This window comes from Vulpes lagopus, chromosome 4 (genome assembly GCF_018345385.1).
Source record: "Vulpes lagopus strain Blue_001 chromosome 4, ASM1834538v1, whole genome shotgun sequence".
In the NCBI taxonomy this organism is placed as follows: Eukaryota; Metazoa; Chordata; class Mammalia; order Carnivora; family Canidae; genus Vulpes; species Vulpes lagopus.
In genome coordinates this window covers 113,307,185-113,583,886 of record NC_054827.1, presented here as the reverse complement: position 1 = coordinate 113,583,886, position 276,702 = coordinate 113,307,185, and the positions used below count along the sequence as shown (strand labels likewise).

Below are 276,702 nucleotides of genomic sequence, written 5' to 3'. Positions count from 1 at the left end.
TAGACAGTAGACAGAGGAAAATATTCATATTTAGAACTGGAATGAGTCGGGGCAGAGTCACAGCAGGTGTTGATTAGGAGTCTCTCAGGCCTCTGAACAAAACAAGAGGCAGGGAGGCCCCCCACAGAGGCTGCTTTTGGAGGGGGGGATGATTTGCAGGGAGGCCCACTGATTATCTCAGCTTGGTCACCAATGTGGTAAGTCCTTCCTGGGGCTTTACCTTTTATTATCTGTAAATTGAGTGGGACCAAAAGAAAGGGAGGAGGGACCTCAGTCAACTGTGGGCCCTTTGAGAATCCAATGGAAGGAACGAACCCTCCCCTCCAGGGAAGAAAAGGATACTCAGACACCCTGCCCATAAGACAAGGCTGAAAGTTCCAGGGGCAAGCAGAGTCTGCCCAACTCTGGGGTTACATGTGGGGCCTCTGGACCCAGAGCATCTGGGTACAAATTCTGCCCCCAGTCCTTACCAGGAAGGGGACCTCAGGTGAGCAACTCGGTCTCTCTGTGCCTCTGTTTCCCCACGTGTAGAAGTTAGGAATGCATTCATCCTTCAGGTAACTGAGGACCCAACCCTCAGAACCTATGGGAGAACAGTGGCTCTGTTTTTCTCATCTGGAAAAGCCCAGATGTGTGTGGTTGTTGGTATTGGTTTGGGAGCTCGGACAGAGGATCTTTGTCCCTTCTCTCAGAAAAATCTCTTCATCCTGAAGACCTCTCCTAAATCTCCCTGCCCAGAGTGGGGCCATGTGAGCGGCCCATCATCAGTGAGGATGAGGAATGGGGAGTTAGCTCAGAGGTGCTCAACCAAGGGCCAGCACTGCAACTCTACGGAGTGTTTGGAAACCGTTGGTGGTGGTGGTGGGGGGGGGGGACATTTCAGGTTGTTACAGTGATTGGGCATTTAGTGGAAGTGCACACACAAATGTGAGGATCTGGGGAGCAGGCCTGTGGCCAAGGTCCAAGAGGAGATGCTGCAGAGAACCAGCTATAGGACCGGGAGGTGGTTCTATAGAAGGGGACATAGTGTCTCTGCTCTTGCTCTCATGTTCCTTGGAACTACTTGCTGAGGCCTCGGGGGGCCCACCCAAAGCATCGCCACATCCTGCTGTGTCATGCCACATCCTTTGGTCAGTCCTCAAAGGGACCCTGACTCAGCAGCCAACGCAATGAGCAGGTAAAAGGAAGTGGGAGAAACGTCACTGTTGCCTGTTACCATGTCCTTCCGCCTGGCCTAGTTCCCGGCAGGCAGCGAGTCAGCCCCCCGGTTGGTGTGGGCCAAAACCAGAATTCCACCAGTGGGCCCGCTCAGGGGTGTGCAGGACCTCTGCCACCATTAGGACGGGGGGATGAGAGGACTGAATCCGATCTCTGAGCAAGAGGGAGGAGGTGACCACCCCCAACCCCAGCCCGTGGGACAGAGAACCAGATCTCACCATTCCCATTCCCGGGGAGGGACACCGACCACAGGGGCAGGGCAGTTTCAGGAAGTCTGCCCTCTGCTCACAGTGGGGCCTAAACGGGAGGCTTCGTGGACACAGCTTAAAGGTAGTGGGTTTCGTTGTTGCTATTCTGAGGATAAAAGCAGATCCTATTCACAGTCGAAACATTTGACAGGCCCAAGGAAGAAACGAAAAATCCAGCCTCAGGCCCATCTTGGACAGCTGCTCTCAGCCTGCTGGGTGGTTGTGTTTCAGTGCCTATAGGTAAACTTCATTTATACGTACTATTTAATAACAAGGCCCCTTTTTTTCTTTTAAAATTACAGTATGTGGGGCAGCCCCGGTGGCTCAGCGGTTTAGCACTGCCTTCAGCCCAGGGCCTGATCCTGAAGACCCGGGATCAAGTCCCATGTCAGGCTCCCTGTATGGAGCCTGCTTCTCCCTCTGCCTGTGTCTCTGCCTCACTCTCTGTCTCTCATGAATATACAAAATCTTTAAAATAAAAAATAAAATAAAATTACAGTATGGGCCATATTTTTGTTTTAAAACTCTATAGACAGGGCAGCCCTGGTGGCTCAGCGGTTTAGCGCTGCCTTTTACCCAGGCCTGATCCTGGAGACTGGGGATCGAGTCCCACATTGGGCTCCCTGCATGGAGCCTGCTTCTCCTTCTGCCTGTGTCTCTGCCTCTCTCTGTGTCTCTCATGAATAAATAAATAAAATATTAAAAAAAAAACCCTCTATAGACAAGGCAAAGTCTGCTCTTCCTTTCCTTCTTCCACCCAGGGGCACCAAAGTCCCTATTCCCAGTGTCACCTGGGTGATGTGGGTGGGCACACAGGAGCTGAGGTCCCCGGGGATGGGCTTTTGGGAAGCCAGAGGTTGGCAGAGTGACATCCTCTGCTTGTCAGCACTGGCTTCCAAGCAGGAGATTCACTGATCTACCTGTCCAGGCCCCAGCCACCCAGCCCCAGGGGGAGTCCTCGCCACAAACGGAAGCTCCCAATCCGTAGCTCTGCCTGTCCATAGCTCCCACCACGGAACGTGGGCAGCAGGGGCAGCTGTTTGGAGACTTCTGGGCCGCTCTGCACACAGGGCCCTGTCATCCCTCTTGGCCTTCCCCAGGTCCAGGAGGAATCAATTTTCTTACCTCCAGGTTTGGCCGAGGTGCATTAGCTCTGGAGACTGCAGAGCCAGTGTGAGGTGGCCTGCTTCCCACACCTACCTGTGGGTCATGGGCTGGGCTCTCGCAGCTGGAAAAGTCCTCAGGTGATCCCAGCTGCCTTCCCTCCGCACCTGCTATGTGCAGGTCATTGTGCCATGCACTTTATAGAATTAGTTCATCCCTTTCTTGTGACATCCCAGCAGGGAGGTATCATTATCCCCATTTAATGGATGAGGAAATTAAAGACAGCAGCCATGTTCCGGGCATGGGGCCTCCCCAACATCTGCCCACTGCAGCCCCACTGACTCACGGAGCCCAGAAAGTCCACATTTTATAAGGTCAACCCAAGTACCCTGGGATTTCCCATTCTGCACTTGTTGACACGGAGGGCTAGAATGGCTTATTTCCACTGGGCACACAGATGGGCATGAGGACATACACGTGCACTCTGTCTCCGGGACCAACTGTGCAATTACAGGTGACAGCTTCCAGGGGAGGAGTGGGAAGACCAGAGCTCCACCTCTTCCTGCTAACGTCCAGCTTATCAGCAGTTTGGTGCCTGCCTTTGGCCCAGGGCACAATCCTGGAGTCCCGGGATCGAGTCCCACGTCGGGCTCTCGGCATGGAGCCTGCTTCTTCCTCCTGTGTCTCTGCCTCTGTCTCTCTCTCTCTCTCTCTCTCTCTCTCATTCTGTCTGTCTATCATAAATAAATAAATAAATCTTTAAAAAAAAAAAACTAGGTTTAAAAAAAAAATAACGTCCAGCCTAAACTTGGCCAGGTCTCACTCCCTAAGCCTTGGTTTCCTCATCTGAGGAATCCTAACCCCATGACTCTCAAAGGGCAGGCATGGTGAAGATGTTCCTTTTGCCCTCCAACCTTCCTCCTCAAGGGCAGTCTTCCAGCAGTGATAGACAGCATTTACGTTTTGCCTTGTGTGCGAGTGCTGACAGATCAGCAGCAGCTGTCTGGAACACGGTAGAGAGAAGGATTCTACAGCTGTGTGGTGATGGATTAGCAAAGTCTGCCATGGGCAAGGGTAAAGAAGTGGTGGCACGTGTGCTGTGTGTTTGCCATACCTGGCATCCTCCAAGTGTCTTGTCCCAAGTGAACCCTCAAGGAGTTCCCCAAATGCTCCCCACAGGTGATGTGCCCCAATAACCCCATTTCTGTGAACACAAACTCCCTGTTGAGAGGGGATTTTGCATTGGTTCCTGCCATAGCCACTTCCTGTCCCAGATAACTGGCTCTAGTACCTGCGCTGGGGTTTATCTGTGAAATCATACTGCTCTCTGTTAGCTCTTCCATTCTGGGGACTGCTGTCATGGAAAACAGGGCCCTCAGGCTGCCTACTTTCCTGGCAGTGCCCCTGCTTCTAAATATCCCCATGACCAAACCTCACACTGCCTGATGATGCATTCAGGCCTGACATGCCACTTCGTACCTGATTTACGTGGGTGACACAGCAGAATGTGTGACCCTCCCAACGAGTGCGTTTTATTTAATTTTTTTTGACATTTTATTTACTCGTAAAAAAAAAAACCAAAAAAATTTTTATTTATTCGTGAGAGACACAGAGAGAGGCAGAGACATAGGCAGAGGGAGAAGCAGGCTTGCTGCGGGAGCCCAATGCAGGACTCGACAATCCCATGACCCTGGGATCATGACCTGAGTCGAAGGCAGATGCTCGACCACTGAGCCACCCAGGTGCCCCCCAATGAGTGCATTTTAGAAAAGCAGAAATTTAATGATGGAACTCCAGACATTGTGGCTGATAGTTGGGACACGTCTGGTGATGTGGGGATGGCCCGACATTCCTCAAATGAGTCGGGCCAGTGAGTATCTGGATCGGCTTCATCTCACCTTTGTCACTATTTGCAGGTCTCGGTTGCATTTCCTCCTGGGACAGTCTTGTTTGGCTCTGATAGGTGATTCTGCTCCACCCTGCTCCCCAGGCCTTCTGGGTCATAGGGCTCCCCACCCACTGCTGAGGACCAAGGAGAAAGTCCTGTGCTGGTCAGTGGCTCTAGATTGCAGAGAATGCCTTCAAGTGGTGGAGGACATTTTGCAGGATCCCAAAACTTTCCTGAAATTAGGAATCTCACTGCCAGCCAGTGCATACATCCCTCCCACAGCTCCTCACCAAATGAATACTCAGTTTCCACTTTAATGCCTCCAAAGATGAGGAGCTCAGTTGGAAGGATTGGAAATTCTAGGCACCTTTTATTTTTTTCTTCGTGTCTTTATATAGATTCAAGTTTTCTACAGTGAAACTATTCATTCAACAAATATTAATGGAGTACCTACTATGTGCCAGCACTGTTGTAGCCACTGGGGACAAGCAGTGAACAAAACAGATAAAAATCCTGCCTTCATAGAGCTGACAATCCAGTGGAGGAGGGGAAAGGCAACAAGCAAACAGGTAAAAAGAAGACAGGGATCCCTGGGTGGCGCAGCGGTTTGGTGCCTGCCTTTGGCCCGGCGCGCAATCCTGGAGACCCGGGATCGAATCCCACATCGGGCTCCCGGTGCATGGAGCCTGCTTCTCCCTCTGCCTGTGTCTCTGCCTCTCTCTCTCTCTCTCTCTCTCTCTTTGACTATCATAAATAAATAAAAATTAAAAAAAAAATTCAAGAAGACAGAACCTGTCCAATGTTGAAAAGTGCTATGGAGAAAAGATGAAGCAAGAAAAGGAGGATGGGAGTGTTACATTTGCATTTTATTTTATTTTTTTAAGATTTCTTTATTTAGGGATCCCTGGGTGGTGCAGCGGTTCGGCGCCTGCCTTTGGCCCAGGGCGCGATCCTGGAGACCCGGGATCGAGTCCCACGTCGGGCTCCCGGTGCATGGAGCCTGCTTCTCCCTCTGCCTGTGTCTCTGCCTCTCTCTCTCTGTAACTATCATAAATAAATAATAATAAAAAAAATTAAAAAAAAAAAAAGATTTCTTTATTTAGGGATCCCTGGGTGGCTCAGCGGTTTAGCACCTGCCTTCAGCCCAGGGCATGATCCTGGAGTCCCGGGATCGAGTCCCACATCCGGCTAAGCATGGGGCCTGCTTCTCCCTCTGCCTGTGTCTCTGCCCCCCCGCCCCTCTCTGTGTCTCTCATGAATAATAAATAAAATCTTAAAAAAAAAGATTTATTTATTTATTCATGAGAGACACAGAGGCAGAGACACTGGCAGAGGGAGAAGCAGGCTCCCCATGGGGAGCTCGATGCGGGACTCGACCCCAGGACCCCAGCATTATGCCCTGAGCCAAAGGCAGATGCTCAACCACTGAGCCACCCAGGCATCCCTCTACATTTGCATTTTAACATACTGTAGACAGTGAAGGTGACATTTGAGCAAAGTCCTGAGAGAGATGGCCAGGCTAGGGCATGTGGGTGTTGTGCAAGAGAAGTCCAGGTAGAATGGCCAGTGCAAAGGCCCTGAGGTAAGAGGGCTATTGGAGGGACTGAGAAATAGCAGGGAGACCAGTGCACTGTAGCCAAATGAGCCAGGTGGAGACCTATGGGAGATGAGATGGGGTCAGGAAGGCCCAGGGCTACAGTAAAGGGTGCTTGCTTGTGTATGGCTTTGGTAATGCAAGAAGCCGAGTTTTTTTAAATAGCAAAAGGTTGGATTCTAGTAGAAGCTCCAACCCAGATGAATATCCAGATCCAATCATGGAGAGCCAAGTGAAGACCACACTGGGAACCGCTCAATGGCACCAGCATTTCTGGAACTCAAACAGTGCCTGGCATGTCATGTGGAGCCAAAGAGACAAGATAACTTAGTTTTACAAGCAATTGTATTGATGTAGGAAAGTGGAAACCAAATTACTACATAATTTGGTAAGAGGCTTAACAGAGAGGGCTGGGCTTCCTTGGGCCCAGTGGGGGCTGGGGCAGGGTACCAGTATCCTCAGGCCTGGATCTGAGGAAGGGAGCATAGGTGAGCATGGATGGGTACTCTTCCAGGCTGCCTGGGGCCTGGGAGCACCTCTCAGGACCCCCACCAAGAAAGAGTCTTTGGCAGACAGCTGGAATACCCAGTTGTGGTGAGGACCCAGGCATTTGTTATATGAACCTTCTAGTAAGTCAGCCCAGCGGCCTGCTCGACACTGAGTATCCTGATCCTTTGGAGGCCAAACCCCCACCCACCCTGGGGCAGCCACTGAGAAGACTCCACTAAGTCGTCCTCTTTCTCATCAAACTATCGATGCCTATTGCCCAGAAGCCTGTGTAGCTCAGACATGCCCCATGACCTGGTCCCTTGGGTGGAGGCTTCTGGCTCCAGGCCAAACTGACCACCCTTCTCTCCTCGAGCTGGAGCTACGAGAAGCAAGGGCAGGCCCAGGACAGGGAAAGAACAAACAGGCAGTGGCAGGAGAAGGGGTAAAAGGTGAAGTGAGACAGGGCAGGAGTTGGGGTAAATAGGAGGCCATCAGGAGGTGATGACCACAGAGTCTGCACTGTCCAGCCCTGGCCCAGCAGAGCTGGCCAGGGACTCCACAGGAACATTTAGAACTCAGTCCTCCGCCAGGACCTGACAACGTGTCATTGTTACAGTCATAGACATAGATCGTTTTCTTCTAACTGGTATTTTTGGCTTGTGTTTCTTCACTCCAATACTGAGAGAGAGAAGGCAGGGTCACAATACAGGCTTGGCACACTTTTTCCACCCAGGACTTGGAGGAGAAGATCCCCTGGGAGTCCAGGTCCCACTGGGGACTGCAACCCTCACATTCTCCTTTTGCCCTCTGCTCCAGCCCCCATATATCCTGCCTAGGCTAGCACAGCAGGGCCTGGCCTAGGCAAGCAGTTATGACCCAGGATCTGATGGCAAAGAGCTTAGTAAGTTTCCTGCACCAGCCATCAGCCCTTAGTGGTCATTGGGGTCAGTGACATGGGTTCACCATTTCCTGTACATGTATTTGACCCAGAGCAAGTTATTTAATCCTTCCAAGACTAAATGTTCTCATCTGTAAAATGGGTAGTTCTTGCTTTATAGAGTTGTTTGGAGGATTACATACAACCATGCATATAGAGCATTGAGCATAGCAGTACTCATACCAAGTACTCAGTGAGTGTTGGCCATTGTAGTATTTTCATCACCATTACCATTGGCCTGACCACCTTACAATCTACTGTTGACACAGGATTTCACTGCTGGAGTTTGCATTTGTGTTTATGATTGTGTTGGCATCAAGCAGTCCTTTTTAATTGCTGCTGGCTAACAAGAAAAGAACAGAGGCGGATTTAATGCGTAAATGATGCGTTGAAGCCAAGTGAAGGCCAAATGATGTAACAACCCACTGTGTAAACAGAAGTATTGCAGTAATTCAAATAGAGAAAAGTAGTGGGAGAACTGAGTCATCCGCAGCACATGGCAGCATCCGTAGACATCTCAAAACCCAAAAGGAGCTCTGCTCTCATTGGTCCCATGTCCCCGCAAGCAGCGATTGGTTTCAGCCAAACAACATCATCCTTCCCTTCAGACTAATGTTCATTTTGAATTGTATTGAGTTTGTAGTTTTGTTTGTGTGTATTATGTGAATTTTTCCAGAATGTATTGCTAAGTAAAAAATTGTTATATGCTACCTTTTGATAAGAAGGGGGCGTATAAGAATATACATGGAGAGAGAGAAAAATGTGTATGTATATATATTTTTTTTTTCCTGAAAGAAACACTGGAAGGATAAATCAGCTCTAATAAAAATTGGTATTCAGGTGTAGAGGGGAACTGTACAGAAGGGGCAGATGTAGGATCCCTTGTGTATTTTTCTGTACAGTTTTGACCTTTGAATCATTTTGGATTGATGGCTGCATAAGAACAGTGAAAAGGAATATATACCTAATATAACACAAATAATTTACCTCAATCAGCAGTGGGGAGGCTGCAGGAGTCTCCTTCCCATAAAGGGAACGTATGTGGCTCAGATTAGAAGCATGCTGTTGGTGATAAACAGCCTTCTTGCTCCCCAGGAGAACTATCTTTCTAGAATACTATCTGGAAGTATTTCTTCTCTCTAAACAACAAGAAGGTCAGGAAGAACAGCCCTGGCAGGACCCTCCAACGAGAAAGCCCAGAAAGCACAATGCTGTGGCCAATGCTAGGAGATAGTATAGCCACCTGTCCCCTATGTGGCCAGACCATCAGGTGCCCCTCAGGGAGCACTGTCCTCTAGTGTGCCTGAACCGGCTTCTATAGCCCCCAACCCCCAAGTAGGCGTCAGGGTGTGGGATGGCAGGTGCCAGCAAGGCCCTGCCAGTCTCAGTCTGCTTGGTCCATTTGCCCCAGCGGGCTGCCCACATACTCTGCATGTCATGATGTGAATGAGTCAGGAAGCACTGTCTCACAGGACTCTCTGCTGATCTCTGAACTCAGAGATAAGAGGTGAAAAGAACAGATAGCTTGCAGAATGGGTACAAGTCACCTTGTAGGAACCCCAGGGACTAGGCCATACCAAAGGCTGCTTTGAGCACAGACAGCAGTATGAGGAGGCTACTAGCGCTCCTGTCTAGGAAAAAAATTAGTCTGATGGCCCCAGAAGAAGAGCTGCAATGAGGCAAGAGATTTCATGCCTGAAAGCCTGGTTTTAGGCCAATGTAGAAGCATCAGGAGAGCATTCCTGCTTCAGAAAGGAGGAGGAGGAGGCCACTTAATCACAGAGGCCATCGATTCTGGCCAGGTGCTGTGCTGAGCACTTTACAGGCATCACCTGATGAGTTGGATAGATTTTTATCCCATTTTACAGTGGAGGGGACTGGGGCCCCAGGAGGTGACCTATTTTGCCTGGGGGGCATTCAGAGCTGGGTTTGGATGGATAACCAGAACACCTGGAAGGCGTCTTGCAAGGTTTGTGTGGGGGAAGGGCAGTTCAGCAGTTCAGCCGGACACACATTAGAGAATCAGCAGTGTGTATGGTGGGGAGGACACAGGCAGGCAGGCCTTGTCCAAGGAAGAGCCAAAGGTGAATCACAGCCGGGCAGCCTGCACCATGATGCCTGAGGGAACCTGGCTTCTGATTCAGCCATGGTTCACTTCTAGAAGCAGAAAGCTGAGTGGTTTGTTTAAGTATGTTGGCTTTCCATTACGGGTCCCTAAGTTCATATCGTGGGTCTCCCTCTTCTTAACTATGACTCCCAGCAAGCTGTCTAGACCTCAGTTTCCTAATCTGTAAGATGGAGATAATAACAGAGCCTGCCTCAGGGGTGTTCTGAACAATGAAACAACCAGCATAAAGCGCTTAGCATGGTCACGGCATCAGTGAACAAGTGCTCTGTGACTTTTCCCCTATCCTACTACCATAATTTTACATAGTTGCCTTCTTCACTACGTTTTTCCCCCTCATTTTATTATTTTATTATCATTATTTTTAAGTAGGTTCCGTGCCTAGCGTGGAGCCCAACACGGGGCTTGAACTTGCAACCCTGAGATTGAGACCTGAGCTGAGCTCAAGAGCAGCCCTTTTTGCCAAGTCACTTGCTAGGATGCCCACATAGATGTGGTTCAGGAAGACGTCCCCCTGACATAACCACATTACCCTCTTTATTTTGTGTTCCAGAGTACCTAACGATGACCTGAACTTCTCCTACAACCTGGCTTACTGTTGTCTGCCTCCCTTACCACAACTGGAGCACTGGAGGAGAGTCTGCCCTCAGCAGGTGCTCAATCAATGTCTAAGGCACAAATGTATGAAATGCCTGGTGTACAATAACCCTCCAAACACAGGTTTTCATGGTCCCAATACCTTATCCTCACCTGGAGTCCTCTCCTTGCTCCCCCGCTTCACTCATGGCTTCTTGAGAACCTTGGTTGGAGGTCTCCATCAGCTAAAAAAGCTCTCAAAGTCCCTCATTGTTTGCAATGGCTCTCCCTCCTGTTCATCTCCAGCACCCCACCCTGCCAAGTGCACCCCCTTGGGCACTAGCGCTGGTGCCTTTAATGTGTCAATGGCTCCTATACTGGCTCTCTGCTCCTGGGTGGGGGGGTACCGCTCCCCTCTGAGCAATAGTGCCTGCTCTCCTCCAGTTATTAACCGACTTTCTCCTCAGCAATGTTTGTTTTAGCGATTAAAGTTAGTGGAGGAGTCCATAAGGTCCAGAATCATCTGTTCCCTTCTTGGCAGCCAGCAGTTTGTCATTTCATTTCCCCAAGCCCCTGATCATATGGTTCCAGACACATTGGTTTGATAGCATCACCTGAGGCCAACACTCCAGCACTTCCTCTGAGCTGGGGGCTGGGCTCTCACTGGCTTCACGTTGGCTTTCTCTCCTTTCTCAGGCCAGCCTTGAGGCCCATGATGTCTTTTCTTCTGTTTTCTTAAGTACTACACTGATCTTAAGTGCCCCCAATTTATCTGGCACAGTCAGGAAACAGGCATATTAGTAAACTTTCAAAATAATGCCTTCTAACCAGGAAAACTTCAACAATTAAAGATACTTTAAAAACAGATTAATCAAGATATGACTGACACACTATAAACTGCACATATTTAAAACATACAAACTGGGGATCCCTGGGTGGCTCAGCGGTTTGGTGCCTGTCTTCGGCCCAGGGCGTGATCCTAGAGACCCAGGATCGAGTCCCACGTTGGGCTCCTTGCATGGAGCCTGCTTCTCCCTCTGCCTATGTCTCTGCCTCTCTCTCTGTGTCTCTCATGAATAGATAAATAAAATCTTAAAAAAAAAAAAAAAGCATACAAACTGATCCATTTTGACATCTGGATACACCCATAGAACCCTCAACACAATGGAGGTCTGTCCATCGGTACCAAATTCGCTTTATTTTTTTTCCCCAAAGATTTTATTTATTTATTCATGAGAGTCACTGAGACATTTAGGCAGAGGGAGAAGCAAATTCCCTGTGGGGAGCCTGATGTGGGACTCGATCCCAGGACCAGGGATCATGACCCTGAGCCAAAGGCAGACGCTCACCCACTGAGCCACCCAGGTGCCCGGTCCAATCTGCTTTCTAAATACATATTTAATGCAAAGCTGTCTTCCCTACCTTAGTCAACAGTGTGATCAATATGATTGTTCTTTCCTTGATGCAGTATTATCTGCTGTTACTAAAGAGGTGCTGTAGAGAGATACATAGGACTGTTTGCCCTGGATACTAAATGGCCCCATTGTTGTGCTGCCGTGCCAGGGAGTTTGGAGTCTGGCAGTTTTCTCCCTTACTGCCAGCTGTCAACTCCTGTTGCTTTGAACCCTGGCATACCATCCACCTCCTGCGCCATTCCCATTCCTCACTCTGGACTAGTGGCTCTCTGCTGGGGGCGGCTCTGCCCCCCTCTTCCCCGGGGACATTAGACGGTGTCTGGGGATGGTTTTTTGGCTGTCACGATGGGGTGATGGTGCTACAGGCACCTGGTGTGTAGAGACCAGGGATATTGCTAAACATCATACGGTACACAGGACAATCCCCACAAAAAAGAATGATCTGATGGCCCAAGGTATCAAGAGCACTGAAGTTGAAAAACCCCATTCCGGGTGACAAACTGATTGGAAAGCTGAACAAGAAGTCATGAAAATGGACAGTTTTAACTTTTCTGGATTGGGAAGGAGAAGGAAGAGCAGGGGTTTGTCGCAGTTGCAAGGACACAGGAGGGTGCAGATTTTCGAAAACACTGATGTGCTCGCAGGCACCTGCTTCCAACCTTAGCAGACGTGGTCGCTGGCTTCCCAAGGACAAGCACTAAGGAACTCAGGTCTCTCAGGCACCAGGGCCCTGCATTCAACAGGTGCTCAGTGAATGTCTGCCAGGTAGGACTGCACCCAAAGCATCTATTAGGTGCCCAATAGTGGGTAACACTGGCCGGGTACCAGAAGTCAAGGAAGAAGACACACAGAGGGCAGAGGGAGGCCATTAAGCCGGTAAATGACTTTGGGATGTGGCTACACAGGCAAAGGTAAGCACAATCCCCCCCACCCCCCCAATAACTGGGAAAATGAGGAGGGCTGGCCATGCTGGGATCCTGTCCCAGCGAGACCAGATGTCACCACCCAATCATTTCTGGCTCCTCCCCCCACCCACAGACACCCTGTTTCCCTGTTATATAAAGGAGGATTTCCCAAAGTGGTTTAGCCAGAACTTGGATAGGCCCTGCCCTATGACCAGATAGGAGGAGGCTGGCTGTTGCTCCGGCTGCGGTGGTGCTCAGGACGGATCCCAGGTGTTCTGGTGCTAGCTGGTGAAGTATGGGCATGCTTTATTCAATTTGCATGACTTAAAGATTTAATTATTTGATTATAAAAGTTACCGTAAACATTCCTGAAAAATGCACGTAAGCAAAAAGGAAGAAAACAAAAAGCTCTTAAAATCCCATCCTTTCAGAAAAGGTACCAGTTACATTTTGTCATGTGCCCTTCCATGCATGTACGAAAGGGGTGTGGACATCTTGATTAAAACCAGGTGTGGGTGCTGCTGCGGAGGGCTCTGAGGTGCCCGAGAGCGGGGAGGAGATCTGGGGAGAAGAGAAACCCCAGAGCACTCCAGGGGACATGGGAGTGCCTAGGTGGATAGAGCTACAAGACCTAAGACCTTGGTTGTTTTCAGGAGCCTTGCTGATTGGCCCCAATTCTAAGATAAAGGGAGGCCTGGCTGGCTGGATCCTCCCTCTGAGAGCCTTGCTGGGAAGGTGGCAACCGCCTTCAGAGCCCCTTTGCCCCTCAGGACTTACCCATCAGGCCTTGTTTCCCCCCTCCCACCCCACCCCCACCCCCAGGCCTTCCTGCTGCAGGTTTCTGTCACATGGCACCACCATCCTATCAACTGCTGTGTAAAACTGTAAAACTGTGAACCGGACCCTGAGACCCTAGGGCTCTTAAGGCCCTAAGTTGGGGGCAATTTAGCTCTCTCAGGCCTTACAGCCGGCCTCCGCCTCCGCCGCCTTGTATAAACCGTTGGGTGTGATCAAAAGAATAATACATGCCCCCAGGACTTGTTTGGGGGAGATAAAGGAAGAAGTTGGCTAACAGTCACCAGCTGTGGCAAGGTGGGATTCTCTCTAGAGGAGTCTCATCTCAAGGAGGGTTGCTTCCGAGCTCTTGGCAGAGGAGTGTCTTAAAATACATTTTTGTGAAACTCCCAAATAGAGACAGGGGCAAAGATGCTCTGGGCAAAGTAAGGACAGGTGCTCACTCGCTCAATCCTCTCCCCGCTCCTTCCCTCAAGTGATGCACCTCTGAGCAACGCAGCCTAAAGAATTGCACCTCATGCCAAAGGCGGGATGGGAGAGGCAGCTGCAGGGGTGGCAGCCATCTGAGACAGGGCTAGCCCCTCCTCCTCCTCCTGAGACCCGCTGCAGTCCCCTGGGGCCAGCCTCCGGGATGGGTGGGGCCCCTGGAGGCAGCCAGAATAGCTTTCTTTCTGTGTTGACCTTTCTTCTAGGCCAGAGGACAAGAGGGAAGGGCACCAGGGGACTCCGAGCCTAGGTGGGGCTAGCCCTGTCCCAATTTCCCCTCAATGGGGTTCTCTTGCTCACGGACTGAGGAAGAACCATGACTCACTTCCTGCCTCCCTCTGCACAAGCATTGTTCTCCCAAATGTGGCTGCTGCTGGTGGGGCTACCCCAGGGTGGCCCATATGGAGTCTCAGCTTCTTGGGAGGGAAGTTCCCACCCCGAGCCCGAGAGCAGCGAACCAGACTCAGCTCCTAAGTCCAGACTTTCAGGACCTCATGTTGTAACCTGAGGCTCCAGTTTTTGCCGCATTCGAAAGGGTGTTCAAGTGGTACATCATCGCATTAGCTGAATATCATCTCCACTTTACTGAGGAGTAAATGGAGGCTCTCAGAATGAAGTTAACCTAAGGTGGCAGAGGATGAAAAAGCGCCACAGGCATCAGAACCCAGGCTTGCCAGTTGATTTGCCACACAGTTACCTCGGGGATATTATTTGACGTCTCTGGGCCTCAGTTTCCTCTTCGGTAAATGTAGACAGTGCTACATAAACGGTGCCAAATTGTACCCACCTCGTGGGGGTTGCAGGGAGGCAGAAATAAGTTAACACATGGAAAGAGCTGAGAATAGCACCTGGCTCATAGTAAGTACCGGGTGGTGTTGGGTTTTGCCATTACCCCCTGTGTTAAGGAGGCCACAGGATAATTCTGTGCGGCCAGGTAATCTCACAGGGAGCAGGACGGGATGGGCAGAGACTGCTCTGCGACCTTGGAATAACCCAGCCCAGGGAGCTTTTGGCCACATTTCCCCTTTTTTTTCTCAGCTCAAGCAGTGGCGGCCTCAGCCAAGTAGCACAGACGTTTTCTAGGGCAGGGACCCAGGGAGGGAGAGGAGCCGGTTGGTATATTGCAAGTAGCTTGGATCCGAGCTCCGCCAAAGCCCCAGATCTCATCCAGGCTCTGAGGCCTGCTAGTTGGGGGACCTCGGGCAAATGGTTTAACTTTGGCTCCTCAGTTTCCTTATCTGTAAAATGGGATTAATAATGTCAGCCTGGAAGGATTATGTGGATTAAATAATGTACGTAAGAAGGAGGTAATGTAAAGTGCCCTGCAGTTGGTTTTTTTTTTTTTTTAAGATTTATTTATTTATGATAGACACAGAGAGAGAGAGAGAGAGAGAGAGAGAGAGGCAGAGACACAGGAGGAGGGAGAAGCAGGCTCCATGCCAGGTGCCTGACGCGGGACTCGATCCTGGGACTCCAAGATCGTGCCCTGGGCCAAAGGCAGGCGCCAAACCGCTGAGCCACCCAGGGATCCCCCAGTTGGGGTTAAAAAAAAAAAAAAAAGGTAAAAAAAAAAAAAAGTAAAAGGCGTGGGCTATTGGCTCAGCTTATCCACCTGTCTATATAGATGCAAACAGTCGTGAGTCCTCCAACAGTAGGCCCTGGGAAGGTGTGCCCCGCCTCGCTCGAGTCTGACCTCAGAGGGGGCTACCCCAGGTCGGTCACCCCAGGACACTCAACCTGGTCATGCCCAAATCACGGCTCAGGAATGGGGCGGTCGTGGGGGTGGGTGGGGAGACGGCCAGGTCGCCCACAAGCCAGCCCACACTGAGCGCGTCCTCAAGCCTCCGACGGCCCCAGCCCAGGGTCCGGGTTCGGGCTCCGCGGCCGCCCGCCCGGGGAGCTCCGGAGGCGCAGAGCCGGGGGCGGGGGCGGGGGCGGGGGCGCGGGCCGCCGGGCCGGGGAGGTGGGGGTGGGGGTGGGGGTGGGGGTGGGGGTGGGGGCGCGCCAGGCGGCCGCCGGGGCTTTGGGATCTCCGGCCCCACTTCCTACCTGCCCCTACCGGGCGCCGGAGGCAGCGGGCGCCCCAGAAGGCCGCAGGGCCTGGGCTCGGGGCCCGGAGCTGCGAACGCGGGCCGGGGCGCGGGCGGCATGGGCGGCGGGCGGCGGCGGCGGCGGCGGCGGCGGCGGCGGCGGGCCGGGAGCGCGGAGGTGGCGCCGCGAGGGGGAGGGGCGCGGCGGCGGAGGAGGAGGAGCCCGGGCCGCCGCAGCCGCTGACAGCGGCCGGAGTAAACAAGCAGCGTCGCCGCGGCCCGGCGCTGCCCCCGCCCGCGCTGGAGCCCGAGCCCAGGCCGAGCCCTGCCCTGGTCGCGGGCCGGGCCGAGGCCGCCCGCCGCGCCTCCCCGCCTCCGCGCGGTGACGCTGCTGCTGGGCGCGGGGACGGCGCCGAGCCCAGGCCCCCGCCGCCGGGCTCTCCGCTCGGCCGAGGGGCGCCCGAGCCGCCGCGGCGCTCGCCCGGAAAAGTTACCCGCCTGGGCTCCCCCGGGTAAGCAGAGGGCGCGGGGCCGGGGAGGCGGCGCGCCGGGGCGCGCGGGCGCCGGGCCCGGGGAGAGCCGGCCGGACTGGGCCGCTGTGCGCCGGGAGTGGGCTCCGCGGCCCCGGCGCCCCGGCGCCCCGGCGCCCCGGCGGGGAGGGTCGGGCGGTGCTGACCCGGGCCCCGCGGCCGCCGCTGCCCGCCGGGCGTTGGGACCCGGCCCGGGGGCCGGCCCGAGGGTGGAGCCGCGGGGAGCAGGAAGGGCGCCCCGCAGCCCACCTGAGCGCGCCGGGCCCGCCTCGGCCCCGGGCCCTGCCGGTGCCGGTACTTTTCCGCTCGGGGCCGGGGCGAGCCCTCTGACCTCAGGAAGCGTCCGCGGGGCCCCCGCTGGGGGCGGGATGGGGAGGGAATCCCAGAGGCGCCGGGCGCTCCCGCCCCTCCGCGGGCCGCCGGGGCCGCCGCCGGCTCGCCAGCCCCGCCAGCCCCGCCAGCCCCGCGCCCGCGGAGCGGACGGTTCCCGGCCCGGCCTCGCCCCCGCCCGCACACCTGGGCGACCGAGGCTCAGGTGCGGGCTGCGCGGGCTGCGCGGGCTGCGCGGGGCTGGCTCAGGGCGCGGGTCGCTGCTGGGGCTACCTCCCGCCGCGGCCTGGCTCAGGCCCCTGCTTCTCTCGTGGGGTGGCCCGACCGCGGGGCTGCCTGCCTGCCAGACAGGTCTGACAGCAGCCACTTTGCCTGGTCGGTACCTGCTCTCCGCGTGCCCCGAGGGGGCGGGGGGCGCAGACCCTCTGCCCGGGGAAGGTGTGGGAATTCTATTTTTGACTTGGGAAGTGTGAGGGCGAGCCCAGGTGTTGGGGCCTGGTGAGGGCTGGGCAGCTGCTGGCCAGGTGTGGACACAGTGCAGAAAGAGTAGCCAAAGCTTGACGTGTCTCAACCAGAGCAGCCCAAATTTTACTGTTTCCTCTATGGGGTTTCCACCTAAGATTTGATTTTTTTAAATAAAAGGATTATGTGGCTTTAAAAAAAAAAAAAGTTTGACAATCTCAGGTCTAGCAGTTTTTACCACCAGGGAAATTGAGGCCCAGAGAGAGGAAGTTACTTGTTTGAGATCACACAGCAAATGAGTAGTTTGAGCAAGGACTGGAAATCAGAATTTCAGGGGAGCCCCAGGGTGCCTGTAACAGGACCTGGCTTGCTCTCTGCTGGAAAGAGAGACTGGATCCTATCCACACCAGACCCTCAGTGCCTGGGAAACAGCAGCCGGACCTGGGGGTAGGTTCAGTTTGATGCTTCAGAGTGGCCATCTGTGTTGGAGGTTCTGGAGACCTTAGAACACAGCCAGAAAGAGCACTCCCAGCTTTCTCTGTGCCCACGGCACAGAGCCGAGTCCCATGTGAGGGGGACATTGAGTCCCATGTGAGGGGGCATGAAATACAGCAAGCCTGGGGGGTTTAAGCAAAACTGGGACTCAGAGGGTGAGTCAGAGTCTGGGATGGGGGTGGGGAGAAGCCCATTCATTCATTGTTCTCAGCGCCTGCTCTTTTGGGAGGGGAGTGGGTAGGGATCTTCCCTCCCTCCGGGATGCTGAGGGAGGGCTGTCCAGGGGCTTCAGGGCTCTATGGAAGCCATATCCACAGCTCACCATGGCCAGGGATGCTGGGCCGAGGGAGGCAGGCCCTTTCTTGGGGGATTGTTGGGTTGTCCTGAGGCCTGCTTTCTCTTTGGGTGCTGCAGGGTAATTAAATAATTGGTTAATCACCTTTAATGCTGAGCAGCTGCAGCTCCATTCACAATATGCTAGAATCTGGGCTGGACCCAGATGAGCCCGTCTTGGTTTTGGGGGCTTCGGTGGAGCTCACAGCGCTATGGTCTGGGGCGGCTTAATTGCCATCTACACCCATGTGGTGGCTATTGCAGTGGGCAGAAGAAGCTTTGTTCCTATCTGGCTCTGCCCTCAGAGCCCCACATCCTCTATCAAATGAGGCACTTCACACCCCAGGGGTCTCTTCACACCCCAGGACCTATGTTTGGCCACGCAGCCATTGCTAAGACTGACTTTCCGGAACTTGGTGGCCCAAGGCATCATGGGCCTGTCCTGGAGCCCCATGGACTCTGCCCCATCCAGGGTGAGGAGGAGTGGTACTGTGGATGCCTCCTGCCATCAGCTGTCAGGTTATTTTGGTGTAAACTGAAAATACTCTGGGAATTGTGTGTTGAGTCCCTCCCAGCCTGCAGGGTGGGACTGCAGTAGGAGCAGCCAGGGAGGCTGGTCGTGGCTGAGGGGAGCCCCTGGAGAAGCAAGGTTTCCCAGTGAGGAGGCCACCTGCCCAGCTTCCCTCTGCCTGGGTGAGCTGGGGAGCTTCATTTTTGCCGTGTGGTAGCGTGGCCTCCTTTGGGGTTGGGAGTGGTGGGGGCATCCGGGGCCCTGTGGGCAGGCTGTCTGCTCAATGAGCTTGGCACTGAGACAGGATACCTCCAGCAACCCTGCTGGGGCCTCCCCCAGCCTCTCCCCACCCCAGGGGCTTGGCTTCTAGCTAGTCAGGGGCCCTATGTGGGGACAGTTATGTGGCCCCGGGCAGAGAGGTCCTGCTGTCTGTTTGCTGAAGGAGGAAAAACAACACGCAGACTATTGATTCAGCCTCACCTTGGCGCTCCTGGCTCAGCAGCCAGTGTTTGCCCTGGCTGCCTGGGCTCAGATTACGCAAGGCTGGTGGGCGTGGAGTGCTAGGGGGCTGCTGGGGGCCTCTGCACCTAGGCCCACTTCAGGCAGGGCTGGCGGCCCCAGTGTTCCCCAGGAAACAGCCTAAAAGAGGCTGGGCCCTTGACTTTGCTGATGGTCACCAGTCTGGGTGAAGCCATGGGGAATCTGTGTTTGGCCCCCAAAACCCCATCCCTCTGAGGGTCGCCCAATGTTTCTTCCCAGGGGCTGTGGGTCTTTGCAGGTAACTCCCTGTGGCTGGGTCTGCTTTGCTGGGCCAGGAAACCCTAGTGAGCTGTGTAGACACCACCCATTAAAAAACTTTGAGAAGCCAACATTTTATAAAATGTACCTCAGAATTTGGAAAATATATAATGATACAAAGAAGAAAATAACAGTTATTTGTAATCATCACCATCTTGAGAGAATCGTTAACATTTCAGCATGTGTCCTTCCAGATTTTGTTTTGTGGCTATATATAAGTATACATGTATAAATAGTTCTTTAAAAACAAAATGGGGTCATGTGTAGACATACTGCGTTATAACCCATGTCTTTTTTACTTTGTGGTGAACGTTTATTCTGTTGTTGTTTCTGATTTTGGATGACTCAAGCCTGATACTCTTCATCCCACTTCCGTATTCTTGTGTGGAAGGAGGCTTAGGAGCCGTGTGTGTGTGTGTGTGTGTGTGTGTGTGTGTGTGTGTGTGTGTGTGGAGGGGGTCCGTCCATCTGGCTGGCTGACCTGGCGGGGAGCTGGATTCCCCCTGTCTCCCCCGAGGCCCTTTGCAGGCCTGAATTGAGCCATGGGGTGGGAAGGCAGCTTTAGCACGTGGCTGGGGTGACCGACTGTCTCCCCCTCTTCCTCCCTTGTTCCCTCAGAGCCGGCAGCCCTCCTCCCCTCACAGCCCTGCCCTGCTCGGCCCCATGCCCCCACCAGTCAGCCCCGGGCCACAGGCAGTGAGCAGGCACGCAGGAGCCGAGGCCCTGTGACCAGGCCAAGGAGACGGGGGCTCCGGGGTCCCGGCCACCTGTCCCCCCCATGGAGCTGAGGCCCTGGTTGCTATGGGTGGTAGCAGCAGCAGGAGCCTTGGTCCTGCTGGCAGCCGATGCCCGTGGCCAGAAGGTCTACACCAACACCTGGGCTGTGCACATTCCCGGAGGCCCAGCCGTGGCTGACAGCCTGGCACGCAAGCACGGCTTCCTCAACTTGGGTCAGGTAGGTGCTCTGACTGCCTGCTGGCCTAGGCATAGGGTGTTCATCACTGCGGTGGGGTTGGTGAGGGCAGGGGTTCAGGCACCAGGACCAGGAGCTGTGGCTGATCTTCTCTGGCCATCTGGGGAGTAGGCACGTTCTGGGTGGCAAGGGGGATGGGAGCAGTGGCTCCTCCCGCTCTTGGGCTTCTGACATAGGTTGTTTGGAGGAGCAGACTGTCCCAGGGAGGGTGAGTCCCTCTCCGTGCCCTGCACCTCCTCGCGGGGTCCTGGGCAGGGAACAGATGCCCTACCACCCCCTGCCGTTGCAAGCCTCCCCTTGCAGCCCGGTTGTCCACCCCCGTCCGCTGCCTCCCCAGGGACTGACAGATGGAAAGCCTAGCTCAGTCTCCCTGCTCCGTTGCAGATCTTCGGCGACTATTACCACTTCTGGCATCGAGCGGTGACAAAGCGGTCCCTGTCGCCTCACCGCCCGCGGCACAGCCGGCTGCAGAGGGAGCCTCAAGTGAGTGCGGCCCCAGCCCCTCTTGCTGCCACCCTTCCCTTCCCCCTCTCTGGAGCCTCTCCTGGCCTTCCCTCCTCTGCCCACACGCCCCCCCCCCCTCTGTCACAGGTGCAGTGGCTGGAGCAGCAGGTGGCAAAGCGAAGGATCAAACGGGATGTGTACCAGGAGCCCACAGACCCCAAATTTCCCCAGCAGTGGTACCTGGTACGTTGCTTCCTCAGGTCATGGGTCCTCCTCCCTGGCAGTATCCATCTGGCCACTGAGGGCTTTCATGGGAGAATGAGGCTGACTTGGAGGCCTCCCCTCATTCTTCCTCTTTCTGTCTGCCAAGCCCTGTCTCCCCAGCCCTTCCTGCTAAGCCTGGGGGTTGCCCATTCAGAGTTCTTTACACTCCCATGGAACCCAGCTGACCAAGGCTAGCATTGCAGGAGCAGGGGCAGATGGAGAAAGAGGTTTTGGGGGCAGTGAAGGGATTCCTCGGGGGTCCCCCTAATCTCACACAACCAGTCACATCCTGTAAGTCCTGGAGTGCTGGGGTTGGTGTCTCTGCAGTCTGGCGTCACCCAGCGGGACCTGAATGTGAAGGAGGCCTGGGCTCAGGGCTACACGGGGCATGGCATTGTGGTCTCCATTCTGGACGACGGCATCGAGAAGAACCATCCAGACTTGGCAGGCAATTATGTGAGGAGGTGGGGGAGGGAGGCACAATCCCTCTTGAGGGGTGTCTTGGTAGTCCTGCCCTGCCAGCTACAGTCAGACTGCTCCTGATGATGGCCATGTCCTCTCCAGGATCCTGGGGCCAGTTTTGATGTTAATGACCAGGACCCTGACCCCCAGCCTCGGTACACACAGATGAATGACAATAGGTAAGTGATGGCAGGCCCCTGGCCCCTGCCTTACCTCTCTTCTCTTGTACTGAGAAAGCAGGGTTGATCCTGGGTTAAGACCTGCTCCCCCAGTAGGCTGAAGTTCCCATAGTCCTGCTCCAGTTTTGCTCAGAGCAGAGGTGGCCACAGAGTGGACATTGTGGGAGGGGACGGTACACACAGGTGGGGCAGTGATCGTGGCTGGTGGGGGAGGGGGATGCTGATCCGTCCTATTCCTCAGGCTGCACCTGCCATGTTCTTTCCGCTGCTAATGTCATGCTGTTGGTCCCGGCAGGCATGGCACACGGTGTGCAGGCGAGGTGGCCGCAGTGGCCAACAACGGTGTCTGTGGTGTTGGCGTGGCCTACAATGCCCGCATTGGAGGTGGGTGTGGGACTTGACAGCCCTGTCCTTTGGGAGGGCCCTTCGAGTGGGATCTCTAGCTGCTTCCCGTCTGGCCAGTGCCTGACACTTTGCCACTGGGGATCCTTTTGACCACACGGCTGTTCCTTAGAGAATCTTTGACAACTCAGCCAGGCCACAAGTGCTGGTGGCCCTGTGCTGTGGGGCAGGGCAAGGGTTTCTTAGCAGGAGCCTCCCTGAATCCTCTGACATCTTACATGGCAGGGTTTGATCATCACGGTCCCCTAGGAAAGCAGAGGCTCATTCTAAGCCAGGATATGTGGTTGAAGGCAGGATGTGTTCTCTCTTTCTCCATTTGGGGTCTTACCCTGGAGAGCCAGAGGCAGGCCAGGGAGTTAGGGCTCAGGGTTTCCCAGCACTGGCCTCTGCCTTCCCCTGCGTGTCCTCTAGGTGCAGGGCTGGGTGTGCTTTGGGGGGGGGGTGCCCCTAGAAGCTAGACCCACGCAGTATCCCTCTCCTCACCCCCCTCCACGGCCAGGGGTGCGCATGCTGGACGGCGAGGTGACAGACGCAGTGGAGGCTCGCTCTCTGGGCCTGAATCCCAACCACATCCACATCTACAGTGCCAGCTGGGGTCCTGAGGATGACGGCAAGACCGTGGATGGACCTGCACGCCTTGCCGAGGAGGCCTTCTTCCGGGGGGTTAGCCAGGTGCGGAGGCACGGGATTCCTCAGGAGGTGTCCCAGCTTGGCCTCTCCAGCAGGCTGGGCACTGTCTCTCCTAGCTTTCTCCCTGTGTTTCCCTGTTTTTGTTTGTTTATTCTTGTGTTACACTTTAATTTTTTTTAAGATTTTATTTATTCATAAGAGACAGAGACAGAGAGAGGCAGAGACACAGGCAGAGGGAGAAGCAGGCTCCATTCAGGAAACCAGATGTGGGACTCGATCTCGGAATTCCGGGATCACGCCCAAGCCAAAGGCAAACGCTCAACCGCTGAGCCACCTAGGCGTCCCTTGTGTTACACTTTAATTTTACACAAGGCATATTTATTAAAATGTTAATGGACTAGATGTACAGAAAAAGAGAAAAATAAGTGAAAAATCGCCCATCATTCCAGCCCCTGGAAATCACGAGTCTGGACATTTTGGTAGCAGCCCGGGTCTGTTGTCCAGCACAAGCACCTGACCCAGCAGGGGTCTCATGGGGTGTGGAGGAAGGGCCCTTGGGGATGGAGCCCCAGCCTTCCCAGTCCCCAGCAGCAGCACCCTCCCGCCAGGCCTCCCCCAGGCCCCACCTGCCAGTGACCCTGGCACACACTGTCCACAGGGCCGCGGGGGCCTGGGCTCCATCTTTGTGTGGGCCTCAGGGAACGGGGGCCGCGAGCACGACAGCTGCAACTGTGACGGCTACACCAACAGCATCTACACGCTGTCCATCAGCAGCGCCACGCAGCTCGGCAATGTGCCCTGGTACAGTGAGGCCTGCTCGTCCACGCTGGCCAGCACCTACAGCAGTGGCAACCAGAACGAGAAGCAGATCGTGAGTCCCACCCTGGTTCAGGGGGGTGCTGGCGGCGGGGGGGTGGGAGGATCTGAAGATAGGGCTGCCTGCTGGCTCGGGGGGCGAGGGGCAGGGGCTTTCCAGACCACTAGTGGCAGGGGTTGGTGGCTCAGGCCTCACGGAATGGGAGCTGGGGGGCTCACTGGGACTGAGAATGGGGTCATGGGGCTGTCTGAAACCCTTGAGAAGTGTAGACTCTGTCTAAAGATGTGCATGGCCCTGAATAGTCTCCAGCCTGGAGCTCAACCCCTCGCACCTTGGGACACTGAGGCCCAGAAAGGGCCAGGCATTGGTCTGTTCACAGCCAGTGAGTGAGGCAGCAGCTGGGACTGAGGTGTCCTGGCCCTGGCTCCCCTGCTGTCTGTTGGTGCTCTGGGCCTGCGGGCAGGCAGCCTCCTAGTCCCTGCACCCATCACAAGCCCAACACTGTTCTCATGGTAGGTGACCACAGACTTGCGTCAAAAGTGTACCGAGTCTCACACGGGCACCTCAGCCTCGGCCCCCTTGGCTGCTGGCATCATCGCTCTCACCCTGGAAGCCAAGTAAGTCATTGGGGACGGAGGAGCAACCCTGTCCCCACCAGCGCCCCCTGCAGGGCAGCCCTTTTTGTCTCCACCTTCTCTCTAAGGAGACTGAGCCCGGCCTGTCCTTCCTCTGCAGTAAGAACCTCACCTGGCGAGACATGCAGCACCTGGTGGTACAGACCTCAAAGCCAGCTCACCTCAATGCTAATGATTGGGCAACCAATGGTGTGGGCCGGAAAGGTGAGGACAGGGTTGGCCTGGTGCACTGGACCGGGGTAAGGTGGGGGCCCTCTGCCTCCCAGCTGACCCCGCCTTCCCTGCCCCACAGTGAGCCATTCGTATGGCTACGGGCTGTTGGACGCAGGTGCCATGGTGACCCTGGCCCAGAACTGGACGACGGTGCCCCCCCAGAGGAAATGCATCATTGACATCCTCACTGAACCCAAGTGAGGGCTGGACCCCAGCTGGGAGGGGCGGGTGGGGCCTGAGGGTTACAGGGAGTGCCCTCTGGGGCAGGCTAGCAGACCGTCCCTGCTGCTGTCTGTACAGGGACATCGGGAAGCGGCTGGAGGTGCGGAAGACTGTGACCGCCTGCCTGGGGGAGCCCAGCCACATCACACGGCTGGAGCATGCACAGGCCCGCCTCACCCTGTCCTACAATCGCCGTGGCGACTTGGCCATCCACCTGGTCAGCCCCATGGGCACCCGTTCCACCCTGCTGGCCGCCAGGTGCTTGTCTTCTCCCCTGCCCAGCTTGTCCTGTCCTTCCCACTCACACATTCTTAGATTTATCACAGTCTTAGTAGCCACTGCATTCTCGTTGGGAGTGCTGGTGGCACTTTAGGAGACGGATGATTTTGTTCTATGAGACTGTCCTACACTCAAGGGATCCCTGGCTTCTACTCATCACATGCTGGTAGTGTGCCTGCCTATGCGCAGCAAGCACCTTCCATGTTTCCAGAATCCTCTGGCTGAGAACATCTGGCCTACTGGAAAGCAGCAATAGACATTTCCTGCCCAGTGGGGTTGGTGCTGTGCTGGAGGAGGGCATATGGTCCATGTGTTGTGGCCTCGGTGTCCCCTGGCTGGGGTCTCCCAGAGGCCTCCAACAGTCACGGACACCCTCTTCCCCTAGGCCTCACGACTACTCCGCAGATGGGTTTAATGACTGGGCCTTCATGACAACCCATTCCTGGGATGAGGACCCCTCTGGCGAGTGGGTTCTGGAGATTGAAAACACCAGCGAAGCCAACAACTATGGTACCAGGGATGCCTGAGGACTGGGCAGGGGAGCTGGTGGGTTCTGGGATTCTGGGCATGGTGTCAGTGCTCCCTAACCCCTCTTTCCTCCTCCCCTACCTTGGAATAGGGACACTGACCAAGTTCACCCTTGTGCTGTACGGCACAGCCCCTGAGGGGCTGCACACACCTCCCGAGAGCAGTGGCTGCAAGACCCTCACAACCAGCCAGGCCTGTGTGGGTCAGTAGTGGTGGCTGTTGGGGTTTGGGGTTAGGGTTGGGGAGTACAGAGGGGACCTGTCCCAAAGCCCAGTGCTAGGCGGAGAAGGGGTTTGAAGAGCCCTTAGGATGACCATAACTCTGGGGCTGAAAGCTTGGCTGACACCCACCTTCTCTCCCATGCTGGCAGTGTGTGAGGAAGGCTTCTCCCTGCACCAGAAGAGCTGCGTCCAGCACTGCCCATCAGGCTTCACTCCCCAAGTCCTCGACACACACTATAGCACCGAGAACGATGTGGAGATCATCCGGGCCAGTGTCTGTGCCCCCTGCCACACCTCGTGTGCCACATGCCAGGGGCTGGCCCCCACGGACTGCCTCAGCTGCCCCAGCCATGCCTCCCTGGACCCCGTGGAGCAGACGTGCTCCCGGCAGAGCCAGAGCAGCCGCGAGTCACCCCAGCAGCAGCCGCCCCGGCCACCCGCAGAGGTGGAGGCAGAGCCCCGGCCACGGGCAGGCCTGTTGCCCTCGCACCTGCCAGAGGTGGTGGCTGGCCTCAGCTGCGCCTTCATCGTGCTGGTCTTCGTCACTGTCTTCCTGGTCCTGCAGCTGCGCTCGGGCTTCAGCTTCCGGGGGGTAAAGGTGTACACCATGGACCGTGGCCTCATATCCTATAAGGGGCTGCCCCCTGAAGCTTGGCAGGAAGAGTGCCCATCTGACTCAGAAGAGGACGAGGGCCGGGGCGAGAGGACCGCCTTTATCAAAGACCAGAGCGCCCTTTGACAAGCGCCTACTGCCTGCCCCTTCAAGCCCATCCCTTCCTTGGGCACTTTTTAATTCACCAAAGTATTTTTTTAATCTTGGGACTGGGTTTGGACCCCAGCTGGGAGGCAGGAGGGGCAGAGACTGCCTTCCCACCCTACCTTTGGGCCACCTGGCTGCCGGAGGTGGGGCCCCAGGAACATCTGGGGGGGCGGGCAAGGGCCTCGCCCCACCTCCAGCACCTCTTCTGTGTGGAGAAAGGAGTGGAACCTTTAGGGCAGCTTTCTGAGGTCTAGGCCCCAGCCAGTGTTCCCTGCAGAGTGAAGAGGGTTAGCCCTTCTCTTTCGGGATCGTGACCCGGGCTGTGGCTCTTGTCCCTTCCCTGTTCCTCTAAAGCAATAATGGTCCCCATCCAGGCAGCAGGGAGGCTGGCCGAGGGGATATTGGAAGGAGGAGGCCACCTCTCCAAGGGCTTTCGTATCCCCGACCCTGTCCCCCATGTCTGGTGAGCCTCTTGAGGAATCGGTGATCAAAGGAAGGGACCGAGGCAAGGCAGGTGCTTCCAGGGTGCGTGCGCAGTCGTATGTCCCTCTGCCCATCTCCGCCACAGCTGGCCACCCGCCAAGCCCCGTGCTGGTGTCCTGACTGCCCTACCTTCTCGGGCCCCCTCCCCTCCCGCCAGGGCCCAAGTCCCTGTTTTCTGAGCCCGGGGCTGCCTGGGCTGTTGGCACTCACAGTCCCGGAGCCCCTGGGTGGGTGGTGGGGAGGGACGGTGGCCTGGCCGGCCTCTCCCGCCTCCCACCCAATGCTGCTTTCCCCTGTGGGGATCTCAGGGGCTGTTTGAGGATATATTTTCACTTTGTGATTATTTCACTTTAGATGCTGATTTTTTTTTTTTTTTTTTTGTATTTTTAATGGGGGTAGCAGCTGGACCACCCACCTTCCCACACCCACTGTCCACTATGCTGTTCCCCCGGCTACCCTGGCCCTGAGGTGTGGGGGGCTGCAGCATGTTGCTGAGGAGTGAGGAGTAGAGCCCCAAGTCCTGAAGAGGCCAGCGGGCAAGCCATGTGGGCCCTAGGAAAGGGGATCATGGTGGGAGGGGCAGGCTGTCATCCGTGTTTTAGATGGGGCTCATTGTGCCAAGGGCTCTTGGGTCACTGGTTCTCCAAGTGCCAGGGGTGCGCAGGTGGTGGCACTGAGCCCCCTCCAACACTGTGCCCTTGTGGAGAAAGCACTGACCTGTTCTGCCCCCTTAAGTCCCCCTCTTCTGACGTGCCTTTCGCACCCCTCCCATTAGGACAATCAGTCCCCTCCCCGTCTGGGAGACCTCTTTTCTTTCTCTCCCCTAGCCCTTCTTGGCACCCAGCCACCTGCCCAGGGGTGTCCTCTTCTCTCCCATCCCCCGACCCTTGTGGCCAGCCTGGCTGATTTTGTAAGATACTGGGTTGGAGCCCAGTGATTTTTTTTTTTCTTGTAATTTAAACAGGCCCAGCATTGTTGGTTCTATTTAATGGACACGAGATAATGTTAGAGGTTTTAAAGTGATTAAACGTGCAGACTATGCAAACCAGGCCTGGTCTCCTGTGTGGTGATGTCGTTCCTCCTAGGACCCCGGGACTGCCTGCGGGCTGAGACCGAAGCCAGGATGGGGGCCAGTTAGCCTGTCCCACCGGCCTCTCAACAGTGGGCCCAAGTCAGGTCGCCAAAGTTCCTCTCCCACAGAGTTTTAGGGCCCCCTTTGGGGAGCAGTGGGCTGTGCAAGGAGGGTGCAACTGGAGACAGGCCCCAGGGTGTGGGACGTGTGAGCCCCAAGAGTAGGACAAGTGGAGCGCTTCCACCCCCTGGGGTGCCCCCCGCCCCCAGCAGGATCCCCTAGGCGGGGAGGCTGAGGTCTACGGTGGGGCCTGACCCAACCGCGATGGAGGGTTTTTGCCGGCCAGTGTCCGCTCAGTTAACTCCATACCTGTCCACTCGCGGCCGGGGCCCCTCCTCTGCCCAGGCTTCCCTTGGGACAGAAGCCCCTGCCTGGGGTAGGGTAGGGGAGTGGTGGCCGCTTCTCCGGGACCTGCGCCCTGCGCCCTGCGCCCTGCGCCCTGCGCCGGAGAAGGAGGCCTCTCCTCGGGGATATTTACTTGGAATTTTTATTCAAATGTTGGCTGGCGCCTGGGCTCTCCTTGGGGAATCCGACGGGGTGGGGAGGCCCGGGGCAGGCGCCCCCGCCCCCCCCCCCCCCCCTCCCCCTCCCCGTCCTGGCCGCGCGCCACCGCCCCCCCCCCCCCCCCAGCGCTGCCCTGGCCCCGGGGGCGCGGGCGGGCGGCTCTCCGCGCGGCCATTCTTCCCGGCCCCCTCCTCCCTTCCGTTTCCGCGGCCGCGGGGCAGGGGGGCCGGCAGGCGTCGGGGGCGCCGGCCCTCCCGCCCGCCCCTTCCCCTCTCCGGGCCCGCCCCGGCCGGCCAACTGAAACCGCGGCAGGAGGAAGCCGTAGCAGGAACTGGCCAGGGTCGCCCGGGCCGCAGTCGGGCCGCAGTCGGGCCGCAGTCGTCCCCGAGGCGTCCTCGGCAGCCCCGGAGCAGCGGCCTGCGCGGGTAACCGGGCGCCCCGAGGCCCAGGGGGGCGCGCGGAGGGAGGGCGGCGGAGGAGGGGGCGGCGGGGGCGGCGGGGGCGGCGGGGGCGGCGGGCTGGGAGAGGGGACACCTCCCGGGTGGGGCGCGGGCGGGCGGGCGGGCGGCAGGGCAGGGGCCCCGCTGGGGCTGGGGCTGCGGCTGCCTGGAGCCCGGAGGAGGGTCCTGGGCACCCCGAGCCCCTGGGAAGGGTGCCGGGGAGCAGGGCCTGGGGAGGGAGGGGACCCTGGCGCCAGGCCTTGGCCCCAGGCAGGGGAAGCAATGAGGGCCAGCCCCTCCATCCCCAGCTGCTGCCTTACCCAGAGTGGGGCTCTCCTCTGCTCCCAGGACAGCACCATGGGCTTCTCTTCAGAGCTCTGCAGCACCCAGGGCCACGGGGCAGTACAGCAGATGCAGGAGGCTGAGCTGCGGCTTCTGGAGGGCATGAGGAAGTGGATGGCCCAGCGTGTCAAGAGTGACAGGGAATACGCAGGGCTGCTGCACCACATGTCCCTCCAGGACAGTGGAGGCCGGGGCATTGGCCCCAACAGCCTCATAAGCCAGGTGGGGGTTCTGTGGGCCTCCGGGGCTGCCTCATCCCCTTCCTGCTTTCCACTGAGGAATTCCTGTGGGTGTCAGTTATATCTGCCCCCCTTCCTTTCCTGGAACCCCCCCCCACAGGGAGGGTCAGAGAGTTGGCAGGCCCAGGCTAGGGAGCCGTTGTCGCCCACCCCCTGTCTCGCCTGTCCCATGTTATCTAGTCCTGGGCAGAGATCACCAGCCAGACGGAGGGCCTGAGCCGATTGCTGAAGCAACACGCGGAGGATCTGAACTCAGGGCCCCTCAGCAAGCTAGGCCTACTGATCCGCGAGCGGCAGCAGCTGCGTAAGACCTACAGTGAGCAGTGGCAGCAGCTGCAGCAGGAGCTCACCAAGGTGAGTAGGTGAGCCTAGGCTCCACCTGGCCATTGCTGCCCGAAGCCTGAGACTAACTGGGCTGGTTTTGCACAGAGCCCCTGGATTCACTGGGGGAAGTGGAAGTCCCTGACCGCAGGCTTGCCCTAGCTTCCGTTCCTCCTCCCTGCACTTGGGCTGGCCTGTGGCAGGGCCTCATTCTACATTTTGTCACCTGACCATGGGCCCAAGGAAAGTGCTGGGAGTAAGGAGAGTGATCCAGCCGTCGCCTACAAGACGTGTGGGATCTGGCTCTGGGGTCTGAGAGACAGTGAGGGGAGTCAGGGCTAGTCTGTCTGCCATCTGCCTGGGCGCACTCCTCTCAAGGCAGCGGACACACCACAGGCAGCAAGCAGTGTGACTCCCTAACACAGAGGTGTGAAGTCAGCTCACTTGCGTTCGAACCCTGCCCTGCCTTGCTGCTGGGTCTAGAGGCTGTGTGATTGCAGCTGGTTGGCTGCTTCAGCCTCCAGATTCGTGTGCTGGTCAGCAACCCCTGCACCACACCCCTTCCACCTGTGCCAAACCCAGCCTCACCGTGGAGCCACAGCGGCCCCTGGTGGCCAGTGGCCACCCGCTGTCCCTCTCCTCAGAAGCCCCTGCAATTCAGGGGCTGGCTTGCTTTTATGGGTACTTTAATTGGAACCCAGCCATACCCATTTGTTCATTTTCATATTACCTGTTGCTGTTTTTTTTTTCCCAAGATTTTATTTATTTGAGAGCGAGAGAGTGCAAGCAAGGTGAGGGGGCAGAGGGAGAGGGAGAAGCCGACTCCCTGCTGAATGAGGAGCCTGACATGAGGTTCAATCCCAGGACCCTGAGATCATGACCTGAGTCAAAGGCAGAGGCTTAACCAACTGAGCCACTGAGGCACCCCTTTCCCTGTGGCTATTACAGAGCTGAGTGATTTCTGCAGTAACGGTATAAGCCTAAAGTGTTTACCATCTGGCCCTTTAAAAGAAAGGTTTGTGTAGCCTTCACAGTGTTTGTTACAGGTGGGGGAACTAAGATTTTGAGGAACGGGGTGGGACTTACCCAAAGGATTCCAGCGTGTCAACAGGGGAACTGGATAAGAACTTTGGTCTTGACCATCCATTGTTCCTGCCACCAGGAACATAATTTTCAAGACTCGGTGCAAAAATGAAAACGCAGGGCCTCTTGTGAAAAAATTGTGCAGAGCTTCAAGATGGCATCAGCAGAGCATTAAACCGAGCACGGGCCCTTCTCTGTGAGGAGCTCTGTGGAGAGACTGCACAGGCCATGTGACGTCCCTGCAGCCAGGTCCTACCTGCCACCAGAGATCACTCTAGGTCAAGGAGGGCCAGGTATAGCCTGCCCAGCCCACCTCTCTGCCTCCCCCAGGAGCCTGTCCTTAAGCCAGCTCCTCTCCCCTAACTTCAGCAGCAGGGGTTGGGCCCCAGAGGCCCCCAGGCCTTTCCCAGAGGATGGACTTAGATGCCCAGCCTGCCAAAACCACAGGACCTGTGCTGGGCGGAAATCTCCTGTGCCCTGGGGACCCATGCCCCCACACTGACCTCTCCTCTCTCCCAGACCCACAACCAGGACATCGAGAAGCTGAAGAGCCAGTACCGAGTCCTGGCACGGGACAGCGCCCAGGCCAGACGCAAGTACCAGGAGGCCAGCAAAGGTTTGTGGCTCTCCTTTCTGGGAGAGGGGGAATCCCAAGCCAGCCATGACCTGTCCACAGATGCCCAGATCTCCTGCCCAGGCCTCTGCACCATCACCCACCACCCCTCTCCTCACCTGGCAGACAAGGATCGGGACAAGGCAAAGGACAAGTATGTACGCAGCCTGTGGAAGCTCTTTGCTCACCACAACCGCTACGTGCTGGGCGTGCGGGCTGCGCAGCTACACCACCAGCACCACCACCAGCTCATGCTCCCTGGTCTACTCCAGTCGCTGCAGGACCTGCACCAGGAGATGGCCTGCATCCTGTGAGCCCGTAGCCCCACCCTGCCCCCCTCACAGCCCTTCACCCCTGCCCCCAGGCCCAGAAGCCAGGTCTAGGGGATCTGGTCCTGTGAGAATGGTCACATCATCCTGGGAGAACAGGCCCTGGGCCAACACTTGGCTGGAGCCCAGCAGCTTATATCTGGATCGTGTGACCCCAGGGTCCCTTATTGCAAGGTTTCGTTATATTTATGGAGCCCCATTTTAGGCTCTGGAGGACAACAGAGAACAACAAGACAGGAGCATCTGTTCTCTAGGCTCACCCGTGTTGTTGGAGAGAGAAAAGAGAGTCCTGCCCATAGGTAGCATGTGTGAGACTATGTACTATGGAGAAAAATCCAAAAAGGAAGGGCAATGGGGAGGCAAGGTGGGCAGGGAGGAGGGACAGCTGTTTGTAGAGTGCTCTGGGAAAGCCTCAGAGGTACCAGGGCAAACTGAGGGGTGTTTGCAGTTAGACCAGTCAGAGAGGGAAGAGCAAGTGCACAGGGCCTGGAGTGGGAGCGTGCCTGGAATCCAGGACCAGCAGGGCCACTGATGTAGCCCAGGCAGTAGCAGGGCAGGGCAGAGTCAGATGTGAGGCCGGACTGGTCCGGGGCTTGGGGGGCTGCTGGGTGATGGAGGGACCAGCAAGCCATTGTGAGGTCTTGGGTGCTACTGTGTTGAGAAAAGACTTCAGGGGGCCAGGCAGGGGGCTGTTGGAAGAGTGCAGACCATAGGCCGTGGCCGCTGGGCCAGGGTGCTGGTTCCTAGGTATGCTCCCAAGGTGGTGCTGGGGCCTCTTCTTCATGAACTGGAAGTGAGGTGTGAGGTAGAGTCCAGGGGACTCCTGGAAGGTGGAGTTCCTGCTAACTTACGAGGTCAGGGAGGGAAGGAACGGGTTCAGGAGACAAGAATCAGAGTTCATGTTTCCACTCATGGAGTTAGAGTGTCTTAGAGATGTCCACTGGGATGTTCGAGTAAGCAGGTGGCTGCTTGAGGCTGAGGTCCTAGAGGACTACACACATAGATATAGGGCCAGCAGCATGTCAAAGGCCTGTGCACATTTCGGAGCCCCACAGTCCCCCGCCGTTCGTGACTACCACACGCTTGCACACTAGCTCCATTGGGTCCTTATCACAATGCCCACCATCCATCATTATATGCACCAGGAAGCAAAGATAAAGGAGACATTGAGTAACTTGCCTGTGGTCATCTGGCTGGTAAATGATGAAGGGGAAGGGGAGGGTCAACTCCAGGGCTGACCACTACAAACCCAGTGCCAGGGGTCCGCAGCTGCCCGGCTTTGCCCAGCCTGAGGCCCCACTGACCAGGGTTCCTGTCTGGGGGCAGGAAGGAGATCCTGCAGGAGTACCTGGAGATTAGCAGCCTGGTGCAGGACGAGGTGGCGGCCATTCACCTAGAGATGGCTGCAGCTGTCGCCCGCATCCAGCCTGAAAGCGAATACCAAGGCTTCCTGCAACAGTATGGGTAAGCCCCTCCTTGCTCCCCCTGGGCACCAGGGCTTCTGGCCTTTTCACTGACGGGGCACCGTCCTCCTGCAGGTCCGCACCTGACATCCCACCCTGTGTCACTTTTGATGAGTCACTGCTTGAAGAGGGCGAACCACTGGAGCCAGGGGAGCTGCAGCTGAATGAGCTGACTGTGGAGAGCGTGCAGCACACGTGCGTGTTGGCTGGGCACCAGACTGGGGTGGGCTGGAGTATCCAGGGGCAGGCGCCAGCTCTGTAGAACTATGGCCAGGTAGCCAGGTGGCCAGGCTTGCTTGGCTCTGCAGGAATGCATCTGAGGGGTGTGACTCTTAACACTGCCCTTCCTTTGGGCGCAGGCTGACCTCGGTGACAGATGAACTGGCTGTGGCCACCGAGACAGTGCTTAGCCGGCAAGAGGTGGTCACTCAGCTGCAGCGCGATCTCCAGAATGAAGAACAGAACACACATCCCCGGGAGCGGTGAGTGGGTTCGCCCACAGCAACCTCGCAGCCCGCCTTTCGTCTCGTCAGCTCGTCAGCTGGCCTGACCCATTGCTGGCTGCCAGCTATGGGCTGAGCACCACCCCCCTCCCGCCCCATCTGCAGGGTGCAGCTGCTGGCCAAGAAGCAGGTGTTGCAGGAGGCGCTTCAGGGGCTGCAGGTAGCCCTGTGCACCCAGGCCAAGCTGCAGGCCCAGCAGGAGCTGCTGCAGACCAAGCTGGAGCAGCTGGGCCCTGGCGAACCACCGCCCGTGCTGCTCCTACAGGATGACCGCCACTCCACATCGTCTTCGGTGAGCTGCCTACCACTGCCCACCGCTGCCAGCCACGCCTGCCCGCCCCGGGGCGCGCTCCTCATTTTTGCCCTCCCCCTCCCCAAGCCTGGCCACCCGCTGACGTCTGTCCCTGGCCTCAGGAGCAGGAGCGAGAAGGGGGAAGGACACCCACCCTGGAGATCCTTAAGAGCCACATCTCAGGAATCTTCCGCCCTAAGTTCTCGGTGAGTAGAACCCAGCCTGGGCCTGCATCTCTGTCCTCCTCTCTGGGGTGGGCCAGGCTAGGAGATTTCAGACCTGTACCCCCTAAGACCCTCCCACCAGGGTGTTTGGGGTTAATCATGCTGCCCTAGAGAGGAGGCTTTGCCCAGAGGAGTCCTTGTCTTCCCTGGGATTCCAGATTACGTATGTCCCCAGATCTTGTCAGCCAGCACCCTCTTCCTCTTCACCCCACTGTGTGCTACAGCCTTGTTACCTCCCGGCTCTTCTTGCCCTGGGAGTCATTGCATAGCTGGGGCCTGGAGCAAAAGGCAGAAGCCTAGTTTGAGGTCACCAGCCTGGGCTTCCCCTCCCAGCTCTGTCTAGAGCAAGACTGGGTGAGTCCGTTGCTTGCTCCAGGGGCTCTAATGCCACACAGGTGGCATTAGAGGGGTAGATGTGAGACAGAGAATCCCCCACCCCGTGACTCCCATCTGTCCTAGTGGCCTCCCTGGACGAATTGCTGAATTCCCCTCTGTTGCCCCTCCCGTGCCCTGGCCAGCTCCCTCCACCACTGCAGCTCATTCCAGAGGTACAGAAGCCCCTGCATGAGCAGCTGTGGTACCATGGAGCAATCCCACGGGCAGAAGTGTCTGAGCTGCTGACACACTCCGGGGACTTCCTGGTGCGGGAGAGCCAGGGCAAGCAGGAGTACGTGCTGTCTGTGCTGTGGGATGGCCAGCCCCGGCACTTCATCATCCAGTCCGCCGACGTGAGTGGGGCCTAGATTCAGGCCTTCCCTGCCCTGCCCCCCACTCTGCAGGGGAATGGTCTTGAGAGGGGAGGAAGATGCTGCCACAGTAGATGCGTCCTTGGCAGAGGTGAAAATTGCCAGAGAATGCCCAGTCCGTGCAACAAGCTAGAGGCACAGTCCTCGGCGTGGGTCCTCCCCTGTGAAGGGCTCCAAGCTGTGGCACGGCAGCAAAGAGCACCTTTTCTACCAGCTATACCTCCTGTCCCCTCCTTTCCCAGGGCTCAGGGCCCCCCCAGCAGAGGAGGCTGCTGATCCTGGGTTCTCCTGCCCTACAGAACCTGTACCGACTTGAAGGGGATGGCTTTCCCAGCATCCCCTTGCTCATCGACCACCTACTGCGCTCCCAGCAGCCCCTCACCAAGAAGAGTGGTATTGTCCTCAACAGAGCGGTGCCCAAGGTGAGCCTGTGCCCAGCCCGACCATGCCACCTGTGCCACGTGGTGTCCAGGCAGGCAGGGTCTCCCAGGTTCCTGTCTATAAACGGGTGCAAAGTGATTCCTTACTCCTCAGAGAGCCAGCTTCCCTCTATGGTTGGAATCCCAAGGCCTTTCACCAGTCCATAGAACACACACATGTACATTCAGAGTTGACACTCCCCCAGTGAGGGCACCGCCTGGTCCCCAAAGTTGTTTAAGTGTGATCCTGATCCTGTCTAACCCCCATTTTTCAGACCAACAAACCGGGGTGCCAAGAAATGAAAGATATAGCATTGGTGGGGGACATCTGGTCCCTTGCAGGGCCCAGCACACATTTCCTCCACTGACTTCCGACCCCCAACCCCTCCCTCCCCCAGGACAAGTGGGTGCTAAACCACGAGGACCTGGTGTTGGGTGAGCAGATTGGTCGGGTGAGTTGAGTGCTCTACCAGCCTCCTGGCTGCCTGATCTCCCCTCCCCCACTTCTGCCCCCCACCCCCAAGCCCTCACCCCATCCGGGCCCTTTCTCCCCAGGTTGTTCTCCTATGTGTGGGGAGACATGCTTTGGTCACGTGAGCTATAAAATACCTGCTAAGGGAAAAAAAAAGTCACTTTCTTAAGACAAAAAATGCTTTTTCAACCCAAGTGAAAGAGAAATTTGGGTTTTCTGTGTCCCTTCTCTCTGTGAAGGTGGCAAGTTAGAGGTCACCTTCCCTGCCTAGCTCATGTGCACCCAGTCCCCACCCAGGGGTAAACACCTCTGGAGCATGGCTGAGCTGTCTGAGGAGGGTAGGGACAAGATGAGGATCAGTCCCTGGGAGTGAGGAAGAGGACCATGGTCCAGGGAAGGCTGATAGGAGCCTGAGACCATTGCAGGGGAACTTTGGTGAAGTGTTCAGTGGACGTCTACGGGCCGACAATACTCTGGTGGCGGTGAAATCTTGCCGAGAGACCCTCCCACCTGACCTCAAGGCCAAGTTTCTACAGGAAGCGAGGTGGGTGATAAAGTAATGATCCCAGAGCTCCACATGCAAAGGGTTCCTCCATGCATGGCATGAGGTAAAGCGCTTGACTTGCTCCCTCGTGGCGCCTCACCATGCAAGTGGTCGTCCCCCCCACAACCCTGCTTAGTGCTGAGGGAGAGAGGCTCAGTGACGCCCCCAAGGTCACACAGCCAGGCCTGCTGGCCTCTCCTGTGCTGCCCTCTCGCATCCTCCCTCGGTGCCCCTGGGGCTCCCGGGGCTCCCCCAGGTGGGCTCCTAAGTGGCGGCACCCTCCAGGATCCTGAAGCAGTACAGCCACCCCAATATCGTAAGGCTCATTGGCGTCTGCACCCAGAAGCAGCCCATCTACATTGTCATGGAGCTCGTGCAGGGTGAGCAGAGGAAGCTGGTCTCCAGGGGGCGCGTGTGGAGGAGGAGGCTTCTGCCAGAGGCTTACCAAGGCTTCCCCTGCCCTTCCCCCGCCCACCCCCAGGGGGCGACTTCCTGACCTTCCTGCGGACAGAGGGCGCCCGGCTGAGGATGAAGACCCTGCTGCAGATGGTGGGGGACGCGGCTGCGGGCATGGAGTATCTGGAGAGCAAGTGTTGCATCCACCGGTGAGTGAGGGGAGCCAGTGGCATCGCCACCCTCCTGCTTTCCTCACTGCAGGCACCTGCTCCAGGCCTGGAGTCTGCCTGTGGCCGGGGGCGGGGGGGTGGGGAGCAGCTTTCTTCAGGGCTACTCCTGGAGCCCGGGCCTCTGCCCTGTCCGCCCCACCCAGGGACCTGGCTGCCCGGAACTGCCTGGTGACGGAGAAGAACGTCCTGAAGATCAGCGACTTTGGCATGTCCCGGGAAGAAGCTGATGGCATCTATGCAGCCTCAGGGGGCCTCAGACAAGTCCCTGTGAAGTGGACGGCACCGGAGGCCCTTAACTACGGTACCTGGGCCTCACCTGCTCTGGCTGCAGGGCCCTCTCTCTGGCCAGTGGACCAGCCGGCCCCCTCACACCTTGCCTCCCTGCAGGACGCTACTCCTCCGAGAGTGACGTGTGGAGCTTTGGCATCTTGCTCTGGGAGGCCTTCAGCTTAGGAGCCTCCCCCTACCCCAACCTCAGCAATCAGCAGACCCGGGAGTTTGTGGAAAAAGGTGAGGCAAAAAAAAAAAAAAAAGACAAAGGTGAGGCATCCCCACATGACAGCAGCTTCTCGGTGCTCCCGCTGGGCTCCTCCAGGTCCTCTGACCACCCCCTGGGGCAGAGCAATGGTCATCCTGGAGCTGCCATGACAGGAGCCCCCCAGGTGTGCCAGGCCAACACCATCCCATTTACTCTTCGTGGCAAGTGAGGGAGGCCTTACTGTGTCCCTTTTGCCGCCAGAAAAGACAGGCTTGCAGAGGTCACACACAGTGGGACCGAGATTAGAACCTTAGTGTCCTTAGGGCCCTTGAGAGTGTCTACGACTCAAGGTGGCTGCTGGGGTCCCCATGCCCACTCCTCACACCTGCTGTGCTGTGCCTATGCCCACAGGGGGCCGCCTGCCCTGCCCAGAGCTGTGCCCTGATGCTGTGTTCAGGCTCATGGAGCAGTGCTGGGCCTACGAGCCCGGGCAGCGGCCCAGCTTCAGCGCCATCTACCAGGAGCTGCAGAGCATCCGGAAGCGGCATCGGTGAGGCTGGGCCCCCTTCTCAAGCTGGAGGCCTCTGTGGGCAAGATTCTGGCTGCCACTGTTGGATGGCTCCTAACAGTCCCGGGCCCCGGACACTGGCATCAGTGCTGCCGGCAGGCATGTAGCTCGGTCAGCTGTGCAGCCCTGCTTCTGCTTGGGCTTCCTCTTCCAGGCGGAAATAATAAAACCACTTGTGCCCACTGAGTGCTCCTGGCATGTGCACCCCTCCAGAGGGCAGGTCTGAGGAAGAACCGGGGGCCTATGCCATGACCATGGGGAATGGGGTCAGGGAGATGGGCAGGGCTCATGAGGCCAAACTGACATGGTCTGTGAGATATGGGGAAGGGAGAGATGCTAGGTTCTTGACATGTGGCAGTGTCTTTCCTGAAAGGGTCACAGACAGAGGAGAGAGCTGCAGGAGGAATGGGAAGTTTGGAGATGTGTTTGAGGGGCCCATGGGGATGTAGGTGTGACATAGAAGTCTGGAAACCCAGGTGGAAGCAAAGGCTGGCAACTGACATTCAAAAGTCATTAGCCGATAAACACTAGGGAGCAGCTGATGCTATGTGGTGAGCAGAAGTCATAGAAGATTCAGGGGAGAGGAGATGGGAGTTGGGGAAAGTGCTTCCCTAAAAGGGCACTGAGGTGGCTGAAGAGAAAGAACATCCTCTCAGGGAGTTGGCCCATCAAGACAATAGGGTAGCAGAGCGGGGAGCCCTCACCTCCTCTTAGTCCATAAAGATCCCCCGAAATCTATAAGAATCATCTGAAACTTTCCCAGCAGCACCAGAGAAGGGCAAGAAGACAAAGAGGTAGGAACAAACATCTCTCACACCAAAAAACAAAACAACAACTCTGAGGCCAAGTGGCCATCCCCCGAGAAAGCTGAGGAGGTAGTGCATATCTATTTTTGAAGGAGTTAAAAACATGATAACTTGTGTACACAAGAGGAAATCAGGTAGAGTGTGATTAAGAAAAAAATACTAAGAAGTCAGACTATATCCATTGGAAGTGATCAAAAGCAGAACCAAGGAACTTCTGCTTCTGGGTAGGATGTGGTGAGTCTCTGCAAGCCACTGCCCCCATTGCAACAGTGAGGAGGAAACGAGATGAAAATCGTTTTTATTTTTTAATTAAAAAAAAATGGGGCAGGGGGTGAGGTAGCCCGGGTGGCTCAGCAGTTTAGCGCCGCCTTCAGTCCAGGGCCTGATCCTGGAGACCCGGGATCGAGTCCCACATCAGGCTCTCTGCATGGAGCCTGCTTCTCCCTCTGCCTGTGTCTCTGCCTCCATCTCTGTCTCTCTGTCTGTCTGTGTGTGTGCGTCTCTCTCTCTCTCTGTGTCTCTCATGATTAAATAAATAATCTTAAAAAAATTTTTTTAACTCTATTAAATAATTTTCTTTCTTTTTTTTTCTTTTTCTTTTTTTTTTTAAGATTTCATTTATCTATTCATGGGAGAGACAGAGAAAGGCAGAGAGACAGGCAAAGGGAGGAGAAGTAGGCTCCATGCACTAGCCCGATGCGGGACTTGATCCCTGAAATCTGGGACCAGGTCCTGAGCCAAAGGCAGACACCCAACTGCTGAGCCACCCAGGCGTCCCTAAAAAAAATCTTTAAGACTTTATTTTAGAGAGAGTGAGTGAGCACAAACAGTGGGGAAAAGCAGAGGAAGAGGGAGAAGCCGGCTCCCTGCTAAGCAGGGGACCTGACATGGGGCTCGAACCCGGTACCCTAGGATCATGACCTGAGCTGAAGGCAGGTACTGAGCCACCTAGGCACCCCTAAATAAATAAATCTTAAAAAAAAAAAAGAGAGAAAGAATGGAGAAAGCAGAACCTAAGAAACGTGAGGTTCTAGTATAATGAGGGATGGAAATTCCAGGAGAGCAAGGTTAGGACCAGAATAAACTGGAAATGACCCAAATGTCTCTCTAGTGATAAGAACAGACCACTGGCGGGAATACCAACATTGACAAATCTCAAAGATATGTTGAGTAAAGAAGCCAGACGTGAAAGAGCACATTCCTACAATTCCAGTTTATGAAGTTCAAGAACAGGCAAGACTAAGCTATAGAGAAGTCAACCTTGTGGTCATGTCTGAGGGGTATTGAGGGGTGTGAGTGATTCCGTCTGTGGAAGACTACAGTGAGGCCGTTCCTCATCCCTTCTTTCTAGTTTCACTTGAGTGCAGGGCTCTCTATCTGGCTCCCTCGCCCCAAAGAGCTCAACTTGAGGCCATGTAACTGCTTGGTTGTGGTTTAGAGTTGGCTCCTTTGCCACAGAGTGACCTGCCACCATACCTCCTGTCCCAGTCTCTCCAGTGTTCCATGTCATCCTGTGGAACTAGGGTTGCGAGAAGTTGGCTCCATGCTGGTCTTGCTTTTGCTCTGTGTGACTAAAAAACTGTCTGGATCCATGGGACTTGTCATCTCCTTCCTAGCTGAGTCTATGAAATGTGGCAGTCTATGGGGCCTGTAACTGCAACAGTGACTCTTGTGGCCCTGTTGGCCACCACACTGGCTCAGGGACTACTTGACCACCTGGCCAATCTGCCACCTAATGTGGGGCTGACAAGGTCAAAACCTCTCTCTGGAGAAGAGACAGGGTTCTATAGACATCAGGTCAAGTATGGGAGAGAAGGGCACCTGGGTAGCTCAGTTGGTTGAGCAGCTGCCTTCAGCTCAGGTCATGATCCCAGGGTGCTGGGGTTGAGCCCCACATCAGGCTCTCTCCTCAGTAGGGAGCCTGCTTCTCCCTCTCTGCCCCTCACTGCCCCCACTTGTGCTCTCTCTCTCTCTTGCTCTCTCTCTCTCTCTCTCAAATAAAATCTTTAGGGAAAAAAAAAGTATGGGAAAGAACTCTGCCCCACTTAGTGTCTACTTCGTGCTGAGGTGTCTGGTGACATCAGAAACAGGTTGTCTTTGACCATCATCCCTGATCCCAAATGAGTTCCATTAGTGTTTTTTTTTGGGGGGGGGTGTTTAAGATTTATTTTTTTATTTTTTTAAGATTTTATTCATGAGAGACAGAGAATGGCAGAGACTTAGGCAGAGGGAGAAGCAGGCTCCCTGTGGGGAGCCCAATGGAGATTCATAATGGAGATCGTGAGTGCCTAGGTAACAAAAAAAATCACCCAAAGTGCACTTGAGCATTTGCTCAACACCATCAGGCTGCAGGCTGTTCTCTGAGAATGGCCTTGGGAAACTATTCGGCTACCACAGAGTGGAAGCCTTGGCAAAGACCAAGATAATGCACCTCAGGCCAGGGTAGGGGGAGATTGTAAGGGATGTTCCCAACGGGGAAATGTCATGATCAGGGTATTGTCATTAAGATACGGACAAGTGGGGCAGCCCAGGTGGCTCAGAGGTTTAGTGCCGCCTTCAGCCCAGGACATGATCTTGGAGTCCCAGGATTGAGTCCCACGTCGGGCTCCCTGCATGGAACCTGCTTCTCCCTCTGCCTGTGTCTCTGACTCTGTGTGTGTGTGTGTCTCTCATGAATGAATAAATAAAATCTTAAAAAAAAAAATAAAAGGATAGGGACAAGTGGTCCCCTGTTCTGATGGAGCCAAGTGGTTACCCTGAAGCAGAGCAGGAGATGGGTATGAGGAGGGGAACTACTGTCTTGAAGGAACTCCTAGCTTTAAGGGTGCTCAAGAACATATCACCTTATAATAGCCCCGAATGGCCACTAACAAAGGCCAATTGCCTGTGGTGCCACACAGATTATTACAAATCACAGAGTTCATGGCACAGACTAAAGACCCGTGGTATGTGGTGGTGGACATGGCTTGCTAATGCCTTTTTTTAGTATCCCATTAACCAAAGGATGAAAATCAGCTTGCCTTCATGGGCTTGGCTTACAAGGCATCTTTACAGTGATACCACAGGACTACCTGAATTCTCCCGTGATTTGCCACCAATCCTAACTCCAGTAGGAAGTGCATTATGACAAAAGATTTCATGAAACACATGTCCCTGTTCACAACCCATGGGAAGCATAATGGTTATCTTATATGTCCACTTGGCTGAGCCATGGTGCCCAGACACATGGTCAAACATTATTCTGGAGGTTTCTGTGAAGGCTTTTTTGGTTGCAACTGCCATTTCAATTGATGGTTTTTGAGCAAACCAAATTTCCCTCCATAATGTGGGTAGACCTAATCCAATCAGCCGAAAGTTTGCAGAGAACAAGAGACTGACCTCCCCCAACCAAAAGGGAATTTTGTAGCAGATGGCCTCTGGACTTGAACTGTAACATTGGTTTTTCTGTGGGTCTCTAGTCTTATAGCCTTCAGACTTAAAGGCTCCTCTCTAGATCTCCAGCCTGCTGGTCTACCTCTAGGTTTTTGACTTACCAGCTTCCGTTATTGCATGAGCTTATTCCTTTACACACACACACACACACACACACACACACACACACACATACACATCTGTACATCCTGTGGTTCTTCTCTGGGGAATCTTGACTAATACAGGCTACCCATGGAAAAGGACCCTTTAACCACAAACATCAGTGGAACCAACACACTGGCTGGACCTGTACCACCCAGGTAAGAACTATAGCTACCTGGATCCATTATCACACAGGACATGGTGGCCATCTGTAACCCAGGGCCTGGCTAATATGCCTGGACTACTAGCTACACAGTGGAATGACAGAACTCTGGCACATGTAGCCTCAGGCATCCAACCTGGCTAGTCATGACGAATAGACTAGATGGGTCTCCTACTTTCTACTCAATGGTATTGCTGGGCAAAGACTGCTCTAGGCAGCTTTTTCTAGGGAGGGCACAACAGTTCCCATCTACATGGTAGATGTGGGCAATTTAAGGACTCCTAAATGGGCAGTGTTGCATATTTGGGTTCTCCAAACACATCCAATCAGACAGTGGCGCTGCCTTTATAGCCAAGAGCATTCAGCAGTGGGTAAACTACCTGCAGCATTCTCTGGACATTTCATGCCCTGCATCATGGACAGGTAGCAGGTGCCAATGAAAGATGGAATATACTTTAAAAAAAAAAAGATTTTATTTATTCATGAGAAACAGAGAGGAAGGGCAGCCTGGGTGGCTCAGCGGTTTAGCACCACCTTCATCCCAAGGCCTGACCCTGGAGACCCAGGGTCGAGTCCCAAGTCAGGCTTCCTACATGAAGCCTGCTTCTCCCTCTGCCTGTGTCTCTGCCTCTCTCTCTCTCTCTCTCTCTCTCTCTCTCTCTCTCTCCCTCATGAATAAATAAATAAAATCTTTAAAAAAAGAAACAGGAAGACAGAGGGAGAAGCAGGGAGCCTGATGTGGGACTTGATCCCAGAACCCTGGGATCATGACCTGAGCTGAAGGCATATGCATAACCAACTGAGCTACCCAAGCGCCCTGGAAGGTACTCTTAAAGGAGAAACTAAAAAAGATAAGTAGACAACTGAAAATAGCTCCCAATAGAGCACACCCTTGAGACAAGGCAGTGTGGTTTCTAAATGTGGCAATTCCAGAAAAGGGTGGTTCTCATTCAGAGTGTTTATAAGGTTGGGGAGAGGGAGAAAAGAGGTTTCAGCTGGCTGGAGGAGACTCAAACCCTGTATTTAGTCCCCCTTACTCTTCCTTTTCCCATATCACCCCTACCTCCAGGAAACCAGGCTGCTGGAACCTACAGCAGCAAAAACAGCCAGGGCTGGGAGATCCTAACCTGGTGTTTCTCCTGCTGCCCTGGTTATGCCTGAGGACATTAGGCCTATATGTGCCTGCCAAATACAAACCAGTCTAAACTCTGTAGTACAAGTGATGATAGACAATTCTTTTGCTCCAGGCTTTGTGCTGGCCAGTCAAGGCAGCATATTCACAGTTACCACCACCTCTTGCTGCACTCAATAAGGAAAAGTGAAATGATCTATCTCTCGACTTATAAATAGGGTGGGTCTGAGGTCAATCCCCAGTGGTATCTGGGACATAGCAGTTTGACTCTCCAAGTAGGGAGCCTCACTGTGGTCTGTCCTCCAAGTGGGCCTGATCATCCTACTGGGAGGCACAGTTGTGGTCACTCTCATCTGATGTTAGGAAATATTTGGTCCAAGCCCCCACCAGTAAGTATATCTAGCTCTCCAATGGAGTGGCTATGCTCCTGAAAATAATTCTTAGCTGGATACATGAAAGGCTGGGGTGGCAGGAAGTAGAGTTGTGGGAAGCAGCTACTGCCCAGTACCCTGATAACCTTGCTTAGCTCTTGACAGGCCACAAAGGTGAGGCTTGACCACGGAACCATCCAAGTCTTGACAGAACACATTATGATTCCTTCTGCAACATGTGGCCTGGGATCCCCCCTGGAGCAAGAGGACATAAGCAGACTGGCAGAGTGGGGACAGTCCCCAGGCCTCCTCTCGTCTCCCTCCTAGCCTTCCATCTGGCCCCTCTCTCCACTTAGAGCTCAGCTTCAGGCCATGAAAGTGTCTGATTGTAGTTGAGTTGGCTCCTTAGCCACAGAGAGTTCTGTGGCCTTGCTGCTCCTCCGGTCCCTCCAGCTCACTCCTGTCTCTGACTCGGGAAAGCTGACACCATGCTTGCCTTGCTTTTGCTGTCTATGTAAGTAGAAAGGTATCTGGATCCAGTGGGACTTGTCATCTCCTTACCAGCTGAGGCTACAGGAATGTGGCAGGCCCACCTGGCAGCTTCAGTGGTGATCTTATGGCCCTATTAGCCACTGTGCTGTGCTTTGAGACTGCTTGACCTCTTGACACAGAGGAACATTTTGGGGGTGATGGGAATGTTCTGTTTCGATCTGAGTGGTAATTATACTTGTCTATACATTTATCAAAACTAACAAGGGACTCCTGGGTGTCTCAGTGGTTGAGTATCTGCCTTTGGCTCAGGTCATGATCCCAGGGTCTGGAATCGAGTCTCATATCAGGCTCCCCACAGGGAGGCTGCATCTCCCTCTGCCTATGTCTCTGTCTCTGTGTGTCTTTTTAAATGAATAAATAAATTCTTTTTAAAAAAACTAAGCTGCACACATAAGACTTGTACCATAAACTGTAAATTATACCTCCATTTTTAAAAATCACCCCCCCCCCCTTGGGAATGCCTAGGTGGCTCAGCGGTTGAGCATCTGCCTTTGGCCCAGGGCGTGATCCTAGAGTCCGGGGATCGAGTCCCACATCGGGCTCCCCACAGGGAGCCTGCTTCTCCCTCTGCCTGTGTCTCTGCCTGTCTATCTCTCATGAATAAATAAATAATCTTTAAAAATAAAAAATAAAAAAATCACCCCCCAAAAAATCATCAGGGAACAAACAAGAGCTCTTGAAAATTATGATTGCCAAAATGAAAAAGTCAATTGGAAAATAAATTTCCCAGAACACAGAGCAAAACAGAAAGACATAAGGGACCGTGAACCTAGCCTAGGTCTAACACCCTAGTACCAGGCCTTTCAGTTTGTAAATAAACCAAAACCCTAGTACCAGGGAATAACACCCTAGTACCAGGCCTTTCAGTTGTAAATAAACCAAAACCAGAGTGTTTGCGGGAATGAAAGAGATGGGAGTTAGAACAGAGATGACAATATAAATCTCGTTAATCAAACAAAAACCCGTGTAAGCAATACTCAGCCGTTCGTTAGTAACTGATAGCACAATCCTTTGGAGGAGCAATAGGATGTCAAGTACCTTCAGTTATGTGGGTCTTTATCCTTACAGCCCAGGTCATCTCCTTACCAGCTGAGGCTACGGGAATGTGGCAGGCCCACCTGGCAGCTTCAGTGGTGATCTTACGGCCCTATTAGCCGCTGTGCTGTGCCAGGTAACTTCACTACTGCGAATTCGTCCTAAGGTAATACTATAAAAGGAAAACAAATGTGGAATGCATGGAGATGTTCACTGCGGTATGGTTTATGATGCTGCAAAACTGTGAACCACCCAGGTGCCCAGCGAAAGGAGAGCCACCACGACAATAATCTCTTATTGACTGTGTAGCGGGCACGGAAAGGGATCTGGATCAAGGCCCGGCACCCACGGGGGCAGTACCCCTCGGCCGGAGAGACGCCTTAACTGCATCAAGTTACGGCGACCTGGGGCGACACAGAGCGGACCCGGAAAATGGGCTTCCCCGTTAAGCGGCTGAAATGGAGGCGACGGCTTCCTACACTGCTCGGCAATGCGCTGACGCTGGTAAGATCCAGCAAAATAAAGTTGCGCGCCCCCCGCGGAGGCTCCGCAGCGCGCAGAGGCCGGGCCCGGGCTGCGGCTGCGCACTGCGGCCCCGCTGCCGGCGCCCCGGGACGGCGGCGGGGAGCGCGCGGGGGGCGCCGGGCCGGCGGGCGGGGCGGGGCGGGGGCGGGGCGGGGCGGCGGGGCGGGGCCGGCGCGGAGGGGGCGCGGCGCAGCTGTCCCCGCCCCTCGCGCTGGTGGGCCGGGCGGCCGCGGGAGCGGGACGGGGCCGGCGCGGGGCGGGCGCAGCGGAGCGCGAGGGCGGCCCTGGCCCCGCGGGAGCGCGGCTGCGGCGCGCGGAGCCGGCGGCGACGGCTGGGCGGACGCCCGCCTTCGCCTGCATCGCTGCCTCTGCGCGGGCCGCCGCCCCCGGGGATGTGAGGGGCGCAGCTCGGCCGGCGGGGCCCGGAGCGGCGCGGAGCCGGCCGCGGACGGTAACGCGTCGGGCGGACCCGGGGGAGGGCTCCGGCTGCCCGCCGCCTCCCCGCTCCGGGCCGCGGCCGGGTTGGGGGGCAGGAGCGCAAGCGGGGCCTCGGGTCGGAGGCGGCCCGCGCTCCCGTCCCCGGCCGTTGTCGTTGCGGTCCCCGGGGCCCGGAGGGGCGGCGAGGGCCGCGGCCGGGCGGGGGGCCGGGAGGGGGCTGGGCCGGCCGGCCGGCCGGCGGGCCCCCGAAGACCGGTGGCAGGTGCCTCCCCACCCTGTGACCCAACTCTCTCCCCGCAGCTCCACCCACTTTGGCCTAGACCCAACCTCCACGGGCTAAAAATATTGCCCGGAGGCTTCTGAGAGGAATCAGATCGCTCTAAGTAGGGCACGACGCGCAGAGGCGACAGAGCTCCTCGGGCCCAGGGCGGGAGCCAGTCTCCGGAGCGGCGGTTCCGCCCACGCGCGGCCCCGCACCTAGCGGCCTCCCGCCCCCGAGCAGGCAAGTGGGGGCCCGCGGGCGGTGACAGCGGGCACTGGCCCGCCCTCTGGAGTCGCCCAGCCTCTCCCTGGCCAGGGGACCTTGGGCACCAGTCGCTGCCGGCTTCTCAGGGGGTCTCCCCAAGCGCTCTAGAAGCAAAGGCTGAAAGTTACCCACTGCAGGAGTCAGAACTAGCCGGGAATAGACGCAGGGCCCTGCTTTATGTTAGAAACATAAGCTGCTCTTGCTGCTTTTTACACTCATTCTGTTTTTTCTTATGAGAAAAAGAGCGACGCTGTGCCAGGGCTCTTTCTGCAAGCATCATTCTGCTCCAAGAGGGCAGAGAGAAAGGCTTTCCTGTCCATTTCTTTAAATCAGACTAAATGCCACTTTTATTCACTAGAAGCACGTGGCCAAAGAGGCTGGATACCCACCTCTGACTGGCTGTGTCTGTCTTGTAGGCAAGCTCTGTGGGAAACTAGTTAGAATCAGGAGGTCATGTGGAGAACTCTGGAGTCAGAGCTGGGAAGTTTGTTAGCCAGGCGTGTTTTTTATGGCATTACCCTGGGAAGGAGCATCCTCTGCATCCTCAGGCCAGAGCTGTCCTCAGAACCAGACAGGACCAGCTCCACATGTGCTTCTGGTGCTTTCTGTGTCTCAGCCAAGAGAGGAGGATCCACAGCCAGTGTTGGGATTTGATGCTTAGAGATGTGTTTTCCTTTGGAGTCAGGCAAATAAGCATGCCTTGAGAGTAGCACTCAGGAACTCCTGGGGCGCATTTGGTGGAAAGACTGAACAGAGGGATTTTGCCTGCTGGAGCCCTTTATGGTGTCCCTCCCACCAGGTGCATGTGGGGGCCAGTATGAAGCTGAAAAAGCAGGTGACAGTGTGTGGGGCTGCTATCTTCTGTGTGGCCGTCTTCTCACTCTACCTCATGCTGGACCGAGTGCAGCATGATCCCACCCGTCACCAGAATGGTGGGAACTTCCCCCGGGTGAGTCATGCCTGCTTGCTGGTCTCTTTACATACAAGTCATCTGAGCTTGGGTTGAGAGTCAGTGTCAGCCCAGAAAAGGAGCATTTCTTCCCAATTGGCAGGTTTTCTAGAAGCCCAAAATTAAACATAATGACAGCAAAAAGAAAGAAGGAAGGAGAAATATGTACTGCCACTCCGTCCTCCTGAATTCTTGGCAGACAGTGCTAACGGATTGCAGCATTCTTTCCCACTAAGCCCGGATGCAGTCCTAGTCAGCGCAGTGCTCCAGATAGGCCACACCAGTTGTTGAGAATAGGCATGCGAGTACTCCCCACCCGAGTGGATTGCAGTCCTCTGTAGTGATTTGGAGATCTTCCCTTATCTGACCAGAGCCTGTCCAGCCCTATAGGCTCATGGTTCTGCCTGCATAGGAGGAAGGAAGGATCACAGTCAGGCTTTGGGTGGTGGGCCCCATGCAGAGGGCCTCCCCGTGGCACAAGGAGCCGTGGGTGATTGCTTTCTGGTCTTTTGGCAGAGCCAAATTTCTGTGCTGCAGAACCGCATTGAGCAGCTGGAGCAGCTGTTGGAGGAGAACCATGAAATCATTAGCCACATCAAGGACTCTGTGCTGGAGCTGACAGCCAACGCAGAGGGCCCGCCTGCCCTGCTGCCCTACTACATGGCCAATGGCTCCTGGGTGGTGCCGCCAGAGCCCCGGCCCAGCTTCTTCTCCATCTCCCCTCAAGATTGCCAGTTTGCTTTGGGGGGCCGAGGCCAGAAGCCAGAGCTGCAGGTAGGGGCCAGCGCTGGCAGGGAGGTCTGGTGGCTGTGGATGGGTCCTGAGCTGCTCTCTGGCTTGACAGATGCTGACTATATCAGAGGAGCTGCCATTTGACAATGTGGATGGTGGTGTATGGAAGCAAGGCTTCGACATCTCCTACAGCCCTCATGACTGGGATGCTGAAGACCTGCAGGTGTTCGTGGTACCACACTCCCACAATGATCCAGGTGAGGACCCAGCAGAGCTCCGGGAGCTGGGCTGTGCAGGGGGCTTTCTGATGGCAAAGGTAAGTGAGGGGCCGACGTGGATGCTGGCATCCTTAGGGAACCCTGTGTTGGCTCCCCAGGCTGGATCAAGACCTTTGACAAGTACTACACAGAGCAGACCCAGCACATCCTCAACAGCATGGTGTCCAAACTGCAGGAGGACCCCCGGCGGCGCTTCCTCTGGGCGGAAGTCTCCTTCTTTGCCAAGTGGTGGGAAAACATCAATGCCCAAAAGAAAGCAGCCGTCCGAAGGCCAGTGCCTGCTGGGGAAGATCGGGAGAGCTATTGCCTGGGTCCTGGGATGAGTGCCAGAGCAGCTGGATGCCAAGCTGTGGGTGCCCAGGTGGCAAGGAGACACAGGGGGAAGTGGGGCAGGGAGGAGTGACAGTAGAGAGGGTGAGAGTGAGAAGGCAGGAACTGGTTTGACGGTCACTGGTGTCAGGAGAAATCAGTCACGTGAAGGTGTCTGCACAAATGAAGAAGGAGCATGAGGCCTGGCCCTCGGAAGTGCAGATGGAGATCCAGTGAGAGGCAGGCTGGGCCAGCATGGAGGTTGTAGGGAAGGAGAAGCAGGTGCACATTTGCTCAGTACGTCTTGGGTTTGGGTGAGCGGACTTAGTGAGGCTAGTGCACACTGGTCCTGGCATCTCCTGGTTGACAGGACTGGGCAGAGATTCCCTGCTGCATGCTGAGTGAGTCCTTCACTCTAGGCTGGTGGGAAATGGGCAGCTGGAGATTGTGACAGGAGGCTGGGTGATGCCAGATGAGGCCAATTCCCATTACTTTGCGCTGATTGACCAGCTCATCGAGGGACACCAGTGGCTGGAGAAAAACCTTGGTGAGTCTGGGCTCAGGAATGGGGGTCTGCCCTCACAGCTGGGCCCAGGGGACAGCAGGATCCTGTAAGGCACAGGAATTGGCACTGGGTGGTTTCTTTCTGGACTGGTTCCACTAGCATGGGCTTGGCATAATGGTAAGAAGGGAGATGGGTTCCCAGGCCCAGAAGGCCAGGTCCTGAGGTGTTTAGGACCTCTGGTTCCCATGTCCTCCCAGGTGCAACCCCACGCTCTGGCTGGGCTGTGGACCCCTTCGGATACAGCCCCACCATCCCTTACCTGCTGCGCCGTGCCAACCTGACCAGCATGCTGATTCAGAGGGTGCATTATGCCATCAAGAAGCACTTTGCTTCCACCCACAGTCTGGAGTTCATGTGGAGGCAGACCTGGGGTAAGACCAGGTAGGGTGGAGGGGTCACAGGAGTAGTTCTCACTGGGGAAGGACAGGGGTGTGAGAAATAAGACCCAGTGTCTTAGAGCGGACCAGCAAGCACTGGTGCAGACTGCCAGAAGTGCTCCTCTCCTTCAGGTTAGGTTGGGGATTACACTGACCTCTGGCCTCTTACAGAGACTGCTTTCTATACTGAGGGTCTGAGCACAGCACGTGCTGGAGGACTCCAGAGCCGCTCTGTGTCCTCACCCCTGGCCTGCACATCTTCTGCAGCCTTAGGTCTGGTTCAGGCCTCATCTTCTGTCAGAGCTTCCCGTAGCTGGGGCAGATCCTCACTCTGCCGCCATCCCCGTGCCCAGCTCCCTGGCTGCCTGCTGGTGGCTGACTGCCTGGTGTGTCTTCTACAGACTCAGACTCTAGCACAGACATCTTCTGCCACATGATGCCCTTCTACAGCTATGATGTGCCCCATACCTGCGGCCCAGACCCCAAGATCTGCTGCCAGTTTGATTTCAAACGCTTGCCTGGTGGACGCATCAACTGCCCCTGGAAGGTGCCACCTCGGGCGATCACAGAGGCAAACGTGGCTGAGAGGTATTTGTCCCCGGCCTGGGCTGGGCCATTTTTACCACATAGAGGACCCAGGAGACCTGGCCCTGGTCAGGACTCTACTGCATGGAGGCACTTCAGGTTGTACCTCTGTGAAATGGGGGGTGGGCTCAGTGGTTGAGTTCAGATCTGCAGCCACTAGGGTGGCAGCTCCTTTACAGAGCCTCCTGGAAAACTAGAATGGCCCTTAGGAACCACCTTTTCCAGAATGGTTTTATTTTCCCAAATAAGTATGTTTCCCAGCCAGAGCCAGTTGGCTGACTCAGCAGTGAATAATTCTCAAAAGAGATAAAGTTCCATGCACTTTACCTAATATGCCTTCATTTAGTGCAGACATCCTGCCTTTTTTTTTTTTTTAATTTTTTTTATTTATTTATGATAGTCACAGAGAGAGAGAGAGAGGCAGAGACACAGGCAGAGGGAGAAGCAGGCTCCATGCACCGGGAGCCTGATGTGGGATTCGATCCCGGGTCTCCAGGATCGCGCCCTGGGCCAAAGGCAGGCGCCAAACCACTGCGCCACCCAGGGATCCCAAGACATCCTGCCTTTGCTAGAGATTGACCAGGACCCCCAGTGCTCATGGACCCGGCACCCCATTCAGATGCACATTCGTCCTGCTCAAGAGCCCCCAGCCTCAAAGAAGGCACACTGTCCCTTGAGGGTCGTTAGGGACCCCAAAGATGTCTTTGTTGCTGAAGTCCACACCCCTGGGAGAGGGCAGACTGAGAGTGTTCTAGAACAGAGGGTTAGCCGGAACCAACTGGCCTTGAGAATATAACAAGTTGAACTGGTTTTCGTGTTGCAGTGCTCTGATTTCCATGATGTCCAGGCAGTGAAACATGTGACCAAAGGGGAAAGAAAGTGGTCTTTTGTTTCTGAAACCCAGAAATCTCAATAGTGGTTCTAAGCAAGAATCTAGAGCTGTTAGGGCAGGGTTTTTCTTAAAGCAGCAGCTCTGGCCTTCAGATGCCAGCTCAGGTTTGCAGAGAGCAAGTCATGAGAGTAACTTTGTTTTCTCCTTTGAAGGGTTCCCTAGGCTGATAAATTAGGGAAGTATGGTATTGGAGGAATCTTCTCTTGAGAACAGAGTAAAGAAGTATCAGCTGGATCAGCATAGTTAAGTAGATTAGTGACTGGTTGAACTATGGTATCAGTAATATGCCAATTACTAGGTTCGTCTAAAAAGAGAAAGAGGCTTTAATGAAAGGCTGCAAGGCTCTGTCTTTCTATTGATTTTACTAGTAACATGGCTAAAAAAGAAAATGACAAATGTGTATTTATAGTTTTTTCTATGTGCCAAGGATTGTTCTGAGTGTTTAATATATATTAGTTCATTTAGTTCATTTTAATTCTCATAACATCATGGTGGTAGGTATAAACGTTCTTCTCATTTTATAAAAACTGAGGCCCAGAGAGGTTAAGTAACTTGGCCAGGGTCACTCAGCCTAATACATGTGAAGTTGGCATAGTCTGGCTCTAGATTCTGGGCTCTTCGGTGCTATGAGGCTAACCAGGTGGGCAAAGTGAAGCTGGAGTGTCAGAATCAGGATCCCAAAGAATGTCAACAGCTGGTGTGTGATGTGGGTCGAATCTGACCAGATGTGATTTTTTCAGTGTCAATGTAAGGTCCTACCCTTAGCCTCAGAAAAGAGCATAGAAAAGTTTAGAAGAAAGAACTTGCCGAACTTCATGAACCGAGTGCGTGGGAACACGCATGGTGGCTGATGTTAGCTCCAGGGATGACTGTGGGGCTCTCTGAAGCACCCCCACTGATGCACCCACACCCCAAGCCAGCCAAAGGGTGGGGTCTGGCCATCCACCCTGGCCTCTCACATCCAGGGCTGGGCTCCGCATTATGAGGGCCATAGGCCCAGGGGCTGCTGGACAACCGCTGGGTAATGGAAGGGCTGGGCTTGCAGAGCCGGGAGGGAAGGCACAGAGGAGTGTGGCACGGCTTGGATCTGAAGGAGAACCACGAGGGGAGAGGGGTACGGGATCGTGCGAGTCCGAAGGCAGCTCTGGGAGGGAGCCAAACCCAGAAACAGCAGCTAGCATACAAAGACAGCCCCCTGCTGTCAGGAGCATCCAGAGAATTCTGGGCTCCCGGGGATAGGTTCCCCCTCCAGGAGGTGTGCACACCACAGATGCAGGGACCCCTTAGTGGGTGTGCTCAGGGGGTCTGTGGGGCTGGCTCTGCCCCCCCCTCCGCCACTGAGACCCCTCATTGGGCCGGGGGCTCTTTCCCCACAGGGCTGCGCTGCTCCTGGACCAGTATCGCAAGAAGTCCCGGCTCTTCCGAAGTAACGTCCTCCTGGTGCCTCTGGGGGACGACTTCCGATATGACAAGCCCCAGGAGTGGGATGCCCAGTTCTTTAACTACCAGCGGCTCTTTGACTTCCTCAACAGCAAGCCTGACCTCCATGTGCAGGTGGGAGGGGGCGCTGAGCTAGGTGGGGAGGGTTCCCTCTACAGTGCTGCAGCTTGGCCTGAGAGGCTCCCTGCTCCCATTACCAGCCCCAGGACAGGGGTCTGTGCCTGACTCTTGGGCAGGGTCTCCCTTTTATGTCAGAATTCCTTCTCAGGCTCCCCAGCTTCTGTGAGGGGTCCAGCGGGGTAGGACGTGGGGTGACTGCCTGTGTGGAGCAGAATCCCTGCACCTAGTGCCCAGCCACAGCCCTGGGGGTCCACAACTCCTAGAAACTCTGGAACTGATGGGAGTGGGTTTTTGGGGTCTCCACAGGCCCAGTTTGGTACCCTCTCTGACTATTTCGACGCCCTGTACAAGAAGACAGGGGTAGAGCCAGGGGCCCGGCCTCCAGGGTTCCCTGTGCTAAGTGGGGACTTCTTCTCCTATGCGGACCGGGAGGACCATTACTGGACAGGCTACTACACTTCACGGCCCTTTTACAAGAGCTTGGACCGGGTCCTGGAAGCCCACCTGCGGTGAGACTCACTCCCCACCCCTATAGGCTAGAGAGAGTAGAATAGCCTCTGGGGTTTGAGGAGCTAGATTGGCTCAGAATGTACTAGAAGGGCTTGGAGACCAAGGCCGGCAGAGACATGGTAGAAAGAAGATGGCGAGCTTAGCAAGGTGGGCCTGGGAGTTGTATGGGCAGAGACTGACCTCTCTCTCTCTGGGCAGGGGGGCAGAGATTCTGTACAGCCTGGCTGTAGCTCATGCCCGCCGCTCTGGACTGGCTAGCCAGTACCCACTCTCTAACTTCGCCCTTCTGACGGAAGCTCGGCGCACCCTGGGCCTCTTCCAGCACCACGATGCCATCACCGGCACCGCCAAAGAGGCAGTTGTGGCCGACTATGGCGTCAGGTGGGAGCCCTCTCCTCCCGGTCGGATCCTGTCCTAAAGGCCATGCTGGGCAGTCAGTGGGCAGACCTGCCAAGGGTTCTTCCTGCTAGAGAGATTGATGGTCTGTGGCCACCTTTCCATGGTCCTGCTTCTGCCCCCCCCGCCTCCCCCAGGCTTCTGCGCTCCCTTGTCAACCTGAAGCAAGTAATCATCAATGCTGCTCACTATCTGGTGTTGGGGGACAAGGAGACCTACCACTTCGACCCTGAGGCACCCTTCCTCCAAATGGTGAGCCCCACTTCTCAATCCGCTCAGGGCGTTCTCTGGCGCATGCAGTCCCATCCAAGAACTATGGTCTGAGGTTGTTGCTCTTCTTCCCTTCCTGTCCCAGTGGGAAAGATCTGTGCCTAGTGCAGCTGGTGGTCCACATCCAGGACAGGCAGGGGCGGGGGAGGTCAGCAAGGGTTTGGCTGAGCCAGGCCAAACCCCGTGATGATTGTTCCCTCCCCACCCATTTAATCCTAGGATGAAACCCGCTTAAATCACGACACACTGCCGGAGCGCACAGTGATCCAGCTAGATTCCTCACCCAGGTAAGCCAGACCGGGCCAGGTGCAGAGGTGAAGCCACTCTGGCTCCCCACACCATCTCACCCCCACATCTGTCCAAGTGCCGCAGGACTCTTGGCCTGGCTGCTGTTCTGTTTCCACTGCCCAGGAGCAGTGGCCTCCTAGGTGAGCCTGCCTCTGCCCGCAGGTATGTGGTGCTCTTCAACCCGCTGGAACAGGAGCGGCTGAGCGTGGTGTCCCTGTTGGTCAGCTCGCCCCGGGTGCGGGTCCTTTCAGAGGAGGGCCAGCCCCTGGCTGTGCAGATCAGTGCACACTGGAGCTCTGCCACCGACATGGTCTCTGACGTCTGCCAGGTGAGGTGGGGCCCTGGAGGTGGGCCCCAACCCTCAGTGCTGACCTGTGGCCTCTCCCCAGGGCCTCACTCTGCCTGTGACACCAGCTCCCCATCCTCTTGCTTATTACCCAGGTTGGGGACGGGGGTCTTAGGGAGAGGGCTGCCCAGAGAACAGTCACTCTTGGGACTTGAGTCCATCCCTGAAAGGAAGGTGAAGTTGGGTGTAGTAAGGGAATAATAAAAGTGGGGGCTGGATTGCCCTTCCATTCCTTCCTTCAGCAAGTAGTTATTGAAGGCTTAATGTGTGCTTCCCGTTCCGTAGTTTTTCAGATATCATATGAGACTCCTAAAGTCTGACCAGAGGCAAGTGAGGTCACCTCCACTTTCGGGGGTGGGGGACTGGGGACAGAGGCCCCAGTAGGTATAGGGATTCCATCAGACCTTCTCAGTGAGTGAGTGGCGCAGGCCTGGGATTCCAGTCTGGAATGCCCAGAACGAATGCCCATGCCGTGGGCCATGCCTCCTCACCCCTTCTGTGCCAGCAGGTATCTATGCCCATCCGCCTGCCGGCCCTGGGCCTCAGCGTGCTGCAGCTGCAGCTGGGCCTCGATGGGCACCGCACCCTGCCCTCCTCTGTGCGTGTCTACCTGCATGGCCGTCAGCTGGCCGTCAGCAGGCAGGACGTTTTCCCACTGCGCATCATTGACTCTGGCACCAGTGACTTCGCCCTCAGCAACCGCTACATGCAGGTCTGGTTCTCAGGCCTTACCGGGCTCCTCAAGGTAAAGGGCCCGGGCCAGGGGCTGAGGAGGGTATGTCCTGTGGGGGGGCAGTGCTGAGCCACCCCCTCGCTGGCAGCAGGCCTCAGACTGGGCCATCTTGGCTCCGGGTGACAGCACAGGGAAGTGGGGCTGGCTCCTTGGGAAAGTTTGTCTGTGCCCTCCCAGGAGGCAGGCCTGACATGCTGGTGTGGGGCCAGGGGTCAGGGCTGTGTTTTTTGGCAGAGCATCCGAAGGGTGGACGAGGAGCAGGAGCAGCGGGTGGACATGGAGTTCCTCATCTATGGCACCCGCGCGTCCAAAGACAAGAGTGGAGCCTACCTCTTCCTGCCTGATGGGGAGGCCCAGGTACCCTAAAGACTCCAGAAACCTGGCAGGCCCTGGGAAGCCCTGCTAACAGAGGGTCCAAGAAACCACAGGAACTGAGGCAGTGAAGAGGGTCATCCCTGCCTGCCAGGGGCCTTGCGCAGGCTGCCTCTTGGAGGTGGGGTGGGCTGAGGAATGTCACCTGGGGCCTTGGGCCAGCTCAGCCAGGGGTGTCAGGCCAGAGCCTGCTGGAAACAAGTACTTTTACCAGTGCTGGGCTGGTACCTCCCCGCTTTGTGTTCTGTGCTGTGGCTTTAGCTGTCGCCTGCTCTTTCCCCAGCCCTATATCCCCAAGGACCCCCCTGTACTGCGTGTCACCGAAGGCCCTTTCTTCTCGGAGGTGGTGGCATACTACGAGCATATTCGCCAGGTGGTCCGGCTATATAATCTGCCAGGTGAGCCCTGAAGATGAGGACAGTCAGAACAGAGGTTAGGGCTGCACAGGCTATGCCACGCTCATCCTTCTGCTGGGTCTCTGCTTGTGTGTCTGTTCCCAACAAATGGATCATTTGAGACAGGGATGGCATTAATTCTCTTGGAGTGAAGGTCCTACACAAATGCTGGGGGCTGCCAGAGGGTTGGGTGCAACCTCTCCTGGCCCCATCCCTTAGGTCTCTTTATGCTCTGTTCTTATGCCCAGGGGTGGAGGGGCTGTCTCTGGACATGTCGTCCTTGGTGGACATCCGGGATTACATCAACAAGGAGCTGGCCCTGCGCATCCACACAGACATTGACAGCCAGGGTGCCTTCTTCACGGACCTCAATGGCTTTCAGGTGATTCCTGGGGCCCTGGGCCCACACACCACAGGCACTGGGCATGGAGGAAGAGGAATCAGAGGCGAGGATGATGAGGGACTCCTTCAGACCCGGGACCCCTTGGGCCTGAGTGGTGCCTGGATGCCCTTGATCCACTGGTCTCCCCCTTCCAGGTGCAGCCCCGGCGCTATCTGAAGAAGCTGCCTCTGCAGGCCAATTTCTACCCCATGCCAGTCATGGCCTACATCCAGGATGCGCAGAACCGCCTCACACTGCACACTGCCCAGGCCCTGGGTGTCTCTAGTCTGCACGATGGTGAGTGGGGAGCAGGGCTCTGAGAAGTTTAAAGGATGAAGTAGAGCCCACTTCTGCCCCAAGGCCTCTCTTCTCAGGGAGCCCCATCCCTCCCCAGTCCACAATCACCTCCATACTTGGAGAACATTAATAGCTCCTGCCAGTCACACACGGGCATGGCAGGAAGGCAGACATGTGCTGTCACCCTCTGCCCTAGCAGAGGCGGCCGGGGCAGGGGGTCCTGTTGGGTCTCTTTAAGAAGCACCAGGGTATTGAATGGTGATTTGCAACTGAGGTGTGCAGCCTCCTTCTCCTGGCTAGGGATGGAAGCAGGGCTGTTGGAAAAGTGCATTTGATGTTTATAATGAAATATTTAGCAGGGGTGCCTCAGTCAGCTAAGTGATTCTTAATTTCGGCTCACGTCATAATCTTGGGGTTGTGAGACTGAGCCCCACATTGGGCTCCACAGTGGGCATGGAGCTTGCTTGAGGTTCTCTCTCTCTTCCTTTCTCTTATTTCTTGCTCTCTTGCTTTAAAGAAAAATTTTAAAAATAAAAATTTAAAAAATTTAGCAGTGGAGAAAGATACTGTTTCTACTAAAGATCGTTAAAAAAGAGAATGGTGTTCTTAAGAATTAAAACAAGGCCATGAAGAGTACTGGCCTGGAGCTGGGCATTGTTGGCAAGCTGAGGCAGCTCCCCTCTTCTCAGGGTCAAGTGAACAGTCCTTGGTGGCCTCTGAGGCCTTCAGATCTGCCGTGTTTGGCATGGAGCATTTGTATATGGGGCTGAGCCGAGAGCCTGGTCCAGGCTGTATGGGGGTGCTGTGGCTAGGGCAGTGGAGGCCTGACTCCCTGCTGAAGGAGTGTCCCTCCACCCAGGATCATCCCACTGTCAGACTGCCTGGCTCTGTCTGTGCCCATCGATTACCAGCTGAGCCCAGTGTCCCCACTTGATTCTCTCTGCCCTCTGGGAAACAGTGTGCTCAGAGATTATTGTTTTATATGCAGGGGTCCATTTTAGGACTTTGGTATATCTTCCCCCAAAAAGTTGCTCTAGGTAAAAAGGCTTAGGAACAACAGGAGTCACAGTTGGGCTGGGGAGATGGATAGGGCTACCTGAGTGGACTCCCTCCAGATTCTTAAAAAAACAGGTGCTGGGGAAAATCCTCACCTCAACATATGTCAGCTTTGCAGTGAGCCCCTTCCCCAAGTCTGTTTTACAAAGAAGGCCTAGGCGGTCACCTGCCATGTCTTTTCCCCAGGACAGTGCTCATGGATGCTTAATTTGAGCTTCTGACTGATTTGCCATCTGCCTGTCGTCCACGCTTTCCTGGTGACAGATGAGGCGGCAGCACTGGAGTCTGTCCCGGAGTAGAACAGGGGCGGGGGGGGCTTGTGTTCTACTCACAACGAAGTCTGCCCATGCTGCTAGCTTGGGGCCCCTGCAGCCGGCGCCATGGGCCATCCAGGGCAGTGTTGTGTTGGCTTGTTTGCTGTGTTTAGGTAGGCAGTCCAGATAGGGCTCCTGGCCTGAACTCCTGGGCCTGCCCTCGGTCCTGAGGCACAGAGCCTGGGGGTGGAAAACTGCCAGCGCCCGCTTGTCTTCTCTGGACCTCGTTTCCTCTTCTGTGTTGCTGACCCTTCCCTCAACCCCTTCCAGCCCCAGGTCCCGTAACTCTTCCTCTCCTGAGCAGCTCCACTTCCGGTTAGCTCACCAGGCTGTTCCCTTGGGGCCTGTGGTTGGGCTGCTTCTTCCAGAGCCCACTGTCTGCTTGGGGGTGGGGGTCGTGGGCTGGGGGCTCACAGTTGACTTCCCTAGGCCAGCTGGAGGTGATCCTGGACCGACGGCTCATGCAAGATGACAACCGGGGTCTGGGCCAAGGGCTCAAGGACAATAAAAGAACCTGCAACCATTTCCGCCTCCTGTTGGAACGGCGAACCCTGGGCAGTGAGGTAAACTCTGGGCCTCCCTGACTGGGAACCAGGTCAGGCTGGTCCCTTGGGCAGTAGAGCTAGAGGTGGGCAGGGGTAGTGAGAATAGGGCTTTCCTGGGGCGTGGGGGGTGTATCTGACACTCCGCACCCTGGCACCTCTGTCTGCCACAGCCTCCTGTCACCTGTGCCCCCACCCACCCCCGTGTCCTCTGACCCCATCTGCTCCAGCCCCATTCATCTCATGGCTTTCTTTGCCCCCACCAGCCTGGCTTTTTCTCCAAACTGGCAGCCATGTTTAGGGACTTGATCTTTCACAGCAGCAGGACCAATAACCTTGAGGTAAGGGCCAGCAATGGGGTGTCGGACTAGCGTTAGCAAGGTGTAACTGGAGTTGGAGCCTGTGGACGACAGAGCCTGCCCTTGGGCTCCCGTGTCTGGGGCTCAGTCCCACTTGCTCAGGAGATAGTGAGAACTTGCTGTGCTTTAAGGCCTGAAAGGGACACAAACACCTGCGTTATTGGCCCTACTCTCTAGGACTTCCTCGGACGGAGGGGTGGGGGATATGCTCTGTGTGTAAGACTAGGAATATGCTCCCTGGTACTGAGGAGGGAGAGAATGGTGTGAGCCACGGGATGGAGGACAGCTTCCGGGGGACGTGTCAGCCAGACGCTGCTGTGATGAATGCAGGTCTGATCTAATGACATGGAGCAAGGTACAGGGCAAGGTGGGAGACACCAGGGAACAGCACTGAGTTCACTCAGCCAGACTAGAGTGGCTTATCCATGCCATAGCTTCTAGCCACATGTGGTTATTTGAAATAATAAACTACATACAATAGTATGTATGAAATAATAAAACTACATACAATAACTGATTCAGGTCTTCATTAATACCAGCCACATTTCAGGTGTCTAGTGGCCATAGGTGGCTAGCAGCTACTCTATACTCAGTGCTGGTTTAGTGTATTTCCATCTCTGCAGAAAGTTCTAGTGGCCACTGCTAGGTTGGCATGAGGTCAGAGGTCGTTTGCCTGGAACAGCTGGTAGGAGAGTTGGACTCTACTGGAGGCCAGTGAGGGACCCAAGAGTCTGGACTCTATTGGAGGCCAGTGAGGGACCCCGACAGTGGCCCTGCCCTAAGCTTGTCGCTCTGGCAGCAAGAGTGGGTGCATCTTCAGGGAGACTGGAGGTGGAGGATGGTCTACAGGCCACTCAAGCGAGAAATGTTGGTGGCTTGAACTGAGCCACAGTAGGGAGAGGGTGGGGTAGGGGTGAGGACACTGCTGAGTTGGGGGCAGAGGTCAGGGGAGGTGTAAGTGAGAGATTCTGAGTGATTGGAAGGAGAGTGGCATGAGGGACAAGTCCGGAATATGGACAAGGGGCCGCCTTAGAGAAAGTCCAGGTTGGCCACCGAAGCGGCAGTCCTTGGGGATACAACCGTGGGGACCCCTGGGCCGAAGACCAGGCCCAGTGCTGTGGACACAGGGCCGTGCTCAGAACTGCGGGATTACTCAGGGCACTCTGTCCATCATCTGTGTGAGGCACATGTCTGTCTATTTCCCATCCTGAGATGGGAATCTGAGAATCTGTGATGGGAGACGGTGCTCAGGGTAGTGTCACATCAGCAAAAACCTCCAAAGGCCAAGGAGAGGTGGCCTAGTAAATAGTCCTCTCTAAGTTGTGTGAGATGGAAAGTGGCCGTGCAGGGCCCTGGAGCCTTCTAGACATACTGGGGAGGCTTGCTCCACCTGGGTGTGCTCCCGCCCCCCCCTCACCCACACCTCGGGCCAACCTTGCAGGTCCAGGATGGCCGCACCAGCAGCTACCCGTCCCTCCTCAGCCATCTGACCTCCATGTACCTGAATATCCCAGTGTTTGCCCTGCCTGTGGCCAAGAGGCAGCTCCCCAGCCCTGGTCTGCGCTCCTTTCATCCCCTGGCCTCCTCCCTGCCCTGTGACTTCCACCTGCTCAACCTGCGCACCCTGCAGGCCGAGGTGAGTATCCGCGAAGCCCTCGCCTCCAGGACTGGATTTGGGCCTCTCTGCCCAGCGCCTCCGGTCCCAGTACTGCCCTCTGGGGATGGCCCTCTGCTCCTCTGGGAGCCCCAAGCAGTGCCAGCACCACCCTCCCCCCCACCCCTTGTGTGTCTGTCACCAGGATGATGCCTTGCCCTCGGCAGAGACTGCACTCATCTTACACCGCAAGGGTTTTGACTGTGGCCTTGAGGCCAAGAACTTGGGCTTCAACTGCAGCACAAGCCAAGGCAAGGTGAGCAGAGCTGGGAGAGGGGGGCCGGGGGGAGGGACATCCATGGGGAATGGGGAGGGGATGGGGTGGAGTCAGTCCGGGGGAGTGGGGCCTAGAGAGGGGAGTGGGGTCATGGGGAGCAGGGCCAGGGGGAGGTGGGCCTGGGGTGATGGGGGTGGGGCCCAGGTGTGGGCAGGGAAACAGGGCACCAGGCTGGGTAGGCTAGGGAGCTTGAGGAGACTGCAGTAAGGTGGAAAACGAGGGCGAGGCTGAGGGTGGGGGGCCCTCCAGGACCTTTTTGGGAGAGAAAAGCGGAAGCTGCCGATGAGTATTTTGTTTGTTTGTTTTAAAGATTTTATTTATTTGTTCATGAAAGACAGAGAGGGGATCCCTGGGTGGCTCAGCAGTTCAGCCCTGCCTTTGGCCTGGGGTGTGATCCTGGAGTCCGGGGATTGGGTCCCACGTCGGGCTCCCAGCATGGAGCCTGCTTCTCTCTCTGCCTGTGTCTGCCTCTCTCCCTCTCCCCCTCTCTCTCTCTCTCTCTATCATAAATAAATAAAATCTCTTAAAAAATACATTTAAGAAAGACACAGAGAGAGAAAGGCAGAGGACAGAGGCAGAGGGAAAAGCAGGTTCCAGGCAAGGAGCCTGATGTGGGACTCGATCCTGAGACTGCAGGATCACGCCCTGAGCCAGGGACAGGTGCTCAACCACTGAGCCACCCAGGCATCCCACCGATGAGTGTTTTTAAAGCAAGGCCTGGCGGGGGTGAGTTCCTGGCGAGGCCCAACAGCTGGAGAACTTGTGCCCTGATAGCAGGGGCAGCTGTCAGACAAGGTAGAAAACACCAGAAATAAAACCCCAGAAGCCTGGTGCTGCTTGTCCTTAAGCTCTTTTCATGGTATAAGCTAGTCTGGTACATGCTCCCCAGCCACAGCCTGTGCTGGGCACCTGGAGGCTAGAGTGGACCCAGACGCAGTCGCTGTACTCAGGGAGCTCCTGCTCAGTCCAGTGCCTCCTCCTCTGCCCTCTGTGGGCCGGCTGCAAAGTTGAGCAGACCTCAGTGAGCCCCTGAGGTCAAACACAGACTCACAAGTGTAGGTAGGCACCATGCTGCCCACAGGGGCCAGAGCCTCCACAAGGTTCTTTGAAAGGTAATGAGACATGCAGAGGAAGAGCCACATCATGCAGCATGTGGGCACCCAGCCCAGCCCTGTACCATGTTCCTCTCCACAGGCAGCCCTGGGGAGCCTCTTCCATGGCCTGGATGTAGGTTTCCTGCAGCCGACCTCCCTGACATTACTGTACCCACTGGCCGCACCCTCCAACAGCACTGATGTCTACCTGGAACCCATGGAGATTGCCACCTTTCGCCTCCGCTTGGGCTAGGGCTTCCTGTGGCCTGAAAAGAAAGTTCATCCACAGAGACTGCCTCTTACAGAAGGTCGGGTTGGACAAACCAGATGGGTATCCTGTCCCGATCTACCTCTCAGAACTGTGACACACTGGGCTCTGCCCTCATTTTCTTTTATCCTTGCTTCTGTGTTCAGTGGCAGCCCCAAACCCAGTGTCGGGTAGATAGGGCAGACGCTAGTGAGAAGGTGACAAGAGGGCCCTTGGCCAGAGTGGGGGGTACCAGCATCTGCTTTGACTTTTGAGTAGCACCCACTTGGGCACAGGCTCGAACACCCACCCTTCTCCCCAAATGGGATGGAGGGGAATCAGAATCAAAACAGGTAGGGGAGGCTGAGTGGGTAGCAGCCCAGCACCACAGTAACTGTAGGCAAGAGCTGGCTCTGGGGGGCGCCATCTGGTTACGTAGGGACTGCTTGTCCTGATGTGACCAGCAGGAGCTGAGTGATGGCTGGGAGGTGGGGGATGGAGACCCAGGCTTAGCAGTGGGGTGGAAGAGGAATCCCTACTTCCTGTGATGACTCCACCATAAGTGCTTCCTGGCCTGCACGCCCTGCTAGGGACTGTGGTGTGGCAGGAAGGGACTTAGTAGAGACCATCTCATGGCCAGAGGTCATAGAATACTTCAGATACCAAAACCCCCATCTCATCATGGGCAGTCGGTCTGTGTGTTGATATGTGGGGTGGTGGCAGGGACGTGGGGGCTCTTCCATCCTATCTGACCCCTCTTCACTTCCTGTGCTCTGCACACCACTGTCCCTTGGGAGTTCCTTCCCATCCTGGGGGGCATTTGGTCTGGCATACTTCCTTTCCCTGGAAAGGAACTGAGGCGCCCATGAGTGTGAGCAATTTGAGATGGCTTTCAGCCCCATCCCTATAGTCAGGATATGAAGCTTCACTTTTGATACCTTCTTCTACAGAAGTGTTTGAATCCTGGCACAGAGACTAGAGACATGTAGCATAAATTAGGAGGCAGTATGACTACTCATCAGCCTTCATTTCAGCTTCAATTAATAGAGAAAAGTTTTTGATAGTCTCTATAGATGCTGAAACAATATTTGGTAAAGTTTAAGATCTATCCCTCATTAAAAATCTTAGTAAGTTAAGATTATAAAGGAACATCCTAATCTAGATAAACTTCTATCATAAACCAGCAGTTACTGACATTCTAGAGTCAGACACCCCAGGCATCCCATTACAAGTTGGAAGCTAGCCAAGGACGTACTACCTTTTAGCAGTGCCCTGGTACTGTTGCCCTTGCAGGAGAGCAGGCAGGCGAAGGAGAAGGAAGTTACAACTGTCATCATTTGCAGACAATAGAACATCTTAGATACAAAATCTAAGAGAGTCAGTTCTGTAAGTGGACACACACGATAGACATGCTTCTGTAGAGACTTCGGTTCTCTCAGAATCAGCCCATAAATTCAATGTATTCCAATGCAGTTGGATACTTTGGGGATTTGATGAGTTCTAAAGTTCATTTGGAAGAGTAAAATATGTGAGAATATTAACACATTCTGAATGATGGTGAGTCGGGGGTGGGGAGCGCTGCGGGGGTCGAAGGCACGTGGCCTGCCCTAAGAACTTGCAAGTGCCAGGAGTGGTCCCTCTGACCTGGAGTGGGGTTGGGCAGGCAGATGTAACAAAAGGCAGAGTCCAGCAGGCCCCCAGGCAGATGAGAATTTGGCAGGATGAAAGGAGTATTTAAAGTGGGGAAAAGATGGATTGCTTAATACATAGTACTTTAAGACAACCGGCCCTCAAAGTAAGAGATCTGTAGCTCACAGTTTCCACCAAAATTAGTTCCAGAGGGAAGAAACCAAAAAAGTTAAGCTACAAAATTCATTGAAGAAAATACAGGGTATTATTAGACCTCTGGTGTGAGAAGCTCTGTTTTAAACATAACACAAAACCTAAAAGATACAATACGAGAAGAGATGTTTTACTACCAAAAATTATTGAAAGTTTACGTATGATGGAAAACATCACAGTACAACACAAATGACAGATTGGGAGAAAATATTTGCAGCACTTCCAATATTGATGAGTTAATTACTTCAGGAGCAAAGCTTGCTTTGGGGTCCCCAGGGCCTGCTCCACAGCTGCTGGAAGATCAAGAGTTTTTCCAGGTCATCCAGAGCTGTTGTCACCAGCATCAAGCCAGGGCATGTGGAATCCTGTCTGTATCGTAGTAGAAGAAATAAGATACATAGAAGAGTTCAATAAACAGGAACTGTAATCTTATTAGTAAAGGACTCTGAGCAGTTATATTATAGCAGGTGTTATTTGCTGGTATCATATGACTTGTAATCAAATGATAAGGGAGACTCTGTGAACCTCACCCCCACCCCAGGAAATTAGCAGAATAAAGGCTATTATCTTTGGAGGTCTTAGATGTATCATGAAATTGTTCATCTGCCAGAAACGATCTTTAATCCTCCACACTGACTGGCCTTTGAAAAGTATTTCAGGCAGCGTTTGTTATTCAAGGTGTGGTCCAGAATCACTAGAAGTATTTGTTTCAGGTCCAGCTTGTTGGCCTGTCTTGGCAAGGGCCACCCCTTATGCCTGGATGCTGGGATGAGGGCCCATGGAGCAGAGACCAAGGCTCGTTGAGACTGCCCTGTAACAAGAACCAGAAAGAAACTTTCCTGTGGTGCGTAGGAGGGAAAGCCGATTCCTGGGCCCAACCTACTGAACCAACTTCTTGGAGTAGCAGTCACAGAATCAGCATTTTTAACAAGCTTCCAAGCAATTCTTTTGCACACATTCATTTGGAAATGGGGCTATGATTTTAAGGCAAGCAGCAGCCCTTTACCATGGAGCTCTGACACTGAAGCCTCAGTTCTGAGGGTTATAATCATAATTAGAACCAGGACGGGAGTTCTCGCTTTGGCAGCATGTATACTAAAATTGGAACGATTAGCATGGCCCCTGCACAAGGATGACCTACAAATTCATGAAGCATTCCATATTTTTATGAACACTGGGTATTATATGTTGGCAAATTGAATTTAAATGTTTTTTAAAATAATAAAAATCAAAATTGAAAAAAAAAAAAAACAGGACAGGACACAGAAGCAACTTCAACCCCTGGAAGTAGAATTCTCTTCCTTCCTGCACCCCTCCATCCACTTTGAACTATCCCCTTCCCATGAAGAAAAGGAACCATAGACAAGTGGGCAGGAACCGGGTTCTCCTGTGCAGGTTGAGCCAGGCACTGACTCAGCTCCCCAGGGTGTGGGCATAGAGCAAAGCCTGTAGAAAGAACAGCATCTCCAGGCTGAAGCTCACCCACCCACCCCACCATCACAGTGGTCTGCTAACTGCACTCAGGACCTACAGAGGAGGAACATCACAGTCTGGGTAGTAGGAATGAGGCTCTCCAACCAAAATAGAGCTCTCTGAAACATATCATTGCTTCTCACTAACAAAAATGTGTACAACACTTTAAGGGCAGTTCTCATGCAAGAACAGGTGATAGAGGAGGAGGCCAGATCCTTCACAACAAATCTCAGTTTTACTTAGGGTCTGTGAGAAATCAGTTCAGGACTTCTTAAGAGTTGTTACCCAATGGATCTGCAAAGAGTCTCTGTCCATTCTGGGTTCTGACTTTGGATCTCCCTACCTGAGAAGAAGCCTGACCTGATCATGAATTCTGTGGGCACAAGAAACCCAAGCAGCTGGACATGAGGACTTGCCAGCACTTGAAATGTGATGGGGTTGAAGATTTAAGACAAAGCTTTGAGTGTGGAAGCCTGGAGGAGCTCTTGCAGTGGAGGGGGAAAGGTGGCAGGTCTCCCTGTCGGCATGCCTAGGGACCTGCACTAGGACCAGAGCAATGAGCACCCCTGTACCACTACCTCCTCAATTCCTGATGTCTTGGAATGGTAAGTGAAATATTAACAATGGCAAGAGCGTAGCCCTATGGTCCTATGACCCAGAGTGGAGAGAACAGAGACAGCCCTGAGCAGATGGGAAGCTGCACAGCTCAAGCGAATGAGCTGGGAAGGAGAGCAGTGCAGGGTCGTCAGAGTCCATGTGGGACACATAGGTTACTGGGAGTAACCGAGGAATGCCGAGAGGGCAGAGCCAGGTCAAGCAGGGAGCATAGGACAAGGAAGCAAAGAAGCTGCAAGCCAAAACATGACAATGTAAGCAGCCCCAAACAATACTTCATTGAAGTATAGTCTACGTGTGGGAGAAACTCTGGATTTGGCGCAGACGATACAGACACTTGTAGATTTGGAAAACAGAGCTGAGGAATCGCTTGAACACATCACAGAGCTAAAAGAAAACTATAAAGGAGAGGTTAAGAAATATGGCAAATAGGGGCACCTGGATGGCTCAGTTGATTGAGCATCCAACTCTTGGTTTCAGCTCAGGTTGTGATCTCAGGGTCCTGGGATCAAGCTCCATGTTGGGCTCTGTGCTCGTGAGGAGCCTGCTTAAGATTCTCCCTCTCTCCCTCTTCCCCTCTCACTACTTGTGTGTGCTCTCTCTCTCTCTCAAATAAGTAAAATCTTAAAAAAGAAAAAGAAATATGGCAGATAGGCTTGGAAGCATGGACAGAATGTTTAGTAGCATGTTTAGGAGAGACCAGTGAGTAAGGAAGAGGAAACCATCAAAAGGAAAGTGGGTGCATTCTTCAGAAATGAAGATAGAGGGATCCCTGGGTGGTGCAGTGGTTTGGCGCCTGCCTTTGGCCCAGGGCACAATCCTGGACACCCGGGATCGAATCCCACGTCGGGCTCCCGGTGCATGGAGCCTGCTTCTCCCTCTGCCTATGTCTCTGCTTCTCTCTCTCCCTCTCTCTTTCTCTCTCTCTCTCTCTCTCTGTGTGTGACTATCACAAAAAAAAAAAAGAAAGAAAGAAAGAAAGAAATGAAGATAGATATGTAGGAGTCCTCGGAAGGAAAAGTGCTTGTCAAGTTCCAAGAAAGGGACATTTCAAAAAAAAAAAAAAATCCTCACCCACATATATTTGCAAATAAAACCCTAAAAATCAACCACAAAGAAATTCCAAAAGACCACCAAAATGACAGCAGACATCTAGTTAGCATCAATAGATACCTGGAGTCCATGAAATAGTACATTCAGACTGCAAGAACATAACTGCCAACTCCATCTGGTATTAGCTGCACTGCTATTCAGAGTGGGAGAAATGGCATTCCAAACATGCGAAGGCTAAGAATTTGCAGTGCACAAAACTTCAGTGGAAGAAAAAAGGTGTTTTTCTGAAAGAAAAAAAATCCAGGGTGTATAAACCCTAATAAGTATTGACTGTAAACTATAATTCAAAAAGCATGAATGAAAATTCTAGATCACAATAATTTTAGATATTATTCCAGGGGTGCTTGTTCAGAAGAAATAAAAGCACATCTCATGATTCATATGCACAAAGAAATGGATGAGGATGAGGATGTTCACTGGAGCATTATGTGGTGTGGTAAAAAGCTGGAAACAAAACCTATGAAAAAGAGGAATGCATAGGGGTGCCTGGCTGGTTCAGTTGGTAGAGCATAGGACTCTTGATCTTGGGGTTGTGAGTTCCAACCCTACAACGGGTGCAGAGCTTGCTTAAATATTTTTTTAAAAGGGAATGCATAAATAAAATACTGCCCATTCAAATAATGAAATACTATGACATAGTTTAAAGGAATGAACTAAACATCCATGTGCATTGACATGGATAAATCTCTAAAGCATTGCTAAAGAAAAAGAAAGTTACAGGGGTGCCTGGCTGGCTCAGTCAGTAAACCATGCAACTCGATCTTAGGGTTGCAAGTTCAAGGCCCATGTTAGGTGTATAAATGACTTAAAATTTTAAAAAAAGAGAGTGATAGATACTTATGACAAAATACTCCAAAATAGGTACTATAAGGACAGTCTTTTCAATAAATGGTGTGGGGAAAATTGGATATCCACATATAAAAGAGTGAAGTTGGAAGCTTATCTTATACCATATACAAAAATTAAAATGGATCAAAGACCCAAATGTAACAGCTAAAGCTATAAAACTCTTAGAAGAAAACAGGAGGAAATCTCCATGATACTGTGGCAATGATTCTATAGCTACAACACCAAAAGCAAAGGCAATAATTCTGGAAAGGATTCACCATTCTAGATGCCATTAAGAATATTCATGGCTCACGGTAAGAAATAAAAATAACATTAACAGGATTTCAATTTGGAAAAGTTGATTCTTAACCTCATGGATGACTTTGAGGGGCTCAAGACTTCCATGGAGGAAGTCACTGCAGATGTGGTGGAAAACAGCAAGAGAATTAGGATTCAAAGTGGAACCTGAAGATGAGACTAAAGTGCTAAAATCTCACGATCAAACTTGAATGGATGAGGAGCTACTTCTTGTGGATGAGCAAAGTGGTTTCTTGAGATGGGATCTACTGGTGAAGATATTACGAAGATTGTCGAAATGACAGCAAAGGATTCACAATATTACATAAACTTGGATTGACTCTCATTTTAAAAAGTTCTACTGAGCCTGGGTGGCTCAATTGGTAGAACATGTGACTTTTGATCTTAGGGTTGTAAACTTGAGCCCCATATGGAGAATAGAGATTATTTAAAAGAAGTTCTAGGGGCGCCTGGGTGGCTCAGTTGTCCAACTCTTGATCTCAGCCTAGGTCTTGATCTCAGGGTTGTGAATTTAAGCCCTGCAATGGCATTGGGCTCCATGCTGGGCATGGAACCTACTTAAAAAATTTTAAGGAGTTCTACTATGGGTAAAATGCTATCAAACAGCATTGTCCACTATAGAGAAATCATTAGTGAAAAGAGTCAATTGATGTGGCAAACTTATTCTAAGAAACTGCCACAGCTATCCCACCTTCAGCAACCACCACCCTGATCAGTCAACAATCATCAATAAGGTAAAGTCCTCCACCAGCAAAAGGGATTACAGCTCACTGAAGGCTCAGATGATGATTAGTGGGTTTTTTTGGCAACGAAGTATTTTTTAAATTAAGGTACACTGTTTTTTTTAAAGACCTAATGCTATTGCACACTTAATACACTACAGTATAAACATAACTTTTATATACACTGGGAAACTAGAACTTTCATTTGATGTGCTTTATTGTGATATTGCTTTTATTGTCATGGTCTGAAACGGAACCTGCAATATCTTGGAGGTATGCCTGTAATCTCAAATGGCTCAGGGGAAAAAAGTTTCTTATTCTGTACTTCCCACATTTAAGTTTCTGATTTTTAAAAAATATATATTGAATTAAGGGCACCTGGGTTGCTCAGTCAGTTAAGTGTCTGACTCGATGTTAGCTCAGGTCATTATCTCATGCATGGATTGTGAGACTGAGCCCCGAGTCAGGCTCTGTCTCACTGGAGAGTCTGCTTAAATATTCTCTCCTTCTGCCCCCCTCCCCTCATTCTCTCTCTCTCAAATAAAAAAATCTTTAAAAAATATTGAATTATAAAAAACCCAAGTATTTACTACATTGGCTCAAATCAAACAGGTTATGTAGAGAGGCCTCAGACTCATAATCCTGCTTCACTAGTCACTTCAGTCTTGATCTTTACCATGACTCGTGGTTGGAGCTGACCTGTTATGATCACTTTTGTCTGGTTTAAAAGCCAGTAGGGAATGCCAGGCTGGCTCAGTGGGTGGAGCCAGTGACTCTTGATCTGGGGGTGAGTTTGAGCCCCACGTTAGGTGTCAGGATTACTTAAAAATAAGTAGGGCCTAGGGCCTACGTGGTGCAGTTGGTTAAGCAGCTGACTCTTGGTTTTGACTCAGGTCATGATCTCAGGGTTGTGAGATTGAGCCCTGCATCTGGCTGTGTGCTCAGCAAGGAGTCTGCTTGGGATTTTCTCTCCCTCTCCGCCTACTGCTTGTTCTCTCTCTCCTTCTCTCTCTCTCAAAATAAATGAATCTTAAAAAAAAAAAAAAAAGTAGGGACATCTGGGTGGCTGAGTGGGTCAAGTGTCTGCCTTCGGCTCAGTTCATGATCCTGGGATCCTGGGATCGAGCCCTGCATCGTGTGCCCTGCTCAACAGGAAGTCAGCTTCTCCCTCTGTCCCTTCTCCCACTTGTGCTATCTCGAATAAATATATAAAATCTTAACCCCCCCCCCAAAAAAAGGAAATAAAAAAACTTTAAGGTTCAATAGTGTGAAAAAAGAGAGGGGAACTGTGGTCCTCATTCCATCACTTCTCCATCTGTTTGACCATTAACAAGTCTTCTCATCTCCCTGAGCTTCACATTTCATGTCTATAAAATGAGAACAATATCCCTGCCACCCAAGGATCCCTGTAACAAGATTTTTATTAAATGTCCTGAAACCTCAATTTTAGGCCACTTATAAGTTGCAGATGTATTATATGTTTTGTTAGGTAATTAAATACTACATAAATATATATAAAAAACTGCAGGCATATTATATACACATTAATAGTATATTAGCAAATATACTATATTAAAATGTAAGGTATATTTGCTAATATACTATTAAATGTATTAATATTTATTATGTAAATATATATAAGTGTAAGGAATAAAGTTTTTTAAAACCCTGTAATCCTATCACCTCCCAATTTATTAAAAAAATTAAAATCAAAATTCTCCAAAACATACCCCATCCTGGCCTACCTTAAGAGGATTACACTGAACTTTGAACTTCACTGATCCGTGTACCTGGCCCCATTCTGAAACTCATTTCCTTCTTGGAAGGCCACCTTCTGGTGGCCCCTGACCATTTTTCCCTGCAGAAACTGCACTGGGGCCTTTGGGTAGATAACACGTAATCTAGCACGAGATGGCCTGTGACCTAACAACTGGCTCATTCCCAGGTGCGCCTATTCCAAGGGGCTAATAAGCCTCAGGCGCTCCGGTCACCTGCTGACCCCTGCACACGGACACCACCTAGCGGCTGGCTGCGTCTTCCCGAACCCGCCCACCACAGGGCTCCGAAGGCGGGGCCGCTCCGGAGCCACTTCCGGAGGCGCCCAGAAGTTCGTGTCACTTAGCAACCGAAGGAACCGCGGAGTGATTGGGCTGAGATGTGGGCTGGGCTCCGAACCGCGGCGAGCTTCCGGAGCGGTCGGGGGTGTGAAGAACTCGCAGTACCCTCTCCGCCCACACCGGCCCTGGTTTCCTGCTGCTGGTAAGCAGGTGGCATTCCTTTCCAAAACGTGTCATGCCGTCCAACTTTCTAATGGAGGAAGACTACTACCATTTCCTGAGCACCCATGTGCGGGCTCCGTCTGGGACGTCGCAGAGTCTAACCCTAGTAATTACATAGCCTATCTGACTGATAAGGAAACCAGGGTCAGTGGTGGTGTGGGGGGGGGGGCGGGGGGATCCGAGGTCACTGGGGGCACGCCATCAGAGGGGCTAGGTATCTCGCCTACCAGTCCCTCCCACACACACCCCCGGCAGGCTGGGAAAGGAGCAGCAAGAACTTAAGAGCTTCACCCAAAACACTTTATTTTCCATAATGACTTATGATCTAGTGTTTCCAGAAGCCCAAGTCCCTGAGGGGCCGGAGTTGGCCGGTGCAGAAGAGCAAACAGACCAGAGGTCTGGAGAAAGGGCAGTCGGTGCATGAGGAATGGACGGGCTGCATCTGATTTCCACAATCCAGGGCTCAGCTTAGTAGGCAGAACACATTCAGAGTGAGAAGAAACAGGTGTCCTTTGGCCTCTGAAACCTGGGCTGGAACCAATCAGGGAGGGAGATGGAGAGGCCCCGAAAGGCCAGAGTAGGAATCCTTTCTGGCCAGGGCAAGGTTGGGGTCCCAGCCCCCGATGGCTCCCAGCCCTGCTCAGAGTGTCAGTCCCCGCTCCTTAAACAGCTGCTTTAGAGCCTCCTCCAGCGGCCGGTTTGTTCCCTGGAGCCCCTTCACCACGTGTGCTGCCCACTCGAAGTATTCCTGGACCCGACGTTCAGACCATCCTGGACGAGAATGGACATAACACTGCTCATATGGCACCCAAGATAGCACCGGATTGTACCCACTTCCTGGAGGGCTTGGTGCAGGGCCACCAGAGGAGCTCCTGATGGGATCTGTCCTGAAAACCTCCCTCTTGGCCCCGTTATTGCACTTCTATGGTGTGAAGAACAGAGTGGTCTAGTAGGATTAGTTTGGGGAGTCAACAAGAATGCCCGGGCTCTTTTTCCCCCCGACAGGAACTAACCAACCTGTGCCTCCAGAAGGTGGACATCCCTCCCTTTTCCCTCAGAGCAGGGGCGGGGTGTGGGGGGGGGGCGTACCCTCTGGGGTGCAGCGATTCAGATCTCTCAGATTGTACAGCTTGTCTGCCAGCTTCACCAGTTTAGCCGCGGGACTGCTATGGGGTGCCTGCTCCACCTGCAGCCGCTTTCTCTCCAACTTGGGCAGAGTCTTGTCATCCGTTACTTCCTCCACCAAACGTCGCACTTGTGTCCCAAAGTGCAGCTCCACCTCATCCAAGGTGGTGTCTGTGTCCTCCACTGTGTCGTGGAGCAGGGCTGCCTGGGGCACAGGCTTCCACTCAGCCCTGTGGGCCAGCCAAGGAGTGCCCGGGGCTAAGTGGGGCCCCTTGACCCCCACCCTAACCTTACGAGTAGAGAACGAGGGGAGTTACCTGTAACACCACAATGTCAGTGATGCCCGCCTCATGGGTCAGGATCCGAGCCACACCTGGCGGGGCAAAGCAGGAAGTCAGACCTCAGGGAGTTCCCGGGCTGCGCGTTGTGGATTTTGCAGAGCCAGATGTGACCTCTCACTCGCCAGATGACCTTTACTCTCTGTGGGTGTCAGCGGTGCAGAGGAACAATCATGCCTGCCGCCCCGGGTTGTTGTGAGGCTTAAACACAACAAGCGCCCGGCACAAAGCCTGGGACAGAGCTGGTGCTCAATGAGACTGAGGCCCTCCGCGTTCCCTTCCTGGTCCCCACCCCCTATACGCCGCTGCGGCTGCTCCAGGGGCGGTGCGCCCACCGATAGGGTGGTTGATGTACGGGGTCCCTTCGGGGTCCTTCCGCCGCTGCAGTCGGTGCTTGCGAGCCGCGAAGTCCGCAGCCTCCACCAACTGCGCGGCCTCGGAGCCCATCGCGCAGGTGGGGCGGGCGACCGACGTCCCGGAAGCCCAGGCGGAGCGTCCACAGCGCCCCCTCGCGCGCGGAGGCCGGAGTGACCGTGGAGCCTGACAGATTTCTCTGGAGAGAGCAACTGGTGTGGGGAGCTGCCTCAGCATCGCAGCCCCTGGAAGGAGGAAGGAGGAAGGAGGAAGGAGGAGGAAGACACACAAGCAATAAGACAGTGTTCTCCCAGTGTGCTGGATCCAGGGCTGGAAGACACAGGGGACTATGGTATCCTGGAGGAAGGGCAGTTCACCTAGCCTCCCGGGGTCAAAGACCACCTCTCCCAGGAGGATCCTCTCGTCCTGTAAAAAGACGATCTTCAATGTCAGTCCTCTGAAAATTCTCAAAGTGCTCTAAAAATGTTTTTCCCTGCAGGGATGGGACTGGTTGGTATTGGCATGGGAGCCTCACCTTTGGGCCCAGAAGATCCTGGGGTCTGACCTTCTAGAAATTGAAGCCTACACTAGAAGCCTGCCTGATTGCTTTCAGGTTTAGACTCTCAGGCAGCAGTGATGTTTCTGCAAGAACTGTCTTCTGTGTTCTCAGGTGCTGTGTGTTTTTCTTGTACCGTTAAGTGTGCCTGCTTCAGTCCCTAGGCACCTGCTGTGGGACCCCTCAGATGATAACTGTTGTCATGCTGTCCTGGGAGGATGACATTGTCAGATCTCGATGGACTCTAGGATAACACTGAACACTCCTGGCTGGGGGCCTTGGGTCTTCTAGAGAAATTCCTTGTCTCAGCAGATGGCATCTATGAGGCTTAAGGGGTAAGAGAGACCTGGAGACCCCGGAAGAACTTTTCCTGTGAATCGGTTTGCGAAGTATAGTGCTCCCATCAGATTGGTAGCTTTTATGTAGCTGAGGCAGACAAGGGCTCAAGGGGAAAGTCAATGGAAGGACTTGCCCTTGTTTTTCAGCGAGTCTTTGTGGTTGTCATGATGCAGAAGTTAGGGAGGGAAGCTCCAAACGCTGTAACTGAGCTCCCTGGGGCCTGAAATGTAATGACTAGAATTCCCAGGGCTTCCAAAGCAGCCTGGAAATTGAGAGTGGGGAGAAAGAAACATCTCTGGTTCTACATGCTTGTCTCTTCTCCAGGCTAATGGCTCAACTTCTCTAGTCTTCTGAACCTTTTTCCTGTTCAGCTCAGAAAACCTCAAGCAGCTGGGAGACCCAGGCCCCACATTTTCCAACAGAAGACAAAAACTCACTTTTATCTCTCTCTAGAGGTCTGTGACAGAAGCTTTGGGTTTGTGTTAATGGCGCCCAGGAGCCTTGTGGTTTTGATTTTTATTTCCTTACTGTCTGCAGCCATGGATTAGAGAGATGTTGGGGTTCCTGAGACCAGGGCTGAGGTGGAGATGACCTCTCATGGCCTTTCAGAGGAGGCTGGGCCTGTTGCTGACTGGCCTGACAGGAGGGCTGCTGCTCCTCCAGAACTGGGTGACACCTGCTCAGCCGACCTCTCTCTCAGGTATAGTACTCCCCTCTGCCGGCACCCCTCTTCAGGTCCCTTCCTGGGGAGCTGGGGGGGAGGAAGGGAGTTTGCCCTTTTGATGATGGCTGACCCTTTTCACTCTCTAGAAGGGTTGGAGTTGGGTGTGGGTAGACCATTCCTGCTTGTCTCCCTCCAGCATTGGCCCACCACCCCCACTTGTGCCAGACCACCTGGGATGCTGATGGCCGCCACTACCCCGGTTTCTTCTGTCCTCGGCTCTCTGACACCCCGGAGGAAGCCTACTGCTGCCACCTGCAGGCTGCAGGGGGCTACTGCTGCACCCGGGCTGAATTTGAGGACTTGTACCAGGTCAACCTGTCCGCCCTTCCGTCCCCACCCATTCTCAGGTGAGAACTCGAAGCCCCAGACCCCCTGTGACACTGACAGGTGTTCCAGCATCTGGAACTCTGTTTTTTAAATTCTGGGGCGGGAGGCATGTAGCGTACAGACTGGTGGAGGGGCCGGCCTCAAATAGAAAGTCGCGTGAATACATAATTACAAACAGCTGCGTGAAGGGAAAGTCAGGGGGCTGTGTTGGCAGGTAACAGGGAGCCACAGCATGCACTGTGGGGATGGGGTGGGGTGGGACAGATGACAAACCGCGAGGATCTTGTAGTCCATGGATTACACTCATCATGATCGGGGTTTTCAAAACTGAATCTGTGTATGGATGGCTCCACGGCACCTGTGAGCCTCCTGAATTTCTATTTGCTAACCCTGTATTTATCCGGGGAGAGGGGTGTCCTGAGGTTCTTCCGGACTCTCAGAGGCTCTGTAAACCAACAGCCGCAGCAGCGAGCATGCGGCTGGGACCAGCACCCTGAGACTGTCCCCTCTCCTACAGGGGCAGGGGCCCGCTCCTCGCCCTGAGCCTCTATACCGTGCTGCTCGTGGCCCTGATGACCGCCGACCTCGTGCACTTCTGCTGCGGTCGGGGCGCCGGCCGGCCGCGCTCGGCGTCCTCCGCCGCGCGCCCCCTGCAGGTCCCTGTGGGAACGGACTAGGCGCGCCCACTGCAGGTCTGTGCCGCGAACCGGAGCCCCGCCCACCGGCGCCCCGCCCACCGGCCCCTCTCGCCTTTGCCCCGCCCCTTCTTTGCCTCCGCCTCTGACGCGGGCCGGGGCGGGGCAGCCGACGCCGGATTCCTGAGCTTCGTCCCACTCCGCCCCAGAGACTGCGCCTGCGCGCGCCGTGGACTCCCGCCCCGCAATGACTGTGAGTGGTCCAGGCGCCCCCGTGCCCCGGCCGGCCGCCCCCGGGGTGCGTACCCATCCTCCCGTCCCATCTCCGCTTCCCGCCTGCTCTGACCATTCCCCGGCTCCATGGGACTTGCCCCTGACCCCCGGCTCCTCTCCCCCAGCTCCCCGGCCCCGGCCTGAGCCCACCCCGACATTTCCACCCGTTCCCTCCACAGGCCAGTGCGGTGGAGCAGTTGCGCAAGGAGGGCAACGAGCTGTTCAAATGCGGAGACTACGAGGGCGCCCTGACGGTCTACACTCAGGCCCTGGGTCTGGGCGCGACGCCCCAGGACCAGGCCATTCTGCACCGAAACCGGGCCGCCTGCCACCTCAAGCTGGTGAGGGAGCCGGCTGCTCTGCCTGTCCCCTGCCCGGGCCCAGTTTGCCCGTCTCGCTGCTGCTTGGGCCCCGGCTGGGCCATTCACCTTCCCAGGCCACCGACACTTTTCTGACGTCTTGTAGGCCTCGCGGTGGTGGGAAAAAGAGTGGCTCCTGAGAGCAGCCCTGCTGTCTAGCTAATGCCCTGAAAAGGAAAGGACCAGCCTCTCAAGCTCCTTTTTTCCTTTTCTTACAGGAAGATTACGACAAAGCAGAAACCGAGGCATCCAAAGGTAGGGGACTGTGGTGGACCGGGAGGCGTGGGGCTTCTAGTGGTGGGTGAGGACTGCGGGACCTCTGCACCTTCACATTCTCCTTTCCCTGTGGCCCTTAAAACACCTCTGCCTGCTTTCTTTCCCACTTCTTGGGCGTTTCCTTCTCTGCAGCTACCCTCACCTTTTCTGAGGCTGGAATACTGAGCCCCACATCTGTCCCCCCTCCTTCCTTGGGCCCTCGAGACCTTTCCCTACTACTGCTCTTGCCTGAAGACGGTGGCCTCATGGGTGCTGACAGAGCTCCCATTTGTGCTCAGCCATTGAAAAGGACGGAGGGGACGTCAAAGCACTTTACCGGCGCAGCCAAGCCCTAGAGAAGTTGGGCCGCCTTGACCAGGCTGTCCTTGACCTGCAGAGATGTGTGAGCCTGGAGCCCAAGAACAAAGTTTTCCAGGAGGCCCTGAGGAACATTGGGGGCCAGATTCAGGAGAAGGTATGTGAATGACCGAGAGAGAGAGAGAGAGAGAGAGAGAGAGAGAGAGAGAGAGAGAGGCATTGACGGGTGATAGAGGAACACTGGTATATGGATTTGGGCAAAGGGTGTAAACGCAGGAGTTACTGATGGCACACAAGCCTATGGAATGATGCTCAGCCTTGCTGGTAGTTAGGGAGAAGCAAATGAAAATAATAGCAAGATGGTTCGTTTGGCAAACTTTTCAAGTTTGCACACTTTGCCAAAAGTAGGGAGCCAGATGCTTAAGTGGTGGGCTCGATTGTGACTGCTGGAGTTGGCATATATTGGTACAGCTTCTCCAGGGAGTACTTTAATGTATCTCTTAAAATTTTAAATGAGCGTGTCCTGTGAATCCAGTACGTTTACTTCTTGCTATCTCTCCTGGAGAAGCCTTGCTTATGTACACAAGCAGGTGTGTGTATGTTTATTTCAGCCTTGTTGGTTGTAATAAAAAGTTGGAACTTGTTTGACTGCCCAGCAATAGGAGAATGGCCAAATAAATGAGGTGCTACCTTTGCTGTAGACTCCTATGTTGTAGTTACTGAGAATAGGTAGATACATGTGTACAGATGCAGAGAGAGAATAGTCCTTAAATGAAAAAACAAGCCAAGTATGCTGTAATACATATAGCAGGATAGCATTAATGTTGAAATACCCCGAGTACATCCTCAGAACAGTACCACGTTTCTTCTGTGGACCCACTTGGGTGTGTAAATATGAAGAAAGATACTTTCAAAGATACAGCATCAAAATGGTAACAGTGTGACCTCTGGGGAAAGGAGTGGGATTGATAGTTTTTCAAAGAGGTTTTGCTTCATCTCTTAACTTCATGTTATAGACAGAGACATTGTTCATCTCTTAACTTTGTATTATAGAAAGAGACATTGTTTGCATAGTGCATATATTTAAAAGTTACTTTAGGAGGAAAGAAAGTAAAGCCCATCCTGAACCACAGCCGAGCTTGAATTAAGCAGATCACATGATGTTACAGTGCTTGCACAGTGAAAGCAGGTAGTAGGATGGGAAACACCTAACTGAAAGGTTGAAAGCCAGGAAAGCAAATCGTTTCCTCTCCATGCTAGCTCAGTGTGATCAGCAGGAGCTACCTAGAGCCCTGGGTTGAGAAGGCTTAGGAAGCAAGTTGGTGGGCCTAGCAGAATGTTGCATGCATGACTGATTTGTCATGGATGCAATGGGGGAAGCTGGGAGTTGGCACTTGTGCTGGGTATGTGCCCATGGGTATATGCCCTGGACACTGGGGAGGGAGAGGGCCTAGGACAATCTTGCTCAGTCAGATGATTTTTTAAAAGTTGTCAGAAAGAGAATTCTGGAGCTCCAGGTGGCATTAGGAACTACCCCATGAGTTGCTGGCTCTTTTGCTGCAGGTGTCAATGCTTGGTTGAGTGCCATTGGCAGAGCACCCGTGCTGCCACAACATAGATGGTGCTGCTGGGAGGGGGTAGCCCCATGGCTAACAGGGTGCCTTCTCTTCCGACTGGCACTACCCCTGCTGCCCAAGCAGGAAGTAGCTCCGAAAGGAAAACAGCCCCAGGAAGTTTGGGTGAAGCTGCCAGGCGAGTCTCTTCCTGCCCAGGGTAGCGTGGTGTGAGCCCAAAGCCCAGATTTCCTAGCTGTACCTCTCAGAGACAGGAGCAAGGCCCTAGGAGGAGCAGAAGAGAGCAAATAAGTATGTGCTGCCTATGGCTGAAAGAGCAACCTCTTCCACGCCTTGCTGGTTTTTCATAGGTGCGATACATGTCCTCAACGGATGCCAAAGTGGAACAGATGTTTCAGATACTGTTGGACCCACAAGAGAAAGGCACTGAGAAGAAACAAAAGGTACAGGTCTGGACAGAGTGAGTCGGGGGGCAGAACCCCCACCGCAGCTCGCTCTGAGGTGCTGTCCCAGTGACCTGGCATTGGCCCACGAGCCTCTCAGCAGCAGCTGCCCATAGCCTGAACGAGAACTTACAGGGCCTGGGGCCTGCGTGTGTCCTTTTATGTACTTACTGGAGGAAACCGAAGTTCAGAGAAGTTAAATTTATGGCCAAGGTCACTCAGCTGCCAGATGGAAGCAATGAGGTCCAGAGCTCGGAGGCGCTGCTTACCCTGGCCTGTGCTGTGTGCTGTATCCACATCATAGGGCACTTCCTTTGATAGGCTTCCCAGAACCTGGTGGTGCTGGCCCGGGAGGATGCTGGGGCTGAGAAGATCTTCCGGAGCAATGGGGTTCAGCTCTTGCAACGCCTGCTGGACACTGGGGAGGCTGACCTGATGCTGGCAGCTCTGCGCACCCTGGTCGGCATTTGCTCCGAGCACCAGTCCCGAGTAGGTGGGGCAGAGGGTCTGCTTACTACCTCCGTCCATCCCTCCATCCTCCCTTCTACCCACCCTCCCCCGCCATGTTCCCAGAAAAACCAAAGGCAGAGCATAGGAGACATGTAACGAGAGAAGAAAACTTAAAATGGCTCAAAAACACCCCAACATGATTTTGGGATGTATTGGGACCTATAAAAAGCAAAAGCAGTCCACTGACACCTTAAGCCCTTGCTTTAGGTAAAGTAGGCTGGAGCCAGGCTTTCCTGGAGCTGCCTCAGACACACCTCATTTGGACTCCCTCATTGTCTATACAGTAAAAAACAAGTTGTTGCAAGGGAAAGGGCCCCTGTCATTCCCTAACCATCAAACTGGTATATCCCCTGCAGGGGTGTCCTCCAGCCAGTGATGTGGTCAGGGATGTCACCCACAGCATCTATACTGTTGAGACAGGACCAGATATATGGGGCTTGGCCCCAAACTGGCTCTTAGCACAGACGGGGCATATCCACCACCGACTTTTGGCACAAGAACAGTCCTTCCCTGGCAAAGTCTGGGCCCTAGCTCTTGCCTGAGCTGGCTGGATTCAGGCGATAGGGACTCAACCCTTGGTTCCTTTTGGAGGTGCCCATGATTCCTAGATCAGGGATGGAGCCGTGGGATATCTGTGAAAGCTCTTGAGGCCAAACTCAGGCTCTCTTTCTGGGTCTCCCAGGACTGAGAATGATAAAGCCATGTGACTTCCCTCCACCTCCTTCAGCCTTCCTGCCTATCCCAGTGTGAGCCTCTGGGATATCCGGCTTCAAAATGGGGTAGAGAGGCCTTGTTGTTCCATGCTTGTCCCCATCCCTAAACTGCAGACAGAATCTCAGGGTGGGCATTGGAAAGGAACCGGGTGTCCTTGGACCTGTAGCCACGGAACTTGTCCAGGCTTCAGTGGCCCCTTGCTGGGGGAACATGAACCAAAGCAGCTGCTCCCAGGGCCACAGTGCTCCTGTGCTCCTTGTCTCCTCTGACTGGAGCTGAGGGGAGGTAGTGGTGGATTCCTGTGGAACGTTTCTTTCTTTTTTTTTTTTGGAACGTTTCTTTAAGAGGCGTTTGCCACAAAATGATCCTAGCGTTACCCCGGGTCACACCCTCAGCCAGGCCCTCTTTGATTCCACTTGGAGCTGGTCCTTCCACCCAAATGTATTCTCCCCTTCTGGCCATACTCACAACCCATGGTTAGGGATCTCTGTGGCTGCCCTCTGCCAACTGGAGACTCTGTCCCCATTTCTCCCATCCAGACAGTGGCAACCCTGAGTGTGCTGGGAACTCGGCGTGTGGTCTCTATCCTGGGTGTGGAAAACCAAGCAGTGTCTCTGGCTGCCTGCCACCTGCTGCAGGTTATATTTGATGCCCTCAAGGAAGGCGTCAAGAAAGGCTTCAGAGGCAAAGAAGGCGCCATCATCGTGGGTGAGTAGAAGCACTCACTGTAGTCCTTTGGCTGCTGTGGTCGTAGAGGGTAAGGAGCCGAGCCAGTTGACCCAGCTCTTTGGGGACCAGACTTGCCGCCACAGGTTGTTCAGGAATATGGCTTGGTGACAGTATTTTACTCTAGATTCGAAGCAGCCAGGGTACCTACAGGGAAGGCTGGAGTCCAGCCCAGAGCCCAGGATGCAAGTCTCCCCATCCTGTGTCTCCCTGGGCTATTGGGAAAGTTCAGGGGAGGTTGGGCTGAGCCACTGTGGGGCTTATTAATGTTTTCTTGTTGCCAGATCCTGCCCGGGAGCTAAAGATCCTTATCAGCAACCTCTTGGAGCTACTGACTGAGGTGGGGGTCTCTGGCCAAGGCCGTGACAATGCTCTGACCCTCCTGATTAAAGCAGTGCCCCGAAAGTCTCTTAAGGACCCCAACAATAGCCTCACCCTCTGGGTCATTGACCAAGGTAGGTGATCAGTTTTAAAGGTGGAGAAGGAGGCTGAGCGTATCTGTTACATCTTGCTTGGGTGACTGTACCTAGCTGTGTGTCTGCCCTGCAGTGCACCCTGCGGCCTGCATTATATCTGTAGGGACACAGAGTTAAGACCCCTGAGCCGGGAGCTTGTGCATATCCTTGTGCATTGGGGAGGCCTGCAACCACCGGGAAGGCTGGATCAGCTTTCTGTATCTGAAGTGGTTTTCAGTGAGCGTGCATTAGTTCTGTACTCCGAGAAAAATACTGAAAAGTTTACTATATAAATTCACACTTCTTGGGACGCCTGGCTGGCTCAGTCAGTGGAACATGCAACTCTTTTTCTTTCTTTTTTTTTTTAATTTTATTTAAAGATTTTATTTATTTATTCATGAGAGACACAGAGAGAGAGAGAGAGGCAGAGACACAGGCAGAGGGAGAAGCAGGCTCCATGCAGGGAGCCCGACGTGGGACTCCATCCCCGGTCTTCAGGATTACACCCTGGGCTGAAGGCGGGCGCTAAACCGCTGAGCCACCCGGGCTGCCCCCCCCCCCCTGCTTTTTTTTTTAAAGATTTATTTATTACTTGAGAGAGTGAGAGTGTATGCCCACATGTGCATGGGGTGTGGGGTAGGACCAGAGGGAGAGGGAGAGAGAATCTCAAGCTGACTTCCTGCTGAGCATGTTGCAAGTCTCCGTATCATGACCCTGAGATCATGACCTGAGCCAAAATCAAGAGTTGGCCACTTAACCAATTGTGCCACACATGCACCCCTGGAACATGTGATTCTTGATCCGTGGGATTGTGAGTTCAAGCCCTGCATTGGGCAGAGTACTTAAAAAAAAAAAAAGTATTAAATATATACATATATGCACACACACATATATACTAACCAGTTCACACTTCTCTTTGCCCTTAAAAGATAAATAGAGAAAGTTTGACCAAGTCCCCCCTCTGTGAGCACACTTATCGGGTGCTTATATTTTGGCATCCCCATAATGCTGTGAAACGTGGGTGTTATTCCCACCTTCAGTTTCACACATGAGGAACCTCAAAGCTCCAGAGCATCTGGCCGCTCCGGCAGAGCCAGTGTGCGGCCTCATTTCTGGGCCCTTCCCTGATGCCACTGTTGTCCCTGGAGGCAGGGGATCAGCCAGCCAGGCTCTTGGAACTGCCCTGCACGCAATTATCCATGCCGGTACCCTTGTTCCAGGTGACCATGTGTCCGTGCCCTCCTCCCAGGGAACCTCCTCCTGCTGCCTGTGGGGTTGGAACTGACATCCTGCTGTCTTTTCAGGCCTGAAAAAGATTCTGGAGGTGGGGGGCTCTGTGCAGGAGCCCCCTGGGGAGCTTGCAGTGACCGCGAACAGCCGCATGAGTGCCTCCGTGCTCCTCAACAAGCTTTTTGATGACCTGAAGTGTGATGCCGAGAGGGAGAATTTCCATCGACTCTGTGAAAACTATATCAAGTAAGGGCGTTGGCCCCACGGCCCACTGCCAGGGGCACCGACTGAGGCTCCCACTCCTCATGGAGGGACAGTAGTGAAAGGTTTGCAGGCAGGCCTCACAGAGACCAGCGTGGTCCCAAGGCCCACTTCTTTTTGCAGAGTAGCCTCCCCAGGGATGCTTATTCTTAGATTGCTCTACAACACTACAAATGTCCTCAAGCATGTGCTGTGTATACCGAGCACTTTGTGTATTTGTTCTGACCCTGTGTGATAGTCCTGCCGTTTAGGAGCTTACGGCTGATGACAAATCATGAAATAAGCAGAGCAATTACAGATCTTCATATATACAGGAAAGGAGATGAACGGTGGTGTGAATGAGAGTAACCTATGTCAGACATGTGATCAGGGGAGGCCCGGAAACCTAGAGAGAAGATGGGCAAACAGTGCCAAAGGGAATGTCCCAGGGGCCCCAGCAGCAGCTTTCCTTGCTGTTCCTTCCCAAGGAGCACAACTGCCTGGCCAGTGGACAGGAAGGGAGGGAAGAAGGGTCCCTTTCTGCTGGCTGTGCCGTGACAGCTGTCACTCTGTGCCCCCCAGGAGCTGGTTTGAGGGCCACGGGCTGGCAGGGAAGCTGCGGGCCATCCAGACGGTGTCCTGCCTCCTGCAGGGCCCTTGTGAAGCTGGCAACCGGGCCCTGGAGCTGAGTGGCGTCATGGAGAGCGTGATCGCTCTGTGTGCCTCTGAGCAGGAGGAGGAGCAGCTAGTGGCTGTGGAGGCCCTCATCCATGCAGCCGGCAAGGCCAAGCGGGCCTCATTTATCACCGCCAACGGCGTGTCGCTGCTAAAGGACCTGTACAAGCGCAGCGAGAAAGACAGCATCCGAATACGAGCGCTGGTGGTGAGCAGGGCAGGCCCAGGCCAGGCGGGCCACCAGGCAGGGGTGTTATTGGGTGGCTGGTATCCTAGGCTGTGGCTCCAACACACGCTGGTGAGAATATGAGGTATTCAGGGCCTTGTCAAGGCCAGAGGCATGAGCCCACAGGGTCGTGGACAAGTCAGGGAGATGGGCTTGTCCAGAGAGTCCCCCCGAGAGTGTGGGGCAGCACATGCTGCCTCTACCAGAGGTGGTGGGAGAAGCTCCAGGAGGAGGAGGGCTGGGCCAGGCTAGTTGGCCCAGCTGCTCCAGGCGGCCAGGTGCTAGAGCTTTGGGCTCCGGTTGGCCTCCGTGAGCCTGTTGCAGCCACACACCTTGGAAAGGCTGGTCCTCCTCCTTGGGGGGCTTAGTCCTGGGCTCCTCCTAGAAGGATCTTGCCTTGCCTGAGGCACGTGTCTCCTCCCCACACACGTCTTAGCTGTCTTAGCTTTATACACACTTGTAAAGAGCTCTTTGTATGACATGAAAAGGAACAGAGCAAATCCCAGTGCAGGTCTGGAAGGGTGGGGGTCCAGGATCACCCAATCTCCCCCAGAGGTGTGTCACATGGTCACCCCGATTGTGCTCTAGGTGGGAACCTGGTAGGGCCATGCATGGCCACCAGAGGGCCCGGCAGAATGTTGGGGAGAGAGCCCATACCAGGTATAGAGGAGCCCAGCTCTGCCTTCATCCCTCCAGACCCATGGCTGGTTCTCACCTCTTTTTCCAGGGCCTGTGTAAGCTTGGCTCGGCTGGAGGGACAGACTTCAGCATGAAGCAGTTTGCTGAAGGCTCTACTCTCAAACTGGCCAAGCAGTGTCGAAAGTGAGTTATTTGGTGTTGCCGTGGCTGCCCACCTGTCAGCTGGGCCTCCAGAGGAGGTCTGGGTGGAGGATGGGGCCTCCTCGCCACCCTGATTTCCTCCAGGCGGGCCCTCCTGGATCCTGCCATGTGAACTGCTGCGTGTGTGGAGGGAATGCCTAAGCCTGTGGCGTTTTCTCCCCCGTGCCCCCGCCCCTGAGTTTTGATGGTTGTCTCCTACCCTCCATGTCCCCAGGTGGCTATGCAATGACCAGATTGACACAGGCACACGGCGCTGGGCAGTGGAGGGCCTGGCCTACCTCACCTTCGACGCGGATGTGAAGGAAGAGTTTGTGGAGGATGAGGCCGCCCTGAAGGCTTTGTTCCAGCTCAGCAGGGTAGCCCTGTGGGTTGCTGTCATCATCGGGGAATAGTCTAGGATTAGAATGTACCAGACTTTTTTGGCAGGTCTCGGGCAATGACTCCATGGCCCCCAGGCAGGAGGGCTAGCAGCCCACATGGCCGCTCTGTGGCAGGGGCCTCTAGGGCGATAGTAGCAGCATCGGGCAGAACAGCATCTTTGGAGGAATCAGGGAGGTCGGGTGGTGAGCTCCCAGGGTCTGGGGCCGGGGGTGCTGGGAGCTTGCCACATCCATCCTGGTGCCCAGCTGGTTCCAAAGAGGGCAGAGTGGGAGGCCTGGGCAGCACATGTCCCACACTGCTCTGCCCCCGGCTGACCCCTTTACTGCTCCTCTGCACCCTGCAGTCTGAGGAGAGATCAGTGCTCTTTGCTGTGGCCTCGGCGCTCGTGAATTGCACCAACAGCTACGATTATGAGGAGCCGGACCCCAAGATGGTGGAGCTGGCCAAGTACGCCAAGCAGCATGTGCCTGAGCAGCATCCCAAGGTGAGGAAGCCTCCAAGAGGGCATGGGGGCCTCTGTGGCTTTCAGACCCCTGACCTAGGGCATCTGCAGCAGCCTCCTGTCCATCAGTTTGTGCCATGAGGAGGGTCCCCCTTTTCCTGTCTGGTCAGCCAGGGCCGCTCTGCTAAGCTGCCTCCTTCCCAGGACAAACCGGGTTTCGTGCGGGCTCGAGTGAAGAAGCTGCTGGCGGCGGGCGTGGTGTCAGCCATGACATGCATGGTGAAGACCGAGAGCCCCGTGCTGACCAATTCCTGCCGGGAGCTGCTCTCTAGGTGAGCCTGCCTCAGCACAGCCAGACCTTCTCTAACCCTGAAGGCTTGAGGCTGCTGAGGTAACTGCAGAGGGGACTGTCCTGTGGCTCTGGGCCTCTTGGAGCTGGGGGGCCACCTACGTAGCTGCTAGTGGTCTCTGAGTCCAGACACAGGGTATCTGCATGCCCACCTGCACCCTCTCCCTGCAGGGTCTTCCTGGCTTTGGTGGACGAGGTAGAGGACCGTGGCACTGTGGTGGCTCAAGGTGGGGGTAAGGTAAGCTGGCTTACAGACTCCCTCCTGATGGGCTATAAAGGTGACTCAGTGGCTGTTGCACTGGCGGTGAGGCCAGAAAACAGCAGGAGGGCCCTGCAGAACTGTTCCTGCTGAATGAGTGATGCTAACGGGGGCGGGTTTGTGTCCAGCAAGATCCTAAGTCTCCTTTCTCCCGTGTCACTGACCTGCGTGGCCCAGGGCCCAGCACAAGCCACGGCTGGTCCCTAGTAAGTGTTTCCAGAAGAGTTTGAGCAGCTTGAGGATAGGCCTGGGAGAGAGGAGGAGAGTCTGGGCAGAGAGTGTCGTCAGGCCTTGGGGAGGAGAGAGGTGAGAATGCCACTGTCAGGACTCAGGGACTGGTGGTTTGAGCCTCACCCTCTAGGACTACATCAGGCACTGACGGCTTGTCCCCACAGGCTCTGCTCCCGCTGGCCCTGGAAGGCACTGACGTGGGGCAAACGAAGGCAGCCCAGGCTCTTGCCAAGCTCACCATCACTTCCAACCCAGAGATGACTTTTCCTGGTGAGCGGGTACGTGTCCTGCTGCCCCAGCCCTGGCCTCTCCATCCCTCTGACATGTGCTGGTGGCTCCTTCTTGGGACTGACAGGAAGTGGCTTTGCTGAGCCCTTGGGTGGGGAGAGGGTGACTTCTCAACTTTGGGTTGGCAGGGCTCGGGGGGGCTGGGGTGAGGAGCCCTGACAGGCGGGTGTATTACAGATCTATGAGGTGGTCCGGCCTCTCGTCTCCCTGCTGCACCTCAACTGCTCAGGCCTGCAGAACTTCGAGGCACTCATGGCTCTCACGAACCTGGCGGGGATCAGCGAGAGGCTCCGGTGAGGTCCCTGAGGACACAAGACCAGGGCAGCAAGGGCATGAGGGTTTAGATCATCATCCTCAGGACAGCACTTTACAGTGTGAAGATCACCCTTTGGTCCCTGCTTGATTTGAGGCTCACAGGGATTTCCCTGTGTCCCGGAGCCGGGGAGACAGCCCGGGACATTGGACTTGTACTGCAGTCCACAGCAGGCAGGCTTGGGATGCTGACAGTACAAGCCTTGGAGTCAGACCTCCTGGCTTTAGACCCTAACTTCACTGGTTGCTAGTGTGTATCTGCAAACAGGTGCTGCTCTGTACCTCAGTTTCCCCTCTGTGGATCGGATGGGTATCATACCTTCTTCAGGAGTGGTAGTGAGTGTTAAATGAGAAAATACATGCAGAAGCACCGAGTACATGGCACCAGGCTCCCAGGAGTGTGTCCAAGTGCCCATGGTGACACTGGGCTCTTTATCCATTTGGCCTTGGTTTCTTATTTGCAAAGTAGTCAGAGTAAGTGGACCTGTACCTTCGTCGTAGGGCTGTGATGATTAAGGTAGACAGTGCCAAGTCCTGTGTCAAGAGTAAGTGCTTCAAAGTTACATGTTAGCATCACTGTCACCTGCCCTCCCGGTCCCCAAACTCCTACCCTAGAGCATTTCCCACCGTCCCGTGCTATCTCCTAGGCCTGCTGCAAACTGCTGTACTTCTTACCTGGTGCTGGAGGGTCTTTGGTTGCCGCCAGAGGGCTCCTTGACCCGGGGCTCGATTGTGTGGGGATGCAGGGTGGGGGGTGGACGCAGGAGCTCTGAGGTGCTGCCTTTCCACCCTGGCCCTGCAGGCAGAAGATCCTGAAGGAGAAGGCTGTGCCAATGATTGAAGGCTATATGTTCGAGGAGCACGAGATGATCCGCCGGGCAGCCACAGAGTGCATGTGTAACCTAGCTATGAGCAAGGAGGTGAGGGCAAGTGGTCGTGATGGGCAGGCGCGCAGAAGTACCTGTGCCCCGCCCGGCTGTGCCACAGCTCACCCAGTCCCCTCCCCTCATCTGGCCACAGGTACAGGACCTCTTTGAAGCCAAGGGCAATGACCGGCTGAAGCTGCTGGTGCTGTACAGCGGAGAGGATGATGAGCTGCTGCGGCGGGCGGCTGCTGGGGGCCTGGCCATGCTCACCTCCATGCGGCCCTCACTCTGCAGCCGCATCCCCGAAGTGGTCAGTGCCTTTTCTCGGTGGAGGAGGGGACATGGCCCGGGAACTCCCTGCACAGTGGCGGCTGGGGGGTGGGAGCATCCCAGGGCACACGAGTGTGTTCCTGCCAGGTCTGAGCCTGCTGTTCAGTGGTGACACTGCTCTGTTAACCCACAGACTACACACTGGCTGGAAATCCTGCAAGGCTTGCTTCTCAGCCCCAACCAGGAGCTGCAACACCGGGGCGCCGTGGTGGCACTGAACATGGTGGAGGCCTCCAAGGAAATCGCCGGCACCCTCATGGAGAGCGAGGTGCTGGAGATCCTGTCAGTGCTGGCTAAGGGCAAGGAGAGCCCTGTCACAAGAGCTGCTGCGGCTTGCCTGGCGAAAGCGGTGGAATACGGGCTCATCAAACCCAACCAGGACGGAGAGGGAGGGGCTGCCTCATGCACACGCTAGCAAGAGGAGTGAGGACTTAAACAGCTTCGGCTACCAGGCACTGGGCTGCTGAACACTGGCCTCTCCCCTGTAGCTGCCCCTCAGTGTCCTCTGCCGAACCCGGGACCATGGTCAGTCACGGCCCTGCTCTGCCAGCACTGCCTCAGCCTCACACAGCAGGACCCCCTCCTGTACCACCATAGACAGCTGGGAACCGGGAAGGTGCATCCTAATGTCCCTGTGCATTCCCAGCATTGGGAAGGGCCCGTCACGCACTCTCACCAGCTATAGGAGCTTCGCCTAAGCCTGTGAGCAGGACTGCACTGATGTGGAAATAAAGTATGTGGTACTCAGATGTGCACCCCGTCCCTAGGCAGGAGCATTTCCCATGGTCCCGTGCTCTGGAGCAGGAGCCGGGCCTGAGTGCACAGCAGAGCTATACAGCACAGCACAGCCACCTCTACGGAAGGAATCCAATGGATCCTCACCCTGGGGCCTGCTGAGTGCTTTTACTTCTGTTGGAGGATCAGGGGTAAACCTAGGAAGCTAATAATCTATTCAGTCGCATGGGAATAAATGGGTTTGAACTCCTAGATGCTCGTTCGTCTTTTTTTTTTAAGATTTTATTTGGGAGAGCGAGCACAAGCAGGGGCACTGGCAGAGGGAGAGAGAGTAGCAGGCTCCCCGCCCGGCAAGGAGCCCGATGCGGGGCTTGATATCCGGGCCTGGGGTCATGACCTGGGCGGAAGGCCGGCTCCCAAGGGGCTGGGCCTCCCCGGCGCCCCTACTTTCATCTTCATATTGAGAGTTCCCAGTGGCTCCACTCAGGCGGTGCCCTGCGTTTGAGGCTGGTATGCCAGGGCTTACTCTTCCCTCACGGAAAGACCCAGACCCGTAGCGCAGCCAGGCGAGAGCGCGAGCTCCCCCACCGCCCGGGGGCGGAGCCGAGAGGCCGGCTTACGCTCGCCGAGCCCAGGTCGAAGTTCATTGGCTCGCGGGCACGCGTGACAGGTCCCGAGCCAATGGGAGGCCAGACTCGCCGACGGGCCCGCCTAGCACGGCTGCTTCCGGTTGGGCATCGGCCCCCAGTGTAGGTGGTGAGCTGCGGCCGTCGCGGGCTGCGGGGAACGGCGGGGTGCTCGTCTCTCCGCAGTCTCCTCGCCGGCCGTGCCGCTCGGATTCCAACCCAAGCTCCGCGGCCACGTCCGGTCCAAGCCCTGCCTCGGGCCCGCGCCCACCGGAGGTTACCCCACCTCACGGCCGAGGCTGCAGCGGCCCAGCCCACGCCCCGGGGCCGGCTCGACTGAGCTCGGGCCGGAGAGGCCGCGGCGGAGCTGCGGGCACCCAGCTGAGCACGGCCCTGCGCCCGCCCCCTGCCCCGAGCGGTGACGTCACCGCCCTCGCCCGCGATTGGCCGAGGGCGGGCCGCGGCAGCAAATGGGCGCCTGGCACCGGGCGCGGCTCTGCAAATCTTTACTCCGCGGCGGCCTCCCGCCGATTCCTGGGCGGCTGCTCCGCGTCCCCGCTTTTCCTCCTTCGTGACTACCCGTCCGGAGCAGCTGCCCGAGGAGGGTAGAGGGCACAGGGTCAAGGTCAGAGGCCCCTGGGGTTGGGACCGGACGCGAAACGGGTTAGGAGCTCAGGTCTCGGTCACGGCGCCTTGGCCGAGGAGGGACCCGGTGTCTGACTTCAAAGCCGGACGCTGCACGGAGAAAGCGGCGTTGCTTTTGTAGCCACTGGGCTGTGCTTTTGTCTCCCCATTTATGTGTGAGCCCCTGGGGGACAGACGGTACAGCATCGATAAATGCTTGTAGAACGAATCGATGATTAGGTGAGGTCCCTTGAAAACCAGTAAGTCCCACCGGACTTTTAAAAATCAACTCTAGGTGCTGGCTTTCACAAGGCAGCGCTCACCTTGCGCCTCTCGCGGTGTGCGCCGGAGTGTGAACCGTCTGCTTCCCTCTGCTGCACACGGTTCTACAGAGTACACGGCACCCTCTCCTCTCCCCAGCCTTTGCAGCACCGAACGACGTGAATAGGACTCAGAGCTTAAGTGACCGGACCAAGGACACAGGCACCACCACGTGCAGAGGCAAAAACGTGGACCCCGCCCGGCCCCTGGCTCCCAAACGCTCTGCTTTGCGCGGGTGGGAAGAGCACTGTACGTGGAGTCGGTGGCCCAGATTTCAGCCCCCGCCCCTCTTGGACCTAAGTAGTGTGATGGCATAAGGGTTACTTTCTCTGGGAGTGCTCTCTGCCAAATGGGGGTAATCCCGGTTCCCCAGATGACCTGAGATAACGTGCCTGACACGGGGAGCTGGAGGGGCTCAAATCCTAGGACGGCGGCTGAGGGCAGGGCGGCTTACCCAGCCGGCGCCTCCTCTGCGGACCAAGGAGCTTGCCTGAGTCCGAGGGAGGACGGGGCAGATGCCCCCGTTTAGGCAGCCCAGACTCGTCCAGAGTCAGGTGGGATGCCTAACCCTGCCCCCCACCCCCGCCCCGTTCAGGTGGCAGCCAGCAGAGCGCGCGGCCCGGGCATGGCCGAGGAGCGCCGCGGGTCCTGGTTCGGCTTCGGTTTCTGCGGCTTCGGGCAGGCGCCGGGCTCCGGGCGCGGGCGCCAGGTGCTCAGCCCCGAGCCGCTGCAGACACCCGGCTCGGGCGCCGACGTCCGCCGCGTGAGCGCCAGTTGGAGCTACACCGCCCTCGTGACCCGTGAGCGCCCCCCTCCCGCCCTCCTCCGCCCCGGGCCCCGCGTGCCAGGCGCGCCCGCTCCCCAGCCCGCTCTCCGCCCCCCCGCCCCGCAGGTGGAGGCCAGGTCCGGCTGTCGGGCGCGGCGGGCGGCGCGGCGGGCGGCTGCAGGGACGCGTGGGCCTCGGAGGCGCTCCTCGTGGTGCTGCGCGCGGGGCCGGGGCGCGGGGCCGGGCCGGAGCTGCAGGCCTGGGCGCCGGCTTCGGCGATGCGCGGGGAGCCCCTGTGGGCCCGCGCCCTGGGGCCGGAGGCCGAGGCGGAAGGCGCGGCGCGCGGCGAGCCCCCGGCGGGCGCGCTGCCCCTGCTGCCCCTGCTGCCCCTGCTGCCCGGCGCGCGCGCCTACGTGAGCCCGCGGCCGCCCTTCTGCCGCGCTCTGGCCCCGGAGCTGCGGGCCCGCCGGCTGGAGCTGGGCGCCGAGCACGCGCTGCTGCTGGACGAGGCGGGCCAGGTGTTCTCCTGGGGCCAGGGCAGGTGAGGGGGTGGGGAGGGCTCGGCCCGCCGGTAACGTGGCGCCGAGGGGGCGGGGGAGAGGACCGCCCGGGGGAGGCCGGAGGGAGACGTGCTGGGGCCTCCCTCGCTCAGGCACGGACAGCTGGGCCACGGGAGTCTGGAGGCCGAGCCGGAGCCGAGGCTGCTGGAGGCGCTGCAGGGCCTCCCCGTGGCAGAGGTGGCCGCCGGCGGCTGGCACTCGGTGTGTGTGAGCGGTGAGTGACCGCGTGCCCCTGCCGACCAACCCTTGGCCTCCTAGGCCCCAAGCCTCCTCCCTTCTCCCCTCCTGGTGGCAGGGAGCCTAGCCGGGCCTCCTTCCAGGTTCACCTCACGTTAACCAGCCCGGCCGGTACCCACTCCCACGTCACTTCGCTGTCTGCTGTCCTCCGTGGGCTCCCTACTGTCCCACCCTCGGCCTCCAGCCCAGGCTCTGTCTAAAACACTCCGCAAGGGCGCTTGAAGGGGTGAGGGCAGCTGAGCCCAGGAGAACCGAGAAGAAAGGGTGCAGTGGGGCAGGTGGCAGGGACGTGTGGCTCACACAGGACACTCAGCTGCCGCAGGAGGGGGCTGGTGGTGAGGGTGAGCCCAGAATGCCAACCTTCACTTGGGATCTAGTCACCAGCCCCCACAGGCCACCCAGCTGCGGCTGCTTCCAGTCTGCTGGCTGGGGCTGGGAGCAGAGGGTCTTCGGAGGGCCTGCGGCTCGGGCTCTGGCTGCCACTTCTATGCTGCAAGGGGGGAGGTGGGGGGGCAGCTTTATAAACAGGTGTGCCTGCACCACCCCCACCCCCCAGCCTCCCGTATTGGACCTGGGTTGGCAGCCAGACTTGAAAACCACAGGGAGGAAAGGGAGGAGAAGGTTAAAGAGAGCCAGATGGGAAGTCTCACACTCGAGGTTGGAAGAAATGTGAAGTCTTAAGTTTGCTGTAGTGTTTGGAGCACAGAAGTTTCAGAGCAGACTCTTAAGGTTCAAATCCTCACTTGGCCCCTCAGGTTGGACCAAGCATGTAACCTCCCCGGTGCCTCCTGTTTTCTCATGAATAAAACAACCTCTCACAACCCTCTGTAGGGTTCTTCGGAGAATTAAATGATTTTATTTGAAAAGTGCTTAAAACACAGGCATAAACGCTTGATAAAAAGTAGTTACTGTCATTAGTGAATTTTTGCGTGAGAGCCGTTGCTCCAACCAACAAAATGTAGTGTTGTGTGAGGCAAAGAAGCTGAGAGCTGCTAGAAGGGGCCTTCAACTGGACCAGTGAGGGGGCCTGAGGAAAGGGGTGTCGTGGGCTCAGTGGGCTTGAAAGGGAGGCCTTTAGGAACTTCTGGGGGTACATTTCTGAAGTGTGTGGTGGGTGTGCCGTGAAAGGGAAGTTGATGCAAAATGATCTCCAAAGGAGCTGGAGACAAATACAAAGACCACATGCAGCCTGACACCTGTGCCTGCACCTCCCTCCCTCAGACCTGCCTTTATAGCCCTGTAGGTTGGGAGTCCTTAGGGCAGGGGGTGGGAGGGGGGTGGGGGGGTGGTCACCACTCAGGAGGAGAATGTTTGGGAGCAGTTCTGTGTCACTCCCATCTCCTGATCCCAGGACCTTATGCCCCGAGGATGCTAAGGGCTATTATGTGTGTGGTTTTTAAAAAAGAAGGTATGTCTGGGGGTTGTTCCTTCTTCATTCAGTCTCTGACTGAAGAAGGCTTCATTCAGGTCTCAGAGCTGTGGTCATGGCAGGTTTGTCCAAGATGGTGTTAGGCTGGTTAACTCGTGGGAGGGGGGGAGGGGGCAATTTATCCACAGAAGGAAAAAGTGAAACTGGAGGGGAAGGTCCGAGAGACTTGGTTTAAAAAAGAGGATGACGGGGATCCCTGGGTGGCGCAGCGGTTTGGCGCCTGCCTTTGACCCAGGGCGCGATCCTGGAGACCCGGGATCGAGTCCCACGTCGGGCTCCTGGTGCATGGAGCCTGCTTCTCCCTCTGCCTGTGTCTCTGCCTCTCTCTCTCTCTCTCTCTCTCTCTGTGTGTGTGACTATAATAAATAAATAAATTAAAAATTAAAAAAAAAAAAAAAGAGGATGACGGAAGGCACTGGAGGGGAAAGGGAACCTATGAGACAAGAAAGCTGCGGGGGCCTGCGGCCACTGACCTGAACAGGGCGGGCATTAACTAATGCCCTAGGGAGCTAGTGGGTCTACAGGCCTTTGGATGGATCCAGGGGCTTAGGACAGTGGGGGTGCTGTTCATGGTCTGTTTAATGGGTCCCTTTTCTCTTTTTTTCAGAGACTGGGGATATTTATATCTGGGGCTGGAACGAATCAGGGCAGCTGGCCCTGCCCTCCAGGAGCCTGGCAAAGGATACAAAGACGATTCCAAGGGAAGGTGAGAGGCAGTTCTACACGTGTTTCTGTCCTTCCTGACTCCTGGCCATATGATGGCCTGAGACATTATAGTGCTTTGAAGGGGCGTGTGACATCTTTGGGACCCCAGGACCCACCGCAGCACTCTGGGCTGTGGGGATGGATGGGAGTACGGCAGGGCTGACGCCGGTGGGAGTGTCAGCTTGGACTGGACACCACTGTTGTGCGGGATGAGTTACTGTGTGGCTAAGGTGTTGGCCGGGGTTCCGTGTTACCAGTCACTATCATCCTCACTTTTACTGCTTCTCTGAAGCCAGTGGACTGAACGAAGACGGCTCTGAAGTGAGGAGAACAGCCAAGGGTGAGGATGGAGCCCCGGCCCCCTTCATAGCCATCCAGCCCTTCCCAGCTTTACTGGATCTTCCCCTGGGCGCAGATGCAGTCAAGGCCAGCTGTGGATCCCGGCACACAGCGGTGGTGACCGGTGAGTGGGGCCAGGCGGGCTGGCTCACTATGGAGCAGGAGTCCCTTCACCCCATTCCTGGGCTGGTGCTGCAGAGAAGAGTGTGATTACCTTAAAAAGTTCTTTTGTGTCTTTGACAAGTATAAGCAACCGCCTCCCTCAGCGACAACAGCCCCAACCCCAATGGGGCTCTCACAGTAGCTCCCCAGCTGTCAGGCCCTGAAGGTCTCTCCTGCAGGGAGGCTAGTGTTTGCTTCTTCTGATGTCGGGGCCTGCCCAGTCCAGCTTCTCAGACTCCCGAACTTGGTAGCTGGGAGATGCAGGCCAATCAGTTGGCATACAGGAAGGTCAACTTTCTCCATCTGGATCCTTTACCCGGATGCGATCAGTTGTTAGACAGTATGTGGTGCTGAGCCAGCAGGGCTCAGGACACTTAAAAGATGCTGGCTATGGGTTATGGCAGGCCTGCTAGATAAATGCCTCATGACAGCCCCTTCCTGTCCTTCTGGTTTTAGGAACTGGGGAGCTCTACACCTGGGGTTGGGGTAAGTAGAAGGTTTGCTTGTATGATGCTCAGACCTGGAGAGGAAGGGGCCTGGTGGAAGCTGGGGCCTGGGTCTGACCACTGGCAAGTCTGGGACGGAAATGCTGTGTATTTCCTTGTCTAGAACAGATCTAAGTACACCAAAGGTCAGCAACCACACAGGAGAGAAATAGATACTACTACTTCCCATTTATCTTTCTAAAAAATTGTCTTAAGGGAATAATAAGGCAGCATTTATGACACATCTGTTGGTCTGGCACTGGGTAGAAAAAAAAATCTCTGTTCTGAGTGTCTGGAATTAGGAGCAGAGAACCTATAAGAGTATCTTGCCTGGAGTGGGTGGTGGCAGTTGCCTCCATGAGGACTCGGTGGTGCTGGTCTCCTGAGTTTCCAGAGCAGACACTAGTGGAGGGGTGGCTTAAGCCCTGCACTTTGGTTGATGGGCTGAATTTCCTTCCTGGAAGGGAGAAGCCCCCGGGGCCTTTGGGGAGGATGGCCAAGGGGCTTGTTTCACTTTAGGTAAATATGGACAGCTTGGCCACAAGGACACAACAAGCTTGGATCGGCCCTGCCGTGTGGAATACTTTGTAGACAAGCAACTCCAAGTAAGGGCTGTGAGCTGTGGGCCCTGGAACACCTACGTGTATGCTGTGGAGAAAGAGGGGAGCTGACCTCTACAGCTAGGGCGTAACACAAATGTATAATACAGTAACTTAAACATTTAACACCAGTGACACTCCCACCCCAGCCAAGGAAACCACTGCGAGCACCCCAGTGGCCATGCATTTGCCCCTCCCAATCACAGCTCTCTTGCCTCCCCTTAGAGGTGCATCTTCATCTTCAGTTCTGTCTTCCTGTTGAAGCTTTGGAAGGGAAGGCCCAAGGCCAGCCCTGCAGACATAGTGAAATCCGAACTTCTGGGTGGGGGGCCCAGATGAGGGTAGGTTTTAAATCATCCCCCCCCAACCCAATGTAATTGAGGTCATGCCAACATTGGGGACCAGCAGGGGTCATCGTTGTCATCCTTCCTTACCTATTTTCACTTGGAATTTTATCACCCTTGTATGCATCTGTATTCAGTAGACTTTATGATTGCTTTCAACTTTATGTAAATGGCATCATTCTGTTTATGCTCCTTTGTGGCACTTTTTCATTCAGCACTATATGATCCACTTATGCTGTGCCCTGCAGTTCACTCATTTTTACTGTTAATGCAATATTCAGTGGTGTGAATATACCTCATTATATGTTCTTTTTTTGATGGTCATTTTTTCTGGAGTTAAAATATACATAACGATGTACCATCTTAACCATTCTTAAGTATGTATATCAGTAGTATTAAATAAATTTACATTGTTGTACAGCCAACACTCCCATTGACCCCTGTAATAATTCTTTTTTTTTTTAGTTTACTTATTCATGAGAGACAGAGAGAGAGAGAGGCAGTGACACAGGCAGAGGGAGAAGCAGGCCCCATGCAGGGAGCCTGATGCTGGATACAATCCCGGGACTCCTGGATCAGGCCTTGGGCTGAAGGCAAGTGCTAAACCGCTGAGCCACCCAGGCGTCTTAAGGGAATTCATCTTGTAAAACTTTCTACCTGTTAGGAGCATCTGGGTGGCTCAGTTGGTGAAGCATGTGCCATCAATTCAGGTCATGATCCTGAGATCGAGCCCACATCAGGCTCCCTGCTATCGGGGGTCCTGTTTCTCCCTCTCCCTCTATTCCACCTGCCCTGGCTTGTACTCTTGCTCACTCTCTGTCAAATTAAAAAAAAACAAAAAAACTTTTTACATGTTAAACAGTAACTCCCCAATCCCCCTGGCCACCAGCGTCATACCTTCCAACTTTCTGATTTTTGACTACTCTGAGTGCCTCATATAAGTGGAGTCAAACATTATCTTTTTGTCAGTAGCTTAGTTACTTAGCATGATGTCCTCAAGGTTCATTTATGTTGTAGCAGATTGCAGAATTTCCTTCCTTTTCAGGCCTGAATAATATTCATTGCATACACTTACCACATTTTGTTTATCCACTCATCAGTTGATGGACGCATTGATGAAGTTTTGAAATACAGGTGAGGTTTGGTGGGGTGAGATCCGGAGCCAACAACCAACCAAGAATTCCTGAGACGTCTTTGGTGCAAAATGATGGTTTTATTAAAGCACGGGGACAAGACCCATGAACAGAAAGAGCTGCTGCCCCAGGCCTGTGGCGGGGGTGGCTGATTATTTACCCTGGGAGTTGGGAGGGGTTTGAGGATAAGTACTCTCTAAGGAATTTTGGAAGCAAAGTTTCCAGGACCTTGAGGAGGTTAGCTATTGTTGGGGCAAGGTCACTTTTACCATCTAATAAAACCTGAGTCATGAGACCCTTCAGATGTATATCCGTGAGCCATATGCTTGGGGGATGATCGCCAACAAGTATCTTGGGGGGTAGAGATAAAGGAAATTTCTAAAGGAATTTTTATATGTTAAAGTAGACTTAGAGGATCCTGGGGGTCAGGCTGAGATTGCCTTTTGCACTTAGCAAAGTATTAACATTGAGGCATTTGAGTCCATAGAGTAGAGAAATGTCCCTCTGCCTGTTTCAAGGACTTGTCAATGTGCTGCCCCAGGCTTGTGCTTTGTCCTCAGCTATACCTGTGTTCCCCCCATCACTGGATTGCTTCCATGTTTTAGCTACTGTGAATAATGCTGCTGTGAACATAGTGCAGATATTTTGAGACCTTGTTTCCAGTTCTTTTGGGTATATACTCAGAAGTGGAATTTCTGGCTCATGGTAATTCTAGTTTTAATTTTTCAATGAGCCTATATACTGTATTCCACAGAGGCTGTATCATTTTTAATTCCTACAACAGTGTATAAGGTTCCGATTTTCCCACATCCTTCCCCAACACTTGTTTTCTGTTTTTCTCAATAATCACCATCCTAATCTAATGGTTGTAAGGTGCTATCTCATTTAGGTATTGATTTGCATTTACCTAATGATTAGTGATGTCAAGCGCCTTTTTTTTAAATTTTATTTATTTTTTATGATAGTCACAGGGAGAGAGAGAGGCAGAGACACAGGCAGAGGGAGAAGCAGGCTCCATGCACTGGGAGCCTGACGTGGGACTCGATCCTGGGTCTCCAGGATCGCGCCCTGGGCCAAAGGCAGGCGCCAAACTGCTGCGCCACCCAGGGATCCCGTCAAGCGCCTTTTTATGTGCTGATTGGCCATTCATAGATCTTTGGAAAAATGCCTGTTCAAATCCTTTGGCTGTTTTTGAATTATCTGGTTTTTGTTGTTGAGTTTTATTTATTTATTTATTTATTTTTGAGTTTTATTTATTTTTATTTTTATTTAAGATTTTATTTATTCATTCATAGAGACACAGCTAGAGAGAGAGGCAGAGACACAGGCAGAGGGAAAAGCAGGCACCATGCAGGGAGCCCGATGTGGGACTCAATCCCAGGACTCCAGGATCACGCCCTGGGCTGCAGGCGGCACTAAACCGATGCATCACCGGGGCTGCCCTGTTGTTGCGTTTTAGTAGGGGTTCCCTGTGTTCTGGATATTCATCAGATAGATGACCTGGAAATATTTTCTCCCATGGATTGCCTTTTTATTCTGTTGATAGCGTCTCTTATTGTAAAAAGCCAAAACAGAACAAAAACTTAATTTTCATCAAGTCCAACTTGTTTTTCTTTTGTTGCATGTGCCTTCGGTGTCCTATTAAAGAAATCATTGCCATATCCAACGTCATCCTAAGGCTTTTGTTCTGTTTTCTTCCAGGAGTTTTATTGTTTTGGGTCCTTGATCCATTTTGAGTTAGTTTACATATATGATATTAGGTAAGGGTCCAACTTTCTTTTTGGTGTGATTATCCAGTTTTCCCCCACACTTGAAAAGACTGTTCTTTTCCTATCGAATGGTATTGACACCCTTGTCACGAATCATTTGACCCATATATACAAAAGTTTACTTCTGGGCTCTCTACTCTGTTCCATCTGTCTATAGTCTTTTTTTATTTTTTCTCCCCAAAGATTTTATTTATTCATGAGAGACATACACAGAGAGAGAGAGAGGCAGAGACACAGGCAGAGGGAAGAGAGAGGGAGCCTGATGTAGGACTTGATCCCAGGTCTCCAGGATCACACCCCGGGCCAAAGGCAGCACTAAGCCACTGGGCCACCGGGGCTGCCCTCTATAGTCTGTTCTTAATGCCCATTCCATACTGTTTCGATTACTGAAGCTTGGTGTAGTAGGTTTTGAAATCACGAAGTGTGAGTCCTCTAGTTTTTTCTTTTTCAAGAATGTTTTGCTATTTGAGGTCCCTTGAGATTGCATAACAATTTTAGGATGGGTTTTTCTATTTCTGCAAATAAAATCACTGGGATTTGGTAGGGATTGTATTGAATCATGGATCACTTTGGGTAGTATTGATAATATTGTTCCAATCCATGAACATAGGATATATTTCCATTTATTTGTGTCATCTTTGCAGCATTTTGTAGTTCTCATTGTACAGGTCTTTCACCTCCTTGGTTAATTCCTAAGTATTTTATTCTTTCTGACTTTGTTGTAAACATAATTGTTTTTTTGTTTTTTTTTTTTTTAATTTTAATTTATTTATGATAGTCACAGAGAGAGAGAGAGAGAGAGAGAGGCGCAGAGACACAGGCAGAGGGAGAAGCAGGCTCCATGCACCGGGAGCCTGATGTGGGATTCGATCCCGGGTCTCCAGGATCGCGCCCTGGGCCAAAGGCAGGCGCCAAACCGCTGCGCCACCCAGGGATCCCACATAATTGTTTTTATAATTTCCTTTTCAGATTGTTGTTTGCATATAGAAATGCATTTGATTTTTTGTACTGACTTTGTATCCTGCTACTTTGCTGAGTTCATGTACTCCAACAGTTTCTTTGTGGATTCCAGGATTTTCTATATATTAAGACATTATCTGGGGATCCCTGGGTGGCTCAGCAGTTTAGCGCCTGCCTTTGGCCCAGGGCTTGATCCTGGAGTCCTGGGATCGAGTCCCATGTTGGGCTCCTGGCATGGAGCCTGTTTCTCCCTCCTCCTGTGTCTCTGCCTCTCTCTCTCTGTCTCAAATAAATAAATAAATAAATAAATAAATAAATAAATAAATTCTTTAAAAAAAAAAAAGATATCTGACAGTTTTACTTTTCTTCCATTTTGGGTGCCTTTTATTTATTTTTATTGCCGAATGGCTCGGACTACAACTTCCACTACTGTGTTAAGTAGAAGTGGTAAAAGTGGGTATCCTTGTCTTGTTCCTGATCTTAGAGGAAAGTCAGTCTTTCATCAGTATTATGTTTGCTGTGGATTTTTCATATACAGTTTTTATTAGGTGGAAGTAGTTTCCTTCTTTTCCTATTTTATTGAGTGTTTTTTTTTTTTTTTATAATGAAAGGGTCTTAAATTTTGTCAGATGATTTCTCTGCATTATCATGTGGGTTTTTTTTTTTTTAATATTTTTTTTCTTTATTTATGATAGTCAGAGAGAGAGAGAGAGGCAGAGACACAGGTAGAGGGAGGAGCAGGCTCCATGCACCGGGAGCCCGATGTGGGATTCGATCCCGGGTCTCCAGGATCGCGCCCTAGGCCAAAGGCAGGCACCAAACCACTGCGCCACCCAGGGATCCCCTCATGTGGGTTTTTTTTTTTTTTCATTTTGTTCATGTGGTGTATTAATTACCTCTATCATTCTGACATTCCAAGAATAAATCTCACTTGGATATGGTGTGTAACTTTTTAGATTTTATTTATTCATGAGAGACAGAGAAAGGCAGAGAATTAGGCAAAGTGAGAAGCAGGCTCCATGCAGGGAGCCCAATGTGGGACACGATCCTGGGACTCTAAGATCACACTCCAAGCCAAAGGCAGAGGCCCAATTACTGAGCCACCCAGGTGTCCCTAGGTGTGTAATCCTTTTGAAATGCTGTTCAATTCTGTTTGCTTCTAGTTTGCTGAGGATTTTTGCATCCATGTTCAAAAGGGATATCAGTCTGTAGTTATCTTGTAATATCTTTGTCTGGGTTCATAGAATAAGTTAGGAAGCATTCCCCCTTTTCAATTTTTGGAAAAGTTTGAGAAGTATTGTAGTAGTTCTTTAAATGTTTGGTAGAGGCATCTGTGGCTCATAGGTTAAGCATCTGCCTGTGACTTGTCATGATCCCTAAGTCCTGGGATTGAGCTTCCTGTTCAGCAGGGAGCCTGCTTTTCCCTCCCCCTCGGTCGGTCCCCCTGCTCCTGTGCTTTCTCTCTCAAATAATCTTAAAATTAAAGATGTTTAAATGTTTCGTAGAATTCACCAGTGAAGCCTTCAGGGGCTGGGCTTTTGTGAGGTGATTTTTGATTACTGATTTAATACGAATCTTTGTGATTCAGTCTCCATAGTTTTTCTGTTTCTAGGAATTTTTCTCCATAGTTTTTCTGTTTCTAGGACTTTTTCTTTTTCTTTTTTTTTTTTTTTTTAAGATTTTATTCATGAGAGACACAGAAAGAGGCAGAGACACAGGCAGAGGGAGAAGCAGGCTCCATGCAGGAAGCCTGATGCGGGGCTTGATCCCAGACCCTGTGATCATGCACTGAGTTGAAGGCAGATGTCCAACTGCTGAGCCACCAGGGCTGCCCTATAATTACATCTTTATACAATGTGTGCCCAGAACAACGCATTAGTCTCCCAAATCATGTAGAAAACAAGATTTGGAGTTACAAACCAAAGGTAGTGAAACTACCTTTTACATTAATAGTTGTTTTCTTTGCATTAGTCTCTTAAATCACACAGCAAAAAGTAAGTTACAGGCTAATTGTACAATATGACCTTTTATAATTGCCTATGTATTTACCTTTATCTAGGTTATTTCTAGGTTATATCTAGGTTATTTCTATCTAGGTTTATTTCTCCATATGGCTGGCTTCAAGTTAATTAATCTTGTTGAGGATGCCTTGTGATGATTCAATTCTCTCTCACGTTTATATTTTGCTCTTTATTTTTAAAGATTTATTTGTTCATGATACAGAGAGGCAGAGACACAGGCAGAGGGAGAAGCAGGCCCCATGCCGGGAGCCCGACGTGGGACTCGATCCCAGGTCTCCAGGCTCAGGCCCTAGGCTGAAGGTGGCACTAAACCGCTGAGCCACCCGGGCTGCCCTCTTTTGCTTTTTTTAAAATTCCACATGAGGGATCCCTGGGTGGCGCAGCAGTTTAGCGCCTGCCTTTGGCCCAGGGCGCGATCCTGGAGACCCGGGATCGAATCCCACGTCAGGCTCCCGGTGCATGGAGCCTGCTTCTCCCTCTGCCTGTGTCTCTGCCTCTCTCTCTCTCTCTGTGTGTGACTATCATTAAAAAATAATAATAAAAAATAAATTCCACATGAGTGAAATCTGATGGAGACTTGGGCTGTTTCCATAATTGGCTATTGTAAATAATGCTGCTATATGCAGGGGTGCATGTATCCCTTGCAATTAGTGTTTTTACATTTTTTTTTTAGCAAATTCATTTTTTAAAAAATATTTTGAGGTAGAGAATGAGCTAGGTGAGGGGCAGAAGGAGAAGCAGACTCTCCACTTAGCAAGGGACCCAATGCGAGACTCGATCCCAGGATCCTGGGACTGATCATGACCTGAGCCCAAGGTAGACATTTCACTGACTGAGCCACCCAGGTGCCCCTTCCTCCATTATTTCTTCAAATACTCTTTGCCCCTTTCTCTCTCCTCTTTCCGGGTCTCCCATGATGTTCATATTGGTCCTGGTTATGATGTCCTGGAGGCCTATTAGGCTCTGTTCACTTTTGTGCTTTTTTTTTTTTTTTCTATTTCTCAGCCTCAGTAACCCCCACTGTCCTTTCTTCAGTATCTGATTCTTTCCTCTGTCTGCTCAAGTCTGCCTCTGAAGCCCTCTGGTGAAGTTCTGAGTTATTGGACTTCACAGCTCCAGAAGTTTTTTAGTTTCTTTTCAGGTTTTCCACCTCCTTAATGATACTTGTTTTGTTCACACGTTTTCTTGAATTTCTCCACACCTTTAGCTCTTTAAGTACCTGTAAGGCCATTGTTTTAAAGCCTTTGTCAGACATGCCTGCCATTAAGTCTTTTCAAGAACAGATCCTTTATTTTTGGGATGCCTGGGTGGCTCAGTGGTTGGGCGCCTCCATTCAGCTCAGGACATGATCCTGGAGTCCTGGGATGAGTCTCCCATCGGGCTCCCTACAGGGAGCCTGCTTCTCCCCTCTCTCTGCCTGTGTCTCTGCTTCTCTGTGTCTCTTATGAATAAATAAAATCTTAAAAAAAAAAAAAGAAAGACTTTGTCAGATTTATTCCTAAGAGGGCCCATGAGTGGCTCAGTCAGTTAAGTGTCTGCCTTTGGCTCAGGTCATTGTCCCAGGGTCCTGGGATAAAGCCCCACATCAGGCTCCCTGCTCAGTGGGGAGCCTGCTGTTGCTTCTGCCTGCTGCTCCCCTTACTGTGCTCCTTCGGTCAAATAAAATCTTGAAACAAAAAAAAATCTGGCAAAGATGTACAAAAGATCTGTATACGTGGACCTGTAAAATACTGGCAAAAAACCCCAAATAGATTATAATCTATAGATTCAATAATTGTAGATTTTCTGTAGAAACTGGCAAGCTAATTCTGAAATTCACATGAAGATACACAAAGGACTGGGCACCTGGGTGGCTTAGTTGGTGAAGCATCTGCCTTCGGCTGGAGTCATAATCCTGGGGTCCTGGGATAGAGCCTGGCATCTGGCAGCATTGGGCTCCCTGCTAAGCGGAGAGTCTGCTTCTCCCTCTGCCCCTTCCCCTGTTCATGTTCTCTCTCAAATAAAGAAAATGCAAAGGACCTAGAAGAACAGCCAAAGTAACTTTTAAAGTATAAATAGCTAGCTGGTTCAGTAGGTAGAACATGCAACTCAGGGGTCCTGAGTTCAAACCCCACACGGGGTGAGCCTACTTAAATGATTTTTTAAAAAAAGTTATAAAATTGAAATCAGGTGTTAACCAAGAATTAATAGTAAATCTTCAATAATCAAGACCACATAGGACAAATGGATGTAAATCATCTTTGATTTTTAACAAAGGTACAAAGGCAATGGAGTGGAGAAAGAACAGCCTTTTCAACTAATGTTGCTAGACAACTCAGTATCTGTGTGCAAAGAAAATGAACTTAAAGTCTTGCCTGGAGCCGTACCCATAGATAAAGTCAAAATGGATCACAGACATAATCCAAAACCTTTTTGCATAAAAAGAAATTTTAAATTTCTAGAAAACTATCTCTTGGGTTAGGTAATGATTTCTTAGAACAACAAAAGCACAATTCAAAGAAAAACAGGGCAGCCCCGTTGGCACAGGGGTAAACCGCTGCCTACAGCCCAGGGCGTGATTCTGGAGACCTGGGATTGAGTCCCACGTCAGGCTCTCTGTACGGTGCCTGCTTGTGTCTCTGCCTCTGTCTCTATGAATTAAAAAAAAAAAAAAAAATCATACAAAGAAAAACAGAATTCATCAAAATTAAATCTCTGTTCTTCAGAGACACCGTTAAAAGAATGAGGAGAAGCCACAGACTGGGAGAAGACCTTTAAAAAATCAAGGTAACAGGACTTGATTGTGTGTTTCACAGGTGTATACACTCTGCCAAAATGTATCCAAGTATACACTTTAAATGTTTATTTTCTAAAAAAAATAATAAAGTCTGTTTAAAAACCAAAAGGCCAGGCAGCCTCACCCTATAAAAGCTAATCCTATTAAAGACAGATACCGATGCAACCAGAAATTTCCTAGGATTACTTCAGCGCCTTTATATATCAGGAGTTGGACTTATTTCTCTCCTACTTTTCTCAAAATAATTATTTTATTTTTATATTTTTTTAAATTTTTATTTATTTATGATAGTCACACAGAGAGAGAGAGGCAGAGACACAGGCAGAGGGAGAAGCAGGCTCCATGCACCAGGAGCCCGATGTGGGATTCGATCCCGGGTCTCCAGGATCATGCCCCAGGCCAAAGGCAGGCGCCAAACCTCTGCGCCACCCAGGGATCCCAAAATAAATATTTTAAATTTAGAAATAAATGCATGGAAGAATATAAAAATCATACTCCTAAAAATTTCTTCTATGTTCTTTTAGTCTTTCCTATTTTCCACAGACCAAACCAACCAAAAAGTGACTGGGGGGAAAAACTCATCATACCACAATGAATTCTTTTGAAAGGTAAGTATACACTTTAATTATTTTTAAGAATATATTTTATATTTTTTAAAAACAGGACATGTATAAACAGCATGGCTGATTCTGACCAAACCCATGCTGGTAAGCTCTTGAGAACCACTGGCTGTGCTGACAGTAGTACTGGCACAGGCAGACAGAGTAAGAATAAATAGTGCTTTGGGGAGAGCAGTAGTGATCGATAGGGAAAGTGAAGATGTGGATGCTGTAGCAGGAGCAACTCCCCAGTACTGATATGTGCAAAGTTCAGGTCTCCAGGACAGAAATGGCCCAACCCAACAGCCTCCCAACTTGGCTGCCACCTGCAGGGGGTAGATGCAGTCCAGCACAGTGGGCACAGGGATGGGGGGGAACACTCAAGGAACAGTTCAGTCAAGCATGTGTGTTTGTACACACATCCCCACAAAGGGCATTGCACTCTATAACAGAACTGTACACAATTTAACAAAGGAGCTTCTAGCCTCCCTGTCACCTCTTTGGCAGTAGATCAGGCCATCTCAACTTCTGACACCTACACATCCTCATCAGGAGGAAGGCTATCCTGTGTGGTGGAGACAGAGCTCAGGTGAGAGCAAAGCTATCATAGCTATCACATTAAATGAACATCCCTAAGCAAAAAAGATGTTAATTACCAATTATAAGTGTACAACAAGCCAACATTACTTCACGTCCCATACCCTGAGGATGGGCAAAATCATTTTCCTACACAGTGGTGAAAATGCAACAAAAGCCCTTGATCGTGCTTCAGCAAGTAGAATTATGGGGTAGAGAGAGAAATTAGGTTCCATCTGCTAAAATTTGCACTGACAGCTATAAACTAGGTTTTAACGTTATTTCCTGGGTCAAAACAAAATCAAGTTTTTGAAGACCCGTGAAGCCTATGATGGACTTTCATCTCTAACACTCATTCACTTCTGAAAGTTAGGCCCATGGTAGTGGAACCTGTCTAGATTTTTAAGCACACCTAAACTCAAGAAAAATCAAGCCACCTCTGTATAATTAGATCTAGTCTAGGCACAGGAAGCCAAGCTGGGTGACTCATCAGGACTTCTCAGGACTGGATGTTGGTCGAATTGAGGATTCGAGAAGTAGCATCAGATTTGGAAGCCTTTGAAAGTTCTCGCTGTTGAAAAATAAGTAATGTCAGTGGGAATACTGTCCCTCTCCTGCATGCCCCACCCTTGTAAGCATGGGTTAAGTGTCAGCACAAAGTCCCCTGAGGGCTGTTTGTCTGAGACCAAGGTCCCTCTCCAGCACAGGTTTTGTTAGAAACACAAGATGAGAGACTTTGAGCACCATTCTATTAGTGATAGATTAAGTCTGTGCACATGGACCCTGGGACCCCTTTCCTTAGCCAGTGCATTCTGTTACAACTTCACAGAAGAGAAATCCCTTACATTTCACAACTCTCTTGAGTTGTCAAGCTAGGCAGGCAACAACCTTTGGTCTTTTGAGCCCTTTATAAAGCAAGGGGCCAGACCATTTATCTACCAATCCCTGGGGCTGAGGGCCTTGTAACCTGCTGGTGATTTGATCTCATGCTGGAGCACATGGAATAGAAGAAGGTAAAGCATGCATGACCATTAGAGAGAGACAGAAAGACGTTAGTAGAGGTTAGGCTACTGGCTTTCGTGCTGCCTGCTGGAGTACCAGCCATAGCAACCAAAACCAGATGAACCTCCCTCCCTAGGTCTTGCCATAAAGATAAGCAGGTACAGTTAAGCCCCATATCATCCACTTGGGGTTTGGCTCACCAAGCAAGCAAAAGAACATCGGACCCTCTGCCCAGCAGTCAGCTAGCCAGAGCGACATTCACTTCTCTAAATAAAAACATACCAATCATGTAATTTGAAAAAAAAAAAAAAAGTGCTGTAACATAAAGCTAGTTTCAACGTTCAAAATAAACTCTAGTCTTGGGCAAGTGCCCTAGTCTCTGTCACTGCAGCAACGAGAGTTGGCAGGATGGCTTCAAGGCCATGACCCCCCCATGGGTGAGGAGCAGTCTTGCCTCTCAACGGGAAGAGGCTGAGGGAGTTAGGGAAGGGGCACTGCAATTAAGTGTTAGTAAAGACAGAGCAGGTTACTAGGAAAGAGTGCCTGGAAAAACCTCTTTCAGTGCTGCACATGTATGCTTTAGCAGCTCAATGTAGTATAAAATAGGTAGAGGCAAGGAAACGAGCATCAGTGAGCTCACAGGAGACAGGAAGTTATCAGTTCAGCCCCAAGGGGTTAGTAAAGCATATACTCCAGGAAATAATCAGCACACAGGCCAAGAACCTCATGATAGGCAGCACACAGCTGGGGCTCCCCTCCCATGATGGTGCCTCTCCTTTCCAGCACATTGGAGGCCGCTGGTATCACAATTAGGGAGGGAGAAGGTCTTCTAGTGTGAGATATGTGATTAAAAAAAAAAAAACAAAAAACTTTGCCTGACTTTATGTAGGGCTGAGAATCCAATTCAAGTCTGAACAAGTGATCTTATTAGTCAGCAGGTTAGGCTGTTGGAACTTGAGTCAAAGTATTTTTAAGGCCCACATTAGGAATTCCTGCTTCCTTTGTAAAAAAAACAAACAAAAAACGCTCTATGAGAGTACAGCTGAGATTATTGGTTAGTGTAGCCCTTTGCCCAGACGGGAATTAAGCCAGCAGACGTGACAGATCAGTTTAGAAAATGGACATGGGACATGCAGGGGTTGCCATACAGACCTGAAGCCCAACAGTGGAGCTGTCAGAGAGGGATGGATCCTTCTAAGAACAAAGAATTACGACAATTACCAAGAACTCCACCAAGAGAGCACCAGGCCAGTGATCAGAGGGTCACCTCCTGCAGCCAGGGAATGGTATTTCTTAGGCAGAAGGATCCAGGTTAAATGTCAAGTTGCTGCTGCCAACTTCCTTCTTAAGTATTCCCTTAAGCCACCCCACCCCATGCCATGGTCAAGACAAGAAAGGGATTTTCAGCCTCCAGCTGTCCTAACAGCCTGGGTGCCCTTGGGAAAATACCCACTCTGCCCCAACTGTGTGCTCCCCAGAGACTGGTAGATATTAGGAAAAGGTGAATTACCGCAAACTCAGAATAGGTGCTGGCAACAGAATTAATGCTGAAGTTGCGCTGGAGGGGAGCCAAGGCGGGGTACCCACCGCTCAGGATGCTGCCATTGAGCTCCAGGTTCTCCTTGTTGGCTCCGTTCCTGCCAGCCTGGGGTGTTTTTTTCCCCAAACAAGTGGAAGTGATGATTGGCTGGAGGGAAAAGAGAAATCTGTCCATCATACTTATAATGACCACAAACACATGCATGCACATGTGCAAATGGCCAAAGGCTGATACTATCGTTATATTAATCATGAGTCTGTAAATCTTCTACTTTTGGTTAAAAAATAAATTAAAAAAATAAAGAATTCTTAATGATTTGCAGAATTCTTTTTTTTAATTTTTTTAGATTTTTAAAATTTATTCATGAGAGACACAGAGAGAGGCAGAAACAGGAAAGAAAAGCAGGCTCCATACAAGGAGCCCGATGTGACTCCGAGATCACGCCCTGAGCTGAAGGCAGAGGCTCAACCACTGAGCCACCCAGGCATCCCGCAGAATTCTTCTTTTGAGCATAGTCCGTAAAATACCTGAAAGACACATTTAGCACATATTCCCCACCTCTCCTTGTGTGAGAGTACCACGACTTTGTCTAGCAGTCATGTCGCTGGACTGGAACCCACACACTAGGCCAACACTGAGCAGCAGCTGAAGATTAGGCTTTGAACTAAGCCCACAGAATCACATCCCAGTGATTCCCATGATACTAATGGGGTTCAGAATGACCATTCTGTTTTGTTTTTCCTCTCAAGTAAGCTAGCTCACTCTCAGCATCTCAATGAAAACAGACTCCAGGGATCTTAGAAATTGGAACCAACAGGTGGGACACCTGGATAAATGGGCTGGAGCTGTGTTGGGGATGTCCTTGTACACAGAGCATACTAACCTTGCTGCCAGAAGGTGGAAGTCGAGACACAGGGGAACGGTAGACTGTCCCCCCAAAGGCAGGCCGGATGCTGCTGTTGGCTGTAGCATTGGACATGGTAGTAGTGTTTAGCTAAGAAGAACAGAGATTATGAAGGTGTGATAACATGCTCAGCAGCCCATCCCTCACCACACTACAGAGAAAGGAATATTAGGGAAGTGTCTAAGATATAGGTTTCCATGGTTAAGAGCTTTGAGAACACCTATGGTAAGTGTTCAAAGCCAATTTCTATCTGGATTGAACTATAAAATGGTACAGCAGTTTTGTTTCTGTATCTATCATATTTAGGGATTTACCCAAGAGAAATGAAAGCAGACATCCATACAAAGACCTGTATATAAATATAGCCCAAACACCACAAACAAGCCAAGTGTCCATGCACAGGCACAAGCAAATTGTGGTTGAGTCATGGAAGGGAATACTGCTCCCCAATAAAAAGGAGTGACCTATTAAATATGCAACAACATAGGTAAATTTCACAAAAACCATGCTAAATGAAAGAAGCTAAACCAAAAAAAGAATACATTCTGTATAAGTGCATTTATATAAAATGTTAGAAAATGCAAACTAATCAGTGGTGACAGAGCAAATCCGTGGCTGCCAGGGACTGTGGGAGAGTAAGGGAACACATAGTGGCAGGAAGAAACTGCGTGCAATAGCTGTATTCACAGTCTTGACTGTGGTGATGGTTTCATGATGGTTTCAGAATGTATACATACGTCAAAACTTATTAAAGCATACACTTTATGTGCCAATTTTACTCAATAAAACTAAACTTAAAAAAAATAATAAACTCTAGGTGGCCGACACCTAGATGGCTCGGTCAGTGGACTGTCTCTGACTCTTGATTTCAGCTCAGGTTGTGATCAAAAGCATGGGCACACACTCTCTATGATAAATAAATCTTAAGTAAAATCTAAAAAACACGATGTAATAATGATAGGGAGCTGGTTTAATAAATGATAAGGACAGAATGTACAGCTAATAATGTGTATGTGTTTGAAGACAGTTTAATGCTATGAAAAAAAAAATCACAACCAATACCAGGTAGGGAAAAGACAAATTATATGTGATCTCTAGTTTGTAAAAATACATTATTTAAAAGCCTTTTTAGGGGTGCCTGGGTGGCTCAGCAGTTGAACATCTGCCTTCAGCTCAGGGCATGATCCCAGAGTCCCAAGATCGAGTGCCCCATCAGGCTACTTGCAAGGGCCCTGCTTCTCCCTCTCCCTCTGTCTCTTTCATGAATAAATACATAAAATCTTAAAAAAAAAACTTTTAAAAAACAGGGGAAACACCAGATATTTTCAATGATCCTCTTGGAGTTTATTTTAGGCAATTTTTTTTTTTAAAGTAAACTACTTCTAATGTGGGGCTTGAACTCTCAGCCCTGAGATCAAGAGTCACATGTTCTACTGACCGAGCCAGCTGGGCCAGCTGGGTACCCCTGAGGTGATTTTTAAGCTATATGTTATAAAATATAAGCTGAAGAAAGAGAAGGGAAGTAATGCTTTACTCCATTTATCAAAGAAAAGTTTAAAAAATCCTCCCCAAGCTCCTGCTCTAGAGATTAAGGAGTGCTGAATATTCCATTTTCTAAACAAGAAAGTCTTTCACAGAATACCATGGTCACTTGTTGGAATTCCAGGATGAACCTTTGAATGCTACTATACCTTAGGTACAGTCTTCCATTCATACTTTTAGGTGAATCCAACCCAGAAGGTCTAAGAAACCCTTTCTCATCTGTTGGGCAGAAGGCAAAATGTGGCCAAGAGTCCTAGCCTCAGCAACACCCCCCATAAACAGCGGTTCATAGCCTCACGTTTACCTTACGCACTTTGCCAGGCCTGTTAGGCGTCAGGCCTTGCCGCTTGTTGGGGGTTCGGGGAATGCTGCCATACAGCATCTCTGTCTCTGTCTGCTTCTTGTTCTTGAGTTGCTGTGTGTCAAAGTCAGAGGCAATAGTGATAAATCTCAGGAAGGGAACAAGTGTGAGATGGGACAAAACAGGGCCAGAAATCTAGTGCCAGCCAAGTCCCTATACCCGGGGCTACGTCTTCAGCCACCCCACACCCATGACAGAGACCCTGGGCTGTTCACATCCCACTGTCCCCTCGTCCCACACTGTGCTCGCTCACTCTTTCTTGCTTGGCTCGTTCCTTCTCCAGTCGATGCATCTCCCATTGTTCCATCACATACTCCATGAATTTCTGTCCATTCACCACAAATGCCTTCGAATGCTCCTGTTCCCATGTTTCAATCCGTGCCTTCAACTCCTCTTCCAACTGAGACCACAGACAAGGACATGCTAATTATTTCAACTCTTTGATATAAAGCCTGAATGAAATGATTCTCCCAAAGGAAGACGCCGCCCCAGAGCACCATGAGCCAAAAGAACTTCAGGTTGCTAGACCCACATGGGTAGAGGTCAGAGTGACCAGGAAGCAAAGCCTAGGGATAGTTTATTCATAACACATGAAGGTGGGAAAGGGCAAGAACCCATAGTCTAACTCGGGTTTTGGCACCTAAAGCTGGAGGCAGCACTGGGGAAGATGAGCAGCATGAAATAGGCAGTGTATGTTAAGAGCACCACTATCCGGGTTCCGACCTGATCTACCGCTTATTGACTATGAAAAGGTGAGCAAGTTACTTAAGTTCTCAGGGCCTCCATTTCCTCATCTACAAAAATGGAAATGATACCAATTCCATAAGGATGTTGTGACAACTAAATGAATAAATAAATGGAAAATATTCTGCAATAGTATCTTGTACTTAATTCAATAAATGCTAACAATTATTATTAAAATAGACAACAGGAGGGGTGCCTGGGTGCCTCAGTTAGCTGGTACCTGCCTTCGGCTTGGGTCATGATCTCTGGGTCTTGGGATTGGGCCCTGTGTCAGGCTCCCTGCTCAGTGAGGAGTCTGCTTGTCCCTCTCCCTTCCCCCATCCCCGCCCCGTGCACTCTCTCTCTGATAAAATCTTAACAACAACAACAAAAAAAAAAAAAACAGAAAAAAAAAAACCATAATGAAGCTCACAGCACTTTTTCAAAAGCTTGCCTATGTTATGGGCTGAATTGTACCCTCCTCAAATTTGTGTTTAAGTCCCTACCACCCCCAGTACCTCAGAATGTGGCTTTTTTGGACATACAAGTAATGAAGTTAAGATGAAGTCATTTGGGGAAAAAAAATAAGATCATTTGGATGGGTCCTAATCCAACATGACTGGTGACCTTAAGAGAAAATATGGACATAGATACATAGAGAAGAAAGGTCATGTTGGGATGCCTGGGTGGCTCAGCAGTTAAGCATCTGCCTTTGGCTCAGGGCCTAGGCCCAGGGTCCTGGGATTCAGTCTCACATCAGGTTCTCTGCTTCTCCCTCTGCCTATGTCTCTGCCTCTTTGTGTTTCTCATGAATAAATTAAAAAAAAAAAAAAAAAGCCGTATGAAGATACAGGGAGAAGGCAAATCATCCACAAGTCGAAGAGGCCTCAGAAGAAACCAACCATATTGATAGTTGATCTCAGACTTCTAGCCTCCAGGATTGTGAAAAAATAAATTTCTGTTGTTTAAGCAATCCGGGCTGTGGCACTTTGCTATGGCAGCCATAGAAAGCCAATAAACTGTGATATTCAAGGCTTACATCAGGAAGGCTCGGTATATACTTACCACCCTCGCCTAAGCACTGGAAGAGAAGACAGTTCTGGGGCAAGACAATTCAAAGCAAAGGATATACAAAAAGGTATTTTGTAGCCAAGCACCAAAAACTCTCAGTGGCAGTTATTACCTTAGGAAGAGTTTTTTGAAGCTTGGCTCGTTGCTTTTCTTCTTTTAGAAGATTTCCTCCACGGTTTGTAAATCGGCTTGGATCTGAAGCCTTTCTCTGTGAAAAATACCTTTTAATTAGAGTAAGCCCTAAGAGAGTCAGACTAGTTACTTCTGCTAAGATTCCCAGTTGTCAAACTAATACATATTAAGGAGACTCTCAGTTTTATGTTCCCATCCATTGTCAGCGGTGAGAAACTCTGGTGTTCTAAGAGAAGAGAGTGGGGTGTGAGTACTATGGGCATATGCAAGATCATCCAATGGCATGTAGGAAAAGTACTGTTTCCTTTTTAATCTAAAAGTATGATAAGGGGATGCCTGGGTGGCGCAGCGGTTTGGCGCCTGCCTTTGGCCCAGGGCGCGATCCTGGAGACCCGGGATCGAATCCCACGTCGGGCTCCCGGTGCGTGGAGCCTGCTTCTCCCTCTGCCTGTGTCTCTGCCTCTCTCTCTGTGTGTGACTATCATAAATAAATAAAAATTAAAAAAATAAAAAATAAAAGTATGATAGGAAGTGCCTGGGTGGTTCAATCAGTTAACCGTCTCCTTTTAGCTCAGGTCATGATCACAGGGTTCCTGAATCAACACCCTCGTCAGGCTCCCTGCTAGCAGGATATTTTTTATCCTTAAAGAATAATAATAATAATATACGCTTTAGGGAATCCCTGGGTGGCTCAGCGGTTTAGAGCCTGCCTGCAGCCCAGGGTGCGATCCTGCTGTCCCAGAATCGAGTCCCACATCAGGCTCCCTGCATGGAGCCTGCTTCTCGCTCTGCCTGTGTCTCTGCCCCCCTCTCTGTGTCTCTCATGAATAAATAAGTAAAATCTTTAAAAAATAATAATATACGCTTTAACGTGTAATGCACAATGTCATTGGTTCCCTCCCTTGGTTCTAATGTCAAAGATGACTGTCAGTTATAGGGAATGAGACGTGGAGGGACAAGGGAGAGGTCTATACACTCAGGAGGGCTTAGGGTGGCACCCCTACCTGCCCACTTACTCCTGGCATATTGACAGTGCAGCTTAAATGTGCCCAGTTAAGAGGCCGATAATCTGGTTTTTATGAAATCAACACTCACAAAATGGGCAAGTAAAAATGTAAAGTGTTAGGCTTCTTTTCCACTTCTTGTTACTGTATCGTGTATACAGTGTATCACAACGGTATTTAAGCCTGTAATTTGTATATATAAATTAGGTTTACACACTCAAAAAGCAGAGCAAATAATCAGAAAACCAGAAACAATCTTGACAATTTGGAGGCAAAGCTTATGAAGAAATTGTTTCCCATCAAGACCACTTGATTGGTGAATGCCTATAAACACTAACTGAAGGGGATGGCAATTTGTTTCTGATTTTTCCCTAAATACTGGCATGTCAATGAGACCCTTCCTTCTTGCTTTCAACCACAAGTTAAGGAGCAGCTGAAGGCTAGAACATCTGTTCTCAAGCAGCTGTAAGACCTCATACAGCTCTCTCCATTTGAATCCTAGTTTCTAGCCTGTGACTTTGAAGGGATTGACTGATTCTCTAATGGCCTCTTCAAGCTCAGAGTGAGTTTCTTTCTCCTACAAGTCTCGTCTGGCTTATCCAAGTCCCAGCCCCTAGCTCTGAAAACTTCAGAGGGAAGCTACGAGTGCCAAGTCTGTCAGAAGAAATGGAATTCAGACTATAGAAATGTGCCCTAACACTTAGAAAGGCAACTTTCTAAGAAGACCACGAAGTTGGAATGTAAGCATATTATGAACTACCTGCCCCAACATTCACTATCTCCTTCCTTGGTACGGAGAACCTGAATTTATCTGTGGTAGCAGCTCCCCCAGCCTCAGCAGCAGCTGGTGTGCAGGCAGAGGTGCTGGAAGAGCCCTCAGAGGGGCTGGAGGGTCAATACTCGAAGTGCAACAGTAAGAGTTCTAAAGTCACCTTGGACCTGAGGATAATGTCCACCTCTCAGTGGGTGGGGAGCCATGCATGGGCTGGAGAAGCCTGGGGCACCCCTGGCTATGAAACAGCCATAGCTGCCCTGGACTTCCTACATGCAAGGAATGCTACTTTCCTGAAGGCACTGATGGTATTCTTCTGTGTCCCACGTACAAGCTTCACAAATACAGAGGAGTTAGTGGTAATTCAGAGACTTCGTGATAAAGACAGGGTGTGAGAACCCTAGCAGAGAGCAAAGGAGAATGCACCCTGGCTCTGTGCAGGCCAGGCCTTAACAACTGATTATAGATTCCACGGAAACAGAAGCTGGGGTGGTACCTCAAACTCCAAGAAAAGCCTCCAGCTTTCTTCCCACTTCTGGACACCTTCAAAGAGTTCTTTGTGGACCTCATAGTAGTTTTTTAACCGCACAATCTCAGCATCATGGAGCTGGAGCAGATTTTCGGTGTAGTCCTCTGCGAGATACAGACCCAGTAGTTTGTAGTTTACAAAAATTCTTCTAGCGTTTAGTAGCCCAATTTACTAGTCCCTCATTTCAACTTCCTTCTTCCTTATAGTAAAAGTGATACATGCAGTAAGTATAGACTGCAGATGATAAAGCGAGCCCTATCACATGATCAACCTGGGGAAGGGGCACTAAGGGCTAAGACTCTCAAAGCTTTAGGGCATCTCTGACCTTGTTCTAGGTCTCCTTCATATTCTTTCTTTCCATCCTGCTCACATAAAATGTCTAAAAATTTAGTAGACAATCTCATACTCAGTTCAGGCCAGACCAGAATTCCGTTTAGCTCTTGGGAATGAACTCCATGGGCTCAGATGTGGGCTTTGCTATTCACTTGCTACATCCCTCTGGGTTAAGTTGCTGAACATTTATGTACCTTCATGTCCTCACCTCTTGACATGAGGATTCACTGAGCCTGGCATAGAGTAAGCACCTGACAGACAAGCCTCACAACTACAGACTGTGATGATTTACTATATCAGAAATCAAGAGACCCTTTGCTAGCAGCATCTGCAAATGTTAATTATACGGGAATGGCAATTTATGCTAAAAGGCTTGAAAAGGTGCCTCTATCTGTTCAGTAAAGAAAATACGTGGTGAATGGCTGCCTTCATAAAGACAAGTGAGGAGGCCACAAGAGCACTGTGTTTTGGGCAGCCCGGGTGGCTCAGCAGTTTAGCACCACCTTTAGCCCAGGGCCTGATCCTAGAGACTCAGGATCGAGTCCCACATCGGGCTCCCTGCATGGAGCCTGCTTCTCTCTGCCTGTGTCTCTGCCTCTCTCTCTGTGTCTCTCATGAATAAATAAATAAAATCTTAAAAAAAAAAAAAAAAATCACTGTTTGTACAAACCAGCATAGTAAGGGGCAAAAGCTTGTCTCTGCTCCTGGCTGTAGAAACATTGGTCCCAGTACTGAGCCAGCTCCACTCGAATTGCCTCAATCACTTTCTTCATGTTTTGCATCTTCAGTTCTTCCAACCTATCCACTTCCAATTGCAGCTGTAACAGAGACTTAGTAAAGGTGCTTGCCATAGTTTGCTTTCACATAGGAAGGCAAAAGTTCAAAAGTCCATGCCCCACACCCCACCCATTCAAATAAAATTATAACACAAAGCTACAGAGTTAAATCAACAGTTTTTTGGAGGTGGAGGGTGGGGAGAGCAAGCATGAGAGCAGGGAAATGGCAGAGGGTAAGGGAGAGAATCTCAGGCAGGCTCCGTGCTGGGCCTGGGGCTCAATCCCATGACACTGAGATCATGACCTGAAGAGAAATCATGAGTCAGGTGCTCAACCCACTGAGCCACTCAGGTGCCCCAACAGACACTTTTTATAACACTGATACCATGGGAGCCAGAAACCTAAGAAATGTACACAAAGGAGAGAAGATAATAAGCTGGCTACGGCCACCCTGGTCTAATGCTTGCCTTAAAAACAGGCTCACCTGAGGCAGACGCTGGTAAAGACAATACACGTGACACTAGTTGCGACTGCTGACCCTCTGCCCATTGGATTTCTTACCGCTTTCCTGACCTTGGCCTTTGATCCAGTCATAACCGTGGCCACAGCTTCTCTCTCTTCTGCAGGTATTTGCAACCTGTCCCAGAGCTCTCGGATCTGAGCTCGCAGACCCTCACACACTGCTTCATTTTGTGATTTTCTCATTTCCAGCTATAGCAAGGAGAGCCAATGATTATGGCAAAGATAGCAACACAAAGGCCAGCCCTGTAGCTTCCTGCAAAGAAATGTCTGGACCCACACAGAAAAGCACTTTTACTAGACTGTGAAGAGGTGTGTTTTCATGACTTGGAACACAAACCGTATAGCTATCATTATGGTAGGATCTCAAACCCCAAGAATTAGGATTTAGATTTTTAATTAAAAAAATTGAACACTGGGCAGCCCCAGTGGCTTAATGCCACCTTCAGCCTGGGGCGTGATCCTGGAGACCCGGGATTGAGTCCCAGTCAGGCTCCCTGCATGGAGCCTGTTTCTCCCTCTGCCTGTGTCTCTGCCTCTCTCTGTCTCTCATGAATAAATAACATGTTAAAAAAAAAAGAAAAAAAAAAAAAAAAAAAAGAACACTAAGCTCATTCATATGACTAATATTATTTCATCCGAAATTTCAATTTCATATTCTTAGAGCCAGAAATAAATGTTAAAAAAAAAAGGTTGCATCATTTACTATCTTTTTTTTTTTTTTTTTAAGGATTTTATTCATTTATTCATGAGACACAGAGAGAGAGAGAGGCAGAGGGAGAAGCAGGCTCCATGCAGGGAGCCCGATGTGGGACTCGTCCTGGGACTGCAGGATCACCCCCAGAGCTGAAGGGATGCTCAACTGCTGAGCCACCCAGGCACCCCCCTCATTTAATATCTTTATCCTCCCTCACTCTTTTAACTTACAGTGCTTATTTAAGACTAAAGGAAAAAACTGTCAAGTTTTTTCAAATCACTGGACACTGGAGATCCCAGACCACAATGTGAGTAGTCATTACCTGCCGAAGCAACTTCTGTAGTGTTGCAATATTCTCAAGAGATAAACAAAAGGCATCTTCATCTTCACACACCACATCTCTTTCAAAGCTTGTGTCTGGGGTGTGATCTAATTCTTCCATACACAGTATGATCTGCCTCTTTATGTTGACAAACTCCTCATGTCTAGATGCCTATAAAAAAAATGATTACAAAAAAAAAAAATGATTACAAGTACCTACAGGAAAGTTAAAACCGACTTTTATGAAGTATGAATGCAAACACTTACCTTGGTTTCCCTTAATGTGGCCACGTGTTGTCTGAACTGGTTCAGTTCTTCTAAGCTGGGAACTGAGCTGCTGTCGATGTCATAGTGGGGCATGCAAAGAATTTCACACAGCTCTTGATCTTGTTCTTGAAGTAGTTTCAGTTCTTGTTTTCTCTCCTTTTTCTGTTTTCGCATCAGTTCTACCTGAGTGCGCAAATCCTTTTCTAGCTGCAAGATGGTCGTCTCTCCTTCTTCCTGCAGGAGACAAAGTACCATTGTGATAAGGTTCCAAGTAGATTTCTTCAAATGAAGAGGACAATGGAAGAGAGCTAGGATGGCAGACTTTTAGTTAAACTTACAAATAAGTCAACTCATGGCCAAAAAAATATGGCACAAAAGAGGATCTCCTAAAGAAGTCAAGAAAAAGGAAAGGTACCAGGGGCACTTTTGCAAGAGGCAGAAAGTGGCTGGAAAGCTTGCTTTGAGTTTTCAGGGTAGTATATTTAGCTTATAATATGATGCTCATCCTAATAATCCTAAGAACATCACCTAACCAATAAAAATTAATAGTCCTTGCTCTACTCCAACTGATTAATGGGGAGAAAGTGGCAATTATAGGATTTAAAAATTTACACAATTTTATTCAACATTGGTGAACAAAAACTGTCATAATTTAAGGAAAAAGTATTGGGGCGCCTATGTGTCTCAGTGGTTGAGTGTCTGCCTTCAGCTCAGGGCGTGATCCCAGAGTCCCAGGATCAAATCCCACATCAGGCTCCCTACATGGAGCCTGCTTCTCCCTCTGCCTGTGTCTCTGCCTCTCTCACTCTGTCTCTCATGAATAAGGGAAATATATCACTGTATATCTAACTTATCACCTAATTTCATACTGAAAGTTAAAAAAAAAAAAAAAACTGAAGAAACTATTCATCTAAAATCTATCTATCTATCTATATATATGATCAATATATGTATATATAATTTTTCCTGTAGATTCCAAGAAATTCCTATGATGTCATGGTCTGAATGATTGCTCTTGGCTTCCAGGTATGAATTATCCTTTACCCTTTGAAGGTGGTCTCCCAGGGGCCCCTAGGTGGCTCAGTTAAGTGTCTGACTTCGGTTCAGGCCATGATCCCAGGGTCCTGGGATTGAGTCTCACACTGGACTCCCTGCTCAGCAAGGAGTCTGCTTCTCTCTCTCCCTCTACCCCTACCCCCCAACTCATGCTCTAATAAGTAACTAAAATCAGATGGATGAATGAACGCGGCCTCCCTCCCAGGCTGACTCCATCGAGATACCTGGGCAGCTCTTCCTGTAACAGGGAGAGGGACTCAAAAATCTTAGAGCCATGAGGCCCTGCAGTCACAGCTATTCTAATCACTTCCCGAAGCTTCACACTGTTTTTCATTTTTATGATCCCAACACTAGTGTTGCTGGTTCTAACCAGGGACACGTTTTGGACCTCTATCCTATCTGTTACTCATTTCATCCTTGCTGGCATCCTCATTCCACCTTGCCTTGTGCTGGACCACAAAATACCAACCTCTTAGCCTGGTACACAGACAGTCATGCATGCTTGGAATCTAACTACAGTCTCCAGACACTCCAGCTTTTGAGACATTTCTTCTCAAGTAGCCAGTTTGGCTGGTTCAGTAGTATGCAACTAACCGTGGCATGAAAAAAACCAAAAAGGCAGGTTTTTTGGCAACTTTCCCTTATATCACTAGTCACTTTTGCTTCCTAGGTAATGCTTTTCATTTTCTTTCAGAGAAAGAATAGCATAGTACCATCTGTACCTAGGTTTACCTTAAAATTAAAAAAAAATTTTAAGAAGCTTATTTTTTATTGTTTTTTAAGTTTTTATTTATTTACTCATGAGAGATACAGAGAGGCAGACACAGACAGAGGGAAAAGCAGGCTCCCCACAGGAAACCCGATGCAGGACTCGACCCCAGGACCCAGGGACCATGATTCAAGCCAAAGGCAGATGCTCAACTACCAAGCCATCCAGGTGCCCCAAAGAAGCTTCTTTTTAATCAAAGCATTGCAACACTTATTAGTGGCTCCATCTCTCAAGAGGGCAACTCTTTACAGAAGTGAAAGTTACTCTGCTGGAACTAACTAGGTGGTATATTCTCCCCACTTTCTATGGCCAGAACTCTATATAAGGAAACTTTTCACCTGCACCCCCAAGTCAGAGTTCCTTCCTAAATATCAAACCCAAGCAGGAGCCAGAGGCCCCACCACATACCTGAAATGGTTCAACGTGTAACTCACTGCACAGGGTATTGAGCTCTTTTTGACAGACGGATATGCTTTTGATGAGCCTTTCCTTCAGGCTTTCCTCTTCAGCAATCATCATATCCAGGAGATCCTACGGGAGAGAAAACAGTCCCATAAAAGTATGGGGCCAAAGGGGAAAAAAACCCAAGCCAACTTTCATAATTTCAAATTCTTAAGAAAGGACTTAAATGGAGGGGGTCGGGGGTGCCTGGGTGGCTCAGTGGTTGCGTATCGAAGCCTTTGGCTCAGGTCATGATCCCAGGGTCCTGGGATTGAGTCCCGCATCAGGATCCCCACTGGAAGACTGCTTCTTCCTCTACCTGTCTCTGCCTCTCTCTGTGTGTCTCTCATGAATAAATAAAACAAGGAAAGAAGGAAGGGAGGGAGGGAGGGAAAGAAAGGAAAAGAAAAAAAAGGAAAGAAAAGAAAAAAGAAAAGACTAAACTTAAACAGAAACAAAACCAGATGGTTTTATGCCTGGGTAGCTCAGTTGGTTAAACATCTGCCTTCAGCTCAGGTCATGGCCTGGGGTCCTGGGATTGAGTCCCATGTTGGGCTCCCTGCTTCTCCCTCTCCCTCTGCCGGCCAGGCTCCCCACTTGTGCTGTCAAATAAATAAAATCTTTTTAAAAAACAAACAGGAAAAAAAATAAATAAATAAAATAAAAAATAAAAAACAAACAGGAAGAGCCTGTGACATCCTAGTGTCTGTTTACAACTATCTCCAATGAGACATCAGTATCCATACTACTGTCCCACAGGAAAGAGACCAGTACTACTCAACTCACCTTGATATGCTTCTTTACAACCTCAGTTCTTTGTAACCGCTGGTCCTCTGGAATCCCAATTAATTCCCAGATTTCCCGAAGGTGATTCAGAGCTTTCTGGAGACATACTATTGACTCCTCCGCCAGCACCTCACTGAAAAGCAAAAGAGAAGCCAGTAACATCAGCCACTGCCTCCAGACTAAAAGGAGGATTTATAGAAACTAAACATACTAGTTTCTCAGTGGCCTCAGGCTAAAACAAATTGAAAACAAGCATTCAGCTTTAATCACTGTTCTCCTAAACACAACATTGGCAAAGTAAAATTCACCATCACCTTATATTGTAGAAATTCAATCTTTTTTTTTTTTTTTTTTAAGTAGGCTCTATGCCCAGCATGGGGCTTGAATCCATGACCCCAGGATCAAGGCCTGAGCTGAGATCAAAGGTCAGATGCTCAACCAACTGAGCCACTCAGATGCCCCAGAAATTCAGTATCAATGATACTCAGAAGCTGGGATTTATCAACAATTCTACCTATGATAGCACAATACAGAATGATAAAAGAAAAACTAGACAGGGTGTTTCTGGTTGGATTAGTCAGGAGAACACAGGACTCTGGATCTCAGGACAGTGAGTTCCAGCCCCAGGCTAGGTGTAGAGATTAGTTAAAAAGGAAAGATAAACCAGACAAAATAAACGCTCACCTAACACAAGAGCATGCTTTGTGAAAAGCTCCTATAAAACTGGCATTTTACTACAATTTTTTGTTTTTTTAAGATTTTTATTTATTTATTCATGAGAGACACAGAGCAGCAGAGATATAGGCAGAGAAAGAAGCAGGCTCCCTGCAGGGTGCCTGATGTGGGACTCAATCCCGGGACTCCAGGATCACGCTCTGGGGCAAAGGCAGAGGCTCAACCGCTGAGCCACCCAGGCATCCTGCAAATTTTGTTGTTCTTAAGTTACAATTACTGACTTACAGAGTGGCTAAAGTTATAAAAGACAAACATCAAGTATTGACGAGGATCTAAAAATGAGAACTTTCATATACTATTGGTCTGGAGCGTAAACTGGTACAACCACTTTAAAAATTGCTGGCAGCTTCCATTAAAGCTGGGCCTGGCAGTTCCACTTCTACATGCAAGTCCAGCAGAAACGTACATGTATGCAGTAAAGACATGCACAAGGGGGATCCCTGGGTGGCTCAGCGGTTTGGCGCCTGCCTTCGGTCCAGGGTGTGATCCTGGAGTCCTGGGATCGAATCCCACATCGGGCTCCCTGCATGGAGCCTGCTTCTCCCTCTGCCTGTGTCTCTGCCTCTCTCTCTCTCTCTCTCTCTCTCTCTCTCTCTCTCTCTCAGTCTGTGTCTCTTATGAATAAATAAATTAAAAAAAAAAAAAAGACATGCACAGGAATGATCAGAGCAGCACTACTCATAATAGCATAGGAGTATAAACAACCCAGGGGTGCCTGGGTGGCTCTGTCGGTTAAATAAATCTGCCTTTGGCTCAGGTAATGATCTCAGGGTCCTGGGATTGAACCCCACGTTGGGCTCCCAAGCTCAGGGGAGAGCCTACTTCTCCTTTTCCCTCTGCCTCTCCCATTACTCGTGCTCTCTCTCTCACTCGATCTCAAATAAAATCTTAAAAAAAAAAAAAAAAAGGGTAGAAACAACCCAGATGTACATCAACAGAACAGACAGTACATTCCTACAATGGAGTAACACAGCAATGAATACACAACATGGATCAATCTCAGAAACATTATGCTGAACTATGCCAAATGAAAAAAGTCAAGTCCAAAAAGACTACATACTATGATTCCATTTTATGATATTCTAGGAAAACAAAACTATAGTGAAAGAAAGCCTGGGGTCAGAGCAGAAGATCAACTGCACAAAGGACCAAGCAAACGTTTTTAGGGTGATAAAATGGTCCTAGTTCTTAGTGATTACCTAACTGAACACAAAAAACAAAATTCAACAGTACAAGTAAAATGAGTCAATTTTTCTGTATAAATTATACCTTAATCTTAAAAAAAAAAAAGGGGAGAGAGAGGTAACGGGCTGCCAGAGTGACTCAGTCAGTTAGGTGTCTGACACTTGATTTTCAGCTAGATCTCCAGGTTGTGAGATCAAGCCTTGCCTCGGGCTCCCGACTTGGAACTGAGCCTGCTTAAGATTCACCCCTCCTTCTGCCCCTCCCTCCTGCTTGCTCGTGCATTCTATCAAATAAAACCTTAAAAAAAAAAAAAAAAAGGAGGTAAAACAAAACATGGAAAAACAAAAAAATTTGAGGAAGAAAAGGAAATTTAGTTTGGATGAAAAAAGCAAGATGAGCATCAAGAATAGACATTTTGGGCAGCCCTGGTGGCTCAGCGGTTTAGTGATGCCTTCAGCCCGGGGCGTGATCCTGGAGACCAGGGATCAAGTCCCATTTTGGGCTCCCTGCATGGAGCCTGCCTGTGTCTCTGCCTCTCTCTGTGTGTCTCTCATGAATAAATAAAATCTAAAAAAAAAAAAAAAAAAAAAGACATTTCTCCAAAAAATATATATAATAGCCAAGAAGCATGTGAAAACACACTCAACATCACTAGCCACTGGTGAAATGAAAATCAAAATCACAATCACTGTGTGATTCCATGTATGTAAAATTCAAAACAGGCTAAACTAAGGTATGCTTTCAGAAGTCAGGGTGGTGGTCGCCATTGTCTTCAGAGGTGGTAAATGGACAGGGCCAAAAGGAGCACTGATTATATAGGTGTGTGCTGACTGAAAATCTACTGAGTTTTGCACTTAGATTTATGCACTTTTCTGTATGTTATTCTTCAATTACAAAAAGTTTTAAAACATTTTTATCTGAAATGCAAATTTAACTGGGCACCTTGTATTTTATCTTTAAAAAAGTTTACTTTAGGGATCCCTGGGTGGTGCAATGGTTTGGCCCCTGCCTTTGGCCCAGGGCGCGATCCTGGAGACCCGGGATCAAATCCCATGTCGGGCTCCCCGTGCATGGAGCCTGTTTCTCCCTCTGCCTATGTCTCTGCCTCTCTCTCTCTCTCTCTCTGTGTGACTATCATAAATAAATAAAAAAATTTAAAAAAAAGTTTACTTTAAAAATGATAACTAGGGGATCCCTGGGTGGCACAGCGGTTTGGCGCCTGCCTTTGGCCCAGGGCGCGATCCTGGAGACCCGGGATCGAATCCCACATCGGGCTCCCGGTGCATGGAGCCTGCTTCTCCCTCTGCCTGTGTCTCTGCCTCTCTCTCTCTCTCTGTGACTATCATAAATAAATAAATTTTAAAAAATTTAAAAATAAATAAATAAATGTTATAAAAAATAAATAAATAAAAATGATAACTATTAGTCTGCTTCACATAACACTCACAGAACAGAAATTTTCTCTCCTTTCATAGATACAAATGGATAACAAGGACACTGCTCTGGCACCAGAGAAACTAGAATGTGGATATGCTTTGCCACCAGTCAGCAGTGAAGCCTAAAAACAAATAAATCACTTAAGCTCTTCTTGTGAGGGGACTAGAAGCTCTCATTGGCCTCCTTTGTGCCTCAGGGTCTATCTGGAGGTTCAATGAGCCACCAGCCTAGATCTCCAACAACAGCAGTTTCTTCATACGTTTTAATATTTTCATATCTAAGACATTTCTCTAGCCAAAAAGTCCCAATTTAAAGGTTGCCTGTCCTAGATGAAGAAAAGTTTTGGCACAAACACCAGTTGTCTATACCAGATGGCCAATATCAATACCCAGATAACAAAGTGTTTTTAAAGAATCTACTGTACTCCATTTTAGAAATGTTAACGGGGGCAGCCCAGGTGGCTCAGCAGTTTAGTGCTGCCTTCAGCCCAGGGTGTGATCTTGGAGACCCTGGATTGAGTCCCACCTCACGCTCCCTGCATGGAGCCTCCTTCTCCCTCTGTCTGTGTCTCTGCCTCTCTCTCTGTCTCTCATGAATAAATAAAATCTTAAAAAAAAGAAATGTTAACAGGTAGTTAAGGCATTTATTTCGGTACACCTGAGTGGCTCAGTGGTTGAGCATCTGCCTTTGGCTCAGGGTGTGAAGCCAAATTCCCGGCTTCGAGTCCCACATTGGGCTCCTTGCATGGAGCCTGCTTCTCCCTCTGCCTGTGTCTCTGCCTCTCTCTTGAACACATAAAAACTTAAAAAAAAAAAAAAAAAAAAAAAAGGTATTTATTTAATTTCAATTAACTTTTGTTCTAATCTCAATTAAAGTTCAACCACAGAGCTTCCCCAGACACTTCAATTTTTAAGACAAAAAGAATGCATAAATCAAAATCCTAATCTTTGTATTTTATTAAAAATAACCTACAAGACCTAATCTGTGGTCATGTCATAGTCCATCTGAATGCAAAACCCTGGTGTGAAACCAGACCAGCCTGGGGCACTGCTCTGAGGGTCACTATTTCAGGGAGTGCTCTATAGTCTCTTCTAGTCTAACTGGCCCACTCTACCCTAGCCAATCTCCACAGGACAGATAGGTTCTCTGGAAAACAAAATCCAATCAGGCCTCTGCTAAATTACTCCCTTCAAAGTTTCCCATTGCCCTCAGGAAACAGTTCAACTGTCTTCAAAGGAAAGGCTTTCTAAAAATCTCTCCTGGGGAGCCTGGGCAGCTTAATCGGTTAAGCAACTGCCTTCAGCTCAGGTCATGATTCTGGGGTCCTGGGATCCAGTCCCACATCAGGCTTCTTGCTCAGTGGGGAGCCTGCTTCTCCCTCTTCATTTACCCCCCACTCGTGCTTGCTCTCTCTCTAGTGCTCTCTCTCTCTCAAATAAATTAAGTTAAATTAGAATAAAACCTCTTTTCAGGTTTATCTCTTAATCCCTCACCCCTCACTCCCTAATACTCCAGCCAACTCAACTTTTGAGCATTCCCCGGACAGGCCCCTCACTCAACCAACTGCTGAACTCAGTTATCCATGCTGCCATGCTTCTATACATTACCTTCCACCTGCCATCGCCTTCTCTGGACAGCCATGGATTCCGCATCATCATTTCCTCCATCACTGCCCCCATCCACACTGTAGATCATAGACTCAAGGGCAAGGACTGCCAAATCTTATCCATCTTCATTTTACTAGACCCTAATGCACAGTGATTATTCAATAAATGTAAAAGGAGTGGCCTTAAGTTCCTGACAAAGGCTCATTATGACTTACTTCCAGCTACCTTCGGTTTATAAGCTCTCACATACTGACAAATAGATTTATAAGCAGTGCTGCCTAGCTCTGTAAAACCGTCAAGAGGGTAAAGTGATCATTTTTCTACACAATAAAAAACTAACACAATGGGAAAAGAATCTGAATAGACATTTCTCCAAGGATCTATAATGGCCAATAAGCATGTGAAAACACACTCAACATCACTAGCCACTGGTGAAATGCAAATCAAAATCACAAAGAGATACCACTTCCCAGGCACCAAGATGACTATAATTAAAAAACAACGTTAAAAGAAAAGACAGCAACAAGTATTGACAAGGATGTGGAGAAAACAGAAGCCTACATACACTGCTGGTGGGAAACACAAAATGGTGCAAATATCCTTGGAAAACAGTCTAGCAGTTCCTCAATTGAACAGTTACTATTTAACATAGAAATTCCATTCCTAGATATTTACCCAAGAAAAATGAAAACATGCCCACACAAAACTCACATTCATAGCAGCATTTCTACAATAGACAAAATGTAGAAACAACCCCAAATAGCCATCAACTACTGAATAAGGTAAATGTGATATACCTATCCAATGGAATCTTATCTGGCAATAAACCTGGAAAACATTATGCTGAGTGAAAGAAGCCAATCGCAAATGACATTATCATAGGATTCCATTCATATGAAATATCCAGAATAGGCAAATCTACAGAAACAGACACAGATTAGCTGTTGTGTGGACTGGGGGGTAAGGACGGAAGAAGGTGGGAAAAGGGACTGACCTTTTAATGGGTGTGGGGTTTTGGAAAGGATGATAAAAACATTCTAAAACTGACTGTGGTGATAACTATACAACTCTACGAATATACTAAAATCCATCAAATTGCATGCTACGCAAAAGGTAAGAAATCATTTAAAAGACCATTTGAGGGGATCCCTGGGTGGCTCAGTGGTTTCGCGCCTGTCTTTGGCCCAGGGTGCGATCCTGGAGTCCAGGGATCAAGTCCCGCGTCAGGCTCCCGGCATAGAGCCTGCTTCTCCCTCTGCCTGCGTCTCTGCCTCTCTCTATGTCATAAATAAATAAATAAAAATAAATCTTTAGGGATCCCTGGGTGGCGCAGCGGTTTGGCGCTTGCCTTTGGCCCAGGGCGCGATCCTGGAGACCTGGGATCGAGTCCCACGTCGGGCTCCCAGTGCATGGAGCTTGCTTCTCCCTCTGCCTGTGTCTCTGCCTCTCTCTCTGTGTGACTATCATAAATAAATAAATAAATAAATAAATAAATAAATAAATAAATAAATAAATAAATACTAAATCTTAAAAAAAAAAAAAAAAAAGACCATTTGAGATCTTTTCCAGTCCAGTGACAGATTCTTGAGACTGGAAAAATTAGACCTTTTTATATCTGTTTGTGTCCTTTGTGGGAGGTATTTTTTAACTAACTTCAGCTTTTCGGTGATACGTTATAAGAACAAAAATCTCCTTTTTTTTTTTATCTTTTTTTTTTTTAAAGATTTTATTTATTCATGAGAGAGAGAATGAGAGAGAGAGAGAGAGAGAGAGAGGCAGAGACACAGGCAGAGGGAGAAGCAGGCTCTATGCCGGGAGCCTGACGCGGGACTTGATCCCGGGGCTCCTGGTGGGGAGCCTGATGTGGGACTAGATCCCGGGATCACGACCAGAGCCCAAGGCAGATACTCAACCACTGAGTCACCAAGGTGCCCCAAATCTCCATTTTAAAAAAAAAGATTTTATTTACTTATTCATGACAGACAGAGAAAGGCAGAGACATAGGCAGAAGAAGCAGGCTCCCTGCAGGGAGCTGGATGTGGGACTCAATCCCAGGACCCCCAGGATCACAAACAGAGCCAAAGGCAGACCCTCAACCACTGAGCCCCCAGGCGTCACCTAAAATCTCAAATTTGTACCTTTTAGGAAATTACCTGAATCTATAGGCAGTAAGTATATAATTGCACCAAGAGCATCATTCATAGACAATGCACGGAGGTATCCTACAACTTTTTTGAAACATTATTCATTAAAAAAATACTAGAGGGGGGGATCCCTGGGTGGCGCAGCGATTTAACACCTGCCTTTGGCCCAGGGTGCGATCCTGGAGACCCGGGATCGAATCCCACGTCGGGCTCCCGGTACATGGAGCCTGCTTATCCCTCTGCCTGTGTCTCTGCCTCTCTCTTTCTTTCTCTGTGACTATCATAAATAAATAAAAATTCAAAAAAAAAAAATACTAGAGGGGCGTCTGCCTTTGGCTCAGGTAATGATCCTGGAATCATGCTCTGCATGGAGCTCCCTGCTAAATGGGGAACCTGCTTCTCCTTCTCCCTCTGCCATTCCCCATCCCTTATGCTCTCTGGCTCTGTCAAATAAATAAAATCTTAGGAAAAAAAAAAAAACTACATGAAAGTTCATTATATGTAAGATACATTTAAGTGTTGGGGATTCTACACTGACATCTTTGCCCTTTTGGAGTTTACATTCTAGTAACAGTGATAAATAAGCAAATCTTACATTAAATCATAATAAGCACTATGGAGAGAAATCAAATAGTGAAAGGGGTACTAAGGTATAGAAAAGGGGAGTTGCAGTTTTTAAAAGATTGGTCAGGAAAGGCCTCCCTGGGGTGATCTCCGAGCAAAGGCCTAAGAAGGCAAGGAATTAAGCCATGGAAGATGTGGGGCAAGAGAGATCTAGGTAGAGGAAACCACAAATGCCAATGCCTGAGGTAGGATGGTGCCTGGTAGGTTCCATAAAGAGCAAGGACTCTAGTATGACTGGAGTACAGTACAGTTAGGACTCCAGAGGCCTTTGAAAAAGGTAGAGGCTTTTACACTAAAATATGAACTCACTGGAGGATTTTGAATAGAAGATAAGGCATGGAGCTTTGTGGCTCCTGTGTTGACAATAAGCTTCAGGAGGCCAAGGCAGAAGCAGGAAGACCAGTTAAAAGGCCAGTGGAGGGGATCCCTGGGTGGCGCAGCGGTTTGGCGCCTGGCCCAGGGCGCGATCCTGGAGACCCGGGATCGAATCCCACATCGGGCTCCCGGTGCATGGAGCTTGCTTGTCCCTCTGCCTATGTCTCTGCCTCTCTCTCTCTCTGTGTCACTATCATAAATTAAAAAAAAAAAAAAAAAAAAGGCTAGTGGAACACAAGAGATAATGGTGGTGACCTGGACCAGGGTGGTGGCAGTAGAGCTGGGGAAGAGTCAAATTGTCTTTTGATGAACACCAATAAAAATTAATTTAAAAAAAAAATTGTCTTTTGAAAGTTAAGGCTAATCTTAGGAATGAAAGAAAGGTATCAGGATGATACAAGAATCAGAATAAATGTTGTCAAGGGTGGAACGTCTTTTAATTCTCTGAAAACTACTGGAGAACTAGAAGATTTATTAATTCCAAATACCCATCTTCCAACTGGCCCATTAAGATTTGTTCAAGTAACAGAATCCAAGGGGTGGTTAACCTTTTCATTTTAACAACTATCTGCAGAGTGCTTTTAGTTAGTGGCCCACCTATCCACTGGAGGTTAGTGGTCCATTTGCTGTACAGATAATTGGTTTTTGGTTTTAATTGGGCCTGAAATCTACAAATCTCATGCCCTTTAATTCTGTAAAAAGTAATTTGGCTAAATTTTTTTAAGTTTGTATTTTAATTTATTCATAAGAGACACAGAGAGAGAGAGAGAGAGAGGCAGAGACAAGAGATAAGCAGAGGGAGAAGCAGGCTTCCTGCAAGGAGTCTGTTGTATCCCTTGATCCCAGGACCCAGGTACCACAGGTGCTCCTAATTTAGCTAACTTAATTAGTAAACATATCTAAGCTTTTCAATTAAGTCACAAACCAAAACTGCAAATTATGTGGTTTTTTTTTTTTCTTTTTAATAGAAATAACAGCAGCTACTAGGCAGCCCTGGTGGCTCAGCGGTTTAGCGCTGCCTTCAGCCCAGGGTGTGTGATCCTGGGGACCCGAACGAATCCCGCGTGGGGCTCGCTACGTGGAGCCCGCTTCTCCTTCTGCCTGTGTCTCTGCCTCTGTGTCTTTCATAAATAAATAAATAAAATTTAAAAAATAAATAAATAACAGCAGTTACTGCCATTAATTTTAAAACCCTGGCTGTTGGGATCCCTGGGTGGCACAGCGGTTTAGCGGCTGCCTTTGGCCCAGGGCGCGATCCTGGAGACCCGGGATCGAATCCCACATCGGGCTCCCGGTGCATGGAGCCTGCTTCTCCCTCTGCCTATGTCTCTGCCTCTCTCTCTCACTGTGTGCCTATCATAAATAAATAAAAAAATTAAAATAAAATAAAATAAAACCCTGGCTGTTGGGCCACCTGAGTCGCTCAGTGGTTGAGCATCTGCCTTTGGCTCAGGTCGTGATCCTGGGGATCCGGGATCGAGTCCCGCATGGAGCTCCCTGCATGGAGCCTGCTTCTCCCTCTGCCTGTGTCTCTGTCCCTCTCTCTGCGTCTCTCATGAATAAATAAATAAAACCTTTAAAAACAAAACAAAAAACCCTGGCTGTTTTTACAATGGTACCATGATTTGTACTCATTTTCCATTCTCTGGAAGGCAAGCCACCTGAAAAAGAACGATGAGAATTCGAAATCAGGGAAGCAGCAGCAGCAGCTTCTACAGCCACAGAATGACCAGCCTGACCAGTAACTACCAACCAGTAATGAATCATCTCAGTGCCTCACCCACCGCTTCCAGAAAGCAGGGCTAACGTTCTCACCACTCCACACAAAAGCCCTATACCCTTGGTATTCTTACTTTAGAAAACTGACATCTCTGTCCTTTTGGAGTTTACACACTAGTAACAACAACAACAAAAGTGACAAATAAGCAAACCTTCCAGTAAAGGGCAGTAAGTGCTACAGAGGGAAAAACGGAGCAGAGACCGGTGAAGAGACAGCGGACATTCGGCGTGGCGAGGGACTCCTTAGTGGAGTTTCTGGACTCCCAAGGGAACCCGGCTCCCTGTCCAAGTCGGGGACGTTAGCGCGGCAGCCCGGCCCCGCGGAGGACTCGCGGATCAACGACCTGACGCGTTATTTAAAGACAGGCGAGGGAGCGGCCCACCAAGAGCGGCTGCGCGGGTGCCGAGCCGAGAGGCAGCATCTGAGAGGGAGGCAGGCAGGCGGGCGGGGCTCGCGGACGCTCGGAGCGTCGGGGCCTCCCGGGCGTCGGGGTGTGGGGGGCCCCCGCCGGGCCCGGGCACTGCAGGCCTTGCCCTGCCGCGCCGGGGCCCCTCGCACCTGCGCCAGCTCAGCGCCACCCAGCCCCGCCGGCCGCGCCCCGGCTGCACTCGGCGCCCGTTCACGTACCCCCCGCGCCCCGGGGCCGCCTCGGGGCCCCCCGCTCCCGGGCCAGGCGTCGCTCCCTCGACCCTCCTGCAACCCGCACCTCCTCCTCATGGCGGACGCTCCCAGCAGCCGACCGTCGAGGCCCCAGACCTCCTCCACGCGGAGCTGAGCACAGCAACCTCGCACAGGAACCACAGTCCCGCTCCAAGCCGGGGCTCCGAGCCGTTAGCCCTCCGCGGAATTTCAAATCGAGCCCGAAGGCGGAGCAGCCCAGCGATTGGCGCCAAGACCCGTCGCTCCTCGCCAAGCCCCGCCCCCTGGCGGCCGCGGGCGCGCACTGCGTCCTGACGCGCGGGGACTGTGAGCTGCGGTTCCCGCGGTGGGCGTGGAAAGCGATGGCCCGCCCGCTGACGGCGGAGGTCGCTGTCTGCGCATGCGCCGGGTGGAGCCGGCCCCGAGGGACGCCCCGCCCCGCCCCGCCCGCCGGGGATCCTGCCCAATGCCCACCCCACCCGGTCCGGCGCAGTTAGGTTTCGAAGTTCGCGCAGCCCCCTGAGGCCGCGGGGAAGGGGTGGGAACAGCGGCCGCCCTGCGGCAGGAGCTGGCGCTGCGGGAAAGCCTGGCGCTTAGGTCGCTTCCCACGCCCAGTTAGGTGGCAAGCCTGGCGCTGGTATTTGGGAGCTCTCCCCAGGTGCGGGAAGCCGTGCCCTCGAGGGCAGGGGAAGGAACGCCGCACCCTGCTCCCCTCTCCCGGGCCGGGCACCTTTCTAGACCTCGATCCCATTTACTCTCCACAGCAGCCGCGTTCTGTAGTATCGCCATTCTTACGTAGGAAGAGATCCGTCTCTGGAAGTCTTGAGGGACTTGCCCAGGTCACATGATTGGTACACAAAAGAAGATGTGCTAGCCATAGTTCTTTCGGTGAAAACGTTAAAATTCAAAATGGACATCAAGGGATCCCTGGGTGTCGCAGCGGTTTAGCGCCTGCCTTTGGCCCAGGGTGTGATCCTGGAGACCCGAGATCGAATCCTATGTCAGGCTCCTGGTGTATGGAGCCTGCTTCTCCCTCTGCCTGTGTCTCTGCCTCTCTCTCTCTCTCTCTGTGTGTGACTATCATAAATAAAAAAAAAAAAATGGACATCAAAACGATAGAGGTTTATTAAGCAGATAATAGCACTTCAGAGAAAACTCTCAAAAGTGAGAGGGGTCCCAACAGGGTATCCTTTTTTCCCTGAACATATGCTCCATCCCTAAATGTTTACATAAAACTTTGTATTGAGTGATTCACAGTTGCATGATATTGATGTAGGAACAAGTTAGGAGCAGACAGGGCTAGGTAGGAAAGATAAGGGAAGGGTCTAGAGTCAGGCTTCCAGGAATCTGTGGGTTCCCATAAACCCCAAGGACACCAAAAGGCCCCAGAGGCTCCTACCCATCCGAAGGAAACAGATAAGACCGTAAAAACAAAAAATCCTGGCTCCCCAGTTCCAAAATGTTAGGGGGTGTTCCCCTTTAATGGCTACTAGGCTCATAGAAACCCCAGATGTAGAGAAATATGGAGGAGCTCTTAACCAGAGAGAAGGGAACACCTTGTATGTGCTCATGATGTTTACAAAGAAACATCTTGTTTGTTACAAATCCACCATGTTTGTTCTAAATAAAGACATAATGTATACAAATCCACCCTGATATGGATAAGAAATTTACCAAGTTCCTGGTCAGTTCCCTATAAAAGACAGACCATAGGGACCAGTTCCCTATAAAAGATAGACCATAGAGTGGCTCAGTGGTTGCACCTCTGCCTTTGGCTCAAGGTGTGATCCCAGAGTCCCCAAGATCGAGTTCCGCATGGGACTCCGTGCATGGAGCCTGCTTCTGCTCCCTCTTGTTACGTCTCTGCCTTTCTCTGTGTGTCTCTTGTGAATAAATAAAATCTTAAAATAAATAAATAAATAAAAGCCCTTAGTGGCAACCCTGTCAGGACCCCTCTCACTTTTGAGAATTTTCTATCTTGCTTAATAAAACTCTATCGCTTTACTCCCTCTGTTGTCCTGGAGATTCATTCTTCAACTCCGTAAGAACCAAGCTCTCCTGTATCATTTTGGTGCCAAAACCTGGGACCTGCCATCAAAGGGTGAGTAAATGTGGGCTCTATCCTGTATTTTCTGGAAGATGTCTCTCCTTCGGGTAACCTTTTGTAACAAACAGCAGAACCGGGCACCTGTCAGGCAGTTAAAGGCGAATAGTGCGGCTGCTGGTCTTAAGACTCAGGTGACAGGCTTTTGGAGAAAAATTTAGTCAATCCCCCTTCCCCAAAGAAAGAGAATGTTGGCCTAACCCTAACCAATTCCACTTTCCATTTTTTGACCTCTGAATTGGCTTTTCCCCTGACTCAGGGGTTTTGCTTCTGATAGGGCTTTGCTTGCAAATGGAACCTCGGGTATTGGAACAGAAAGGCCTCAAGAGTGAGGCGGGGAAATAACTGAAATTGGCCTGACTAATCAGGCTCCATGGGGCTAGGAATGCAAGCAAATTTATGACCAAAGATGAGGGCTCTTGCAAGAGACCTCTGAAGAATAAGGTCATTTATAGGATTCCCTGCTAGCCGAAATTTCATCTGGAGGGCTTACCCAAGGACTGGCAATCCAGCGCTCTGAACCTGCCCTTGGGCTACCACTGGTGGCCTTGGGGTCTCTGAAACACATAAAAGGATAGAAACCAAAAAAAAAAAAAAAAAAGGATGGAAACTGGGCGGGGTGTCACACCCCAAGGAAGCCTTGTCCAGGAGCAGCACATGCCTCCCGCTGAGAGATCCTGGGTGTTTCGCTTGCTTTCTCAGTCTTCTTAAAGGAATATCACTATTTTGGGCAGCCTCGATGGCTGAGCGGTTTAGTGCCGCCTTCAGCCCAGGGCGTGATCCTGGAGACCCAGGATGGAGTCTCACCTCTGGCTCCCTGCATGGAGCCTGCTTCTTCCTCTGCCTCTCTCTCTCTCTGTCTCATGAGTAAATAAATAAAATATTTAAATTATTAATCTCTCTAAGCTCTATGATTAGGTCCCTTTTTTTCAGGGAAATCCAGAGGAGGCGGGTAAGAGTGACTACTCCCACTGGCCTGATCCTTCCTGATCCCAAGATGTTAGGCCACTTTATCACCTTGGGTAGGCAGTGAATGAAGGGACACCTTGGTTTAGGCAAGAGCTGACTTGTAGGGACACCTTCGTAGTCAACCTCTCTATAACAGATACAGAGTAAGAGATCGAGATGAGAAACCAACCATCCTCAGCAGAGACGCCTCTGGATTGCATTCTGAAAAATTGGGAAAAAATTTGACCCACTGACGCTTAGAAGGACAGAAATGGGGCAAGAGACTCCTACCAGGATCACGGCGTGGGAAACAAACCATCCTCCTTAGATTGGTACTGCAGAATTGAGTATTTCCCCCCTTGTAAAACTGTTCTAGTGTTTTCCATGGGTTAAAGTCAGCAGATTCTTCAAGGCAAGGTAAAATAACGTGTGACTCTTACAGCAAGGCACCGTCTCTTCTAAAGTTCCCGAGGACTTTCCCTTGGTGTGCCTTTTAACCCACTGGAAACTATTTGGATTACAAAATTTAGGAAGGGACTGATTTCCTGTAGGTCTGCACGGCCTCACTGGGATCTACCAGTTAGATCTGCAGAGAACAGGAGTTTCTCCCTCATTCATTTCCCAGGTTAATGATTTTTTTTCTTTTTTTTTTTTTTTTTTTTCAGGTTAATGATTATAATTGGAGCCAACGGTGATTAGTCTACCTCAGGACGGAGACTTTCAGGAATATTCCCAAGCAGCTGCCTACGCTTTTTGTTTTGGGGAAATTCCCTGTCTTCTCTGGCCTAACAGGGACTGCCTCATTCCACTCATTGGTGGAAGAACATGGCGTTAGCTCACCTGTCCAAGTGGATGACCTTTAGCATTGGGAATCCTTTTTCTCAGCCTCTGGCTGAACTTTGCCTCTGATCCTGTTTCTGAACCACCCTGGGTGCTGCCTGCATATCCGGCTCCCTTCAGATTTCCCCACCAGTGTCTCAAATAAAAATTGACAAATGGGGAGCAAAGTGACTTTTAAAAAGGGGACCCAGGTGAAACATATTCAGTATGTACATATGTGTTTGTTTGTTTATTTTTTGTTTGTTTGTTTGTTTGTTTATGAGAGAGACAGGCAGAGACACAGGTAGAGAGAGAAGCAGGCTCCACACGGGGAGCCACTTGATTCCTGGACCCGGGATCATGCCCTGAGCCAAAGGCAGATGCTCAACCACTGAGCCACCCAGGCTTCCCATTATTCAGTATTTAAACTAAAGTTTGTTGATTTAAGATAGACATGTAACTTTTATTCTATCAAGGTTTGCCAAAGGTCAAATAAGCTTGGGTTATCTGTTGCAATTTGTTAGCAAAAAGATGACTTAAAATGGTTTATCTTCTGTCTTAAAGTTTTAATAGGTAATTATTAAGATAGCTTTCAAAGTTTTTGGTAAACTACAACTTTAAAGTTTTGCTTGGATGGTAACTGAGATTGAATTCATTGGACATTTAGATCTTTTCCAAATAGGATATAATACCAGCACATTAATTACTAAACATAGGTTTGTGCTATGTTTATTGCAGAGAAACTAAGGATTTTTTTACGATTTTTTTTTTAAAGATTTTATTTATTTATTCATGATAGACACACACACAGAGAGAGAGAGAGAGAGAGAGAGAGAGAGAGAGAGGCAGAGACACAGGCAGAGGGAGAAGCAGGCTCCATGCCGGGAGCCCGACACCGGACTCAATCCTGGGACTCGAGGATCGCGCCCTGGGCCAAAGGCAGGCACCAAACCGCTGAGCCACCCAGGGATCCTGAAACTAAGGATATTTGAGTCTGTTGGTAAACATGCTTTGTGCTTAATAGATCCATAAATTGGGGCAGCCCTGGTGGCGCAGCGGTTTAGCGTTGCCTGCAGCCCAAGGCCTGATCCTGGAGACCCGATCCTGGAGACCTGGGATCGAGTCCCACGTTGGGCTCCCTGCATGGAGCCTGCTTCTCCCTCTGCCTCTCTCTCTCTCTCTCTCTCTCTCTCTCGCTCTGTATCTCTCATGAGTAAATAAAATAAAATCTTAAAAAATCCTTTAAAAATAGATCCATAAATTTGCCATCTAAAGAGTTTTGGTATAACGGTTCACAGTTATTACTACTTAGTTTTCACTGGAGACTAAGGTTTCTAAGAGTGAAAAATTCTACTAAATGTAATTAAGACTGATGGAGAATAGGGAAGTCTGGGTGGCTCAGTGGTTGAGCATCTGCCTTTCGCCCAGGGCGTGATCCTAGGTGCAGGGATCCAGTCCCACCTTGGGCTCCCTATGGGAAGCCTGCTTCTCCCTCTGTCTCTGCCTCTCTCTGTGTGTGTCTCTTATGAATAAATCAATCAATAAATAAAATATTAAAAAAAAAGACTGATGGAGAATAAGGAAAACTGTATATAGAAAGGGTGGAAGTGGGATCCCTGGGTGGCACAGTGGTTTGGCGCCTGCCTTTGGCCCAGGGCACAATCCTGTAGACCCGGGATTGAATCCCGCGTCGGGCTCCCGGTGCATGGAGCCTGCTTCTCCCTCTGCCTATGTCTCTGCCGCGCTCTCTCTCTCTCTCTCTCTGTGTGACTATCATAAAAAAAAAAAAAAAAAAAAAAAAAAAAGATTAGAAAGGGTGGAAGTGTGTAAGAAAGATACAAGAATGGGAATGCATTTTTGTGAAAGGTATAGGAAGGTAATTTTGTTCTAAATAATGCTGGTTGTTTGAAAAGAAATGGCTTGGGACAAAATCTGCATATAAAAGAAAGTTGTAGGGATCCCTGGGTGGCGCAGCGGTTTGGCGCCTGCCTTTGGCCCAGGGCGCGATCCTGGAGACCCGGGATCGAATCCCATGTCGGGCTCCCGGTGCATGGAGCCTGCTTCTCCCTCTGCCTGTGTCTCTGCCTCTCTCTCTCTCTGTGTGACTATCATAAGTAAATAAAAATTAAAAAAAAAAAAAAAGAAATAAAATAAATAAATAAAAATAAAAGAAAGTTGTAGGGCAGCCTGGAAGGTTCACTGGTTTAGCGCGCTGCCTTAGGCCTAGGGTGTGATCCTGGAGACCTAGGATTGAGTCCCATGTCAGGCTTCCTGCATGGAGCCTGCTTCTCCCTCTGCCTGTGTTTCTGCCTCTCTCTGTCTCTGTGTCTCTCATGAATAAATAAATAAAATCTTTAAAAATAAATAAAATAAATAAATAAAGTTGTAGAAGGTTTGTGAGAGAAATCTTTGGAAAGGAATTTTAGGTGTGGTCAGGATGGAACTAAGATTGAAATGAATGGATTTTAAAAGCACACAGGTATAAGATTAAGTCTGCTTTCTCTCTGTTAGAAGAGACAAATTTTCTTAAATTGTTGGTCTGCTCTTGATAAGAAAGTATAAACAGTTGTTTTCTCCTTGCCAATCCAGAGAAAAAGTTTTTATGTTTTGCCTATCAGGTTGTTAACATCCCTAGTCCTATTTAGGCATGTGCTTTAAAACTTTCAAAGATTTTAATGAATGTCTCAAGATTTAAATTGGAAATGGAGTCTTTTTGACTTATTAGGCCCTTTTTTTTTTTTAAGATTTTACTTATTCATGAGAGAGAGAAAGAGAGAGAGAGAGAGAGGCAGAGACACAGGCAGAGGGAGAAGCAGACTCCATGCAAGGAGCCTGTCGCAGGACTCGATCCCAGGTCCCCAGGATCATGCCCTGGGCGGAAAGCGGCGCTAAACCGCTGAGCCACCAGGGCCACCCCATATAAAGGATCTTTAGGACAATTACAAGTTTTAATTTCCTTAAGATGAAAGCTGAAATTGATAAAAATCTCCAGAACTAACTAAAGTTTCATTCAAATTAAGAATAGTGGGCAGCCCGGGTGGCTCAGCGGTCTAGTGCCACTTTCAGTCCAGGGTGTGATCCTAGAGACCCAGGATCGAGTTCCACCTCAGGCTCCCTGCAAGGAGCTTACTTCTCCCTCTGCCTGTGTCTCTGCCTCTCTCTCTCTCTCTCTGTGTCTCTCATTAATAAATAAATAAAATCTCTAAAAAAAAGAATAGTAAACGGGGGGACAGCCTGGGTGGCTCAGCGGTTTAGCACCATCTTCAGCCCAGGGCCTGATCCTGGAGACCCGGGATCAAGTCCTGCAACGGGCTCCCTGCATGGAGCCTGCTTCTCCCTCTGCCTGTGCCTCTGGCTCTCTGGCTCTCATGAATAAATAAACAAAATCTTAAAAAAAAATAGTAACAGGGGACTAAATAAGCCAAAAAGATTATAGTTTTTTAACTCTTGTTTGAAACACTGCTGGTTCTCTAATGTTTGCACTCCCAAGGTAGGAAAACCTAAGATAAAAAAAAAAAAAAAAGGAAAACCTAAGATATCTATGACTTATCAGAAATGTAAAAAAGTATTCATTTGTAGACAAAATAAAGCATTAACTTTTCTCTCTACTTAACCCTCTTCAGACGTTCAAAAGGTGTCTCAATAAGCATTCTTCCATGGCAATTACAATTATTTGCACAAGTCCAATAAGAATCTGTTCTTGTAACAGGACACCATTGGAAATATTGGTTATTTTACCAAAGCTTTGACTGGAATTTTGAGACATGCATATACTTAGATATGACCAAACAGCTTTAAGGAACTAAGGTTGACTTCATAAAATATGGAGCCACAAAAGCCACTTGGAAGTGTTGGCCTGATACCTTGCTTGTGGAGTTCCCAGCAGCCTCACCAAGTGAGTAAAGAATGTCACTCCTTGGCAGGTGCAGGAACCTCAGGATACTCTGGGGACCTGTGAAGAGGAATCTGCCCAAACCTACAGGTATTGTAGGCATATCTGATGGCAAGTAGTTGGCTTGGCTTGGCTTCTGGCCTAGGGGGCTACAGAAAGTTCCAACAGGGATGTCTGGGTGCCTCAGTGGTTGAGCATCTGCCTTTGGCTCAGGGAATGATCCTGGGTCCAGGGATTGAGTCCCACATCGAAGTTCCAACAAAGTAGATTCTAAAAGATCTATATGATTGGGACACCTGGGTGGCTCAGTGGTTGGAGCACCTGCCTTCGGTCCACAGCGTGATACTGGAGTCCTGGAATCGAGTCCCACATCAGGCTCCCTGCATGGAGCCTGCTTCTCCCTCTGCCTGTGTCTCTCATGAATAAATAAATAATATCTTTTTAAAAATAAATAAAAGATCTATATGATCAATCATTATTCTTGCTGAGCTTATGTAAGTAATTAGGCCAAATTTGTTAAAACTGGACTTGTTTTGCAGACAAGTCAGTCCTGATGCGGTTACCTTTGATTAAAAATGAGGGTTATTACAGAGAGAAACTTTCAGATTTTTTTTTAATAATCTGAATTTTATTTTTTATGATAGTCACACACACAGAGAGAGAGGCAGAGACATAGGCAGAGGGAGAAGCAGGCTCCATGCACCAGGAGCCCAACGTGGGATTCAATCCCGGGTCTCCAGGATCGCACCCTGGCCCAAAGGCAGGTGCCAAACCGCTGTGCCACCCAGAGATCGTGAGAGAAACTTTCAATAACACATCTTTGTGGATGTTAAATTATAGGTCTGATCATTTTAAATGAATGTCGTTTGCCTAAGCTAGTAGACTACTTGAAATAAACTTCAGAGAAATAGCTTTTCTGTCTCTATACAATAGCTCAAGTACAATTTTTTTTTAAGATTTTATTTATTTATTCATGAGAGACAGAGAGAGAGGGGCAGAGACACAGGCAGAGGGAGAAGCAGGCTCCATAGAGGAAGCCTCACATGGGACTCGATCCCGGGTCTCCCGGATCATGCCCTGGGCTGCAGGCGGCGCTAAACTGCTGAGCCACCTGGGATGCCCAAGTATAGATAATCTTTTTGCTTTTCATTTTATGGGGATAATAACAGGATCCCATGAGTGTCTGATTTTATTTTTTTTAATTTTTTTTTTGAGTGTCTGATTTTAAATTTTTTTTTTTTTTTTTTTTTATGATAGTCATACAGAGAGAGAGAGAGAGAGAGAGGCAGAGACACAGGCAGAGGGAGAAGCAGGCTCCATGCACCGGGAGCCCGATGTGGGATTCGATCCCGGGTCTCCAGGATCGCGCCCTGGGCCAAAGGCAGGCGCCAAACCGCTGCGCCACCCAGGGATCCCGAGTGTCTGATTTTAAACAACAAAAAATGGAATTCCCCAGCCATTGTATATACAACTAGCACTTTGGGTTTTTTTTTTTTAATAACTTTAAAGATTTTATTTATTTATTTATGAGAGACACAGAGAGAGCGAGAGAGAGAGAGAGAGAGAGAGAGAGGCAGAGACATAGGCAGAGGGAGAAGCAGGCTCCATGCAGGGAGCCCGATGTGGGACTCAATCCGAGTCCTGATGCGGAACTTGATCCCTGGGTCTCGGGATCATGCCCCCGGCTGAAGGCAGATGCTTAACCACTGAGCTACCCAGGCGTCCCACAACTAGCACTTTGACCAATTCTGTATGGCTGAGATGATAAAATTGCTCCTTTAAAGCCAGAGTGTACCCCACTGCATGGGGTTAACTATGGACTTGTGAAGATAATGGATGACCCCACTTTATGATTGGATTGGATGATGTACTTGGGGATGCCCTTATTCCTTGATAAGTTTTCTCATACTTGCTAGTGATTCCTTTTAATTATAATACTGTTCAGGCTAGATCTCAAACTAAGAGGGCTTCTTGTTTTTTTTTTTTTTTTAATTAATTAATTTATTTATTTATGATAGTCACAGAGAGAGAGAGAGGCAGAGACACAGGCAGAGGGAGAAGCAGGCTCCATGCACCGGGAGCCCGATGTGGGATTCGATCCCGGGTCTCCAGGATCGCGCCCTGGGCCAAAGGCAGGCCCCAAACCGCTGCGCCACCCAGGGATCCCTAAGAGGGCTTCTTGATTGTTTTATCCCTTAGTCATGTTTATCCCAGAAGCCACCTCTGCTGAGGTACAATCGCAAACAAGGGCTATAGCCAAGCATACAATGGCTCCCATGGCAAAAAGAACCTCAAGGCTCACTATGAGACTTGTAGGACTTATGTAAGGACTGCAATATAAAATAAGCAAAACAGTGTGCTTGCAGAGCAGGACTCTAAATAATACTTCCCAGGCACTGGATTACACTCAAGGAAGAATTAAGTCAAGTTAGAGAGGGACTTCTCAAGAACTGCACCGCTATTGACTATCTACTATTGCTATACCATTTCTTGTGTGAGGAGCTTCCTCACATGTGTTGTTTTAACATTACAGTTAACTCCCACAAGGTGTTCCAATTAATAGGGGGCATTTGTGACCAATTAAAAGAATAAAGATATCCACTGATCTATTCAACAAAATTGATAATTGAAGATCTTATGTAAGGAATGTAACATAATTTACATTCCTTACATTTACATAATTAGGGCCTAATACTTGTTTTATGTTAATCCTTTTGCATTATCTCCCATAAAGTTTCCTTTTTAATAGTCTAATAGGCGTGAGTACCATCAGGCCAAAAGTTATATGACTCACCACAAGTCTTGCTACTCAGCTTCAAGATTCTTCCCTGTAGTACAGTCCCCGAAACATCTAAAGCATACTTAACACCTACCAAGAGGATGGGCCTTGTTTTGCACTGATATGGCCTGTTACAACATCCCTAAAAATTTTGGGGGATTATGTGCTGTAGGCAAGCTGGGATTATCACCCGTTACCAACGAGATCTACCTCATCTACTCCCCGACTGTGACAATACTGTGGTTCTCACATCAGATGGGGAAACAGCAGCCTTAGCCCTCTCCCTTGTGGCTCTCCCAGCACTAGGAAAAGTCTTACACCGTGAGATCCAACAAACTGCTTACTCAGCAGAACTCTGAATGACACATCTTAAGCGTAGATGCCCTAAATCAAGAACTAAGTGAAGTTAGGGCAGGACTTCCAGAGAATTGGGCCACTATTGATTACTTACTACTTCAACATCACTTAGGTTGTAAAGAGTTTCTACATATGTGCTGTTTTAATATAAACAATTCTCATAAGGTCTCACTATAAATGACATTCAAGTGTTGTTCAAGCTCAACTGCACAAAATCAGTGTCTCCCTAGGATTATTTGATTGGTTTGGAAATGGGTCAATATTTGAGATGCTCATAGAAATTATTACTTATAGAAATAATTGTTGAATTTTGTCTTTTTCTGTTTGCCAGTGCCTATGTAGCTTCAAGCCTTCCAACATCACTTGGGAGCCATACTGTAGACTTCTCGACTGACCCTGAGAATACTCTGACTGCCTCCGTTCCCCCCCTCATGCCACCCCTTTTCAGCCTGAAGCAGCCAGAGCGGTCATCATCCCATTTCCTAACGGCAGTTCGGGTTACTATTCCAAGGGGAGGAAGGATGTAGGAACAAGTTAGGGGCAGATGGGACTAGGCAGGGAAAGATAAGGGAGAGGCCCAGAGTCAGGGTTCCAGGAATCTGTGGGCTCCCATAAACCAAGGACCCCAAAGGCCCAAAGGCTCCTACCCATCCCAAGGAAACAGATAAGACAGTAAAAACAGAAAAAAATAAACCTGGCTCCCTAGCTCCAAAATGTTAGGGGGTGTTCCCCTTTAATAGCTACTAGGTTCACAGAAACCCCAGATGTAGAGAAATATTATGGAGGAGCTATTAACCAGAGAGAAGGGAACACCTTGTTTGTGCTCATGATATTTACAAAGAAACATCTTATTTGTTCTAAATAAAGACATGATATTTACAAATCCACCCTGATGTGGATAAAAAATTTACCAAGTTCCCTGGTCAGTTACCTATAAAAGACAGACCATATGGACTCCTGGGTGGCTGAGTGGTTGCCCCTCTGCCTTTGGCTCAGGTTGTGATTCCAGAGTCCCTGGATCGAGTTCCACATGGGGCTCCCTGCATGCAGCCTGCTTTTCCTCCCTCTTCCTAGGTCCTTGCCACCTTTTCATTTGCCTTTTCTATGAAGAAGTAAAAGATGCTTGTTTGCTTCACCTGCAGGACCAGGTTTCTCTCACTTTCAGAAGGACTTAACTGGTGCTCTCAACACCCTTTAACTTCTCAGCAACAGACCAAACATTCATGCCCCTAATGGAGTGAGCTGCAGACACCATTTTTTTTTTTTAAATTTACTTGTACTTTGTTGATTAACTGTAAAGTTACTCAGAAAGCTTCAAAAACTTGTGATCCTCAGACATGTTCCCAGGGCCAGCATCATACGTACCCAGAGATAAGATAATTTTGCTATCATGTCCTTTGCACTGTAGCTCTGAAGCCAACAAAGTCATAGAAGTATTGGAAGATATCCACTCAGAGCATATATTCAGCGTGTGAAACACTGTAATGTGTGTTTAAGTAGGACCCTGTTACAGGATCCTGTATTTCTATTGAACAGCACTGTTCTGGAATGTAAGTGCAGTATGCCACTATGGTCTATATCCTTGGTCACAGAATCTTCATCTGCCACATGTTCTTTATACAGACTAACAGCCCCTGTCAGCATTGTCCTTGATCTCACACACTAGCTTGACATAAAAATTGTAAAAATTCTAGCTGGATGCCTGAGGTATGCATTTTCCTTGGAATATGCACTGACACTGCATTCTTCTATGGAAGAAATAGTTTTGGGACACCTGGGTGGGTTAGTGGTTGAGCGTCTGTCTTTGGCTCAGGGCGTGATCCCAGGATTCTGGGGTCAAGTCCCACATCAGGCTCCCTGTAGGAAGCCTGCTACTCCCTCTGTCTATGTCTCTGCCTCTCTCTGTGTCTCTCATGAATAAATAAAATCTTTTAAAAAATTAGAAGAATCGTTTTGATGATCCAACAACAGAGATTTGGATCTTTCTTTTGGGTAAGTAGTAGATGGGGAGCAAAGGGAGTGGGAGGGACAGTCTTGCCAAAACCCAGACAAAAAATAGTAAGGATCTCTGCCATGGGGATGGTTAAGATGAGCCAGAAGCATTTAGAAATAATGGGTAGTGTGACCAGCTGAATGTAGGGGATGAAAGAAAAGATCTAAGGTCAAGGTTATAATTTCTTTCATGAACAAAACTTGGGTAGACGAGGATGTCAATTATAGGAATACAGAAAAAGGAGCAGATTTAGGCATTCAAAGCGAGGACAGGAGGTTCAGTCTGAGAGTTTATCTTAGACATGTTGAGTCTGAAGTGCCTGTGAAGGACTAAGTTGGAGACACCAGTGTGTGAAGCTCAACAGAAAGACAAAAGCTTGAGATCTGGAAGCAGGTGACAACAGAGGACAGGGAGGGTATAGGAAGAGAGAAGTAATCCAAGGAGACAGAAGCACAACCCAGGAGACCACAGGAAGACAACAAAAGAGTGTCTATGGAAGCTGAACAGAAGAGAAGAAAAGCAGTTATCAGTAAGGTCAAGTTAGAGGAAGGACCACAAAGAGAATGATAGATATGGTTTCAGTTGACAATTTTTAAAAGGTCAAGGGAGAGAAAGGCCACTAAAATCAGCAAGAGGGGGCACTGGTGACCTTTTTAGTAGTACCATTTGCCGATGCCTGAACCTACTCTAATGGGACACAACCTTTCACTCTGCAGTAAGAGGCAAATGCTTAATACTGAAGTGCTTCCTTAAGTTAAAACAGTAGCAAGCTTCTTTCCTTTCTAAGATCTTATTTATGCATTTATTTTTTTATTTATTACGTCTCGTGAAAGACAGAGAGAGAGCAGGCTCCGTGCAAGGAGCCCAACATGGGACTCGATCCCGGGACTCCAGGATTATGCCCTGGGTGGAAGGCAGACACCAAACCGCTGAGCCACCCAGGGATTCCCAAACTTCTCTTTTCTAAAGTATAATGAATCACAAGAGGCGCTGGGCTGGCTCTTTTGGGAGACGCTACAAGCCTTAACCTCAGGGTCATGAGTTCGAGCCCCACATTGGGCAAAGGTTTACTTAATAAAGTATGATGAGCCACAGTATTTTAGAGTTAGAGGGTGATTGCTTTTCATCTACCTAGTCCATCCTCTTCGTTCCATGGTTGAGGAAACACTGGTACAGGGCAAGTTTCAGGAGAGAACCAGACCAGACCCAGAGCTGCTGCAGAGTCCAGGCCACAGAACACATGAAACCCCACCCCTCCCCACCTCTGCCAGTGCTTCACTAAGATGGAAGTGCACATCGAGAACTACATGACACTTGAGAGTAGAGGCTTTATTTACAATGATACTCAAACAAGATTTAGCAAAAGATACCTCTTCCCCCTTGTATCTTTTCAGCACAAGCTATACTTCATAAACAAAAAAAGAAATATCCTGGCGGCAGGAAGTGAGCGCTCTCCTCATAACTTCCCTAAGTCCCAAGTCAATTCTGAGCTCCTCAGCTCTTAGTGGGGTATCTGGTGGACACCTGGTTAGCAGATGGGACCAAATTCCTGTGTCCTGTTGGGAAACGTGTCCAGGGAAGAGTCAACCCCGGCAGGAAGAACTTCAGGCTTTCACCTCACTCATGGCCTCCATCAGGCGAGCACTATTTGTGATTGCTGTTGTCAGAAAAATGAATCTGTACCCTACGGAGCCAAAAGCACAAGCATCAGTGACTAAGCAGATCAGAGGTCCCCAAGCCTAAGCCACGTCAAGTGCTCCAGACCAGGGCAGCAGGTTGCAGACATGGATGCACCAGTGCCATGTTCACAGGCCTGATGACTTGCTGCACCCAGTGGAACTGCTCTTCAGCCCACGGTTTGACTCCCTGCTCTTCAGCCCACAGCTTGACTATAGCCAGTGGCAGCCAGAGGCCCACTGAGCCACCTTCCTGAGCGCTGCCTGCTGTTCCCCGGCTCCCACATTCTGCCCTCTCTTACCTTTCTCTCTGCCCAAGAACCGGAGGGCTGAGATCTCTGAGAACGTGCAACCACCCAAGAACACCACCAGGATGAGGCGCAAGCACTCGCTGGAAGTCTTGTCTTCCTTGGTCATGTCTGCAGAGATCAGACCAGACTCAGGTCTTCGCTGGCGTGCTGGTGCTGGGCAGTGGCCCCGGCTCTCCGCTCGTCCCACTTGCCCACACTGGCCAGTGCCACGCACCTGTGAATGCCAACTCACTGCAGTTGAGCAGCCGCACCACTTCATCCAGACCTTGCCAGCTTCGCCGCTCCAGCACCTGGGAGGCACGAGCACCAGTTGCAAGTCTAAGACAGGAGTAGGCTTAGGAAGGGAAGGTCACAGCAGCCCAACTGTCACATTTCTTGTTAGCTACTGGGGTAGTTAAAAGTTGGGACAGGCCAGGGACCAAGAAAAAGCAGAGAGTGAACAAGGAATGGGAGTGGGTCGCTCTCACCTGCTCGATGATTCGGCAGCTCAGGGGCACGTAGGCACCACTGAAGACGTATGCCATGTCCCGTGGCACTTTCAGATCGTACTCGCCATCCACACGTGGGATCTGAGGGCAAAGGGGATGACGTGAGGCACATTACAACTACTCTCTCCAGCCCTTTATGTGGTTAAAGAAAAGTACATCCCAAAAAACAGTTCTTATTTCAGCTAAAGGGAAAACCAGCAAAAGCCCTTAAAAAAAAAAAAAAAAAAAGAAGAATCCATAACCAAAGATTAAAGCTTTTGCTCAGTACCCACTGATTCTCCTGAATGAGCTCTCTGTGCTCCCTATCAAAAACTGGAAAGAAGATGGCCCTCTGAAGCTCCCCTGGTGACATCGGACATGTCTCTCACTGATGTGGCACTCGGCCTATCCTCTGGCATTGGTGGGTGATTGTTACATGTTTATTAAGTGAATGAATCTCTATGTCTTATCTCATTAGATTAAGCTCATGATTAAATGCTACCAAATGAAAGGACCTTTATAAAAAAACAACAACAAAGAGATATACTCCACCAAGGGATTCAAAGTACTCCACCAAGGACTGGACCCATGACTTCCCCATCCATCCTGTTTCTACATACCAAATTCAGCTTCTTGCTGATGGCACGAAAATTGCTCCTCTTGGCCAGAGAACTGAAGGCATCAGTAATCTTTCCTGGGAAGGAAACTTGTGCTGGATTTCATCTAAGGTCTATGGATTCCGTGACACAGCCACAGATGATACCATTCAGAAATGGCAAATAGCAGGACTACTCACATCTCAAGACCCTTCTCCTCTCTGAGGAGCTGCTCACCCAAAATTCTCTGGAACCAATCAAGATCCTCACCACCCTTCTTCCCACCAGTCTTCCTCCTCCTGCAGGGTACCTGCTATCTACTCAATGCAGTCTACAGGGTGATCTGGGCTCACCGGTGAAGTGTGTGGGGCCATGGAGTCAAACTGACATGGGTTCAAACCTGATTTACTACTGAGAGACTATGAACAAGTCAGTTCACCTCACTCAGCCTGTTTCCTTATCTACAAAATGGAGGTTATAAACTTATATTTGTTGCATTAAGTGAGAAACTGTTATCTACAGTTCTCAGCACATGGTTGAGTGTTCAATAAAGGGAACATGCTCCTACTAGCAGAAGCAGTAGTAATGCCAGGAAGAGTGAAGAATCACATCGTCCTTTGCCAGCTCATTTGCTCCCTCCCAGAGTGCTCTGGCTGCTGTGAGAAGGGAGGACTCTGGCCATGGAAGGGGTTCTCCATGCTCCCTGCTCACCTGCAGCCTTGTCCGTCACCAGCTTGCTCACTTTACTCTCCACAGCTGTGAGGGTGTCCCCTGGGGCCTGCTCTGTTAGAAGCCCCGCTCGCCGCAGATTGGAGAAGGTTAGTAGGTGCTCAGGGCCATAGCTCTGAAAAAAATGTAATTCAGCCATTTACTGAGCATCCGCTGTACCAAGGTCTAATACTGTTAGGTAATATGAAAGTGAGGGACAGAAGGGCTATGCATTCTGTGCCCTAAGGAAATACCCAAACACCAAACAAAGGACAAAAAAAAAAAAAAAAAAGCACAAAACTATGAGAGAAAAGAGAAAGCTACTGACGTAAGGGTGCTGGGGAGGGCTTCACAGATGAGGTAAGACTGGAGAAAGATCTGGAAGGAAAGCCGTATCAAATCCTCACAAGATGGTTCAAGTGCAAGTGAGCCCCAGGGGTGAGAACTCACCACCTGGTCCAAAAGCTCAGTGGCTCCAGTTCTCCCAGCACTGGCCACCCACCAAGAGAGCAGGGAGTGGGGAAGTCAAAGGCAATGGGAGGGTCTCTACATGCTGAGAGGTTGACTGTCCCAAGATGCTCTAAGAGGGAGGCCAGAGTGTCAACAACATGGAGATGTAGACAAGAAATGGGCCATTTCTTCTTCTGCCTCTTTCCCTCCACCAAGCTCCCTCCAGAGCACACTCTCCCGGCCTTACCTGCAGATACTGTGTTTTCAGAGATCGGTAATCCTTGGGAATCAAACCTGAGGATCAGAGAAGACAGGTTCATGCGAACACCAGCTGAGGTATCCTGAAATCTATAGCCAACCCCCCCTACCCTCTTGTGCCCCAAAACACCCGTATCAGGAGGAAGGACTCAGTAAATGTTAACCTTGGCTCTAGCCAGGTGATTCTAAGCTGACTCCTAGGGGTGCCTGGTTGGCCCAGTGGTTAAGCATCTTGCCTTTGGCTCAGGGCATGATCCCAGGGTTCTGGGATCGAGTCCTGAATCGAGCTCCCCGCAGGGAGCCTGCTTCTCCCTCTGCCTCTCTGTGCCTGCTTCTCCCTCTGCCTCTCTGTGTCTGCCTCTCTCTCTGTGTCTCTCATGAATAAATAAAATCTTTAAAAATAAAAATAATAAAATAAACGGACTCCTAAATTTAAGCTTGCTCACTAAGAGACGAAGCCTGGATCTGAGAGTTCTGAGGACGAGCCCTGACCTGTGAGGGTGCTGAGGGAGGGACACAGAAAGGTGCACTGCTCAGTGGAGGTGGCAGGGGGACATGGCAGGAGGGAGGAGGGACCTGGGCGAGTTCCCTCCTGGCTTTGGGCCAGCACCGCCACAAACTGCTTCAGAGGCTACCGAGGAATAAGACAAGTGTTCAGATAAGATCCGAAAGGGCAGTCTGGGGTGATTTCCTCCAGTGAGGTACAAAGAATGGGCTTGCAAGTACAATCGAGGAGATGTAGAATAAGCAAACTGCTCCTCTGGGGGCAAAGAGCGGCCTCAAAGACACATCCCCACCTGCAAGACATCAGCAGGCAACACCAGTTGCCAAAAAGGGGTGGAGGGGGGTGGGAAGGACAGGCCCGGAGTCACAGGACAAGCAAGTCACAGGGACGAACAGCACAGCACATGGAGTAGTCGATAGTACTGTCACAGCTGCACTTGTGGGGAGCCCAGCATAGTGTACATACCTGCCTAACCCTGTGCTGTACACCGGAAACTAAGCTTCCATTGTGTGTCAACTGTACTTCCAATTTAAAAAAAGGAAGGGGTGCACATGGGTGGCTCCGTGGTTTAGCATCTGCCTTCAGCTCAGGTTGTGATCCTGGAGTCCTGGGATCAAGTGCCACATCAGGCAAAGGGGAGCCTGCTTCTCCCTCTACCTACGTCTCTGCCTCTCTCAGTGTCTCTCATGAATAAATAAAATCTTTAAACAAAACAAAACACTCCAAACAGGTGAAAAAATTGCATAAAGGGGTTAAAAGTTGTGCCACGGATGGTCGCAGAATCTGAGCTTTTGGAAACGTTTATGAAATTGGCTATACCCCTTTCCTGGACTGTCTTTATTATGAAACCTTGCTGTAGGCAGGAGGCTGGATGAAACAGAGACACACCATTCTACGCTGTGCCCCTGCAGTCCTAAGATGTGACTGGGCTTGTTCTGGGGGCCCTGGGTGTGGTCCTGCTTAGGGTCAGGACAGTGAATCACCCCAGAGCCTCAGGATGTCTCACTTGGAACAAAAACTGCTTTATTTTACAGGGGAAAGAATCCATGAAATTACTGGGAAATGTTCTGTCTGCTAGGATATTATCTCTGTCATTCAAAAGGATTTGCTCTATCCCTGAGGTATGATTTTTCAGTCTGGCATCTCTGGTTCCAGGGGCTCACCATTCTCAGTGATGGACAAAAGGCACATGAGGCGAAGGCTTTCTATAGGTGACACCTGCCCAGAAAGAGAGTCAAAGAGAATTCAAGTTTCATGACACATGTTCTTCTCTCCTCTTCCTTCTGGAGGCCAACCCCATGGCACACCATTCCCAGCAACCCCGGCCACCTGCTCACCTGCCGGTCTATGTGTTCTTCAATGTAGCTGGTGCTCTCTCGGATGTTAAAGCCCTCCAGCAGCGCTGGGAGTAAGCAGAGGAGAGCACATTATAGGGCATGCAGCTCAGCTGCTGCCATGTATGCTAACAGGTGTCTGTCTCCCCGTCTTTCTCCATGCTTGGGGTGGGTTAAGGGACCCCCAGGACTCCTAATAGGAACCAGCATTCCACCCAGCCAGCACCAGCTAGAAGGAGCCAGATGGATCTTTGCTGGATGGGAAGGTGCTGGGAGCAAGGGAAGCAGAAGCATGGAATGGAGCTGGGCACGGCCACTGCAGCTACCATGCTCAGTCTTGATGAGCTCCTGGAAGTCCTGCTTAGTCTTCTTCTTCATGATCGATTCACAGGCCCCAATATCTGCAGACAGGACAAAAAGCAAGCAGACACATTCCCAGTTCTAGAAGAATATGCCTTTATTATCCAGAAAAATTAAAAAAAAAAAACCTTTTTTTTCAGATATTATTCACTCATTTGAGAGAGGAAAAGAGCACAAGCAGGGGGAGCAGCAGAGGGAAAGGGAGAAGCAGGCTCCCCACTGAGCAGGGCACCCGATGTGGGGTTCAATCCCAGGACCCCGGGATCATGACCTGAGCTGAAGGCAGACGCTTAACCCACTGAGCCACCCAGGAGTCCCAAAAATAGAAAGTTCTTAAGGCAAAATGCAGAAGCACTTCGTCCCATTTCAGGTGAAACAAGATCATTATCTGCTGGGTGAACAGAGCTCTCTCCCAGGGCAGATCTCTTCTGTAGCAGCCCCTCGCCCTCCCCTCCGGCTGAAACCTACGGACGCTCAGCAGGCGGTGCTCCTGTTTCAGTCCCTTGAGCTCCTGGGACACGAAGTTCTTCATCTGCTTGATGTCCATGCCTCTCCGGCGCTAGGGGAAATCCTCACAAGGTCAAGCTCTCCCAGCCCTCAGACACGAGACGCCACCACCCTCCCTCAGTCTCCCCAATTCCAAGACAAAAGACAGGGGGCTGTCATCGCATTAGGGGGTTGTCAGCCGCCTTGGGAAGCCATTGGGGAAACGAAACAGAGGACCCCGGGCTTGGACCTCACGTCATACTGAGCCTGCAAGTTCCGGGCCTTCTGACTCAAAAAGCCAAAGACGTTGGAGAAATGCTCATTACGAATCTCATTAAACACCTGCAAGGGGAACAAGCCAGCAACAACTTACCAGAGAACCCTAACTAGTCCCTCTTCCCTCAGTAGTGTGACCAGAGCACAAGAAGTGTGTTCTGTTCTAGCAAAAGCACAGAGAAAGCGGAGCTGGCAGCATGGATGCATGACAAGTACCAGCTACTGAGCTCTGGGGTATGCTCGTTCCTGGCGGGGAATCCGTCTCCCACAGGCTCAGCCTCCCCACCCAGAGTGGGGCCCACAACAATCCACGGGCAGTAGCCACTCCCTCCTCACCTTGTCCTCAGCATTGAGTAGAACCTTTAAGCTCCTGTCAGAGGATGTGACTTCTGGGCCAAAGTCGACACTCCCTTGAGAGCAGACGGAGCAGCTATGAGGACCTCCAGAGGTCCCGGCCCAGGTAAGAGACCTCGGGAGCCGAGGACCCCCTCCACCTTGCCAGGATGCCACTTACCGCACTTGATGCGGAAGGTGTCATCCACCAGGCCCTCGTAAACCACTTGGGAGCAAAGTGCTGTCACAAAGTCCACATCTGAAACCGAGATCCCCAGCCGTGAGGATCCTCCCTGACCTACACGGCTGCCCGGCTCAGGTGCCGCCACGGGGCCCAAGCGCCGTGCTCCCGGTCAATGCTGGCATTCATAGCCCCGAACCAATGGTCCTAACTGAGCCACCCATGTCCTCGAGGGTCCAAAGACAACAGGAGTGCTGAGCAGCATTTACCTCTGTCCAAGAGGAAGATATGTCCAATTTCTGGCCTTCGGCCCTTCGTTTCGCCATCCTCCTCCTCCTCTAGTCTCCTCCACAATTCATATGACATCTGCCAGGGACCAAGACAATCTCAGTCTGGTGTCCAGGTCCTTGCTGCAGCCCCACCAACTCTTTTCCACGTAACATCTCTCCTTGACCCCAGCCACTAGCTGAGGGGAGCTCACTATTAACACTACTACCCACTACACATCCATCTGGGCCCACCCCTCCCAAACTCTTCCCTGCTGATGAAGGATGATTTCCACCCCCAAAGATAAGACTCAGGAGTGCTAGTCACACAAGTCCTCCTCTCTGAGGAACTATTCTGGAACAATAAAAGCAAGCCAAAGAATCTGCATCTTATTGCAGATGCCTGTGGGCAGTCCATGGTGGGCAGAGAACAGGTAAAATAGAGGCTATTGGGACAAGGGCCCTGCTAGTGCCCACCTTGGTACATCTGCCAATTCCGTAGCAGTTAGGAAAGGGTCCGTAGAGGGTGCTGAGAAGGTGCAAGGCCTGTGCCACAGTGTTGATCCAGCGCTGATCTCCTTCCTGCACGGAAATATGGCTCAACCCAACAGACCCATCTGGAAAGGGGCTAGCCCTAGAAACCCTGGAGCAGGAAGGCAGGGTGTGGGGACTGCCTGAAAGCTTTCTGATTGGCCCCTACTGGTGGACAGCAACCAGTAGCACTCAACCCACAAAATGCTCTCCCCTCATGATAAATGATAGGAATGGCATGAAGGTTACATCAATGTTGCTAGCTCACTGGACCCCACCTGTCCCTGCCTGTCAATGCCAAGACCCAAAGACCCTGCACTTACCAGGAAGTAGTCCCTGAAAAATTCTGGCAGCTCCATGCTCAACAGATCCACATCAAGAGGCAGCAAAGAAAAGGCCCATTCATCGCAGCTCACATCTGTGGGAACAGGGCAAGTCAGCCTCCCCATGGAAGGCATGGGGCTCCATGGCGGGAGAAAGAGGGTCTGCCACAGTGACATAGAAACATCTGAGCACCGCCACATGCCCAGCACCACACTGAGCACAGGACACTCAGAAACAAGTAAGACCCAGCCTGAGCCTTAAAGGAGTCCATGGTCTGTTAACAGAAAGAGACATGCACATGACAGCCTGCTACGCAATGTGTCTTCATCTGAGTACCCACCAAATGTGCTGAAGGGACACTCATTCACTACTCAACAAATACTGGCAGGAAGCCACATGTGTGCAGGCACTAGGCCGAGCACCAGGGGTATGTGAATGGAAACGAACATGCTCCCCATCTTCTGCCAGAGAATCCCAATCTAGTAAGAGAGGAACACACCAGATACACCTCATTCTAGGTGTGCTCCAAACAAGTAGAACAGCAATCTGGGAGCACAGATAGTTCAGGGATCGAACCTCCACCTCAGCTATGCAGGGTAGAGGAAAAGTTTAGGAGTCCAGGAAAGACTTCCCTAAAGAGCCAATATTTACACTTCGAATTTGAGTAAGATTTTGGTACGGAAAAAAAAAAAAAAAAGCTGAGGGCGGAGAATATTCTAAGCCACAGAAAAACCAAGTGGGAAGTGCCCATGGCTGAAGGATAGAGAGTCAGGAGAGAGAAGGGAGCTGCACACGGTGAGGCTGAGGAGACAGGAAGGGGCTGACTGCAGAAGGCCCTGAAGATTCTGGCACTAGGGCAGGATCTGCAGCAGGAGCTCCGTGCTCCGGTCAGCGATGCATGCAGCACAGAGGGAGAGAAGGCAGTCTTCTCAGGGGAGTCTTGGGACGGAGGAATGGTGGTACCTGGAGTCTCCTTCAGCCTTCCCTTCAGGGCCTTGTCCCCCTCCCCCTGGTGGGGAGCTCCCCTCCTCCCAGGGCCAACATGTAGAGTGGGGGGGGGGTATAGTGTTATGTTCTCCCCGTCTCCACTTGCGGCTGCCTCTTCTCACCTCCATAGACCCCCTCTTCCTCCAGCACCATCTCACATGCGTGAAACTGAAAGACAAGAGAGAGCAGCTGGTGACCACCTTCTTTTCTGTTCTTTTCATCTTTCTGGTGTTCCTCTGTGGGCACTAAGGACAACACCTACTGGACCCAGTGACAGAGACAAGAGAACATGGACTCATAGGGATGATAGGAAGGACCACTGGGACAATTCAGCCCAGCACTTTGTTTCCCTTTACCCACTTTATTTAGGTATTAAGTCCATAGCTCTTTCCTCCCTGCAAGACTGGAAAGCACCACAAAGAAGAAGGTATTTCAGCTGTCCCCGAAGGGTGAGTCCCGCACTCAGATGTAGGAGGGAGGGCCCAATGTACCCCAGAAACAGGGGAGGTGGGGCAGGCAGCAGGGAAGGGACACTGGTGTGGAAGGAGGTCAGGGGAGGATGGGTCCAGGGGACCCCTGGTATCATTAAGAGATCTGGAGATCCAGGCTAGGGGTGAATGGCACAGAATATTTAAAGTGGGTGGTTTGCCCAAGAGAGAAGAACACAAAGGGACATGAGCACTGTGGACAGGATTCCAGGGAACAGCAAACTAAAAGGGTGCACAGGGCACAACCTGGCAGGGAAGACAGAAAGATGACACAGAGGCAGGAACGGGGGACACGGTGCCTCCCAAGGCAGCAAAGGTCCATTTCAGGAGGAACAGGCAACAGTGTCAAACGCCAGAGACATTAGGCAGGACGGGAGGGAATCAGGCATCACTGGGTTTGACAACAGAGCCCTCAAGGGTTTGGGATCTAGTGAGGCTGCAGGAGAGTGACAGCAAGAACTCTTCACACAAGTCTTCACTCAACAGAAGGGAGAGTCCCTAACTGGGAGAAGACATGAAGTAGGAAGAATTCTTTAGAAGGGACAGATGTAGTTGAAGACAGAAGACAAAGAATCTACCTGACAGGGGCACCTGGGTAGCTCAGTGGTTGTGCCTCTGCCTTTGGCTCAGGTTGTGATCCTAGGGTCCTAGGATCAAGTCCCACATCGGGCTCCCTGCCCAGAGCCCGCTTTTCCCTCTGCCTATATTTCTGCCTCTCTGTGTCTCTAATGAATAAACAAATAAAATCTTGGGGAAAAAAAAAAAAGAATCTACCCAACAAAGCATGATAGTAGAGAAGGAATGTGGGGATGGGGCCAGAAACACAGGTGAATGGCTAATCAAGGAGGGGAAGAGGCCCAGGTCACTTCTTCCTTTGAGATAAGTGGGAAGGTGAAATACTTGGAGACAATGATGAAGAAGGAGGAACACTTCCTCTGATAAAGACGATGATGGTAACAGTTGATATACATTAAACATAAAATATGTGCTAGGCATCACCGTTAGTGTTTTATAAAGATAACCTCTCTTGGTCGTCATGATGACTCCATGAGATGTGGAAGATTAATGCTACATGCTCCTAATTTTACTTTACACAGAGAATCCTATTCATTCCTCACTCATTTCTTTTTAAGTAAGCTCTATGCCCAACATGGGGCTCAAACTCACAACTCTGAGATCAAGAGTCACGTGCCCTGTTCCTCACTGAGTTCTGTCAGTGAAACTGAAATAGTAGGCCCACTTTAGTGCTAAGGGAATCCCAGAGCCCAGATCAAAACTGCTAATCTTCATAATTAACAAAAGGAGTCTCAGGAAGAGAGAGAGAATCCCTCTTCTTTACAGCTACTGAGGGAGATTGTGTTATGATATAAAATTAAGTCAAATAATCTAATTAAATAGGATATGAGATGGAGAAAATTCATCAAAATACCAATTTTGGGGGATCCCTGGGTGGCTCAGCGGTTCGGCGTCTGCCTTCGGCCCAGGGTGTGATCCTGGAGTCCTGGGATAGAGTCCCATATCGGGCTCCCTGCATGCAGCCTGCTTCTCTCCTGCCTCTGTCTCTGCCTCTCTCTCTCTCTCATGAATAAATAAATAAAATCTTTAAAAAAAAATTCCAATTTTGTTTTTCTGTGTAATAGGGAGGCTTATTTAAAATCTTTTAGGAGGAAAAAAAAATAAAATTAAAATTAAAAAAAAATAAATAAATAAAATAAAATAAAATCTTTTAGGAGGGATCCCTGGGTGGCGCAGCAGTTTGGCGCCTGCCTTTGGCCCAGGGCGCGATCCTGGAGACCCGGGATCGAGTCCCACGTCGGGCTCCCGGTGCATGGAGCCTGCTTCTCTCTCTGCCTGTGTCTCTGCCTCTCTCTCTCTCTCTCTCTCTCTCTCTCTCTGTGACTATCATAAATAAATAAATAAATAAATAAATTAAAAAATAAAATAAAATCTTTTAGGATTATTTAAAACTATTACCAACATGTTCTATTCCCTCTTTGAACAAATCTGTCGTTGGAAGTATAATTTGAAAAAAGTCTCTCCCTGTGTGTCTCTCATGAATAAATAAAATCTTTTTTTTTTTTTTTTTTTTAAACTTCTGTGACGTTGTCTTTCCAGCTGACTTTTTTTTTTTTTTAATTTTTATTTATTTATGATAGTCACAGAGAGAGAGAGAGAGAGAGGCAGAGACACAGGCAGAGGGAGAAGCAGGCTCCATGCACCGGGAGCCTGATGTGGGATTCGATCCCGGGTCTCCAGGATCGCGCCCTGGGCCAAAGGCAAGCGCCAAACCACTGCGCCACCCAGGGATCCCGAATAAATAAAATCTTAAAATAAAAAGGGGGGGGGTGTCCCTGGGTGGCTCAGCAGTTTAGCTCCTGCCTTCGGCCCAGGGCGTGATCCTGGAGCCTCAGGATTGAGTCCCGCATCAGGCTCCCTCATGGAGCCTCCTCCCTCTGCCTGTGTCTCTGTCTCTGTCTCTATCTCTGTCTCTGTCTCTCTGTGTCTCTCATGAATAAATAAATAAAATCTTTAAAAAAAAAAAATTTTTTTAAGACTCCAAGAACTAGAATTTATTGCCACAGCTCCTTTAGTAACATTTAAAGTAACCTGTAATTCCAACTGGTTATCTTACTTAATAATTTCTTGCCCTGGTAATGACATTATACTTGATACATTTCTCAGTAGGATAAATAGCAGTAAGATTGTGCTACAAATCTTCAAATGATCTTCAAAGGAAGATCATTAGCTCTTTCTTATTTCTTTTACATGATGAGAAAACAATATAAGCCTGTGATTTCACTAGATTTTGTAACAAAAACTGAAAGTCATTTAAAAGAAGTAAGGACCTGCCATTTGTAACAACATGGATGGAGCTAGAGAGTATAATGCTAAGTGAATTAAGTCTGTCAGAGAAAGACAAATACTGTATGATGCCATTCAAGTGTGGAACTTAAACAAAAGAACAAAGAAAAAAAGAGACAAACTAAAAATCAGACTCCTAACTAGAGAGAACAAACTGATGGTAACCAGAGGGGAGGTGAGTTGGGAGATGGGAGGAATGGGTGACGGGGATCAAGACTGCACTCACTGTGATGAGCACTGAGTAATGTACGGAATGGTTGAATGACAATATTGTACTCTTGCAACTAATAAAACACTGTATGTTAAATATACTGAAATTAAAATAAATAAAAAGTAACATGCTCAGCCCTGTTATGTCAAAAAAAAAAAAAAAAGGTAAGTACTATCAACTCCATTTTATAGATGAGAAAACTGAGGCACAGAGCAGGTAAGTAACTTATCCAAGATCACACAGGTTATAATGATAAAGCAAGGATTCACATCCAGTTTGGCTTTAGTGTTTGAGACTGAGCTACTGCTTCTACTTTCTCTAGAGTTTTTTGGCAAAGATTGGAAAAGAATAAATCAGGGTGCGTGGGTGGCTCAGATGGTTAAGTACCTGCTTTTGGCTCAGGTCATGATCTCCCGGTCCTGGGATTGAGCCCCAAGTCGGGCCCCTGCCTCAGCGGGGACTCTGCTTCTCCTCTCTCTGATTCTCCCCCTGCTCATGCTGTCTCTCTCTCCCTCTCTCTGTATCTCTCTCTCTCTCTCTCTCTCTTTTTTTTTTTAAGATTTTATTTATTTATTCATGAGAGACACAGAGAACAGAGAGAGGCAGAGACACAGGTAGAGGGAGAAGCAGGCTCCATGCAGGGAGCCCGATGTGGGACTCAATCTGAGTCTCCAGGATCACACCCTGGGCTGAAGGCAGCGCTAAACCACTGAGCCACCCAGGCTGCCCTGTATCTCTCTGTCTTTATGAATAAACAAAATATTTTAAAAATAAGTAAAAGGGAAAAAAGAAAAAGAAAAAGAACAAATCTCTGTCCTTTCAACTTTATTTTTCTATCTGCTCTCCATGCAGCATAAACTACTTGGTATAGCTTTATAGGCCTAAAGCAGGCCCTGTATGTAAGATGAGGATGTACCCATAATGCACCTTGCTGACACAGGAGTGAGAGAACTTGATGAAATCAGGGAATGGCAATGCGACTACCACCAAACACTACAATTATTGAGCTAAAAAAGATGGAAGGGACCTAGCCTGAAGATGTGAACTCCCTGCTTGACTGTGGGCTTTCCTTCCCTCCACTCCTCAAAGCTGGGGTAGAGTAAAATGGTCTCTAAGCTTCCTTTTTTGTGTAAGAAAAGGCTTTTCCAAAGTACATTAGTATGGCTCTAGTATCCCAGGGGCAGCTGGTCACATGCCTTGAATGAGCATGGAGGAATAATGATTTATTGTACTTACTGTTAAAGGGACAAAGGGACAAAATCACTGGAATGCCATAACATCGTGCACATTACTATACAGAAATCTGAGTTAGAAGGGATACACAGCAGGTTCTGCTTCAGAAGAAGTCTACACAGACACTCCCTCTCACAATTCCACAATCTGTAACTGGGTTTGACAACAGACCCTCTGCTAAATAATCAAGACCACGTTAATGACAAGACAGGAATAGATATTTTGTTCAGTCACACATAATTTGCTTTGGGGGAGACACAGCTATTGGTCCCTTGCCCCCTCCTAGCCTTTCATCCTGATCTACCCTCCCCTACTCCCACCAGAACCCAAACTCACCTTCTGAGGGCAGAAGATCACTTTGTATTTTCGAGTTCGGCCAGCCATTTTGTCAGCATTGACAAGACCTACAGACAGAAGGAAAGCAACCTAGAAAATCACAGGCCCTTTGTTAAGACTAGAAGCAAGGAAGTAGACATCCTCTTCAAGTGGTATGGCCAATTTGAACCATATTTTCTCATTAAAAGGTCCTTATGGCCTAGGCCCTTAATCTTGGCCACTCTTTCCTAGGTCTTAGTTACACGTAGCGCCATGGCATACTCACTGGCAATGTATCGCATGTTCTTGATGCGAGGTCGGACCAAGAAGCACAGCCTGTGGGAGAGAAAGGAAAAAACAAAACAAAACAAAAAACCTCAGTGAGGAAAAATCATGAAGTTGGTGATAGCAGCTTTGAAGAAACAGAAACAATGTTAACTCTTCATTTGCTCTTCTTGCCAGGCTGATAGTTCTCATCCTAGCCAAAGCCATGCCAGCTCTCTTGGCCTACCACATACCACGCACAGAAAACTCCCTTCAGTACGAGAGGTACATTGGTGCTGCGGGTACTTATGGGCCCCATGTGGGCCCCAGGAGCTCCTGCCCTCACATAATTTACAATCTATTGGGCAAAATAAGATACACACATGTATGGAGCATAATAATGGTCAAGTGTTAAAAAAAGTTCCAAGATAGTATATAAAATAGTGTTTTTCAAATAGGGGTTCATGGGGGTACTCTCCATGTATCCAGGAGAACTTTTTCCTCTAAGGGGAGAATGAACATTACTTAAGTTTGAAAAATACAAAAAAATAAAAATGAAGGCCAGAAACAGGCTGTGACTACATGCCAAGTGAGCAGGACAAACACTAAACACCATGGAAACCCTGGACTGGGATGGCGACACAGAACTTCATGGAGGAGGTGGCGCTGGGCTCTGAAGGCCAGCGATTTTTTTAAGACTTTATTTATTTATTCATAGGCTCCCCGCAGGAAGCCTGATGCAAGACTCAATCCCAGGACCCCAGGATCATGACCTGAGCTGAAGGCAGATGCTCAACCACTGAGCCACCCAGGCGTCCCAAGGCCAGGTATTTTTTGCAGGAGCAGCGAGGGCAGGCAGAGTGAATGGCATGGCCAGAGGGCAAAGGCATGTGCACACAGTTGGTTGCCCCACTGGCTCAGTCAATGGAGCATGTGACTCTTGATCTTGGGGTCATGAGCTCAAGCTCCACATTGGGTGTAGAGATTACTTAAATAAATACAACTTAGGGGATCCCTGGGTGGCGCGGCGGTTTGGCGCCTGCCTTTGGCCCAGGGCTCGATCCTGGAGACCCGGGATCGAATTCCATGTCGGGCTCCCGGTGCATGGAGCCTGCTTCTCCCTCTGCCTGTGTCTCTGCCTCTCTCTCTCTCTCTCTGTGTGACTATCATAAATAAATAAAAATAAAAAAAAAAAAAAAACAACTTAAAAAAAAGAAAAGAAAGTGTGTGTCAAGCAGAGGCTTGAGGGGACACATGAAAGACCAGGCTGGAAAGACAATGTGAGCCTCACTAGAGACAGCCTTGGAATCTGTGGTGAGCAATCTGGACTTTAATCAGTAAGTAAAGGAAGCCTCAAAGGTTCCTGAGAAGAGCGTAATGAAAATATTTTTCAGGGATCCCTGGGTGGCTCAGTGGTTTCGCGCCTGCCTTTGGCCCAGGGCGCGATCCTGGAGTCCCGGGATCGAGTCCGGCGTCGGGCTCCTGGCACGGAGCCTGCTTCTCCCTCTGCCTGTGTCTCTGCCTCTCTCTCTATGTCTATCATAAATAAATAAAACTAAATCTTTAAAAAAAAAAAAAGAAAAAACATTTTTCAAAGATTAATCAATCTGGCTAGAGATGGCTGACTGGATTAAAGAGAGAAGAGGACAGGAAAGCGAGAACATGCAGAAGGAAGACCAATTAAGACGGCACAGCATAACCTAGGCATGAACTTGTGCAAGTACGGGAAGGTGAACCACATCACAAATATGGTGCCAGGGCAGCCCTGGTGGCGCAGCGGTTTGGCGCCGCCTGCAGCCTGGGGTGTGATCCTGGAGACCTGGGATAAAGTCCCACATCGGGCTCCCTGCATGGAGCCTGCTTCTCCCTCTCCCTCTGCCTGTGTCTCTGCCTCTGTGTCTATGAATAAATAAATAAAATCTTTAAAAAAACAAACAAACAAATATGGTGCCAGATCCCAGCCAAGGATGGACAGGAGGCATAGGTGCTTGGACCTCCTCCAGCCTGGAGCCCAGATGAACTTTCCCAGACACTCACTGTTCATTGGAGCTGAGGGCTGGCTTGCTCTCCACCTTGTACAGCTTGTCTACTTCGTGTTGCTACAGAGAGAACCCAACAAGACAATGCAATAAAAACTTGGTAACCCACAGCAGGACACAGAGAGGACTTCTGTAAGGGCTCCTCTTCATGCTACTTCTAGGAATCAAACTGCCTCCCTGACAACCATCCCACTGAACTTTCCTCAAACTGTCAACAGGTCAAAAAAAAACCCCAAACCAAACAATTCAGTAACAACCCAAACAACAACATCAAATCCCCTTTGTCCACCCAATTCAGCTACCCTGCATTTTACCTAAAAGGGCAGGCACTCCTTAGTAATTTGTACTGTTCATTTATTAACATTAAAAAAAAAAAAAAAACCTGCCTCATGAGGAAAGAGGAGCCCAAATCCACTGGGAAAGGGGGCGGGTACCTTCAGGATGGAGACATTGGCGATCCGATCCAAGGGGCTCATGAGATCTGCCTCAATGAACAAGTCCTTTTTTCCTGGAAGCTGAAAACAGTACCTTGGGTCACTCATAGGTCACACATGCTCCCTCAGCTGAGAGCTCATCCAGCCATCCACTTAATAAATGCACAAACTGAGTTGGAGGTACCCTAGGCATCGTATCATTTACCCCAACACCTTATTTATTATCTGTATCCACAGTGGACATTTCTTTATATATTCGCCTAGTTTGTCTTCTCATTTTCTGTACCGATGGAAAGTTACTTCACCTTCTCGAAGGTTAAATCCTCAACACTCCTGCTTGCCCATGACCTTGTTGTGCATCATTGCTCTGTTCTCCACTCTGCCTCCCAATTAACCTCTATTGCCTGTTGGACAAAGCCACACCAAACAAAGCCCCCTTTGCATCTGGCAACCCCTCAACTGTCACCTCTGTTTAAGTAGTGTTTTTCTTCTAATTACAAAAATAACCCATGTTCAAAGCAGAAAACTTAGCCCAGAACAGTCCAAACCCACCCATCCACTCTCCCATCCAAATCCCTGCCATCTGATTCCTGCATCCCTTCTACTGTGTCTCATCTGCCCAGGGAATGAGGGGTCACAATGAGTGGCAAAGAGAGGGAAGTGGTTAGAAGTTAGCTCTCAACTAGGTCTTGACAAATGAGTAGGGGCATTGGCAGTGATCTAAGATGGCAATCCAGCAAAGGCCACAGACAGAGTAAGGACAGAACAAGCAATTCGGTTTGGCTGATGCATAAGGTTAAGTGTAGGGAAATGGTTCTCAAGCAAGGATGATTCTGCCCCATGGGGACATCTGGCATTGTCTGGAGACATTTTTGGTTATCTGACTTGGGGCAGGGGGTTTTACTGGCATCTAGTGGGTAGAGGTTAGAGATACTGCTAAAAGTCTTGTAGTGGGGATCCCTGGGTGGCGCAGCGGTTTGGCGCCTGCCTTTGGCCCAGGGCGCGATCCTGGAGACCCGGGATCGAATCCCACGTCGGGCTCCCGGTGCATGGAGCCTGCTTCTCCCTCTGCCTGTGTCTCTGCCTCTCTCTCTCTCTGTGACTATCAAAAATAAATAAATAAAAAATTTAAAAAAAAAAAAAAAAAAAAAAAAAGTCTTGTAGTGTATGGGACAGTCCCACAACAAAGTATTAGCTGGCCCCAAATGTCAGTGACACCAAGACCAGGAAATCTTGATGAAGGGGGAAGGTGGGGATTGAAATAGGTGACTGGAACTGGAGCATGAAGGACCCCAAAGTCTGGTTAGGGAATTTGGAGTTGATCCTCTATGAAAAAGGGAAAACAGAAAGTTTTTGTGCCTTGAAGCATCCACTCAGCTGGAAGTTTTAGTTAGATAAATCTGGGCACTGTGGATGTAATGGATTGGAGACATGAGAAATCAGAGGCAGGGAGTCCACTTCTGTGGTTAAAGCAACAGTCCAAGTAGACCAAGAGTGGAGCAATGAATGAGGACCTGATCGAAGCTAGTGGTGTGGTCAACAAAAATATGCTAAGGATACATGATGTGTAAGAGAATTTTTTGAATAACTGAAAGAAATTAACAGTTAACAGTGCTTGTATCTGTTCATTGGATGTGATTTTTTTTTCCTCTTTATACTTTCCCTTACTATCTTCTTTGTAATGTGTGTTATAATCTCTAAAGTCAGGTGTAAAAAAAATAAAAATAAAAAATAAAGTCAGGTGTGAGGAAATATCCTTAGGACTCAACAACTGATTCAGTTAAATGTGAGGCGGGGAAGGAGAGTCAAAGAGGATTCTGAGGTTTCAAGCCAGACCAGCAGTGCCTGTCAACAAGAATTAAGTCAGAAAAAGTGCCAGCATGAAGGGCAAATTCTTGCACAGACACTTCCACTGGCCACAGTGAGTTGCCCTTGTGGGCAGCTCCTCCTGAGTTCCCTGTACAAGTACCCATCCTTGGTCTCATTTACTCTCTTTCATGTGCTTCTCACCTATTAGCAGTGTTAAGTAGCATCTCTTTTCAATTCCTCACACATTTGAGAGTCTTTTATGTGTAAGTCACTGTGCTATCATGACGAGGCATATAAATAATATAAAACTTGGTTCCAGATCCCCTGAGTTCTCCGAGGTTCTTTTGAGTCCCCATCTGCATCCCAGCTGCGGCTCTACGTTTCTATCTGCTGGATGCTACAAGCAGTATTTCCTACTAGCATCTTCACTTCACCCTATCCAGTCAACCTGTCCCTTTAATTTTTTTTTTTCATTTCAATTCGATGTTCATTTAAAGAATATTTATTAAATACATGCTATGTGGGCAGCCCCTGTGGCGCAGCGGTTTAGCGCCGCCTGCAGCCCACGGCATGATCTGGAGACCTTGGATCGAGTCCCTCGTCAGGCTCTCTGCATAGAGCCTGCTTCTCCCTCTGCCTGTGTCTCTGCCTCTCTCTCTCTTTGCATCTCTATGAATAAATAAATAAAATCTTAAAAAAAAAAATAAATACATGCTATGTGCTTAACTCCAAGCTAGGTACTCCCTGTGTACACAGCATTGAACAGAACGGACACGTTCTTTGTTCTCAAGGACCTTCTAATATAGTAGGGAATATGGACATTAAACAAATAAATATACACATAATGCATTACAACTATAGCAACAATGTTGTTTTCCTATTAACACAATAAAAATCTCAAACTCAGCTTTGCTTCTCGCTCAACCTTCACAATCAGTAAATCTTTGACATTCCTTTTACCATGACTTAAAAATCCATCCTTTCCCTTCAACCCCACGGTCACTAATTTTGCCTGATCTATGGTCTCCTAACTAGCATTCCTGTTGTTCAGTTACTCCAACCCACAGATAATCAGCTTCAAGTATTGCTTCACCCCTTAAATGGGGAAAGAAAATCTTCAGGGGCTGCCTAATGCCTACTGGTTAACTTCTGATAGCTCTCCTCCCTGTATACAACTTGTCCTTCCCTGGTTCCTCAACTTTGCTCCTACAAACCAGTCCATCTGCCTGGAATATGCTCCTCCTTCTCCAAGGAAAATATGCTTATTTTTCACAATCCAGCTCCTTAAAATTCCCAGATCATTCCTGCTAGGAATGCCTGGTTATTCTGAACGCTTCTGGCATCCTACCTATCACCCATTTACCAGACGGCGCCCCTGTGTGGTAATCTCTGCTTTACAGGGCTCCTACTGGAGTAGACCCTTAAGGACAAAGATGTCTTATCCATCTTTCCATCTCCAGTGATGCGGGGCACAACTGGTGTCTCCCTTGCATACCAAAAAGAAGTGACTTCATTTTTGGGACTCTCTGCTAGGTCCCAAGCGGCTCTTACTGCCCTCTCCTTTTCCTCCCTAAATGCTACACCTAAGACCTGCCACAGAAGCTCCAAGGACAATACCAAGGTCCTGGAACAAGATCAAGGGGACTCAGGAAGAATTAGGCGTCCAGTGAGCGCTAAACTGTTGATGCAGAAAAGGCCCCAGGCGTGGCGGGGACTGACCTGCTCCAGCAGATAGATGAGCTGGTCTCGGGCCAGCCTCTTGAGCATGGAGAAGTCAGGCAGCTCGGGGGCATCGGGCCGATGGGGAAAAGCCATGGTAGCGGGCACCGGAGCAGCGGGGTGGAAGAAGGGCGACGCCCTCCGCTCAGAGAAGGTCGGCAGCAGCCCGGGGTATGAGCGGGGCGGTGCTCCCTCAAGCCTGGGCACGGTGCGAAAGAGCCCCCGAAGGGGCCCTCGCTCCTGCGCTCGAATGAATGGCCACCTCTCGATCAGAGAGCCGCAGCCTCGGAGGACTCTCGTCCAGAACAGCAGCCGCGGGACCCACCCGTCCCTCCCTGGACCACTCCGCCTGCAGCCAGGGATCCAGTCTACACCCACAGATTTCGCGGCGTGCGGCAAAGACCCCGCCTCCTGCCAGAGAGAGAAACGACTTCCTAGACCTCCCGGAAGTCTCGTGCGATCGGCCAGCACTTAGCCTATCGGGAAGGGGACGGCGGCCTGGAAGGGACCTTTGAAAACGGGAGGCAACGCGTCAACGCTCTGGTCTCTTGCCTGGCCAGAAGGCAGCGTTCCCATCATGAGGATTACACCCTAAACTTACCTTTAAAGGTACACTCAATTCTCCTAGCTCGCTCAAACAAGGGTTGGGCACTTTGGCGAGGTTTTCAGAACTTCGTAAAATGGCGAAACCCACTGGGGGTCCGGAGGGCACTGATCTCTGGGGATCTTGACTGTCAATCAAATCTACCCCCAAAATTTAGCTGCCGCCTGGGAGCTCTCTGGCTTCCCAGCTGCTGGAGGCGAGGCGCGGAGAAATGGGACACGGAGCCTGAAAGAAGGGGAGCGCGTTAGAGTCCAATGGAAGCTAAATCCTGCCAGCTGTAACTTTGGATACAGGAGTTTTGACTTAATGTCCTTTGTCGGAGGGACGTCTGGGTGGCTCAGCGGTTGAGGGTCGGCCTTCGAATCAGGTGATGACCCAAGGGTCCTGGGATCGAGTTCCGCGTGGAGCTCCCTGCATGGAACCTGCTTCTCCCTCTGCCTATGTCTCTGCCTCTCTGTGTCTCTCATGAATAAATAAAATCTTTAAAATTTTAAAATAATAATCCTTCGTGAGAAAATGGATAAACTGTGGCATATTCATATAATAAAGATAACTGAATAGATGAAAGAATCTAGATACGGAGTGGCATCTATATGATGCCATTTCTATATGGTTCTAGAATAGGAAAAACTAAATGGTGAAAACAATTTCAGAAAAGTGATTGACTTTGGGGTAAGAATTGACTGGGACGAGAAATTAGGGAATTTTCAGGGGTGATGGTAATAATCTGGATTCACCTTGTTAAAAAAAAAAAAGAAGAAAAAGAAGCCATTTTAACTTCTAGATTTGCTGACAATACCTGAACTCGCTAATTTGTAATATCAGATCATCATTTCCTTGTGAGATGCATAGGAAGTACAAAGCTTCACGGGATCCCTGGGTGGCGCAGTGGTTTGGCGCCTGCCTTTGGCCCAGGGCGCGATCCTGGAGACCGGGGATCGAATCCCACATCAGGCTCCCGGTGCATGGAGCCTGCTTCTCCCTCCGCCTGTGTCTCTGCCTCTCTCTCTCTCTCTGTGACTATCATAAATAAATAAAAAATTAAAAAAAAAAAAGCTTCACTAATTGCCAAAAATTGAACCTGATCAAGTCTCAAGATGTAAATACCAGTTGATAGGAAATATGGAGGGTAGTAGAAACATGACAATAAACATTGTAGGAATTGAAAGCTAATATATCCAAAATATAGGAGATAGGGGCGCCTGGGTGGCTCAGCCTGTTAGCATCTGACTTCATTTCTTCTGCTCAGGTCATGATCACAGGGAAGTAGGATCCAGCCCCGTCCATGGCTCTGCTCCCAGCTCAGCATGGAATCAGCTTAAGATTCTTTCTCCATCTCTCTCTGCCACTCCACCAGGTCATGCTATCAATCAATACATTTCTTTTTTTTTTTTAATTTTTATTTATTTATGATAGTCACACAGAGAGAGAGAGAGAGAGGCAGAGACACAGGCAGAGGGAGAAGCAGGCTCCATGCACCGGGAGCCCGACGTGGGACTCGATCCCGGGTCTCCAGGATGGCGCCCTGGGCCAAAGGCAGGCGCCAAACCGCTGCACCACCCAGGGATCCCAATACATTTCTTTTTAATATAGGAAATAAATGGATCAAATAACCTGTAAAATAGAATAAAATGGAAAGGGAAATTACTATACAAGATACTTCTGGGACATAGCCACATCATGCAGTGCTGCAAAGGTTTGGACCTTGTTGGGATCCTAATTCCAAGAAATCAACTATAAAAGTAATTTATGAAATACAAAGAGAAGGGATCCCTGGGTGGCGCAGCGGTTTGGCGCCTGCCTTTGGCCCAGGGCGCGATCCTGGAGACCCGGGATCGAATCCCACGTCGGGCTCCCGGTGCATGGAGCCTGCTTCTCCCTCTGCCTGTGTCTCTGCCTCTCTCTCTCTCACTGTGTGCCTATCATAAAAAAAAAAAAAAAAAAAGTTTAAAAAAAAAAAAAAAGAAATACAAAGAGAATATGGTCAGGGTATTAGCTGATATTACTAAAACTTTTAAAGTACAGTAATGGCTTGTGTGTCTGTGTTAAAAAGGAGTTGAGGGGGCACTGGGGTGGCTCAGTCTGTTGATTATCTGCCTCTTGATTTCTGGCTTAGATTTGTGTTCTTGGGGTCATCGATCTAGCCCCGTGTCAGGCTCTGTATTCAGCATGGAGTCTCTCTCCCTCTGCTCTCTCTAAAAAATAAATAAATACAACTTTAAAGTAGTTCAGGGTGCCTGGCTGGCTCAGTCAGAAGAGCATGGGACTCTTGATCTCTGGTCTCCTAACTAGCTTGGTTCGAGCCCCACATTCTGTGGAGATTACTAAAAATATTAATAAACTTTTTAAAAAATGGAGTCCTTATCTCTTTCAGATACATACTGAAGTATTACAGATGAAATAACATGAGGTATATAGGATTCGATTAAAATAAGCTAGGAGGAGCTGTGGGGCAAGTATGCAAAATAATGGCAAAAGATTGGCCTTTTTTTTTTTTTTTTTTAGATTTTATTTATTCATGAGAGAGAGAGAGAGAGAGAGGCAGAGACACAGGCAGAGGGAGAAGCAGGCTCCATGCAGGGAGCCCGATGTGGGACTGGATACCGGGTCTCCAGGATTATGCCCTGCGCCGAAGGCAGGCGCCAAACTGCTGAGCCACCCAGGGATCCCCAAGATTGGCCATTTATTAAATGTTAAAGCTGAGTAATGAGTGCATAGGGGTTCACTGCATTACAATATTATCCCAACTTCCTGTGTGTTTGAAAAATCCTATCATACAAGATTAAGCAAAAGACAAACAAGAAACTTTTGTGCCCACACTAGGCTTCAAGAGCTTATCCAGTGTTTTATACTGAGCTTTTTTTTTTTTTTTAAGATTTTATTTATTTATTCATGAGAGACACAGAGAGAGAGAGAGAGAGAGGCAGAGACACAGGCAGAGGGAGAAACAGGCTCCATGCAGGGAGCCCGATGTGGGACGATGTGGGACTCGATACCGGGTCTCCAGGATTACGCCCTGTGCCAAAGGCAGGCGCCAAACCGCTGAGCCACCCAGGGACCCCCTTTACTGAGCTTTTTCTACCACCTCCCCATTAGATCCAATCTCAGCTGCTGAGAGGTGGAAACTGCCCTGACCAGATTAGTGACACATAAACCCTCCAAGGCATAGGGACTTAAGGGCTTTGTTTGTAGATTGCTAGTCCTGAGCTTGGCCCCAAGGTTGTCAGGAGGTCCCCATTCCACCCACAGCCACTTATCTCCAGTTTTGGCATTGCTGTATCAAATGCTGCTCCCTCCACCAGACCCTGCACCTATGCCCCAAAGTGCAGCTCACCCCATGTGTTGTGACGTCAATGTCTTTCCTCATGTCATGAAACAGGACTGCCTAGGGACAGGGCATCACAGGCCCTGTGATCACAGCCCAGTGGAACACAGGCTGGGTGAATCCCTTTACCCCTTTCCAGCTTGAGCTGGATTTAAGGGGGTGCAGTCTCCCCAGACACTGCAGTGTTCATAAGTTAGGATCTGAGACACACTGACAGGATAAAGCAGGAGTAGAGGTGCTTGGGTGGCTCAGTGGGTTAAAACTCCCACTCCTGGTTTCAGATCAGGTCATGCTCTCGAGTTGGGAGATGGAGCTGTGTTGGGGGTCTGTACTCAGTGGGGAGTCTGCTTGAAGATTCTTTCTCTCTGCCCCTTCTCTGACTCACTTGAGCACTCTCTCAAGAAAATAAAAATCTTTTTTTTTTTTTTTTTTTTTAAGATTTAAATTTATTCATGAGAGACAGAGAGAGGCAGAGACACAGGCAGAGGGAAAAGCAGGCTCCATGCAAGGAGCCTGATGTGGGACTTGATCCCGGGTCCCCAGGACCACACTCTGGGCTGCAGGCGGCACTAAACCGCTGCGCCACCGGGGCTGCCCTCAAGTAAATAAAAATCTTAAAATGAAAGAAAGGAAAGAAAAAAAGAAAAAGAAAGGAAAGAAAGAAGGAAGGAAGAAGGAAGGAAGGAAGGAAGGAAGGAAGGAAGGAAGGAAGGAAAAGAAAGAAAGAAAGAAGAAAGAAAGAAAGAAAGAAAGAAAGAAAGAAAGAAAGAAAGAAAGAAAAAGAAAGCAAGCAAGCAGTAACAGGTCAACCTGGAGGAAGCTTAGGTCTTGTTGGCTGAGGTTTGGATGGGTAGGCTGGCAAAAGTAAAAGGCTGGGCTTTCTGCCATTCTGGACTGGTTGATTCTCCCAACTATTTCCTCACTCAACCAATATTAAAACCTATGTTGGGAGCTGAAACTACAGCAGTGAACACAAAACTGGGCAAGATGTGTAGCAACAATACAGTAGTAATCTATGACACACTGTGGTGATAGAAATGTGAAGGGATTTGTTTTAGACTGGGTGATTAGGGAAAGCTTAAGAAAGTAACATTTGATCTGAGACTTGAATGACATGAAACCAGCCATGTGAAAATCTGGAGAGAAAGAACCAGCAGGTTGCAAAACCTTAGATTGGCATTTGCAAGATTGGAAAAAAAGATTTAAGCTTGGTGAGCAATAGGATGGTAGGGGATAAAGTAAATGGAAAACATATCAAAGTTTTTTTTAACAACACCTTCTAATATTCTATAGTCCACTGGGGAAAGGGCATAGTCAAATGATTTGCAGGAGTTAAAAATTGGTCAAAATACCATTTTCCACCTCTTAAAACCACTAAAAGGTTCTAATGGAAAATTACCATATTTTTTTAAACCATGAAAATATTGGGGCATCCAAGTGGCTCAGTGGTTGAGCATCTGCCTTTGGCTCAGGTCGTGATCCCAGGGACCTGGGATAAAGTCCCGCATCAGGCTCCCCACAAGGAGCCTGCTTCTCCCTCTGCCTATCTCTAATATTTTTTTAATTTAAAAATTATAAAAATATTGAGTGTCATAACAGTGACAGAGTATTGAGAACAGGGCCTTCTCTGCCTATTACTGTTACCAGCACCTGATTTTCTTAACTTTGACTGGCATGTGACAGGGCTTTGCCATTTATACTGAACAAATGCCCAAGTTAACAGCAATCAATGATATTGCAATTGCTATTAAGGACATTTGAAATAGCAATGAGATTCATGAACAGAATTACAGGTTTGGAAAATCAATTATTTTCATTAAATACCCTGCATATATTGAAATTCTCTAATTAGTTTTTGCCAGGGACTTGTAAAAATGAGGCATGACTGAAAACTCATTGGACTCTTCTGTTGCTTGCATATCTCATTCTATTTGTCTATTGATGATCACTTTCTGGTTATAACAAAGTATCTCTAAAAGAATTAGTAAATTAAGAGGCCTATTTTCTGTTCTTGCCCACATCACAGCTCCCTTGCAAAAATCTGACTTTAAAGCAGGATGCTACTCAAGCTTTTGAAACTTGCTAGAGATTATGTTGAGGGCCCTAAAGCCTTTGCCTGCTTGGATTTTTTTTTGGGGGGTCAACCCCCCATACTCCCATCTTTTAAGATTTTATTTGACAGAGAGCGAGAAAGCACAAGCAATGGGAGCAGCAGAGGAGAGGGAGAAGCAGGCTCCCCACTAAGTAGGGAGCCCAGCATGGGGCTTGATTCCAGGACCTTGGGATCATTACCTGAGCCAAAGGCAGACACTTAACCAACTAAGCCACCCAGGCGCCCCTCCAATCTCTTTCAAAGCCTCAGCAACTGGAAGAAGGAAAGAAGAGCTGCTTTAGACCAGGTGATCAGAGAAGGCCTAATGTCCCAATTTTTAGTTGTCAAAATCTATTACTAAGCAGGGTAAACTCACAGAGCCCTTGGTTGGGAACTCCTCTGGCCCCATCTCTCTGTCCCAGTGGTTAAGGATAAGGGACCCTTTGTTTCTTGCCCTCCCTCACACTCCAGGTTCACAGATAAACCCTCCCACCCCAGAGAGCACCAATCAACACAAACTGCTACATTTTACTTTATTTTTACACATAATGAAAACAAACAACTAAGCAGTTCCAGAATTACTAGTGTTCATTAATCCAGAAATAAATGAAGTCAGAAGGCAAACTTTTCATTTTTTCCCCAAACATATATTGCAAGTATCACAGAAAGTCCTAACAACACATGCAACATGGGCTGGTTTCAAACATACAGAGAGCCCAAGCAAGGGTGAATACTAAGGATCCATGTGAGTCAGACCATGAGCAGTGCTCCAGAACACTAGAATCTACCCAGCAGGTCATTAGCCCTGCCCTACCATACACATTTGCCCTGTACACTGCCCTCTGTCAGATTCCAATCTGAGCAGCAATTTTCTCCCACATTCCAGGCTCATTTCCTCCTATCCCAAAATAGATATTCCACACACAGAAGTCCAGGCAGCTCCAAATATATTCTCCCAATGGTATTTCACTTGGCATCTTCACAAGCCAAGCTCCAGCTCAAATTCTGTACAAGAAGTTCCCATTGCTATCGAAGAACTCTCGCCCCCTTTGGACTACTTTGCTGCTGAAGTTCTGGTTATCCAGCTCCTGAGTCTTCAAATCTTCCAGCTTGTCACTTGGCAATCCATAACCATCAGTCCCTCTTTTGCCCTCACCATCACTGGTAGAGTACTTCTGCAGCTCTCGCTGATGACTTAGGGCTGCAGGAACAGCCATGGAGCGCTCCTCCTCCAGGGTCTGGATTCCTTTATTCCCTCCCTTCTGCCTCCTTGGTGTATTTTTACTGTGAGTGTTTGATTCTATCACTGTCAAAGCTCTGCTGTGACCCCAGCCTTTGAATGAAGATTCACCCCTTGGCATCAACAAAGAGCCTGATCTAGAGTGGCTTGCAGATAGTGACTTCAAGGTATCCTCACACCCGGGGAGCTGCTGCAGTGAATGGGAAAACCCAGCTTTCTTAAGGACTTTTTGATCCTGCTTCAGTTTCTGCTCCAATGTGGGTACAAACTTGCTTTTTAAAACCCTTCGGATCACATCAGTGCTGACACCAAAGCCTTCAGCTAACCTAGGAACTGACCAGGACTCTGCAAATTCTTTATGTAAATACCTATGAGAAAAAGGAGGTTTTCAAGTTGTGAAGTAGTCTATCAATGAGTTAACTGCCAATACTAGTGATATTTATGTGAAAAGGAGGCCTCAGAAATCTTGTGCCATTAAATGGCTGTGTTCCATTCCTATGTGCCAAAAGCAACCCAATCACTCTTAAAAGTCACTTTATTTACATCAACTAAACTCTTCCCGCTGCACACCAGGCCCCAGGTAGATCCTAGGAAGGCATGAAGACTGTCATTCCTTCCTTCCTTTTTTTTTTTTTTTTTTAAGATCGTTTTATTTATTCATTCATGATAAGACACACACAGAGAGAGAAAAGCAGAGACACAGCAGAGGGAGAAGCAGGTTCCAAGGGCAGGCACTGAACCACTGAGCCATCCAGGGATCTCCCTGTCCTTCCTTTCAAAGAACATGCAACCTGGTGGTGGAGACAGATACATTAACGTCTGTAACACCACTGGGGTGAGTCTTAGCAGAGGATGCTATCAGAGCACCAGGGAGAAAAAAGGATATCACAGGATATCCTCAGGAAAAGGATACCACAACACCTGCAGCGTGGCTTGGGAATTGCTTCAGAAGTCCACCTACAGCTAGTCTGAAACGATGAAGAGTACTAAGCCAGCAGAGGGGAGAAGAGCAAGAGATCAGAAGTATTGATGATAGTGCAGCACATCAAATGCAAAGCAGCACATCATCATTACTGGCAATAGCTCAACTTGTCTAACAGTGAAGACAGGAACAAGATCATGTTATGCTTACAAGTCTGGAGTTTATCTCAAAACAATAGTGAACCAAGGAAGGACCTTTTTTTTTAAGTGGGTCTATTAAAAAATAGAAGAATTGCAATTTGGGACACGAAAGTTATGGCAAACCAAGTTCCAGGAAGATTTTAAACAGTGGAATGCCACAAGTAGCTTTTCATTTTGAAGCTCAATCCAAGGGTAGTTTTCAGTGGCAAGACTAAAGATGGAAAGATCGGTCAGGAGGCTGTCCTGGTTATGGAGGCAGTCTGAACTGTGACAGTTGCAATGAAGGGAGATAAAAAGTGCTGAGAACTGTTTTAGAAGTAGAACTTGGTAAGGACTAAATACTGGAGATAGAAGTAAACGGAGATTCGGGATTTCAGTTTGAGTGACTGGTGGGACTATTTACAGAGTGTATATAGGAACAAAATGAAGTCAACAGGGAACAGTGATAGATTTTCTTCTGTTAAACGGAGTTTCCTATTTTATTATGCTGAGTTTGAAAAACATGTGTGACATCCAAACGGAGATGATCTAATGCATAGTTGAATATATATAAGTCAGAAGGCAAACATGGGCTAGAGATGACAGATTTAGAGTCATAAGTGAAGAGCAAGGGTGGTTGAACCCACCAGAGTGAAATATGCGGAGATAAAATGATCAACGACACAACTCTAAAAAACGGCAGTAGTGTTTAAGATATAGGAGGAAGGGGAGCCCAGGAAGGAAGGTGAGAAAAGGCAGCCCTAGAATACAAGTGAATAGTACCCTGGGTCAAAGGAGAAGAGAATTTCAGGAAAGCAGACTACAAGATCAAATGCTGCAGAAATATGAGAGGCCAGAGACAAGAGTGCCAGGAATGCCTAGCAGTGAGGAAGTCACTGGTAAGATTTGAGGTCAACAGTCTCGTTGTTGTGACAAAACAAATGAGAAAGACAAGCAGCCAGGGAGAGCCAGCTGGGAACAAGACGGAGAACTTTAAGTTGCCAGCTGTAGGTCTCAGATGATTAGGTACAACGACCTAGTGTAGAGGATCAGTTCTAGACAAGTAAAGAGCACCGCTCACCCTAGTTTGTAAATAAGTGTATAACACTGAGAATGGGAAATAAAGAGGAAGACCAAGAAGGTTTCAAGGGCTCTTAACTAGCAGTTTTTTCTTTGAAGTAAAAGGATGTTTATTAACCACAGAAAGGGAAGTGACCAGTAGGAAGATTTGGAAAAGCTGTTTCTCAAGAAGGGAAGGGATGACACGAGAGATGCTACAGGCTCACAAAATCTCACTACAGAATCTCCTTTCTTCTATGTGTCAACTTCAAAGTCATTCTGTTGGGAATGGAAAAGGACACATAACTTCTGGAAGGTTTCTTAGCAATAGTGATCAAAATGCAAATCCATTTGCCCTTGCACCCAGCAACTCTACTTCTGGGAATGTCCACAATACTTCTGGGAATGTACACAACAAATACACCCGGCAGATATGTGGAATGATGTGTAGTTATTCAGTGGAGAACCATTTGTGACAGCAAGTGAGTGCAAACAACCCAAATACTTGTCACGAAAGACTAGTTAACTAAATTAAGATTTACTGCGGTGCCTGGCAGGCTTAGTCAATAGAGCATGCAACTCTTGATCTCGGGGTTGTGAGTTCAAGTCCTGTGTTGGGTGTTGAGCCCCACACTGGGCAGAGATTATTTTTTTAAAAAAGGTATGATTTCTCAAAAAAAGAGCTTTCTGTTCTGAAGTGAAAAGATCTGTGAAATTTGGGAAAAGGGACTGGTTCAGTCAGTAGAGCACACCCACTCTTGATCTCAGGGTTGTGAGTTCAAGCCTTGTTTTGGGTTACAGATTATTTGAAAATAAAATCTTAAAAAAAAAAAAAGACAAAGAAATACGTGAAAAAAAATGTAAAAGAATATTTACAGCATCCTCTTTCTGATTAAGGAGATGAAAATAAAAATATATATTCCTACTCGCTTATACTTGCCTACAGAGACTGGCTGGGATTATAACTTTTCAATGTGTGGGATGCCTGGGTGGCTCAGTGATTGATCGTCTGCCTCTGGCTGAGGTCATGATTCTGGGGTCCTGGGATGGTCTTGCATCAGGCTCCTGGGAAGGGAGCCTGCTTCTCCCTCTGCCTAGGTCTCTGCTTCTGTGTGTCCTGAATAAATAAAATCTTTAAAAAATTTTTGTTTCAATTTTACACATTATAGGGTTCTAATTTTGAACCATATGTAATGTACTGTCTATTCAAAACAACAAACATAAAACTGTAAAGGGCCACTTTAAGATTTTTAAGATATGAATTTTCTCTTCAGAAAAACGTACATAACCATGGAAGCCCTCATCCCTGACCTCAGCTTAAGAACCTCACGGTCTACGATATTGGGGTTAAATGATGTGATATCTTGCAGCTTACTATTTTAAAATTTCAGCAAAAACGAAGCGACTGTGTCATTTGAAAATCTATTAAATGTAGATGATGAGCTTACTGAAATTCATTATACTGTTCCACTTTCCATTTAGAAACCTTCAATGATAAAAATCTAGGACCCAGTCTCCGCCCCTTCTCATCACAGCTGATCCAAACTACCCTGAGTCTTACCGGATCTGCTCCATCGCTTCCCACGTCAGGGTCCTGGGCGGGGCCCCAGGCGCCTCCATCTGCCTCCGAATTTTCTGGAACCGGGCGGCTTTTTTCTGTCGTTTCAAGGTGCTGGGGGAGAGAACCAACGGCAGAAGCCATGCTTGGGGGCAAAACGAGCTGCTGCAGAGCCTCGGACTAAATCAAAAGGAGCCCAGCCCTCTTCTCTTTGTTCGCAGGGGCCGCCGAGCCACGTGTGTTGGCTGACACCCGCTCCGTACACTCCCCAGAATCTAAACCCTCACACAGCCCGTGAGAAGGCCAAACTTCCTAAACAGGTGATGAAATACGTCCCTAGTGAAGAAACCTGTGGTCCCTAGGCAGCCGCACAGCTGCCTCCGCGCCCTCTCACAACGGGTGAGAAACAAGGGCTGCGGCGGGGCGACGCCCGGCTCCGAGGGGGCGCCGCGGCCTGGAGCGCCGGGGCGCGAAGCCCTCCCTCATGCTGAGGGTCCGGGAAGGAGCTGGTACCTCTCCACCTCCTGCAGCTCCCGCTCCTCCGGCTCCCAGTCGGAATCAGGATCCGGCTCGCGGCCTAGAGCGCCGGGGTCCGCCAACCCCCGAGTCGCGAACCCACACCGAGCGACGGCAGCACGGACGCGCGCGCCCAGCAAGAGGCTCAGAGCGACCGCCATGTTGACAACCGCCGCCCGACCGCCCGCAACCCCGGCACCGGAAGTCTGGGGGCGGGGTCGGAAGTGGAAAGGCGGGCCGGAAGCAGGGATGGCTGCGCGTCTGGTCCGCTTCCGGCATAGGGCCGTATAGCTGCGCTTGAACCTCTACGCGGTTCACCCTTCCCGGCTGTGAGTGCGGAGGACCGACGTGAAACGCAAGGGCCAGAATGAAGTAGAGGACGCTCCTGCAAAAAGCCATAAACTTTAATAAAAAGACGGATTCATGTGCCAAGAGCCGCCCCTCTGCCCAGGCCGGCCGGTCTCCGCCGCGGCGGCGAGAAGGGCGTGCCCTTCGTAGGTCCTCTGAGGGCGACAGCCCCGGGCCATGGGCACTCGGCTCCTCCGGGAAAGGGGCGCCCCGTCGCCAGGATAACTTCCAGTCCCGGGCTGCACCCCGGGCTCAGACCCATCACCTAGCAATAAATCCAGGATAAGGTTTGAAGGGTGGGGATGAGCACGTGGCCGACCCAGGCTCCTCTTCATCTTTTTAAAATTATTTTACGGATCATAAAATAATCTTAGGGTATTGAGGAATTCTTGATTTCTTTGTGTTTTTGCCTCGTGCAAATGGGGTTCGTGGCCAGGGCTTTACAAACCGAAGCTTCGGTGGCAGTCTCTTCATTTAGCAAAAATTGAAGGCTCTCTGCCCCTTTGGAAACCTGAGGAGGTTCTCCAGGAGAGGTTGAGCGCTGGGCTTCCATCTTGCGTTTACCTGTGGTGGCTGATGTCAAGGAGTGCAGTGGTATTCAGCATCAGGGGGGCAGAGGCAGGGCAGAGACATCCTGGGCCTTGGGTGCCCTGTGTTCAGAGTCTACCTCCGAGGGTAAGGTGCTGTCAATCCATGAGCTACTTGCCACTCTTTCTGGTTGCAGATGGTAGCCCTGCTTTAGGGTTAGAGAGGATGACTCTGAAACTGCCAGAGCTCTGTTTATGGCTTCGAGCCTTCTGCTGGCTTGGCCTTCTGCAGTGGAAACATGGGTCCCCCTGAGTTGGTATTCACAGGAGATTGGCTCACCTCTTTACCAACTGTTGCCCAACTGCCAACAGAGAGGAATGGCATCCCATGCTTCCCTCCAGCATCTTTACCACTCTGCCTTGTGATTGTGTGTTTACTTGGTCTGTTGCCCTGTTATGTATTGATTGCTGGGACTGTCCTCCTGCCGTTTCTACCAGGGTCCACTACCTCTCCCATTCCCACACTAGTGGAGGTGCTGAGTTATATTTTGGAAACATCTCTGCTGTCATGTTTGCTAGTGGGAATTTACATGTCAGAATGACCAAAGTTGGTTTTGGATACTTACGGCTTGTGAACCTGACTCTCGCCCTGGAAAAATAGCGCCTTCCGGACGTCTTCATTGACAATGAACAGGGGCTGATGGCTGCTGGATCTCCTATCCAGTTGAAGTTCTTGGGCTGTAGATGGCACCAGGAATGATGTGGAAATGCAGCATTTATGGTTGGTGGGGGACCTAAGATCCTGGGGATGAATTCTTGGATCCGAACTGGATAGAGAAAATGAGGAGGGCCCTGCACTTTGGCGGCCCCTCTCAGGAGGACCAATGGGACCAGACTCACAGATTGCAGTTCTTGACTGCCCAGCCTGTCCTGGTGAAATCTAGCCTGGAGGAGAAAGCAGCCCCTTACCACATTTCTTGTGAGGCTGGGCAGAATGGTGGGGAAAAACAAGTAACCGAAACATCTCTTCTAGGCCACAACCACTATTTAACCAGCTACTCTTTTGGGGCTTAGCAAAAACAGAGGACCCAGAACACTTTCTACTAGCCCAGGGAATAGTGAATGCAGCAGTTGTTCTGTTGGCCCAAGTCTGTTTACTTAATTCCTGTTAGAGCCATGGCACTGGCAGCGCCAGGGAGAGATTACAAGGAAGCCACCATGACTGGTGACCTTGTTTGTCATGAGTTTGGGGTTACTGCAAGACTCAGGTAGAGAGAGCAACTCTTACGAGAAGGTGGGGACCTGCACTTGGCCGAATGTCATTACTACAAACAAGGGAGCTTGGGAACAAGTGCAAAAGGAACAGAGAGACCCTTTCCCAATGCCCAGCATACTGTTTTCCCAGGCTCCACACCAGACACCATCACATTAGCCTCCTGTGCTGCAGCCACCACCACGTGCCAATGCAGCCCTTGTTCCCTTGTTCTGTGAGAGGGTGCACGCAGGGACCCTCACCCCATACTCCTCAAGCTTTCTCTGGCCCTGGTGGTTGGGCTGCAGCATGCGAGTGAGCTGCTCTACGATACCAAGGCTTCGGATAAGATTCTTCCTTTGTAGCAAAGCCTTCATTCTCTCCAGCTCCTCCTCTTCCACAATTTCTTGCGGATGCATGGTATCCAGGTGTACTGACAGCAGCTACAAGGTACACGAGAGATGAATGCGAGATCTCCAGGGGCGATCTTCCACACCATCAGCAAGGATGCCTATGGGACTCCCGCCTACTCCACTCCCACCATCCCTTCCCTGACCCTAGTGGAAGGTTCCCTCTGCTATCCATTCTCTCGCCACCTATTCCACAAGGTCAGATGCATTAATTAGGAGCTCCTCTCTCATATACAAGAGGAGGAGAGGACAGCAGAGATTCCCTTCTCTAGGAGTCCCAACCTGTTTCCGGCAGCAAGGCAAGAGCTACCAAACCCCTGACACCTCTTTCTCCCGGGTCCGGTTCCTGTAAGCCAAGTGGGTGGAGAATGCCCGGAGCCCGGCCCTGGATCGGCTCTTCTCCCCTGCTGATTCACCCTGGTTTTGGTCCCTGCTTTCTTTCCGCTTCTTACTGCCTGAGGTCTCCTGCTGTTCCTGCTTAAGGCGGATCTCTTCCAGTTGCTGCCTGACAAGACACAGCAACTTCAGATACTGGAGAAATTGTGTTGGGAAGAAGTAGGGTGAGGGAGAGTGGGAAATCTGTTGGGGGGATGGATGGGAGAAGAATTGAAGGGGAAGACAGGAAACCTACTTAAATGAAAACAGAGTTCCTAAGAGTCTGATAGAGTTTATGACTCCATTCCTCTTTGCTCAAGTGTCTGGCTTCCTCTCTATACCCTGCTGGGAAGCAGTTCAGCTACAGAGTATGCCCCACCCAAGTGGACAGAGGAGAATGCAAAGCAAAGTACCTGGCACACTCCTCCCTGGCCTTGGAAGCAGCAGTCTCCTGGAAGAGGGAGCCATTGTGCTTAAAGAAAGGTGAATACTTCTCCATGTCAGGCCCAGGGTAGATCCGCCGATATCCTCCAAGGTGGGAATCCTCGTAGCGTTCCTGATCTAGTACCGCCACATGGGATGACTCCCTCTGTTCTCGCCTATGGAAACCAAGCTCAGAGTGAGTTGGGAGAACTGTGAGAATGTTCGGTGAGGAAAGGAAAGCTGGCCAAAGCCCTGAGTATCTCCTGCTAGCTTCGTGGCCTTTCTGGCTACTGCCCATGTAGGGAAAGTTGCCAAAACCATCTGGCCAATCCCACCTGTGTGTAGCCATGGAAATAGAGGTTTGACTTCCAGAAATCTGGTTTTCATCTTGAGTGCAAAGGAGTCCACTCATAAGCTAGCACTCCAAGTTATCACAATCTTTTAGGTTTCTGATTATAGGGCAATATATGTTAATTATAGAAAATATAGAAGAGCAGAAAAGATAAAACCTCCCATAATCTAAAAAAAACACAAAAAACAAAACAAAAAAACTCCTATAATCTTACTGTGCAATTAGCATGTTGGTTATGAGCATCCCCCAAGTCTGAATCCTAGCTTTGCTACTAACTACCTTGCTTTTCTTTCTTTCTTCCTTCCTTTATTGTTTCAGACAAAAATGGGATCATACAGCATTGTTAAATGGCTTCCTAGTATTCAAGTGATTCTATGATTGTGCTCTTGTTTTTTTTAAGATTATGTTTTATTATTTTTTAAAGATTTTATTTATTTATTCATGAGAAACAGAGAGCCAGAGACAAAGGTAGAGGGAGAAACAGGCTCCATGTAAGGAGCTGGATGGGGGACTTGATCCTGGACCCTCAGGATCACTCCCTGAGGCAAAGGCAGATGCTCAACCTCTGAGCCACCCAGGCGTCCCTAATAGATTTTATTTTTAAGTAATCTCTACACCCAGCATGAGGCTCGAACTTACAACCCCAAGATCAAGAGTGGCACGCTCCGTTGGCTGAGCCAGCCAGGCACCCTTGTATATTTGTGTTTAATAAAGTCCAGTAGTTTTTAGCCCTTTTCCCCCACTGAAAGACATGATCCATACAGTCATGTGTGCAGTCCCACTATGGGAATACCCAATGTATTACAGTTATAATTCACCTCCATTCACACATTTGAGTGCCTACACCAAGGCCCTCAAGATGTCATGACAAATCAAATACACAGCTGGCCTTGCATATTGCAACGCAGGTAGGGAAGAGCAGTATTGTTATAGGAATAATTCTAAATCCACTCCAATTCATTTGTATGTATTATGAACATTTTTATAATTTAGTATCAGCAACAAATCACCAGGTTTGTAACCCAAACTTTTCATCTTATAATGAAACCCAAACTTTTCATCTTATAATGAAAGCAATAGTGGGTGAAAAATACTGGTTTAAACAATCCCTTATTATTGAATGACTTTCTGTTTCATTATTACGAAATTCTTAGAGGAGCTTTGTTAAAAAACAAGAACAAGAACAAACAGCTAATCCAACCACATACATCTTATGTGCTAGTGTAAAATAGCTCTAAACTACACTGCTAAGCATGGTACAGAGAGTGTGAAAGTTACACTATTGTCTGGGTAGATAAAGGGAGAAGAACAATCTATATATATAGATATATCATAGATATATATGGTATAGGTATGAATTTATTAAATGTTAGTGAAAGTATACACGTGACCCTATAGATTGGTTCCTCCAGGGGGGATACAGTAGCTGGAGAAGGGTAAGAGAGATTACTCACAACATCTTTTGAATTTTGAACATATTGTCAGTGATATGTAATATATTATCTATGCCAAAAAAAAGTTCTTCATAGTTAATTAGCCCCAGACCACCTTTGCCACCCAAAGAAGCACTTTTATGCTCAGGCAAGTGATAATAAATGAGATAGGTCAAACACCTGGAGCACCTGGTGTCTCGTGGCTGTTGGTGGCACTGGAAAAGCCGCTCCTTGACTCGCCGCTTGTCCTCCTCCATCACCTTCCTTTTGTCACAGCCCCGGAGGTTGACAAGGGTCATGGCATCACAGAGAAGCGCATCCTTCACTTCTCGATCGAGGCGGGAGTCAGTGGTGAAGCTTGGAGAGTGGTTTACCTGCCAGGAGGAGTCATTATCCACTCCGTTCCTAGACTACCCAAGCAGGTGTGGTGTCTTGCAGGCCTGGCTGGAGGGTCTAGTCAAGACCTCCCCCACAGAGGCCTCAGCCAAGGAGGCTGGATGTTCTGACATCCAAGGCCACAGGGCTCTGCCACTAAGATTACTCCCTTACACAGGCTGGTGAGAGCAAACCAGACAGCCTGATTCTATAGATACAGTGTCCCTAAAGACAAAGATTACATGAGGAACACTTGGGATCCAAATCCTGGATTCCTGTGGTGGAGGCCAGAGACCACTGAGGTTTGACTCAGCAGGTCAAAAGCGTAGAGATTAATACCTTCTGCCAGTTCCTACCCACCCCAGGGCTGCCACTGGGTCCACCACCTGAGTGCACTCCTATCCCAGGCATCCTGTTCAGGGAGGCCTCTGGACCTTAGTTTTGCAAAGCCCAGGAGATATTCCTCACCTCCAGCAGCCAGGGCTTCAGCTTGTGGTCCAGCAAGATGTCAAAACCAAGGATCTCAAAACAGGCACATGTACCTCCAGTCAGATATTGGGGAAAACAGGTTCGGTAGTTGTGGCGAAGAACAGAATGAGCTGAGATGATGGTTTTGATGATGATGTCCTCAATGTCGCCCCACAGCTCTTCGGGGTCGTAGCTGTGTTCTCGCAGCCAGGCGTTGAGTGTAGACAGTTTCCTGTGAGGCCCAGTGCTCAGAAGGACCCATTTCTACACCAGTGGGTCTGGGCCGCAGGCAGGAGGCTCCCTACCACTAACCCTAATTACCCTAATTCTGTATCTACGTGGGAGTGTGGAGTGGGGCTTAGTTATCTGGGTGGGGGTGGGGCTGCACTTAGAGATCATGCACAGGACAGCGGTCTGTAAAGGTTGTTTTCCTGAGCACTGGCCTCCCAAAAGCCAGCTCAATGTCATGGGGTGCTCAGACTGTAGTGCTTAAAGTGCAATCAGAGTCGGGAGTACCTCTTACTGCCTACAGCATCATCTTGGACAAAATTCTCATTGTGTTTGTTGATAGCATAGTTGGTCAGGTGCATACAGACGTCATCCTGGGAAGAGAGTGGCCCTGTGGCTCAGACAGCTTCCCTGCAGCACCCTCTCCAGCCCATCATTCCCTTTTTATTACCCATTCCTCCCCAGGACAGCTCATCTCCTGTCCTTCTTCATCTAAAAATTCCAGGGGAAGAGAGTATGCCAGGCTCCTCTAGGTAGGGCCTTATAGCAGTCACCACCCACCAAATGCTCTCTTCCTCACCAGGAGCTGGGGGGCTCACAGGTTCCTTCCTTCTTTCTGGGTGACAATGACAACCCTCTCTACCTGTTTTCTCTATAGAACCTCAGCACTCGTGAGAAGAGGGTACCACCCTGCCCCCCAGGACTGCCGGCTGGCCCCTCACCAGGTTGTTGTGGCTGGGCTCCACGTAGGGCATAGTGGCAAAGCGGGCCAGGCCCTCCTCATACATGAAAATCCGGAGAGGGTCACAGGATGTGATCAGGACATAGATTCGCATATCAAACTTGAAGCCGTCAATGAGGAAGGGCTGAAAGCATGCAAACCCACCAGGGAAGAATACTTTCGAAGCACTCATTCTATACCACTGCATTGTTGTGTTTCAAATACGTAACAACTCATTTAATTTTCATAATAACTATATGAGGCATAAAGCGGTTACTGTTATTATTCCCATTCAACAAATGAAGAAACTAAGAAAGAGTAAGAAATTGCCTGAGATCACATATCTAGGAAGGCAGGCAGGCTGGCTCTGAACCAAGGCTCTGTACTGCCTCCAAGATATGGGCAAATGGCAGGAAGGCTAAGAGCCGGAAACTGGCTTCCTCTCTGGCACTGGGAGAGATGAGGTGCCCCAGTGCTGCAGGGAAGGCCCTGGTGGTCCCAAAGCACCCTTCACCTTGGAGATGTATTGCTGGCAGATCATATGCTCTCCTGGCTTGATCTCCCGGGGATTTCGGGTAATGAAGATGCCCCGTCCCTGGCAGCCACTGTCTGGCTTGCAGATATAAGTGCGGGTTTTTCGCTGACGACCATAGGACTGGAAGTCCCCATAGCTATGTGCAGAAGGAGGCTGGTCAGAAGGGTTCTGTGCATCACAGCCGGGCCAGGCCCTGTGGAGTTCTGCTGTTCATGCTCTTCCCAGAGCGTCAGTCTCAAACCTGCTTTTCTTTGACCAGGTGAAACTCTCATCCCTTGACACTTTCTAAGTCACAAGGCCAGAGTCTGGAGGGAACTCACAAGGTGAAACCTTTCCTCCCCCAGGATATCAGCCCTGGGAGGGGGCCTCACTCACTCTGCAGGGAGGCACCAGGTGCGGGGGAAGATGTTGTACTCAGTAGGATAGAGTTTCTGCATACGGTTGAGGTTGCGAGCCAGCAGATCTTTGCGGCAGATTTCTGTCATGCCAGGGAAGTGGTTGATTTTCTGAAACAAAGTCAGTTGGTTATCTACCTCCACCAGCAGAGTTAGCAGCCATCCCTGGGGCCTTGGGCATACCAGGAGGACTGGGAAGTTCAAGGTAGAAGTCACCACAGAGGGGGTGCCTGGGTGGCTCAGTGGGTTGGCATCTGACTCTTGATTTTGGCTCAGGTCATGATCTCAGGGTGGTGAGATTGAGCCCCTCATTGGGCTCTAAGTTGAGCATGGATCCTGCTTGAGAGTCTCTCTCTCCCCCTCACCCTCTGCTCCTCCCCCATCCAAGTAGGCACACCCAAAAACTCTAAAAAAAAAAAAAAAAACCCAACAAGTCACAGTTGGATAAACATTGTACCTAAAACCCTAAGGGAGAAAAAGAAGTTTCCCTAGGACTAGTGAGAACCTTCTCAAACATCCACACTGAGTTTAGGGAATGAAGGGCAGCTAGAAGGACTCACCAGGACTTGGGCTTTCTAGCCACCTTATCACCTCCCCCACATCACCAGGGACTAGTCTTATAAGAATAATTGGTGCATGGGAGCACAAGCAAATAAGAAACCATTTTCCAAAAGAGAAAAGGAAATTGAGAACCAATCCCAGGAAATGCACTGCCATGGCACCCCCAGCATATGATGTTGCCATGGTGGCCTGCTGGAACCCTGGTGCTGGGACGCAGCATCTCAAGTTGGTTCTGGACTGTCTCACCAGCTTTACCATTCACTAGCTGCTTGAACTTGGTACTTCTAAACCTTGGTGTCCTCTTAACACAAGGGTATCTGCCACTCAGGGTTGTTTTCAAGGATTTAATTGAGGGAAGGATGTAAAAGCACTTAACACAGTGTCTGACATACAGTACGCCCTCCATCAATACTGTTAATTATTGTTGTGCTTATCTTACAACTGCGCCAGGCAGATCCCTTCTGTGGGGCTTCTTGGGCACCTGTAGCTCACCTCCTCTTAGGTGGGCTCACCTACCCCAAAGAGGGCCAGCTGGGCACAAATGCCTCCAGGCAAACAGTGTCCAGTAGATACTTTCTTCCTAAAATAGAAGTTCCAGACACCCCAGAGGAGAATTTTCCCAATGGAGCAGAAGCCCTGGCCATGGCCTTTCCTGCTCTGCCCAGGGGCACAGCCACAGCAGGGTAGCGGCCCCAGGTGCCTGAGCAGAAGGGCAGGTGTACTCATTCAGCGGCCACAGCCCCTTTAGGCCCTTGGGTCAAGAACTTGTACCTGAAACCTCTTCATGTCCATGACTCTTTCCAGGGAGACAGAGCAGTCTGTCCAGTACACAGTCCACTCCTCGTCCTCCCCCACCTCCTTCAAGCCACACATTTGGGCTGCCCGGCGCACTGCAGAGAGAGGCAGGTCAGTGGTGCCAGCCTGGGCACTGGCAGCAAGCCTTGGGATTGTATCTGGGTCAGGGAAGGAACAGACCTGACCAGAGAGTGGGCTGAGGATGGAAGGGGTTCTTACCTCAGTTCTGCAATTTAATTACCATGTGACAATTCCAAGTTCATGAGGCTGTCAGGGCCCTTCCAAAATCTGTGACAGAGAAAACTAGAGCCTGGCTCTCTGCTCCTGTCAGTCCAGTCTCTTTCAAAACTGGGTTTCTGACCTGCAGAGCTGACCCTCTGTAAGGGGGTCACACAGGCATCTCACAACTAGGTGGCCCCTGGCACCTATGGCAGTGGGCACAGGAGGAGACAGAAAGCTAGCTGACCTAGCTGGTGATATTTTTTTTCTTTGAATTCCTGAAGCCCCCTCAAAAACTTCCTTGAAAAAAAACTGTATTGGCCTGTTCTCATCTCAATTCTGGTAAAATCTGGGAATTTTTTCGGTGGGGCAATGATGACCTTCAGTCATTTTTTTCTCTTATTAGTTAAGGTTGGGGGCTGGATTCCCATCCTCCCCTTAAGACTGGAACAGTGATGTCTCAGTTACTAGTAGGCACATAGAGGTTATAGGCCCTAACAAGATGCAGGGACAGAGCATCTGACTAGGGAACTGTCCCCAGAGCAAAAGCTGCAGGTGCCCTTTATGCACAGTGGTGTGTGAGTGAGCTGGATGCTTACCACTCTCATATTTGCAGTTGGTCAGGTTGATGGCCAGTGGTCTGGAATGGAGGAATAGTTGAAATCAGGTAGTGGGATAAACGACACAACTTGGGCTGCAAGGCACCCAGATGAACAGACACCCAACACATCTACAGTGCAATTCATTTTCTCTGAATTCATTTTTCTCAATTCACACACACAAACCAGGATGATATAAATGTGCTGAAAACGCAAACCAAGCCATTTCAAATGGTTCTGAATTTTGTGTTTTTGTAGTACTAAAAGGTTAATGATGTTCCTGTATTCTCTGCCCTCTTTTGTAGAATAAAGGGAAGACCCCCAGCTACTGAAGGGAAGCCAAGGGGTGACTCTCATCTGAAGCCAGACAGGTGAGTGGGCCGAGGGACCTGTTACCTGCGTTTCTGCCTTCTCTTTCTCCTCCCAACTTCTAAGTCATCTGGGGCTATGATTTTCTTTGGAATTTTCTTGGCCACAATAGATAAGGGAACTCCATCCCCAAATTCCTTATAGTCAGCCTTTGAGAGTCCCTGCTGAGAAGAGTTAGAAGGGATGGTAGCTTCCCCTTTAACACACTCCTCCTCAGATTCCTCTTCTTCAGCGTACTCGTCTTCTGATTCGCTGGTCTTACAGGTATTTGGCTCCATCCTCTTGGATTCTGAGGGGAGAGGGGTGAGAGTGAAATATGTCTCAGAACTTCCTTCCTCCAGGGTCAGGAAGGCTGCAGGTGTCCGGGCAAAGGACCTGCTTCATGGTGCTAGAAGGGAAGGATGCTGCTCCTTCAGAACAGAACAATACTGGGGCACCTAGGTGGGAGCTGCTTCTCCTTCTGCTATATCTCTGCCTCTCTGTCTCTCATGAATAAATAAATAAAATCTTAAAAAAAAAAAACAAAACAGAACAATCTTTCTAGGTAATGGGGGCGTGGTGGGGGAATGCCTGTGAGATGTTGGATTCCTCAACAAGCTCTGATCATCGAAGATCCCTCCTCCATACAGCACACTGGGGTGCACGGAGAAACTGGACAGAACTGGCAGGGGCCATGACCATGGCTTTTTTTATTCCTGAGTGGGAAGGGAGAAGCCTGGGCTCTGGGGGGACCTTCGATTTTAATATAGAGCTAAAAACCAAGGGTCCCCAAAGCTGAGACACACAGTTTCTCCATGTGTACACACTGGCACTTGATGGCTAAGACCCTCTGGGCTCAGCTGGCGGAGGGGAAGACCCTTTGGGCTCTGCTGGGCGGACACTGCCCACCCGAGATTCCGAGGAGAGGGGAGGGGCTGGTGGGTCCGCCCCTAGCGGTCTGGGGCTGGACTCGGCTGGTCGCTCATGTCCGCCTTTCGCCCGGCTCCTGCTCCTTCCCGGGCGTCTCTGGGCCTCTGGGACCGCCTTCTTGTTCCACGGGACTGACTGTCCCCGCCGATCGCGAGGGGGAGCCCGCTCTCCCTTCCCCCCCCACCGGGGTTCGCTCCTAGCTCAGAGATCCCGGCGGCGGCAGCGGCGCCCCCTAGAGCAAGCCCGCAGCAGCCGCCACCGCTGTCGCCATGGACACGAGGGCGGCCCCCATTGGAGAAGCGTTCTGGGGGCGGGGCCTCTGCGGCGGGTCTCGCGCTGGGGCCGCTGGGACTTGGGGTCCTTCCGCTTCTGCGCCACCTCACGCTCGTTTCCCTGAAGCCTGTTTCGAACCAGCCTCTTGGAATTTGGCTGAGTCTGTGTCCGGGACAAACGCCTGCTTGCCCTCGGGTTTGTCGCGTCCGCCCTCGGGAGGGACGGCGGAGAGGATTGCCCTGTGCTGCCCCGAGAGTAACAGGGCGGCCGCGTCTTCGCGCTCCTTCACCGTCGCCCTCCCGCCCCCCACCCCCCATGGTCGCCCTCTGACTTCTGTGCCACACTCGCCGCACTCTGTTCACCGTGTCATTTTAAGATTATCCCACGTGCCTACATCTAAAGGACACTTAGGAATCTCCCTCCTTTAAAAAGACGTGGACATTTCCTGATTCATGCATTTCTTGCTTTTTAAAAAAAGATTGTATTTTTTTATTCATGAGAGAGAGAGGCAGAGACACAGGCAGAGGGAGAAGCAGGCTCCCTGCGGGGAACCCGATGCAGGCCTCCATCCCAGGACCCCAGGATCACGACCTGAGCGGAAGGCAGACCCTCAACCACTGAGACACCTGGGAGCCCCCATCCCCCCCACCCCCCCATCCCCAGTTCTTGCCAGAATTCCCACCATGCAGCAATCTCTTCATTGGACTCCCTGATTGTTCTCCCCTCCTCTATCCACATTACAGCTTAAATATTCTTTCTAAAATGCAAATTTGATACTCCTCAATTTAAAACTCTTCAAGGTTTCCCGTTAGATCAAATCCCATACTCCTTGGTTACATAGGCCCTCCCCGGAAAAGTTAGCGGAAGTGGAGGCGCTGGGCTGGATCGTGCCTTCCTGTCTTCCTACAGTGCCAGAAGCTGAGTACAGAGGGTCCCCTAAGTAGTCCACGCTTATGCTTAGAAAAAGCCCAAATCCTTCTTGACAATTCACGAACTAAACAACTGGGAAGTAGCAGCATAGAGAAAACGTATTTGAACCCTCCCCCTCCCCTTTCTTATGGAAACAGTTTGCCCACAGGCTTTCTTCTGAACAGCAGTCCTGGGGATAAACTTTGGTGTTTGGCCTCAAGGCCTGAGACACAAAGCCCACTTAGCTGTAATGGTCATCTGCGCTTCCCTCAGTCTGAGCAACCAAAACAAAGAGATGCTATTGGAGCTTGTAGATGCAGAGGCTCACAGAAAAGAAGCATAAGCTAAAATTACCGCAATGTGCCAAAAAGAGGACGTCAACCCGAAACTGTTTATAGGAAATAAAATGTCAAATATATAATATTTAAATGTAAATGTTCAACTTTTCTTATTAACTTTTTTTTTTTTAAAGATTTTATTTAGGGATCCCTGGGTGGCGCAGTGGTTTAGCGCCTGCCTTTGGCCCAGGGCGCGATCCGAGTCCCACGTCGGGCTCCTGGTGCATGGAGCCTGCTTCTCCCTCTGCCTGTGTCTCTGCCTCTCTCTCTCTCGCTGTGTGACTATCATAAAAAAAAAAATAAAGATTTTATTTATTGATTCATGAGAGACACACACAGAGAGAGAAGCAGGCTCCATGCAGGGAGCTCGATGTGGGACTCGATCCAGGGACTCCAGGTTCATGTCCTAGGCTGAAGGCAGCACCAAACCGCTGAGCCACCCAGGAATCCCCACAACTTTTTTTTTTTTTATGGCACATATTCTGCCTTAACTCAGTAGTGAGACTTCATAACATCTTCTAGGGCATAAAGCTCAAATTCTTTGTGAAAACTTCATAGAGGCCTGCTACCCATGGACCTGAACCTCAGCTCGGGCCTGTCCACCGTGAAGGACAACACCATCACTATGGGAGCCGTTACCTAGAGAGGCAGTCACAAGTGCCGGAGGCTGGCACCTGACGCCAGCGCTGCAGTCCTGACCCTGCCACTAAGGCCGTCCGTCTGGCCTTAGACTAGTTGCCAGACTTCTGCCAGCCGCCAGCTCATCTTCTTAAATGGGGTTTTCAAGTTGTGAGGACGCCTCTTTCCACATGAGATGATGTATGTGAGGAACACTCAGCGCTGGGGGCTGGAGGGAAATTCCAGGTTGGCCAGGCAGGGGAAGGTGCTGTAAGTAGGGCCTATGGGGGAGCAGGGCCAAATGCAGGGGACGGATGAGAAATGATAATCAGTGGCAGGCAAAGGGAGAATAAGCAGGGAGGTGAGAGCAGAGGACGTGGCGCACAGCGCCAGAAGCACATAAACTATTACTTTGCCAAGACATGATATATAAGGAAGTCCGCAAGGCAAGAATATGTAACGCTTTCCTTTTTTAATATTTATTTATTTGTTTGTTTATTTAATTCAATTCATGAGAGACACAGAGAGAGAGGCAGAGACAGGCAGAGGGAGAAGCAGGCTCCTTGCAGGGAGCCCCACTGACTGGATCAGGTCTCCAGGATCACGCCCTGGGCTGAAGGCGGTGCTAAACCGCTGAACCACATGGGCTGCCCCCTTTTAAAATATTTATGAGAGAGTACACTTGCACAGCAGGAGCCACGGGCAGAGGGAGAAGGAGAAGCAGACTCCCTACTGAGCAGGGAGCCCAGGGCTCAATCCCAGGACCCTGAGATCATGACCTGAGCTGAAATCAAGAGCCTGGATGCCTAAGCAACTGAGCCATTCAGATATCCCCATACTCCCTTCTTAGTAACCAGTTTGACATCCCTGATACTTGTCCAAGAGGAAAGATAAAAAGCAGATACACTGGGGAACTCAGGTGGCTCAGTCGGTTAAGTGTCTGCCTTTGGTTCAGGTCATGATCCCAGGGTCCTCGGGTTGAGTCCCCTATGGAACTCCCTGCTCAGCGGGAACCCACCTCTCTCTCTGCCTCTGCCACTCCCCTGCCTCCTGCTCCTGCTCTCAAATAAATAAATAAAATCATAAAAAAAAAAAAAAAATCAGCAGCAGATACATTCATGATGGCTCATTCATTTGATTTATTCTAGGGTTTCTTCTCTTTACAGAGACCACTTATCAGTTCCTTACCCCTCCCTTTAGGCTGAGATAGGTGAGAGGCAGTCACGGAAGCCCAAATGACCACTGTGGACAACTTTCCGGAAAGGGACTTAGACTGGATAGAAAATAAATACTTCCAGAAGGATTACTGCTCATCCTTGGCTATCAAGTCCACCAGAGTTGCCTGTATTTCCTCTGCCTGGGCTGGGGGCAGCAGACAGTCCTGAATAAGGGCCAGAGCAGCTGCCTCGGTCAGAGTGCCGAAATCCTGGGATGTTTTGATGGGGAGGTGCCCAGCCAGCTCACAGAGGGCGACGTTGAATGCCTCACCTTCCTTTACTCCAAAGTTGGACTTCCGGGCCCAGAGAATTACTCGGACGCCTGTGAGAGCTGAGGAAGGTGATGTCTTTCCAGGTGGGGCCCCTCGGGTCACAAATAAATTATGGGCAATTTCATGGTCAGTCAGATAATCAGTGGCCCGACATACCCTGCCCACCAAGGCTTCCAAGTCAGGCCCTGGCCCGCTTGTGTAAAAGAGGAAGCCAGGAGCTGGGAGGGCCTGGAGCAGATGTAAATGGCCCCCCGGGTCCAGGGGCTCACTCGGTGCTCCCTCCACAGGCAGTCTGTGAGCCAGGTAATATCCGTGCAAGTGGAGGTGGTTCACAGAAGCCAAGCCACCCAGGCTGTTGAAGCCGACACGGAAGCCTGGGTGTGAGCTCAGAAGCACAGCCTCAATGCCGGCCCGCAGTGCAGCTGGCAGCAGGCGCTGGGGGAGCCCACGGGTGGGCGCGGGCACCAGCAGCACGTGGCCCCATTCCAAGGGGCTGACATTGATCATTACGTAGATGTCCTCTTGCTGAACAGCACCTGGGAGATCAGGCTCCCGGAGCAAACGGAAGAGGACTTCTCCTGGTCGGATCTTGTTGAAGTTAAACTGTTCAGGGTCAAATGCCTGCTTCACACTCTGGATGTTCTGAGGGCGCCTCCTCTGCACACCTCGCTCCACGTTCAGCTGGGCCACAAAACCCACTGGCCCAGGGAGGGTTTGGGTCTGCAGCTTCCCCAGGCAGTAGCGGAACAGCCCCAGTTCCATCCGCTGCCTCCAGGCGGAGCAGAGAACAGAGTCGAAGCGAGACCTTGCTATCCTGTCCAGGAGGCTGGGTGCGGTCCTTGGCCACTGAATCCCTTCCAGAATGAGTTCCTTCTGCCCATAGACAAAATCAGGAATGCTTTGCTCTTCCCAGTCCTTACTGTTCGGAGGGAGCAAATAGGAAGTCTCATTTGAATTCTGTGGAACAGCCATGGGGCTAACCTGAAACAGTCATAAGAGGTGAAAAATACATAATGCTGTCCCATTTCCAGAAATTTTATTTTGATTTTCAAATAAATTTTACTTTTCGTTCTGATTACAAAAATAATACATGCCTTTGGGAAAGTATTTTGAAAATATGGAAATCACTCATGATTCTATCACATGCAGATTAGCATTCATTTTTGCTGAAATAAAAAACATATGCTTTTTCTTTCTAAAGGTCATGTATATTGAACAAACTTTTTTTTTTTTTTAAAGATTTTATTTATTAATGAGAGACACACAGAGAGAGGCAGAGACATAGGCAGAAGGAGAAGTAGGCTCCCTGAAAGGAGCCTGATGTGGGACTCGATCCCAGGACCCTGTGATCATGACCTGAACCAAAGGCAGATGCTTAATCACTGAGCCACCCAGGAGCCCCTGAATAAGCTTAATGGGAGAAAAAAAATAAAGATAAAATACAACCCTTATTCCAATGCCTGGGGGCGGGGGGAATCACCATTTACACTCAGCCTTTCTCTGTCTCTCTTTTTTTAAATTAAGTAACCTCTATGCCCAATGTCGGGCTGGAACTCACAACCCTGAGATCAAGGGTCAGTCACTCCAGGGCACCTGGGTGTCTCAGCTAGTTGGGCATCCAACTCTTCAGCTCAGTCATAAGGGTCATGACCTTAGGGTCGTGGGATTGAGGTCCACATCATGTTCTGTGCTCAGCATGGAGTCTGCTTGGGATTCTCTCTCCTCCTCTCCCTCTGTCCCAACCCGTTCTCTCTCTAACATAAATAAATAAATCTTTACCAAAAGTAAGTTAAGTAAATAAAGTAACTGCTATGCATGAATGAGGGCACAGTAGCAAATAAGGTGAAAAGGCTCCTATTGTTATGGAACTTATATAATGGGTAGAGTCAGACAATGAGCAAAATGAACAGGTTAATTGCTCAAGGAATGCTAATGGTATTGGCTTTCTGTGGAAAATAAATGTGATACAATAGAGGATAACTAATAAAAGGTGGGATCAGGGTATTATACTTCAGCAACAGGGCAGGGTAGAGCTCTCTGAGGTGACAGCTGAGAAAAGACATGCACAGAATGAGTGGAACCCTGCAATAAAGAGCCAAGGAAAATGTATTTAGGAAAGGAAGACTAGAAGTCCGAGGTCCTGATTCAGGCAGGTGTTTGGCCTGTTCCAAAAACAGAACAGAGGTTAACCAGAGCATGACCAACAAGGAGAGGGTGGAAAATCAGCTGGAGAGGAAGTCAGGGGCCAGATTAGCTGCAGGCCCTTATGCACCAAGGTCAGGCACTTAGGTTTATAAATTTTTTTTTTTTATTTATTTATGTATTATAGTCACAGAGAGAGAGAGAGGCAGAGACACAGGCAGAGGGAGAAGCAGGCTCCATGCACTGGGAGCCGATGTGGGATTCGATCCCAGGTCTCCAGGATCGCGCCCCGGGCCAAAGGCAGGCGCTAAACCGCTGCGCCACCCAGGGATCCCTAGGTTTTATACTAAATGGAGGGCAGCCTGGGTGGCTCAGTGGTTTGGCGTCACATTCAGCCCAGGGCTGTCGGGCTCCCTGGAGACCCGGGATCAAGTCCCATGTCGGGCTCCCTGCATGGAGCCTGCTTCTCCCTCTGCCTGTGTCGCTGCCTCTCTCTCTCTCTCTCTCTGCGTCTCTCATGAATAAATACAATTTTTTTTTAAAAAGCACCATGTGATACTTTATAAACCTTTTTCAAACTGCTGTGTGGAAGGTGGATATAGGGGAGCAAAGAGGAAGGCAACTCTGATGGCCAGGCAAGTGGAGAGGGCGACTGGATGGCACAGGTGGGATCAGTGATAGAGAGAAAGGAGTAGGGGACTTGGGTCCTGTCTGGAATGCCAGAGGAGCAGGGCCTGCTGACAAGCTGGCTAAGGGGACAGAGGCACAGGGAAGCCCTGGGAGGGGCCTCAGCTTCAGAAGGAGGCACACTGTAGAGGCAATCAGAGATGGAGGAGCTGGGAGTGGGGTGGGCATGGGGAATAGGTTGATGAGTAGGGGGGAACTGAGAGTTCGGTTCTGATGGCTGAGCTGGAGATGCAGCCCGAGCATCTGAGAAGTGGTGTAGGCAGCTGACCATCTAACCTGGAAGTCAAGGGTAAGAGTGGACTAGATAAAAATTTGGGATCACATTTTTTTTAAATTGTATTTATTTATTTGACAGGAAGAAAGAGAGAGAGAGAATAAGCACAAGCAGAGGGAGTGGTAGAAGGAGAGGGAGAAGCAGGCTCCCCGCTGAGCAGGGAACCCAACCAGGTCTTGATCCTGGGACCCTGAGATCATGACCTAAGCTGAAGGTAGACGGTTCACTGACTGAGGCACCCAGGCACCCCTGATGACAACAGAAGGCTAAAAATGTGAGTAAAGATATTATTGATCAATAGACTCAATAGAAAGTGGGCACAGTCATATTTACGTTAAAGTGAACTTGTAGGAGCGCCTGGGTGGCTCAATCAATTAAGCAACTTCCTTCAGCTCAGGTCATGATCGCAGGGTCCTAGGATTGAGCCCCACATTGGGCTCCTGGCTCAGTAGGGAATCTGCTTCTCCCTCTGTCCCTCACCCACTTGTGCTCTCTATCCCTCTCACTATTTCTCTCAAATCAATAAAATCTTTAAAAAAGAAAAAAAGTGAACTAGTTAGCAAAAAGCATGACTTATGAATAAAGAAGACTACTTTAGAGAGATCAGTCAGCAGTGACCACATGACAAGATCAAACCTTTAGAGGAAAAAAAAAAAACAGAGGAAAGGGAGCACTGGTTGCATGTCTGTCTTCAGGTATGGGCTGGGGGCTGAGTTCTCTCACAGGCATGACAACATGCCTGTGAATTTGGGATCATCATGGGACAAAGGTAAGAGATTAAGCCTTACAGGCTGCCAAGGTGTTTGAATTCCTGTGCCTACTAGTCACTAGGGATGTGACCTTGAGCCCCCAGAATGAAGGTCATTTCCTCACCGTGGCCTCTGGGCTCTCAAGGCATGGCTGTGCCTTCCTCTCTCACCTCCTCCCATTCTCCTCTTCCCCTTGGCTCCTCTGCTCCTCACTTCCTGAACTCCTTCCAGCTCAGAGCCTTGATGCTGTCCCACCTTCCAGCCTACAATAATACCCTAGTTCAAGACTTTCTTTAAAGGGTCAGCTCATTCAGGTCTCTGATCAAAGGTCACTCGCCTCAGGGAAACCTTGTGTGGCTCTCCTATCTAATGTCCCAAGAAAAACAGGAAGAAGGAAATATTATAAACAGGGAAAAGATGTCCTGGAAAACAACCAAAAAAGAGGAATGCAAATCCAAGAGTTGGTATAGTTACCAACAAAACTTTAAGAGATCCAACTAAGAAATAAAACCATTGAATAAGTAACACTAGAAGCAGTTTTGTTTTGTTTTGTTTTAGAAGAGGTTTTTAAAACTGTATCAGCAACTCAGTTTTACATTGTCTCAAGAATTGGTCAGGTGCAGGCAGGACAGTATGCTAAGCAGACTAGAAGCCTATTCAATAACTTAGAGTGAGAGACATGCCAAATAGCACAAAATATTGGTCCCTCCTCTATACAAAAAATCTACCAAGAACCAAAATTATAATCAGAACGTTGTTCAATGAAGGGTTCAACACTAAGTGAGGTGGCTAAGAGATCTATGTCACAACTGCTCACCAATGCAACTTCCAATTTCCATATCTTCACTATCTCACCGCAAAGTCCAAGGACCGGCATTGGCTGGCCGGTGCTCCTCCCCTCGGTCTAGTACAGGAGACACTACGACAACTTCCTGTTCTTTGCCTATCCTTTTACTAACCAAAAAAAAAAAATTTTTTTTTAAGATCTTATTTATTTATTTGAGAGAGAGAGTAAGAGAGAGAGAGAGAGAACATGAGAAGGGAGAGAGAGAGAAGCACACTCCCTGGGACTCCATCCCAGGATCCAAAAACCCCGGGATTATGACCAGAGCCAACTCAGGCACCCCTAACCGAACTCTTATACAGAAAGAGCCCTAGTGTCAAGATGATTGGGTTGGGATGGGACCACACTCACTTTGACTGGTTGTGGTGTTCCCACTGTTTTGCAGCCTCCACTTCTTGGAATGGAATATTTCCACAGTGGTGGGACTCACATGTTGAAATAGTCTTACTAAAGTCACTCTCAGATGAACACCTTATTGATCGGTGGGGTTAGGTAGTCATTCATCAAACATTTACTCAATTGCCACCCATCAGATCCTGTAGATCACGATTCTCGCAACTCTTCATGGAGCTCACGGTCTAGTGGGGGGAAGAGGGACAGACAATAATAATCAACACCTAAGCAAACATAAGTTCAAACATGATACACAGCTGTTGTCAAAGAGAAGGAAGCCCTGGATATTCTGGAAGCCTAAGATTCCTAACCTAGTCTAGGGAACTAGGAAGGGGCTACTTGTTCCCTGAGGCTAACAAGTAAGAGCAACCGAGAGCCCATTGTGACAGGACCCCGGAAAGCCAAGAGAAGAGCGCAGAGAGAGACTGAAGTCAGATTTTTGAGGGCCGATATTTAGGTTTTTAACCATTTATTAGTTTTAAACTGAAATCATCATGATCAGATCTAGACTTTACAAAGATCAGCAAGTAAAATGAATCAGGAGAATCAAGAACTAACCCCTACTGTTTTGTCAATTATACATCAATAAAGGTGAAAACAAAATAATCTCACCTCCACCTCCTCTCTCAGCTTGGAATCCTCGCCTTCTAGAACAGTGTGTAGGGTTCTTCATGCACGCATGCAATTTGTTGAGAGCCTACTCCGTGCCAAGCACTGTCCTAGGATTGACAGGGGACAAGCTCAAACAGCTCAACCTCAGTCCCTGCCGCCTCTGGACGCGGGGTCGGCTCAAGGGAGGCCTACAGACACGCGGAGCCGCGAGAAGAGCCTTAGAGGGGGGTGACGGCTTTCCACAGGCCTGAGCCTAGACAAGTCACCGAATCCTCTCCCCACTCGGACCTGCTGTCCACATTTGTAAGACGGGAACCTACCTTGTAGGGTGAACATCGAAGATCACTATGCACGGCTCCTGCAGTCTGCAGACCCTCAGCGTACAGCCTCAGCGGGCCTGGGGTCTCCTGCAGGGGGCATGCAGGCTGCAACACGTGCGGCGACGGTGCAATGGAAGCGTCTGGAAGAAAAAGGCCTCGCTGCGCGCGAATGGGCGGCAGGCCGCCTTCGGCCACGTAACAAGTCTCGCGCTTTCCCGGATTTCCAGGCTCCGGGTACTTCCCTGGGGCTCGGACGCGCCCCAGGCAGCCGCCGCCACCTACAGCAGTTGAGAAGCACGCTGCGCGACCCCGGCCGCAAGCTCCGAGCCGGGCCATGGCTAGGCGGCGGGGACGCGCACGCATGCGCAGCCCGCCCGCCCGCGGCGAGGCTCGCCCCGCCCTGCTCGGAGGCGGGGCCGCGCGGCCTGGGCTCCGCCCCGGAGCGTCCGGCCCCGCTCCGGGCCCCGCCTCCAGCTGGCCGCCGGGAGCCCGGAGCGGGGAGCCGGGAGCGGGTCGGCGGAACCGGACCCGCAGCGCCTGGGCACTTTAAGGAGGGGGCGGGCCCGGGGGCAGCGGCCCCAGGACCGGTTGCCGCGGGGACAGGGCGGTGACGCGGCCCGAGGGCGGAAGTGGAAAAAGTTGCCGGCGCCCCGAGGCAAGTTGGCGGAGCTGTGCGCGCGGCGCGACGATGGGGGGCTCGGGCAGCCGCCTGTCCAAGGAGCTGTTGGCCGAGTACCAGGTGCGCGGGACGCAGGTGCCCGGGGAGTTTGCGCGCGGCCCGGCGCTGGCGAGCGGGGTCCCGGGGCGGGCAGCAGGGCGGGCGCGGCCCCCGGGAGGCCCGCTGAACCCCTCCCGTTTTGCCTTCCAGGAGTTGACGTTCCTGACCAAGCAGGAGATCCTCCTGTAAGTGCAGCGTCCAGCCTCAGCAGCCGGGTCCTCTAGAGGCGGCTGCGGGGGGCCCTGTCCAGGCGGGCAAACGGAGGGGCCCCCGGAGGGAGGGACAGGGGCGCGCCTGAGGTCCGCAGCCGAGCCGGAGCTGGCGCCCGGGCCCCGGGCCCCGAGATCCGGGCCGTGCCCTCCGCCGACTCGGGGGCCCCGCTGCGCGCAGCGGAGCCACCTCGCCGCCCCCGGCCGGCTGGGCACCCCGGGGCCTGCGCCTCGCTGGCTTCCGCGTATCCGAACTTCCTGCCCCCGCCCGGCAGGGGCTGCTGTGGCTCTCCGTGCGCCGCGCCCACCGGGAGCCTGGCTCCGGGTAACTGGGCCTGAACTGACGCGGTAACCGTTAACGTGTACCGGGCGCTCACCGTGCGCCGGCAGCCGTGCGCAGGGGTTGCCTGCATTATCTAGTTCAGTCCTCAGGAGGGAGGTCCCGGGGCAGTGAAGCGGGTTTCAGAGAAGTTTGGTAACTTGCCTGAGACTACATTCCAAGGAGGAGGATTTGAACTCGGGCTGGAACCCCCTTCCTAGCCGCGTGCCAGCTTTTTGCGGTCAAGGCACTGGAGCGAGGAGATTCCTGGGCTTCCCTTGGCAAAAATAATCCCGGTGGGAAGGAGGTGAGGGCTGAGGAAGAGATCCTGTAGGTAGTTGCTAAAAAAAAAAAAAAAAAAAAAAAAAGTGGGAGGCTTTGAGGAGCTGGAGATCCCTGCAGTGAGATGGGAGACATTTCGATTTTACTTTTTCCTGTTTTTCAGGGGCAACTTCTGGTTCCTTCTGCAGCCTCTCCATCCCCCAGGGAGCTCTAGAACCAATGCCCAGTACAGTGCCTGGCACACAATAGGCCCTTAGTAAATACCCATTGCCCGAATGGACTCTCAGTGCAGTTTTGTGTCATATGTGACAGTACACATGGGGGTTATATATGTCGTCTCCTTTTGGCTTATGCTTGATGACCGAGAGGTTCTATGTATGTGCCTTAGCTCCCCACTTGGTGTATAATGGTTAACAAGACAAGGAGCAGGGGATGTGATGCACACTGGAAGGTTTGCCAACAGGTTCCCTTCCTTCTGCCAGAGCCCACAGGCGGTTTTGTGAGCTGCTTCCCCAAGAGCACCGGAGTGTGGAGGAGTCACTGCAGATCCGAGTGTCCTTGGAGCAGATTCTCAGCCTTCCAGAGCTCAAGGTAACGGTTCGCCACCCTCCCTCCGCTACACGCCTTGAGATCATGTGGTCACTGGTCCCCATTCTGGTCTTCTCTCCACTTAGCTCTAATTTCCTGAGGACTAGGGCTTTCCCAGACTCACCCAGTCAAATTAACTGGAATAGTGTTTTTCAAGCTGGGATTCTTGGATATGTTCTTGGAGAGTCAAAGAAGTTTTGTCTTTATTTTTTTTTATTTATTATTTTTAAAAAATATTTATTTATTCATGAGAGACACAGAAGGAGAGGCAGAGACACAGGCAGAAGGAGAAGCAGGCTCCATGCAGGGAGCCCGACATGGGACTCAATCCCAGGTCTCCAGGATCACGCCCAGGGCTGAAGGCAGCACGCTAAACTGCTGAGCCACCGGGGCTCCCCCGAAGTTTTGTCTTTAAGAGGAGTTGAGCTACCTTATTAAAGTTTGAGAAACCTTATTCCAGAGGCCGATTGCCTCTCCATAGGGTTGCTGTGAAAAAATTCTTTTAAAGATTTGTATTTATTTATTTGAGAGAGAGAGAAAGAGAAAGAGAGAGAGAGGGAGGAAGGGAGGAGTTGGGGTAGGGGAGCAGGGAGAGGGAGAGGGACAAGCAGATCCCGCACTGAGCACGGAGTCCAATGAGGGGCTCGATTTCATGACCCTGAGATTACAACCTGAGCCCATGACCTGAGCTGAAATCAAGAGTCCAATACTGAACTGACTGAGCCACCCAGGGCGCCGCTACTATGAAAATGTTTATGCAAAGGGCGTGGCCTAGTACCTATAACACAGTTAAGTGTTCAAGTAAATGTGTTTTAAAGTAACCAGCCCATCCTGTTCTCTTTGTTTAGGATGCTTGTCTTCCTTCTCTGCTCCTGGGCCTGCCTTTGGGTTAAACTGACTCACAGGAAACCATCCCTGTCCCTTCCCCAAGTCATTTGGTCCTCCTGCCCTCCATGCTGGCCCTAAAACATTGATCCTCGTCTCCTGTGAGCCTGAGTTCATGGAGCGGGTACTGTGACCTGCTCCCCCAAGTTCCTGGTAGGATTTGAGGAGTATGTGACCTGGGCTGCATCTGTGGCATTCACACCAGGCTCTCTTACCTAGGCCAACCCCTTCAAGGAGCGAATCTGCAGGGTCTTCTCCACATCCCCCGCCAGGGACAGCCTGAGTTTTGAGGACTTCCTGGACCTCCTCAGTGTGTTCAGTGACACAGCAACTCCAGACATCAAGTCCCACTATGCCTTCCGCATCTTCGGTGAGAGCCAGGAGCAGCCTGGCAGGACACGGCCTGGTCTCTATGTGGTCTGGGCGGTGGCATACTGCTCGGGAGCCGGGGGGCCTTCTCTGGATCCTTGGAGCTCACCCTGACCACATTCATTCTGGCTTCCCATGACCATCTCTAGACTTTGATGATGATGGAACCTTGAACCGAGAAGACCTGAGTCAGCTCGTGAACTGCCTCACAGGACAGGGCGAGGACACACGACTTAGTGCCTCAGAGATGAAGCAGCTCATCGACAACGTGAGTAGCGAGGCCAGGCCAGGCCAGGGGGCGGACAGGAAGGGCTGGGTTTGGTCTGAAGCTCTCTCTTTCCCAGATCCTGGAAGAGTCCGACATTGACCGGGATGGCACCATCAACCTCTCAGAGTTCCAACACGTCATCTCCCGTTCGCCGGACTTCGCCAGGTATGATGATGGTAGTGCGGGAGGGACAGATACGGCACAGCCCATTCCAAAGGGTCTTAGGGAAGATGTGGGCAGGCTGGGAGTTAGTCCCCGCCCCGCTCGCTTCTCTTCCAGCAGAAAACCTGACTCACCCTTCTCTTGTTCAGCTCCTTTAAGATTGTCCTGTGACAGGAGCCGTGGCGTGTGTCCCAGCAAGCACCCTGTCAGAGAGCCTTCCCACTGCTGAGCTGTGGCCGAGGTCATGCCTGTGTTGCCAGGGCCGGCCAAGCTGGCCTAGCCCAGAGCTGGCACTGTGTGGTCCTGCTCCAGGCAGGGGAAGGCCCTCCATGCTGGTGCCTCTCTCCTTCTGTCATTGTCATCACTGTTTGTGTTCTACTAATCTATAATAAAGGTTTAGATGTTCGGACCCTTTGCGTGATACTAGAAATGCTGGTATGAGGAAGGACTGGACTTCTAGGAGCCTTCGGTCATCCTGGGAAGAGTAGGACCTAAAGGGCCAGGAGGAAGGCAGCCTGTAGCCCGCCCAGCCCACCCCTCATGAGGGTGTCAGTATGAAGGGAAGCACGACAGGTGGAACTCTCATATATCCTGATGGTGGTGGTGCTTCCATTAATTTCTACACACTTTAAAATTTATATGACTGTGTGCCAAAAGAAAAAGACGCTATTTCACTGTATGATCATATAAAAAATAAACATTTTTAAAGTGAAAAAAAAAAAAAAAAAGGACAAAATCCCTGATCTACCTGTGTTCCCACCCTGAACTGGGGGAGATGCAGGGTAAAGGGGTTCAGGGAAAATAAGGGAATCCCTTGCCCTCCCATCAGTGCATGAAACTTCCAACCTTAAGGACCACACTCCACTGGGAGATGGGAGTTGGCCCAGCCAGGGTGGCTCTGGCCCGATAGCCCCTGGGAAGAAGAGGCTCAGAATGCCCCAGAACTCAGAGTATTAGACCAACTTCAAAAAGTAACAGTCCTTTGAGAGGAAGGACCATGATTGTTTCTATTCTTTAGATTTTATTAAAAAAAAAAAAAAAAGTAAAGTGCATCTTATTAAAAAATATATAAAAGCCAGATAAACTCAGGGTTCCTGTGCTGGGCAGTGTCAACAAACCTTAGACTGGGAGCAGGCAAGGTGTAGGGGATGAACTGGGGGTCGGGCTCAGGGAGGAGACCAGGGCAGACGTGGGGACAGGCGACACACAGGTTCCAGGATGGGCTGCAGGAAGGCAGCCAAGTCACTTCCTGGACTTCGAGGGAAAGGCGTCCATTGTCATAAACGAGATCTCTCCTGGGCTCACGCTGCCCCTCTCACACATGTCCACGGCCTGATACAGGCTGGAAAGGTCCAGCAGGTGAGTCTGAGCCCAAGGCCTGTGAGAGCTGTGGTGGCAACTCAGCCCTCCGGTCCCTGAGGTGATGGGATGATGGCTGTGAGAAGTTGGCCAGCCAACGTGGCAGGACCCACGGAGCCCGAGCTGGCCCCTGCTTCTGTGGGCACAAGGGCCAGCCGGCAGCCGGAGGTGGGAGAGGCCGGCCGGCGGCCGGAGGCGGGAGAGGCCAGCTGGCGAGGAACGCCAGCTCTGTCTCAGACCACCACTTTGGGTGAGTCAGCCTGGTCTCAGGCCGCGCGGCAGGGCTGTTGGTGTGCACGGTGTTCTGCGATGTTTCGTTCTCACTGGTTTCACATTTTCAATTGTTTTTTAAACAAAGGCTCAGTTTACAGAGGGAGCACGGTTCTGCCCAGGCAGGCAGGCCCCCGTCTTCACCGGGGCCCTTTGGGGCCATGCTCTTGGCTGAAGAGCAGCAGGCCAGCTGGCTCTGTCGCTCCCGAGGGGTGGGCACCACGCCACGGCTGTGTCCCACGAGACAGAGGTCCAGCTGGCCCCCTTTGAGCACTCATGGCCTCTAAAGCCAGGGTGGCCTCCTCCAGAGGTCTGCTCTCACACCACAGAGTCCCGGATCTCAGAGCCCAGGCGGACCCGGGGCCGGGGGCACACTGGGGACACCTCTACAACGCTGTCCTGAATGCTGAGCGGCCTCTTCTCTGACTCTGTGAAGACGCGGGGCCCCGGGGAGCTCTCAGACAGGGCCTGGTAGCCTCGGTGGTCGAGCGGGGTGCTAGGGGGGCCTACGCCATTAAGTGGCCGGGTCTCAGGTGGCAGAGCCATAGGGCGGGTCTTGGGGTGCACACTGGCACACTCCCCCTGCTTCAGGAAGACTTTCATGCCATCCCGGTGGCGGTAGAGGAAGAATAAAATGAGGAGCACCACAGCAAACACAAAGAGCGCGCACATCACGAGGAACTCAGTCCAGTAGGACTTGTCTGCTCCCCAGCTGGCCTTGCCACCAGCTGGTGCACTCACACGTGACGTGCTAATGATGACAGGCACGCCGCCCCTCCGGCCCACTTGGTCGGCCTCCACGTCCTCCACTACCTTTGGGTGGTAACAGGCCACCAGCTGCTGGAAGCCCTCCTCCAAGGACAAGCACTGGAACACCCCCAGTTCCTGCTGGCTGCCGACCAGCAGCAGGTCCCCGGTGGGTAGCACGCGGCAGGAGGCTGAGGTGTTGACCGGGAGGCCATTGTGCAGCCAGAGCCGGGTGGCCAGGTTGGAGAGGAGGGGGCAGACCAAGGTGTTCACCGTGTTGGGCTGGAACTGGACTTCCTCACATCGCTTATCTAGACGGAAGAGATGCAGAGTCAGGGGGACTAGCATCCACAGTAGCCCCGGGCTCACCCCACCTCTCCCTGGACCATACTTTTTTTTTTTTTTTTTAAGATTATTTATTTTTTCATGAGAGAGACAGAGAGAGGCAGAGACACAGGCAGAGGGAGAAGCAGGCTCCATGCAGGGAGCCCGATGTGGGACTCGATCCTGGGACTCCAGGATCACGACCTGGGCCAAAGGCAGGCACTAAACTGCTGAGCCACCCAGAGATCCCCTGGACCATACTCTTTATACTATGAGGTGCAATTCTGCAGACTCTGGGTCAGGGACCAGGCCACTGCCACCTGCAGGAGCCTTCTAGGCAGACCTGGCCCCTGCACCTCTCTCATCTCCATCCTTTCATGGGGCAACTTACCACTTAGTACAGAAGAACGCGGCCCAGGTGAGGAAGTATTGCAGAGAGTCTTAGTGTTAGCCCCCTCAATGTCCTGGATCCATGGCCTAACGACCAAAGAGAGCAAGAGATAGGCCAGGAAACCACTATGAGCCTGCATGGCCCCATCCCCAGTACAGACAGGCCCTTGTGGGGCCCAGGGACCATCAGGCCCAAAACAGGAGTAAAAGGCAGGTGGCTTCCCCAGGCAGGTTCCCCACACGTACAGGGACTGAGCCAGCATCTCCTGTTTACAATATTCATTTCCTATAATAATTCCCTGAAGACAAAAGTGATGTGGACCTTTAGAAGTCTGGAAGGACAGCTGGATCGACATGCATGTCTCTTGTCTTTTACAACAATGCATGTGCACGGACTTATTTAATGAAACATAAATAAAAATAATTCTCAATACACTCAAGGAAACCTAAAAACACTCAACCAAGTACAAACGCTGAAAACACTATGGATGTCACATGCCATCTACCAGCCAGTGATCGTGACAGGTGGCAGTTGGGGCGGATCCTTTCAGCTGTGCATACGTGTACTCCTATGGGATTCTTTGAAATACAAATCTGGCACCAGGTCTCCCTGTGCGTGAAGCAAGGATGCTATGAGTGGGAGATGCCATTTTTATTTAAAACGGATATATATATATATATTTAAGATTTTATTTATTTATTCATGAGAGAGAGAGAGAGGCAGAGACACAGGCAGAAGGAGAAGCAGGCTCCATGCAGGGAGCCCAAGGTGGGACTCCATTCCAGGTCTCCAGGATCACACCCTGGGCTGAAGGCGGCTCTAAACCACTGAGCCACCCGGGCTGCCCTAACATATATTTTTGATTATTTCACATATCTATAGAAAAACCTGGGAAGGTACATATAAAAAAAAAATCTCACCGCAATTCTCTGAGTGATAGGACTCACGATAGTTTTTATTTTGTTTACACACTTCTACTTTTCAAGTTTTCTATACAAACACCTTACAATCCGATTTAGTTCTTCTGAAGCACTTTTTAATGGTTTTTTTATTTTTTATTTTTATTTTCTAATGGGTTTATTAATGGATTGTTGCATACTACTTACTTTTTTTTTAACATGTTCACACACCAAGCCACAATCCCCAGCCAGGCTTTTCATGACTGTGACACTTCATACTTTACCAAATGATGTCCCCCAGCTCTACAGATGGGAAGGGCAAATATAATTTATTGCCTGAAACCAGACCACTTGTGAGAGTCCAAAGGGGAGCTCATCACTAACCACGCTGACAGTGGATGCATGCGAAACTGCCTGGGGATTCTGCAGAGGGCTCAGGGTAAGTGCTCTGATGCCAAGTGCACTGGGAGGAGGTCTCACCTGGAGGCCGTTTCAGGCTGGTAGAGGCTGATGTGTCTGCATCTGGAACCGCTCCAAGCACAGTACGGATCCCGGGCAAGGACGCAGTCCCCACAGCTCTGATACAGGCCACAGTTGGCTACAGGCACCTGGACAACGCCTGAGTAGGAGGCAGCATACAGCAGCCCCTGTACAGACATAAGGGCATGAGAGGCAGACATGGGCCACCGGGGCCACCAACCCAGAGCCGCGCGCCAAGGAGCCCTCTCTCATGCTCCAGGTTAGACAGGTACCCCACTGTCTGCTGCCTCATGCCATGAGTCTGGACTTTGCCATCTTGCTGGTGCCAGCAAGGAAAAGCTGGCTGGAGCCTGTGCATCAATGACAGAGGGGCAGCCGAGCACACTCCCCTGGGCTTCCTCCCCAGCTCACTCACCCTGTTGGTGTCCAGGAGCAGGTTCTGCACAGGCTGTCCTAGTGAGAAGATCTGGAGCTCCTCAATGATGTGCATTTTGGAGCCCACACCCACTGCCTTGTGCAGCCAACCGTCGCCTGGAACATGGACAGCACTCAGGCCCATATCACCAGAGTGAGGCTCCCTGCCCCTCAACCTGTCCCTGCTGTGGGCACTCACCAGTGCCCAGGAAAAGCACATCATAGGTGTGGTGCAGACCAGGCACGCGGTGTACAGCCACACGCTGATAGCGGGCCCGGGGCTGCAGCAGCAGTAGGCGGCTGCGGACCTGCCCATCCATCAGGAAGTGGTCCTTGAGGAAGTTCAGCACACGGTCTGGGAGCTGTAGGGATGAGGTGATCTTCCTCTCCCGGGCACTGTTGGTGATGCACTGCAGGAGAAGGCGGTGGTGGTGGCATGAGACACAGTGCCACTTGGGGCAGCAAGCAGAGTGGGAGCCCTGTGGATGCTGCCAGGATAGCTGGCCCCCCTCTCAGAAGCCATGGTGCATCACATGTGAATCTGCAGGGAGCCAATGCACTGATCTGGAGGCCCAAGGGCTAAGCCTGGGTATGGGGCAAAAGATCACCATCCTCCCACCCTCACCCTCACCCAGGCCTCAAGAAGCATGACCACACTTCCTGCTCGTTTATCATCCTTTTGCCAGTGCTCAAAGGAAGCCCTAGCTGGCCGGTTTCTGAATATAGGGGTCATGAGGGTACCTGCTCAGAGCTCCAGGGGACTAAGCCCCAGGGGCCCTTGACAATAGCAGCTCAGTGACACTCTTCCTTGGCTCTGCTCCCTCCCCTCCCTCTCCTGTTCTTTCATGGTGCTTCCCAGAGTCACCTCCTACATAAACTGCTGACACCCATAGCCCCCATCCCTGGGGGGAGCCCAGCAAGCTGGAAGGACAGGAGGGCAATTTCCCCATGGCCAGGCCACTCAGTCACTCAGTAACTAGATAAGGAGCCCACGGCAGAGTCGGAGACAGGCACAAGTGAAGGACAGTTATAGAAATACGCACTAAATGCCCTGATGAGAGCATACGTGCTCCCCCGAGGCAGGGGTTTTGTTTTTTTATAAAGATCTTATTTATGTATTTGAGAGAGAGGAGAAAAGAGATTGAGAATGAGGAGAGGGAGAGGGAGAAGCTGAGCAGGGAACCCAACTTGGGGCTCGATCCCAGGACCCTGAGATCATGACCTGAGCTGAGGGCAGACTGAGCCTCCCAGGAGCCCCACCCTGAGGCAGGTTTAAGGCATCCTACCACTCATGGCCACGTCCAACCCAGTAAGACAAACAGGCCTGGGTTTGGTCCCTACTTTCAAGATGAGAAAAGAGATGGAGAGAAGCCAAGTGATCCCAGCACAGCACAGGGACCCATCCTGTCAGCACCCCCCAGGTGTGGAGAGTAGTCCTTACCGCTCCAGGCCGGGGCATGGGCACTGGGTGGGTCGCAGTGTACCACTGCTGGGTCTCACGGTTCACCTCCTTGTAGAGGCCATTGAAGGCCTTTTGCACGTCCTTCATGGTGAAGACGCAGATGGCAGAGCCCTCTGTGCTCCCCCTGTGCCTACAAAGGAGATGCTGGATTAAGCCAGGGACCCTGGGGCTCAGGATGAGGCCAAACTCTTGGGCCCCATCATTCCCTACCCTCCCATCTCCAGTTAGGTTCTGGGGGCCGTACCACTGGGATGTGAAGACCCCATAGAAGAGGGTGTCCCGCCAGTCCTGGGGGCTGGGGCTCAGCGTGAAGACATCCTGCAGCACGTTGAACGGGAAGCCATCGTCTGGCCGGGAGCACAGCAGCTGTGCCTTAAGGAAGGATGTCCAGCGCTGCTGCAGGACCCGCTCGCCACCCTCGTCCCCCTGGGGGAGGCAGAGAGAAGCTGGGCTTAGGCAAGGCCTGGTCGGGGAAGCCCAGAGCCCCCTGCAACCCCTCCGGGGGGCAGCTGACAGACACCAGGAGAGGCAAGCCAAAGCCAGGGCAGACTTCCATTTAAAACCAAGAAGATGGGACGCCTGGGTGGCTCAGCAGTTGACTGTCTGCCTTTGGCTCAGGTCATGATCCCGGGGTCCTGGGATCAAGTCCTGCATTGGGCTCCCCACAGGGAGCCTGCTTCTTCCTCTGCCAATGTCTCTGCCTCTCTGTGTCTCTCATGAATAAAATCTTTTAAAAAAATTTAAAAAAATTAAAAAACCAAGAATACTTGAAGGTGGTGTCCAGGTCCTATCACCAGGGGACTGGGTAAGTAAGAGCACCTTCCTTACTGTGGAATACCCAGAAACGGACAGAGAAGAGTCCGCCTATACGGGGCAAGAGATCAGGACTCCCCGCAAACAGGGAGCCTAAATACCTGCATTGCAGAGAACTCATTTGTAGATAGTTTTTCAATAATACAAATACATGTATATTTACACATACACAGAAAAAGAAAATGGATCGTCAAGGAACATTCTAGAATATTAACAGTGGTCACCTGCAGTGAGGCACCAGGATGCTGACGCTAACAGTCAACGTTTAGCTGTTGCCTACCACACTCCTAAACACTTTTGGGGAATGGATTTAAGCCACATGACAACTCTGAGGCAGGTCTTATGCCCATTGAACAGATGGGGACACTAAGTGAGAGGGCATGCGACTTGCCCAAGGTCACAGGACTCGTGGGGTCTGAAATGAGGCAGCCTGGCTAGAGTCTCTGCTCTTCGTCGGGATGCTAAGCTGCCTCTTTATCCTAAGCGATTTTTGTGTGTCCTTTTCTGTAGTTTCACATATTTTTTTTTAAAGATTTTATTTATTTATTCATGAGAGAGACACAGAGAGAGGCAGAGACCCAGGCAGAGGGAAAAGCAGGCTCCATGCAGAGAGCCCGATGTGGGACTCGATCCCGGGTCTCCAAGATCAGGCCCTGGGCCGAAGGTGGCACTAAACCACTGAGCCACCCGGGCGTCCTGAGTTTCACATTTTCTTAAAGAAGAAAAAACGTCAGAGCTATTTTAATTTAAAAGGAGAGAGAGAGAAAAGCAGTCAGCCAAGCTGTTCCTCCTGGAGGACAGAAGAGGCCTCCTGGTGTTTCCCAATCCTGGCCTCGGGGAGCCTCCGGGGTCTCTGGGGTGGACCATCCCCCTCACCTTGCAGATGCGGGCGATACGGGACACGATGGTGTTCTCAAAGAATTCAAATTCCTGGCCAGTCTCACTGAAGAAGAAGTAGATCTTATCATCATCCCCCTGCAAGCTGTTCAGGCTCTCGGGAATGTAGGCCGAGGCCACGAATGCTGGGTCTGTGGGACAAACGGGGAGGGCTAAGTCAGCCTAGGAATCCGAGACAGGCAGGAGACTGTTCCTGGCCCCAGCTGGCCCTGCAGCCCTGCAGGGAGAGCATGGCCTGCCCTGGGCTCAGGGGACTGCCCACTGGGTACATGGGGAGGACTTCACCTTGGAGCCAGTTGAGGGAGCTCTCGGTCTTAGTGGGGCGGAGGCTTTGGCTCCGGGAGATGGCCGGGTCATTCCCTTGGAAGCTGCTGACTGTTCCAGTGTAGAGCTCACCATCTGCCAAGAGAACATTCCCATGGGAATGGCCCCTCAGCACGGCCCCTGGTCGCCCAGAGCGACCCCAGGCTGCCTAGCTCGCTTGAGGTAGACAGGGAAGGGAGTGAGAACCGGGAGAAGCCAAACCCAAGGGCAGCCAAGGGTCACTCTGTGCTCCCCCTCCCCCGGGAATCAGTATGGTGTGCACTCACCACTTGCCCACCCTCAACTGAGCCACTCTGCTCTCAACACTCACCAACCACCAGGGCCGTGGACTTGAAATTGGGGTCAAAGGGACAACGGCCCTTGCCATCTTCCAGGAGGATGTTCCCTACTTCATCCTGTGCTAGAGTGAAGTTCGCCACACTCTGCAGGAGAGCAGATGGAAGAGCTCAGGGGTGTGCTAGGGGATGCATAGGCTAGGAGGGGAGGGAGGGAGGCATGCCAGAAAAGGCAGCTGTTGGGGGCTGAGGTGGGAGGAGGCAGGCCATCTTCCTCATCTCTGCACCCAGGGCATGGTGCCAGCACCGTCGGGCAGTGACCCTCTGATGGGCATTCCTAGCCCCAGTGGCCACAGAAGAGATGTTGACAGGACTCAGAAGGGGCAGCAACATGGTCCAAACCATGGTGTGTCTGACTCCAAAACTGGCACTCCAACTCAATGCCTCAAAGTACCATCCGCTGCTAAGGTGCGTGTAACACAGAAATGCAGGAGCAAGTGCGTGTGAGGAGGGGAGCCATGCGGTGGGTTGTGGGACTGAGGGCCGGGGAGAGCTCAAGAAAGCAAGAGGGTAGGAGTCCTGAGTTGGCCACAACCTCTGTGCCTGGAGTTCCCAGGCACCCCTCCTTTCACTCCCCGCCGGCCAACCTGGTCACCAAATCTGGGGCCAGGCCTCAGGGCTCTCAGACCCACTGCTCCCTGGAAGTTTTGCCCCGGGCCCTGCCCTTGACTAGGGACTCCTGCTAAAGAACAGCTCCTAGGACAGCCACAGGCGGGTGTGGGCAAAGGGGAACACTTACGATGTAGGTGCACACAGGGCTGAAGGCTGCTGTCCCACAGGTGAACAGGTGGCTGCTGTTAAGTGGAAGGAGGATCTTGATATAGTTCTGGCAGTCACGCTGGGGAAGGAGGGAGGAGGATGTCAGGCCCAAGCACGCCACCAGAGGGCAGGGCCAAGCCCGGGCTCTCTGGGGCTCCTCAAATCCCAGTGCAAATGGGAATCCAGCAGCATCTTGTCCCTGGGCAGAGCAGACAGAGGACCACGGAGCATGTGTGCTGGAGGGGGTGCCTGGGGGCACCGCTAGTTCTATGTCTCATAAACATAGTGATTGTTCCCTGAGACCTTTCCCCTCTTAGCTGCTGAGGCCCCAAACTCACTTCTCACACACCCCCATTTCCTGTCATCCTGAATCTGACCATTTCTCCCTCCCTTACTGGCACCAGCCTGGTCTGGTCCCCCACTGGGCTCCCTCCCTATGTCCCTGCCCCACAGAGGCCATGCTCCACCACGCAGCCAGAGCAGCCCCTTTAAATGCATGCCAGCCAATGCTACTCCCCTGCCCGGCACCCCCGCAGTTTCCCAAACACCTCACTCAGGGTAAGTCCACTCCTGCCCTGTCTCCAGGCAGCCCACCGCCCACCCCCTAGCAGCCTCTAGTCCTGATGCAAATGCCACTTTCTTAGTGACACACACTGAGGTGTGGCCTGACTACCTGTTACAGTGGCTGAGTTCTGCCTGTTGCTCTTTCTTCTTTTGCGTAATTGTTTTGCCAGGGTCTAGAAGTACTTGGGCACAGTGCGCGTGCTTCATACACATTTGTGGATGAAAAGGAGTCAGGGGCAGTCAGGACTTGAACCTGTGTTTGAGCCCAAATCTGGTGCTCTTTTGCCTTCCCCTCCTGCTGCGTGCAGGACAAGAAGTATCCGGGAATAACAGGGAGGCCTCCAGGAGATCCCTGGGCTGGACCAGACCTCACACGCAATGGTCTGGCCAAAACCACAGCAGGATCTGCCAGACCTGTGCCATCACACCATCTGCAGAGGGATGCCCGCTCACCACTCGGGCTGGAAGCCGACTTTATTCAGTTCTGATTAGGTGCCCTATACGTGTTACCTCGCTGAGTCCTCAGCAGGTCCTGTGAGACAGGCATCATTATCCCCATTTTACAGGTAGGGACACTAAGGCTTGGAGAGGCCAATCTACTTGTTCTGGGTCACAGAGATAGTAAGTATAGGACCAAACCCAGGTGTGGCCATCGCTGAAGCCTATGCCCTGTTTCCCACCGCTGCCTCTATACTGGGTCCCGCACACCACACTCTGCCCCTCCTTCAGCCCGGTGGCCTCCAGGTGCCAGCTCACCTGTGGGTCCTTGCCTTTGAAGCTGCACTGCTGTTTCCTCTCCGCATCTGCGCTCCACAGCAGCTGGAGAACAAGAAGGGGAGGGCATGGGTGAGAACGAAGGCTGTGCCTGGCCCTGCCTCTCCTGTTTGCCTCATCTTCACACCCAGAAGATCAGTCTTTCTGTCCACTGGCCCCTCTGCCATCCCCTGCCCAGCCTGGCCAGCCCTGGGAATCATCTCACCTCCTGGTATTCCCCGCCAGGCAGGAAACTGGTGCTGCTGTTGAGAGCAAAGAGGGCCTCCCGGGCACCCACGTACAGAGTCTTGCCATCCCTGCTCAGCAGAAGGGCCGTGTAGTTGGAGACATTTTCTGCTTCGAATCTGAGGAATGGTCGCTCTTTGGAGCCTGGGGAGAAGAGATGGATGTTACCTGAGGTCCACACCTCCCACAAGAAATCTATTATACCAACCTCGAGGATGGGCCAATCTGAGGGTAAGCGAGCAAGGCAGCGCATGGCAAGGAGCTGGGGATGGGGGGATCAGGTTGAAAGGGGAACAGCATTCCTGGACTCTCAAACATTATGAGAAGAACAAATGTGCAAAGATGAATGTAAAAGAACATTTATCATAGCGCCATTCATATTAGTGAAAAACTGGAAACAAACTAAGGGTCCAACCATCAGGGACTAGATGAAAAGACAACATTAACACTCCACTCAATGGGATATTATGCAGCTGGTAAAAATGATGTTATCTTAGAAACACCAAAAAAACAAACACAATTAAACAAGAAAGGCATGGTCAATATGAAGCAAACTAAAATGTAAAGTGATGGGTTTTGAGGATGTAACAAAATAAAAGGAAGGGCATTAGATCCAAAGAGAACCTGTAAGCACAGCCCCACCCACCCTGGTCCTGCAGTACATGATTTATGATGGCAGAGGAAAAGCAAACATGGGGCAGTGATCTTTACCTCTCAGTACCAGCTCACAGCACTCATGGAAGACTCATGGTTATAAAACAGTAACGTAAACTGTTACCAACTTTGACCTCAGGAACTTGAATGTACAACAGAGAGACCCTGTGATGCTGGATACCAGGGTTGTTTAGGCAAAAATGGAGTCTCTATCTTGTTGGGACGGTGAAGAGGGCCACAAGATATTGTCAATGGTTAATGGAACAAGAAACTGAAGTTTAAGTATAGAAAAAATTTTTTTGTTTATTCTTTTCGGGAACTTTTACCCCCAACATGGGGCTTGAACTCATGATCCTGAGATCAACAGTCATGTGTTCTTCCAGCTGAACCAGTCAGGTGCCCCTCAGTATAATATTTTAAATTACAGAGGCAGGGGGAATCCCTGGGTGGTTCAGCGGTTTAGCACCTGCCTTCGGCCCAAGATCCTGGAGTCCCAGGATCGAGTCCCACATCAGGCTCCCTGCATGGAGCCTTCTTCTCCCTCTGCCTGTGTCTCTGCCTCTCTCTCTCTCTGTCTCTCATGAATAAATAAAATCTTTAAAAGAAAAAATTACAGAGGCAACCCAGAAAAATGTTTGGAGGAGGTAAGGAAGGGTGATGGAAGGGATGGAAAGCCTTATTTTTCTCAGCAGCAAAAGAGTAAGTCAGATAAGCCAAGAAATAGTGGGGCAAGCATTTTACTTAACCATATGGAGGAAACCACTGTATTAACGAAAAGCCTGATTAAAAGATGTCCCTTCTTGGAGGAGCTGGGGCTGGGGATGACAGGGGCATTGGTTACTTTTCGTAGTAAGTACTTCCACACTTAAAAGCGAATTATGTGCATGTATCCTGGATAAAAACTTTACCTTTCATCGTTATAAGAAGAGAAGATTCTAATTATCTACCACCAAGTAAAGATGAAGGTTATAAAACAGTATGTCTAGTTAGATCTTATTTTTTGTGGGAAAAGTATAAAAAGAAGAAAAAAAAAAAAGAAAAAAAAAGGAAAGAAAAAAAAATCCAGGAGGATGACTCACAAAATGCTGAAAACTGGTATCCTTGGTGGGAGTTTAATTTTTTTTCCCTTTTTACTTATCATATTTGAATTCTGTAATAAGCAGGTTACTCTTATGTAATACAAAAGAAATGGAAAGAAAGAAACACATGTACCTGTCCAACCAGGGTACCGTACCGTTTGTGCTGTGAGTAACTAATGGGTTTGAAGAAAATTATTTTAAAAATTCTAAGTAGCTGATAAGAAAAGGAAAACAAGCAGAAATGAGCCACCCTGCCCAGCCTCAGGTATCTCCAATCTGACCAATAGGTTATGACCACGCAAACAGACACAGTCTCATGAAGCTGAGGAGGCAGAAAGAGCAACATGCCAACAAAGCAGTTGTGAAGGCAGCTTCATGTGCTTTTACGTGGTGAGTGTTTTTACATACCCTCAGCCTGGTTCCACCAAGGACGAGAAAACAAAGAAAAGAACAGAACATAGTGAAACATAAACACTAAAATCAGGAGCAAAGAAAAAAAAATCCGAAGAAAACATCTAAACCAGAAAGGGCATCATCACATATGCAGGTCACAAGAGATCTTCACACAGCTACTGGAGATGGGTGGTGTGGTCAATGCTGAGCCTCCCAGGGGCCGAGGAGAAAAGGGAAATGAAGTTACCTGATTCTCACTGTCAGAGAGGAGGAACACATGCCAGCCTTTCTGGAGAAGCTAAGCTTTCCACCTAGCCACTAATGCTGAAGGAAGCCCTCAGGTGGGACGTCCTAGCCAAGCTGATGGGACATGGGATGGATAACATCCCACCAGCAAACAGGATGACAGAGCTCCCAAGGCTGCTCCTCACAATGTCTCCCAGGGAAGGTGATGACGTAAGGTAACCAGTGCAGGACTCAGTGCGGGAATGTGTGTGCCTCTGCAGCTGGGTGTCTTGTCGTACTCTAGAAGCAAAGCTGGAATTGGGGCGGCACTGGGTATTCACGGGCAAGGTCCTGCCTCACATCTGGTCTGCTACTGAAACTCTAGAGCAGCAGCTAGGGTTCGGAGAGGTCAAGGCCTCTCTCTGAACTATTAAGTTCAGAACTGCTCAAGACTATCTAGGGCTTTTGCCCCCAGTTCCCAGCTCCTCACCATTCATCAGCAACTCTACATACTGGGAAGCTCAAAAAAGTTACTAGTACTAAACCCTCACTTCTCCCAACCACGAAATTTCCAAACACAACAGGGCCCAATTGTGTTGCTTGCACTGTGTGCTGATGACCTTTTGGAACAAGCAGTCTGACCTTGTTGTGTTCCCCCCTAAAGAGACCCTTCCCATTGGCCAGTCCAGGTCCACGCCCTGGGAGGGTGTGGGCTACACGCTGCACATATGCAGACATTAACCCCTGTGTGCCCATGACAGCCCTACAAGGTAAGTACCACTGTGATCCCCAGGTTACCAAGAAAGAAGCCCAGCTTTAAAGACACCAGACCACTGACACAGCCCCACGGCACATAAGCAGCTGTGGCAGAAGATGGGCTCAAGAGGTCTCCTTCCCAAAGAACCCACAGTCTGCCAACCACAGGATGCAGCAAAGTCACCTGAAAGGCCTACCCTAGAGGCCTGCCGCCACTGCCCTGGGATGGCCTGACAACGGGCAATTCTATGAGCTCCCAGGCAATTCCAAAGTGGGAGGCCCATGGACCACCCTCTGAAAAGCACCATGTCAGTCCGTCTGGAGGGCAGTGCAAACTCCAGCTCACTGACCTTTGGCTTCTCATACATACCGCGGGGATAATGAGCAAAATATGACTCCCAGCAGCCTCACAAGGAGGGCATCTGTGAGACGAGGGCAAACGTCTTCCACATCCCCTTTGCGGTTTTCTGAAAGCCCAGGGCTGGGTCAAATATGCCAACATTTATCTGCCCACACAGGAGGGGCATCTTCCCAGGGTGGGTCCTGGAAGTCTAGGCTGGAGGCTGCACTTAGGATCCATCCAGATATAGAAATGCTGAAGGTCAGAGATAAGTTGTCGTCCAGGTGGCAGCTTGGCCCTGCTCGGGCCTGGGAGGGAGTAGAAATCTGCCAAAGGTCACGTAGACAGAGCACAGCCAGGTTGGAAGGACAGCTGGGGCGCCAGCTGCTAGAAAACCTGCTCCACCACACCTCCCCCAGTCCTACTGGAAGTATGGTCAAGGAAATAGCAAAGGGACAGAAGTGGACGGGGGCCCCCATACACCATGCATTCCCTCCTAGGGATTCTCCTCCTTCATCCCTCTGCCCTAAACCTCTCAGACCAGAGCCATGGAATCCTGAACGCCCTGCTCCCCCATGATCCCCCACGCCTTGGGGACCCAACCAGGGCGAGTCAGTGGGGCTGGCTTCCCAACTGGGAGTCTTGACCAGTACGGGCTCAGGAGTCAAGAGACCCAGGTTCAAACACTGCCCCTGCCACTGACCAGGTGTTTGCCACCAGGACAAGCCACTTAACATCTTGGAGCCTCACTTTCCTTATCTGTAAAATGGGGATAATAGCACCTTTCCTCATAGGGTTGTTATGAAAAGAAATTAGATTATGTATATAAATAACAACGTACATAATAACCCATATTTACTGAGAGCTTTACTCAGAACAACTTTGCACACGTTAGCCGAGTGTTGGCATGGTGTCTGGCACACGATCAACACTCGAGTGGATCAAAAACAAAATCCAAAAGCCCTGCAGGAAAATCCAGCCCAGCAAGGGCTGCCAGAGGAGCAGGGCTGTTTGGAAGGGCTGGGCCTCTCTCATCCTCAGGGTTAAAAAAACCTCACGCAGGGGTGATTCCTAACCTCAGTCTACACCTGGTCACACGGAGGTCTCACAGCCACAGGGAATCAGCTCTGGAGCTGGACAGGTGTCAGGTGTGCTGTGTGCATGAGCTGGACCCTGCTCGGTGTTCTGAGCGCTGTTCCTGCCTCGGTGCCTGGGGTCACCTCCAGAGTTGATGTGCAGATGTCTGTGTGGGCCCTGCCTGAGCTTGCCGGGGTTTGTGTGTGTGTGTGTGTGTGTGTGTGTGTGTGTGTATGTGTCTGCACACCCTACCACCAGGCTTGTCCATGCTTGTGTGTTTGCTCCAGGATGCTTTTCGTGTAGAGGTGACTGGGAGGGGGTGTTTGTACACTTCATTCCCTGTGAGCGTTAGCACACCTCAGGGGCAGTCTTAGCTTCTAGGCTGCTCTCTATGTGGCCCGAGAGTGTGTCGTGAGCTCTCCTGGGCGGCCCATGCTGCTCAGACGTCCTCCACATCCTCTACCCAGCGGGTTAGTCCAGTAGGGAGAACACTAGTCCGCCTGAGGCCGTGGCTGGTTTTCCCAGGAGGATGAAACCTCTCTTTCCACCCTGGGCAGGCCTGAAGGGGTGGCCTCTGGGGGCTCCAGGAAGGCAGGGTAGGGGCTGGCCTAGGGCTGTCTCCTTGGAGAGGGCATGTCAGAGCTCCCTGTGGGGCCCCACACCCCCTCCCTTGGGGCTGGGGGCTCTCCGCAGGAAATGATGTGGGAACAGCTCAGCCCCCAGCCTCACCTAGAGTTTCTTCCCTTCCCTGTGACTAAGCCGGAAGCTTGGAGCTCTCTGGGGTGAGTCGGGAACAGGGCTCAGTGGGGTCCGCACCCAGCCAAGGCAGCGAGCCGCAGCAGGGCTGTGACTCAGAGCACCGCCCCACCTTCTCTCCACCGTGGCTCCTGGCGCCGCAGCTGACGCGGGCCTGGCCCTGACGTCCTGCCTCCACAGACAACACCCGCTTCGAGGGGGGGGGCGGGGGGGTTAAGAGCCAGGAAGGTGCTCCCACAGAGTCCTCAGGAAGGAGTAGTAGATCCCCCGAGAGTCCCGAGAGGCTCTGCGCGAGCATCTCTTCCCCAGGGCGTCATACTGGACTCTTGCACCCGGTTGTATCTGCAGGCACACCCCCCAGGACAGAGGTGCTGACTCAGCAGCAAACTAGGGCACAGCAGCCGCCCTGGATGCACATCCTCTATGCCGCCCAAGTGCTCCACAGACCAGCCTGCCGCCCCGGAAGCGGCAGGCCAAACTATAATCACCAGGTCACCACCAGGGCAGAGTCCCCAAGCAGGGAAGGGTTATTCTAAGCAGAAGAGGGACTGTGGGTCAAAAGTCTTCCCTGCGCTGAGGGAAGCAAGACAGAAGTAAAGAGCCAAGGGAACCCAGCCCAGAAGCATCCCCTGTTCCTGGGGTAGGCACACTCTGGAAAGCCCGGTTCCCAAAAGGCCGCCGCTATGACTTCCAGTGACTAGGCCCAGAGCTTCTGCCAGGATCACCAGGTAGCCCTAGCCCCTCAAAGACAACTCCTCACCTGGTACCCATCTGGCCAACAGGGCCCTGACCTAGGACGGGTCTTGAGCTGCTATTACCTCAGGAGCTTGACCTCCACCTGGACAAAGGGTGACTCCTCCAGCCCTCTGCTGCGGGCCTGGCTATTCCCTAACAACCCTTCTCTCTGGTCTGCCCAAGGGTCCACCTTCCTCCTCTCACACATCTCCTGTTTTCTGAAGAAACTAGTACCATCAGGCATGGACAACCTTGACTTCCCACTGCCTCCCTATCTCCTCAAAGGCCAAGGCCCATGTCATCAATCTCTGCCTCTCAGAAAACAGGTCTTTCCTTCAACATTCATCCTAGAAATCTGTGTGCCTCCCTTCTTCCCTTTGCAGCCAAACCCCTGAAGAGAAGAGCCACCTGGAGCGGTCTCCATTCCTCAAACTCCTACTTACCCCTTGACTGGGAGTCAGGCCTCAACCAGCCCCATGCTCACCAGGGCATCACCTGGCTGCCAAACTTCAGACACTGAGGGGCATGGCCTCTGCAGCACCTGGCCTTGTGCAGGTCCCCTGTCCCCAGGTGTGTGGGCCACAGTGGCCTAAAGGGTCATTTCACGTCTCCCTGTGACTCCTTCTGGGCCTCTATCCCTCCAAGAGCTAACTTACCAGAGCACCTAACTACGTATTTTAAATGGATGAATGCACATAATCGTAGCAAGGTTGTTGTGACACATAGGTCTTCCCCCCTGAGGTTTTCAGGGGGGAATTACAAGTGCTGTGACTTGCCTGCAATCAGCCAGTTAGGAAGAATGGCGGAGCCAGGATTTGAACCTGCACTGGCAGCTCTGGTGTCTGTGTCATTAAGCTAACTTCGACTCTCCAGAGTTTGCTCTTTCATATTGTTCCGTGGGGTCTGCCTCGGCCTCGAGATCACACACCCACACCCATCACTTCAATAATCCAGACACTGGCAGCCCCCAAATCTTGTCAGGCAGTGGCAGATCTTCCTTTAACATGCCAGACCCCACTGAGTGGGTGGGAGACCTGCTTCGGCCACCGCCCACCACCGCCCCCTTTGGCTTGGGCTCTTGTGTCTTGTCACCCACTGGAAACCTGGATGAGTTCTTTACCCGCCTCTCTCTCACCTCACAGACATCCAATCCATAATCAAATCCTGCCTATTCTCCCTCAACACTTGCTGAATCTATTCTGCTCATGATCTTTGCCACCAAGATCCTGTACCAGGCCACCATCCTTTCCCCTCTGGGATCCTACCACAGCCTCCCAACAGCTCCCACAGCCTCCCACAGCCCAGCCTCTGTGTTGTAGCCAGAGGGCTGCCTGGGGATGGTCATGGCCCTGTATAACTCTCAGCTGTGTCCTCACTGTCTAAGCCCCTAACTGACCAGCCCTTTCCATGTCTCCCTCCCCTGCCTCAACTGAGTGACACCAGGCTGCAACTCAAGATCCTATTTCTCTCTCGAATTGACTCAGGCAGTCCTGTCTACGGCCATACCACCCTGAACGCGCCCGATCTCGTCTGACTCAGGCAGTCCTGCTGCCTAGAACTCCCTTCCTCCTCACAAACTGCTACTCATCCTTTGAGACTCAGCTGAGTTTCACCTCCTCCAGGATGTCCTCCTGAATCCCCGGCTGGCCGAGGGCCCCTTCCTTCTCTGTGCCCATCATTTCCCCTTCACGCCTCTCACGGTGCACTGGCCACATGGCTTGCTGATGGGCTTTCTGTGCCTGTCTCCTCCAGCAAGTTGAGAACTCCTTGAGGGATCAGGATGCTCTCATGCACATTTGTATTATCTGGGCCAGGTAAGGTTCAAGGAGTTGCTCAATAAACATTTAACTGAATGACCAAATGCTAAGTTCCAATGCAGGGGTACTTGGGTCCAGAGGGGTGGGTCCTAGATTCAAAGAGGGCAGCCTAAACGTCCCAAAGCCTGTCGCTCACAAGAGTGTATCTGAGAAGTACTGCCCCTACTCGGCCCCCTCTCCAGAGCACTGACCACTCTGTCCTGCCAGCTCAGCACCCAGGCAGAAGCGTGAGAGCCGACAGACAGGAGAGGTCCACGTGTGACTGACTTTTATCACTGACCAGCTGTGCCACCCTAAACAGAGACCTGCCATCTCTGGGAGGAAGCCCTCACAGGACTGCTGGAGAGAGCAGATAAATGCCACATGGAGAAGTGTCAACTCCTGCTCCCAGGTTAGGGAGCCACCAACCATCAGGACCAACCCTACCCACACAGCCCTCCTCATCCTACCACCTTCCTTCCTCCCCATCCTCACTCTAAGCGAATTCCCTGCAGTTACCTCAGAAGCCCACTTGTGCAGAAAACAGGGGGCACTGGCAGGTGGGGTACAGCTGCCTGGAGGGAGGAGTCGCTCTGAAGAGGCAGCTATGGCTCAGCCCCAGATGCGTGCTAAGTGGAATGGGGGCCTGGCCTTACCAGACCTTCAGAAAAGCTGGAAAGTTGGATTTTTATTTTAAATTTCCTGAGTTTTAAAATATGAGCAACAAATTAAAACTTCCTAAAACAGCTGGAGGCCAAAGAAAACCTATTTCCGGGCTGGCTTTGGCCTGCTGCCCTCCAGGGTGCAAACCTGTATCTGAGACGTTTGCTCCCAGTCTCCGGTGCCTGACATTACCGGCCACATCTGCTAAGGGGACCAAATTTCCAACTGTGGCCACACCATCAGGGGCCTCCACCGGATCCCTCATTACCCCCCAGAAAGTGACCTCAATAGGTCTGTTTACTAGATGGACAAACATAACCTATCAATTGTTCAAGGGCTGAACTGGGCCATTTTGCTGCTTTCCTGCAGTTCAAAGGACGCAGCTGTTTCTAACGCAGAAACTATGGTTCTTGAGTCAGAGAGTGCAGCCCAATGCTTGACCCCAAGCCTCTCTAGCCACATGACCCTGACAGTGTGAGTTAGCTTCTCCACGCCTTGGTCCCCTCAGATGTAGGGGACAAAATGGTGCCACCTTCAGGACCCGGCACACGGTGGGTGCTCCATCCTGGGTGGCTTTCTTTCCTGTTTCTGTTAGCACCTCTCTCTGAGGATGAGCAAGGGGAGGTCAAGAAGGAGGGGAATTCGTTCTGGCTCCTGGTTAGTAGGAATTATGACAAAATAACAGGTTTCTTCTAACTACTGAACCCACTGAAGCCCCCTCACCACAGGCCCCCCACCTCTCTGAACCCTACGAATGGTCAAGATCAGCTTTCCAGAGGACCCATAAGTGCAGACCAGAGAGCTCCCATGGAGAACATGTCAGATCTCAGGGAGGCAGAGCTATAGGTCACCTCTCTGAACTCCAGCTGTCTTATCTATAAAACGGGGATAACTTCGCCCACCGTGTAGGGGAAGACAAGACAACTAAAAGCCTAGTGCCCACCATAGCTCTATACCCATTACTTTACTTCCTACATTCCTCTTGGCACTAAACACTGCAACACAAATCTGAGGATGCCAGTTGTGCCACCTAAGGGCTGAAGGTGGTCCTGCCCCATACTAGAGATGCTCACACAGGAGGGGCAGCTATAAAAGGACCAGGGAGACTGCACAGGGCTAGACACAGAGAAACGTCTTGCCTGCAGCCTTGAGAATGGCAGGAGATGAAGTGGAGCCTTTACAGGACCTCGGGCATCTGTCCCAAGATGGCTAGCTCCATGTGAGCCACTCTCCATCCTGGACAGAGGCAAGCCAGGCTGGGAGGACAGAATGCAGGGAGGAGGGGTAGGGAAGGCGGGGCAGGGCAGGGAGAAGCTGCTCTTCCCCCTCAGCCCCGGGGAGTGGGGTGGGGGGCATCAGAGGCCTCTCCCCCCATCCTGAGCACCCACGGCAGTAGGTAGGGATGGGTGGGCCACAGCCTCTAACGAAGGCAAGAGTCCAGCCTTTTCTGCATGCTCTGGCCCTGGTGTCTCCCTTATAGGGAGGTGTATCCAGGTTGCCCCAAAACTTGTGCAAACTTGGGAGTTTTGCAGATCTGACATTTCAACACAGGCTGAATGTGGGTTATGCACAGGGCAGAGTGGAACCAGCAAGGGGCAGGGTGGAGGGAGAGGTGCAGTTCAGCCTCAGGCAGAGGAGATTCTTGGGCCAAAGGAGAACTTCAAAGAGCTAAATCAGGAGCACTTGAAAAGTGTACTACATTCAGCAAGACTCCTGCAGGTGACAACCCCCCATTAACCCTCAGGCAACTTGCTTTTTTCTTCTACCCCAGAGCAGAAGGTGGGACCGGCACCATTCTATTCCCTGACCTGGTGGTCTTGGCACCTAGCAGAGGGCCTGGATACAGCAGGCACTCAGTGTCAACCAAATTGATGCAAATAAGCTCACCAAGAGAGACAGGCAGGGAATTTCCACCATGGAGAACAGAGAACAGAGGCCGCTACCTTTTACTGGGGATGGAGCACGTGCCAGGCACTGTGCCAAACACTTGCCATACATGATTTCATGTGATCCTCTTCAAGCCCTGGGAGATGGGTCCTGCTATTATTCCCGGCTTGCCCCAGGTGGTGGAGGCAAGCTAGTCTTCAAAGCCCAGCTATTAGCACCCATAGTTACAGTTCTTTCCACTTGGCTCTGAAGGGCCATGAAGATGCCAGGCCCCAGGACACAGCTGAAGCCCTGTCAAGGAGGGAGGCCTGTAACCAGCCAGCAAGACATGCAAGCGGCCTGCACTGGGGGCTTCTCCAGGCAGCCATGACCCTGGCTGTCCATCCAGGGTCAGAGAGGACAAGCAGCTGATCTATGTCAATGCCCAGCTCCCAGGCTCAATAGGATTTTGTTGACTGTAGTTTACAAGGCCTATGGATTTACTTCCAATCTGGTTTAGAAACACTGTGTCCAGATCTTTCCAGACAGGCACTTCTGGAGCAGGGGAAATTAATAACTCCTTTTAATTGCCCAAATAAGGGAACTCAATAAGATTTTCATGAGGAGCAGGCTTGCTTTGTTTCTTTCCACTCGGCCAAGCTAGGAGGCACTGGCCTTGCAGCTTGCACACCCAGTGCCATTATTTCCACTCGGCATCTCTCCCCTTTTGGGCCTTCGGTCCTGGAACTTCAGACTGCACTTTCCAGTGCAAGAGAACCAAAATTCCATACATTTCTTTTTTTTTTTTTTTAATTTTTTAATTTATTTATGATAGTCACAGAGAGAGAGAGAGAGAGAGAGGCAGAGACACAGGCAGAGGGAGAAGCAGGCTCCATGCACCGGGAGCCCAATGTGGGATTCGATCCCGGGTCTCCAGGATCGCGCCCTGGGCCAAAGGCAGGCGCCAAACCGCTGCGCCACCCAGGGATCCCTCCATACACTTCTTTAAAGCATTCCTTCCACAGAGACAAGTAACTTCCCCGTAAGGCCTCTTGCTGGTCCAACTGGCCCTGGAGTCCCTAGTCCCCCTCCCCCTGTCAGCCACTGAATGAGACCACAAATGGGGGCTCCCCTCCCCATGGTCCCAGGAATCTGCTGCAGATTCAGGAAGTAGTGAGGCTTCCATAGGAAGGACCCCACACATAAACTGGATGCTCCACTTCTAGAGATTTTGTTTCAAACCACAGACATAACTCACTGTCCCTAGGCATCCAGGCCCTTGGGGAGCTTGGGTAGGAGGGAATTCAGCAGAGGATAGGTAGCAGAAAAGGGGGTGCGGTCTCTTCCTCTATGCCTCTCTCCCTGCTCCGTGAGGGAGGGGCCATGGCCCTGGTGCCCAGAGTCCCCATGGTCACCTCGGGCCTACCCAGGATAGGCATACTGCCAGGAACATCTAACAAGCCCCCAAGGATGAAGCAGGAAACTGCCTGTGGCCACCCTCAGAAAGTGAACCTCTTAGTCACAAGGGCATTCCCCTCTGGGGCTCCCAGTATCAAGGGCCAGGAGGAAGTCTAGGGAGGCCAGCATTCTGGGGTGTGGTGCATATCAGTAAAGCATGGATGTGTGCTCACAAGTTCAGGTGGTGGGTGCTGCTCACCTTCCAGGGCTTTGGGGGGACAAGAAAAAGGGACTCCCTCTGGGCCAACCCAGTCTCAAAAATACAGCAAAAGGGCTTTTTTCTCTAGGAGCCACAGCTTTGAGAGCAGAGTATCAACTTCGTTTCTAGGCCCTTTGAAGCTCTCAAGGGGGCACCTCTGTGCATTGTATCTCTGCCAGTCCCAACAGGTGAACTTGTGGCTCAGTGGACACAAGACCTGCTGGCCCTGTGAGCTGGCCCAGGGTCGTAAGTGGAGAGACCATGAGAGCATCTGATTTAGCATTGCACTTACCTTCCTTCTTCCCAGAGCCAAGAGGGTCTAAGGACAAAGGGAGTTGTGGCCACAACTGAGAAAATAGCAAGGCAGTAGGCCTGAGTCTGGATACACTTGTTTATCCTCAGTTAATGAGATAGAGCACCCAAGGGACTGTGGTCAAACCAACACACCAGCACCACCCCCACCCCAGGCAGTACCCTGGCTCTGTGCAGGATGTGCAAGAATGAAGCCTGTGCTTAACACATAACAACGATGGCAGCTAACACTTATTGAGCGGTTTCTATGTACCAAGCCCTGTCCTAAGGACTTTTCAAACATAGACTGATTTAATCCTCACAACCTTGTGGTATCTGCTATTATTATACCATTTTAAAGATGAGGAAACCAAGGCCCAGGAAGGTTAAGTAGCTTGCTCAAGGTCACATGGTTACTACTAAGTGGTGGAATCAGGATTTGAACCCAGGCTACCTTCTGTGCATGGTCTTTGCAATACTTCAGACCCGGTTATTCAGGGCCACAAGGACCCTGAGTTCAGCTACGTGCTGATTCTGCTACCTTCTCCTTTCTTACACAGAATGTCTTCAGGGGTGAGGATGTACTAAAGAGAAGGAAGTCTGGTACACTTTTAATCTGTAGCCTCTAATTTGTATGTCTTTTAGGGACGCCTGGATGGCTCAGCGGTTGAGCGTCTGCCTTCGGCTCAGGTCCTGATCCTGGAATCCGGGATTGAGTCCCTTGTGGGGAGTCTGCTTCTCCCTCTGCCTGCGTCTCTGCCTGCCTCTCTGTGTTTCTCATGGACAAATAAATAAAATCTTTAAGAAAAAAATAATAATTTACATATCTTTTATTCTAATTCTCAGTGTGACAACTAACAAAGTAAAGGGTTTGGAGAAACACCTACTGAGTCCCTATAAAGTTTGTGCCCACAGAACTCATCTAGTTTCATGAAATCTCCAAGATAGCTTTGCAATGTACCTACGATTGTGCCCATTTTGCAGATGAGCAAACCGAGACACAGGGAGAAGGGCATTAGTTGCCCAGCAGAAGAAATGGGTTTGGAATCCAGGTCCCTCTGATTTCAAAGAGGAGCTGGAGAAGCAACAAGATGTAAAGAGGTAGGGAGAGGGGAGAGCCAGTGGCCACAGGAGCAGGCAAGAGCACCAGGTGAGAGACCTCGCCAATGAGGAGGGTGCTGCCAGGAGACTCTCCCAAGCCCTAGGAGTCTCAGAGCCGGCCCCACCCCCGTAGGCCAGGGTGAAGGGCTGGGAAGGACGATGGGACTCCTGTCCTGCTGTGGCTCGGGAGTCCTGCTGCGACTTGCTGTAACACCAGAACCCCGGTGTTTATGGGACGGCAAGCACGGCCCCCTCCACCCCAGACGCCCTCGGGGCGGCACCGCGGCTGGCTCTGGTCAGCATCAAAGACCAGCAGATGGGCAGGCGGACCAGCGCGCAGCCAGCGCCGGGGGGGTGGGGCGCCACCGCCGAAAAGGACGCCCCACTGAGCGGCGAGCGCGGACCCCAGGGCGGGCGGAAGACCCCCTCCCCGCCCACTAACGAAGGGAAGAAAGGGGCCCGCGGCCCCACGGCTGCCCTCCCTTCTCCCTCCCTCTCCGCAGCGCTGAGACGAGGAGGGGTGCTCACGGACCCCCAAGCCTCCGACAGGCCCCCTCCTGCCTCCCTCCTTTGTCACGTCCGGCTCCCCTCCCCCCGAGCCCAGCACGCGCCCCCGCGGGGTCGCCCCAGCGCTCACCCAGCGGCAGGCTGATCCGAGGGACGAGCGCCGGAGTCGGCGGCGGCAGCGGCAGCAGCAGCACGAGGAGCAGCAGCAGGAGCAGCGGCGGCGGCCGGGGCGGCAGCGCACCCCGCGGGGCGGGCGGGCGGCTCCCCCGGCCCATCGCGGCGCTCGGGACAGCGGGGAGCGGCGGCGTCCTCCCGGCTCCGGCTCAGGTGGCTCGACTCGCTTCACCGCTGCAGCCCCGCCCGCGGACCTGGGGAGGCGGGGCGGGGGCGGAGCTGCGGTCACGTGACGGCCAGGCGGCGACCGCGGAGCCCGGGCCGGAGGAGGAAGTGGGCGGCGGGCCCCGCCCCTCCCCCGCGCTCGGGGAGCCGGAGGCCCGAGGGGCGCCGCGTGCTGCGCGAGCTCGGGGCGCGCCTGGAGGGCGCCGGGCCCCGCGAGCGGTCGCCGCCGAGGCCGCGGGAACTGGCCCGCCTTCTTCGCCCCCGCCCCTTCCCGCTCCCCTGCGACCCCCTGAGCGCGGGGTTGGGAAAACGTGTGGGTCCGACTCCCTGGGCACGGGCGCCTCCCGAGGGTTCCGGCCTCGGTCTCCATCCACGCCCCCGTCCCCGCCCCCGCCCCCACCCCGTGCTGGTGCCCCGGGCACCCGCTCGCCCGTGACCAAATGAATCGTCCGAACCCGGACTGACGACCAGGCTAGTTGCTTCTGCGTCAACCCACCTTGGGTCTTGGCGGGGCGTTCACTACGGGGTCATCCACGTCTAGAATTCTGTCCAGACGAAACCGAACCATGGGTGGGGGTGGGGGTGGGGAGCGGGGAGCGGGGCAAGTTCAGCTTAAGTGGGATAACTGCATGTACTGTGCTGCAGAGGACGTCTGACTTCCACAGCCTGCAGGGTGCCCGTCGGGGAAGGTACTCCCACAGGCTGGAGTGGAATCCCACGGGCACCCCCACTTAGAAGAGGTTAAGGTGCCGGACGCCTGGGTGGCTCAGTGGTTGAGCGTCTGCCTTTGGCCCAGGGTAATCCTGGAGTCCCCGGATCGAGTCCCGCATCGCGCTTCCTGCAGGGGCCTGCTTCTCCCTCTGCCTGTGTCTCTGCCTCTCTCTGTCTCTCTCGAATAAATAAAATAAAAAGAGGGAAGGTCCAACCACCCCCAATCTTCGGGGCTCCTAACATCCTCAGGGGTGGCGCTTAGTTCTGCCGAGATGGGGGTGGGTGGGTAGGGAAGTTGTCAACATGCAGCCTGGACCACCTAGCGGGTCCCTATCAGCATTAAAAAGCAGAATAGCAAATATCTAAGTGCAGTGATCCCTGAAGATCAGAAAGTGTAGAAAGTGTTGGGAAACCTGTTTTGACTTTTCCTAAAGTTGCACAGGATGGCAGTAAAATTTAATTCTTCCTGTACTTCAAGTCAAAGGTAATTTTGAAAACCTCCGCTAGGCTAGTCATTTCAATGACAGTGGTGAGGGTTCTCCCAGAATTGGCTGGAAAGTTCCTCTTCACAACCAGCCAAAACTAGTCTCCTCAGAGCTCTTTTGCTCTCACCCTACCCCCAGGGCTCAACACATTCTCTCCCACAGGGTGGCTATCAGATTCCACAAGGCCCCAGGTCCCCTCTCCTAAATCAGGCTTCCTCAGGTTCCATGATTTCTGTATCTCCACCATCCCAACACACCCCCCCGTGGACATGGTACAGGCTAGTAGCACCCGTTTTATAAAGGCGCTCCCAGCCCTGGACGCAGAATTCCACACGGGATGTGGGCAGTAACAACCGCCTGGAGTTCTAACATTGCCAGCCTTGGACACTTTTCCTCTATTAATAATGGTGTCAACCTGTAGCCAAATATACCCAAGCTTCTATCTGCAGCGGAGATCTCTGTCTTGAACTCCAGATGGCCTCAACATTTCTATGGGGCTGTCTTGTCTGACAGGCATCTCATATCCAATATGTCCTACACTAAGCTCCTGAACCCTTTTCTCTCTCTCCCCAAAATGGGTTCCTCCTCTGTGAGCTTTCTCCATCTCATTTAATGCTAAGTCCATCTTCAAGTTGCTCAGGCTAAAAACCTTACGACTTTGTTTCCTTTCATTTCCTTACATCTGACCGATGTAAATCCATACTGACCATTTACCACCTCCCAGAATAGGGGCAGGGGTGTTACTCTCAGCCCTCTTTCTTCTGGTTACTGTAAGGTCCTCCTAAGTGCTGTCTCTGCTGCCACCTCTGCTCCCCTGCGACCTAGTCTCAATGCAGCAACCAGAGTCTTTCAAAACCGGTAAGATCATGGCATTCCTTTGCTCAAGAACCTCCAAGATTCCCTGTCTCACTCAGAATAAAAGCCAAAGATGTACAGTGGTGTACAAGGCCCTATGTCATCCTCACCTCCACTGCTCTCCTCCTACCCACTCTACTTCAGACACACTTCCAACCACTCCTTTTAAGACCTTTCTGCTGGCTACTCCCTCTGCCTAGAGCACTCTACCCTCAGACAGCCACATGACTGAGTCCCTTGCTTCCTTCAAATCTTTGCTCAGAGACCATCTTCTTGAAGAATCTGAACTCCCGCCCCCCACAGTCCCTTTACACTGAGAAATTTTTTTTCAAAGCATCTCATCACCTTTGTTGTGGTTTTTCATTATTCCCAGAAATCCCCACCTGCCCCCACCCTCCAGCACCAAAAATGTTGACTGAGGAAGGCAGGAATTTTTGCCTATTGGGCTAGTTAATTAACATTGCCCAAGCCAATAGTGCCTGGCATATGGTAGACCCTCAGTAAGTACTGATTACACGAATGAATGAATATAAGTCATGAAATATTGCTGGCTCATGTCAACTAACAACCAGAGCTACTTTTCAATATCAACCTTGATCTAGTAAAGAGTTCCCCCAAAACCTCAAATTATGCAATTAATGTTTTCAACCTAAGCACAGGACTTCATATTTAAAAGATCTCCTTTAAATCTACTGGTTCTGGTCCAGATTTCATCCTATTCAGATCATCCTATTCATTATTCTATTATCATAGAATTCAGCTTCCCTTCCCAGTTTGAATCATCAATAAATTTGATAATTTCTTAGCCTTTATTCGAGTCATTCATAAAAATATTTGGTGTCAGGTTGCCTGGCTGGTTCAGTCAATAGAGCATGAGGCTTTTGATCTTGGGGTTGTAAACTCAACCCTGTTGGGTGTATGGATTACTTAAGAATAAAATATTTTTTAAAATTTTAAGTGAGCAGGGCAGCCCTGGTGGTGCAGTGGTTTAGTGCTGCCTACAGCCTGGGATTTGATCCTGGAGACCTGGGATCGAGTCCCGCGTCGGGCTCCCTGCATGGAGCCTGCTTCTCCCTCTGCCTGTGTCTCTGCCTCTCTCTCTGTGTGTCTCTCATGAATAAATAAATAAAATCTTAAAAAAAAAATTTTTAGGGGATCCCTGGGTGGCGCAGCAGTTTGGCGCCTGCCTTTGGCCCAGGGTGCGATCCTGGAGACCCGGGATCGAGTCCCACGTCAGGCTCCCGGTGCATGGAGCCTGCTTCTCCCTCTGCCTGTGTCTCTGCTTCTCTCTCTCTCTCTCTCTCTCTGTGTGACTATCATAAATAAATTTAAAAAAAAATTTAAAAAAAAATTTTAGGTGAGCAGACCTAGTACCTACTCTCCAATAAAAGGTACCAGGTCGGGGGGTGGGGGTGACTGGGTGGTAGGCACTGAGGGGGGCACTTGACGGGATGAGCACTGGGTGTTTTTCTGTATGTTGGCAAATTGAACACCAATAAAAAATAAATTTATTATTAAAAAATAAAAATAAATAAATTAAAAATTAAAAAAAAAAAAGGTACCAGGTCTCCTTGGGGAAGGCAAGCCTGGGACATTTTGTTGGGCCCAAAAGCAAGGAAGTAATTAAAGACTAATGGGGTCATATCAAAAAGATATAGGCCCAGCTTTATGACTAAACAAGATAATTTGAGAATCAAAAACCATACTAAAGTAATGGGTTCTAATGCATCAAAATAAAACAATCCATTAGTCCGCAGTTAAACTCAGGAAAACAGAAAGAAAAGAGGTAGAAAGGCAGCTTTCCTTTATAGAGGACTGTTGGCTGATAAATGTAGAAGAAAGAGAAGACTTCAGAAAGTCTGGATTCAAGCAAGGGTAATCAATCAATGGATGCTAAGTCACTGGGTAGGTTTTTGGGAAACATATGAATAAGATCTCAAAGTCTGTCCTACAAATAAGTGACTTACTAATTACCAAAGGGAAAATGTATCTCTGACGGAGAACTCTGGTAGCCACTTTCTTAACTAAATTGTCTAAAGTAGCATCACCAGGGGCACCTGGGTGGCCCAGTTAAGCGTCTACCTCCAGCTCAGGTCATGATCCCAGAATCCTGGGATCAAACCCTGCAGGCTCCCTGCTCAGCAGGGAATCTGCTTCTCCCTCTCCTCTCCCCTCGTTCATGCTCTCTCCTATCTCAAATAAATAAAATCTTTGAAAAAATAAGTAGCATCACCAGTAATGTGACTGCCTGACACCATTTATCTCCTGGTATGATGCAATAAGAAATACACAATATCATCAGTCCTTGGAGCTCTTCTGGCAAAAGTGTTTAACCCAGATCTAATGATAAGGACACAATCAGATCCAGTATTCTGCAAGACAACTAGCTTGGACTCTTCAAAGTCAATCCAGTTAAAGATAAAAAAGACACAGGAACTATTTTAGGTCAAGAAACTAAAAAGACATGATAATTAGACAAAATATGTGAACACTGATGGAATCTTGAAAGAAAAAAAAGAAAGCCATTCAGAATTGGGGAAAATGTTAGGATGTACTGTGTCTTAGATATTATGGGCCTTGATAGGCCTATAATACTGCTCATTTTCTTTGGTATGATAATGGCATTGTGGTTTCAGGAGAATGTTATCATCCTTTAGAGATGCCTGCTGGTTTGTAGAGGTGAAGGATCATGATGTCTGCAACCTACTTTCAAATGATTCAGCAAAAATAAGTGTGTGTGTTAGAGTGAGTGTGACTGCCACAAAGTTTTAACAATTGGTTAATATAGAAAAGTTATAGATGTTTTATATCAGTGTTTTGTAAGTTTTGGGGGGTTAATTGGGTAAGATGGGGCCAAAAGCAGGGCACCTGGTTGGCTCAGTGGTTGAGCGTCTGCCTTTGGCTCAGGGCGTGGTCCCGGGGTCCTGGGATGGAGTCCCACATTGGGCTCCCCTAGGGGAGCCTACTTCTCCCTCTGCCTGTGTCTCTGCCTCTCTCTGTGTGTCTTTCATGAATAAATAAATGAAATTTTAAAAAAAGGAAAAAGAAAGAAAAGAAAAGATGGGGCCCAAAGCAGAGCCCAGTGCCTCTGGAGATCTCTATCAGGGTTGAAACTGAGCAATATCTTTTGTAAGTTGAACAAGAACCATGTGTCCTACCTGCACTCCTCAGCCCACATTTCTCCATATTATCCACAAGAATATTATGAAAAAAAATGCAAGAAATCTTGTTGAAATCAAGGTACTAGCTATAGCCTTTCCTTTCAGCTTCTGCTTACCATTCTTACCCACACAGGGTGAGTGGTGAGTGGCACATGTTCAATTAGTCATTGTTGAGCGCCTGCATCTCTGCATCAGCTAGCTCCCCAAATGGCAGCAAGGCTGGTTTGCTCTAGTGTCTTGGCAACACATGGGTTGTCTGGCTGCTCGGCTCATCCCCAAGGAGAGGAGGCAGAGGCTGATGTGGCCTCGCTTGGTGTTTAATTATACCTGGCTCATGGCTGCTCAAATGCTTCAAGTACATCTTATGCCAAGCAGGTAGTGGCCTCTTGAGGCCCGTGACCAGTCATGTCTCTGGAACCCCGCTGCCTAGCATGGCACTCTGGCAGGGCCAACAAAACGAGGGACCCAACACTTGGCCTGCAGAAGTGCCCTCCAATCTGTGCCCCCAGTAAGGCAACCTTGGCCCTGTGGGCTCCCCTGTCTTCCGTTAGCGTGCTAATTTGTTCTCCCCGGGCTGGAAAAAACAGGAGGACGACTGAGGAAAACCTCATTTGAGCTGACTTCCTGTGGGCTAAAGAGTGGTTCCCAAGCCAACGCTGTCTCTCCTGTTCCCCTTTGCCTCTCTTGGATGTAGGCAAGTCTTTCTCAGCCAGAACATTGGGGTTTATAAAGAGCTCAGGGGCAGCTTGGAAAGACAGCATAAAAAGAGATGAAGAGAAAAGCAAGGCTTCCGTGCTCCCGGTCAGCAAGATGAAGCTGTCAAGCTTGGCCCTCACCCTCCCCATCCACACTCACACAGCCCTCACCCTTCCCATCCCCCCCTCCTTCTCTCTCTGTCTCTCCCTTTCTCTCCCTCTCTCTGGCGCGCACACACACACACACACACACACACACAAAGAAAGAAGCACACAAATGAGAGGTAAAATATACACGAGAATACATACAAAGGGACCAAATGAAACTTCTCGATGGTGAGAGATGTTTGGACTTGGGGGCACAGGCCTAGTGGGCAGACAAGGAAACTTCAGGGATGACCAGAATATCCTCTATCTTGATCTGGGTGTTGGTTTCAAAGTGTATACAAATGTTAACGTGTTTTGAGCTGTACACTTAAGATCAGTGCATTCTCCTATATGTAAATTCATATCTTATGCCTGTTATCATGGGAAAAAATAAAAACAAAAAACAGGGATGCCTGGGTGGTGCAGTGGTTGAGCATCTGCCTTTAGCTCAGGGTTCTGGGATCAAGTCCCACATCTGGCTCCCCACAGGGAGCCTGCTTCTCCCTCTGCCTGTGTCTCTCATGAATAAATAAATAAAATCTTTAAAAAACAAAACACAAAGAAGCCGGAAGGTTAAAAAACAACAAAAAACCTCACCTTTAGTATCAGGTGGGAGAAGAACAAAATGAGAAGACCTACAGGGGCTCCTGGGTAGCTCAGGCAGTTAAGGATCTCTTGATTTTGGCTCAGGTCATAACCTCAGGGTCATGGGATTCAAGCCCTGTGTCCATCTCCAGGCTCAGCATGGAGTCTGCCTGGGATTCTCTCTCTTTCTGTCCCCACTAAATAAAATCTTTTAAAAAAAGAGAAGAGCTCCAGAAGAGGAAGAGAATGAAGAGACTACAAGAGGAGAAGAAAATAAAGGGAAGTGAGGGTAAAAATATAAAGCAAATGAACACACATACCCATTGCCTCTCCAACCTGCTTAGCACAAAGGAATACAGCAGTGGACACAGGCATAGGGCAGGTGCTGGCAGTGGAATGGTCAGGACACAGCCTGATTCCCAAGCAATCGATATTCATTAATCATTTATAGGTACAGGTCGGGGCCAAGCGCAGGCCGGCCACGTCCTTGGGCATGGATGGCTCCTGCCAGGCGGCCCCTGGCCAGGCCTGCCTGCTCTCATTCCCACCCAGGGCAACCTTGCTTTCCAACTCCCACAATTCTACTCTGGGAGTAATTGCTTTGTTTGTGGCCATGGGGGGAGGGGCCTCCTGCCAAGCCCAGTGGAGCCTGAACCCAGAGGTCCCATCCACCCCCCTCTGGAGTGGCACGGTGCTCCTCCCCATCCCGGGTTCTGCTGGCAGGCTGCCTGGCCAGGCCTCAGACACGCATTGGCTGTGGTCCAGCTCCCTGGGCCTTGGCCCCGGGCCACCACCCCTCATAGCCCTGGGCCCTCCTGATGCCAACCTGCAGCTGTAGCTCCCCCTCACCTCCCAGCTGGGCACACTGCTGGTGTCCTCTCCCCAGAGGCTAGGCAGTGGCTCAGCTGCTGCATCAATACATTTTGATGAGGAAGCGACACCAGCCGGCACACGCTGTGTATGCTTTTAAGTCCACCAATGACTTCCAGATCCTGGAGGCTAGGAGCCTCTTCGGGGCAGCGCCCTCTGCAGCACAGGGCATTCACAGGGTCAGTGCGAACACTGCCTTTAGATCTCATGGGCAGCTTTTAACTAGAGCCTGGCAATACATGGAAATGGCTTCATCTCAGATCCCCACTCTGTTCTGACCCACTAGTCCCTGGGTTTCTTGCTCTGGTAGGTGGTAGGATCATCAGTTCAAAGCACACAGTTCTCCTGTCAAAAGAAGAGTCTCAGCACCATCCATTACTTTGTGGACTCTGAGCAAGCCACACAATGTCCCTAAACCTCATCTTCCTCATCTGTGAGATGGGAACACCAGCAGTCCCTCCCGGGGCTGAGCAGAACTGATGAGAGTCCCTGACATACAGGGACTGGCGGGGAGGCACATGGTGAGTGCTCCACGAGCAGAACCATGCTTCCTAAGGAGGCAGCTCACCTCACCTATCTGAAAGTTGCCACAACCTTGGTAACTCTTAACCATCTTATGTGCTCAACCCCAAGGACCCCCTTCTGGCCTCTCTGCTCGGATACAGCCACCTCCTGCAAACCCGGTGCTGAGTCTGCAACTCTCAAAGGGAGAAGGAACCGGCCTGCCCGGCCCAGGCCCTGGCTGCGCCTGCTGTGGCGAAAAGCCTGCCACCCAGTGCCAGCACCGCTGGGGCCTGTTGGGGCCTGAGTTGGCCACTCCCTGGGAGGGGATCCCCCTGCCCCACAGGGCTGTGGTGTAACCGGCAGGGCTCAACCTGTCCCTGTCCTGACACGGTAGAACATGAAGTTGCCACTGTCACTCCCCTGCCCTCAACCCAAGTTCAGGAGGGGCTGTCTGTCTGCGCCTGCAGGCCGGCTCACAAAGTGGGTCTAGAGGGCCTGGGTAACTGGGCTGGCTGATGCTTGGCACCTGCCACCTGGAAAAGGCACAAGGTCTGCTCAGGGACTCTCCTTCTCTGAAACCATTGCATCTACTCATAGGTGGGAGGTAGATGTTCTAAGGATGCAGGAAAGCTTGTTTCCATTTTGGCTTATCAGGCCTGAGGCATCTCCTTTCCCAAGATCCCAAGAAATCCGGAAGTCATTTCCCCATTTGCCACCAAGTTCTTCCTCCTTGAATCCCACTCTGAGCTCCAGACTCCTGGCCATCACCCCATGAAGGGAAAGAAGGCCTGGGCCAGCGCTCTTCCTCCACCCCAGGGAACTAACCTCCTTTCCAGAAGCCCGCGGCTCTCCCTTCCCAAAGATGAGGGGCTCTCTGACCCCTGTAGTTTCCTGGCAACTTCAGGTCACCCAGTGGCTGCCACTTTCTCCCAGAGAGATAACCTTGCTCCTGGTTCCAGGGCTTGCTACAGAGTGGGCCAAGACAGGCAAGCCCATCAGGGTGGTAGGGGATGGAACAAGCAGGTTCTACTAATTTCCTGCAGTTCCCAAGACAGTACTACTGCCCTGTTTTGCCATGGTGGAGCTGGGTACACCTCACCCGCCATACCACTCAGTGGTATCAAGAGATAACACTCACAGAGTTGGTGTGATGACAGCAAAGATCCATGCTTGAACAATTATCTTGTACACCAGACATCCTGGCCCAGGACTCCCAGCAACACACTGATGTATTTTAAGTAAACATCGGGCTGGAGTACACTATGAGGCCCCAAGTGGGCCCACCTTGTCCAGAGCAGAATCACTACAGAAGAGGGGCTCTAAGGGGCCTGGGCCACCCAGCTACATAGGGATAGCCCCCGCTCCTCCAGCTGTGTTTCCACGGGGACCCCATAAACCCCCTGAATGAAGCAGACCCACCTTGTTATTCCCAGACCCTTCCTCTATGAATTCTGCTTTAGTTCTTTCTTGCCAACCTATGAGTAGTAAGGGTGAGCTTCAGGCAGCTGTGAACCCTAAGAATGATATCTTATTTCTAGTGAGAGGCATCAGAGCTTTCATCTGATTTCAAAAAGATCACTGTTCCCTTCCCCCCACAAAAAAGGTAAAGAATCATTTCTTTTGAGGTATGCTAATCTGCAGACACAGGGACCTTTCAAAATTAGCCTTTATCAGGTAAAAAGAAATTATATCTCATTTTGGAGTAGTTTTATAACCTTGATACGAATTGTTTGGCATACTATTCCACCTAAAGCAAAGTTGACATGTATAAGGCTAATGTTTGTTGAGTACTTACTATTCATTGAGAAGGCACTGTGCTGAGCTTTTTCTGTTCATTTATGTAATTTTCACAACAGAGTGAGATAGGAATTATTATATATCCACACTTTTGAGATGAGAACCCAAGGCACAGAGAGGTTCAGGGACTTCCTGAGGTCACACAAGTAATAAGTCAGGAGTAGCACCAGAACCCGGATCTGGATCCAGAACCCACACAGATACCATACCTATAGTTAGAATTTCAACCAGGGTTTTGTCTCAAGTTATAGCCATCATCCTCTTGATCATATAAGTTGCTGTCCCTTTCTTTCCTTCCTTCCTTATTTCCTTCCTCTCCTCCCCCTTTTCCCTCCTTCATTTTTTCCCTGCCTCCCTTCTTTCAGTCGCTCAGTGAATATGTCTTGTGCACGTGTTAAGTGCTGCTGAAACTGAAGCAAACTGACAAGGTCGCTGCCTTCATAGAGTTTATAGTTCATCAGGATCCCTAAAACTCATTTCCAGAGAATCCCCATCCTGGTCCACATTTGTCTAGACACTTTCACTCACTTGTTCCTTTGTTTCCCAACAAAGGTATTGGCCAGGGCCCCCTTGGCAGAGCCCCAGAAGTGCTCCCAGGCTGTGCAGGCTAGACTCATGCTGTTTTCAGCTGATTTCCGGAGCCACTCCTCTGGGCTCCTGCCGCACTGTGCTCAGATTTCCATTAAGGCACTCATTGTGCTGTAGTGAAACACTCATTTACACATCACATCCCTCTCTGGCCATCTCTTTTACAAGCTTCTTTGAGCTTAGGGACCAGGCCTGCCTGACGCAGGTTTTTCATCTTCTGCCCCAGCGCAGAGCTTGGAAAACAGTGGGTACCCAGTAAATGTTTAATAAATGAATAAATGAGTTTCCTGCTCTAGCTGACTGCCTCGAATCACTTCCAAATGATTCATTCAAGTGTTTCTTCCTGGATCTCTTTTCCCACCTCCCTCTTCTTTTCAAAGGAAAAGGCACTTCACTGATGTGGGAAGTCCCATTTCCCTGCTTTAGGGCAGCCAAAGGGTTTCTCCCGCATACAGTCTGAACAGATTTGTTGGCTTCAGAAGAAACAGTATTTTGGAGAGTTGCTGAATGCTTGGCTGCTGGGGATTTATTTAAGGCAATCCTGTCAGATATTACATTAAAGCAAAAGCCCCAAGGCACAGGACCTACATATGAGGGAGAGGAGCTCTTCTAGCTCTCCCTTAGGCTCCAGCCATCATGGCTCATCTCTAGGTCACCTGTTGCCAGTGTCCCATCTTTAGATCACCTGTCACCAAAAGCTTGAGCCCTAGGGTTGCAAGAAGACTCATCCCAGATTTCCCTGAACTTCAGGAAAATAACCACCAAAGGCAACAACTATGGCCTGCAAGACAGGATACTGGGTTCAAATGCTTACCTTCCCAGGCCATGGTCACCTTGGGAAATAATTTAACTTTTCTGGGTCCAGTTTTTTTTTTTTTTTTTTTTTTTTATGAAAGTGAGGTGGAACTTGGTAGATCCCTACACTTCTTCCAATTCTAAAGCGTCAATGGAAAAAAAAAAACATATATTTTTAATCATGCACTTCACCATTCTTGCGGCATTTGACTCTTACAAGAACTCTGTGATCCCTAAATCAAATTACCTACTCACATTCAGGTTCGGAAAATGTGAGCAGAGGGCTGATGACCCTCCCCAGGTAATCGAGGGCTTGAGTCTTTTTGCCAGACCAGAATGGCCTGGCACGAGAGTAGCCTCGTTTCCAGGATCCCAACGTCTTTCCTTTGTAACCCCAAATCCACGTGTCACTCGGAGAGAAATAGCCATGACAAAAGCCTAGTTCAAAGGCCACCTCACGACCGTTTCGAGGAAGGGCCCAGGCTTTTCCAAATCCCAAATGACTTCCCTCCCGGGCCAGGATGCTGCCTCTCTCTCCATTCCGGATTTGGGAGCAGGGGGCAGGGGGCAGGGGGGAGGGGGTTGGGAGCGGGGAGCAGTAGGTGCAGGGCACCCCTACCAGCTCTCGCGCAGAGGCCCCCGGTGGCCATGGGAACCAGGGCCCAACCTCCCGCGCTGCCATGGCAACAAGCTCCCCCAGTGGCGGGCGCCGGTGCCCATCAGAGCGTGCAGGTGGCGCCCTCTCGGGAGCCGGCCCGGCGGGCAGCGGGGGCGGCGGCGGCGGCCCAGCCCTCGCCCGCCCCCTCCCGGGGCCTCGGATCCCCACCGCCCGCCCCCGGCGCCTACCTGCGAGGGTCACGGCCCCCGCGCAACCACCGGCCACGGCAGGGCCGCCTCTGCGGCGCGGCTCCTCTTCCCGGGCCGCCCCCCGGGCTCGCCTCGCCTGCCCGGTCGGCCAGTCGCAGTCCCCAGGGACGCAGACTGTCCCCGCGAACACCCTCCGTCCCGCGCGGCGTCCCCGGAAATGCGGGGCCGCGGCCAAGCCCCGCCCCGCCCCGCCCCGCCCCGCGCCTGTTTATGGGAACTGCCCGGAGGCGCCCTCGGGCTCGCCCCGGGCCACCCGCCCCGGGCGGGGACCGCCACTCCGCTCTCGCCGCTGCGCCCGCCTCCCTGCGTCGGGACCTGAGCCCACGACAGCTCGCCAGCCCCAGGAGGCCGCGGGGGGCTGCGGGGCTGCGCCGTCCCTCACCTTGGGAGGCCGGACCTCAGCTGTCTGGGGCCCTTCCCTACGGGGCACGCCTGTCGGCTGCAACCAGCGGGCTGGGGTTGGAATCCTACATCTACTACCACGTACCTGGCTGTGTTACCTAGGGCGGGCTCCTTAACCTCTCTGAGCCTCCAGTTCCTTATCTGCAAAGTGGGCATCAGAATAGTGGAGACCTCACAGGGTTGTGGTGAGAAGTGCAATTATGTAGGCACACAACTGGCACTTGGTCAGCTCTCAACAATAGCAGTATTGTTTCCAGTTAAGAGGCAAGTGAGAGCCGAGCTCAGAGCCACCCTCCACGAAACCACCCACGTCTCCGCCCGCGGTAAATAGGGCTCATTGCGTCCCTTTCACCTGCAGCGGGCCACGCTGTGAGAGTGAAACGAAAGCAGACCTGCGGGAGGGGTGAGAGATAGGGTTATAAATATCCAGCATTTATCAAGTGACCTTGGCTCGTCCCTCTCCAGCCCCGTGCATCCTGGCTCTGTCTTCCAGGAAAGCAACAGCCACTCTCAGGGCGGTTCCTGAAACAACCAGTTTTGGGCGTGTTAAGTGGATGAGCAGGCCAGAGCTGGCTGGTCAAGGGGATGGAGAAACAGGAGGGCAAGTGTCAGCCTCTTCCCCAGCCTGGCCTGGCCTTCCTGGGCCTAGCCTGCCCTGGCCTGGGGGGTAAAACAGAAAACACAATGAAAAATACCCATAATTTGGGGTGTTGCGTGGCTCAGTCCTTTAAGAATGAGACTCTTGATTTGGCTCAGGTCATGATCTCAGGGTCCTTGGATCCAGCCCAAGCTGGTCTTGAGGAGTCTGCTTGACATTCTCTCCGTCTCCTTCTGCCCCTCCCCATTACTCATTCTCTCTCTCTCTCTCTCTCTCTCTCTCTCTCTCTCTCGTAAATAAATAAAATCCTTAAAGAAAAAAAAAAAAAACACCCCCACAATTTCACCTTCCAGACCAGAATGACTCCAGCGTGGCCCGTAGAGCAGCCTGTGTTAATATTTTCTGAGACTTTTTTTGAGAAAGAATTTATATGTAATAAAGCTCACAAATCTTAAGTCTACTGAGTTAATACGTTGGTGACTATCCTCTTTTCCATGCATAGTTTACATTTAAACCTTTTAGGAAAAAGGGGTGCCTGGCTGGCTCAGTTGGTGGAGCATGCAACTCTTAATCTCAGGGTGTAAATTCAAGCCTCATGTTAGTGGTAGAGCCTACTAAAAAACAAAAACAAAAAATACCAAAAACAAACAAACAAAAAACCTGGTTTTTAGAAAAAGGATTATTCATTGTATACTCTTTTGTCACTTTTCCCTAGGATAGCAATAGATTACAGATGCTTTTCTGTAACATTAAAAATCCTCGCATACTGGGGCACCTGGGTGGCTCAGTGGTTGATCACACTCAAGGCGTGATCCAGTCCCACATTGGGCTCCCTGAGAGAAGCTGGTATCTCCCTCTGCATGTGTCTCTGCCTCTCTCTGTGTGTCTCTCATGAATAAGTAAATGAAATCTCTAAAAAAAAGAAATCTTCGCATATCTTCATTTTTAATGTACTCTATCACAAGAGCATAGCATACATTTTGAACCAGGTCTACCACTGGGCATCTCTCTTGTTTCTAATGGTTCATTGCGGTTAAATAATGTCCCTATGAACGTCCTTATCAATAAGCCTTTCCATACTCCCTCAATTATTTCTTTTTGTATCATGTATTCTTCCTTCCTCCTCATAGTCTACACTTAGGAGTAAAACATGCTGCATTTATAGCTAAGGCAGTGCACTTCATTTGTGCAAGACTTTAAAATTGGTGCATTAGTTTTATTAGCACTGCCTTCCCCAAAATGGGGCAGGAGTTGGGGAGTGAGGACGAGAGGAGATGCTAAAATTTAGCACTGTCAAGTTCCCACCACAGAGAGTGTATTGTGTCCATCTGAGCCAGGACTGCTCCAAAGAAGCTTGTGGAATCTAGGCCTCCCCTATGGGACCTCAGAGCTCCAGAGGGCTTAGGCAATGGTGACCCATTCTCTCCCCAGACTAGCCTGAAGCCCTCAGGAAAAGAATGTTATCTAAAACCTCCCCTCTCTTCCTTCTCTCTCCCTATCATCCTTTCTAACCTCCTCTCTGGCCCTCTTTCCTGCCTCTCCACCTCCAACCTTCTTCCAGCCTTCTAATGAAAAAAGGGGAAAAATCTGTTATGCATTGAAAAAAGACCTTATCTTTAATATTATTGATCCCCTCCCCCAATCCCACCCCCTTCCAGGGCTGTGGGACCTCAGGTGCAGAAAGGGTTGAGTTAATCACCTCAGTTCCCAGCACAAGGTCCCCATTGGTCAGCACAAGGTCCCTGATTAATGTAGCTGTTCATTTCCTTTTATCCGCTCCACTCCTCCTCCCTCTCCCCACAGGCTACTCTTCTAGGGTGTTTAATATACATGCCTTTGTTCCTACGCATTCTTGCAGAATGTATTATAGAATTGTGTGGCTATACATGTTAAAAAACTTCTGTATTTTGAAATAATTATAGACTCCCCAAAAGCGACAAAGATAGCATACAGTGCCCTGCAAACACTTCCCCCAGCTCACCCGCAATGATGATGTTATATAGCTATAGTACAATAGCAAAACCAAAGAAACTGACATGCGTATAATACTGTTAAACAGATGACAGATTTTATCATTGAGTTTTCAGCAATTTTTATAATGCCTTTATTTGTGTGTGTGTGTGTGTGTGTGTGCATAGTTCTATGGTATTCGATCCCATGAATACAGTTGTGTAACCACCACCACAATCAAGGTACAGAACTGTTTCAACACTACAAAGGGTCTCCTTTGAGGCACCCTTTCATAGTCACACGCCCCCCACTTTGATCCCTGAGCCCTGGCAATTACTAATCTCTTCCCCATCTGTATTGTTTTGTCATTTCAAGAATGTTATATAAAGGGACTGCGGGGGGGGGGGGGGGGGGATCCCCTGGGTGGCGCAGCGGTTTGGTGCCTGCCTTTGGCCCAGGGCGCGATCCTGGAGACCCGGGATCGAATCCCACATCGGGCTCCCGGTGCATGGAGCCTGCTTCTCCCTCTGCCTGTGTCTCTGCCTCTCTCTCTGTGACAATCATAAATAAATAAAAAAATTTTTAAAAAAATTAAAAAAAAAAAAGGGACTTCCGGGTGGCTCAGTGGTTGAGTGTCTACCTTTGGCTCAGGACGTGATCCCAGCGGTCCTACCCTGCAATCCATTGAGTCCCCACAGGGAGCCTGCTTCTCCCTCTGTGTATGTCTCTGCCTCCCTCTCTGAGTCTCTCATGAATAAATAAAGTATTTAAAAAGAATGTTATAGGGATCCCTGGGTGGCGCAGCGGTTTGGCGCCTGCCTTTGGCCCAGGGCGCGATCCTGGAGATCCTGGATCGAATCCCACGTCGGGCTCCCGGTGCATGGAGCCTGCTTCTCCCTCTGCCTGCTTCTCCCTCTGCCTGTGTCTCTGCCTCTCTCTCTCTCTCTGTATGACTATCAAAAATAAATAATTAAAAAAAAAAAAAAAAGAATGTTATAGAAACAAAATCTTTTAAGATCGACTTTTCTTACTAACCATAATGCCCTTATGATATATCTAGGTTTGGGGGGCTATTACAAATGAAGCTGATAGGAGCATTCATGTACAGTTTTTTTTTTTAAAGATTTTATTTTTTTTTTTTTTAATTTTATTTATGATAGGCACACAGTGAGAGAGAGAGAGAGGCAGAGACACAGGCAGAGGGAGAAGCAGGCTCCATGCACCGGGAGCCCGACGTGGGATTCGATCCCGGGTCTCCAGGATCGCGCCCTGGGCCAAAGGCAGGCGCTAAACCACTGCGCCACCCAGGGATCCCAAAGATTTTATTTATTTATTCATAAGAGACACAGAGAAAGAGAGAGGCAAAGACATAGGCAGAGGGAGAAGCAGGCTCCCTGCAGGGAGCCCAATGCAGGACTCAATGTCAGGACCCAGGGACCACTCCCTGAGCAAAAGGCAGACACTCAACCACTGAGCCACCCAGGCATCCCTTTGTACAGGTTTTGTATGAATATAAAATTCATTTCTTTGGGATATATACCCCAAGGCTGCCATTGTCTTGTGGTAAGTAAAGGTTTAGTTTTATAAGAAACTACCACATTATTTTCCAGAGTGACTGTACCACTTTACATTCCCATCAGGAATATAGAAAAGATCTAGTTTCTCTACATCTTTGCCAGCATTTGGTGTTATCACTTTTATTTTTTAGCTGTTCTAATAGGTGTATTGTGATAGTTCATTGTGGTTTTAATTTGCATTTTCCTGATGGCTTATGATGTTGAACATCTTTTCATGTGTTTATTTGCCATTTGGGTTTCTCTCTCTTTTTATTTAATAGTTTTTTTTTTTTTAAGATTGTATTTATTTGAAAGAGAGAGCATGCACCAGCAGGGAGACAGCAAAGGGAGAAGGAGAAGCAGACCTCCCCACTGAGTAAGGAGCAAAACGTTGTAGGGCTGGATCCCAGGACCCTGTGATCATGACCTGAGCCCAAGACAGATGCTTAATCAGCTGAGCCATCCAGGCGACCCACCATCCATATCTCTTCTTTGGTGAAATATCTGTTCATGTCTTTGGCCCATTTCTACTTGGATTGTTTTGTATTTTTATTTACATAAATGATATCTTGTTATATATCTTTTTTGGGGGGGGGGCAAACTTTAATATTTCAAGGACATCTCAAGTGACTTACTGGTGGGGTTACAGAAGCTTCCATTCATGCCACCACAGCAAGAGTTAAGAATTCTGAAAGTTGAAGCAATTACTGCTTTGGATACATAACAATATATTAAAGCATGTCAGAAAGTACAAAAAAGGAGGCATTCAGCAGGGCAAAAACAAGCAACAGGCTGATTGTCCTAACAGAAGCTCTTTCTAGACCTCAGTCCCAGGAATTAGAGCTGCCTCAGCCAGAGAGAGGTCCAGACATGGGTTTTGATGGATTCTTATTACAACTAGTCAAAGGCAAGCTAAAAAAAAAAACCAAGGTTCACATGTCCCCCATGACTACCCTTGGATCTTGCAGCAAAGAGAACATTTGGTTACTTCTCGCATGTAGGCTAAGCAAGAACCCAGTGGCAGGACTTAGCCAGTGATTCTGACCCCAGGCTGACATCTCTGGGCCCGAGTGAGTTCTGAGCTCCTCTGGCAGGACGGCCTGGAACTGCCCCTGCACCAGCATCTCCACAATCTGCTCCTTTGTGTGAATATTGGGTCTCAGCCACTGTCCAGCAAGCTCCTGGAGATGTCTGAGGACATCCCTGGGCCCAGCTGCATCCTCAGAGCGGAATCTCCGGAACCTCTGCCTAGAGGCTGCTGCATTGGGAGGATTCCTTTGTGGCATGGTCTCCAGGTCTTCAACAGAGTCTGCATTGAAGTGCTCTGGTGGAGCCTGGACCTGGTGAGCCAATACTAGGACAACTTCTGGCTCCTCGGCTATCATCTGATTTGAAGGTGACCCTGTTTTATCATTCTGGACTTCTTACTTCTTTGTGTCTCTAGGTACCCTTCAGTTTCCATTCTGGAACTCTGGAAAAGGATGTCTCAGACTCGTGCAGGTGCCACCTTGGAGGGCAGGGGGCGGGTTATTGGGGGGGCAGGGGCTCCTCGCCACCAGACTCGAAGCCCGAAACCGGCTCCAAGAAGAGCTCTTGTTATATGTCTCCTTTGGTTTCTTGTGTTTTATTTCTCAGGCCCATCCATGCTGCTATGGGTACATCTAATCTACTGCTCCTAGCTACTACAGAGTGCTCCAAGGTGTGCATCCACAGTTTATCTATCTGCTTCCCCAGGAATGGACACCCAAATTGTCTACAACTCCCCACCCTGGTAAATAACTCTGCAGTGAATATCTTCTTCCTCTCTACCTTGAAAGAGTTTTCTTTGAGATTATTCACAGGGTATGACTTGCTCTGGAGTCACAGGCCACCCTCTCCGCAAGCCCACTGGCCCTGGACCCCTGGACCCTCCCAATTCCTGACATTTCCAGCCGTCTCATTTTAACAATCTAAACTATATAAAATTATAAAGTTGTTTTATTTATTTATTTATTTATTTATTTATTTATTTATTTATTTAGTGGGCTCCATACCCAGTGTGGAGTCAGATGCTTAACCAACTGAGCCACCTAGGTGCTCCTATAAATGTTGTTTTAAAATCAACTTTACCAGGGCACCTGGGTGGCTCAGTCAGTTAAGCATCTGCCTTTGGCTCAGGTCATGATCTTGGGTTCCTGGGACTTGGGGTCTTGAGATAGAGCCCCATGTTGGGCTCCCTGCTTGGCAGGGAGTCTGCTTCTCCCTCTCCCTCTGCCTCTTCTCCCTGCTAGTGCGCTCTCTCATCTGCACTCTCTCTCAAATTAATAAATAAAATCTTTATAAAAAATTTTTAAATCAACCTTACCAAGGTATAATTCGCATTCAATAATATTAACACATGTGATAAGCACATTTCCATGAGTTTTGATAAGTATATACACTTGTAAACACAATCCAAATTAAAATGTGAAACATTTTCATCAACCTAAAATGTTCCCTATGCCTCTTACTCTCAATGTCCCTTCCTTGCTCCCCACAGCCACCAATCTGATTTCTTCTTATTATTTTTTTTCTTTATTCATGAGAGACAGACAGAGAGAGAGAGAGAGAGAGAGAGAGGGAGGCAAAGACACAGGCAGAGGGAGAAGCAGGCTCCCAGAGGGGAGCCTGATGTGGGACTCGATCCCAGGTCTCCAGGATCACACCCTGGGTCAAAGGCAGGTACTCAATCGCTGAGCCACCCAGGCATCCCTGATTTCTATCACTATAAATTACTTCTGCCTTTTCTGGAACTTCATACAAATGCAACTGTACAGTATGTACTCTTTTGTGTCTGATTGCTTCACTTCGCAAAATATTTCTGAGAATTGTGTCAACAATTTATTATTTTTTATCATTAAATAGTATTTATTGTACAAATATCAATTTGTCTAACTTATTGATGAACATTGGGGTTGTTTCCAGTTTGGTAAGTCTCGGGCTCCTACAACTAAACCTAACAACTGTTTTAATTTGTATTTATTGGTTTTCTAATATATCTTAACATCTCTTATGTTTATTAGCTTTTAAATTTCTCCTTATGTAAATCACCTATTTCCATCTTTGCTCATTTTTCCCCATTTGAGTCCGAATTTTTTCTTATTGACTTGCAGAAGTTCTTAGCATATTCTGAATTTAGATATTAGTCCCTTGTCAGCTTTAAAGATTTTATCATTTATCTCTATGCCCAAGGTCGAGCTTGAACCCATACCCTCTAGATCACAGTTGCATGCTCCACTGACTGAGCCAGCCAGGCACCCCTCTTATCAGCTTTATTTTTTTTTAAAGATTTTATTTATTTATTCATGAGAATACACAGAGAGGAGAGAGAGAGAGAGAGAGAGAGAGAGAGAGAGAGAGGCAGAGACACAGGCAGAGGGAGAAGCAGGCTCCATTCAGGGAGCCCGACATGGGATTCAATCCCGGGACTCCAGGATCATGCCCTGGACTGAAGGCAGGCGCTAAACTGCTGAGCCACCCAGGGATCCCAACATATCCATCCTTTAATCTTTAATTCTGATTCATCAGACTGATCCATCTTTTCGCCTTATTGTATGTGCCTTTGTTTTGTTTTAAAGATTTTATTCAGGGCGGCCTGGGTGGCTCAGTGGTTTAGCACTGCTTTCAGCCTGGGGTGTGGTCCTAGAGACCCGAGATCGAGTCCCATGTCAAGCTCCCTGCATGGAATGGAGCTTGCTTCTTCCTCTACCTGTGTCTGTGCTTCTCTCTGTGTGTCTCTCATGAATGAATAAATAAAATCTTAAAAAAATAAAGATTTTATTAATCTATTTGAGAGAGAGAGAGTGAGCATGAGAGAGCATGGATGGGGTGGGAGGAGAAACAGACCCCTCTAGTGAGCAAGGAGCCTAAAGACACAGGGATCTCCATCCCAGGACCCTGGGATCATAACCCTACCCAAAGGCAGACTCTTAACTGACTGAGCCTCCCTGGTGCCCCTAGTATGTGCTTTTGAATTTTGTTTAAGAAGTTCCTTCCTGGGTGCCTGGCTGGCTCAGTTAGTTGAGCATCTGAGTCTTGGTTTCGGCTCAGGTCATGATCTCAGGCATTGGGCTCTGTACTCCATGCAGTCTGCCAGAGATTACATCCTTCTCCCTCTCCCTCTGCTCCTCCCTCTGCTCTCTCTGTTTCTCATAAAATAAATAAGTAAAATCTTAAAAAAAAAAAAAAAAAGTTCATCCCTGCCCCAAGGTCACAAAGTTATTTTTTAACTTCTTAATGTTATTAACTTCATAGTTTTCTGGGCATATTTAGGTTTTTTAATTCGTATGAAGTCCACATTTTCATGTGATACTACGTTTTTTTTTAAGATTTGAGAAAGAAAGAGATAGCATGAGCACCATGGTGGGTAGGGGCAGAGAGAGAGGGAGAGAGAAACTCAAGCTGACTCTGCACTGACTGGCACAGAGCCTGATGGATGGCTGATCCCACAACCAGGAGATAACGACCTGAGCTGAAACCAAGATATGGACACTCAACCAACTGTGCCACCAAGGCACACTATGATGCTGAGTTTGGAATTCAGTTTTATTTTTTTTTTCTACAAAGTGAACCACTTTCCCCAATACTATTTTCTTGTGGGTCTCAGACTTGAACCTCTATCAAAATCAGGAAAATGCTTGTAAAAGCAGATTGCCAGGCTCCACCCAGCTGATTCAGTAGGTCTGGGGTAGGACCTGAAGATCTGCATATCTAGTAAGTTCCCAAGTAATGAGGTGATGCCACTTATGCAGGCAGAGAAAGCACACTCTGAGAACAACTGCCCTCAACAAAAAACTTTGAACCTCATGGATTTTGTTCTCTGGCTCACTGGCATCTCCATAATGGCCTATGCTTCTTGGCTATGCTCCATCTTGCACTCCTCCCCTACCTACTGCTGGTCTCCCAGGACCTGGGGCTCCATTCACATGTTTTATGATCACTTCCCCTTGCCCCACCTGAACCACAGTCTTCCAACCTCTGGTAAAAGCCTTAAGATTGTCTACCCTCCTGGCCATTCCCCCATAGTCCCTGGAGACTTCGGCACATGGCTCCCCTTCCTTTTTTCCACCTAAAGCCCTGTCATGGCCTCAGGTGCCTTCAGCATCCACATGGAAGACGTCCTGCAACTGGTTTCTCAGGTCTCCAGGGACCTCCCCCACCCCAAACCAACTTTTTACCATCAATAATGGTTCCATCACCAAGACCCAAATTCAGGCATCTCTCTCCCTGGCCACGATCTCTGTTCTTTCCAACTTTCTGGTTTTCCACACTGCCTCTGACCTTTTTGAGACTTCACCAGCATCTCCGCCTTCTCCCCACCCATTAGTCTTTCTTCATTCTCTTCTGACCCAACTCAGATGCTGAGATTCACCACTGCAACAACCTTTCCTAAACTCCCCTGCTGCCCTATTTTCACTGCCAGGCACAAGCTCTGCATCAGCTCTGGCCTCTACCTTCCCACTACCTCTTCCTGAACAGTGGTTGGGGAGCTTCACTTGGGGTGGGGGTGGGGGGTTCCACTGCAAATCCAGGTCACCAGGTCCCACTGACACTCCACACTGCTTGCTGGCCTACCTGGTGCTCTGCTCACCTCTGAGGGCTGCTGTCTGCAACAAGACCTTTCCTCCCCAAATTCCAATGCTCTCCTTTTACTTCCTGTCCAAAACACAAGTCAACAGAGGAGGTCTCCTTTATCTTTTTCCTATTTGCATTGAGAGAGAGATGTGGAGGCCACTTTCAGGAACAGGGTGATAGTCTTGGGACAGAGAGCATGCTAAAACCAGGTTACAAAAATTGCAGCTATTTTAACTGTTCAGGCACAATAAATCAGTGGTTTTCAATACACCCACACAAATACAATGCTATAGGTACAGATACACTTGACAATAACATCCAAATATTGTCTAATATCAGTCAATGAAGCGTCTGCCTTCTGCTCAGGTCATGATTCCAGGGTCCTGGGATCGAGCCCCAAATGGAGCCCCTGCTCAGCGGGGAGTCTGCTTCTCCCTCTCCTTCTGCGCTCTCTCTCCCTCTCTCTCAAATGAATAAAATTAAAAAAAAAAATAATATCCAAAGTCAAAAGCTGAGGTCCTTTTTTCATGGGAGACCCAGCTGAAGGACCCTCCTGGGCCCATGAGAGGCCCCATCTTCTTCCAACCACCTTTCTCCTCCTGGTCTTTCTCCCACCACAGCAGAGGGTCCCCACCCTGGCTGCACTATTGCCATCATTGGGAAGCTGGCTATACCTGCAGACTATCTCTCTCTCTCTATCAGTAAGCTTTATGATCAACATAGGGCTTGAACTCAAGACCCAAAGATCAAGAGTTGCTTGCTGTACTGACTGAGCCAGCCAGGCATCCTACCTGCAGACCATTTAAATCTGAGTCTTTGGAGGCAGGCCTCAGGTCAGTATTGTTTTAAGCTCCCAGAGGACCCCAGCTGGCAGCAGGGGTTGAGAACCTGCCCTGTAGGAACTGCCCCTCCACCCTACATCCCCTCTCCTGTACTTTCTATCCCACACCAGCCCCCTCCACTGCTTTATTCCCAATAGCTTTTAAACATGCTCAAATATCTCCCACTTAAAAAAATGAATCACACACACACACACACACACAAACACACACACACATTCCCTGACTTCCACTTCCCACTGCATGCCCTTCTCACCCCAAGGCTCTCATCTGGAAGGTTCTCTTCCAGTTTCCAGCTGAACCTAGACTGGTAACTCCTCGTTCAACTCTTAGCACTGTGTTGGTGTGTGTATAGATCACATGAGCAATTCATGTTAAAATGCAGGTTTAGATGCTACAGCTCTAGGGTGTGAAGATTCTTTATTGTGCTCAGTCTTCAAGTGGCAAAGCTGTAGACCCCTGCTCAAACCTGTCCTCTGGAAAAGCCCCTAGACCATCCTAAATTAAATCCCCCCACCAGGCATGCTCAGCACTTCACTTAACTATTGTATTTGATATTTGTGTTCATGACTGTGTGGTCACAGGCTACTCCTCCATCAAACGAGAGTTTTGTGAGGGCAAGGGACATGTCTTTTTTTTTTTTAAGATTTTATTTATTGGGGGATCCCTGGGTGGCTCAGCGGTTTAGCGCCTGCCTTTGGCCCAGGGCGCGATCCTGGAGTCCCGGGATCGAGTCCCACGTCGGGCTCCCAGCATGGAGCCTGCTTCTCCCTCTCCCTGTGTCTCTGCCTCTCTCTCTCTCTATCATCAATGAATAAATAAATCTTTAAAAAAAAAAGATTTTATTTATTTATTCATGAGAGACACACAGAGAGAGGCAAAAACACAGGCAGAGGAAGAAGCAGTCTCCATACAGGGAGCCCGATGGGGGACTTGATCCAGGATCCCAGGATCCCTCCCTGAGCAAGGCAGACGCTCAACTGCTGAGCCACCCAGCAAGGGACATGTCTATCTCAGTTTGCCTGCATTGTGTGGTCAGCGCCTCACGCAGTGCCTGGCACATGGCAGGTGTCCTACAAATATTTGTCGGATGAGTGAAGGAATACATAAGCCAGTCAGTCAAAGAAGCAGTTTCTGCTCCTGTTCTGAAGTGGGGGGCCCTCTAGTAGGGCCTCCAGTCAGGGCAGGTGGGGCTGCCCTGTTTCCCCTTTCAGCATCTTTCCCACCTCTGGGCCTCCTGTCCCTGAGACCAGAAATGGACAAAACGGTGCAGGAGGTCTGTGGGCTAAAACTCTGTGCCTCCAGGGGTGATACCCACTGCCCACCCCACCCCACCCCCCAAATACAGGAAAACAGGCACAACAAATCCTTCTAGTTCCTTGAAAACTAGTCTCTTTTTCATTGTTGTTGTTAAGGGCTGTGAGGAAAGGGTTAAAGCATTTACAGAAATGAAGGGACCTCCCTCTGGCCCTCCCTGACAACTCTTGAGATGCTCTGCAAAAGGTCAGATGTTTCCAGAATCTCAACAGACAGGCTGTGTCTGTTTAGAGGGAAGACAAGGAGTTCCCGGCCCCCCGCCAGCCTTCATGGGCAGTTCTTGCCCGGCTCTGTAAGGCACCAAGCCAGAAGCCTGGCCAAAAAGCCCTTCCTCCCTCTTGAGATGGCCATGAGCAGGCCAGAGTTCTCCAAACCCCAGCCTGGAGTCCTGCCAGCCTGGAGAAAGCTGGCATCTGACAAACAGGGCACACACACACCAACTGCTAGGAATGATGTACCAGGAATCATGGGGGCAGGGAGGCAACTTCCTGGGGACATTGAATATTTTCAGCTGGAAGAGACTGTATTCTGACCCTGTCCTTTAGAGATGAGGCTCAGGCGGCAGTGGCTGTCATGTAGTGTGGAAAATCCTGGACTGGGAACCAGAAAAACTGTGTTCAAAATCCAGTGCTGGGACCATGGGCTATGGGATCCTAGACATGGAGTAGGTCATTTCTGTGTGTCTACCTATAAAAAGTGGTACAAATACCTCTCACCCCTGGTAGCTTGCTGAACATCACACATAGTACAAACCAAGGTTTCCTGACTCCTGGCCGCCGGCCCCAGACCCCTCTAGAGGTGAGCAGATTACCTTGAGCATAGGTAGATAGTAAAATGTAGCTGAAGACACATTTAAATAAACCTTGGCTTTTATTACTTAATCATGTTCTTTGCAGGGGCACCTGGGTGGCTCAGTGGTTGAGCATCTGCCTTTGGCTCAGGTTGTGATCCCAGGGTCCTAGGATCAAGTCCCATATTAGGTTCCCTGCAGGGAGCCTGCTTCTCCCTCCGCCTATGTCTCTGCCTTTCTCTCTGAGTCTCTCATGAATAAATAAATAAACTCTTTTAAAAATCATGTTCTTTGTAGAAAAATTAACAAAAAAAATTCATATCTCCATTCCCTAGAATTATAATTGCTAATATTCTGGCATTCATCTTTTTATATTTTCAGTGTAAAGTATTTACTTATATGCTTTTTTCAACAACGAGGTCATAGGATATATAGACTTTTATATACGTATTGCTCTTTTGTCTATAACATTTCATTGGATAATTTATACTCTTTCATGTACAGACATAATTAGACAAATGGAGCATTCTTTTTTTTTTTTTAAAGATTTTATTTATTTATTTATTCTATATACCCAACATGGGGCTCAAACTCATGACCCAGAGATCAAGAGGCACACACTTCAGGGCACCTGTGTGGCTCACTTGGGTGAGTATCTGCCTTCGGCTCTGGTTGTGATCTCGGGGTTCTGGGATCCAGGCCCACCTTGGGCTCCCTGCTCAGTGGGGAGTTTCTTTTACCCTCTGCCACTACCCCGCCCCCTCCTGCTCTCTCTCTCTGTCATATGAATAAAGAAAATCTTAAAAAAAAAAAAAAAAAAAGAGTCACACTTTGATTGAACCAGCCAGGCACAGGCAGCCTGGCTGGCTCAGAGGTTTAGCGCTGCCTTCAGCCCAGGGCGTGATCCTAGACACCTGGAATTGAGTCCCGCATCAGGCTCCCTGCATGGAGCCTGCTTCTCCTTCTGCCTGTTTCTCTGTGTGTGTGTGTGTGTGTCTCTCATGAATAAATAAATAAAATCTTTTTTTAAAAATATTTTATTTATTTATTAGAGACACAGAGAGAGAGAGAGGCAGAGACACAGGCAGAGGGAGAAGCAGGCTCCATGCAGAGAGCCTGACGCGGGACTCGATCCAGGGTCTCCAGGATCACACCCTGGGCTGCAGGCGGCGCTAAACCGCTGTGCCACCAGGACTGCCCTAAATAAATAAAATCTTAAAAAAAAAAAAAAAAAAAAAGAACCAGCCAGGCCCCCTTGAAAAGTCTGTATGTTTTTAAGGCTTCTGATACATGCTGCCAGATTGTCCTCTAGAAATGCTGTGACGATTGTTATATATCTTTAAAAATTTATTTGTTTGTTTGTTTGTTTATTTATTTATTTATTTATTTTAGAGAGGGAGAAAGAGCATTCAGAGTGGAGGGGGTGAGGGAGAGGGAGAGAGAAAATCTCAAGCAGACTCCCCACTGAGCATGGAGCCCGACACAGGATTTAATCATATAATTTGGGCCAAAATCAAGAGTCAGACACTTAACTGATTGAGCCACCCAGGTGCCCCGATAACTATTATATCTTTTTTTTTTCAATTTTAAGAAAAGATTTATTTATGTATTTGAGAGAGAGAGAGAGAAAGCAGTAGCATGAGCAGGAGGGGCAGAGGGAGAGGGAGAGAGAATCCCAAGCAGACTCCGCACTGAATGGGGAGTCCAACACAGGGCTACATCCCAGGACCCTGAGCTCGTGACCCGAGCTGAAATCAAGAGTCGGATGCTTAACCGCCTGAGCCACCCAGCAGAATATTTATATATAAAGACTGTGCTCCTTTCACTAGAAAGCTGTTCTGTTTAATGGGACACTCAGCTTTGGGAAGACAAAGGGAGGAAGGAACAGAGTCTAGTTCCATTGACACAGGGCAGCTGTTTTGCACCCATCTCACTGCTCCATCTCACAGGGCAGCCTGGCTGTAAAGATGCCCCTTTCTCTCAATCACGGCTGGGGCTGTGGGATATAAGAGAACCCAGTCTAGATATCACCCAGAAAACTCTGATAGAGGAATAAGGGCTTAGTTTTTAAAAATTTATTTATGCCCCCCTCTCCAGTCTTCTGAACAACTACCCTGAGGCACTCCTTATTTCCTACTTAGATATTACTACTTTTGTAAGCTACCACTTACTAAGGGTTTGATTTGCACTATGGCATTTTATTGCTGCATTCACCTAGGAAGGAAGTACCAATGAGAAAATGGGAGTTTTGGGGTAGATCAAGCATCTTATCTCAGGGAACACAGCTGGCAAATAACCTATTGAGGATTCAAACCTAGGTCTAGGGGTGCTTGGGTGGCTCAATCAAGGTTGGGTATTTGCCTTCGGCTCAGGTCATGATCTCAGGGTCCTAGGATCGAGCCTCACATTAGGCTCCCTGCTCAGTGGGGTACCTACTTCTCCCTTTCCCCCTGTTCCTCCCTCCCACTCGTGTTCTCTTTCCCTCTCTTTCAAATAAATAAATCCTTAAAAACAAAACAAAAACCTAGGGGTAACTGACTACAGACTCTGTAGGCGTCACCGGGGCTCACTGATAACTCTGGCTCCCTCTGTGGATCCGGGTAGATCATACTTTCACACCCTCTGGAAGTTAGGTGTAGCCATGTGACTTGCTGTGGCCCAGGAAACGTGAGGAAGAGTGACATGTGTCCGTTCTGGCGCCAGTGGTGGTTCTTAAGCTTTTTTTCCTGGCAGTTATAACCCTGAAGTCCCATGGTGGGACAGTGCCATCACGCACAGATAGTGGCACTCTGCTGACTACAAAGAGCTGAGCCTTTGTGAGCCTTGATGGGGATGAAGCATGGGCAAGAAATAAATCCTTTTTAAGTCACTGAGAAGCTCAGAGGTGTTTGTTACTACAGCATAATCTGTCCTGTCCTGACCGATGCAGGTCCTGATGGGAGGATTTCATGTCTTTGTCTAAATTGTTCTGAACTTTTTATCCTTTTACAATAAGAAGAGATCTACTCATACTTATTTTTAAGGATTTTATTTATTTGAGACAGAGAGAGGGAGAGGGAGAACACAGGGCCAGGGGAGGACCAGAGGGAGAGGGAGAAGCAGATTCTCCGCTAAGCAGGGAGCCTGACATGGGGTTCCATCCCAGGACCCTGGGATCATGACCTGAGCCAAAGGCAAATGTTCAACTGATTGAGCCACCCAAGTACCCTGAGATCCACTTATAATTTTTAAAAGAGGAGTTATACACATTCACATAACAGGAACATCATGCCCACACTGCTGTGCAATTTTCCCTCTTAGCTCTTAAAACTGACCATTTTCTACATCACTTTACGTAGACCTACTTCATTCTAGGTCTCTAGACCTAGAATTGTATTCCAGTCTGTGGATACACTATAATGTATTATAACAGACCACTAACTCTAGAACATGTGGGTTGTTTCTGATTATTCACAAAATACACGCTTGAAGCTACAGCTCGGCTGTTGCAACATTTATGGGAAAGAAGTACTAATATTTATTTTTCTTTTTTTGGTTCATCTCTGGCAGTTTACAGCCTGAGCTCAGCACTTAAGAGGGTTATGCACACCTCCAGGGGATGAATGAATAAGCCAAGCGTGCCCGCACCCTTCCCAGGATATAGGGCTGAGGAGACTGGCCAGGGCTCAAGTGTGTGCATGCGTGAAGGTTGGGACCTGGCCCCCAAAGAGCGGGGCGAGGAGGCACGTATACACAGCTCGGGTGAGATGACCCTGACTCATAGGTTCAGGCATATAAGTTAACGGCTGGGAAACTCCAAGGTTCTGAGTGAATTCTGACTCATTGACGTCTCACTTCTCGGTTTTCCTCCAGCGCCACCATACAATCTTCGAGAAGGGCCTATGACGTTAATCACTGGGATCTTGAGAAAGAGGAGAGCTGCTCAAAGAGAGGGCCAAGAGGATTATAATTATTGGCCTCATTCACAGCAGATGCCTAGTGAGTCCTTGTCACATTAATATTTTGAATGCCCCCCATACAGAGGGCCCATTAGCGGTTGACACAGATTTACCTGCATGACATCCCCCCAGCAATTTGACTGAGAACACGGATCATGCACATAATAAGAACTCTCCTCATTCCTTTATTTCTATTCATTAGCTTTCTTCAATTCCTTTTCAAGATGAAAATGACTTTATTATTTTTTTTCTGATTATAAAGGGAAATTCTTGCTCGTTATAAAAAAATTTCAGACAATTCTGAAAAGCACAAAGAAGAGACTTTAGATTACCTCAAAGGCCATCCCCAGAGATGCCACTATTGGCATTCTGAAGTACGTCCCTCCAGACAGAATCTATGTGTGCCTGCACACCCACACGTGTGTATTTATGAGGTTCCCAATAAGTATAGATTGCCACTGTCCTTTAGAGGAGCTGCCATGTATTCCATCAGATGGGTGGCACAGCTGGGCGCCTCACCTCCTCCCTCTCTGGCTGCGAGATCCAGCAGAAGGCCATGACAAGATGTAATAAGCCCTTAATGAGCTTAATAAAGGCACCTAAGGATGGCATGATGATTTTAACAATTTATACCATGAAGAACTCCATCTCTTAGGCAGCTGGAAGTGAATTCACATGCAGATGAGCATAGTGAGAACACCCAGCTTGGAGTCAGACCAGCTGGTTCTACAGCTGAGTTCTAGACCTGCCTTTGCTACTTTCCTGGTGGGCAGGTCCGTTCACTTGCAACCCTCGCCTACAGCCAAACATACGTGCAACTGACCATATGGAGAACTAAGTACTAAGTATGGTATAGAGGCACGGCTCTAATTTCAAGGCCGAAGAGCAGGAAAGAAACTGGGATTTCCCAGTCATGAAAGAGAGCAAGCATTTTAGAGTTTCCCTGGATAGAGACTTAACACCTGCATTACAGAGTCCTAGAAAAATCTGGAGCAGAAAAGAATCTCAGAGATTAGAGTCCTACGCCCACCCCACCCCATGCAGTGATTCTATCTGTATATCTGTAACATAACTGAATGGAAAAATGGGTTTGACATATGGATTTTCTTTTTTAAGACATTCCTGTGTCTGGCCTGGAGTCCTGGAGTTTCCTAAGACTTGAGTTCTAGTCTTTGTTTTGTACCTTATGACGCATATTACCTTAGGGAAGTCTCTTAAGCCTCTGGGCGCCTCAATTTTCTCATCCACAAAACAGGGCTTCTGATGTTGCCCTACCTGTCTTACAGGTAGTTGGGACATGAGGTCCCAATGAGGCAGCGCATGTGAAAGTGTTTGGGAATCTGAAGTGTTTTAATACCCATAAAGCTGCCCCTAAAATTCACTGCCAGGAGCAGAGAGGCCTGATGGGGAACAGACCCCAAAACCCTCCTTGCAAGGGGGGCCTCACAGGTGGGGAGAGCTAGAGAGAACACCTGACTGCCTCCGGGCCAGGTGCTGTTCTGGGGCTGGAGAGACTGGGGAAGGAAAGACAGGCCCTCCCCATAGGGAGCTTACATTCCAGTGGAAAGCAGATAAGAGAAAGGGAGATAAATCAGAATAAGAAATTGAGGGCAGCCTGGGTGGCTCAGTGGTTTGGCGCCGCCTTCAGCCCAGGGCATGATCCTGGAGACCTGGGATCGAGTCCTGCGTCAGGCTCCCTGCATGGAGCCTGCTTCTCCCTCCCTCTGTGTCTGCCTTTCTCTCTGTGACTCTCATGAATAAATAAATAAAATCTTTAAAAAAAGAATAAGAAATTGGAGAGAAAGGTGAGTTCTCTGGGGTGGAAGGAAACAGGATGAGGTGGAGAAAAAGAGGGATGAGGCCGGGGCTAGTTTGGAAGGTGAGAAAGAAGGCTTCTCCAAGAGGTAACACCTAAGAACTCAAACCTGAGTGACAAGGACAGTGACAAACACAGCACACAGCGTTCAAGGCAACAGCAAGTGCAAAGGCCCCGAGGCAGGACCAAACTCCTGTTCAAGGAGCTTGAAGAAGCTGATGGCTTGGAGCTGTGGCACAGAAGTGGGCCAGGGCTTGTGGTAGGTTTGAACGAGAGGCAAGACACCAACCAGTTTGTGTTGTACTAGGATCCCCCTGCGCTGGGTTTGAAGTCCCATCTCCTACAGGCTGTGTTGGGGGCCCCAGGTACTTGTTAGGGCTTACAAGGGTTTTATCCATGAACCAGCCCAACCTTCTGAATACCCATGCCAGGAAAACTGCAGGGAAAAAGGCAGCTGGCCTTGGGATGCTGCTCCATTCTTGGGCTGGCATTTAAGCCCCAGCCTCTACCCCATGGGCCACCCCACCTGGGGAGACTGGAAGGGGATTCATTAAGACCACAGAACCGGAAGGAGAGCCTGGTGCCCCAAGGCTTCCTGCTTTAGCCAGTGAAACTCCAGGGCTGGGCTCCAAAAAGGAAGTGCGTGGCCCAGCTGGGCCTGGTCCTGCATCACTGGGCCCAGCCCTTAGCCCTGAGCCCTCAGCTGGCAGGACCAGGTGTAGGGTGTCAGTTCCAGGAGCCCCACCAGCCAAGAGCAACCTGATAGAGCAGGAAACAGGCCTTCAGCCAGACAAAGCATCAACAGAGCACCTGGAGCCTTTGTTCCTTTTATCCTTGTTGCAGACTTTCCCAGGCAAATGCAGCTGGGCCCCAGGTGCTCTCACCTGAGCCAGGAAGGGGCTCCCACGGGATCTGGTTCACTTGCAACAGGGAGTGGTCTGACTCGTGGCCCTGGGGGAGGTCTTGTCGTACAATAACAAAATAACCACACTAACACCCACTTATGGAGCTCCGACTGCGTGCCAGGTGTCATTTCAATTAACCCTGACAACAAAGCCATGAGGTAGGTACTATCATCAACCCCATTTTACAGATGAGGAAATGGAGGCACACAGAGATAGAGTGACCTGGGCAAGGTCACACGGTGTATGGAAGTGGAAACAGTAGGGGCTTTGCACTCAACAAATCCTAGCCCTGCTGGCCCCTGTGACCTCGGGCAAGGCATTTACATTTGCTGTGCACAGGGGGTGATCCGAGGAGGTAGGCAAAGCCGCTGGTGCACGGCTCCCGATCCAGACGTGTCTTGCTGTCCTCCTCCCCATAGCTCCGTGAGCTGGGCAGGTGACTGGGCTGAGCCTCAGTTTCCTCATCAAAGAAAATAAGTAAATAGTATTACCTAAGAGCACTGGGGAAAGCCTGAGGCTCCTCTGAGAGCAATGCTTCGTTTTTCAAAACGGCCACCCTCTTGGGTCCATCCAAAGAGGACGCCATCTTACAAAACTGCCCTCTTTTGCTCTCTGTTAAAATAAGCAACAGCAACAACACAAATAGAAAAACCAGTTGTAGAGCCATTCCCCATTTGAAACAAAAAGCCAGCATTACACTGCTGGGCTCAGAAGATGTTCTCAGGAGCGAAACCAGAAGTGACTGCTCAAGCTATCATGTGGCTATCAGGGTTCTGCCTAGGTCTAGGCCCTGCGACAAATGACACACAAGAGCAAATGAAAGCCACAAGAGCAGGGACATGCAACGTGTAGGGAAGCGGTTTCAGCCACACACACACACACGTGCGCGCGTGCACACACACACACAACCCCTCATATAAATCAGCCTATATTTATCAAGTTGTCTTCAGTGTAGGCATGAACTGATATACAGGACCTTTGTTTCAATAATAGGGAATCATCATGAATCACTATAGATACACAACAGGGTGGTGGCCCCAGCTTTTCCAAGTGGCCATGTCTGTTTCTTCCATCCATCCTTTGGGGTTCAACTGCTTGTCTAGCTGAACTCTGCCATTCAAGTAGGGGCTGCCAACCATCCTACATCACTGCCCCTGGCCACAGTGATTGGGGCAAGGATGAGATCCAGAAGAACCAACCATATGAGAGCTTTTGTCAGGATTTTATTTATATATTTATTTTTAAGATTTTATTTATTTCTGAGAGACACACAGAGAGAGGCAGAGGGAGATGTGGGACTCAATCCCGGGACTCCAGGATCACACCCTGGGCTGAAGGCAGGTGCTAAACCTCAGAGCCACCCAGGGATCCCTTGTCAGGATTTTAAAATTGGAGCAAAAGGGGCTGGCTCAGTCAGTGGAGCGGGCGGCTCTGGATCTCAAGGTTGTAAATTTAAGCCCCATGTTGGGTGTGGAGATTACTTAAAAAATATAATTTTTTTTAGATTTTATTTATTTATTTGAGAGAGAAAGAAAGAGAGAGAGAGAGGAGAGAACGAGTGGGGGGATGGGCAGAAGGAGAGAGAGAAGCAGGCTCCCTGCTGATCAGGGACTCTATGCCAGCACCCTGGGATCATGACCTGAGCCAAACGAGGACAGATGCTTCACTGACAGGGCCACCCAGGTGCCCCTAAAAAATAAAATCTTAAAAAAAATTAAATTGGAGGTGATGAGGAAAATCCTATTCCTCTTGGATTGGTGAACTCAAAGGATGTGAATCTGTAGTAACTGAAAGCCATGTTAGGAGTGGTGAAAACCTGTTTACAGAAGCAGGGACTGGATCCATCCAAGAGAGAAGCCACAGTGAGTAGCAGTGTCCTGATATTACAGTCCTAGGTTCCTGTTGTCCCTGAAGCAGGCTCAACCCTTCCTGCCCATCCCCTGGTTCAATGAGCCCATAAATTCCTTTCTGCCCCTTGCAACTTGACAGCCCTGCCCTAACCCAACCACCAGCATGCAGTGCTAATAAACACAACAGATCAGTAGGACAGATGTCACCGGCAGGACTTGATGATTTGCCAGGTGAAAGTTTTAGGCAATCAAAGCTATGAAGTCAGAGACAGGATCACCTTATTCATTCAAGTGGACAAATATTTATTGAGGCCCCACTTGTGCCAGGCATAGTATTGGGCATTCAGAATATAACAGGGCATGGAGCAGACCAGGTCCTCCTCTTCCTCACTTTGTAGTAATCCGAAGGGGCTTCCCGGCACCAGTGAGACTGAGGACCTCACTGCAGGATAGTAAAACCTGGCCAGGCTGAGATGAGTGGGGACAAAAGCATGAATCAAGACACAGAGGCAGGGATGCCTGGGTGGCTCAGCAGTTTAGTGCCTGCCTTTAGCCCAGGGCCTGATCCTGGAGACCCGGGATCGAGTCCCACTTTGGGCTCCCTGCATGGAGCCTGCTTCTCCCTCTGCCTGTGTCTCTGCCTCTCTCCGTTTCCTCTCAGGAATAAATAAAATCTTAAAAAAAAAAAAAAAAAAAAAGACACGGAGGCAGAAAATCAGTGTCCTACTCCTAGAGAAGGTAATGCAGAGGAAGGGAGACCACAGTTGACGTTGCTGGTAAGTGTAGACCTTGCCTGGGCCACACCACAGGATGCCAGTTCTGGCAGGGCTGGGAAGAGCTGGCCAGGCAGCCAAGTGGATTCCACAGGCCTGGGGGCCTCCATCTCTGTTGTGGTTGCCACACCCACGCTCTGCCCGGCCTCGCTGGTGGGACTCTGCCCAGCACCCTGGCCAGCACCACAGACTCCCGGGGTCATGCCCCAGACACCACCGCCTTCCTGGCTCCTGGGTGCAGCTGCCAGCACAGCACTCCTGCCCAATCTGTAATTTCACATGGCCTCCTCCCAGCCTGACCGCTCATGGCCTTTTGCACCCCAGACATACCCACTACAGGAACTGCTCAAATAGAAGAGGTCTGGTGTCCACCTGAACCCCTGAACTAGGGCCACCTGAACCCCTGGACCTGGGCTTCTGGAAGCCAGTTGCTCTGTCTTGAGGCTGAGCACAGCCGCCAAATGGGAGCTGCAGCCGAGGACTGGGGAGATCGCGCCCCCTGGTGGGCAGGAGCCGCCCAGCACCTTGATCTTGCTCTGGGGAGGGTTGGGGGCAACTCTAATTTGCATCCTTACTTCAAAGTTTGGTTTTTCGTTTTTTTTGTGTTGTTTTGTTTTGAAGAAATACTTTTCTGAAAAGCTGAGCGTGCAAATAAATCATTTAAGTGAGACAGGTTGAGATCTCAAGGAATCTCAGAGTAAAGACTTTTGGAAAAAGCGGTCTTAGATTTTCCAAAGCCAAAGCTGAATTTTCCGACTCTAAACTTCTTATGTGTTTGTCTGCTATGGCTGGATGAAGTGCTGGCTGCAAACTGTTGTTTTAGTCATTTGCCAGCTCCGTGAAGCATCTTCCGGGGTGAATATGTTCTGTGAGGCTATGAAAGACAGTCTCCCCCTTCTTTTGTAATAGTAACAGCCCTCTGGGGGAGAGGGGAGGGGGGAGGGAGGAAGGAATAGACACCCAGTCTGTTAAGTGAACTGTGAAAAGTAAAGAGCCCCTCTGTGCACATTCCTCAGCTCTGAATCTCTGCTTTGCACCTTGACAGTGTTTGTTTCCAGTGGGGCGAACCTTTAAGTGTTAGTAATGGCACCCCATTTACAAGCATTTTTGTCTGTTATGTAATGCCCTGTATGAGATGCTAGTTATTATTACTGGTCGTCGAGGAGGATGGTGATTCACAAAAACTAAAGACAGACCCTGATCTCAGGGGCCTGTATCCAATGTAGACACAACACACACATATGACATAACCTGCAAACAATCACAAATTAAGAGCAGACTACCAACTAAACATGCATGTGCTGAGAGCAGTAATCAGAGTGAGTATGAAGCTGTTGGCAGGACACTTGCTGGAAATAAGGCTTGAGGGGAGTCTGGATGATTGCCAGGCCCACAGACTGAGGCCTTCTGGGGGCTAGAAAGATGTTAAGAGGTCAGCATCTATACATCTTTGATGATGCAACCATCATGCCTCCAAGGCACAGTGACACACTTGGCACCACCACCAAAGATCCTAAACTCCTTCCCACCTCCCTCCTCCTACCATTGGTCTGCCACATGATCAAACATGAATCCCACCAGGGATACCTGGCTCACCTATATACCACTTACTGCCCCTAGCAGACCCAAGGCTGTACCTGTGGGCATCAGAGTATCCCTTGGCAGTATGATCTCAGTGAGGTTCTACTGGTTATGCCTTTGTCCTGGCCTTCCTCCATCTTAGAAGGGAGCAAACCAAAGTCCTTCAGATCCCCAGCGCCACGAACTTCAGAAACCAGGTATTCTCACTATCACCTGCCCAACACTTGGGCAGAATTGGCATAAGCCTACACATGGATGGAGCCGCAGTGCACTACAAGAGGCAGCCATACTCTGAATATCCTTGGAAGTTAGTCCCACTCATTGTGTTCAGTATAGAGGGCATGCATTTTGAAATGTAGTAGTACATGAAGCGGTATAGCCTGAGGGCAAGAGCCATCCGTCTTTAACCACATCTCAGACTAGGAAGGTCATTAGTGAGGAATGTTGGATGTGAAGATTAAGGGATTCCACTGGGCCTGTCCATTCTTTACTAGCAATTTTTCAAAAGACAAACAGAAGACTCATTTACTCATTTACAGTGGGGGATGCAATTGCCACACAGTTTGGGAATATTCAGGAACCGGGAAGTTGCTCAGTGAATAGAAGCTCAAATAAAGGGGTGCTTGAGTGGCTCAGTTGGTTGAGAGTCTGGCTCTTGATTTCCCCTTGGGTCCTGGTCTCATGGTCCTGGAAGGGAGCCCTGGCTCCAGCTTTGCACTCAGCAAGAGTCTGCTTCTTTCTCCCTCTCTCTCTGCATCTACCCCGTACACACACACACACACACACACACACACACACTCTCTCTCTCTCTCTCTCTCTCTCTCTCTCAAATAAATCAATAAATCTTTAAGAAGAAAAAAAATTTTCAAAAAAGATAATCAAATAAATCAAATACCTAGGTAGACATCAGGATATTGGGCTAAGCAAGACCAAGGGCAGTCATCTTACCACCTCATGATCTAACTCCTTGGGATTATCTGTACATTTGGATTCCAATAGCACCTTCAAGATACAGCTCCCTCTCATGACCACATGGGTTAAATATTACCTTAGGCAGTTACCCACCCACTAATTTTGGAATGGGCTCATAGCTCATCCTCTGGGAGGGATTCTTCTGTCAGCAATGATCTCAGCTTTTGGATTTGTACCTGCTTGGGTTTGGCTAGTCATTGGATGACCCAGTGAGATTCAATGATCTGGCTTCTGGACAGAACAAGTTTATTCCTGGGCTTCAGGTGGGAGGCAAGGGCATCGTTTGGGATATTTTGGATTCTTGGTAACAAAAACTCTACTCAAACTGGCTTACTCAGTGGGGAACTTAAGTCCCACAGGAGGTTGGGCTGATGTGGCATCTTGGTGAGGACATAAAGCCTCCAGTTCATGTGTTCCTTTCTTTACTCTTTCCCCACTACAGGAGATTGTGCCATTTTGCCCTTCATGCATGAGAGTCCCCACTTCCCCACAACCTCACCAACAGAATATGTTGTCAAACATTTGGATTTTTGCCAATCTGATAGGTGAAAAGTAGTATTATGGTGTTATTTCAGTGTTCATTGCTCTTATGATGAGTGAAGTTGAGCATTTTCTCATATGCTTAAGGGCTACTTGTTTTTCCTCTTTCTGTGAATGTTGTCTTTACTTACTTTGCTCACTTTTCATCTGAGCTGTTGGCCTTGGATGCAGGTTCTCTTTCTCTGCTCTGTCAGAACCAAGATGGCGGCAGTGATTCCAGACAGTGAGAAGCCTGGAAAACAGGAGTGTCACTTCCTATGTGTAGCTAACCTAGTTCCACTTCCCAACCCCCTTATCCCTTTCCTGTTTCTTCTATAGACAATAAGAACCAAAAACTCACTTTCCTAATCTGCCTTGCAGCTAAAAGTGGCCATGTGACATAGTCTTATCTAACAAGATGAAGGTGAAAGAAAGCCAGAGCATTCCTGGGGTCTCTTTGATTAGAAGAGAGACAAGTGGCAAATTTCCTTTCTTCCCCTGCCTTAACACCAACATAATGGCTGGAGTGGCAGCCTATTTGACACCATAAGTGAGTGAAAGGCAAAGAGAATGACAGAGATGTTGATCCTTTTTTTTTTTAGTTTTATTTATTTAAGTAGTCTCTACACCCTATGTGGGACTGAACTCTCAACCCTGAGGTCAAGAGTTACACTCTTCTGACTGAGCCAGCTGGGTTCCCCAAGAGATGTTGATTCTGATATTATTTGAGCCATCAAACAAATGCCAGGAAACACCTACCTCCAGACTTTTATACTGAGCTCATTAAATATCTGTACTCTTGAACCTTTCATTGTTTATTTATTTTTATTTTTTTAGATTTTATTTATTTATTCATGAGAGACACAGATTGAGAGAGAGGCCCAGACACAGGCAGGAGGAGAAGCAGGCTCCATGCAAGGAGCCTGACGTCGGACTAGATCCCCCCGGTCTCCAGGATCACGCTCTGGGCCGATGGCAGCATCAAACCCCTGAGCCACCCAGGTTGCACTTATTGGGGGGTTTGTATTGGAGGGTGAGTATTGGGAAGCTTCTGGTACTCGCTGATAAAAATATTTCTAACTGGAGAAAACTTCCCAGGAAGTCACCTTCCCCTTTCCCTGGACTTCTCAGAATATTTGTTGACTGGGTCACATGCCCTTTCTGAAACCAACTGCCCTCAAGGGGAATGGAATTCCTCTTAGGCCAATGGGGTGACTCTTGAGGTATGGGGGTCAACTTTCCAGGAGACAAATGGATGCAAAGAAGAAAAGTGGTGGTGGTGGTGGACGGGGAGATGTGTCACTTTTAGAAAGAAGAGGTGAGAATGGCTGCTGAGGACGCCACCAGCAGGGACCTGTGAGTGCTATTAGCTCAGGTTTAGGCCTTGGGGGAACATGGGCCCATGGCCCAGTCATGCTGCTCTAGGGTTTTGCTGCAGAGCAACAAGAATTTGCCATGTACCCCACCTGTGGAGCAATAAGGTATTCAAAACCACTAATGGATGGTTAGTTACATGAGCTACACCTCTTTCAGTGAGGTCATAGAAATGTCCCCCCAAAAAAACAGAAACAAACTTTCCTTAATACATGGATGGATTACACTAGTTTATCAACTCTGTGAAGGCAGCGGTATATTTATCTTGTTTTCCACTTCACCCCAATCCCTAGCAATTGAGAAGACATGTTGAACAGGACAGAACTGCCTTCACTTCGACATCAATCCGTTGATGTAGGAGTTAGGATAAAGCCAATCTGCCACCATCTGACCTAATCATACTTAACAGCTGCTCCATATTTCCCCACCTCAGCCACAAGATGACAAGCCAAGATTGGTCTACAGCTGGAGCTGGTGAACCCATTCTGGTTCTCCGGAATCATCTCTTTCTTTCTGGGACTTCCCAGATCACCCCTTTACCCTTGTCCAGACCTCTGGCCCAATATCTGAAGTTCCCACTTCCTTCCTTTTCAAAAAACGGGGGTGGGGGGATGGGGTGGGTGGAGGGTTGGGCGGTGGCAGCCTTTTGACTCTCACCAACCTTCCAGCTCATTTTCCACTTCAGTTTTTCAAAGACCACTGATCAATGACTCAGCATCCTTTTCTCAGTAGCTGGGATATAATTAGCCCAGACCAAAAAACCTTCTTTCAAGAAGCCAGGCGCTCATTTGCAAACTCTTCAACCCATCTTGTACCAGCTAAGAGCTAGTTCCTCCCCAGCAATGATCGCTCATGCACTCTCTTCTTTGCCAGGTATGAAAGGCAAAGGACCAGTCGCCCCATGGGCTTCCATCTTTTTTTGTGGCCCCCACCTCCGTGGCCCTTGCTCAGCTCTGTGGCAGCTGGCTTGCTCTTTCTTTCATCTTCCTGCTCTAAACAGAGCTCAAAGTTCCTTCTAATTGTCCCTGTTGGCAGTATTCTATTACGGTTATTTCCTCCATTATAAAAAGTAATATAAGCTCATTCAAGAAAATGTAGAAAATCCGACTAAGTAGGAAGACAAAGTGAGAATAACTTTCTGCCCCATTTCCTAAACTCAAGCCTGTTTAATGTATCAGAAGCCATTCTGATAAGTCTCATTCACTTTTATGTGCCTCCTTTCTAGAATTTCCTAACCAACTAATGGTGAGAGAAGAGAGCAAGAGAAGAAAGGAGCAGAGAACTAGGAAAACAACCATAAATCAGGTAACAAAATAGCAATAAGTACATCACTATAGAATTTCCTTTTAAATCTGAGCTCTAGGGGCGTCTGGCTGGCTCAGTTAGAGGAACATGTGACTTGATCTTGGGGTCATGAGTTCAAGTCCCACATGGGATGGAGAGATTATTTAAATTTCTTTAAAAAGATTTTATTTATTTATTCATGCGAGACACAGAAACATAGGCAGAGGGAGAGGCAGGCTCCTTGCGGGGAGCCTGCTGCAGGATTTGATCCCAGGACTCCGGGATGATGACCTGAGTTGAGGGCAGACACTCAGCCACTGAGCCACCCAGGTGCCCTGAGATTATTTAAATTTAAAAAGCTTTAAAAATAAAAAAAAAAAAATCTGAGCTCCCATTGCTAACATTTTGTATAGTCCTCTACAAAACAATTCTAAAGTCAGTGAGAAGGTGCACAAAGATTGAATTCACAGCATAAGGGGTGTGTTCTCTAGGACAGCGGCATGAACAGATAGAGATTTAGAGAGAAGGACATTCCTGGAAGCAGTTTGTGCAAGCACAGAGAAGGTTTGAAAGGACATGACCCTATTATTACAAAACATTATTAGGGGTGTTCTTTGGAGAGGAGGGGGTGGATGTGGAGAAAAGGGTATGTTTTTGCTTTTTATATGTTTAAAGAAAAAGAATGATTTGTGCAGAGATTCTTTCATTAATTTCTCCATTTCTGAAGTTTCTAAATTTTCTTTGGAGAATATATGTGATTTTTATAATTCCAAAAGTGTAACAAAGATGTTAGTGATTGTGTGCCCCCCCCCCCAAATTCATCAGTTGAAGTCCTAATCCCCAGTAGTTCAAAATATGATTGAATTTGGAGAGAGGGTGTTTAAAGAGGCAATTCAGGTTAAGTGAGGTTATTGGGGTGGACCCTAATCCAATCTGACCGATGTCCTTATAAGAAGAGATTAGGACACACACTGAGGGAACGCCATGTGAAGACACAGGGAGAAGATAGCCAACTGCAAGCTAAGGAGAGAGGTCCCAGATGGAATTAACCCTGCTGACACCTTGATCTTGGACTGGAGTCCAGAATGGTAAGAACATGAATTTCTACTGTGTAAACCACTCAATCTATGGTTCTTTGTTATGGCAGCCTGGCAAATGAAGACACTACGTAATTAAAAAGAGAGAGAAGGCAAGCAGATACAAGCACTTGGTATTTCAACTTTTCATACTGAAAGCTTTTGCTGGTCATGAGAAACCCAGGGGTTCAGGAAGTAATTTTTAACTTTTTTTTTTCCTTTTTGCAGCTAGAATTTGACCCTCTGACTGTGGGACAGGGAGCAAGCAGAGGATCCAGCGGTGCAAAGGTGATCCACCACCTTTGCTCTGCTGTAAGCTGCCACCAGCCGCCACTTACACACACGAAGGCTCATGGAGGCCAAAAAGCTGGTCTTTGTGATGAACAGTCTTAAATGGAAAGCCCACTGCTAGAATGGGAAAAAGAAACGGAGGAGTCCAGAATTGGTGGTTCTTGGCCAGAGAAGTCTGCAAAGGAGCAGACAGTGCAGTGTCCAATCTGGTGGCCACTTAGACCTGCCATGTACTCTAGGTGGATCCCAGATCCCTTGGGAAATGGAATGAAAATAAACAACCTCTCCTTACGCACACACAAAGATTTTGCACACTAATTCAGGGGGTTTGTGTCTTCCCCTTCCCAACATCAGTGTACCCTAATTAAAAACCCCCTGCTCTAGGGGTATCCAGGTGGCTAAGTCAGTTAAGTGTTCAACTTTTTTTTTTTTTTTTTAAGATTTCATTTATCCAATCATGAGAGATACAGAGAGAGAGAGAGAGGCAGAGACACAGGCAAAGGGAGAAGCAGGCTCCATGCAGAGAGCCCGACACAGGACTCGATTCTGGGTCTCCGGGATCACACCCCCGGCCGAAAGCGGCACTAAACCGCTGAGGCACCCAGGCTGCCCTAAGTGTTCAACTTTTATCTCAGCTTAGGTCTTGATCATAGGGTCATGAGTTCAAGCCGTATGTTGGGCTCCATGCCCAGCTTGAAAACAAAACAAAACGAAACACACTTCTGCTCTAGTTAAAAACATAAAAAGTTAATTTCCGGAACTAGTGTTTCATTCAGTTGGACTTCTGCTGTGTAAAAACTGCCCTATCCAGCCCTCCCCCCGCCCCCCCCACCCCACTTAGAGATAAGACGTACCAAAAGGTAAAAGAGCAGTCAGATATAACCTGGGAAGAAGCCAGGAACCCACACAAACATTTCCATGAAGCAGAAAGGTGAGGGCTCTGCATGGCTCTAAATGCAACTTGCCTGAGAGCAGGAGCTGAAGAAGCGTCTGTCTGGATAATGGGCACAGCAGAGGCAGCCGCAGCCGACAGCGTGGCCCAAGAAATGTTTCTCTTGAGCTGAAGCTCATCAGAGAGCAGAGAGGTAGTTGAAACCAAGTGTTGGATGCAGATGAAACTGGCCCGTGTGACCAGAAGGTGAAGTTATAAACATAAAGCGCCAGCATTTAGGTGGATGCAGTCAGGGACTCTTCGGTGCAGTGGCAACCTGTCAGGCTTGGCGTATGTGCCCAGCTCTCTCCTTTGAACACCGCACAGTGGAGTGGCAGAGAATAAAAACTTCTGGGCTGCACTTTGGATTATTGGAAAAAATAATTTGCAAGAATGTTCATTGCAGTGTTATCTATATTAGTGAACCATTGCCCTCAAATAGGGACTGCTGAAATAAATAAATCATGGTGTGTTGTTTGAGAAACTATGGGGACCTGATTGGATCTATCAGTGGAACTTGAAACTCTTTTTTTTTTTTTTGGAACTCGAAACTCTTGATCTTGGGTCATGAGTTTGAGTTCCACGTTGGGTGTAGAGTCTACTTGAAAAAATAAAATAAATAAAATAAAATAAATAAAATAAAATGTTGGTGTAGAAGATGGAACAAACACCTCTTTCCCTCCCAGTTCAAGCCATGAGATCATTGTTCCTTTGAACTTTTCAAAGTGGACTTAACCTTCAGTGTGGGATGCAGGTGGCCATGCCCAGCCTTTCCTTCCTGGTACTCATTGAAGTATGAGATGACATCCCCCACCCCACATCTCAGTTTTCATTCTCAGTGGGACCACTAAAAGTGCAAGTTCTTTGAGTTTCTCTTACCTTTCGTTTCTCTCGTGTAAAACAGAGGTTAACTATAGCAGGCGGACTTTTTTGTTAAGCTCTGTGGGAGTTGAGCCATATAATGGTGGCAGCCACACTTAGATGAGGTTGGTGGTTCAGACCCCAGCTCAGTCATTTTCTTTCTGTGTTTAACTTTTCTCATCTATAAAATGAGAATAATGAATGCATGGTTTTCATAGGAAACAGACTGAGGGTCGCTGGAGGGGAGGAAGATGAGGGAATGGGATAACTGGGTGAAAGGCATCAAGGAGGGTGTCTGATGTAATGAGCACTGGGTGTTATACAAGACTGATGAATCACTGACTTCTATCTCTGAAACCAGTAATACAACATATGTTAATTGAATTTAAATAAAAATTTTTAAAAAGCATGGTTATGGAGACTGGTTATGGTTATATGAATTTATATAGTGCTTACTTTTAGAGTTAATGAGTCTAAACTATTCTGTCCAATAGAATAGCCATCTGCCACATGTAACTAGAATGCATTTGAAGTGTGGCTTGTCACCTGGGGGTGCCTGACTGGCTAAAACGGTGGAGTGTGCGACTCTTGATCTCAGGGTCGTGGGTTTGGGCCCCACGCTGGGGTTAGAGATGACTTAAATCAATCAATCAGTTTTTTTTTTTGTTTGTTTGTTTTTTTTAAATTTTTATTTATTTATGATAGTCACAGAGAGAGAGAGAGAGAGAGAGAGCAGAGACACAGGCAGAGGGAGAAGCGGGCTCCATGCACCGGGAGCCCGATGTGGGATTCGATCCCGGGTCTCCAGGATCGTGCCCTGGTCCAAAGGCAGGCGCCAAACCGCTGCGCCACCCAGGGATCCCAATCAATCAGTTTTTGAAATGTGCCACATCTAACCGAGGTGCACCATAAGTGTAAATTCACATCAAATTTTGAAGTCTTAATATGGAAAGAGAATGTAAAAATCTCACTAATAATTTATTTGATTATATGTTAAAATACTATTCTGCATCTATTGGGTTAAATAGAACATATTTTACAATTAATCTCACTATAATTATTATTTATTATTATTTTTTATTCTCTAAAATGCAGAGGAATTACTCATATACATGTACTGTACTTCTGTCTGTTTGTATTTTAATAAATAAATAAAATGCGGTTCCTAGAATATTTACAATTACATATGTGACTTGCGTGGTGTGTTTAGTAGGCAGTGCTGGCTCAGAACAATGCCTGGCATGTAGGAAGAGTAGTTGTAGCCACTATCAGCGTTGAGTGCCTGGCAATGGTAAGTGCTTATCTCGTGGCAGCCTTTGTTCTGAAGACTTCTCACTGTGCCCCTCTTGGCTCCACGCTGCTGATCTCTGCCTAGAAGGTGTTATCTGCTTCCCACCCACTTTGTCATATTTATTTACCCACAGTAAGAGCTCCTGGCCTTCCCTTTCATCTTCCCCACCTCTGAGTCCTCTCCTAAGGCATCATACCACACACACAGACACACACACACACACACATACACACATACACACACACTCCCACACACCACATACACACTTCACACTACACACACACTTACACCACATACTCACACTCCACACCACACACACACTCTCTCACATGCACGCTCTCATACACACTCCCACACACACCACACATGCACACACTCCACACCACACATACATGCTCTTTCACACACACACTCATACGCACCACACACATTCTCTCACACACAGTCCCCCCACATGCACTCACACTCCACACCACCCACACTCACCACACACACACTCCCACACATATCACACACACACACACTCCCACACACACCACATAATCCTACCACACATTGTCTCACATACATACTCCCACACACACCACACACACTCACAACACTCTGCATCACACATATATTTTCACACACCTACTCATATACACCATACTTATTCTCTCATGCATACTCCCCCCACACGCACACTCACACTCTACACCACACACACACATTACCACACACCACACACATTCTCACACACACTCCCCCCACACATGAGTGAGTCACACTCCACACCACACACACTCACTACACACTGTCACACACATTCACACACACGACACACACTCTCTCACATGCATACTCCCACATGCACTCCCACATACTCCACACCACACATACATACTCTTTCAGACACACTGCCCCCCACACACATACTCACACACTCCACACCACATACACTCACCACACACTCTGACACACACACACTCACACACAACTCAGAGTTTCTGTGCAGGGGCAAGCTTTCTTGACATCCATTCCTCTGTCACCTCCTGTCTCCCAGTGCCTCTGGACCCCAAGCACCTCCATTCCACTGAAGTCACCTCACCTCCTTGCCATCATCCTTTTTTGTTTTCTCCTCAGGCTCTGCACATCTGAAGCTCGATCTGTGCTGTTCACAGGGGTGGCACATTGCCAGCAGGGGCTGTTGGCCGGCTGCCGAGAGGCTGCCCACAGCGGCCTTTACTCTGACAAATTCCCTCCTGGGGCCCCAGGTCGAGCCACAGCCTGGCAGCTGGTGGAGAGAAGAGCTGAGTCTCAGCTGCGAGCTTGGACTACTCCATTTCTCAGGAGGCCAGCATACACACCAGATGGCACGTTTCAATGCATTTAGCAGGGGGAGAACAGTTTTGTTTAGGAAAACATCTCGATCAGCCACTTTGGTTGAAGAAGGGGAGGGCGGTGCCAGGGACATGGTTGAAAGGACATGGTGAAACACATGAAGGAATAAACAGCTTTGCTGGCATCTTCACGGGAGCTTGAGGAAAAGAGACCCCAAGAAGAGAGAAGACAGGGAGGGTCAGAGAAATGAAATGGGGTAGAGTGGGGTGCAAAACAAAATGGCAGGAACCACAGCCTGGGATGAATTCCAGTGAGAAATTTCCAGTGGCAGAGACACCAAAGTACTGACTGGCTGATTGATTCATTGAATTTCTTTTTTCTTAAAGTAGGCTCCATATCCAATGTGGGCCTTGAGCTCAGGACAAAGAGTCACATGCTTTACTCACTGAGCTGGCTAGGCACCCCCAAGGAATTTTGAATTTTATTTTATTTTAAAATTTTATTTATTTATTTATTTATTTATTTATTTATTTATTTATTGGAGAGACAGCAGGAGGGGGGCAGAGGGATAGAATATCCAAGCAGACTCCCACTGAGCACAGAGCCCAACTTGGTGCTTGATTCCATGACCCCATAATCTGAGCTGAAACCAAGAGTTGGACGTTTAACCGACTGAGCCACCCAGGTGCCCCAGGAATTTTTTTTTAATTGTGGTAAAATATACATAACAAAATTTAGCATCTTTATAATTTCTAGGTGTGCACTTCAGTGACATTAGGTATATTCTCCTTGTTGTGGAACCATTACCACAACCCATCTCTAGAACTTCCCAAACTGAAACTCTGTACACATTAAACAGTAACATCCTTTTCCCACCTACTCCAGCCTCTGGCAACCACCATTGTACTTTCTGTGTGAATTCAACAACTCTGGGCACCTCATGTGAGTGGAATCATATGGTATTTGTCCCTTGGTATCTGGTTTATTTCATTTAGCATAATGTCCTGAAGGTTCATCTATATTGTAGCATGTGACAGAATTTTCTCACTTTTAAAGGCTGATTAACATTCTATTGTCTTTGTATATCATCTTATGTTTTTCCATTCATCTATTGGTAGACCCTTGGGTTGTTTCCACCTTTTGGAAATACTATTTTCCACCATACTATTTTCCACATTGGCTGTACCATTTTACATTCTTACCAACAGTGCACAAGGATTCCAGTTTCTCCACATCCTGGCCAACATTTGTTATTTTCTAGGTTTTTAATTTTTTCTTCTTCTTTTTAAAAATAGTAGCCATCCTAAGGCATGTGAAGTGCTATCTTACTGTGGCATTTCCCTAGTGATTGACTGGTTATGTTGATCACTTATTTGATTATTGGCCACTTACATATCATCTTTAAAAGGTGAAAGGGAGTGGGAGGTAGAGGCTTCCAGTTATGGGCTGAGTAAATCACAGGGATGAAAGGCACAACACAGGGAGTATAATTGGGGGTATTTTAGTAGCACCATGTGGTGACAGGTGGTAGGTACACTTGTGGTGAGCCCAGCATAATATATAGAACTACCGAATCATAATGCTGTACACCTGAAATTAATGTAATATTGTTACATTGTACGTCAACTGTACTTCAATTAAAAGAAAGGAAAAAAATAATTCTTTGGAGAAATGTCTATTCCAGTCCTTTGCCTATTTTTAAAAAATATTTTATTTATTTATTCATGAGAGACACACAGAGAGAGGCAGAGACATGGGCAGAGGGAGAGGGAGAAGTAGGCTACCTGCAGGAGCCCGATGCAAGACTCAATCCTAGGACCCCAGGATCATGACCTGAGCCAAAGGCAGATGCTCAATCACTGAGCCACCCAGGTGCCCCTAACTTTGTTCTTTAAGATTGTTTTGGCTATTCAGGGTCCCTTGAGATTTCATATGAATTTTTGGATGGATTTTTATTTTCTTTAAAAGATTTATTTATTGGGCAGCCCGGGTGGCTCAATGGTTTAGCGCTGCCTTCAGCTCAGGGTGTGATCCTGGAGACCTGGGATCGAGTCCCACATCAGGCTCCCTGCACGGAGCCAGCTTCTCCCTCTGCCTGTGTCTCTGCCTCTCTCTCGGTGTGTGTCTCTCATGAATAAATAAATAAAATCTTAAAAAAAAGAGATTTATTTATTTATTTATTTATTTATTTATTTATTTATTTAAGAGAGAGACAGAGAGACAAAGAGTGTGTGGGAATGAGCAGGGGAGGG

The 276,702-nt window shown here is 50.2% G+C and overlaps 14 protein-coding genes, 1 long non-coding RNA gene and 1 pseudogene across 34 annotated transcripts; 9 read left to right on the top strand and 7 right to left on the bottom strand.

Annotated features, from left to right (window-relative positions):
* Positions 1-16,166: 16,166 nt before the first annotated feature.
* FURIN (furin, paired basic amino acid cleaving enzyme) lies at positions 16,167-27,830 on the top strand. 2 transcript variants are annotated; one of them, XM_041752906.1, is made up of 16 exons: positions 16,167-16,322; positions 19,888-20,224; positions 20,627-20,725; positions 20,834-20,929; positions 21,278-21,406; positions 21,515-21,591; positions 21,887-21,975; positions 22,493-22,665; positions 23,282-23,494; positions 23,957-24,057; positions 24,176-24,279; positions 24,368-24,485; positions 24,589-24,768; positions 25,175-25,299; positions 25,409-25,519; positions 25,688-27,830. In XM_041752906.1, exons 2-16 carry the CDS (start codon positions 20,048-20,050, stop codon positions 26,275-26,277), a joined length of 2,382 nt encoding a protein of 793 aa, XP_041608840.1. In that variant the 5' UTR covers positions 16,167-16,322; positions 19,888-20,047; the 3' UTR covers positions 26,278-27,830. The 2 variants fall into 2 exon arrangements, with proteins under 2 accessions (XP_041608840.1, XP_041608841.1); XM_041752907.1 differs by lacking the exon at positions 16,167-16,322 and adding an exon at positions 17,301-17,579.
* A 744-nt stretch (positions 27,831-28,574) lies between these two features.
* Positions 28,575-38,302, top strand: FES (FES proto-oncogene, tyrosine kinase). The gene is made up of 19 exons (XM_041753609.1): positions 28,575-28,842; positions 29,206-29,421; positions 29,619-29,792; positions 31,362-31,458; positions 31,582-31,765; positions 33,111-33,248; positions 33,323-33,442; positions 33,607-33,729; positions 33,856-34,042; positions 34,165-34,248; positions 34,785-34,994; positions 35,312-35,434; positions 35,830-35,883; positions 36,329-36,447; positions 36,733-36,827; positions 36,929-37,052; positions 37,217-37,374; positions 37,461-37,583; positions 37,963-38,302. The coding sequence occupies exons 2-19, from the start codon at positions 29,215-29,217 to the stop codon at positions 38,103-38,105; spliced, it is 2,463 nt and encodes an 820-aa protein (XP_041609543.1). The 5' UTR covers positions 28,575-28,842; positions 29,206-29,214; the 3' UTR covers positions 38,106-38,302.
* Positions 38,303-46,032: 7,730 nt separating this feature from the next.
* On the top strand, positions 46,033-66,797 carry MAN2A2 (mannosidase alpha class 2A member 2). Of its 3 annotated transcripts, none has more exons than XM_041751372.1 (25): positions 46,033-46,255; positions 47,015-47,216; positions 48,040-48,189; positions 48,706-48,963; positions 49,034-49,178; positions 49,298-49,469; positions 49,928-50,055; positions 50,271-50,444; positions 50,852-51,038; positions 53,304-53,481; positions 53,794-53,996; positions 54,196-54,378; positions 54,531-54,645; positions 54,883-54,950; positions 55,114-55,279; positions 55,806-56,042; positions 56,265-56,387; positions 56,686-56,800; positions 57,046-57,179; positions 57,335-57,476; positions 59,276-59,409; positions 59,655-59,729; positions 61,189-61,383; positions 61,547-61,657; positions 62,873-66,797. In XM_041751372.1, the coding sequence occupies exons 3-25, from the start codon at positions 48,058-48,060 to the stop codon at positions 63,023-63,025; spliced, it is 3,528 nt and encodes a 1,175-aa protein (XP_041607306.1). In that variant the 5' UTR covers positions 46,033-46,255; positions 47,015-47,216; positions 48,040-48,057; the 3' UTR covers positions 63,026-66,797. The 3 variants fall into 3 exon arrangements, with proteins under 3 accessions (XP_041607306.1, XP_041607305.1, XP_041607308.1); XM_041751371.1 differs by lacking the exon at positions 46,033-46,255 and adding an exon at positions 46,515-46,727; XM_041751374.1 differs by lacking the exons at positions 46,033-46,255; positions 59,655-59,729 and adding an exon at positions 46,515-46,727.
* LOC121490214 lies at positions 65,937-66,028 on the top strand (annotated as a pseudogene).
* Positions 66,798-72,063: 5,266 nt separating the features above from the next.
* Positions 72,064-76,649, top strand: LOC121488995 (protein shisa-like-1a). 2 transcript variants are annotated; one of them, XM_041751383.1, is made up of 5 exons: positions 72,072-72,189; positions 74,740-74,917; positions 75,459-75,621; positions 75,782-75,992; positions 76,490-76,649. In XM_041751383.1, the coding sequence occupies exons 3-5, from the start codon at positions 75,519-75,521 to the stop codon at positions 76,647-76,649; spliced, it is 474 nt and encodes a 157-aa protein (XP_041607317.1). In that variant the 5' UTR covers positions 72,072-72,189; positions 74,740-74,917; positions 75,459-75,518. The 2 variants fall into 2 exon arrangements, with proteins under 2 accessions (XP_041607318.1, XP_041607317.1); XM_041751384.1 differs by lacking the exon at positions 74,740-74,917 and having other exon boundaries at positions 72,064-72,189.
* HDDC3 (HD domain containing 3) lies at positions 72,496-74,161 on the bottom strand. Its single transcript, XM_041751381.1, has 4 exons — positions 74,008-74,161; positions 73,652-73,707; positions 73,299-73,539; positions 72,496-72,980 (listed from the first exon to the last, which is right to left on the bottom strand). The coding sequence occupies exons 1-4, from the start codon at positions 74,117-74,119 to the stop codon at positions 72,850-72,852; spliced, it is 540 nt and encodes a 179-aa protein (XP_041607315.1). The 5' UTR covers positions 74,120-74,161; the 3' UTR covers positions 72,496-72,849.
* Positions 76,650-76,733: 84 nt separating the features above from the next.
* UNC45A (unc-45 myosin chaperone A) lies at positions 76,734-89,890 on the top strand. 2 transcript variants are annotated; one of them, XM_041751376.1, is made up of 20 exons: positions 76,734-76,860; positions 77,060-77,221; positions 77,458-77,494; positions 77,794-77,969; positions 79,737-79,829; positions 80,151-80,318; positions 81,593-81,761; positions 82,064-82,234; positions 83,539-83,710; positions 84,287-84,587; positions 85,333-85,427; positions 85,660-85,801; positions 86,170-86,310; positions 86,473-86,600; positions 86,789-86,855; positions 87,272-87,385; positions 87,573-87,688; positions 88,510-88,627; positions 88,728-88,883; positions 89,037-89,890. In XM_041751376.1, exons 1-20 carry the CDS (start codon positions 76,855-76,857, stop codon positions 89,316-89,318), a joined length of 2,814 nt encoding a protein of 937 aa, XP_041607310.1. In that variant the 5' UTR covers positions 76,734-76,854; the 3' UTR covers positions 89,319-89,890. The 2 variants fall into 2 exon arrangements, with proteins under 2 accessions (XP_041607310.1, XP_041607309.1); XM_041751375.1 differs by having other exon boundaries at positions 76,785-76,905.
* An 894-nt stretch (positions 89,891-90,784) lies between these two features.
* On the top strand, positions 90,785-97,143 carry RCCD1 (RCC1 domain containing 1). Of its 4 annotated transcripts, none has more exons than XM_041751378.1 (8): positions 90,785-90,889; positions 91,805-92,009; positions 92,102-92,516; positions 92,628-92,749; positions 94,809-94,907; positions 95,199-95,369; positions 95,864-95,893; positions 96,412-97,143. In XM_041751378.1, exons 2-8 carry the CDS (start codon positions 91,835-91,837, stop codon positions 96,561-96,563), a joined length of 1,164 nt encoding a protein of 387 aa, XP_041607312.1. In that variant the 5' UTR covers positions 90,785-90,889; positions 91,805-91,834; the 3' UTR covers positions 96,564-97,143. The 4 variants fall into 4 exon arrangements, with proteins under 4 accessions (XP_041607312.1, XP_041607311.1, XP_041607314.1 ...); XM_041751377.1 differs by lacking the exon at positions 90,785-90,889 and adding an exon at positions 91,319-91,458; XM_041751380.1 differs by lacking the exons at positions 90,785-90,889; positions 92,628-92,749 and adding an exon at positions 91,319-91,458 and having other exon boundaries at positions 95,203-95,369.
* A 7,629-nt stretch (positions 97,144-104,772) lies between these two features.
* Positions 104,773-131,416, top strand: LOC121490093. Its single transcript, XR_005987499.1, has 4 exons — positions 104,773-105,484; positions 106,019-106,102; positions 120,135-120,188; positions 131,290-131,416. It is a non-coding gene; the product is annotated as an uncharacterized LOC121490093 (long non-coding RNA).
* PRC1 (protein regulator of cytokinesis 1) lies at positions 107,106-132,928 on the bottom strand. 7 transcript variants are annotated; one of them, XM_041753700.1, is made up of 16 exons: positions 132,253-132,357; positions 127,179-127,318; positions 122,215-122,347; positions 121,396-121,518; positions 119,163-119,396; positions 118,897-119,067; positions 117,920-118,069; positions 117,253-117,400; positions 116,217-116,353; positions 113,925-114,020; positions 112,272-112,418; positions 111,962-112,072; positions 110,095-110,205; positions 109,182-109,358; positions 108,824-108,865; positions 107,118-107,240 (listed from the first exon to the last, which is right to left on the bottom strand). In XM_041753700.1, the coding sequence occupies exons 2-16, from the start codon at positions 127,190-127,192 to the stop codon at positions 107,169-107,171; spliced, it is 1,866 nt and encodes a 621-aa protein (XP_041609634.1). In that variant the 5' UTR covers positions 127,193-127,318; positions 132,253-132,357; the 3' UTR covers positions 107,118-107,168. The 7 variants fall into 7 exon arrangements, 5 of the variants coding, with proteins under 5 accessions (XP_041609635.1, XP_041609636.1, XP_041609634.1 ...); XM_041753704.1 differs by having other exon boundaries at positions 109,259-109,358; positions 132,253-132,355; XM_041753701.1 differs by lacking the exon at positions 108,824-108,865 and having other exon boundaries at positions 107,106-107,240; positions 132,253-132,355.
* Positions 132,929-146,940: 14,012 nt separating this feature from the next.
* On the bottom strand, positions 146,941-167,747 carry VPS33B (VPS33B late endosome and lysosome associated). Of its 2 annotated transcripts, none has more exons than XM_041753553.1 (23): positions 167,657-167,747; positions 163,528-163,608; positions 163,092-163,153; positions 161,077-161,126; positions 160,812-160,879; positions 155,804-155,849; positions 154,694-154,788; positions 154,317-154,421; positions 153,843-153,939; positions 153,574-153,651; positions 153,396-153,469; positions 153,039-153,125; positions 152,766-152,856; positions 152,264-152,338; positions 151,941-152,005; positions 151,767-151,821; positions 150,088-150,134; positions 149,394-149,526; positions 148,707-148,780; positions 148,087-148,188; positions 147,834-147,909; positions 147,611-147,727; positions 146,941-147,316 (listed from the first exon to the last, which is right to left on the bottom strand). In XM_041753553.1, the coding sequence occupies exons 2-23, from the start codon at positions 163,567-163,569 to the stop codon at positions 147,237-147,239; spliced, it is 1,719 nt and encodes a 572-aa protein (XP_041609487.1). In that variant the 5' UTR covers positions 163,570-163,608; positions 167,657-167,747; the 3' UTR covers positions 146,941-147,236. The 2 variants fall into 2 exon arrangements, with proteins under 2 accessions (XP_041609487.1, XP_041609486.1); XM_041753552.1 differs by lacking the exon at positions 167,657-167,747 and adding an exon at positions 167,056-167,466.
* A 5,848-nt stretch (positions 167,748-173,595) lies between these two features.
* On the bottom strand, positions 173,596-178,763 carry NGRN (neugrin, neurite outgrowth associated). Its single transcript, XM_041753489.1, has 3 exons — positions 178,548-178,763; positions 178,038-178,148; positions 173,596-174,684 (listed from the first exon to the last, which is right to left on the bottom strand). Exons 1-3 carry the CDS (start codon positions 178,709-178,711, stop codon positions 174,075-174,077), a joined length of 885 nt encoding a protein of 294 aa, XP_041609423.1. The 5' UTR covers positions 178,712-178,763; the 3' UTR covers positions 173,596-174,074.
* Positions 178,764-179,056: 293 nt separating this feature from the next.
* LOC121489984 (tubulin polyglutamylase TTLL13P-like) lies at positions 179,057-189,213 on the bottom strand. The gene is made up of 14 exons (XM_041753488.1): positions 188,963-189,213; positions 188,567-188,607; positions 187,725-187,843; positions 186,373-186,503; positions 185,977-186,133; positions 185,464-185,607; positions 185,030-185,115; positions 184,514-184,745; positions 183,860-184,044; positions 181,876-182,061; positions 181,412-181,592; positions 180,941-181,120; positions 180,052-180,370; positions 179,057-179,711 (listed from the first exon to the last, which is right to left on the bottom strand). The coding sequence occupies exons 1-14, from the start codon at positions 189,211-189,213 to the stop codon at positions 179,503-179,505; spliced, it is 2,421 nt and encodes an 806-aa protein (XP_041609422.1). The 3' UTR covers positions 179,057-179,502.
* Positions 189,214-193,101: 3,888 nt separating this feature from the next.
* Positions 193,102-199,845, bottom strand: GDPGP1 (GDP-D-glucose phosphorylase 1). 4 transcript variants are annotated; one of them, XM_041752188.1, is made up of 4 exons: positions 199,493-199,845; positions 199,173-199,360; positions 198,519-198,745; positions 193,102-194,452 (listed from the first exon to the last, which is right to left on the bottom strand). In XM_041752188.1, exon 4 carries the CDS (start codon positions 194,441-194,443, stop codon positions 193,286-193,288), a length of 1,158 nt encoding a protein of 385 aa, XP_041608122.1. In that variant the 5' UTR covers positions 194,444-194,452; positions 198,519-198,745; positions 199,173-199,360; positions 199,493-199,845; the 3' UTR covers positions 193,102-193,285. The 4 variants fall into 4 exon arrangements, with proteins under 4 accessions (XP_041608122.1, XP_041608119.1, XP_041608121.1 ...); XM_041752185.1 differs by having other exon boundaries at positions 199,173-199,279; XM_041752187.1 differs by lacking the exon at positions 199,173-199,360.
* A 155-nt stretch (positions 199,846-200,000) lies between these two features.
* CIB1 (calcium and integrin binding 1) lies at positions 200,001-203,701 on the top strand. The gene is made up of 7 exons (XM_041752189.1): positions 200,001-200,231; positions 200,361-200,395; positions 201,503-201,611; positions 202,713-202,863; positions 203,012-203,130; positions 203,207-203,295; positions 203,442-203,701. The coding sequence occupies exons 1-7, from the start codon at positions 200,181-200,183 to the stop codon at positions 203,461-203,463; spliced, it is 576 nt and encodes a 191-aa protein (XP_041608123.1). The 5' UTR covers positions 200,001-200,180; the 3' UTR covers positions 203,464-203,701.
* A 61-nt stretch (positions 203,702-203,762) lies between these two features.
* SEMA4B (semaphorin 4B) lies at positions 203,763-240,739 on the bottom strand. 2 transcript variants are annotated; one of them, XM_041752183.1, is made up of 15 exons: positions 240,604-240,739; positions 228,356-228,593; positions 214,310-214,473; positions 214,087-214,149; positions 212,747-212,965; positions 211,983-212,094; positions 211,634-211,747; positions 211,328-211,479; positions 209,883-210,064; positions 209,618-209,768; positions 208,376-208,586; positions 208,178-208,293; positions 207,763-207,929; positions 206,384-206,469; positions 203,763-205,979 (listed from the first exon to the last, which is right to left on the bottom strand). In XM_041752183.1, exons 2-15 carry the CDS (start codon positions 228,498-228,500, stop codon positions 205,240-205,242), a joined length of 2,622 nt encoding a protein of 873 aa, XP_041608117.1. In that variant the 5' UTR covers positions 228,501-228,593; positions 240,604-240,739; the 3' UTR covers positions 203,763-205,239. The 2 variants fall into 2 exon arrangements, with proteins under 2 accessions (XP_041608117.1, XP_041608118.1); XM_041752184.1 differs by having other exon boundaries at positions 212,747-212,845.
* Between the last annotated feature and the right edge of the window lie 35,963 nt (positions 240,740-276,702).

Coding starts and splice junctions, on each gene's coding strand:
- FURIN (XM_041752906.1), top strand. CDS start 20,048: ATGGAGCTGAGGCCCTGGTTGCTATGGGTGGTAGCAGCAGCAGGAGCC. Junction 21,407..21,514: donor CAGACTTGGCAGGCAATTAT/GTGAGGAGGTGG, acceptor TGTCCTCTCCAG/GATCCTGGGGCCAGTTTTGA. Junction 21,976..22,492: donor CTACAATGCCCGCATTGGAG/GTGGGTGTGGGA, acceptor CTCCACGGCCAG/GGGTGCGCATGCTGGACGGC.
- FES (XM_041753609.1), top strand. CDS start 29,215: ATGGGCTTCTCTTCAGAGCTCTGCAGCACCCAGGGCCACGGGGCAGTA. Junction 31,766..33,110: donor CAGGAGATGGCCTGCATCCT/GTGAGCCCGTAG, acceptor GTCTGGGGGCAG/GAAGGAGATCCTGCAGGAGT. Junction 33,443..33,606: donor GTGGAGAGCGTGCAGCACAC/GTGCGTGTTGGC, acceptor CTTTGGGCGCAG/GCTGACCTCGGTGACAGATG.
- MAN2A2 (XM_041751372.1), top strand. CDS start 48,058: ATGAAGCTGAAAAAGCAGGTGACAGTGTGTGGGGCTGCTATCTTCTGT. Junction 48,190..48,705: donor ATGGTGGGAACTTCCCCCGG/GTGAGTCATGCC, acceptor GTCTTTTGGCAG/AGCCAAATTTCTGTGCTGCA. Junction 53,482..53,793: donor AGCCTGACCTCCATGTGCAG/GTGGGAGGGGGC, acceptor GGGTCTCCACAG/GCCCAGTTTGGTACCCTCTC.
- HDDC3 (XM_041751381.1), bottom strand. CDS start 74,119: ATGGGCTCCGAGGCCGCGCAGTTGGTGGAGGCTGCGGACTTCGCGGCT. Junction 73,708..74,007: donor GTACATCAACCACCCTATCG/GTGGGCGCACCG, acceptor TTGCCCCGCCAG/GTGTGGCTCGGATCCTGACC. Junction 72,981..73,298: donor GAATCGCTGCACCCCAGAGG/GTACGCCCCCCC, acceptor ATTCTCGTCCAG/GATGGTCTGAACGTCGGGTC.
- LOC121488995 (XM_041751384.1), top strand. CDS start 75,519: ATGGCCTTTCAGAGGAGGCTGGGCCTGTTGCTGACTGGCCTGACAGGA. Junction 75,622..75,781: donor TCAGCCGACCTCTCTCTCAG/GTATAGTACTCC, acceptor GTCTCCCTCCAG/CATTGGCCCACCACCCCCAC. Junction 75,993..76,489: donor CCGTCCCCACCCATTCTCAG/GTGAGAACTCGA, acceptor CCTCTCCTACAG/GGGCAGGGGCCCGCTCCTCG.
- UNC45A (XM_041751375.1), top strand. CDS start 76,855: ATGACTGTGAGTGGTCCAGGCGCCCCCGTGCCCCGGCCGGCCGCCCCC. Junction 85,802..86,169: donor CTTTGTTCCAGCTCAGCAGG/GTAGCCCTGTGG, acceptor TGCACCCTGCAG/TCTGAGGAGAGATCAGTGCT. Junction 88,628..88,727: donor ACCTAGCTATGAGCAAGGAG/GTGAGGGCAAGT, acceptor ATCTGGCCACAG/GTACAGGACCTCTTTGAAGC.
- RCCD1 (XM_041751378.1), top strand. CDS start 91,835: ATGGCCGAGGAGCGCCGCGGGTCCTGGTTCGGCTTCGGTTTCTGCGGC. Junction 94,908..95,198: donor AAAGACGATTCCAAGGGAAG/GTGAGAGGCAGT, acceptor GCTTCTCTGAAG/CCAGTGGACTGAACGAAGAC. Junction 95,370..95,863: donor GCACACAGCGGTGGTGACCG/GTGAGTGGGGCC, acceptor TTCTGGTTTTAG/GAACTGGGGAGCTCTACACC.
- PRC1 (XM_041753700.1), bottom strand. Junction 119,397..121,395: donor TACACGTTGAACCATTTCAG/GTATGTGGTGGG, acceptor TGTCTCCTGCAG/GAAGAAGGAGAGACGACCAT. Junction 114,021..116,216: donor GGCTTTTCTTGGAGTTTGAG/GTACCACCCCAG, acceptor TATTTTTCACAG/AGAAAGGCTTCAGATCCAAG.
- VPS33B (XM_041753552.1), bottom strand. CDS start 167,151: ATGGCTTTTCCCCATCGGCCCGATGCCCCCGAGCTGCCTGACTTCTCC. Junction 163,609..167,055: donor TCATCTATCTGCTGGAGCAG/GTCAGTCCCCGC, acceptor TACTGTTTTCAG/CTTCCAGGAAAAAAGGACTT. Junction 151,822..151,940: donor AAGAACACATAGACCGGCAG/GTGAGCAGGTGG, acceptor CTTTCTGGGCAG/GTGTCACCTATAGAAAGCCT.
- NGRN (XM_041753489.1), bottom strand. CDS start 178,711: ATGGCGGTCGCTCTGAGCCTCTTGCTGGGCGCGCGCGTCCGTGCTGCC. Junction 178,149..178,547: donor GAGCTGCAGGAGGTGGAGAG/GTACCAGCTCCT, acceptor TCTCTCCCCCAG/CACCTTGAAACGACAGAAAA. Junction 174,685..178,037: donor GAAGCGATGGAGCAGATCCG/GTAAGACTCAGG, acceptor TTTTTCTCATAG/GTATTTACATAAAGAATTTG.
- LOC121489984 (XM_041753488.1), bottom strand. CDS start 189,213: ATGGAGCCAAATACCTGTAAGACCAGCGAATCAGAAGACGAGTACGCT. Junction 180,371..180,940: donor GAAAGCTTGAGGAGTATGGG/GTGAGGGTCCCT, acceptor TTTCTCCTCCAG/GCTAGATTTCACCAGGACAG. Junction 179,712..180,051: donor GAGAGTCAGGTTCACAAGCC/GTAAGTATCCAA, acceptor TTTCCACTGCAG/AAGGCCAAGCCAGCAGAAGG.
- GDPGP1 (XM_041752188.1), bottom strand. CDS start 194,443: ATGGCTGTTCCACAGAATTCAAATGAGACTTCCTATTTGCTCCCTCCG.
- CIB1 (XM_041752189.1), top strand. CDS start 200,181: ATGGGGGGCTCGGGCAGCCGCCTGTCCAAGGAGCTGTTGGCCGAGTAC. Junction 203,131..203,206: donor TGAAGCAGCTCATCGACAAC/GTGAGTAGCGAG, acceptor TCTCTTTCCCAG/ATCCTGGAAGAGTCCGACAT. Junction 203,296..203,441: donor CGTTCGCCGGACTTCGCCAG/GTATGATGATGG, acceptor TCTCTTGTTCAG/CTCCTTTAAGATTGTCCTGT.
- SEMA4B (XM_041752183.1), bottom strand. CDS start 228,500: ATGGGCCGGGGGAGCCGCCCGCCCGCCCCGCGGGGTGCGCTGCCGCCC. Junction 214,474..228,355: donor TCGGATCAGCCTGCCGCTGG/GTGAGCGCTGGG, acceptor TCTTCTCCCCAG/GCTCCAAAGAGCGACCATTC. Junction 205,980..206,383: donor GCGTTCTTCTGTACTAAGTG/GTAAGTTGCCCC, acceptor TCTTCCGTCTAG/ATAAGCGATGTGAGGAAGTC.